This window comes from Balaenoptera musculus, chromosome 4, assembly GCF_009873245.2.
Source record: "Balaenoptera musculus isolate JJ_BM4_2016_0621 chromosome 4, mBalMus1.pri.v3, whole genome shotgun sequence".
NCBI classification, from domain to species: Eukaryota; Metazoa; Chordata; class Mammalia; order Artiodactyla; family Balaenopteridae; genus Balaenoptera; species Balaenoptera musculus.
The window spans coordinates 48,460,510-48,748,867 of NC_045788.1; the positions used below are offsets into that span (position 1 = coordinate 48,460,510).

The following is a 288,358-nucleotide window of genomic DNA, read 5'->3' on the forward strand; positions in this document are numbered from 1 at the left end:
AAAAAAAAAAAACAAAACCTGAAGAAAAGAATTGCTATGTGACATTATTCAGGAAGAGGAGGTGAATAGTTTTTAAAACATCTGGTTCTCATCTTATTTAAAGCATGAAAATGAGAATTGGAATCTTGTAGATCTAGTATTGATTTGGCAGCTAAGAGAAGAATGGAGCCCCAGAAGGAAGTCTAGTCAATGAGGGGAAGGAACTTTGCTCTGGCAGGGACAGTAGCATTAAACTAACATGGGGAGTAAAGTGCACAGGGAAGAGGATTGGTAGGAAAAAGATGAAAGTGCTCTGAGAAAGTTAAGGGTCATCATCATCACCATCATCATCATCATCATAATTCTGACAAGTAGAAATAAATGAAAAACTACAGAAAAAAATGAGATGGAAAAGGAAATAGTTGAGATTCTTTTGTGAAACTGAAGGAACTTGTAGCATCTGACTTGCTGCTTTAAAATATTTCACACAAGTTTTTTTGTTGTTGTGGATCAAGGAAGGGGGAGAAGAGGCACTAGAATCATCAAGCTACAACTAGTTTCTCTTGAAAAAGAACAGAAGGTAAGGGAGGGGATATATGCATATGTATGGCTGATTCATTCTGCAGTGCAGTAGAAGCTAACACAATATTGTAAAGCAACTATACTCCAATAAAAATTAAATTAAAAAAATGAATTGATTAATTTAAAATTAATTAATTTAAACTAATTTTAAAAAATTCAAACAACAACAAAAAAGAAACCAACTACTAATATGCACAACAAATGGGATGAATCTTAAGGGCATTATACTGAAAGATAAAAGCCAATTTCAAAGGTCACATATGTATAATTCCATTTATATAACCTTCTTGAAATAAGATTATAAAGATGGAAACAGTGGTTTCAAGGGTATAGGGATGGGGAGTGAGGATATGGAATGATGGGTATGACTCTAAAAGGGTAGCACAGGGGATATCTTTGTGATGATGTAATCATTCTGTATCTTGATTTTGGTGGTGGTTACACAAGTCTACACACGTGGTAAAATGCCACAGAAGTATGTACACATATTGTGCCAATGTCAGTTTCTGAATAAGTGCAGGTACGTCTAAAGAACTACCTAGACTACCTGGAATGCAACACAGAACAACAGAAAGTAGAAAATATGAAAAGAGATTACCAAACATGGAGGACAGAGTGAGGAGATTTAATATTATCTAATTAGTGTTACAGAAGGAGAAATGGGGGAGAGGCAAAACCAGAAGAGATCATATCTGGGCAGTCTCTTGGTGGTCTAGTGGTTAGGATTCGGCACTTTCATTGCCGTGGCCCGGGTTCAGTCCCTGGTCGGAGAACTGAGATCCCGCAAGCCATGCAATGTGGCCAAAATAAAATAATTTAAAAAATTTTTTTAAAAAGAGGGAAGAGTAGAAGGTATAAACGAAAACACAAGCCTGTTGGTACGCTCAATAAACATTTATTTGACTTTTCTTCCCCATACTTCATAAAAATAAAATGAATTTACATTGAATTTTGCACTTCACCCTTTTCGCTTCCATGTTCTTCATAATTAATATCAGTAGGTCATTATCAATAGATTAGTAAATGAAGACAAGAAGAAAGCATTTGCTTCAAACCATTTATCAGGTCAGAGGGCAGAGCTGGTCTTCAAATTTATAACCTCTAAATTCTTGGTTTCTATTATTACCAGACATCCATAACTACTGAAAAAGAAGTTCTAGACCACCTAGTACCAGATAGTTTGCATCTTCTGTGCTGTTTAATGGAAGATGAGACAATAGGTAGTGCCCCCTTACCCCCAATCATTTGGAATTTTAACGTGCACACAGGCACACACTCTCACTGTGGCCTTGCTCAGCACCTGCTGGCAGCCAAGATGGTAAGGTAGGAGGCCATGCAAAACCAGTTTAATAGCTATTTACTAACTGATACTTAAACTGACTTTTCAACACTGATGAAGACCATCAGTATGTGGGGATTACAATATTCATTACCTCACTGTGATTATTTTTTCTAAGGCCTGTATTCTCTGTGTCCATTCAATTCTGTTTCTCAGATAAAGAACCATTATCATTTGTTTCAGTGCTTTTTGTTTTATGTTATACAGTCAATTTTACCGATAATTTCCAAACATCCTTAAGTAGGCCTGCAAAAATGTCGGTTACTGTGTGCCTTCCCATCTGCCTCAGATCTATGTAAATGTACCCTGCTTAGTTTCACTTGAGTTCAAACCTGTACTGTTGAGGCAAGGGCAAAATGAACTTTAATCTGGTACTTTCTGGTAATTTCGTACTTTGATGAATAGTGAAAAAAAAAAATATCCTCAAAGCTTGATTGGTTCTAGTCACATTTGCCTGTCACTATTTCTCAAACCATTGTACATAAAGTCACCAGCACAAAAGATCCTTCACTAAAAAATCATATTCCAGGGGAAAGCAAATCAAAAGAACAGGGGAGAGGATAATGTGTTTGATTTCTCAAAAGTCTATTCACTGTCCAATTGATTTTGGCCCTTAGGCCTTTGGATGTGCTAGCAAGTAATTATTTTTATGGTTGATAAAATGAGTACTGAATAATTATCATTAATTGCAGTTTGAAATCACTTTTAAAAAATCTGTCATTTTGGTTTCTAAAAATTGTTTCTTCTGGCTAGACACGAACCAAGTGCAGAGAGTTGACCAGACGCCAAGGCTCAGGACTGTCCAGTCTTCCACATCAGACCTTCAGCCGGGCCTTCTGACTATTCTTGAGGTTAGAAAATCTATCCCCCAGTCTCGCAGATGCTGTTCTCCCCCAACTGGCTCTACAGAGAACATCATTATCTTTGCTGAGCTTCTGTCTCTATGGCAATAACAGATGGGAAGTGCTGCGGAATTATTCATTCTGGAAAGGAGGCAGTCAAGAAGGAGGGGAAGGTGGGGGGTGGGAGAAGGGGGCACGACCCGGGAGCACGGCGATGGTGGTGTAAAGAACGGAACTTGTGTGTGGAGGGAATGAGAGGCTCGTGAGCCTTTGGTAGGCCCGTTGGGAGGAAAAGAAGAAAAAAAATCTATGAGCACAGGGGTATTCCCAGTCGGCTGGCTCCAAATGTGGACCCCATACGAGTGACCTCGAAGCAGTAAAACCAGGAGAAATAGGACGAAAACTGACAAAAAGAAAAAAAAAAAAAAAAAAAAGGAGGGGGACAAAGCTCGAGTCTTCTGAATTCGGTGCACTGAGACCTGGGGATCAGTCTCCTGATTTTGCGGTGGGGCGGGAAAAAGGGTTTTTTCTTGATGTTTCGAAATATGACGGAGCAGCTCGGCAGAGTTCAATATGCTAACTGGCCACCGCGAAACACAGACCAAGGACAACACTGTCCGGCCCCGAGGGTCACAGCCGAAAGCTCTTCAGTCGTCGCTTTCCTTGTCTCATCTCCTGATCGCTTCCAAAACAAAACCCCAAGGCCCTCAGGAAACATTGTAGAAACATGTAATTTCTAGCTCCCTTTTGGAACCGGGAGAGCAGTCTGGTGAGGGGGTGGGAGGAGGGAGTCTGAGAAGCAGAGACAAAAATGTTTTCTCTCTGTTTTGCCGGAACTTCGGCCAGCCCTCCGGCCCGGCCCGATGGCGCAGAAGGTCAGCCCCAGCAAGGCGCCTGGGCGGAGGCCGCCCGGGCAAGGCGGGGGCCGCCGGTGAGGGGCGGAGCGCAGCGCCAGCAGCTGGCGGCGCGGCCCTCGGGCGGGGGGGCCCCGCGGGGGCGGGGGGCAGCCCCAGCGCGCAGGGCCCACACTTGGGGGGGGCGAGGCTGGGCGGCCGCCGCTCGGCTGCCTCCGGGGCGGGGCGGCCCAGCTGCGCCCCGCGGGGGGAGGGTCGCCCGTGCCTGACCTCGGGCGGCGGCGCTCGGCCGGGCGGGCCCTGCCTCCGCCCTGCCGGCTGCTGGGGTCGCGCACAGTGCACCGCGCGTCCGCCCTGCCCCCTCTTTCCGTGTCGCGCGGCGGCCGAGCGACCAGGGCGCCCCCGGGTCTGGCCCGTCTCCACCGAGCAGCGGGTGGGGCGGGGGCGGGGCGGTGGCGGCCCCAGACAGCCGGCTGGGCGACTCGAGGAAGGAAGGAGGGAGGGCGGCGGTGGGGGTGGGGCGGGGAGGGAACATCCTGTCTGCGCCGGGTGCACCGCAGACAGCGCCGCGCGCCAGCCGCCCAGACGGCGCGCGGGGCTGGGGAAGCCGGGTGCGCGCCTGGGGGGAGGGGCGCGCGCGCCAGACGACGGGCCGGGGGAGCCCTCGGGAGCCACAATAGGCCAGACGGCGCGCGCGTCCCCGAGGGGCTAGGAGCCGCGAGGCGGCGGCCGGCCCGCGGGCGCGGTGCTGCTGCTGGCCCCGTTCCCCTACCCCCCGCCCCTCCGCCCTCGCTCTGCCCCGGGCGGCCGGAGACGGCGGCGGCGTCTGCGGGAAGCCGTGTGTCTCCGCAGTGACGTGGGCGGGCCGAGGACTCGGTGACGTCAGAGGACTGTGTGTAGCGATGTGTGTGGGGTTCGGAGCAGCGCCGGCACAGCCGAGGGGAGCGGGCGAGCGGCGGCGGTGGCGGCGGCGGGCACAGGTGCGGCCTCGGCTCGCTGGGGGGACGCGGCGGGAGGCAAGGGACGCGCGGCCCCCTGGGCGCCCGACGGCAGCGCCGGGGGTAGTGGGGAGTTAACAAAGCTCGTCGGGCTTCCTGGGGCGCGGAGGCCGGAGTCGGGGGTGCGGATGCGCGGGTCACGGGTGGGGTCGGAGCCCGGGGGGGGGGCGGCGCGGGGCGGGTGTCTCACGGCGTATCCTGTCTCGCTGATGCCGGGTGGTGGGCAGGGGCAGGGCGCTGCACTTGACCGGAGCCGTCGGGACCCGGGAGACCTGGGCGCCCGTCCCCGCCCCCCCTGGACCCCCGCCCCCCCGCCGCCTGTCTGCGCTGCGCGGGGATGCCCCGGGCTCGACCCGGTTGGTCGGCGCCCAGCGGCTGGGGGATCCCGGCAGGACTCCCCAGCCGCCCCTCTCTCTTCTGGCCCCGGGCGGGCGAGGGAGGTGCAGCCTTAGGGGTGCTGAGGGTAACGCCGAGAACTTCCCGGGGAGAGGGTGCACGGGGGATTTCCAGTCTTCCCAGCGGCCCACTCAGCGGGGTGGTGTGAGGAGGGCACTGGGGGTGTTCCGAGACCGCGGGGGGGGGCTCCTTTTCCTCCACTTCCCACGACCCTCTGGCACGCCCCGAGGCGTCCTGGGTCTTCCTCCCCACCCCCCCGCCGCCTCCTCGGGTTTGAGATGGGTGGGTGGCTTAGCGTGGGCCGAGGATTTCAGGGTTTGGGGGCTTCCCCATTCTAGGTCTTGCCTCCTCTCCTCTTCCTTGGCCAGCGTTGGCTGAGGTGTTTCTGTGGTGGGCGAAATCAGTACGTTGGCTAGTGGCCTTGGTCCTTAACCCTTTAGGTCTGTTTTAAGGTAAATTGCTCGCAGTTTGGGAGGCTAAAATTTCTATTTATTGGATTCCTTTTGGAATTTCTCTCAAGAAGGAAGTGGAAGAAGAATCTTTTCTTTTTTTCCCTCTTCCTCCATTTGCATTCTTTGTGAGGTCTGTCTGCCTTGTGCTTTTTGTCCCGGATTAGTCTTGTTCAAGGATGGAGATTCCCAGGAGTGGAGTCTGTAGCTTTTGGCTTCCATTAAGCAAATTCTCTAACCCTTTAAAGGGAAAGTTAATTTTTGCCTACAGTCATTCCAGAAAAGTAGCCTACACTGACTAGATGAATTGTGCACTTAAGAGTGTAACTTACATATGGTAGGTATGTTAACTAGTATCTGATTTTTTTGGATAAAACTGGTGGGTTTTTTTTTTTAATTGAGAGATGAAGTAATAGGTGATTTTAGCTAAAATGGCATAACTGAGAAAACCTTTAGTATTGAGTTTTGGGTGAGATGATCTCTTTAAGGTTCTTCTTGTTCTAAGTAGGAGTAGCCCTCTCCGTTTTGAGGGATATTATTGCAACCTTTACCCATTCTCCCAATTGCTTTCCTATTTAAATGAAGGTACTTCTAGTTAACTGGTATTAGATTTAAAGGAATCACTCAAGTGTCACCTTTGGTAAAGTGAACTCAGTTTAAGATTAAGAAACTATTTTCAAACTGACCCTTTGGGCTCTGGAGCAAATTCAAATGTAACTCTCCCCCAACCCCCTTCTCTTCCAGATTAATTAAAAGAAGAATGAACAGTAATCCTGAAGATAACTGGGCAGTTTTTCTTTAGGTTTCATTTTTAATTGTAGAAGTTCAAGTGGAGTCAGAGGCTCTTCTTAACTGGTGTGAGGATTTATACAAGCCTTCATTTTGTCCACACAGACCAACAGATCATCATTTTTAGAGAAGATACTTTTTTCCCTCCTTTTTTGGTGTCCTTGGTGCCAAATACTAAATTTGGGTGCATAATTTTGACTCAAGTAATTGCATAAACTTTCTGCGTGTTGTGCTTAAAACCAAACCAAACTGTTGCGTTGAACTTGGACATCTTGAATTGAGAGAACTGGTAACTTTATTTTAATACGTATATTTGAAGAACTTAAGAAAACAAAGGCTTCCTCGGAGGTGTGCCTCTTAAAATTATTTTCTGTGTTATTAGACAATAAGAAATTTTATAGCACTTGCAGTGAAATTATACTTAAGAGTATAAGCAGAACCAAAACAAAGTTGCAAAATCTATTGAGTAGTTTAGGGAGATCTCTCTTTGGAAATTTAAATTTTCTGTGACAGTAAGTTACCATAAGTATTGGTATACATTGTGTTTCTCTCTTCAAATAAGCAACTAGATAACAATGCAAATCTCAGACTTACTTATTTAACACAATAGTTTTTAGCAATGGAAAACCTACAGACAAATTTTTCCTTGGTTCAGGGCTCAAATAAAAAACTGAACGGGATGGGAGATGATGGCAGCCCTCCAGTGAAAAAAATGATGACAGACATTCATGCAAATGGAAAAATGATGATAAACAAGATGCCAACAGTAAAGAAGGAACACTTGGACGACTATGAAGCGCCAATGGAAACTGATGAAGAGCACGTCAAGAGAACCTGTGCCTCTGTGCCTGAACCTTTACATTTAAATCCCAGTTTGAAACACACTTTGGCACAATTCCATTTAAGTAGCCAGAGCTCTCTGGGTGGACCAGCAGCATTTTCCGCTCGGTATTCCCAAGAAAGCATGTCACCTACTGTATTTTTGCCTCTTCCATCTCCTCAGGTTCTTCCTGGTCCACTGCTCATCCCTTCTGATAGCTCCACAGAACTCACCCAGACTGTGTTGGAAGGGGAGTCTATTTCTTGTTTTCAGGTTGGAGGAGAAAAGAGACTCTGTTTGCCCCAAGTCCTAAATTCTGTTCTCCGAGAATTTTCACTCCAACAAATAAATACAGTATGTGATGAATTGTACATCTATTGTTCAAGGTGTACATCAGACCAGCTTCATATCTTAAAGGTCCTGGGAATACTTCCATTCAATGCCCCGTCCTGTGGGCTGATCACATTAACTGATGCACAAAGACTGTGTAATGCTTTATTGCGGCCACGCACTTTTCCTCAAAATGGTAGTATACTTCCTGCTAAAAGCTCATTGGCCCAGTTGAAGGAAACTGGCAGTGCCTTTGAAGTGGAACATGAATGCTTAGGCAAATGTCAGGGTTTATTTGCACCCCAATTTTATGTTCAGCCAGATGCCCCGTGTATTCAGTGTCTGGAGTGCTGTGGAATGTTTGCGCCCCAGACATTTGTGATGCATTCTCACAGATCACCCGACAAAAGGACTTGTCACTGGGGCTTTGAATCAGCCAAATGGCATTGCTATCTTCACGTGAACCAAAAATACTTAGGGACGCCTGAAGAAAAGAAACTGAAGGTAATTTTAGAAGAAATGAAGGAGAAATTTAGCATGAGAAATGGGAAGAGGACTCAATCCAAGGCAAGTTTTTTTTTTTTTAATAGCAATTTTGAATAACGGTAATGGTTTACTTTGAAATTAAAAGTCTATTTAGAATATAACTGTTAAGAAACTATTACTGCTCATGCAACAGCAGCAAAAACTCATCTAAATAATATGTTATGTTTGTATTACACGTTTTAGGCTATAAAGTGCTTTCCTGTATGTGTTCTCATTTGATCTTCCAAACAACCTAGTGAGAGAAGTGGGATTATTCCCATTTTAGAGATAAAGAGAATGAGGCTCAGAGAGATCAAGTGGCTTTCCCAAGATTATATAGCCAGGGAGTGGAGGATTTGGGGCTTCTTTCTCAAGCCATGTCCTCGTTTTCACACATCTTGCTTTTTGATGACTAAATCAGTTGTTTTCCTAGGACTCAAGATAATTTACACTTTGGTGTTATCTCTATTTGCAAATGATACAATAGCTAGCCAAAACAACTCTGGTGGTGGGCTCCAAACAGCTTTTTTCAAAGGTATATTTAGGATTTCTGACATTGTTTCTGTAATTGAATATTCAGACTTGATCAGTACTGGAGACAAATGCAAAAGACAGATCTATCTGAAGACTTCGTGATTCTAGCCGCCAAGAATTTTTTTTAAAGAGAGGAATAATTTAAAAAAATTATGACAGAACAAAGATTATTTTATTTTTTATTGTTTAACATTTTTTAAAAATTTATTTATTTAATTTATTTATTTTTGGCTGCATTGGGTCTTCATTGCTGCACGCAGGCTTTCTCTAGTTGCAGCGAGCAGGGGCTACTCTTCCTTGCGGTGCGCGGGCTTCTCATTGCGGTGGCTTCTCTTGTTGCGGAGCACGGGCTCTAGGTGCCTGGGCTTCAGTAGTTGTGGTGCGCGGGCTTAGTAGTTGCGGTTCATGGGCTCTAGAACGCAGGCTCAGTAGTTGTGGTGCACGGGCTTAGCTGCTCCGCTGCATGTGGGATCTTCCCGGACCAGGGCTCGAATCTGTATCCCTGCATTGGCAGGCGGATTCTTAACCACTGCACCACCAGGGAAGCCCAAGATTATTTTAGATTAAATAAATATTAATATAAAAACGTCTCAGCAAAGAGATTTTAAACTTATTATTTTCCCACTGCATTATCTGGTAGGCTAAACTAGTTCATTCTAAGAGTTTGAATGGCTGGCTAATAGATAAGATTTAGGCTGTTAAATATTCAGTTTGTTGATCTGGTTTTTAAATATTTTCCTACTTGATTAAAATCAGTATAATAGCTAACACTAAGTGTTTAAAATGTGGCAAGCATTGAACAGTTTTACACGTATAATTTTATTTGATTGGTACCACAAAAGATTGGCCATGTTTCATCTTAAGAATCTAATTTTTCCACTATTAATTAGCTTTTATTCCTTGAAATATCTCTGCTCTTCCTACTTCACAGAAGTATTAAATGACTGAAGTTTATTTACAGCAAGATTAGAGCTTGGGTAAGAAACTAAGGTTTGGTGGCCTGTGCTTTAAACCTTTCAGGTTTTGGGGGAAATTTAGTTACAGTGTAGTTTTAAGACAGTGATTTGCTTCTGAAGCCCAATGAAGATAATTTCAGACTTGAATTCAGGGTAGTTTGCTACTTGCTGATTCCAAAGGGTCAGTACTTCTTGGAAATTCCTTGCCTGTGGCTACTAGATAAGTTTATATTGTTTAACTGATTTTAAAACAGAATTGACTTCAAGCCAGTTCTCACATTGTTGGACATGCTTACAGCTGGCCTGGTCCCATGCTGAAAATTGTGTTTAGAATTGTCTGTATTCTCAAAATGTGGAATGCCCCTTTTGATATTTATGATATCTTGCCCTAACCTAACTAGGACTCTTACATGTCCATAGGTGGCCACATTATTTGCCAGATATTCTTGGTCCAATCTTGATTGCTCTGACATAAGCATTTTTGGGATAAATTACTTTGCCTAATATTCCTGCTCTGTGTTTGTGAGAAAAAATATCTGAGAACCATGATAAAGGTTAAAAAAAAAAAGATGATGAATTTACTTAACTGAAACTGAATGTGCTAGGGTTTGGTTAAAATTGAAACTGTCCTTCATCAGGATGTAGTCATTTATTGTCTCAGAATTTATTAATTTGAATTCAGTTTTTATTTGGGGAAGCTGTGAGATTTTTTCCCCATCTTTTTACTATGTTATGTTTTGCAGTATTTGCTACAGTGTTTCTGGTGTATTCTGTTATTTTTTCCAATTTTACGTGAATTTTTAAGCAATTTAAGGGAATTTGAAAATTTCCAGTAATCAGACCTTTAAGAAAGAAGTTTTGGGGGAGTTCATGTGTAGTAATACATGCTGCCACTTCACATTTTGAAAATTTACTCCTCAAAACTTGGTGAAGTAATTCTCTTTTGAAGTTGAGATGAGAAACCGGTGGGTTCAGATGGGTCACATGCTTCTGGTTGTATAACTGGTAAGTGGTAGAATCAGGAGTTGAATGCAGGTCTTCTGACTTGAAGTCTGGTAATTTTCACTACTTTTCCCATAAGCAAACTCAGTAGCAGAAACTGAATTTTGAGAAACATTAACTTTTCTTATCAACTTACCTTAGTATAATGGTTCTTAAGCTCTCTATTAACTTGTATGTAGACTAAGGTATTTTACTGGGAAGGGGGCAAGGAGATAGTCCTTGGCTGGGGAACATTTTTCATTATCTTCTGTGAGTCACTGAATTGGTTGCCCAACAAACCAAACACATCCAGAGGAAGCTCATTAAAAAAAGCCAAAACAGGCTTTTTTAAAAAAAAATTAAAGCATATACTAAATATATTAACCTCTTATCTAAAGGTCCTTATGTTTAGTGTGAACACTAATGTAATTGGGTATGTTTAGTTAATGTAGTCAGAGTAGTTTTTTGGATTTTAAAAAACCCCTCAAACTCAGTAGGCAATTGTTTGAAACGTAGCAACTGTTAAATTATTTCTAAGGATGGAAATTATATTAGTGATGGTCACCAAACTATTTGCATAACTAAAAACTATTTACTTTGCATAGTTAGGAGCTATATTTAGATGGGAGAAATAAGTGGTAGAAGGTCAGTGTTCTAAGTGAAGAGCTGACTATTCTTTGCAGACACCGGAGGTATAGTATTTTGAACTCTTTCTCACTCAGGTCACCACAAGAAATAATACTTGATTTTTAGATCTGCCTAGGTTGCTTTGCAAAGTGGTGTTATCAAAACTGTCTCTTCATATCATTTGAGTTTTTTATGTTTTTATTAGAAAAATGATTGCATTTTATAGTGCACAAATATATGGAAGAATATCATATTATTGATTCTTTTCCATATCTCCAGTGGGTATTATTTATTTGATCTAATTCTGATTTTGTTGAATCTTAGTTTCTATCTGTGGAAAAAAGGTTTGCCAAGCAAACTGATCATTTGTAAGTAAAATTTGAAGGGTGATGTTTCCTTGAGATTATTTTCAAGCACATTAGAAAAACCTATTTGTAGTCAACTGATAAGATCATTATAGGTGATTCTTTGCTGTTACAGCATGTGGCTGACAGTCTCCAGTTCACTAAGTAAAGATGGTTTATGCCTTTATAATTTTTTAGGAGTTAAAATTTAGATTTCTAACGTTTAGACTTGACTACTGTTAGGTAAGTGAAATAATATAGTTTTTACTTTGCTTAGGGAAAAAACCCTATGGATTATCTGTGATGCAAGTAGATTACCTAAAGATATCAACTTAAAAGCTTTCCTCTTAAAGCCTATTAAACATTTCACTTTTTTTAGTTTTGCATTTTTCTTACAGTTCATTTCTGCGAGGTCATTGGCAATAATGATAATCCTACAAAAAATTTCTCCCCTCTTGTAAGCTATTATACTTTTGTTTAGGAAGTGTGTTTCTTAGTACAAACCTAAGTGAGGTAAAGAAATACACTAGAGAGGATGGGTAACTACAAAGAGTAGTGTTGGGACAAAATGTGTACCAGTAATAATTGTGGTAGATTTGATGGTAATTTGTTACATCAGAGGCAGAGTTTGCATTTTATGATTAGCATAAATTTTTATTAAGTGGCGATAAGGTCAGAATCAAATGAAGTATTTGTGCTCATATAAGGGACGAGTATGAATATTTTTGTCTAACTTTCTAAAATTAACAACTGTCTTAATGAGTTTTGAGGCTATCTTTTTTCCTGTTTTCCCAGAATTTAGTTTACTGCTTGGCAGGTCAAAGTTACTCAGTGAAAAAGAAAAAAAAATTTAAACTGAATAAATTTTTGGGAGACAATGCTCCATTGTATTTTAGAATATTGGGGATTTTTTTGGAAAAATTATGGTTTAACCCTTAATAAACTTATATAATTTGCAAATAAACTGTTGAATAAGACAACTGATCAAATGAGAGAATGGATGTAAAAGTATTTTGGAAGTTAAGAGTCTAGAAATATCAGATGGTACTTCAAACTATTATTGAAATATTTACTAATATGTATTTCAGGATTTTTCCTTTCCCCAAACATTTTCTTGATTTATCTGAAGATATTTCTAAGTAAGATAACTGAGTGTTGGACTCAGCTGTATCTCACTTTTAGTTGTTTGTACACAGTAATTATACTAGTTGGATATTTGTTTATTTATCAAAATGAAGTATGCAAGAAGAAGGTACAAAACAAGTTTGTTATAAAATATGTTATAAGAAGGAAATTTCAGTGAAATCTTTAGAATGGCTTTGGGAATAGTGCCCCCTTATGGTTTAGGAAATATAGAGTCTGTATTCATTTTATCATTAAAAAATGGTAGAACATTTAAAAATGTTAGTGTTTAAAAAAAGGCTTCTGATAAAAAGCTTTATCCTTTTGGTTGGAGAAATGGGAAAAGAATTAAGAAACTTCAAGGAAGAAAAGAAAAAGGATAGGCCTGAATCAGTACATAGTTAGCCAGTAGTGTTCTCAAACCTATGCATATGTTATAATTTATACCACTTGGAGAACAAGGAAGAAAGCAAGAATTGGATTAATTTCAATGCCTTTAGAATTCTGGGAGTAGAGAGTGTGGAGCCAGAACTCAATTTGTTGAAGTAAAGAGGTAGAACTAGTTTGGGAATCGTTTTGGTAATAGCTTGAACCTTTATTTTGTCCATGCATAAAATTTGGTCTGTTGAGGTTTCATATACGTTACATATACATTAAAATAATGTAAGGATTTTATTTGACTAAAAAGGCATAAAGAATATATAATTTAAGGTGTGGTTTGGTTCCATCACTAAATAAAATATTACAGCACCGTGCTAGGCAGAAAGAGAAATGAATAGGAAAGATTTAAAGTTAGTTTAAAACTCATTTTGATTCCTAGACTTAGAAATGGGTCACAGAAATATGTATGTAAAGACTAGTTGGAGGCTCCCTAGGGCAGGAATTCATCTTGTAGTTTCTAAACCTAGAATGTGATGGATGCTTAACAAAAGTTTGGATACAACTGAAATGAAGAGTCTTAGTAGCCCTAGAAAGCTACCAGTGATTTTTAAGGAGGAAAAGAGGTTAGTTTTAAAGCAAAGCAGCATTTTGTTTTTATTTGTGGTATTGAATTTATTTTGAGATTTCTAATAGCCTTAAAAGTGCATATTTTGTTTCTCTTATGGGGACAAGGAATACAAAAGTTAAACTTACTAAAGACCATTTTGGTACATAATACTACAGCTTTTATTCCATTTTGAAAAATTTTTTTGGTGTGATTATGAAAGCAATATAGGCCCATTAGAGTAAATCCTAAAAAAAGTACAAAGAAGAAAACAGAATTTCCTCATAATTTCACCATGGAGTGATAACCACCATTGGAATTTATTCCTTTACGTACATAATGCTTTGTAAATCTGTGCAAAAGCATCTGTAGAGTGCACATGTTATTAATTTAAGACCTAATTGTTGAAATAATACATTAGGACAAACTTTAGGACATGTACTTAGAGCAGTGTTTATCAAATTGCAATTTGTCACCCATGCAGCCTTTCTCATCTGGGGTTCTATGAGAGGAGAATTAAGCCATAGAAAGGATGGTATATAGTACCTTTCTAAGTCCTTCGGAGAGAAGTTAATTTAATGCATACCATTGGAAGCTTTGCAGAGTTTGGGCTTAATTTTCTTGAGAACCTCAGTTGAGAAGGGTGAGGGGGATATCAAAGAAGTCAATTTACTGGGTCACCAGCATTTTAAAAATACATGAAATAGAGTAAAATTTTTAAAAATGCAATATATTGCACATAGTAAAATTAATTTACATTTTGATATTGTCAATTTACATTACTTGAAGGCCAAAATAATCTGAGATAATTTTTAAAAAGCATCTATGCTGAAATGGGATAGAAAAGCAAAGCCTTACGTGTATATAGATTAAAGCTTTTCTTTAAAATTAATTTATTTTTGGCTGCGTTGGGTCTTTGTTGCTGGGTGCAGGCTTTCTCTAGTTGCGGTGAGCGGGGGCTACTCTTCGTTGCGGTGCGCGGGCTTCTCATTGTGGTGGCTTCTCTTGTTGTGGAGCACGGGCTCTAGGCACACAGGCTTCAGGAGTTGTGGCATGCAGGCTCAGTAGTTGTGGCACGCAGGCTCAGTAGTTGTGGCGCACGGGCTTAGTTGCTCCGCGGCACATGGGATCCTCCCGGAACAGGGCTTGAACCCGTGTGTCCTGCGTTGGCAGGCGGATTCTTAACCACTGCACCACCAGGGAAGCCCTATAAAACTTTTTATAACAGATATTTTAGTGAAAAGATGTATATGACATGGAAATTTTCAAATAATTGCAATATTAAGTGGATTGGACACCATAGAATTCCAGTGTAAAGAAATTATTTTTAAAGTCCCAGAAATTATTTTTAAAGTCCCAGAAATTAACAGGATTTTTATCAGTTTGTTCTGTTTCCTTTAAGTTTTTTTTTAAAATAAATTTATTTATTTTATTTATTTATTTTTGGCTTCATTGGGTCTTCGTTGCTGCACATGGGCTTTCTCTAGTTGCGGCAAATTCGTGGTGTGCAGGCTTCTCATTGCGGTGGCTTGTCCTTGCGGAGCATGGGCTCTAGGCATGCGGGCTTCAGTAGTTGTGGCATGCGGGCTCAGTAGTTGTGGCTCGTGGGCTCTAGAGTGCAGGCTCAGTAGTTGTGGCGCCTGGGCTTAGTTGCTCCACAGCATGTGGGATCTTCCTGGACCAGGGTTATGAACCCTTGTCCCCTGCATTGGCAGGCGGATTCTTAACCACTGCGCCACCAGGGAAGCCTTGTTTCCTTTAAGTTTAAGGGAGGAATATCGTTCTACTGACTTTTACATGGCTTTGTTTCCATGAAGGATTTAAGAAGAGAGTTGCACATTATAAGAATGTGAGCCTTTGCTTTTCCTGTGAGAGTTTTTAAGCACCTTAAACCTAAAGTTGGCTTTGTGAGGTAGATATGATTCTGCAGTGTGGAGGAGCAACAGACATTGTTGTGATTTCTGCAGATCCATCTTTGATAAGTTAGTGGAAGTGCTTAGACCATATTGTTCCGGTTTTGCATTAGGTTGATTAATTCTAATAATTACAATGAAACGAGGCACAAAACTAAGCCTTAAAATCTCATAAGTAGCTATTTGCTACCTTGTAACACTATTCCTGTTTCAGTTGCTGAAACACTCATTCACAACCTGTTGGAAGTATTGAGGAAACCTGATCCTATTCTGAGAGATTCAGTTTCTTTCAGTAGGAGTTGTTGGCAGCTGTCTGGTAGGGTGTCTTTTGTGTCCTTCTGAAATCATTTATGGACCACTTGAATGTCTTAGTATTATACACAGTAAAAGGAACCTGGCAGGTATATTGGCTTTATAGCTAAGGAGTTGTTGCTTAACTATGTGTTTGGTCATGTGTTTACTAAGGTTGCTAACGATTTATGTTTGGTTTGTACAAAGTAATGTGTATTTAATATGCATTATATTTTACTTTTTATGTAAGCACATCATTATAGGAGATAGACTATGAAATTTATCAGTCTACTAGTCCTTCATATGCTTACTGGCTTATAAATACCAAAATGTAAAAATTAATCTTTGTCTTTCTAAATTCTATTTTAAAAAATATTTTTAAAAGATTTAATTCTGATTTTTTGAGGGGAATTTTTGAAATCCCATCAATACTTTGAGATATTGTCTTGATTTCTTTAGTTCATCAATGTTTGTCATTAGTCCTTAAAGATCATAATATTAATCTGACACTGTAATTAGAAACTAAAGTGCCACCCAAAATCAAAGTTTATTATTGAAGATAAATCTGGGAATTTTAAAGCATTTTGATTTTTGTTTTTTGGGGTTTTTTTTTAGTGCAAATTGGAATGTTAGTATACAAAGGGTGCTGAGTGGGTGGAATTGCTTTTGTAACTAGAAAGTGGTGACAAATGCTTATTGGTCTTTTTGTAAATGAAATCAAGTTCTCTAAACTATTTGTCATTGTGAGGCTAATAAGCATGGTACCAAAATACAATGATTCTTTATTAGGAAACCTGATTATTAAAGGGTCATGTGTACATAACACAGTAAGTTGAAATTTAGAGAAACTTGCATAAAACATTTCCTAATTTTTACTTAAAGTTAACTTCTATACATTTTGGGCTTATTTAAATTTTGCTTTCATAGACGTTATTTGTTGTTTTACGACTTAGAGAAAGAACTTTTGGAATGAAATCATATGTCTGAAATTTTTCTTATATGTTTCAGATGAGGATGCCATCTGTTCATTTTGTGGTAGATAATTATGGGGAAGTTGGGCAATAGAAGTATTTTAAAATCTTAAGGCTCTAACTTAAGCTACTAAGTGATCTACTTCTCTTCTTTGCCAAGTAATGTAATGTATTCTATTTTAATGTTTAAGTACACGAAGGGAATTAAGTTATTCTCATATTGAAAGGTAAAAGAAAAGGCAATAGATGTGTGTATCTTGTTGTCTCATTTTTATTCCTGATCAGTAGTAGCATTATTGCTGTGCCATTTAATTATATTGTTATTTTTTTGAAGACCTAATTTGTATGTTGCCACAAATGCAGAATAGATGAGAAAATCTGGCATGCCCGTGAATGTTCTGTTGTATAATATGTGCTTTTCGTAATTGTGTTTAACATGCAGTTAGGATAATTTGTTATAAATGTGTTTATGGCTTACCACAGCATATTAGGTAAAATTAACTCCCAACATTTTATCATGGTTAGTGTTGTGCATTTCCCCATCATTTATATTATTTAATTTGTAGATCTGATCTCTAAAAATACAACCCAGAGACTGTTAGGATTGTTGGTACTTCATTGAACAGAAGGGTGTTAAATGTGAAAGAGACTATCTTGTGAGTTTCGTGGTAGCAGATTAACCTTAAAAAAGGCCACCCTGGGAATTAATGAGCTACACTGTCATTCAGAATTCATTCAACAAGTATTTATTGAGTCCCTACTACATGCCAGGCATGGTGCTAGGTACTGAAAATACAAAAGTGATTAAGACAGTACTTGACCTCAAGCTGCTGTTTAAGCAGAGGCCGAATAGCCACTCGTCAGGGATTTTGTATAGGGAGTTCAGACATTACCTAGAGGACTGCACTAAGCGATCTTTAAGGAAGGTTTTTTTTAATAACCCCTCCTCTATGACTCTCTTCATGTGTTGGTGCAAGAATAGGAAACAAAATAAAGGTCAGAAACTGGAGAGGAATGGATGTTTAAATAGAAAGAATGTGCTAGCAATTATTTAAGGTGGCATTTGAAGTTTAGAGACATCATAGAAACAAAGCTATACTGAGTTTGGATCATGAATAAAGTAAAACTTATACAAATCAAGCTGTAGAGTTTTAAAATGAACTTGATCAAAATTGAATCAGATTTGAAGTCAAGATCTCTGGCTGAAGAAGTTTAGAATTTGTTATTCTGAAGATTTGACATTCCAGTTATCTGTAATAGGGAAAACTTTAAAATATATAAATCAATTTTAGTAATTTTAATTAAAAAAATCTGGAAACAGTTGATTTCTTGGGCAGTACATCCAGAATTGTCTCAGTTATAAAACTGATTTAAAGTGGAGCTTTCCATATTTTCTAAATAGTGAGTTTAACAAATAACTTCTAAAACTGAAATTCTCATTTAATTTGAGCCAATCTTATATTTCATCGATTTGTTAGAGTGAGCTTATCCCCGCTCATTAACACCTCTTTTATCACAGTGTTGGGGTGAAAAATGTTCTGCCTAAGTGAGTTTTCTAGATGATGAAACTACTCTTCTCAGCACTGTGTCTTTTTAAAAACTTTAACCTTTTTTTAAATGAATTCTAAAATGTCTTAAATAGTTTTCAGTCTTTCTAAATGGTATGTGTATGGTATATATATATGTATATGGTATACTAATAAATATAAGTATAAATATCGACTATAACTATGTCATGTTGACTCAAGACTTCTTAAACATCAGTTACTCTGTTGTGATAAGGGTAGGGAACAATTGAGATGTATTAAATTATTTGCCCTGGCCTATGTGTGATAAAGCCCTCAGATTGTCTTGCTTTTCGAATCAGTTTTTGTGTTCGTGTCTTGTAATTCTCGTCTCTCCCTAGGCTGTCAGCTGGCACCTGGTATCTATCATTTAGTATTTCTGTTGCCAGCAGTCAGTTCCCTTTCTAATTTATGGTAGAACTAAGCTATAGGCTGAGAAACTGTGTAAACAAATGATTGATTTATTTTATAAATAAGCAGTTGATTTTGCCCCAGATTCTGAACTTTAGAATACTTGATCAGGATTGTGAGGTTTTGAAACAAATTCTACTCTTATAGAGTCTAGAGGCCCTCACTGAATACTCACCTCTTAAATCCTTTCGAAATGCTGTTCTTTTCGCTATAATCTTGTGCTCTTGTTAGTCTTTCAAATTCCTTGCCCAGTAATTCTTAACAAAACATTGATCTCCTACCAATATGTGTGTGTGTGTCGGGGGAGGGGAGACAAAATATAAAACAAACCAAATGAGGAAGTTAGTAACCACAGGTTATTTATTCTTTTCTATCTCAGTTTCTGAACCTCAGTTTTCTGAGCTGTAAAATGGAGATAATTATACCTACTTAATGAGGTATTCATTAGAACTAAGCAGGATATAAAGTTCTTATCATGAACTTTGAGGTAGCCAGTTATCTTCTTCTCTTACTTTATTTACAGGTAGAGTTCATCCTTCAGGGCTAAAAGGAGCTTTTCATATTTATGAGAAAATGTGGTTTACTGATAAGTGTTAGCAGACACAGTGGTTTTAAAGTTTGGCAAAATATTGCTGTAGAATGTTATCTAATATAATATGCTAAGAAATACTATAGGGATGGGGGGTATATTCTAGGTAATTGTAACAGCGAGAAGAATCAGAACTTACCAATGCTGCACATTTGCAGAGTACTATTATTTAAAATGGATTTTTAAAATAGATTCCATAAGTATGATATTTGATGAAATCATTCTGGTAGTCCATGTTAACATACATGCTAAAACTGTTCTTGTGATGGGACAGTTCATGTCTCTTTTGGTTTTAAGTGACTAGACATGGTACTTTAAGGAAAGACTGCCTTATTAGAAGATGATTCTTAAATAACATAATTCTTTACTAGTCAGTGTTCTCCGGAGGCAGCCTATGGCTCTGTCAAGTAGATACATAAAATTACCCATCACATCCTCCTTCAATAAACTTTTCCCCTTCCACATTTTTCTACAGATAGATACACCACCAGGAATGGAATTACAGTCATGGTATCCAGTTATAAAGCAGGAAGGTGACCATGTTTCTCAGACACATTCATTTCTACACCCCAGGTGAGTGGATATGGGCTCATTCATTCATTCATTCAACATCTATACATCAGGTACTATTCTAGGCCCTGGGAATTCATTTTATAGTTTTAGGGTTTTTTTGCTAATCAATGAAATGAATTATAAATAGTGTTGAGTATTTGAATTAACCTTTCCTGTGTGTTTCTATGTGTTTTTTTTCCCCTAGAAATAGGTCATTTCTTTTTTTCCCTAAAGTGAAAAAAATGGAAGTTTTCTTTTTATTGCCTTACTTCCCTTCAAGAAGTAAACCAACTCTTCAAGAGTGTGGTGTGCAACTTTGATATTTTAAAACGAAACTTTTTTGAAACTTAGAGGATTTCATAGTAGCCACACCCCTCAAAATCAATTTTCATATTTTCAATAAAAATGCACCTTAGATTACAGTTTTTATTTATAAAACCTAGATTTTTATCTGCTACTGTACATATTTATCTCGCCAAGCACAGTGATAAAGAATCTCAATCTTACTTACATTTATATAGTTCCTTCTATTCCTATTACATTTGAAGTAAGTTTTTGGGCAGTAATAAACCTGTCAGTTTTCTTAGCAGAATACTGAGTTTTCATTCTCAGAATTCATGTGATTGGTAAAGAGGAACTATATAGGTGTCCTGTACAAGGAAAATGTGATACGAGACAAGATTATTTAGAGTTCAGAAGATGAAGTGTTAGGTCAGTTAAATGGTTGCATCTTTTGGCTAAAGGTTAAGCAGATTATAGTTAATCATATGGCACTTAAATATCTAGCTCAAATTTTGTTCCATGAGTCTCTCAGATAATCTCCTGAACAATTTTATATGAACTTTGAGTAAAATTGGTAGTTATCCCTTTGATCTTAGTTTTGCACAATTTATTATTGCTGTTTTATCAAATAAGTAAGAAATGCTAAAGTGTTTTCAGAAGATTGCTCTGTGGGGTTTGATCCAAGGAGGACTGCCCAGTAGCTGGGCAGCGTTCAGAATGCTGGTTCTCTCCCTGAGAAGGGAGAAGGGCCCTGGGAGCTCTTTGTTGGGGCTGTGATGAGTCAGGGCATAGCCTTGCAGTGTGGGACTGAATCAGTCTCACCACAATAAAGAACAAGGATTCCTTGGTTTGGAGGGGTGGCAGACAAGGAAATAGTCCTCCAGAGTAGTGTATAGTCTGTTTTCTTTCGGCATAAACCTTAACTACTCAGGGCTGTTGAACTGCTCTGTAAAGTACTTCATGGTTTTAGTTCTCATGTGGTTTTGAGGGAAGGAGAAGAGACTGATTTTCCAGTATCTTTTTAAGTGCTTAGAAACTACTTTTTGTAAAATAACAAAAATAACCTCATAATTTTGCTCTTTCTGCCTCAACTACTTACTTTTTCAAGAATTCCTTTCTATGACCCTTATTTTCTGAGTTGTTCTGTTATCTGGTTTGATTAAAAAAAAATTGTTTAACCATAGAAATTGATGTAATATATTTTGCTTTTTACCTAAATGTAATATGTATCTTCTTTTGCCATTCTTTGTTTTCAGCTACTACTTATACATGTGTGATAAAGTGGTTGCCCCAAATGTGTCGCTTACTTCGGCTGTATCCCAGCCTAAAGAGGTCACAAAGACAGAGGCAAGTAGATCTATACCAAGACAGTCAGAGAAGCCTCACAGTAGTGGGAAACATCAAAAAATAGTGTCTTATCCAGATGTTTCACTGGAAGAACAGGAGAAAATGGATCTGAAAACAAGTAGAGAATTATATAACCGCTTAGGTAAGTATTCAGAAATTATCTTTTTAAAATCAAATATCTAATAAACATATTCAGCATTTTCAAAGAGGATTTCTATTTAAGAGAATTTTCCAGATAATGGAAGCTTTTATCTTAAAAAAAAAAATACCACCTTTCAAAACTCTTGAGTGACTACTTAGACCCTCAGTTGTTCTGCTTATCTAGAATGGTGATAGCTATAGAGGCTAATGAGCTAGAAAATAGACTACATGGCTGCATATTGCAAGTGACTTTTGTCTAATTATTTTTTCTTCTTCCTGCCTTTTCTTTACTGTCAGATTTCTTAAAAGGTCCTTATTTTTCTTTCTAATTTGCTGTGAACTGAGAAACCTTTTAACTAATAATGTGAAAAGTATATGATAATCTATAAAAATATTGAATCAACTTTGTTATACACCTGAAACTAATATAATATTGTAAATCAACTATACTTTAATTAAAAAAAAAAGTGTATGTAAGAGTAGTTAGGTATAGGACTCAGAGACACTTAGTCATGGAATAAGCAAGGTCTGAAAACTCATAGCTGTGGGAGCCAGGCAGATGGCATAAATGCAGAATGCTGGCTGGACATTAAAAAAAACTGCATAGTTACAGTGCCTTTTAAAATACCGTGGACCAGACAAGACATGTCTGCTCACATGCTGCCTGTGTTACCCTCTCCATAGATGCAGAGCTTTGCTTGCAGCTTAGGCAAGTGTGACAGTTCTTCTCAGCTTTCTCAGAGCAGTCTAAGAGTCCTCTAGTTATCTGTTTTCATAGATAATTGAGATTCTTCAGGAGTTTTTGTACTGTAATTTTGAGATTTTTAAAACTCAGTTTTCCTTGGATTTAAATATGGCAAACAATAATTAGTAATGTATTAATACCATTATACCATGTTTGCATTATATTTCCCAAATTATTTAATTCTAGAGACTTTAAAAAAATTGTTGAGATGTAATTCATGTTCCTTAAAATTTACCCTTTTAGAGTATATGATTCAGTGGCTTTTAGTAAATTCACAAAGTTGTGCAATGATTACAACTATTTAATTTCAGAACATTTCATCACCCTAAAAAGGAACCCTGTAATCCAGTAGAAGTTACTCTTCATTCTTCCCTTTCACCAGGCTCTGTCAGCCATCAATCTATTTTCTGTTTTTATGGATTTGCCTATTCTGGACATTTCATGTAAAAGGGATCCTACAACATATGGCCTTTTGTTGTCCAGCTTCTTCCACCAAGGATATTTTCTGAGTCCATATTATAGCATGTATTAGTACTTCTTCCCTTTTTATGGCTTAATAACATTCTATTATATGGACGGATAATACCCCATTTTGTTTATTCATTCATCTGTTGATGGACATTTGGATGTGTCCACTTTTTGGCTATTATGACTAATGCTGTTATGAACACTTACGCACAAGTTTTAATGTGAACGTATGTTTTCATTTCACTTGGCTATATATTTTGGAGTGGAATTGCTGGGTCAAATGGTAACTCTGTGTTTAATATCTTGAGGGACTGCCAAACTTTTCAAAGCAGCTGCACCATTTTCATTTCCAGCAGCGGCTTTTGAGGACTCCGATTTCTGCACATCTTTGCCAACACTTGTTATTGTTTGTCTTTTGATTATAGCCATCCTAGCGGTTGTGAAATGATATCTCATAGTTTTGATTTGCAATTCTCCAATGACTAATGATACTGAGTATCTTTTCATGTTTTTATTGGACATTGCAAATCTTTGGAGAAGTGCCTGTTGAGATCCTTTGCCTATTTTTAAATTGGGTTGTCTCTTTACAACTGAATTGTAAGAGTTCTTTGTACATTATGGTACTAGACCCTTATCAGATATAGGATTTGCCATTCTGTCAGTTGTCTTTTTACTTTCTTGGTAGTGTCCTTTGAAACACAAATTTTAAATTCTGATGAAGTCCAATTTATTGTTTCTTTCATTGCTTACTTTAGGTGTCATGTCTAAGAAACCATTGCCTAATCCAGTTAAGAGTTTTAGCTCTTACATTTAAGTCCATGATCCATTTTGAGTTAATTTTTATATAAGGTGTGAAGTTCAACCTCATTCTTTGTATATGGATACAGTTGTCCCAACACTGTTGAAAAGAATACTCTTTCCTGATTGAATTGTTTTGGCACCCTTGTTGAAAACCAGTTGCCCATAAAAGTATGGGTTTGTTTCTGGACTCAGTCTTTATGCCAGTACTGCACACAATTTTGATTTCTGTAGCTTTGTAATAAGCTTTGAAATTGGGGATTGTGAGTCCTCCAACTTTGTTATTCTTTTTCAAGATTGTTTTGGCTATTTTGGTTTCCTTTTATTTCCATATGAATTTTAGAATCAGCTTGTCAATTTCTGCCACAAAGCCAGTTGAAGTTTTGATAGGGGTTGCATTGAAAAAGTAGATCATTTTGGGGAGTAGTATCATTTATTGTAGTCCATTTGGGCTGCTGTAACAAAAATAACATAGACTGGGTGGCTTATACCACAAACATTTACTTTTCAACGTTCTAGAGGCTGGGAAATCCAACATCAAGGCACTAGCAGATTTGGTCTGGCAAGGGCTTGCTTCCTGGTTCATAGATGGCCATCTTCTCACTGTGTACTCCAATGGTGGGAGAGCTCTCTGGAGTCTCTTTTATAAGGGCATAAATCCCATCAATGGGGGCTCTACCCTTATGACCTAATTACCTCCTGAAAGCCCCATTTCCTAATACCATTGCATTGGGGGGCTAGGATTTCAACATATGAATTTTGGAGGTCACTGACATTCAGATCATGATATCATCTTAACAATATTAAGTCTTCCAATCCATAAACATGGGATGGCTTTCCATTTATTTAGGCCTTTTATTTCTTTCAATAATGTTTTGTAGTTTTCATTTTACAAGTTTTATACTATTTTGTGAAGTTTATCCCTAAGTATCTTATTATTTTTTATTTCATTTGTAAATTAAATTGTTTTCTTAATTTCATTTATGGATTGTTCCAGTGACTTTTTAACAGAGTGATATTCATACTTTGTTACTTCATTTTTGCCTTTCAAAGATCCATCAGTCTCGAATAATTCTGCAAGCAAAAAGAAACCTGAGCCTACCACTTGCAACTTAGCCAGAGACACAAGCAAGGCGGGAATTGACCGTGATGCTGCAGCTTCGTCTCCACTTCTCGTCAAGGATGTCATTTGTGAGGATGATAAGGGAAAAATCATGGAAGAAGTAATGAGAACTTATGTAAAACAACAGGAAAAACTGAACTCAATTTTGCAGAAGAAGCAACAACTTCAGATGGTAAAATTGTTATCTAAATGATAGTCCATTGTGAAAAGATACTTTTGCATATTCTTAAGGGAAGTCAAGATGAGATGCTGTTAAATGTATTTAAGATTATTCAGTTGTACATTTATAAGAAAGATTAATATACTTTAAAATTTTTAGAGAAGATAGTTTTCAAGATAATTACTTATGTATAGAATTGATATGACAGCTGAATTTTAGATATGTTCTGTCCTGTTTTTTCCTGAATTGAAAATTCTAATGTGATGGAAATAAAGTAAAAATTATATTGTGATTCTTTAAATTACAGGAAGTTGAAATGTTGAGTAGTTCAAAAGCTATGAAGGAACTCACTGAAGAACAGCAGAATTTACAGAAAGAGCTTGAATCTTTGCAGAATGAACATGCTCAAAGAATGGAAGAATTTTATGTTGAACAGAAAGACTTAGAGAAAAAATTAGAGCAGGTAATGAAGCAAAAATGTACCTGTGACTCAAATTTAGAAAAAGATAAAGAGGCTGAATATGCAGCACAGGTAAGAATTACACAGTTTGTATAGTGTTGCCCTTTCAGTGTGGAAATTGAAGCCGTTATTTTAATTTCATTAAAGAAATTACTTTATGTTAAGCTCGTTTCATTTAGACTAGATTTCAGAATAGACAGTTCTGTTAAACACAACTTTATATCATCCAAGATGATTTTTTGACCTTGATTGCTTTATTACTTTAAACTTATCAGGTTTCTGTAGTTTAGTTGTCCAAATTGCTAATCTCTAGCTATCTGAATATCAGAGGTTATGTTATTTTAATGTAGTATATGGGCTTTCAAATCAAGGAATTAACAAACATGAACTGTTGCCCACTATGTTCACAGCACTCGGGCAAAAATGAATAGTAGCTCACAACTTGGGGAAGATGAACAAATAACTCTTAACCTGAGCCAGCTGTGATGAGAGGTATACTGAAGTGTAGGGCATAATGAAAGTGTTCTAGGTGTTCAGTTCTCTTGACCTTTTGTTTCACCTTCATTTTAAGGTCATGTCAAAGTCTGATTAATAGTATTAGATATTCAAGAGATGCATGCATGAAATAGTTCATTTTTGTAATAAGTAATTTGAAAGGAGGTCTTTGCCATGATGTGAGGAGTAAGTGGAAAAACAAAACTGAATGAAAACTGACACAGTCTTCTAAATCACACAGCTGGCAGAACTGAGACAGAGATTGGACCATGCCGAGGCTGATAGGCAAGAACTCCAGGATGAACTCAGACAGGAACGGGAGGCAAGACAGAAGTTAGAGATGATGATAAAAGAGCTAAAGCTGCAAATTTTGAAATCATCGAAGACTGCTAAAGAATAGAAACCTTTGAAGAGATTCATCTGTGTGTTCCCAACAGGGTTTATTTTTGTTTGTTTGCTTTGGTAATTGAATTATGAACAATTTATCTGCATGAAAATAACTAGGCATTGTATCCATTTGTAGATCAGAGAAAGTGAAGAGATTATATATTAGTATATAAATTTTACATTTTCCAAATGAATGAAAATGTATGTTTCTTTGTACTTTTTTTTCAACCAGCTTAGTAACAGTACTTTACGGTTTCAACTATTAGATAATCTGCCTATATTTCTAATGCAATTTAACAGTTGCATACTTTTTAAAAGCTGCATTGTGTGATAGAAAATAGTTTTGATCAATTTTGTTATCCATATTTTAGATTCAATTTTAGATACAATGGTGGCTTCATATTTCATATATAGAGCTACTCAAGGAGTTGAATCTCCATTTTTTTTCATGAACACAATCTCCTTTCTAAGTTAATATAGTATACTCATTATTATAATCAAAATTTGCTTCTATTTTGTTCATATTGTGGAATGAATTTCCACCAGTTCTCTTCTATTTAATATCTCCTAAGAGACATTTTGTCAATAGAGGAATTTCATTGATGAGGTTATAGCACACCCCACGGGGAAGGATAACATGCTTTCTTATACACTGCTGCTAAACATAAGAAGCGGTTATAATTAGATTTTCTGTTTAAATGTGGTTATATTTAGAAAAAATTTTTATGCAGCAACTTTAGAAGAGGGAATAAAATGAAATAATTTTTGAACTTTTGTTTATGTTGTTAATAGTGTTGTGAAAATATTAACGTACTTGAGAAAAATTGATACCATTGATGTACATCAGTTTCCATACAATCCATAATCCTCCTGTACAGTTTTTATATGTAGTTGTGGGTCTTACTGAAATTTATATAATGGATTTGTTTTCCTTAATGGATTTATTTTCCTTTAAATTGTAAAATATTAAACACTTTGAAGGTTATTTTGGACTTTTGTATGTTTAAATGTTAAGTCTTACCAAAATGTGCACGAATGGACCATTTTCAGTTACTATTTAATATCAAGATCAGGAATTTGCAGTCAACTGGTAGTGTATGATAGGTTAATATAGGGAAGTTTAGTTATCTGCTACTAAAAGGTTTTTAGATGATTTTTAGAAGACAGGAATTCCGTAGTTTGGGGGAGGGGCAACTTCTTCTGCACTTTTCTTTTTTTTTTTTGCACAGAAAATCCTGTCATTCTGTAATGGCAAATTTCATATTAGTTAATTCTTGGCTTAAAAGATACTAGGTAAAATTCTTAGTATGCATTTTTTAAAGAAAGTTTCCTGAAGCTACCATTAATCAACATTATTATCCCATGAATTTTATGTTTATGTTCTCGTGTAAGGTACTGTATGAAATTAACTTGAGAGCTAAGTTTATTTTTTAAATATATCAGCTAAGGTTAAGGTTATTTACTATTCCCATCTTAGACGATAGATACTTGGTATAGAACTTCAAAAATAAGTAGGTTATCATTTAACCAGTTATTTTCATATTTTGCTTAATGGTACTTATATATCCTAAAAGAATTTTTGTACTTCCCAAAGTATAGTTTCTTTACTAGAGTATGGTCTAAATGTGTATTTTCTATTTTCCATTTAACTTTTACTATATTAAACCTGCAATTAATTTGTTGACTCTTGTTCCCCTTTAAGGAGGAATGCATGTTAAAGTGACATACAGGAACAAATATTAAAAATGACATACCCTCCTAATACCTTTTCTTTATCTGGAGAAAGAAAAATCACAAATACATTTTATGATACTGTTTCATTTTAGTTGTGTGTTAGTTGTGTCACAGCTAAGCTTTTTGGGAGGTATAATTCAGGCCCCTATAATTTCATTTATTTTTCTAATTCACTCAAAATCTACTTATGTTACTTAGTTAAATGGTAAGCTTACTTAAGTTTCAACTCAAAACTTCTAAAACAAATTGCCTAATCTTTGAAATATGTTATTTAAAAGTTCTAAGCAATGCTTAATCACCTTTAAATTATCATAAACTCTTAATTTAGAGTTGAGTAAAGAGCTATTTTTTCTAGTTCTTCACATAAGGGAAACTTGCCACATGAAATTGTATAGTTTTCATTTTCCAGAAGATACACTGATGTGCCATCAGTTTCTGTCTGACTTCTTTGAAAATGTTTATTTAGTCAATTGTAAATAGTATGCCTATTATAGTTAAAAGTAATTTCAAGTTAAACTGTACAACATAGCTTGAAAATATAGAGACTCTGTAATACTCTACAAGTGGCCTCTGCTAAAAATATCCATATAATTATTCTTCTATTTTTGCATGCTCATTTTGTGTGTTGGTTGCTAGCTTAAAGTTTGTTTCAGTGTTAGTTTTTGTGTGCCAATTCATCAGGCAAGCGGATTTTCCCGCAGATGTCATAATATTTTTCTTTTTAGGAAAAATATAAAAATATTTACTTTAAAAAGCTGCGTTAAAGGAACGGCCTATCAAAAGTGCTAGAGCATCTTTAAAAGGAAGAAAAGATAGAATGTTAGTTTACTGTGTGATGAGTAATGTTTAATTTGGGTGATGATAGTTTCTATACTCTAAACTTTATGAGAAAACGGTACCAAATCTATAGTAAATGTAAAACCTGCTGTCATTGAGGAAGCTCTAAACAACCCTGATTTCACAAATGCAACTTGTAACACTAGGAAAGGCTTTGACCAACAACGTAAGTTTGGCTTGTGCTTTAGTTTTGTAAAGCATATTCTTTTGCTTGAATTTCTGTGTCCAGGAGAGTCAGGATGTTTTATGGTTCTTGAACTAATTTTATAACATATTTAATATATTACCAGTTGAGCTATAAAATCATTTGTACATATTGAATTGAAAACCAGTTACTAAAGTAGGTATAATAGACTGAGTACAATGATACTTGCAGGTTATCCATATAGTTTAGAAGACATGACAGAACAACCATGTTATTTGCACATCTATGGCTTCTGTTTGAAGGAAAGTAAAATGATAAAGAAACTTGAGTAATATGAAACATGCTCAAGGTTATTTCCCTAAAAGTAATAGGAAAGCTGGTGCTGAAGGTTTTTTATCAGTATCTAAAATTTTCTTCCCAATGACTTATGTTTTGATTGCTTAGGGAAGAATCCTCATTTTTATTTGCTCTTACACATTTAATCTGCACGACAGGATATTAAAAATTAATAGAATGAAAAGTTGTGCTCATACTGTACGTCTGTTTCTGTGCTTGAAACTACTTGTTAGTTTTTATTGAGCTGCCAGCAATAAGGGACGCATTACTGCTGTATTATACATCGTGGGGTTGAATAACTTAAACAGCTTAAAATTTTTTTCTAGTGTAAGACACTTAAGGATTTCCATTATTGGAAGAAATTCGTATGGGTATTCTATATTGCATCTTGTTTAAAAGGACAGTCTCTTTTTTTTCTTTCGTAAAATCTTTCCATTTTAATTGGCTTCTAAACTATAATGCATAATGCAATTTGGAGCCTGTTGTTTAGTGATAGAATTAAATGTCTTATATAGTGCTACTGTGTTTGAATTAAATTGAACAAATGTAAAAACCGACATTTTAAAAATTAAGCCCAGAAAACAAAATAGTGTATTAAGTTAGTTGAATGTAAGAGAAATTCGTAAGATTTTTTTTTCTTCAATATAAATACCTCACTTGAAAATAAAGCACAGCATACTTAAAGTAGTTCTAGTAAAAAAAAAAAAAATCCTACTAAAAGAATTGCTAAATCTTGAACAACTCTTGGGGAATTATAGTTTGGGAGAAATAAAATATACTTGCTTTTAACCATTCTGTTAGAAGTATTTATTTGTCCTGATAATTTTAAGCCAACACAGTAGTCTTAAATTATTTCTGAAGTTCTAATCTGTGAAGGCAGTAAATGAAAGATCTGTTATGCAACTGTTGAAACAAATTGTTGACTACATTGACCATAATTCAATTTAAAATCTTGCCAATGATGTACAGTTTTATGGTTAAAATTGCTGTGGTTGGTTGTATTACATGACACACAAAACTGTCCTCTACCTCACGTGAAATAAATATTTTATATGGTTTTACTATAAAACAAGACTCATCTATCTGGTCACTTAGTTTACAAATTTTGAATTATATTTATTGAAACATGACATACTGTGCTCTTAGCTTATACCTCAACTGTATTTTGTGCTGTTCTCCATTTTCATGCCTTGTAAATAACTTGTATAGATTGTGGATTAAATTCCAAATAAAAACTTTTAATGCCAATGTAATTGATTCAAGCTTTCTTGGTATCCTGTGTGAGTTCAGTGTTCTTGTTTCTTAAGATTGACATTTTCTCCTTTTGTTCTTTAAAGTCTATTCATTACACAGCAAATAACTAACTTGAGAAACTTTTTAAATTGTAAAATGTGAAATTTTATGTAATATTTTATGTGATGAACATAGCATTTTGTGATTATTCTCTTTCAGGATACTTGGACTCTTGCTTTAACATCTTTTCCTCACCTCCACTTCTGGTATTAGTTATCAATTACTGCATAACAAACTATTCCGAAGTCTAGCAGCTTAAAACAACGTATCTCACACAGTATCTGAGGGTCAGAAATCCAAGAGCAGTTTAGTTGAATGTGATGGCTCAGGAGCTGTTAGAAAGGTGCTTTAATGATGTTACCTGTGGCTGAAGTCTTATGAGAGCTTGACAGCTGTTGGATCTGCTTCCCAGCTCACTCAGGGCTATTGACAGGCAGTCAGTTCCTCACTGTATGGACCTGTTCATGGAGCTCTTCACAGCATGGTGGATGGCTTCCCCCAAATGAGTGATCCAAAGGAGAGAGTGATGCCACAATTTGTTTGATGACCTGGACTCTAAGTCATATACTGTTACTTTTGCGTTGTACTATTTGTTAGAAGTCAGTCACTAAGTCCAGCCCATACTCAGTCAGAGGAGATTATACAAGGGAATGAATCCCAGGAGGCAGGGATTATCGGGGGATATCTTAGAGTCTGGTTACCGTATCCTCCAAACTTTTTGTGTGTGTGGCAAAATGTACATATAAAGTTTACCATGTTAACCATTTAAGGTGTGTGTATAATTCAGTGGCATTAAGTACATTCACAATGTTGTGTAATTATCACCACTATATCCAGAACTTTTTCACTATCCCAAACAGAAGCTCTGTGCCTATTGAACAATAACTTCCTACTCCCCCTCCCTCCCTCCAGCCTTTGGTATCCTCTATTCTACTTCCTATCTCTATGAATTTGCCTATTCTAGGTACCTCATATAAGTGGAATCAAAATATTTGTCCTTTTGTGTCTGATTTAGCATTGTGTTTCAATTAGCATAATGTTTTCAAGGTACATCCATGTTGTAGCATGTATCAATTTCATCCCTTTATATGGCTGAATAATATGCCATTGTGTATGTATACAACTGGAGAAATGTCTATCCAAGTTCTTTGCCCATTTTTAAATTGGGTTGTTTGTTTTTTGTTGTTGAGTGGTAGGACTTCTTTATATGTTCTAGATATTAATCCCTTATCAGATATATGATTTGCAGATATTTTCTCCCATTCTTTAGGTTGTCTTTTCACTCTTAATAATGTCTTTTGATACACAAAAGTTTTAAGTTTGATCAAGTCCAGCTTTTCTATTTTTTCTTTTGTTGTCTGTACTTTTAGTGTTATATCCAAGAAATCATTGCCAAATCCAATGTCATGACGCTTTCCCCCTGTATTTTCTTCTACGAGTTTTATAGTTTTAGCTCTTACTGGAATTGTTTTCTTAGTTTCCATTTCAGATTGTTCATTGCCAGTGTGTAGAAAATGCAGTTGATTTTTGGTGTTGATTTTGTATCCTGGGACTTCGCTAAATTTATTAGCTCTAACAGTTTTTGTGTGTGGAATCTTTAGGGTTTTCTGTGTATAAGATCACATCACTTGTGAATAGAGATAATTTTACTTCTTCCTTTCCAATTTGGATGCTTTTGTTTCTTTTTCTTGCCTAATTGCTCTAGCTAGAACCTCCAATGCTACGCTGAATAGAAGTGGTTAAAGCAGGCGTCCTTGTTTTGTTCTCAGAGGGAAAGCTTTCAGTCTTTTATCTTTGAGTATGATATTAGCTGTGGTTTTTTCATATATGACCTATTTATTATGTTGAAGAAGTTCCCTTTTATACCTAGTTTACTGAGTGTTTTTGTTTTTTTTATCATGAAAGGGTGTTGAATTTTGTCAAATGCCTTTTCTGTATCAGTTGAGATGATAATGTAGGTTTTTTTTCCTTCATTTTATTGCTGTGATATATTACATTGCTTGGTTTTCATAAGTTGAAATTCCTTTTGCATTCCAAGAATAAATCTCACTTGCTCATGGTGTATAATCCTTTTCATATGCTGTTATTTATTTATTTGAAATAATTTGACATATAACATTCTATAAATTTAAGGTGTACATGTTCATTTCATACATTTATATATAGTCTAATATGCTGAATTTGATTTGCTAGGGTTTTGTTGAGGATGTTTGCAGCAATATTCATCAGGGATACTGGTCTGTAGTTTTTTGTTTGTTTTGTTTTTTGTTTTTTGTTATTTTGTAGTGTCTTTGTTGTTGTTATTAGGTTAGTTCTGCTTCATAGAATGAGCTAGAAAGTGTTCTTTCTTGCTTTGATTGTTTTGGAAGAGTTTGAGAAGGATCGGTGTTAACTCTTACTTCAATATTTGGTAGAATTCACCAATGAAGCCATCTGGTCCTGGGCTTTGCTCTGTTGGGAGGTTTTTGATTGCTGATTTAATCTCCTTACTAGTTACAGGTTTACCTATTTCCTATTTCTTCATGAGTTGCTTTTCATAGATAGTGTATTTCTTGGAATTTGTCAATTTCATCTAGGTTATCTAATTTGATGGCATACAATTGTTCACAGTATTCTCAAAATCCTTTTTATTTCTGTAAAATAGGTAAAAATGTTCCTATTTTCACTTCTGATTTTAGGAATTTGAGTCTTTTTTCCCCCTTATTCAATCTAGGTAAGGGTTTGTTAATGTTGTTGATCTTTTCAAAGAACCAACTTTTGATTTTTATCAATTTTCTCCTTGTTTTTATATTCTTTATTTATTTCCACTCTAATCTATATTATTTCCTTCTACTAGTTTTGAGTTTATTTTGCTCTTCTTTTTCTAGTTCCTCAAAGTTTACAGCTTGCTTATTGATTTGAGATCTTTTTTAATGGATGCCTTTAAAGCTATAAATTTCCATCTTAGAAAATAAAAAGTAGTTACAAACCAAAACTGCAATAATTCTGGCTTTTATATTTGCCCATGTATTCACCTTTACTGGAGATCTTTATTTCTTCTTACTTCTTCAAGTTATTGTCTAGTGTCCTTTTGTTTCAATCTAAAGGATTCCTTTTAACATTTCTTGTAGGGCTGGTCTAGCGGTAGTCAGCTTTTGTTTATCTGGGAATGTCTTAATTTCTCCCTCATTTTGGAAGGACAGATTTGCCAGATATAAATTTCTTGGCTGAAAGATTTTTCTTTTGGCATTTTACATCATTCCACTGACTTCTAGTGTCCAAGGTTTCTTCTGAGTAGTCAGCTAGTAAATCTTATTGAGGATTCCTTATTTCTGATGTCACTTTTCTCTTGCTGCTTTCAAGATTCTCTCTTTGACTTTGTCTCTCAACAGTTTGATTATAATGTGTCAGTTTATCTTATGTGCAATACATTAAGCTTCTTAGATTTGTAGATTTAAGCATTTCATCATATCTGCAAGGTTTTCAGACATTATTTCTTCAAATAATCTCTTTGCCCCTTTCTTTCTTCTTCTAGGACAGCCCCATAATGCTTCAGAATGTTTGGCTTATTTTTATAATTTCTATCTCTTCATTGATATTTTGTTCATAAAATGTTTTCCTGACTTCTTTAGCTCTTTGTCCAGATTTTCCTTTAGCTTTTTGAGCATATTTAATACAGTTGTTTTGAAGTTTTTGTCTAGCAAGTCCAATGTCTGTGCTTTTTCAACGGTGGTTTCTATCAATTTGTTCTTTGGATGGATTATATTTTTCACTTTTTTTGTATGCCTTGTGATTTTTTTGTTGTTGAAAGTTGAGCATCTGACAATTATAATGCAGTAACTCTGGAAATCAGATTTTCCTTCTTCCCCAGGGTTTGCTTTTTTTTTTTTTTTTAATTATTACTGCTGTAGGCTGTGGTAGTCCACATGCTTTGAGATTTTTCCACACTATTTTGCAAAGACTATTCCTTATTGTGTGTGGTCATGGAAGTGTCTGTTCCTTTAGCTCATGTTCAGCTAATGTTTTGACAGATTTCCTTGAATGTCAGGAGTTAAAAAAGAAGACAACAACAAAAACTCACAAAAAATTTTAAAAAGAAGCAGAAAAACAAAAAATCCAACTACTTCTCACAGTCTCTGCATCTTGGCTCTATGTTAAAACACTCCTTCAAATACTCCAGTAGGCTTTCTCTGATCCTAGGAATCAGCCCAAAGTGAAAACTTAAGGCCTTTTCAGGCCTTCCTGGGTATGCAGCTTGCCTGGGCATGGGTGTAGCTTTTTAAATTCCCCCTATAGACAGCTGCTTTTGAATGTCCTAATTTCCCAAAGAATCTCATCCTAACTTATCCTCCAGTTCTTAGACAATCTATTGGTTGTTTACACCTGTAATCTTTTTTTTTTTTTCTTCTATTTTTTTGGCCATGTGGCACACGGGATCTTAGTTCCCTGACCAGGGATGAACCCACGCTCCCTGCAATGGAAGCACATTGTTTTAACCACTGGACCGCCAGGAAAGTTCCTATACCTGTAATCTTTTGTCCCAGGCATCTGTGAGTCTGTAGTCCACCTTGCATCTTTTACAAGCAGTGCCCACTGCTTTTTCCAAGTTCCAAGTTAGGCAAATTGAAGATGAGAGTCTTGTGTCGGTAGTTCAAGTATCCTCCAGAGATGTCAGAATAGATGTACATGATGCTTTTCAAATAAAGTCTGCTCTGTTCTCTTGTTCAAGGGAGGGAACTGGGAACTGGGCTGCTGCTGCTTCAAGATCAAGACTGCTGCTGCACTGGGGTGGGAAGGCGAAAGGGTGAATAAAATTGCCCCCAAACTTTTCTATCATTTTGAAGATGGCTTTTTCTTGATTGGGTATTTGTTTGGTTGCTATAAACCTTTGACTATTTTCCAGAGCACCAACAAAGTTGGTCCTGACATTTTCTCCTTCTCTCTCTCTCTTTCTGGATGTTTCTGTGGAAGAATGAGAGCTTGGAGTTTCCTAGTTCATCATTTGTCTTACCACTCTTATTTAGCCCCAGTCTTTTTATAACCTGATCTTGCAAGTGATATACCATCACTTCTGTCATGTGCTATTGTTCATTCAGACTCACCCTGGAACAGTGTGGGAGGAACTACACAAGAGTGTGAATACCAGGAGGTGGGGATCACTGGGAGTCATCTTAGAGGTTGCTTACCACAGCATAGGACGAGAACTTTCCTCTAAAGTGATGTTGGTTGAAACCACAGCGTTTATTTTATTTATTTTTTCCCTTTTTTTTGGCCATGCAGCTTGTGGGATCTTAGTTCCCCAACCAGGGATCGAACCCGGGACCCAGCAGTGAAAACTCAAGAGTCCTAACCACTGAACCGATAGGGAATTCCCTACCACAGCGTTTTAGACATTAAGCTAGAACTTTAGTTTGGAAAGCATTAAGAGAAGGTGTTTAGCTCAGATGACAATGATTACTGTTTGCCCTGGCCTGACACTGATACTCTACTAGATATTGGGCTTAGGGGAATGAGTCAGGCACAGCTTCTGCCTTTGAGGAACTCCCAGACAGCTGAACAGATAATGTGAAAGCAGCATGACTCAGTCCTATACAGAGGGATAGGGGAACATGGGGAGCAGACTTTGCTCACTCTGGAGGGTGAGGGATGTTCCTGTTCCAAATGACACCTGGATGGAACTTAGATGTGAGCTGTGGCTGTGCTGGAAGGCATTCTAGGTAGAAGGATCTGCATGAGGATAGGTTGGAGGCTAGTAATGAATGCAATAGTATTCTTGCTGAGAAAACAATCCACATGGTTAAATTAGAAACTAGACAGCATAGTATGGGTAATTTATGTTTTGATAAAAGCGTGCACAAGGTCTTATGGGACCCTTCAGAACTTCATAGGAAGAGGTAGGAAAGTCCTGTCGTAGGAGGTTCTTGGGCTAATTTTGGGTGACTGCAAAGTAGCTGGGTGGAGAGGTCACTTCTTGCAGAATGAAGGTGTAAAGCATAGGGGACCAGAAAGTGTGGTGTTCCGCTACGATGAACGTCCAAGGAGTTCATTATGATTGGTGTGGACATTGCGTGGGGTAGGGAGCTGCACAGTGGAGGGGATTTCACTTAATTGAAATGTAAGGGTTGTTGAGGGGTTTGTGTCATAAAGGGCCTGTGTGAGCCTATATCCTAAAGGGCTTGAACTACGTTCTGAAGGTAAAGAGGACTGCTGGTGAGGTAGTCACATAATCATCAGGAGGGTCACATAGTATATAGGGACTTGAGTACTCTTTGTAGACCCTTATAATAATGAATATTTAAAATTTTAAAAAATATTTTATTTTATTTATTTATTTTTTGGCTATGCTGTGTGGCTTGTGGGATCTTAGTTCCCAGACCAGGGATTGAACCCGTTCCCCACTGCAGTGGAAGCGTGGAGTCCTAATCACTGGACCACCAGGGAATTCCCCCAAAATATTTTAAATTAAAAAATTAAACATTTTTTTTCTCATCATAAAATCAACTCATGTTCATTATGGAAAATTGGAAAATGCCTAAAGAACAAAAGAGAGTAAACCCCCTCAATCTCACTACTCCAAGGAATGCTTGTTAATATTTCAGTGTATATTTTCCAAATATATTTATTTATATTTAAAAACTAGTCTCCAACTGTACAGATATTTTGAAATAAAATTTAGCAATTTCCATTTTGAAATTAATATTTTATAACATTATCATCTAGTTCTTAGTTGAACACTTAATTGAAATGTAAATTGAAAAAGTTAATTGAACACTTTCATAATAATTATTTTATTTTTTGTAGGTAACTAATACTGAATTTTATTTTATTTTTTAAAATTTTATTGAAGTATAGTTTATTTACAGTGTTGTGTTAGTTTCTGCTGTACAGCAAAGTGACTCAGTTAATACATATATATATTCTTTTTCATATTCTTTTCCATTATGGTTTATCACAGGATATTGAATATAGTTCCCTGTGCCATACAGTAGGACCTTGTTGTTAATTCATCCCATATATACTAGTTTGCATCTGCTAATCCCAAACTTCCAATCCGTTCCTCTCTTAATACCCTCCCCCTTGGCAACCACAAGTCCGTTCTCTATGTCTGAGAGTCTGTTTCTCTTTTGTAGACAGGTTCAATTGTGTTGTATTTTAGATTCCACGTATAAGTGATATCATCATCATAATTTTTTAGATAGACTTTTAGAAGCTGGATCAAAGAATATACATATTTTATTCTATTTGATATATACTGCTGAATTACTTTTGAAAAGGGGTTTATCAGTTGTTTTATTGGTATTTGGTGATGTTCATTCTTTGTGTTAGTTATTTTTATTGAATCACTTTTATATAGCATTAATGAGAGCCTGTGAGAGCCCCCCAGTGGCCAAGCTAATTTCTGCAAAAATATTATCAGTGGATTAAAAAGGAATTGTATCTAGTTGTTAAATCTTAATGGCAAAAAGAGGGGAGTGGCTAGAAATATCTTAGCTGTTTTAAAGGCCTTATCCTATAGTTAGAGAAGAGGTGCAATTTGCTTTCCTTTCAAATTCTTGTTCATCAGACTGAAATATTTTGAATTTCACTGCTGTGTAATATGAAGGTTAAGATTATGTTAATTTCAGGGCTTCCCTGGTAGTGCAGTGGTTAAGAATCCGCCTGCCAATGCAGGGGACACGGGTTTGAGCCCCGGTCTGGGAAGATCCCACATGTCGTGGAGCAACTACTTAGCGCCATGACTACTAAGCCTGTGATCTAGAGCCCGCGAGCCACAACTACTGAACCTGAGTGCCACAACTACTGAAGCCCATGCTCTTAGAGCCTGTGCTCCACAACAAGAGAAGCCACCACAATGAGAAGCCCGCGCACCTCAACGAAGAGTGGCCCCCCCTCTGCAACTAGAGAAAAGCCTGTGCGCAGCAATGAAGACCCAACGCAGTGAAAAATAAAACAAATAATAAAAAAATTAAAAAAAAAGATTATGTAATTTCAAACCGGTTTAATATCAACTGATTATTTTTTGGTGTTAAAGTTAATATTTATTGAGTACTTGCTATGTGTTAGTGCTCCAAGCATTTTACATATAGCAATGCATTTAATTCTCATGGCTATTATGAAATAATTACTATTTTAAATACCATTTTACTGGTAGGAAATAGAATATTAGTTTCTAAACAGAGTTACTTATCAAAAAGCTTAAATAACTTGCCCAAGGCCATACAGCTAGTAAGTAATGGAGCCAAGGTTCCAACCAGGGCCCTTAACCTCCCTGCTCTAATGTCTCCCTGGGACTTTGGTGGCCAAGAATGTTCCCATTCAGAATAATTTCATAAAATAGGATCTTTATTTATGTAAGAAACAAACAACAAAAACTATTAGTATGATTGAGACATAAGCTTCTCTTCTAGCCATTTTTAAAATTGGAACAGTATAGTATTGATAACATAATCTATGACTTTATATTATATATTGAATGAGTAATGACACATGATAGTTTTGATCACTTTATAGTTCTTACATTTTCAGTAAAAGACAAAGTTTGACAAATTGCTCTGTACTTTGTTGCCTTAGGTAGCTAAATGCAAACACCTGCTCTTAATTTCTAAGCAAATTTAATAGTGTGGCTTTCTAGTTAATTTTCTTATTTTCCCTTTCCATACTTCCATACTTTATTACTATTATATTTTAGTAAATGTGATCCCCAGTTAGAGCTAAAACTAAGGACTTTTACTGCTCTTCAGGAAGTATGATCTCATTGGTTGAATTAGACATGATTTCACCCAATGTATTCTGAAACTTCTGGTAGAGAAGCAGATAAATAGAATTGGCTGTTAGAAAGCAGAAGAGAGAAAACATTTTGGAAAGGACTCAAACCTTATACCCCAGGTACAAGCTTTTCATTATTTTGCTTTATCTCCAAGTGGACAAAGGGGAAATTTGGAATAAAATGGCTTCTGAAGGAACAGTATTTTAATTGCACCACGAAGGCCAAGAAATGGGACCCTGAAAAGGCAAATTTTTCCTTAGTTGAATTTGAAATTCTAGATGGAAGTAATTTGTGAAGGTGCTGCTCTTCTCTTGATGGAGAAACCTTGACTGAGGCCAGCATCTCTCAGTAATCAAGAGATTTACCTGCTTGAGACCTGAGTAGCACACACCCCCTCCTCCTACTGGAGAGAGCTCCACTTTAGGCCTTCACTCTGCCTCTTGCCCACTCCCTAGACCAGTTAGATTTCTTCTGTGCTGTCTTCAGATTCCCATCTGTCATGGACTGCATATTTGTGTCCTACCAAAATTCATATCTTGAAACCTAATCTCCAATGTGATGATGTTTGGAGTTGGGGTCTTTGGGAGGTGATTAAGTCATGAGGATGGAGCCTTCATTAATGGGATTAGTGCCCTTATAAAAAGAGACCCCAGAGAACTCCCTTGTGCCTTCCACCATGAGAGGACACAGTGAGAAGACTGCTATGGGTGAACCAGGAGGAGGACTCTTAGCAGACACGAATCTGCTAGTTGGTGCCCTGATCTTGGATTTATATAAGTTTCATGTGTATGACATCATATTTCTATTTCTGTATACCCTACAGCATGCTCCCCACCAAAAATTTAGTTTCTATCCATCACCATACAGTTGATTCCCTTTACCCATTTTGCCTTCCTTCTGCCTCTTCCCCTCTGATAATCACTACTCTATTCTCTGTATCTACATGTTTGTTTTTGTTCGGTTTGTTCATTTATTTTGTTTGTTTATTATATTCCACATATGAAGGAAATAATACAGTATTTGTCTCTCTGTCTGATGTATTTCACTTAGCATAATACCCTCAAGGTCCATTCATATTGTCACAAATGGCAAGATGTCATCTTCCTTTATGGTTGAGTAGTATTTCACTGTATATATACCACATCTTTATCCATTCACCTGCTGATGGACACTTAGGTTGTTTCCATATCTTAGATATTGTAAATGGCGTTTCATTTTTTAAAGCCTATGTCTGATACATTATTTTACACTATGAATTGGTACTACAATGTTTCTAAAAATGTGTGTGTATGTGAACTTTTTGCATTACCAAATAGCGAAATCCACCAGAGAAATTTCTCCTTTTAAAAAGGGGTCTTATTAAAAGTATTTTTAAATGAATAATCTCACTTAAGTAATTTCATATATGTCCTATGTTTTCATGTTTGGTTTCCTAAAGAGATACATTTTAATATATGAGGAAAGCTTTCACAAATAAGTGTACATTCCACTTGGATCTAATGATCACACATTTGGAATTTGCGGTTAATCATGTTTCCCTACGAGTCATAGTCTCCTTTACACAGAAAATGTTTTTACCAGCTATGCAATGATAAAAGACAACCACTAGTAGGCGCTGCGAGCCCACTCCTTTGGCCCAAGCTTTGCTTTCAATGTGGGCTTTTGATGCTTGTCAACAAATACCTTTGCCAGTACGATATGCATTTGTACTCTAACTGAATCACACTTAGTTTGATTAACTACTTTTAGGTATAAATGGTAGAAGAACAGTTAACCAGGCTGCTTCCTTTGTTCAGTACACATCTGGGGTTTAGGGCACTGACCATCTCTCTAATCCTCCCCTTTAAATATCTTCGAATAAGTTGAGGAACTTATGCTCAGACCACAGGAAAGACTCTTCTTACATTTTTCATAATGGAAAGAATATTGGACTTAGGGTCAGAAGACCTGGAATCAGATTTCACGTATACCTTACCAGTTCTGTTACATACTATAGAAATGTGAAGAGACGGCATGGCAAAATTTTCTGGGAGAAAATTAACTGGAAAAACCTCCGTCTGGGAGATCTGAGGATCCATTGTTCTCACTTATCTGGGGTGACTGGACCCTGAGAGACTGCTTCTCACAACTAAAAGGGTACCTGGGACTGTGGTAGACCTGGAATGTCAGTTTATTAAGTTATGCTACATAGGAAGTCAGATTCTAATGAAGAGGAGGGCTTGGGGAGTAGAGTCACAGCCAAAGAATGCTGATGATTTTAGGAAAAGTCCCTTGGCTAAGATAGCTTGAGGGACTTCCCCACTTAACAGAGAGCCTTGCCAAAGGGACCACATCCTCGGATTCTGTGGCCACCATACCATTTCCATCTCCTGTGGATAATAGAGGATTCTCACGGCCTCTCTCTGCCTCTTGGCTCCCAGTTCTCTATTCTTCCATGGCTGCCCAACTTTCATTTCAAGGGACACACTCTCTCTTTATTTATGGCTAATTCGTTCAAATAGGTTATATTTTGCTGGTCTCCCTTGAGTGGCCTTTTGTACATCTGTACTGTGATCATTTAAACATTCATTTTAGGATTTTTTCTCCCATTAATAGATAATGATTGCAATAACCTAATTATTTTAGTTTTAGTCTTTTTCAAAGGCAGCTCATATTTCCAATCGATCAATATTGCCTGTGAATAATACTAAAAGTAGCTAACATTTATGAGTGCCCATCAGTGCCGGGCACTGTGCTATGTACTTTGTAAAAGTTATCTCACTTAATCCTCACAATAACTGTATCGGGGCATCTGCTAGTATCACTTTATAGATGAAAAACCTGAGAGTCACATAGGATAAGGGACAGCCCAAGTAATAAAGTAGGAATATGAACTCAGGAAGTTCCATTCCAAGATCTTAACTTCACAACTCCTTCTACCAGTTAGAGCCTGAGTTCTGAAATCTGCCTTTACAGATGTTTCTGTGTGTCTGTGAGACCTGTGGGTGATCTGGGCATTGTTGAATTATGATTGGTTGAATTTTTATTGTTAGAATGTCAAATGCTCATGGAGTCGCAAGAGTGCAGATTTCATAACTTCTTTTTTAAGGAATTGATGTTGCTTGGGTTTTATGTTTTACTTCTTACAAAAGCTCTTTTTTATGTTATAAGGAAATATCTGAAAACATCCAGGTCAATAGACCCTGGTGATGAAATGCCCCAAACACAATGACTCACTCAAAAAAGGGACATATTCCTATAATATAGTATTTCCTACAAATCAAACTTGTATGATTTCAAGGAGAACACATAAGAGTGCAAAAGCAAGGGTTCTGAATTATATATAAATATATGTGTATGTATGTATATATAAAATCATATTATATATATCATATATAATAGCAGCCCAGGTTCCCTGAGGCCTTACTTTGTACCAGACATTGTTTAAAGCTCTGTATGTATATTAACTCACATAACCATTAAGAAACCTACGAGTTAGGCACATTTTAACCCTCATTTTACAAATGAGAAAACTGAGGCCCAGAGAAGTGAGGTAACTTGAATCCACAGCTAGTAAATGGTGGAGACAGGATTCGAGGCCCGGCAGCCTGCACTGTTACCCACTGTGCTCTCCTGGGTGATTATTGCAGCTTTTTACTTGACACTCTCTCATCTCTTACAGAGCCTTTTCTGTCTGTGCAGTTGATTTCTTTGGGGTCTCCTTGAGGCAAGTCTTCTCTAGAAGACATGGTGATTTGCCCAGCAGAGATATGGGAAAGCTTAGTACCTCTGACTTATGATCTATATCTTAGAGTGTTGAGTAGGAAGTTTTGTGCTTGCTGAAATCCTTCTCATCTTTAAATCTCATGATTGTTGATAGAGGGATATAATAAGCCAAATGTACCAAAGGGAGTTAAAACTGTTTAATGTAAATATAGCCCAAGGACGACTTCTCTACATGATAGAAAAGTACATATAATAGGTCTTACTTGAATGCATGGAGAGAAGGTGGCTTGATGATGGTGATGATGGTGATGGTGATGATGAGACAGCTTACACTTGCAGAGCACTCACTCTAGGCTAGGCAGTGTTCTCAGTGGAGTGCAGATACTAACTTATCTACAGTGAGCAGGAGCTGTCAGCCTAGCTTTTAATGTCAAAAATGAGACACTTGAGCCCTTTAGGAATTTTCAGAAAGTGACAATCGGGACAGGTTCCCAGGAATGGTTAGTGAGGTGCGTTGCGATGGGCTCATGCAGGCTACCCCTTCCTTGTTATGTGAACTTGGGCAACTTAACCTCTCTCATGCTGTTTCTTCATGAGTATTATGTGTAAACAATCGTTCCTACCATAAAGGGTTGCTAAGAGAATTAAATGAGATAATTTATAAAATATAAACGCATGCACATGGTACATGACAGCTGCATAAATGTGAGTTGCTATTGTTGTTGTTACCATTACTCTGGCCATGGCCACCTCTGATGATTTTTGACCACGGGCAAAGGACCATTTTCTTTCTACCAGTAACTATGGTATGCTGAATGCTTCAAGTCTGTTTCTTAGGGCAATTCTCAGCTCATCAGTTACCATCCTGGGCTGACAATGGAATATTACTCAGCCATAAAAAGAAACGAAATTGAGTTATCCGTAGTGAGGTGGATGGATCTAGAGTCTGTCATACAGAGTGAAGTAAGTCCAAAAGAGAAAAACAAATACCGTATGCTAACACATATATATGGAATCAAAAAAAAGGTACTGATGAACCTAATGGCAGGGCAGGAATAAAGACACAGACATAGAGAATGGACTTGGTGGTGGGGGAAGCTGGGGTGAAGTGAGAGTAGCATCGATATCTATATATATATCTATATATATCTATATATATAGCTAGTGGGAAGCAGCAGCATAGCACAGGGAGACCAGCTCCGTGCTTTGGGAAACCTAGAGGGGTGGGATAGGGAGGGTGGAGGGAGGCTCAAGAGGGAGGGGATATGGGGATATATGTATATGTATAGCTGATTCACTTTGTTGTACAACAGAAACTAACACAGTACTGTGAAGCAGTTATACTCCAATAATTTGTATTTAAAAACAAAAACAAACCAAAAAAACCCAATCCTGGGCCAAGGAGGAAAACTGTACTGGGCGCTCTTGGGAGTACCAGGGTCCTTGCTCTCAGCTGGGAAGGAGTAGGGAGAAGCTGAGGAGGGATGGAGCGAAGCGGAGACCCAGAGATAGGATGAGAGAGGGGCAGCAAGAAGAGAGAGAATTCGCAGCAAAATAGAACTCGCGCCTGACGCGGGCCCTCTTGTCGCTGTCCATTACTTGGAACTGGATCGAATTATTTTATTTCCAAATTGTATTATTTCCAACACTAACTGTGCGACGCTCGCCGGCGGGGCGGCGGGATCACCCCCTCCCTAACTCTGCTTCCCTCCACATCCCACTCCTGACCCCGCCCGGCGATTGGCCTGCTGGACCCGGCGCCGTCGCGGATTGGAGCTCGCCGGCCGGGACTGCGGGGTTTAAAGAGGGGGGCGGGGGCGCGCTGCCCAGCCGCGCTGCTGTCCTCGCCGCGCGCCCGTCGTGCAGCTGCGCTCGCTGCGTCTCGTGGCTTCCCGCCTCCTCCAGCATCCCGCATCTCGCCGTCGCAGGCCAGCGGCTCGCCAGCGCGGGAGAAGGAGGACCGGGGCAGGCGCCGTCCAGCCCGGGCGCGGGCACAGCTAGTGAGGGGCGAGGCGCAGGGACTCCAGGACGGCCACGATGGTGGCCACATGCCTGCAGGTAGTGGGTTTCGTCACGAGCTTCGTGGGTTGGATCGGCATCATCGTCACCACGTCCACCAATGACTGGGTGGTGACCTGCGGCTACACTATCCCCACCTGCCGCAAGCTGGACGAGCTGGGCTCCAAGGGGCTGTGGGCCGACTGCGTCCTGGCCACGGGGCTGTACCACTGCAAGCCCCTGGTGGACATCCTCATCCTGCCGGGTAAGGCCCCTGCCTTGCAAGTGGCTGTCCTAAATAAACCCTTTCCTTCCGGGCAGACGGGGGAGGGGAGCATTAGGCAGCGTTCACAGAATCATATGGGGGCTTGACGACTTTGGGGCATCTTTTGACACCTTCAGTCCTACTTTGTTGAGGAGGAATTAGGTAGCCCTGAACTTAACCTCTCTCAGCCTCAGTTTTCTTATCTGGAATTTGGGATGACAGTGACCACTGGCCGAGTCACCCTGAGAAGGTAATGAACGGAGACATAGACACATAGTTGGAACTCCGTGCATGTTAATTACCGTAGCCTCACCTGCCGCGTGCTCCCACTGTGGGTGGATCAGAAGTACTTCATCCCCCGGCCTCCTCCTGCAGGCGCCCTGCTTTCCCTGTTACAATCCACCCGCAGAGGCGAGGAAGAAAGAGAGAAACAAAAGCATTCCAGCTATCCGAACAGGCGCAGGCTGAGTTTCCCAGTCCTTGTGGGACGGCCCAGGTGTCCTGGCCAAGTTAGGGCCCTCCTACCTGCGCCCAGTCGGTTCCCACAGGCCCCGGGGCTCGTCGCATTTCCCCCACCCCTTGCCCCCGCAATGGAGGGCGTCGGTCCTCGGGCCTGCCGAGACTCCCCTCCCAGTCTCTGCACCCTGGGGTCGGAGAGGGAAGAACGGGCGCCCCTGGGAGGGCCCACTCACCTTGGGAAAAGGCGCACCTCCGCGGGTCGCCCCCTCCCCTACGGCTGTGCCTCAGAGTGGGGAGGGGAGGAAAGAGTTGCGTAGTTTCCACCTTCCCCGACGCCAGCCGGTGCCGAATCTTAACTTGCTGCCCCGTTGAAAAATTCTGGGCAAGTTTCAGTTCAAATTTAAACCTCGAGCCAGTTGGATGATTGGCAAGGTCTCCGGAGCCCCTTCAGGATTTCTGCTCGGAATCTTGGCTTATCCCGGCCCAGGCCTAAGCACGACTGTCTCGCTAGCCTTTGAGGATGGTGCGCCTTTAAAGGCCTATGCCGGTTTCCTTAACAAGTGGAGTAACTGGGCAGTCGGCCGGCTGGAGTAACTGGCCCCCCGAGGCCGCCAGTCTGGGAGACTTTGGCTTTGGCCTTCTCCTGGATGAGCCTTTCGCTCCCGCAGACTGCCCCTCTTTAAGCCTCACCTCAAGTGCTTCCTATTTCCAGGTCTTGTAGTCGGAATCTCTCCGCCCTTCCTCCTTGCTACCCTGGTATTTGACCCCTATCCCCGTCAGTGCACGTTTCGACTTTTCTGTTCATTGTTTGTGAGTCAAGTTCTCCTACCACATTTTAAATTCCTCAAAGATACAGATAGCATCCTACCCTCTTTGCATCTTCCCCTGCACCTGGCACTGCCCCTGACACACAGCAGGTACGCACAGTGCGTGCCAGTCCTGCCCTCCATTTTGGACTTGCAGAATGACAGAGGTCTGGGGAGCCCAGATGTGGACGCACCTTCAGTTAAAGCTGCCGTTGGTAGACCTGGGTCAGACTCTGGGATCCAGTGCTCACCATCCGAGTGATTTGGGACAAGTTCCTAGCCTCTATGAACCCCAGTTGTCTTCTTTTAAAAATTAAAATGAAACCAACCCCCTATCTTTCAGAGTTGTTTTGGGGATTAAATGAGATGAGAAATGTAAGCCTCCTTCGATGTAGTAGAGGCTCCATAAATGGTAGCTCTATTTTTTATTAAAAGCCGGGCGTGGTATTTTTAAGAATCTGACTTGAAGCATAAAATTACTCTCTGCTTCCTTCCTCCTGAAATTAAGTTTGCTGAGCATCCAGTGACAAGTGGTTTATTTTTAGAGAACATAGACCATCCTACAGAGGGAGTACATTTTAGGGAGGGCCTAATCCTTCCTGTGGTCCCCTCCCTCACACTGTAGGTGGGGACAGGGACAGACCTCAGTCTCCATCTTTAGATTCTCAAATGTGGCCTTGGCACCTAGCATGTTCACAGACTGTGCCATGAATTTCAGAATCCGGGTGTCTGGCTGACTGTCCTCTAGGCCAGCCCTGGTTCTCTGACCAGTCGCAGGGGCTAAGGGCTGAGGTCAGAGGTCTTGCCTCAGACCTCCTGTGGCTCCTTTCTGGGGGTCTTCAAGTCAACAGATACTTGATTGATTGATTACCCTTAATTCAGAAGAAACTGAGTTGGGCAATTGTTGGGAGCGTGCCCTTGTGGAGTCTGAATTCTGGCAAAACGCATCTTGCTAAGAGGCAATCTTGCAGTTGGGTCTTGGTGCACAGGTAGGCTGGCCGGATTTGGTGTGAGGGTCCTGGCACGTGAGGCAGAAGCTGGGGCTTGTTTTTGGGTTTGCCATTAACTCTGCTTCCCCCAGGCCACTAGCTCTACTTTCCTCTGAGTCAAGAGGGAGAGTTACAACTCCCCCACCCCCTTTTTTTTGAAGGAGGGAGAGTGTTTTAGTGAGAAACGATACATTTAAGTGTGTCATATTCTCCCAGAACCTTGTCAGATTTATTTTACGTAAATATTGCACATATTATAATCTGTTTCTTAATAAAGTAGTTACCTGGCATTTTATTTGACAGTATAAAGTTCAGGTAGCTTTGCTCCACTCTCATTATTCAACTTGTTAATTCCTTCATTCGTAATTGTATGTTTACATCATCTGTTGTGGGCACTGTGTTAACTCCATGAAGACCAAGGCAGGTGTCTGCCTTCTGGGAATCCCTGGGGCTGGAGAGATGCCTTTATGGAAAATGGACCATTGTGGAAGCATGCCCAGGGCACAGTCGGGGAGGCAGGAGATGGCACCTGACCATCTATAGGGGACAGGATTCATGAGCAAGCAGCATCTGGGGAGATATCAAGAGAGGAAGCCTGAGTCTTAGCTTAGTCTAGAGGGCCACATGCTGTTTATACACAATGTGAATTAAAAGCACATGGTTAAGGGACAAAATCACCTAGTACACCTGGAGATAAAAGTACTGCCTTGACACAGAGTAATATTAGGAATACCAGTAATAATAGCTGACCCTTTTTGGAGTACTTAGCATGTGCTAGGCACTGTTCTGAGCACTTCGTGAATTAACGAATTTAATCTCAGTTGAATTCCATTGGAGAGATGTAGGTACTATTATTATTTTTACTCTATAGGTGAGGAAAGTGTCGAGACACTTGCCCAAGGTCACACAGGTAGAGCATATCAACAGCAGGCTGGGATCAACACAGACCATCACAGGAGACTTCTTCGAAGATTTGAATTTTAATCTGAATTTTTTCACAAGGTGATGTAACAGTGTAATTGTACTCTTGGCCTCTTCATCTCAGAAGCTTGGATGAGTGGTCTAAACCAGGGATCCCCATTCAGTCTCTCCAGCCCCCAACCTTCTTTTTTTTGTCACTGAGTCACTTTAAAAGTTGAACATGCAAAGTGATCTTGGACAACATTTAACACATTATAAGTCCTGGAGTGGGACAAGAGGGAGGAAGGCAGATGGTGCTGAATTCCCATGAGACAGGATTGAGGATCCAAGGGGACCCGTGGCCTAACCCACCCTATCTGCGCTCTTGTTCCCAGGCTACGTGCAGGCCTGCCGAGCCCTGATGATCGCTGCCTCAGTCCTGGGTCTGCCGGCCATTCTCCTGCTGCTGACGGTTCTCCCCTGCATCCGAATGGGCCAAGAGCCTGGCGTGGCCAAGTACAGGCGGGCCCAGCTGGCTGGCGTCATACTCATTCTGCTGGGTAAGACAGCTTTCCGTAGAGCACCCCAACTCCCAGCGAACCTGAAGAATCTCGGGTCTTGCTGCTGTTTCATCGAGTTCAAGAGACGAGTGCAAGGAAGGCATGTGAATCCACTGGGGGAAAAGCCCCCCACAATGTGTATCCCTTTATGTTTCTTGGGCGGTTGATGCAGAGGGATAAGTAATGTCTGTGGGAGTCACTGAACATAAAAGTAAGTTAAGGGACTTCCCTGGCTGTCCAGTGGTTAGGGCTCTGTGCGTCCACCGCAGGGGGTGCAGGTTCGATCCCTGGTCCGGGAACTGAGATCCCACAGGCCATTCGGCGCCGCCAAGGAAAAAAAAAGTTAAAAAAAAACAAACAAAAAGGATTTTGAGGGTATACCTAAGAGAGAAAACAGAAAGCAGAAGAGAGTTACAGGGCAGCTCTCCACTCAGGCTTCACGATGGAATACCTTTTTGGAAACACCTGTGTCCAGGTCCCACTGCAGGTCCATTGAGTCAGAATTTCTGGGCATCAGACCAGGCAAATATATTTTTTGAAAGCTTCCCAGGTGACTCTTGAGGGCAACCAGGATTGAGAACTTCAGTTAACCTATAAAGAAAGACCAGAGAAAGAGGAGGGCAAGATAAAAGTAAGACGCTGAGGGTGGTAGATCACTAGGTGATGATTCCATCTTTTATTCAGTAAGCATCCACTGAGCACCTGCTGAGTGCCAGGCACTATGGTAGGCACTGGGGATATTGGAAAAAAGGAGGTAGTCTCTGCTTTGAGTGTACGTGGACATCTTGATATAGTGTGGTACGTGCTCACCTAAAAAAGGTACACAGGCTGTGCACACACATAGGAAGGCACCTGATCCAGACTGGAGGAGTTTTCCAGAGCAGAGGACCCTAGCGATGAATTTTGAGAGTTGGATAGAAGGTGGTCAGGTCATGGATCGGAGAGAGGGACAGCTCAGGCCAAGGACACGACATGTGCTTGTTCAGTGTTCCTGATTACACCTGCACCGGGGGGTCTTGATTTAACAATCTAGGGAGGGTCCTTCTAGCTCTACTCTCTGACATGCATTTTAGGAACAGCAGCTCTTGTTGCCAAGTGCCCTGAGACATTGTGAGGAGACGTTGGTTTGGATATGAGTTAGGTATAAATCATGTTCTCCTGGGACAGGAAATTCCCATCCCCAAACTGGTATCAGACCATGTGTTTGAGGGGGAAAGGTAAGGAGCCAAGGTTCTGTGTGGCTCAGTGCCACTTAGTGATGGTCACACACAGTGACACCGGTGAGGTGAGGAGACATGAGACATAGGGGTAAGGTTTCCCTTGATTGCAAAGGGATGGAGGTTTTTAGAGGCTTGTGAAGCCACGGAGAATTCAGAGGAGGGGCTTGCGTGTGTGTGTGTGTGTGTGTGTGTGTGTGTGTGTGTGTGTGTGTGTTAATAGGAGTGAAATTACCTCTGTAATTTCCAGAGAAGAATTACCTCTGAAATTTCTCTGTAATTTCCAGAGAAGAATTTGGGCATGGACATTTTGGTTCCAGCCACAAAGAATTTGTGTGGGAGTGCCACACGGAACACACAATCACCATCCTGCGCTTCATCCAACTCACAGGGTCCTTCCTTGTAGTGCTTTTCGGTGGTCAGATCTTTGTATCTGAACTCCCTTTCCAGTAGGTAGACAAAAGCTCTACAAGTAAACTGGTTTGCAGAATCCAGGTGAAACCCTTCTCATCCTAGATATTTGCGGTTGTTTGTAACTTTCCTCACATTCTTACAGAAGCCCCAGAAGGCTTTCTCTTTAGCTCTGAGGAGGCCAAAACCAAAGGATGGGTCCGTTGTGTTGAGTGTTCATCTTTAGAAATCCTAGCCTTCCATATGAGAGGCACAGAATATCCACAAGTAAGAGAATACATGAGAAAACCCCAAACCCAAACCCAAACCCTGTAGAAAATAAAGATATAAAAGCAAAGTCACAGAGACAAATTGGTATTTAAAACCCCCCTGAAAACAACTTAATTGTCCAGTTGAATATAATGATTATTAAAAAATAACAACCAGTTGTTTGAAACTTCCTAGACGAATTAAATACTGGTTTTTTCCATCTTTTTCAAGTGGGTTGGTGGATGCAGACAGAGTCATAGAGGGGAGAGTGAGAGGGTGGGCAGGTACGGGTGTGAGCTCCTCAGTCTTTGTTTGCTGCCCAGAGGGAGACGATGGAGGGGGCAATGAGTGGTCTGACACCCCTTCCCCCAGGGAGGCTGCCCCTTTCTGGCCACTCGCTGTAAGGATGGGATGAGGGCACTGCTCCTTGCCCTCTTGTAGCCTTGCATCTCCAGTGGTACTTGCGTCCTCTTTGATTGCTCCTGTCCGGATTTGTTTCTCAGTGGGTCTCGGCTTGCCTTTGGGTTGGATGTTGTTTAGACTGGAACAAGCTCGCTTGCTTGCTCGCTCTGGAAATGTAAAGCTCATTGTCTCAAGTGTGGCACCTGCTGGCCTCCCCTAGGGGTCTTCTCGGCAGGGAGCCCGAGTGCCTTGTGTCCCCTGCTGGGCAGTGGGTGGGAGGAACAGGAGAGAGTGAAGCCTCCCTTTGTGTGGCCCTGGATGGGCTTCTGTCCCAGGGGTCACCAAAGGTGCTCCAGTTGAGGTGTGGTCCCCGACCAATGGGGACCAGGCACACTGGGGTGTGGGAGCCTGGGAACCGGAAACAGTGTCATCAGTTCTTCCTGACTCTGAAAACCTTTGATTATTTTTCAGAAAGCTTAAAAAAAATTATGTCTGTGGTACAACAGCTTATCTTCTCAGGAGTCTGAGTTCAGTGTTGTGAGGATTTGGTTCCTGCTGTGGGGGAAGGAATGGGAGCCTGATGCTGCCGACTTCTTAAGCCAAGGGAGTAGTTCAAGCAGCAGCAGGCTGCTCAGATCCAGGATGGAGCAGAGGCAAATCTAATTCTAATCAGTGGCTTTTCAAGAGCCCCTGCTGAGGTGGGAGGTATCTATGCCCTGAGATGCTTCATCTCATCATGTGGAGTCAGACCAACTGTACTAAATCTTGGACCTACCGCTTTCTAGCTGTGTGAATGGGGCCAGTTACTTAATGTCTCTGAGGCTTTATATAAAATGGGGACAATACTGCCTACTTCTGAGGTTGGTAACAATAGTGAAATGATGTATGCAAGTTATTTAGCGTGCATGGTGTCTGGCGCCTAGTAGGTGCTCAACAACTGGTTGCTATTTTATAGCTGTTGTTGTTTAGAGGAAATAGAGAGCTAACCTAGAAGGCAACTGGGTATTCCTTCCATCACGTCTAATTTCTGCAGGGTCATCTCCACACGTGGAACTGGTAAGGAGAGATGACGAACTGTTCCTGAAAACACCAGGTCACATCCTGGTCTAATGGAAATATTTTCTTTGCTTTCTTTGTAAAAACCAGAGCGTAGGGATCAATAGTTTGAGTTTTTGACTTATTCCATTATGAAAAGTCATGATAAGCTACCCAACTGAAAATGCTCAAGCTTAGTTCTGATTCAGTCTAATTCTCATCTCACTATAAGTTACAAAGTACTTGATTTGGGTGTTTCTTGGGGAGACGGGGTAGGGAATGGAAGGAAAGGAGATGTATTTTCCTTCCTAAGTGGAATCCTTCGTCTTCTCTCCTCCTTTTAAAAAGTATGGCCTCAGGAATCCTGTTTGTATTGGAAAAAAGTTTTCAACTTGGAACTTATAGGCTAATAATGAAAGTGCCTTATAATAATAAAGGGTATATGCAAATGTGGGAAAAATTGAGCTTGTCACACACACAGAATCGGATGTCCTAGGGGGACTGGGAATCCTTGGGTGTGAAATAAGCAGTGATGCCCTTAATCCCGGAGTATTGAGATAATAGAAAAAGTCTTCTTTCAGACTCATTAACTTTACACAAAGTTCCTAATCTAAATCAAATTTCATGTGGGTAGAAGAAAGGATGTAGCATCTTAGTATGGTTGTGGCTTAAAATGACCTTATTAGTAAAATTGGAGGAATTAAGTGCTTTATGAGGTCTTTCCTGTCTCTAACTTCAGTGTTTTTTAAAAAATTAACAAATAACCACGAAGCTGGCTTTTAAAAAAAGTTGTAGGAAAAAAAGAGATAACGATATGTGGAATAGAAATAAAGGGAAAAAAAGTGCTGAAAGCAGGCCAGGAAAATAATGTACTCAAATATTCCATTGACTTGATGATTGTTGTAAATATTAGATCTTCATAAAAGTCATTGCATACAGGCCTGTGTCCTTTGGCAGCTGTTTTCTTAAGTCAAAATTTAGACAGTGACAAATGAAAAAAAGAAAGACAAAAAATTTTCTGGTTTCAAATTATAAGGAAACAACAAATACATATGACTCCAACCAACAGCTGGTTAGAAATCTGATTACTTGTTGTCTTGAGTTAACTGGCTTCTTTGTGAAAAGCTAAAGTGAATCGCTAGTTGGATTGTATGACATAATAGCATCAATTGCGGAAGATGGCGTTCGGTGCGTTGTAAAATGTTAAATGGAGGGGGATTTTAAGAAAAGGTGTTGTGGAAAATTTGAAACATACACAAAAGTAGAGGCTAGTGTAATGAACCCCTGTGAATCCAAACTCATTCCCAATAATGATCAACTCACACTCAATCTGCTTCGTCTCTATACGTCTACTTTTCTCCCAGTCCCCAGATTTTTTTGAAGCAAGTCTCAGATATCAGATCAAGGAAGATTTTTTTCCAGTATTACTAATGTAAGTCAGAATAATTTAAGTTATTTTAATGAAAATATTGCTTTGTGCTGGAAATGATGCCTTTAAAAGTTCTTTCAGTGCTTAGTGCTGAAAGTGACAAAGCCTGAAAACAGAGGTGTTCGTTGGAGGAAGGAAGAAATGTCAGGGTCTCTTCTGTCTTTCTGCTGCTCTTCTGTCTTTCTGGGCTTCTTTGTCTGTCTGTCCTTCTCTCTCTCTCTCTCTCTAAGTTGTTACCTCCAAAGCCAAACACACCTGTACCAATTTTATTTAACTTCATCACATTTATTTAACTCCGTGTATTACCCTGTGTCATCTAATCCCTAAATAGATGAAAAGCTACACTTACATTTCATTGCTCTTAAACTGCCTTCCCAAATATTTTCTATGTTTGGCTACATCAAGATCATTGCTAACTTTTAATAAGGGTATTTCCTATCAACTAAAGAACTGATTGTATTAAATTATTTGAAATTTATCAAAAAGGGCAAACAATTTTATTCTATGAAGAGCAAGGAATTCTGCTTGTGAGAGGACCAAGTCCAGATGAATCTATATCTACACAGTGAAGCTTTCTTCTCCCCTTCTCCTTCTTTTGTTTTTTCAGATGAAGATATCCCTAATTTTCACTTGCTACTCCCCCACAAGAGGCAGAATTTTTTTCCTCTTGTGCAGTTAACTATTGCATCTTCTGAAGGTAGAAGAGGAGGAACAAATTGAAAAATCTAAGTGTTAAAATTCCCCCTGTCCTATTTTTAGAGACTTAATTTAAAACTAAATTCTGATGACATAAAAAGAAATGAATATTCCCTTTATCTTCCTTCAGTGTTCTTTACCTTATGGGTAACTGTGACTTTTTAAGAAAAACATTTTCTTTATTTTCCCAAAATATGGAGAGAATCATTACAAACTCTTTGTATATGTGTGTGTTTGTGTCTGCAAATAGAAATAATTCTAGCAGGCCTCCTATGTCTTTAAGAAAGCCGAAAATTACTGCCAGTTCTATTAATGTGTCACATCTTTTAGTTGAGTATGATATGACTTGCATTTTTAACTTTACTGATTAAAACTAGTAAATCAGTAAATCCCCTTTCCCTTCAAACCATGCTGAAATTGAGTAAACTCCTTTTTTAGTTTTTAAACATTCTTCATTGTGAGTTCAGTTGAAGGTCACTGTTCCCAGTGAACCTCTCATTCCCTTTATGTTGTGTGGCAGTCTGTCATCTTCTAGTGGTTTTTGATGTGGTTCATCTTTGAGAGCCACAGGAATTCCACCCAGAGTTCAATTATCTACTAGGAAATAAAGATCCTGCTGGTGCTCATTTGCCTTGTTTTGCATGGATTGTAAAAGAAGGAAATCTTTAATGAGGCAAATCATGAGCTTGTAGCTTTGAGTGTGTTAAAGTCACATTAAAGTTTTATAATTTTGGAAGTCAGTTTTGGTGTAGATGAGGTGGAGAATAGACTGGAAATGAATCTACCTCTCATCTATCCATCTGTCTGTCCATCCACCCACCCATTCACTCACCCAGTCCTATAAGTTCATTATTTAAATGTTGGCATTTTTATGATTTTTCCTTTTTCTAGTGAACTATATAGGAATAAAATCTAACAAAATCTCTAGAACATTCAAAATCAAGACTGATAATTACTTTTGAATAGCGAGCCTGATTCTTTCCCTACGTGAAAATAACCTAGCTTTATTACTTTGCTTAGGAAAAGGGAAAGAATTCAGTGAAATTAGAGGCAACTTTTAAATCTTATTCTATAAAATCTAAACCAACCTGCAAGTTAAGTGAGGTTTAAATGAAATGTGGAGAATGCTTTTGTTTGTGTGTGTGTGTGTGTGTGTGTGTGGTATATATAAATACAAAGTAATTGAAAAACGTAAAACTTAATTTGAACCATAACCTATTTTGAATCCAGTTAATAGTTTATAGGAAAGATCAATTGGATTCAACCAAATCAACTGGGAATCAAATCTTTTTTTTTTCCCCTATGGAATTCGGCTTTTCCCTCCTCACTTTTCCCTCTAATCAAGCTTGGGTGTTTGGAAGCCCTTGCTAGGTTGCTGGTTTTGCCCATATCAGAACGAATGCCCCTTTTTGGCATCTAGGGGTGTGTAGCTGGATTGTGTCTTGATATGAAGAATCTAGAGCAATTCTTTCTGGCTCAAACACTCTAGAAAAAGCTTGTGCCCCTTTCATGATAGAGAAAAGGCGTTTCTCTGTGCCTCACTGAGAGTATAACTATGACAATAGCCAAGCAGTTCTCCAAGAGTGCCAGATTTGGAATCTGTGGCCAGAGGAAGAGAAAGAAAAAAAATGTATCTTAAGTATTCAAAGCCCTGCGTTGGAAAGGGAAGGTTCCATCAACCAGATCAACTGGTGTTCTTGAGAATACTCTATTCACAGAAGGAAAATACATCTTCTTATGGTATCTCGTATAAAAATATTACAGAAGCTGGCATGATGGTGCTTTACTCTTTAAGTGAAGCTATTAACATATGGATAGATTTTAGCTTCTTAGATAATCTATCAACATATAAACTGCTTAAATATATGAATAGTTCACAGTTAATGGAATGAATTTAGGCTGTTAGAAAGCCAGTTGGAGCAATTCAAAGCCCCCAAATTAACTTTCTTACTTCTGACTTCCACTTGGGATCTATACTTTTTTAGGACAGGAATCACATCTCTTTATATATATCTATACACACCTTGTGGGGATGGGCTTAGTGTGTTGTCAACAAAACCCTATGTTACAAGCTACACAAGTGCAATGAGATAGTCTAAAAGGTCTTTCAAAATGGGTAAGACTTAAATCTTTTCTTCAGTTTAGAACTAATGTACAGGGCTGTTAGATTTGAGTGCTATGTTAAAGAAAAATTACATTTTTTTCTCTGTGGGCATAGAAGTAAGTTAGAAAATTACTCAGTATGAGCAGAAATCAGAAAAAAGCTTGCTGAGTTGAAAGTGACAAGGGTACCCCAGGTAGCAAACAGTGCAATGCCCTGCCATGAATTTATCAGAGGCTTTATGACTAACAATTAGAAACCTTATTATTATTATTATTACTTTTTGGTCTGTCAACTTTAATGTGCCATCCCAACCTACATCTTTAACTAAAATTTCTGTCCTGCTGTAGCTGTGAGAGATCAGATGATACCAAAAGAAGAATAGAGTTACTTTGTCTAGAGTGTTGTTGTGTAGTACATTAGCCACTAGCTACATGTGTTCATTTAAATTTAAATTAATTAAAATTCAAAATTTGGTTTTCAGTCTCACTAGCCTCATAAGAAATGTTCAATAGCCCATGTAGCTTGTAGCTACCCTATTTGACAGTGCTAGTGTAGAGGTTTAAAATGTTTTTTCAAGTCTTTATAGGCTCCTGCCTGCCCTGTTTTGTTCTTTGCTTGGGAGGAGGGGAAGAACTAAATGATGTAGAGGCTATTTCTTTTTTTTTTTGAGGCTATTTCTTATGATGATGATATTTGCTGTGATGGGTCACAACCCTTGAATAGGTAACTTCTTTTACTCTGAGAACTGTTCATGTGTGTATGGAGATTTTGTGATTGTGAGCAGCATAATACAAACTCAGACTCTTAGCCGATACTCTGCTGATGTCTGGCAGTACTCACCACAGCAAGAGAACTTCCATAGCTTCTTCCGGTCTTTGTACTATGAATTGACCAAATTGAAAGAATAGAGTGGAAATTGGAGTGGGCACTGTCTTGTTTCTCATTTTTGAATAGCTCAGGTCATCCAGTCATTCAACTGGTATGCATTGAGCACATATTCTGTGCTTTGTACTGAGCTAAACTCTGACTTTACAAACATAAGACATGGGCCCTGCCTTCAAGGAACTCAGAACTTGGAATGGGAAGTAGACATGTAAAGAGATAATTATAATGCAATTAGGTAAGTGTAAGAGTAGAAGTATAACTATAGGTATATAAAGTCAAGATATATAAATAAATACAAATACATATTTTTTTGGGCTTAAATGATTTATTTCTAGGTTTTTACATCAGAGTTCTTTTGTCCCTGCCACCTGTTGAAAAAATAAGGACCTAGCAGTTTGGTACAAGCTTTTGATCAGCTTATTCCATGGAGTCAAACCTTTAGGTTCAGATTGCCCCTGCGGGAGCAGAGCTGAGTGTATTGAGGTTTCGGAGTTGGTTGGAAGCCAGAGGGGTGGGCATGTGGAGTGAAGGGCAGCCTGCCCGCTGCTGGTGTGTGATGGGGATGCCCAGTCACAGCCCTCTCCGTGTCTCCCCAGCTCTCTGTGCCATTGTCGCCACCATCTGGTTTCCTGTGTGCGCCCACCGTGAGACCACCATCGTGAGCTTTGGCTACTCCCTGTACGCGGGCTGGATCGGTGCTGTGCTGTGCCTTGTGGGTGGCTGTGTCATCATCTGCTGCGCCGGAGATGCCCAGTCGTTCGGTGAAAACCGTTTCTACTACTCTTCGGGCTCCAGTTCCCCCACTCATGCCAAGAGCGCCCATGTATAAGAGAGCCACCAGCCTGCCCATGGAGGTGCTATAGATGCTGGGCCCATGGCCCTAGGTTTGCTTGCCACAGTGAGGGGGTGGGAAGCCCACTCCTCTGCCAGGCTCCAAAGCCAAAGGTCTAGAAAAGCATCCTGTCTGGCATTTTGTAGTCTTAACACCCCCTCTCCTTTTGTTGCCTTAAAAGAAATCTTTAGCTCAGATGCCACACACTTTTTCCATGGTTTTGCCCACTATTAGCTCTTTTCTGGGGCATTCCTTTGTCATATATATATATATATATATATATATATATATATATATGAAAAAAATTTCCCTCTCTCTTTAACTTTTAAATATCTTGCAAACATTGCTGAGTTGGGTGTGGGGAGAGAAATAAAAGACACTTTCAAACTGTTACAGATGACAATGGGAGCCTCATAAAGATGCCTCTCTGTTCCCTCCCTCCTCTCTCAGCTCCAAGGTCACTTAGTTATAACCAATAGAAAAAGATAGAGTTGGGAACATGGGGTGGGGAAGGGAGGGGAATTGTGGAACTTTCCCTCCATGGGAAAGTTTCCCTTTTGTAAGTTGAGGGCAAGGGGTGGAGATATTTTTTAGTTTGTGATTTTACATTTATCTGTACATACTTTTTCAAGATTGCTCATTTTTATAACCATGGTTTTCCTGAAATTCTCAGTTCATCAGTATGAAGGAAATGAACCAAACAGACTTTAATGATACCATAAATAACAGTACAAGTGAGTATAACGCTAACTGACATTCCACAAAACGTTTTTGATTTCCAGGTTTGTATGATGTGGTTTTGAATCCTACACTTGCATGTGCTTCAATTTAACACATTTTAGAAGCTTTTCCCCATTTCTCTCTATTTTCATTCTGTTAGCTGCCTTGAAGCGATACTGTTTAACATAAATTGTACTGTTGAATTTGGCTTTATGGGTGCAAACACTGATGGTATATCAGTATCTGAGACCCCAAACTCTCCAAACATTAATGGTGCATTTTGTTCTTTAAATGAAATCTGTGCAATAAAATAACGGACTGTCTGCAAAACTGGCCTTTAATATTCTGTTGTATCCAGAGGTATCATCCATCAATTGAAAAATTTTTCATTAATCTCTACTAGTAATTTATAGGGAATCTGGTCAGGGGTTCAAGAACAAGTCATTCTGCCCTGCCATGAATAATTGAAAAGTTATATTTTATTCACTGTATCGTGGTGGTAATGTGTGGTAGTAAAAATGTAACCTAGATGCTCTCTAGGTCTCTTAAGTGAAGATGTTATGGCTTCTTTAAGTCATATATAAATAGACAGCCATCAGATATCAAGTGCCAAGTATCACACAGTCAAACTCCTTTATCTACACTGAGTGCTTAGTAAAGGAATTGACTAGGTATAAAAGGAACTATAAAACAATCCCATTTTATTGGATCTTTAGGTCAGAATATCTAAATGCATTTCGTTCAAACATATGCATGTATATGTTTGGTAATTTTGAACAAAGACAAATACATTGAATTGATTTATGTGTGTTTTCTATACCAGAAACTCTGTCAAGTTACAAGTCTGCTCTAAAAAAACAGATTATAGTCTATTTTGGCCGTATTTTTCCAAAAATACTAATTTCATGAGCTGATAGTATAATGATTGGCAAACATTTCCTCCTCGGAAATATCCACTTGGGCTAGTCATTTTTGTAGAGATCTGTGTACATCAGGAGATTATGACCTGGTGGAAACTATTTCTAAATTACTTATGGAGAAAAGATAATCTTCTTGTTGGCCAAAATATTTGCTTAATTATGATACAGTCTTGTAAGGACACAAGTGGTGTGATTATTTTGGAGGACGCTCCCTACCTCATGAAAACTTGCCAGGGAGTAATGATTGGGAACATGGATAGAGCAGGAGGCTCTCAGGGGGCGTGGACAAGGAAGGCCCTAGGTCCCCACAACCGTCCCCCTCCTCACAACCACTGGCTTGGATCAGAAGTGTCCTCTTATGGATGCATACGCCCACTCACCCACCTCCCTCCCTGAGGCTGTTGCTTGCTTTCTCTCGTGAGGGGGTATGCTTTAGGAGCCCCACTTTTCCCTACAGCAGGAGAAGAGATACCCCAGTCTCTCCAAGGTGATCGTTGCCCACCTAGTTAGGGAATCCCATATTGTAGGTCATAACTCCAGTGTTGGGTTTTATTATCAGTGTGAGGGAGGGAGGGAGGGGTAGCTGTTCCTCCAGAACAACACTGTCCAGTAGAGATGTAATATGAGCCACGTGTGTAATTTAAAATTTTCTAGGGGCCACATTAAAAAGCTAAAAGTAAACAAGCAAAATTAATTTTAATATATTCTATTTTAATTCAATGCATCAAAAATATTATCATTTCATTATGTAATCCATTATTATTATTATATTTGGGTGTGCCACATGGCTGGTGGGATCTTAGTTCCCTGACAAGGGATTGAACCCGGGCCCTTGGCAGTGTGAGAGCACGGAGTCCTAACTACTGGACCGCCAGGGAATTCCCTGTAATCAATTATTATTTATTTATTTATTTATTTTTAAAATTTATTTTATTTATTTATTTATTTTTGGCTGTGTTGGGTCTTCGTTGCTGCACGCGGGCTTTCTCTAGTTGCAGCCAGCGGGGGCTACTCTTCCTTGCGGTGTGCGGGCTTCTCACTGTGGTGGCCTCTCTTGTTGCAGAGCATGGGTTCTAGGCTCGTGGGCTTCAGTAGTTGTGGCACTCGGGCTCAGCAGTTGTGGCTCGCGGGCTCCAGAGCGCAGGCCCAGCAGTCGTGGTGCACGGGCTTAGATGCTCTGCGGCATGTGGGATCCTTCCGGACCAGGGCTCGAACCCGCGTCCCCTGCATTGAGGTGGACTCTCAACCACTGCGCCACCAGGGAAGCTCCCTGTAATCAATTATTAATGGGATATTTTATGCTCTTCTTTTTGCATTAAGTCTTTGGATTCCAGCGTGGCTTTTACACTTACAGCACCTCTCCATTTGTCCTGGCCACACGGCAGGTGCTCGGTGGCCATGGCCACATATGGCTAATGGCTGTCGGACTGGACAGTACAGCTACAGAGCAGCAGGTTCTCCCTTAGCGACCAAAGGGGATTCAGTCTTGATGATTTTAGCTGCCTTTATTAGAGCTCCGTTAGAACCTGGCACATACAGTAACTGTCACTCAGGGGAAGACAATGACCCCTGGTCACAGGTAAAATGGCAGACCCAAAGAGCTCTACCTGAATAACGGGGAAAAGGGAAGCCCTGCTCCTGAGACCTGTCTGTGCCAGGAACTTCACACGCTCAATCCTCCCTACAGTCCCTGCTGTATAGATGAGGAAAAGAACGTGTAGAGAGTTTAGGTTATTTGTCAAGGTCAGATCGCCCCTGTAGAGAACTAAAATTGGATTCAAGTCTAGCTCTAAAGCCCTTGTTCTCCAAGATAAGGATCGCTACAGGAAGTCAGGTAAATTGCAGATTCACCTTGGACACCGACTCAATAGATATGGGTTGTTTTCCAAGAAGCAGCATTTTTATCGTGCGTCCCCAGTGATTCTGAAGCGGTGGTTCCCACGCCACACTTTGATGAACAGTGAAGGGAAGGACCTCTTCCTCATGCCTTTTTGTAGTGCAGCTAATCCCTTCCTTCATCCCTCTTAGATGGTCCTCGGAGGCAAGATTACTCTAACAGTTATATGCAGCTTCCCTCCAACTCTTTGGCCTATTCTGAAGGGACCACATGCAGGGGACCTTTGGTTTGAAATGAACCAGTTCTGCTCACGCTTTCCAAGAATTTGATAGAAACCACATTAGAGAAAGAATGTTTCAAGGAAATCTCTGAATCTACAGATGCTAGTTACAGTGACAGAAAAAAAAAAAAAAAAGAGAGAGAGAGAGAAGATTGTCTACTTTAAGAATACAAGTTACATATTTGTGCTGAACTGGTGGTTAGGGATAACAATAGAACAAGGTTTGGTTGTATCTTGCCCTGTAGTTTTTTTTTTTGTTTAATTTCAAATCTGCGTTTCAGTGTTTCTCTATACAATGTACACAATGTGAACTGCAACATCTTAAATGTTTGGCAGGACATTCATGCTCATGACCTCACATGCTGGGAGGACAGGGAGGCCACTGTGGGGCTGGCTTTGGGCACAGGCAGCATCAGTGCTGCCATTGAGATGTCCCCACAAAAGAGTGTGTGACAGCCAGATGTGCAGCTTAAAGGAGACTAAACCAGAATTGTGGGGGGAACATTGGCACATGCTGCTTATGGCTTGAATAGCAGCTCTTGAGGAATCTATATTTCTTTACCTCACGCAGAATCTCAGAGCTCAGGCTTTGTGGCCCTGGGGCTGGGGGAGGGCGTGGAGATGGAGGGACTTGTCACTGCTCCATGCCGCATTGTTGAAATGAAAAACATGGAAACCGTAAGCCATTTCTAGAGGATTGTAGAAGGTAAGAATTGCTTATGCTTTATATTAAAATTACCTTCCAAATGGCAAAGAGCACCTAGTTGTCACAGTCTGGGGCTTTCTTTAATTAAAATGTTATTATGTCAAGTTACATTCAACTTTGCTTTTCAAACTGTGATGTTCATACCTATCACCTAAGGGTCTGGTTAAAATGCAGCTTCTGATTCAGCAGGTCTGGGGTGGGGCCTGGGACTCTGCATATCTAACCAGCTCTCAGGGGATGCTGATTCTGTTGGTCTAGACTCATACCTGGAGTCGTATACACTCATTAAAGAAAATTTGAACACTGTAGAAAAAGACAAGTCACAAGCTCTTAGAACTTTAGTCATCCTAAAATGGATTTTAAGAGCATCTGTTAAAAGTATTTATTTATTCATTAATTGATTGATTTGTTAATTAATTAAGCAAACATTTGATGAGCACTTGTTATGTGCCAGCCATGCATTAGCCACCAGATATGAAAAAGAATCTCAAAGTCAATCCCAGCCCTCAGTTAACTCACAGCCTAGTGGTGTAGTCAGGAACGTCATGAATCATGATGCCGTTGGCTTCTTAACATTGCCATCTTTAATCTACTTTGGAAAGTTACACCCTGACTGAGAGGAGAAAATAAAATACCAGCAGAAGCACATTAGTGCACAGATTAAAGATAAGAGTTTACAGAATATTTGATATATGAGGCATATTGACTAGATCTTCTCCCAACTTTGCACCTTTTTTATGGGTGTTGAAAGTCAGCCAATCCCCAAACTCCTTAAACTCTGTTGATTTAATTATGCACAGAAGAGTGAGGAATGGGCAGAGAAGGCCTTCTCCAGGTTTCTGCACCGTGTCCTGCTGAGACCTTCCACAGAGGAGCATGCTGTTTTTTAGGGGTGGAATTTAGTTGAAGGTGTCAATCTTTTCTTGTTTGAATGTAAAACTTGTTTGATATAAAAACTTCCTCTCCAGGTGTCAGAGCTCAGCTTTTATTACGATAGGTGCAACAAGAACAGTGAAGTCAGTTGCCACTGACTTGTCGTAGAAGGCTCGGCCAGATATGGTGAGCAAAATGGAAACTTGAAGCAGTGACCCCCCATGCTGGGGATTGTAGATGGTCCATGGGTGCTGAACTGTTCCCAAGAAAAATATGAAGAATAATATTTCTTTTCTTAGCTGACTAAAAAACAAACAATAAAAATAAAAATCTAGGCATTCACTGAGTGACTAATACAGGCACACGCTCTTACCAAGTCATTTCATGAAATCCATTCTACACATGGTAAAAGTTTAGCAATTCACAGTCTTGGCCTATTAGATGGTTCTTCTTCACAAAGCCCTCAGGGACGCTGGCTCCTTCCAACTCACCACTTCGCTAGCCCCAGGGGGTGACTCTTGAACTCATGGTGCAAGATGGCAGCATCTACATTGCAGGTGGAGAAAGGATCAAAGAAAAGGGCCAAAGGCTCATGCCCACCATCTCCTAAGATAGTTCCCTGAATCTGCTGCAGGAATCTGCTTGCAGTAAGTCACATGGCCACATGTAGCTGCAAGAGAGGCTGGGAAGTATGGTCTTTATCAAGATTGGCTACATAATCTGCAGTGCCCAGGATAAAATGAAAATATGTAGCTCCTTTTACAAAAAGCAGGGAAAAAGTGTGGTTAAAAATACTTAAAACATAAAGCTTTTTCCTTTTTTTTGTGGTCTCTCTCTTGACTTGTCATGGTGGATTTTTTTTTTTTTTTTTTTTTTTTTGCTATTTAATGTTCTAAGTAAAGAAAAATTAAAATTTTAAATTACAAGCCTGAATTTTACCATTCTTCTTTCTGTTGTGCAACGTCTGTTTTAAATGCAAATAAAAGAACAGTTCACTTTTACATGGAAACACTAAAATTCCACAATTTCTATTTGGTAGCATGTACACATATTAGTATTTCTTATTAGAACGGTGGAAACATTGCACAAAAGTAACTCATTTTTTATTTTACTTCTTGATATGCACACATTCTGCCAGCACACTCTACCTTCAGCTTACTGATGAGTAAGGAAGGATTGAAATGAATAGGACCTATAAGTTGCCCTATCTTTCCCTTTCCTTCTATGTCATCATTTTCAGTGTAAAGTGGTTGGTGAATACAGGGAATTAATACAAAGATAATGTTCCTTGGTCATTCATGTTTCTTAGAATTCCATCGTCTTCTTTCTCTATTTGAAGAAAGTTGTGGTTTGAATGGTAAGTGTGGCCTCTGGGGACTGTCCGTGTACCTGTTTACCTAGTTTTAGTCTGTTCAGGCTGCTATAACAAAATACCACAGACCGGAAGCTTATAAACAACAGAAATTTATTTCTCACAGCTCTGGAAAGTCCAAGATCAAGACACCAGCATGGTCACCTAATGAGGACCCTCTTCCTGCTTCATAGCTGGCACCCTCTCCCTGTGTCCTCACATGGTAGAAGGGGTGAGGGTGCTCTGTGGGGCCTCCTTTATAAGATCACTAATCCCATTCATGAGGGCTCCACTCTCATGACCTAAGTACCTCCCAAAGGCCCCACCTCCTAATACCATCATTTGTGGGTGTTGGGATTTCAACATATGAATTTTGAGAGGATACAAACATTCAAACCATGGCACTCAGTCATAGGCATAACAAACACACACTTACCTCTGAACTTGCTTTGAGTCCTGCTGAACTCCCATACGTCGTGGATCCATCAGAAATCTGTGCTCGTGGGAATCACGAACACAGATAAGGTGGTAAGAAGTGATGGACACATGCATTGCACATATTTTCTCAGCTCACACGCATGCTCCATGGTCCCATTAGACTTCACTTACAAAATACAAGTCCCATTAGACTTCACTTACAAAACACAAGTTCAATGATAAAATTATTAAGAATCCGAGATGCCAACAACAGAGAATTAAGCCAGGGTTTAATGGTCCTTCTGCTTGTGGGGCTTGTGAGACTATACAGGTGGCATGTCCGTGAAGCTGGACCTGGCCTTTATTCTATCTGGCTCTATGCCTGGTTAACTGTTTAAGTCTGTAAGAAGAAAAGAGTGGATTTTGAGGGAAACTTGTAGCCTATGTCATACCTTCTGACATTCTATGAAGAGGGCATCTGTTTTAGTCAGTTCTGACTGCTATAACAAAATACCGTAGATTGGGTGGCTTAAACAGTCAACATTTATTTCTCATGGTTCTGGAGGCTGGGAAGTCCAAGATCAAGGTGTCGAGAGATCTGGTGTCTGGGGAGGACTCTCTTCCTGGTTTGCAGACAGCTGCTTTCTTGTGTCCTCACTTGGTGGGGAGAGAGAGAGGGAGAGAGAGAGAGAGGGCTCTAGTCTTTCTTCTTCTTCTTACAAGGACCCAAATTCCATCACAGGGGCTCCCACCCTCATGACCTCATCTAAACTTATTACTTCCTAAAAGGCCCACCTCCAAATATCATCACATTGAGGATTAGGGCTTCAGCATATGAATTTTGGGGAGCACAGAAGCATTCAGTCCATTCAGCCATCAGTATCATCCCTTTTATCTATGTGAAGAAACTGAGGCTCAGGGAGGTGAAGTAATGAGTCTAGGCCACAAGCTAGTAAGTATCAAGGTCAAGATTTGAACCCATCTCTTCCAATGCTAAGGCCAGTTCTCATACTGCTACAGCATACTTGGAATTTATGAAATGAAACTAAATTATGTTTAACAAAATACAGTAGAATAAAAACATCAGAAGTATGCCTCTTTCTCATAGGCTATTAAAGATAAGCATAAATTTTACTTGAAATATCGATAGTAACATAGAGTGCACCATACATGTATTTGTTCATTTAATTCTTACAACAATTTCATGAGTTAATGGCTATCGTATACCCATTTTACAGATGAGAAAACAGAGGCATGGAGAGGTTAAGTAGATTGCCTAAGGTTCCACAGCCTTGCAAGCCTGACTGTAAAGCCTGAAGTATTGACCACTGCTCTAGCCTTCAAGTGGAATTTATTCCTTAAGAAAGGGGAATGGGACTTCCCTGGCAGTGCAGTGGTTAAGCATCTGCCTGCCACTGCAGGGGACACAAGTTCGAGCCCCAGTCCAAGAAGATCCCACATGCCACAGAGCAACTAAGCCATGCGGCACAACTACTGAAACCTGCGTGCCTAGAGGCCATGCTCTGCAACAAGAGAAGCCACTGCAATGAGAAGCCCATGCACCGCAATGAAGAGTAGCCCCCACTCGCCGCAGCTAGAGAAAGCCCGCGTGCAGCAACGAAAACCCAGTGCAGCCAAAAACAAATAAAAATAAGTAAATAAAAAAAAAAAAAAAAAGAAAGGGGAATGAATTACTACAGAAAGCCATTTAATGAAAGGACAGATTCAAATTAGCTTAAGATTCTTTAACATAAATATTCTCCCAATTGAAAATGTTAGTTTAGGGGTAGGTTTAAATTCTGGACCTGTTAGTCTTCAAAACAAATGTTCTTAGAAATGGATCATTTATCTGTGGTCACCTGGAAAGTGGAGGAAGCTCAAACTTCTCTATAGTATAAGGGCTAGTGAATATTTATATCTCTGAAAGAGGAAATGTAGACTCATATTCTCCGCAAACAGATTTTCAGGAAATAAGGGGAATTAGCTATTGAAGGGAGTATAGTCTCTTGTAGGCTTTGAAGTTCCAATGAATGACAGAGATTATAATCTGTATGTAAAAAGCAAAGTCACAGGGGAGCACCTTTTGCTAGGCATGGGCCACTGTGATCACTACTTGTTAGCAACTCCAGTGTTGGGGTGTGATAAACAGAGTTCAGACTGTGGGTTTTGTTTGCAAACAAATGCCAAGATGAGTCAGTACATGCTGTTTTTAGCAGAGATCATTGGGCTGGAAAACCCTAAAAATATCAATCATTCAATAAGGCCTCCTTAGGAAAACAATGCTATGATTTTTGCACAGAGCCTCTTTGAAGTTAACCAATTTTGGCTTAAAATTTGAAAATAAAATAAAAAAAGAGCACTGTTGGTCAGGAGGTCTTTCTGAGCTACTTTCAATTCCAAAAGGCCCCTTGAAGGGAAGTAGGGCCTTGATTTTGCTTAAAAAGTATATTTGGCTTCAGGATGGGAAAGAGAGAGCAAGAGTTCTGATTTCTTAGTCACGTACTTTCCTCCCCAGCCCAAGGAGGGTGGGCAGTGCCAAGACCTGGGAGGCTATCAAAGACGCCCTCTGTGTAATAGGATCTGGAATTTATTTCTGATGTCATGGTAAGAACAAAAGAACTTTGCTCTGTGTCAGGCCAGAGTAGCCGCAGTGCTTTTGATGGACAGAGGAGTGGGATTCATGTTCTCCTTGAGGTCCATCTCCAGAGCATGGTGTTTTCCCCGAACAAACTTAATTTTCATTTAACAACCCTTTAGAGAGTTATTCTCTCAGAATGCATCTGAACCCTCCTTGAACCCATTTATGCTTGAGTTAGCACTGTCACTTGGAGTTAACAAGTTCCATATGTTTACCACCCATGGTGAAAGTAGTTATTCCTTTTATTTGTCCTCAAATTGTCTCCAGTAAGCTGGTTGCTTTTGTCTCAACAAGAGTTCATTTGGTTGCCACTAAGTTTGCTCACCTCCTTTCATAGGTCAATAAGCTGATCTCAGCAACTGAGCAGCTTTTGAGATGCAACTTTGGGGAGGAAGAGTGGGTAAATATTCTGTAGCGATTGAAGATCTGGGCACAGCAATAAGTGAATTAGCTTCAAATGCAGACATCTTCTAATCTGTTAAATGGAAGCAAAACTCCACAGAGTTTAAGAAAAGAAAACAAAGCATGTTTGAATCTCATTTTCGAAGCACTATATTGCTATATAATGATAAGTGATAAAAATGCCTCTTATTTCCCTCTGGGAATTTTCTGGAAACAGACTTTCATTATATTCATGAATTCAAATTAGTGTGCTCTGAGGACAGATACTAGAATGTGTCTTTGTTTGGTCAAGTGAATTTATTTAATGATGAGATCTTGAGAGTTTGTCAGAAAATGCCACTAAACTTCAATATTTAATTCCTCTCTGATACATTTTCTTAGCTGAATATACGGTTTCACATTCTTATCTTTTACACAGTGCTGTAGTTTACATTCTAATCTTTTACTCAGTGCTATAGTTTAAATTCTAGGACACCAAAATTTTTAGAGAGGATTTCTCTCCTCTTGATTATTACAAAGTAAACAGACCATGGCCTACCTAAAAGTATTTCCCCCCCTATTTTATGTTTTTTTCACATTCTATGCACAGGCTCCATGGGCACTTTTTATGTCTCTGCTATTAAATTTTATAAGAAGATTTGCACTCTGCAAACTTTTATGAACTATCTCTTCTGTCTCTAGATATACCTATGTATGTTGATTTACTTATCTCTATAGATGAACAACTGTATTAATGTATTATGCACAGCACAAAATGTACAAAAAGTTGAAAGAATGGGAAAAATGAAACATTTTAATTTTATTTCACATTATTAATTTATTAATGATACAAACTCTTTTTCTTTTTACTAGTAATAATATTTTAATGAGAGCCATGAGTTTGAACCTACTTCATTATTTAATACTGGGATAAAAATATTCAGAAGTCTGATTCTTAGTTCAGTTAATTATACTACTTGGTTTTCATAGCTGCTTTGGCTGAAAAAAGATACTTCATATGAATACATAGAACCATATAGAAGCAGTACATCATTGACTGCCTTCCTCAATCATTATACTCTCGTGTCAACCTCCTCCACAAATTTTGCAAAGATTTGTATTAAAATTCGGCAGTTCTCCATCTTCCTTGATGCCTTTCAGTTGTTTTTTCAAACTAATCAGGTAGGTTGCATGATTTTATTTCTAAAAAATTGTTTGAAAACCCATAGAGACTCTCTGTAAAATTTCTTAATCAGATTTTAAAATTAAAAATTTTCTATATGTACAGTAGACCTGTTTTTATATTTGATACATATTATTTTCAGTAAGAAAATCACATACATGTCCAAACATCTTTTTTCAAAATGATCTCTCCATTGCACTAATTCCCTTCAAAAAACAATTGCTTTCTCATGAATTGTATAAGATCATAGATTAACAATGTTTATTTTGTTTTAAATCCTTGTCAGATAGCAAACTTTTGTACTTTTTAGCTTCACTGTTTTTGCTGCAAAGGCTGTTTTATGGTTTCTTTGCAGGAGTCTTTTTAGATGACTAGCTCTTTCTGTGAGGTTAGTTTGGTAAAAACAGATAACGCAGTCTATAAATCCACTTAAATAGGTATTTGTATTATACAAACTATCACAACTTGAATGAAATAGTGAGGGTGGTGCTGTCTACCCTCCATCATTGAAGAGGGTCCTCTGGCCTCAGGAGCTCTTGAAGACCCAGATGATCATTAGACCCTCAGAGGAATGGTCTGATGAATATGTGGCTCAATAGATCCATAATAAGCTCCATAATACAATACAATACAAATCAAATTATGCATTGTACTTAACACTGAAAATATTATTATAACAATGTTAATATATCTTAATCGACATATTATATTAATACTTTAATATATACTATAATCAATACATTATACTATATATTAATATTATATAATATTATACTGAATATAAGGCTTAATTTTGTTCTTAATTTTTAGATTAAAAATATTTTAGAAAAATAGTTCTAATATTATTTTTTTCATAGTTTTTGGAGGCTTCTGATCTATAGCAGGAAAGAGACATATAAACAAATAACTGTATTCAACATGTAAATTAAAAAATAAAAATGCTATGGGATCATGTGGTTGGGGCGGAGAGGGTAAGGCAAAGGTTAAATTCCAGAAACTCAGAGAGGAGATACATTTGAGAGGAACTTGAAGGGTGAATGGGAGATTGCTGAGTGGACAAGGGAGTAAAGGACATTCAAGAAGACACAGGAAGACAGGAGAGTGTGCCCAGGAAACCCTGAGAAGTCTTCTGTGGTCCGAATATCGGACCTTGGGGAGAGTTAGACACGCGACTGGAGAGATGGATGGGGTTCAGGCAGTGAAGGACTTCGTTCTGTGGCAAGTGGGAGCCACTGGAGATTTGAAGTAGAGGAATGACCTCAGTGAAGGATGTATTTCATTTATAAATCATGAACAGTATGCACATTTTGAAAATAATTAAACTTTTGGCAGATGTGGGTGAAATTCTGTTCAATCTAATTTAACAAATAATTATTGACCATATTCTGTGTGACAGGCAGTATCCCCAAGGCAACACAAAGGTATAATGGTGCATATTTTACTTGGTAGAAGGATTAAACTGAACATTTACAACTAAATACACACATATCTGCATTTATCCTTTAGCTTTGTGATGGCTCTTTGATACCCTTGACATTCGGAACAAATTAACACTGGTATTTAATACTTAACAATACATATGTGAGCCAAGTATCCAAGCTTATGAACTCCACTTGAGTATGGATTCCATCTGCTGAAGGAATATAAGCATCCTACATTTACATGTGCCAATGTAAAGAGAGAAATCTGTCTACGGTATGGCTTTGAGATTCTATTATTTGTGTCTTTGGTTGGGAAGACATGCCAAGGTGCCTTGTTGGTTTGCCATTTAGGATGTGGCAAATATTTGAAAAGGCCCTTATGTCATAAGGAATAAACATTAATTACATTGTATCTTTGAAAATAAAAGTAAAACGTATTTTGAAGAACATTTGCAAAAAACAGAAAATCATAAAGAAGAAAATGCAAAACCACCCCAGTCAGACTTCTCAGAGGTAACAATGGTTAATACTTTATATAATCTCCTAAATATTTTTTACATGCATATATAAAATATATACATTTTCAAAATGAAAGACATTGTATGTAATCTTTGCATCTTACTTTAAAAATTTAATGTAATTAGTGAATATTTTCATGTCATGAAACATTCTTTGAAGACATTTTTATATGACTGTGCAGTACTGAGTTCTAAAGTTACACTATAATTTATTTAAACAACTTCCAGTTTGGGACATTAGGTTGATTCCAATTTTTTGGTTTTTTTTCCCGTAATTACAGAGGTATTCTTTGGCATAGATCTTTGACCACATCTCTGATTATCTATTTTCGTAGGATCAATTTCTGAAAAGATCTGAAATCTGTCAGAGAGGTGAACTGTCGAATATTTAAACAGAGTGATTGAAATTGTTCTTTACTTTGGCAAAATCATAGGGGGGGCCTCTGGATGATGAGAGAATACTTCTATTCATCCATTCCTTCAACAAGTATTCATTGAATGCCTCCTCATCCCAGGCTCTGCACTAGGTGCCAAGGTGCAGCAGGAAGCAAGAAAGATGTGTTCACTGCACTCATGGCAGTGATCTGGAAAGTTAGAAATCATGGGTCAACTTCTTGTTTACAGATGAGGAAACAGGGGAAGCAGCTTGCCCAGTTTTACCTAGCTGGCTGTGGAGAGACAGGATTGGAATACAGGTTTCTCTCTTGCAGTTCAAGCCTCTTTGCCCCCCACCAGCCATCTCTCCCCTCAGTGTGATCTTGAGGGCATCAGATCAGGGCTGGTTTATGGTGTCTTCTGTATTTAGATCTAACTCTTGGCAAGGTTGTCAAGTGAATGGGGCCATGTGTGTCTTTGGGGCCCTGGCCTACCCCTTCTGTGCCATTTCCCCTCCTGGAGTCCCCTAATCCTTTCTCAGGCATCCAGAGACCTCATAATCTTTTCTCATGACTTGTGAAAACCTGCTTTCTGGGAAGGAACTGATATCAGTCACTCATATGTCAATGTGGATGAATTAAGACACTGTGTTTCTTCTTGCAAGGGGCGTTAACTGTGAAGGCATCTGAAGATCTCTTTCTTATTGAGGAATGCCAGACCTTGTTTCCAGGGGAGGCATTTTGGGTATCAGGGAGCACAGAGGGTCCTCTGCTGGTCCTCAGAGCTCACAGCGCACCTTCCCGCACACCATTTCCACCATAGCTGCTTAGCCCAATCTCCTCTTCCTTAAGTACAAGGTCAATGCGGCTGGGCAAGAAAGCTGAGGACATTGTATCCACATCTTGAACTTATTTCCAGCATATTAAAGGGGCTGCTTCGAACACAGAGCTTCAGAGAACAGGGAAACCCATTGCTAGGAAACTCCCTTCCCCCTCCCCACCTGCCCTGTGAGGAGTGTCTCCTCTAGGAAAGAAATTCAATTACAGTCTTCCAGTCACCAGAACTGAATTTGGATGGACTATTTCCTCTTTGGATTCTGTTCCAAATTGTATTCCTGTTGCTGGGTTTGAAGTTCATTAGTGTCACAAATCATCTGTATTTCCCTTCTCTGGAGGAAAGCCTGCCACAGGGCTTATCCTGTCCAGTTAATTGACTTCCAGAGGGCTCATCCCTTCCTGAAAGCACCCTAAATGGCTCTGATGGGTAAGCACCAGGCTTACACATATATGAAATAAAAGCTTGGAGAATTCAAACTTCTAGGTCATAGAAATGCGGGTGTGAGTTTTTTTTCTCTCTGAGCATCATAGCTTAGAGTTTTTCTTGACTTGATTGAGGCCAATATGAGAATGCAAGGAACTTATCCTCAGGTAGACGTATGTGGGCTAAGGAGAGGAAGGGAACTTGACACAGAAAATACTCTCATTGCCAGTCAGTGAACTGCTAATAGTTGGAAATAACATGTGCAAAAGCTGTCAATTTAATGTTTGTCAACTTAATGTTTGGGATATAGGGATTTCTTAAATTTCTAATGGGGTATTTAATTTTTAAAATGGTTTTGGGTTACAGACTAAGGAGAAGATGCCTCTAAAACAGCTTCAGTACTCTGAATAACCTTTTAATTTTTTTCAATTTTTAGAATTATGGTAAAATATACATAACATAAAATTTACTGTACTAGCCATTTTTAGGAGTACAGTTCAGTGGTATTAAGTACATTCATATTGTTGTGCAAATATCAACCCCATCCTCTCCCAAACTCAAACAGAAACTCTATATCCATTAAACAATAAGTTTGCACTCTCCCCTCCCCCAGCCCCTGGCAACCTCCATTCTTCTTACTGTCTCTGTAATTTTGACTACTCTAGGTACCTCATATAAGTGGAGTCATATAGTATTTGTCTCTTTGTGACTGGCTTATTTCACTTAGCATAATGTCCTCCATGTTGCAGCATGTGTCAGAATTGTATTCCTTTTTAAGGCTGAATAATATTCTACAGTATGTAGAGACCACATTTTCTTTATTCATTCATTCATTGATGGACATTTGGGTTCCCTTCATGTTTTAGCCATGGTGAGTAATGCTGCTATGAACAAATACCTTCGAGAATCTACTTTCATTATTTTTGGATATATGCCTAGAAGTGGAATTGTTGGATCATATGGTAGTTCTATCTTTAATACTTTGGGGAATTGCCAAGCTGTTTTCCACAGCAGCTGCATCATTTTACTTTCTCACTAACAGTGCACAAGTGTTCCTTTTCCCCACATAGTCGCCAGTAGTTGTTATTAAATAACATTTCAACTTTAAGACCCATGTAATGAGGTTGTATTTTGGTATATCAACTCAATTATTTTTGATCCTGATAATCCCTAGTTCCAGGTTGCCCTGTGACTCTTCTTGGATACTATTTGTAAACAGGCAAATGGGCAACCCTCCCACCAATAAGAGTAAATTACAAGGCTTATTGCCCTCAGGAAGGAGGATAATATGTAGGGGAATCCTTGTCAGATGGAAAAAAGAGTGGAAAGCCAGACCCTGATGGTCTTGCTGGATGGTGGAGAGAGGAGGAGAAATAGAGGTAAGACAGAGAGAGGGAAAAATACCTGTGCAGGCTTTCCCTGCTCTGTGTGCAGGGGTGTGATAGGAGTGAGAACACCTGAAAACATCAGAAGGGTTATGGTATACTTAGCTGGAAAGGATATAAGCCATGGTGTGCTTATAAATGTTTAACAGCTCTCTGGAAAAACAAAAACAAAAAACAAAAACCAACCATGATTTTGCAGCATGTGCCAATTTGCACAGTGTAAATACTTTCACCGTGGCTGATTTCAATTTATCAATGTGAACTCATTGAACATGGAGCTGGGAAGAAATGTGTAATAGCATATCATTATATAGTATTTCCTCCATACAGATTTAACAGTTGTAAATAACCTCAAGATCATAGATAATGGTTACATGTAATAAAATTAGTTTTGAGTATTTATCACATTTATTTTTAATATAACTAATTGTAAGTTTGTAGAAGTTAAGTGTTAATAATGGTTGTTTCAGAGAGGAAAACATAGGAAGAACACTCTTTGACATAAATCACAGCAAGATCTTTTTTGATCCACCTCCTAGAGTAATGGAAATAAAAACAAAAATAAACAAATGGGACCTAATGAAACTTAAAAGCTTTTGCACAGCAAAGGAAACTACAAACAAGATGAAAAGACAACCTGCAGAATGGGAGAAAATATTTGCAAACGAATCAACAGACAAAGGATTAATCTCCAAAATATATAAACAGCTCATGCACCTCAATATTAAAAAAGCAAACAACCCAATCCAAAAATGGGCAGAAGACCTAAACAGACATTTCTCCAATGAAGACATACAGATGGCCAAGAGGCACATGAAAAGATGCTCAACATCACTAATAATTAGAGAAATGCAAAACAAAACTACAATGAGGTATCACCTCACACCAGTTAGAATGGGCATCATCAGAAAATCTACAAACAACAAATACTGGAGAGGGTGTGGAGAAAAGGGAACCCTCTTGCACTGTTGGTGGGAATGTAAATTGATACAGCCCCTATGGAGAACAGTATGGAGGTTTCTTAAAAAACTAAAGATAGAATTACCATACGACCCAGCAATCCCACTACTGGGCATATACCCAGAGAAAACCATAATTCAAAAAGACACATGCACCCCAGTGTTCATTGCAGCACTATTTACAATAGCCAGGACATGGAAGCAACCTAAATGCCCATCAACAGGTGAATGGATAAAGAAGATGTGGTACATATATATACAATGGAATATTACTCAGCCATATAAAGGAATGAAATTGAGTCATTTGTAGAGACGTGGATGGATCTAGAGACTGTCATACAGAGTGAAGTAAGTCAGAAAGAGAAAAACAAATATCGTATATTAACACATATATGTGGAACCTAGAAAAATGGTACAGATGAACCGGTTTGCAGAGCAGAAATAGAGACACAGATGTAGAGAACAAACGTATGGACACCAAGGGGGGAAAGTGGGGGGGGGGGGAGGGGGTGGTGGTGGGATGAATTGGGAGATTGGGATTGACATATAGACACTAATATGTATAAAATGGATAACTAGTAAGAACCTGCTGTATTAAAAAATTAATAATAATAATGGTTGTTTCAGGAACTGACTCACAAAAGTCACGGAAAGTTCATCATTCTCATGTGCAGGCTGCTGCACACCACTGGCTGTAAGCCTCCGTGAACACAGCCCAGAAATGACGGTGCATCATTAGTGAAGGGAGTGGCTGCTACTTGAGCCCCAGGTGGTGCTCCTGGTTCCCCAGGCCCAAAGGGTATGTGGGGTGGGATGCAGTGGGTTCTAATGTGGAAATGCTGAGGCCTCAGTGGACCAGCAAAGGCCTGGAGTCCGTATGAAGAGGCATCAATGTGCAGGAACTTTTCTGGAGTTAAATGCGTGTGGGCTAAGGAGAAGAAAGGCCTATGGACTTTGGAAATGAATGTCATCATGAAACCCCCATGGCCAGTCGTTCTTCAGTGGTCATCTGTCCAGGGAGCCATCCCGGTAACCATTCTTCAGCAGTGTCCATTAAGGGTCCAGAACACCCTAGTTCTCATCTGCACCCCAACTCCCCCCCTCTTAGGAGATCTCATAGGCTCTGTTCCCAGATGCCATTTTGGAGAGAAGCAAGGGGGAGGAAGGGAGAGAATCCAGAAGATGGAGAATTTATCCCAAAGAGACTAGATCATCTAAAAAGAGGCCAAACTGGAAGGCAACTGTGATTCCATAAATTAATATATTTAAAGTTTGTTTTTCTCTCCCCTGCCACCCAGGGGGGTGAACCTTTGCAAGGGAGATCAAGGAGTTGTAGGATAAAGACATGGCAGGTTCTTCCTATATCACGTGGTGCGGGCAATATGTGACACTGATACGCCCCTCTACCTTTTCTCCAGGTGTCACTACCTGTGCCATCAAAAAGTAAAATTAATGAATGCTACTGTCATTAATTGGGTTTGAGACTATAGGCAGGTAATGTTCCTGCAATTTGTCCAAACAATGAAGGAGGGCAATGACTCGAATGTTCCATGGTGCTGAGGGTGGAGTGGTGTGTGGCTGTGACTGGGAGCTGGAACTGGGAATGGGGTAACTCATGAGGCACCGTAGTGAGCAGGGTCCCAGGGAGAGCCCTGTACCTTGTTGGAGGAAAATGGTGAGAGGGAGACAGAATCACGTCACGTTCTCCCAAGAGTCTGCTAAAGCGGAATTTTAGTTTCTTCATAGAAGTAAAGTGAACTTTATAAGGTAGGATGGCACTTGCTTCAAATTTAAATTTTAATAGTCGATTAGCTGTAATTTTTAAAATATTTTTATTCTGAAAATGAATTTTCCACAATAATGCAATTAGTTCCAAAAAATGAGCTCATTTATCTGGCTTTTCTACAAAGGACAATTGAAACATTTAAGGCAAGATTCACTTATTCATCTCCATTTTAGGATGGAAAGAAAGTAGCAGACTTCAGATACTGGTTAAGGTAACAAAATATGGGAAAGCTCCTTTTTCTTTTCTTTTTTCTATTGGTCACCTCCTGTGTAAGAGCTTTACATTATTATGGATATTTTATAGTAAGACACTTGTTTCTGACTTTCTTTATAAACCCATTTTTAAATTTAAAGGCACACAATAAAGCTTTATGCATTTATTAAAATATACACATTTTGGTAAATTTAGAATTTTCCCTTAGTGTCTTAATAAATCAATATATTGTCAACATCACAGTCATTTAAAAATAAAACACACTTCATAACATAGCTGCATATTATTTCTTTCTTCATGACACTACACACCCCATTGTACAGTGCACCAATGGGAATTAGGAACCACAAAACAAACTTTAACAAATACAGCAAGTTCATACCAGAAAAAAAAAAAAAAAAAAAAGCAGAGAACAACACCAGAAGTTACCATCTGCAAAAAAGCAAGTTGTAGCTCTCAAGGACCAAACAAAAATGAAACACGTTAGTAAAATTTACAAGCTGTATTTATAACTTTGGATATGAATTAAACAGTAACGTTTCTTTTCCACAGTGAGAAAAGCTAGAATGTGAGTCCTAGTTAGATGGTGTGCCTATATGGGATGAGGACTATAGCTGCTCTTTAAAAGACCTGCAGCCCCTTCTATCAGCCCAGATGGTTGAGGTATTTATGCGCCATCGTAGCATTAACTGTGTTTTCGCTTTGGAAGGTGGGTGTTTATGATTTCCAGGGTAGAGTCTAGCCTCTGGAAGCGTGAGTGAATGAGACAAAGTACCTGCAACTGCCACGACCAATTAGTAGTAGATGTACAAGGAGCGGCCTTCTCAGAATGAACATAGTCCTTCATAGTCTGCACTTCCTGGGAAATTCACATGACGCACAGTTCCCGTTAGTCAATGCCACCAATGTCAATGTCAGGAAAACGGGGAAAAAAAACCCACAGAGGGAGTCCCTAATGGAAAAATCCAGGCTGCCCCTGTTTCCTAGTTCTAATATCAAGCCATTTTCTTTCCTTATTGTATCAAAATGCACTAAACGTTCTCATAGAGTAAGAAATTACAGCTACCTGCCTTCAGAAGACTTCAAGCCCAAAGCTGTCTTTGCGAAGGCCCTATGTGAATTTTGTAACTCCATGCACGTAGCATACTGTTTAATGATTTCTAACACTATTTTAGTTGATGCTACAGAATATATGTTCACTTTTAATGGTCTTCAAAACTTCCACTAATCCCCTTTGGGCTTTAAGTCCTAAAAAACGAAAACATTTTCTTAGAGAAGTAGTGATGGCACAAGGCAAGTGCCTAAGTATTTCAGAACGACGAGTGAGTTACTCAAGCCGGGCAAGAAGAGGAAAGCCTTTAAGAAACGAAGTTGCTCCTGAGGGGGGAAAAATTACAAGAGCCTCTCCTCAAAAGTCTTAGAGACAATAAAAGTAGACACAGGACTAACAAATTTGTACACGAAAGGGGCTTTCTGCTACCCATCACCATTCCAATTGAGAAACACAAACTCCTTTGGGTAAACAGCAGCCAAGTTCCCGCTTGCGGCGGGACTTGCGGGTTGGAATGCCGTCCTGCGCTTGCGCGTTGGGATGCTGTCCTGCGCTTGCGCGTTGTTTCCTTACACATTATTGGCTCTTTCACGGCGGCGCCACCACTGGTTACCCGTTGGCGCCTCTCTTTGCCAGTAGGCAAAGGGGTCCTCAGCGTGTGGGAGGTGAATGCATATGGGAGAAACTGAGTCTCCGTGGAAATTTGAGATAGAAAAACCTTCCTGGACAAGTCTTGTTCTAAACGCCATGGAGTGCGAATGCCACGAGGCGAATTTGGAGGGCGGCGAATTTGGAGGGCGGCGAATTTGCTCCGCCCTTTCCTCCAGCATAAGAAGTTAAGCTGGTCTTCGGAGTGCGCACTAGCCCGAGGGCTTAAATCCCAGCGTGGACTGTTAATTGCCGCCAGGACTCGGTGAGTTGACCCCAGCTGTGGCTTCAGACACATTCTGACATCTCCACCCAACAAGACATTCTAATCTGAGACACAGAATTAGTAAACGTGTGGGTGACCCTCAGTGGGCTTCCACTGACATCTCGGCCCTGCTAAAATCTAGTGGGAAAGGGGACAGCAATTTCCTCTAGTCTTTTAGACAGATTCTCAAACTCCTGTAGCTTCTCTTCATAATGCGGAGAAGAGGTGGCCCCTTGTAAAGTAGATTTAAAAGTGGGATGTAAAGGAGTTCAAGCTCATCAACTCTTTTCAGAATGGGGGAAAGACATTTCTTTGAAGGAGTTTGTGGTTTGTTTCCCCAATATTACTAGGTTTATATCCTGACCAACCCACAGGTTCTAGAGAAAGATGGATTATTAAATTCAACAACCTTTCCCCCCCTGTTCATTAAAGAGGCTCATCATGACCATTATGTTGACATTTGATTAGCTATTAGTTTGTTACTAAGAAGTAGAACTGGATTCTTGACCTAATTCTATCATTCCTTTCCTTTCACAAAGTGGCTTTACACTCAAGTCGAGTAAAATCTTGAGCTGCGGTTTTACTGTTCAGGTTAGATAGATATAAAATGTTGTTAGGTTTGGTTGTTTAAATTTACTGTTGAAAATTTAAAGTGGCTGGGAATAACTTTGTGTTGTCTGTCCACATGTTAAATGACTATACTTCTCCTAAGTTGATGAAATCAGACAGGATTTCAAAGGAAGAATCATACATTGTTTTAAGTATGGATATTTTCCCCCTTTAGGTATGTTAAATCAACTTGGGAGTGTGTATGTAATTTATTAGCTCCTTGCTAGGCAGATGAAGCCACTGCCCCAGCTTCTTAAAGTCCAGCCTTCCCTGATTCATACGTTCATCATTTCCTCACCCAAGGAGAGCCAGCCAGCTCAGTTCAACATTCACGTCTATCTGTGCGTGAGCCCTGACTTGCCTTCTCAGCATAATTTCCTATAGTTCTAAATACAAATCATGTGCTCCTGTCAAACTAGCTTCTTGCTTTCCCTTGAAGGAGGCACAGTAGAAATTATTAGTCAGGAGACAGCTGTTAGCCACAGTCTACACCTTACTCACGCTGATCCTGCATCTGGCAGGCATCTCCCTCATTTCTACCTGGCAAAATTCTCCCCATCCCACAAGGCTCAACACAAGGGCTGCATTCTCTATGATCTTTCCAGTGGAGGGAGGTCTCTTCGATATTTGAACCCCTACAGCACATAATAAGCTCTCCACAAAAAATTGTTGAATAAATGATATTTCCTTTTCCTTTCATTCATCCATCCACCCATCCATCTGATCATCAGATATTTATTGAACATCCACTATATGCCAGGCACATGTAGTTGGTAAAATCTAGCTCTGAAGCTTATCTGTGGGTTTCAGTGATCTGTGGTATTGCAATTCTCTGCCCTCATGGGGAAGGATTTATTCTTATCATCCAGGAATACTTCTTGTTGTCATTACCAACAATTCCATTATTTCCTAAGTTGCCTCCTCATTGGCAGATCTAGCAATGCATGTCAAGGTTCTGCATTTGTGCACTAAATACACGTCTAGCCTTGTCTTATCCTTTCTACTTCTATTTTTATTTGCCTCAGTTCCTCACTTAATCTTTTTGTATTATATGTATTTTTATAGCCACCTGAAATCCTCTTGAAATGAAGCAGAGTGCTAATAAAGAGCATACAATTAAAAAAAATCAGGTAATTGCCTCCAAATCATAAATCCACATGATGAAATCTCACTGAAAGAGCTCTTGCTACAGAGGATTCAGTAAAATATAGGTCTTTCTTGGACTCTGTTCAAGGGGCTAAGTTTCTGAGGTAATTAGAGGGTGATCTTAACTTATAACGTGGTCCCACAAATATGGTCTTAAGAAAATTAATTAGGAAACGCTACTATAATCATTCTAGTGGCTAATGGTATTTGAAAACTGCATTGTGAAATCTAGGACTGTTGCACAGAGGCTGGGAAGCATGAGGGAAAAACATGTCTATTTATCTTGAAAAACTTTTTCTATCATATTGACTAATTTTTTTTAAAAGCCAAGGTCACTGGTGAAATGACTGATCAACTTTAGAGCAATAACGAGAGCAAAGCTTAAAAAAATATACAGATGCTACTGGTGAGAAATGACTCCTGAAATGAGAGTGATTGAGAGAAGGCCTTCCAGAAATCAGTACCAACAGGGGTTTACCAAAGCATGCCTTCTCTCTTCTCATGCTGCAGAAACTGCATACGTCTGCCACCAGACAATGGTTACGCTAATACCTACACCTTACTAGTAAAAGGAAGCTCTTTCACTCACGTTAAGATTTTGTTATTTTTGCATTCATATTTCTCTTTGAACACTTTTAAGGAATACAGCCCCATCCCATCTGTCTGGATGTGTCTCAAGTTTAACAGATCATATTTAAACTAGGCAGATTTGTTGAGTCCTAAGACCAGTTCGAAACTTTGTCTTCACAAAAATTACTGATAGCGAATTTAATCCCCAAGGGTGTATTTCACACACCAGGCACTGTATCTTTATGGTTAATCTTAGGCGAGAGAAAAATGGCATTGCCAAGCATTGCATTAAAAGGAAAAAATGACCTCAGGAAACCAGAGCTCTAAACACTTAATATAGAGGAATGAAAAAGAAGATCTGGAAACAGTAATTATTCGAATTTAAATGGCATACATTGGCTATGGGTGGGATATGCAGTTTATTTAAAAAACTAGTTTCAGTTGATCTTTTAAAAAATATTATGTTAAAGCCCAGGGCATCAACCAAGAGGACTTGTCAGGTTTGGTTGTTTTATCTACATTTATCAGGCTCTGGTGGTGCTCGTTCCCTGGGCTGTGAGCCTCCAAGGGCAGATGTTACATTTCTTTTTATTCGCATTGCTTAAGACTTGGTACATTCTTGATCAGTGTTAGTTTTGCATAAAAATGTGCTTTTGCCTCCTGTTTATAATCCTGAAACATGCCAAGGTGGCACAAACCTCAACCTTTAAGAAAGAATAGACTTAAACATTAGTTGATGTTCTGGAAAACTTTTGGCATAACTCTAGATCCAGGAGACAGAGAGAGCAAAGAATTTGCTATTGCGCCTCCCTTTCAGGAAATTCTCACAAAGATTTTAGCTTGATCCAAATTGTGCCTTCACATACATGCGTGCACATCTCAAGGCAGTGTTGGAAGCCCTGTAACCCAGGACTAGAATGCAGAGACCATGTGTTTTTTTCTTGTTGCAAATGTTCTCTTCCAGCTTCTTTCTGAAAAAATACCTTTAAGAGCCCCTCTATGGCCCAGATTTAGACCTTACCAGATTTTTCTCTGGCTTCAGTGAAACTACTTAGGGAAATAAAAGGAAAAATACGCATCTAAAAGTGAGCTACTCCAGAGGAATAAGGTTCAGAAGTGAAATGTGATCTCATGGAATGCAGTTACGAAGTAGCTGTGCTTCAGTATTTTTGTTTTCAGAGCAGCACCCACCAATCAAGTGGTTGCATATCTCAGAAAAGTACAGAATTTATAATTTTAGAAATCTGAAGTAGAGTTTGCAATGTGATCTCAGTGGCTGGGTCACTTCTCCTTGTAAAGCTTTTTTATCTGATCATAAAACAAACAGCCTACTTCTTCAAGGCATATTAGTGCCATGAAATCATGCTCCTACTTTGCCCTCTTTCATCATATCAGCAGGAGCTTAGAGTCTGGTATAAGAGAAGGCATGACAGAGAGTTAATTTTTGCCAATGCCCTTCTGGCCTTCACTGCAAGAGATGGTTATTCAGTTGTTGTTGTTTTTTTTTTCTGGCCATTTAAGTAGAGCTTTGATGGTGCTTCTCACCATATTATTGGGTCTGCATGACTGCTTTATGGTGAGTCTGAAATCTTTGGGGTCATGGTCTCAGAGTCCCTGACCTTTGCTGTGTCCTAAAGTTCTAGTTGGGAGATTGTGAGAACCTTGGCGAAGAACAAGAGGCATGCATCCCCATGAATTTGTTTTTGTGAGATTTCAGGACAAAATGTGGCTTGCTGAGGAAGTGCCACTTGCCGCCTGGCCTCAGGGAGCAGCTCTCAGCCCAGCATGCTGAGAACAGAGCTTTGCCCTTGTGGTCTCAGGTGGTTGAAATGCTGCCTTGTGCCCACCCCTGCCTGCTTTGGCACATCTCCAGGAGGAGCTGCAGCCTCAGTGTGGTCCAAGAAGTTTACTCCCTGCTTCTTGGGGCCTTAGTAAGAAGCGAAAAGATTCAACCAGCAAAGCAAAGGCCTGGGAAACGTTTGCTGCCATCAGCTCTGATGGTTGCACCTAAGATAGAACTTCTTGTAGCTTCTTGTTTAGTTTTTTTGTTTTTTGTTTTTGTTTTTTACAAGGGGACCAGCTATGGGACCTGGGTTAAGCCCTTGGACAGAACTATCCTGAAGAGCAGAACTGGCAGATGACAGGCTATGACTGGGGACTGACTTTGGGGAAGCCTGGGTTTTTGAAATGAGAGCCAAAGACGTTTCCACCTTCTAGCCCACAGGTTAAGTTACTGAAAATAAATCACCGTCATTTCTACACATTTCTTGCGTGTTTGCTCCTACTCTGGAGAGTAATCTAACTCATCATTGGCAATCAGGGCCTCTGAGTTCTGTTTGTGTTTGCTTTTGCTCTTCGCCTTGCTACTCGTCTGGGTGTTTGCCTGTGCATCTGACATCTGCTGGTAATAGAAGCCTTTGTCTTCGGCAGGCCCGCCCCAGTTCTCCTGGCTCTCGCCCTCTGTGGCATAGGAGAAACCTTCCTCCACTGAGAAGGGGTCGTCCACGTCGTAACGCTGGTACGTGCTTTGGTGCAGGGCTTCTTCTCGGGCGCTGATTTCCAGGGTGCTGTTCCAGATGCCGTACCCAAAATAAATGAGCATACCTGTAGGTGGGAGGGGGGGGAAGCACAGGTGGGATAAAAGCAGTTGCTTTGGGATCCACGGGTCAGGCAGGGAGCTCACTCTCAATCGTGAAAGCAGAGCTGGTGCTGGATGTGTTTTCTTTGGTCTACACAGTGTATTGAAAAGACTCGAATTAGATGCCATTTAAAAATTGGGAGATCTTGCATTAAGCAACCCATATTTACAGCTTCCCCTAAAAAAGTCAGAAGGACTGACAACGCTGTACCCACATTCCGATATGGAGACGTTTGGCTGGAGGTGAGAACTGACTGCGTCTTTAGTTAGGATAGGGGCTCTTGAGGTCACCTCAGTCCCCCCTCCCCTGTTGACATCTAGCTCACTGTACTCAAGTAGGTGCTAGCCAGGAATTTGCATTTTCTACTCTGGATTAAATAGTTACGGATCACCAGCAGTGTATTCCCAACCTTCTCATAGCATCTTATTATCCCATACCTGCACTTAGGGACTCCATCTTTTATTTCACCACGTAGCAACATGCATATATGATCCTACGATTTAGTTTGCCATTTTTCACTCACCAAAGTCATAATACATTACTGCCACTCAGCTGTCCACTTTCCTTTGTGGACTCTCACGGTGTCTAGTGCATGCCCCTGTTTCGGCCCTTAGAATATCTGTTGTGTGCTTATCTGCCCAGGGTGGTTCTATTTTATAGACTCTGCAGAAAACTGGCACTTAATGTTTGTTGAAGGAATGAATGAGAACTCCTGATAAGCATGCAGTGTCCAGTGCAACCTTCTCATTCCAAGCAAAGGAAAGAAACCTGCCTTCCTAGTTAACACGTAGCATTAATATGGGCTAATGTTTCATTTCTATTAGAATTTTTAAGAAAAGATATATGAAAATAGTTTGAGAGGCCCCATTTTCTACCTTGAAAAGCCCACGAAGGCTCAGGGCCTGGAACGCTGAGAACCATAACCTTGGAGGCCATGGGGCATGATGGTTAAGAGTGTGAGGTCTGGGTTCAAATCAGGCCTCTGTCACTATTAGCTGTGTAACCCTGGACCAGTTACTGAGCCTCTTTGTGCCTCAGCTTTCTCTTCTATGAAACCATGAGAGTATTGTACCTATACCTTGGGGTTGCTGTGAGTAGGAAACGAGATAAGCAGTGGTTCTCAACCCTGGCTGCACCTGGAGGGTCACCTGGGGAGTTTTTGCACGATCCTGATACCTGAGCCTCACCCTCTAGAGATTCTGATTTAATTGGTCTGCAGTGTGACCCAAGCATAGGTGTTTTTTAAGCTTCACAGGTGATTCCAGTGGTCAGCCAAGGCTGAGAACCCCTGAGATCAGGAACATTAAAGCTCCTGATGTGGGAATTCCCTGGCGGTCCAGTGGTTAGGACTCTGCACTTTCACTGTCACGGGCCCGGGTTCGATCCCTGGTCAGGGAACTAAGATCCCACAAACTGCGTGGGGCGTGGCCAGAAAAAAAAACAAACAAAAAAACAACTCCTGATGCGCATGCTTCGCTGCCAACTTTGGCCATTTTGTGGCCTGGCTGCTGGGGGCCCCTCGGTTATGCACCCTCCTTCCAGGCCCCAACGCCCTCTTCTCGGTGGCACTAGTCTCTTTGACTTTGCTAACTCTGTGGGCATCTGCTGGGCTGTTTGCTTAGAACCACAAGGTGAAGTCTGCTTTCCGCTCTGGTGCTTGAGGTATCCTGCTTCCTTTTGAATTTGCAGTGTGTCTTTTTAAGCTTGGATTTCTCTCCCCCCCATCCCCCAGTGAAATCAACTTTACAGGAGCCAAAGTAAGCAGAGATTTATAGTCCTAATTGGTAATAAATCCTGGAGTTAATCATTTGCAGACGTAGCTATACTCAAATAGCGACTTCATTTTTTCTGAGCATGGATCTTTACTCTTTCTTGTCTGGGGGTGGGTGTGGCCATGGGGGATAGTTATTATCCTTGTGTAGAACAAGGCACCAAACTGAGGCCTCTTTTAAAAGGGCCAGCATGCTGCTTCTTGGAGAATGCCTCTGTTGGAAGCGTGTTTGTTTCAGGAGACTGAGTTTATCGTCAGGCACACACCTCCGTATGCCCAATTTTTCTTTCTTGCTATCTTTTCTCTTAGACATACAGGCAGGTGCCAAAGCTGCCTTCTCCTTCAGCTTGGTATCTATTACATCAATTCTTTCCTCTTTGATCCCCTTCTCGGATCCTATTTATAAGCATGTTATTTCCCTACTAAACTTACTACCATTTTTTCTTTCCCCCTTTGCCCCTAGCTTCTCTCTTCTGTACTCTACGGGTCATCATTCGAGCACTGGTTTGACATCTATTCTGACAAACCTTCCCCTGTCCCCACCAAGTATTGGGGTGTCAGGTAGATCGGTTTATGGGAATTCTCTGGGAGCCTTGGTGTGATTACTCATAGAATCATAGATATTTAGAGCTGGAAAAGAGTCTATGTCATTTACCTATTTGAATACCTTAATTTTACAGATGAAGAAATGGAGGCTGGGAACGACTAAGTCACTTGCCTGGGTCTGTGAGGGACAGCAGCAGCATTCCATGAGGGTAGAGAGAAGGCTCTAGCTTATTCAGCCCTTCACACCCCCTCCCCTGCTGCGTTATAGACTGTGCCTAGTGCAAAAATATTCAGTACAAGGTTAGGTTCTATCTGGGGAGTGGCTGGGCCTGGAAGGAACACGAGTATAGATGTGTGTGTGTGTGTGTGTGTGTGTGTGTGTATGTGTTAGTACGCGAATGTGTCGTCTGTGATTACTTTGGGAAAGCAATCCATGGAAACCTACCACATAAATATTTATGGGCCTTCTAATGTTTGTTCTGAGCCCCCTACAGTTTCAAAGGTGTGTCACTCTGTCTTCAAAAATACATTTCAAATATGAGTGCTGTGAACCAAGAATCGACTGTGTGCATCGGCCTGACAGCATGAATAGCTGACTTGGGCAAATGCGTTCTCCTAGGGCTTGGCGTTCTGTCTGCCTTTATCCTTCTCCCTGGCCCTTGAATCAGTTCAGGAAAAGTGGTGTGAGGCAGAGAAGGACTGGAGAAAAGGAAGAATGGAGGGGGACAAAGGAACAGAGGGGAACAAATGAGCGGGGGTGGAGAGAAGAGAGAAACATGTATTACCATCTGTCACACATAAACAAGGGCTTTGTGTTGGAGGAGTAAACAGAGCTGCTAAAAGCCTCCTGTGTAGAAGCAGGGTGTTTTGTTTCTGCTCCTTTTTTCAGTTGGCTTAGAGAACGAAGCATGAGGTCGTTTCTGAAAAATCTGTGGGGAGCTTCTGGGAATCCTGAATCATCTGAACAAAACTTCACACAACCCCTCTGGGTGCTGAGGTCCTACAGTGATGCATCCTTTATGTCACACCTTTCTCCCAAGGAACGCAAACTGTTCTACAAATGCTGTCTTGTTTAGACTCCTCCTGGCCTGTTTCAGAATGGGGTGTGTGTGTGTGTGTGTGTGTGTGTGTGTGTAGGTTAAGGTTATGTGCGTTTCACAGACAGGAAACTGCGGCACAAGACGAAATACAGGACTTTCCACAGCTACACAGTCGGTGTTGAGATAGTGTTCGGACTGTGGATCCTTCCGGGTCCTCCATGTCCTAATCCAGGCTGCTTCCAATTGCTATTTCTCCCACCTACCAGGGGTGGCTGGGAGGTATAGACTGATTGGAAACAATTTTGCTGAACTTTACTTTTGAAGAATTTAAAACATAAAGAAGTGGAGAGAATAGTATAAAAAAGCCTATGTGTTCATCGCTAGCCCGCTCCCTCCCGACACCCACTCCCCTACCACTTTCTCTTTAGATTATTTTGAAACAAATCCCTTTCATCCTGTTTCATCTGTAAATGTTTCAGTATGTATCTGTAAAATAGACTCCTTCAAAAACCTTAACTTAGTATCATTATCACATCTAAAAACTGATAATAATTCCTTAATATCGAGCTTCCCTGGTGGTGCAGTGGTTGAGAATCCGCCTACCAATTCAGGGGACATGGGGCCCTTGTCCGGGAAGATCCCATATGCCGCGGAGCAACTAAGCCCGTGAACCACAACTACTGAGCCTGTGCTCTAGAGCCCGCGGGCCACAGCTACTGAAGCCCTCATGCCACAACTACTGAAGCCCGTGTGCCTAGAGCCCGTGCTCCGCAACAAGAGAAGCCACCGCAATGTGAAGCCCGCGCACCGCAGCAAAGAGTAGCCCCCGCTCGCCACGACTAAAAAGAAAGCCCGCGTGCAGCAACGAAGACCCAATGCAGCCAAAAATACATAAAGAAATAAATTTATTAAAAAAAAGAAATTTATTAAAAAAATTCCTTAATATCCTCTGATATCCAGCAGCATTAAAATTTCCCCAAATTATTATGTTTGGATAAACTCTTAACTTTTTGAAGCTATATACTTATTCCAGTGATGCTGTCATTGCTTGAAATAGTTTTTGGGTCCTGTCATTTAGGTTGTCACTGGGATTGGGTTTACTCTTTTGTAAACCCTTACAGATGGCAAAGTTTTATCTTTTGAAAGTAGATTTGCTTTTAGCATAAGCCAGAAGTCATTTGGAAGCAAGCCTCAAGAATACGATGGCTGATTGATAAATAGTATTACGTATTCTATTTGGGTACTTAGTTCTCCAGTTCCATAAAAACTTAGATCCACTGCTTTGTAGTTATACATCTGATATCTGAATGAATGAAAGGCAGGTGTGATGTTTAAAATCAGAAGGGAATCAGCTTTTGTGTTGCAGCAGGGTCTTGGAGGCCCCCCTGCTGGGCTGGAGTTATCGTTTTAGTTGCTGGATCGTGGAGGGGAGGAAGCACGCAAGGCATTGACTAGTTAGCAGCCGGCACAGACGTGTTGCAATATTTTAACAGCAGACACGGCTGTCCTGGGCACCCAGTAATGGCAGTGAGTCCCGTGAGAGGCTGTTTGCGCTGAAGGGACGTATTCAAAGGGAGGCTCTGGCTTCTTTTCCGGACAGAAGTTCCCGGGTGGGGAATATGCCTGCCGTATCGTCTTCATCTTGTCTAGCCTGAGAGGTTCGGGCTAGACAAGATGAAGAATCATGCCTTCAGCAACTGAACGGGCTTTCTTTATGTAACAGAATACCTTGTGATCAGAAGGCCCTTTATACAAACACACTTCCTCGTCCATCATCCCAGAGAAGTTAAGAAGTGTGCAATATGCAGGGATTGAAGTGGCACCACAACTCACATCTCTTGAGTCTAAATGGAGGGCTGCTCCCATCCTACCCAGGGGCCTCCAGAGAGCTTTTCGGGACGCCAAGTTGCCTTCACGAGTTCAGGGCACCTCAGTGTCAGCTGGCAAAACACCTACTTACTCCACTTGTCTCGGTCCATCCTGTGCAAATTAAGCAAATGACCTCAAACCTACAAGTGAGAGGGGTAGGGGTAGGGGGTCCTCTGAATCATATGGGAGAAATGCCGAACAAAAACTCAATGCTGAAAAGAGCCTGGGTGACCTGGCTCTAGACAGATTTCCAATCCTGCGGGAACAAGCTCAGGTTATGAAGAAGGTCCCTGACCTCTGGAGTCCCCCAGGAGCTTCCTGTCCTCTGAACATGGCTCCACGCTCAGGGCCAAAAGAGGTGGGCCACCTGACCTCAGGCTGGGTGGAGCAGCCTCTTCCTGGGGCACGATTTCCAGCAGGAAGCTCTGCCCGCTGAAGATAACGATGCGCTTTGTTATGCCCGGAGGCTTTTTTATTTTTACTGCTCTGGGATCAGCTTTCCAAAACAGACACTTGCCAATGCAGAAATGAAGATGGTAATGAGAAGGTGGCCTCCCATCCAGCACAATCCCCACCAGCTCCCACTTTGCTGGTTATTTTTTAAATACTCACAAGCCCTGTTGATTGAAATAACAGTAAGTTTTGTTTAATATGGTGTGGCCAGGAAGAGCAGGCTCAGGATGGAATGGGGACCCGGGGAGCTTCTCTTCTGGCCCTGCAGCTGATCTAACATAAAGTCGCATTCTTTATGCCTCAGTTTCCCACCTGCAAAATGGAGCTGGAGACCCTCATGTTATTTGTTGAGTATAATGGCTGTGAGACAGAATGCAATCTTGTTTAAAGACATATTAAGAAGACCAGTAATCCAAGCCTGCAGTTCCACCTCTAACTCAACAGAACCCCAAGGGAAATATGTCTGTGTGTCCACTGAAAACATGTACAAGAATGTTTGTAGCAGCTCTGCTCCTAACAGCCCTGACTGGAAACATGCTAAATATCTATGGACACCGGGATGGATAAATACATTGTGGTATATCAACACAGTGGAATGCTAGACAGCAAGGAGAATGAACTAAATGAACTAAAACTACAAGCACAGGTCGGATGAATCTCACAAATGTAATGCTGAGGGAAAGAAGCCCATCACACACTCTTTCACAGCGCTGTCTGTTAAGGGTGCACGGCACACACCCGCTCCAGAGCCTTCCACTGCCATGGTCTCCTCTCCCTTCATTCTCAGCCAGGTGTCTCCCTGTGTAGCCCAGCACCTCTGCCAGCAGGCAGCCTCAGCTGCTGAACGATTCACCTCCTCCCTCCCTCCCTCTTGGAATCACCCTGGCCCTGTGGCCATCCTCACTCTGGCCTCCATGATTTTTGTTGCTCTTCTGAGCATGATTTTGATGGTGAAGCTGCCAGTTGTTTTCTTGTTTCCTACAAGGAGAATTTCAAACTTATTTACGGGACATATCATCAGGAATTTGTTTATCTTGGTGCCCTCTCAGGTCGAATTCATGGCCCCCTTCTCTCCCTCCTCTTCCCTTCATCACAGTGGCTGCTTTGGGTCAGTTTCCAATAGGATTTTGGATGAGAGCTCAGGCAAAGACCGTAAAGTATGCCTTCTCTTTGGGATAGTGATGGTTTAGTACAGGATTTATGAGGTCCATTGCTCAAATCACAAGTCCTATCTGTTCTCTAAAGCTATAGACGGTAATTTGTTTTCCTCAGAGGGACTGAAAAAATTCCAGGTGAAAACTTGACAGACTCCAGAGTAAGGGCGCCCACAGCTGGTCTAACAGATGATTCATTTACAGTAAAGGCCCACAGGGACCAGTAGACCTGACACATGCCTGGAAAATACCATTGTATAGTGTTCTTACTGGTCCCTCCTAGTTTCATATTCCCTGAACCTCTGCCCAACCCCTGAGGTATTCCTTTACAAAACTGCATCATCGAAGAGAAAAGGTAGATGAAGGCCGCTTTGTGTTCATTTTGTTGGGGATTATTAAACATTTGCTATTTGTGTTATTTCTCTTGTCAAAAGGAAGATAAACAAGTGCTGGGTGTCTAGTTAGGACCGTGCCTCGTTTCTCGCTGTGAATTGTGCTCTTCTCAAGGTCAAAAGCTTAGCAAAACATTGTCACAAAAATGCTGTAATTAAGATTCATTTAGAGAAATTTGGATAAAAAAATGTGTTTAAGAAGATTATCAACTTATGACTCAGCCTAACCATGTAAATCTTTTTAAAAAGTAGCAGAAGTTTCTTAAGCTCCATTTAGAAATCTCTCTACTATCCTCCCCAGGAAACTTATATTATGAATAGAGAGATTAAGAAGAATAATCTGGCATTTTGGAGGCTCAGATGTTTAGAGATGGGATATTTATTCTACAAGATAGTTAAAAAATTTACAAGCCAATTTGGGGTTGTGGGATGGATATACTTTATATATCCAAAAATAGGGAGTTTTGTAATTAAATTATCTGCCCTTCTTATTCTTCTCTCTAGATCAGTGGCTCTCAAATTTGAGCATGCATCAGAATTACCTGGGGGGCTTGTTAAAATCTAAATTGCCCTCAGAGATTCTGATTCTGTCTGTAGGTCTGGGATGGGCTCTGAAATTGCATTTCTAACTAGTTTCCACATAATATTGATGCTGCTGGTCTGGGACCACACTTTGAGAACCACTGTTCTAGATCATTGTAAACCTGGCTGCACATTAAAATTACCTAAGAGAGCTTTAAAAATACCCAATATTTGGCCATACCAGACCAATTGAATCAGAACATCTCTGTGAGGGGATCCTGGTCATAGAATGTTTCAGAAGCAACTCTCACGATTCTGTTGTGTAGTCAAGGTTGAGAATCTTTGTTCTAGGTGAAACTTACTTATATTCCAGCCTTCAAAGATCATGATATCAAAGCAGTTAATAGCTAGCAGTTGGGTGCTTCTTAAACTGCAGGCTTCATTGCCCTCTGTCTGGCCAGCCCAAGCTGCAGGGTGGCATCCTCACATGCCAAGGAGTATCAGTTTCTGGAGCTAGTTTGAAGTTTGTGCTATCAGCAAGATTACAAAAGATTCTCTGGGAGTTTTCTTCTGCCTCATAACTGGGAAGGCAGCCTGAGTCAGAACAGGTTCATGTTGTACTTTGGCATGTGATAGCTAGTCTGGGAGACAATGAATCATTCTAGCTTTTTAAAAGAAAGGCAGCAAAATAATATTTCTTACTGCTTTCTCTGATATTTTATTATTTAAGCCCCAAACAGCAACTAGGTCAAGGCTAAAAGAATTATCTGCATTTTTACAGATGAGAAAACTGAGGCCCAAAGGAGTTAAGTGAACTTCCCAAGGTCACAAGGAAGTGGTAGAGCTGTGATTGAACTTGGGGCTGTCTGACTCCAAAGGCAATATATGCAAATCAATCAATGTGATACACCATATTAACAAATTGAAGAATAAAAACCATAAGATCATCTCAATAGATGCAGAACAAGCTTTCGACAAAATTCAACACCCATTTACGATAAAAACTCTCCAGAAAGTGGGCATAGAGGGAACCTACCTCAACATAATATAGGCCACGTATGACGAACCCACAGCAAACATTATTCTCAATGGTGAAAAACTGAAAGCATTTCCTCTAAAATCAGGAACAAGACTAGGCTATCCACTCTCGCCACTATTATTCAACATAGTTTTGGAAGTCCTAGCCACGGCAATCACAGAAGAAAAAGAAATAAAAGGAATCCAAACTGGCGAAGAAGAAGTAAAACTGTCACTGTTTGTAGATGACATTATACTATATATAGAAAATCCTAAAGATGTCACCAGAAAACCACTAGAGCTAATCAATGAACTTAATAAACTCACAGGACACAAAATTAATACACAGAAATCTCTTGCACTCCTATACATTGAAAATGAAAATTCAGAAAGAGAAATTAAGGAAACAATCCCATTTACCACTGCAACAAAAGAATAAAATACCTAGGAGTAAACCTACCTAAGGAGGCAAAAGACCTGTATGCAAAAAACTATGATACTGATGAAAGAAATCAAAGATGACACAAACAGATGGAAAGATATACCATGTTCTTGGATTGGAAGAATCAACATTGTGAAAATGACTATACTACCCAAAGCAATCTACAGATTCAATGCAATTGCTATCAAATTACCAACGGCATTTTTCACAGAACTAGAACAAAAAATTTTACAATTTGTATGGAAACACAAAAGACCTCGAATAGCAAAAGCAATCTTCAGAAAAAAAAAAGAAAAAAAACAGAGCTGGAGGAATCAGGCTCCCTGATTTCAGGCTCTACTACAGGGCTACAGTAATCAAGACAGTATGGTACTGGCACAAAACAGAAATATAGATCAGTGGAACAAGCTAGAAAGCCCAGAGATAAACCCACACACATATGGTTACCTTATCTTTGACAAAGGAGGCAAGAATATACAATGGAGCAAAGACAGCCTCTTCAATAAGTGGAGCTGGGAAAACTGGACAGCTACATGTAAAAGAATGAAATTGAACACTTCCTAACACCATACACAAAAATAAACTCAAAATGGATTAAAGACCTAAATGTAAGGCCAGACACTATAAAACTCTTAGAGGAAAACATAGGCAGAACACTCTTTGACATAAATCGCAGCAAGATCTTTTTTGACCCACCTCCTAGAGTAGTGGGAATAAAATCAAAAATAAACAAATGGGACCTAATGAAATTTAAAAGCTTTTGCACAGCAATGGAAACCATAAACGAGACGAAAAGACAACCCTCAGAATGGGAAAAAATATTTGCAAATGAAGCAATGGACAAAGGATTAATCTCCAAAATATACAAGCAGCTCATGAAGCTCAATATCAAAAAAATAACCCAATCCAAAAATGGGCAGAAGACCTAATAGACACTTCTCCAAAGAAGACATATAGATTGCCAACAAACACATGAAAAGATGTTCAACATCACTAATTAATAGAGAAATGCAAATCAAAACTACAATGAGATATCACCTCACACCAGTCAGAAAGGCCATCATCACACAATCTACAAACAACAAATGCTGGAGAGGGTGTGGAGAAAAGGGAACCCTCTTGCACCGCTGGTGGGAATGTAAATTGATACAGCCACTATGGAAAACAGTATGGAGGTTCCTTAAAAAACTAAAAATAGAACTACCATATGATCCAGCAATCCCACTACTGGGCATATACCCTGAGAAAACCATAATTCAAAAAGATACATGTACCACAATGTTCACTGCAGCACTATTTACAATTTCCAGGACATGGAGGCAACCTAAATGTCCATCGACAGATGAATGGATAAAGAAGATGTGGCACATATATACAATGGAATATTACTCAGCCATAAAAAGAAACGAAATGGAGGTATTTGTAGTGAGGTGGATGGAGTTAGAGTCTGTCATACAGAGTGAAGTAAGTCAGAAAGAGAAAAACAAATACAGTATGCTAACACATATATACGGAATCTAAGGAAAAAAAAAAAGGTCATGAAGAACCTAGTGCAAGACGGGAATAAAGACACAGACCTACTAGAGAATGGACTTGAGGATATGGGGAGGGGGAGGTGTAAGATGTGACAGGGTGAGAGAGTGTCATGGACATATATACACTACCACATGTAAAATAGATAGCTAGTGGGAAGCAGCCGCATAGCACAGGGAGATCAGCTCGGTGCTTTGTGACCACCTAGAGGGGTGGGATAGGGAGGGTGGGAGGGAGGGAGATGCAAGAGGGAAGAGATATGGGAACATATGTATATGTATAACTGATTCACTTTGTTATAAAGCAGAAACTAACACACCATTGTAAAGCAATTATACTCCAATAAAGATGTTAAAAAAAAAAGAGGTTGTGGCACATATATACAATGGAATATTACTCATCCATAAAAAGGAACGAAATTGGGTCATTTATAGAGATGTGGGTGGACCTAGAGACTGTCACACAGAGTGAAGTAAGAAGGAAAAACAAGTATGGTATATTAATGCATATATGTGGAATCTGAAAAAATTGGTATAGACGATCTTATTTACAAAGCAGAAATAGAGACACAGATGTAGAGAGCAAACATGGATACCAAGGGGGAAAGGGGGAGGTGGGATGAATTGGAAAATTGGTGTTGACATATATACACTATTGATACTATGTATAAAATAGATAACTAATGAACCTACTGTATAGCACAGGGAACTCTACTCAATGCTCTGTGGTGACCTAAATGGGAAGGAAATCCAAAAAAGAGGGGATATATGTATACGTATAGCTGATTCACTTTGCTGTACAGTAGAAACTAATACAACATTGTAAAGCAACTATGCTCTAATAAAAATTAAAACAACAAAAACTGTAAACCAATTACATATATGAATTTAGATATGCTAACATTAAAAAAAAATTCAAATAAAATCTAGGTTTGTATCAAAAAAACAAAAAAACAAAACCATAGGCAGTGGGTTCCTGCCACCTCATCACTTTTGCAAAATTCCTCTGGTTCTCCAGAAACATAGATATTATGCACTGACTACATAATTTGTAGGTCCCAGTGCAAAACGAAACCATGGAGCCTCTTGTTAAAAAATTGTTAAGAATTCAAGAAGACAGCAGCAGAGCGTTAAGCCAAGTGCAGAGCCCTGTGTGACTGCACAGATCATCCACCCATGGGGCCAGCCCTGATGTTATGTGTTAATCTGCACAGACTACATATCAAACATTCTGAGCAAATAAGAAGGTCTGTTCAGAGGCACCCTGGTGGGGAGGTAGGAGCCCCAGATCTGAGCATGGAGATTCTGGATTCCAGTAATAGCTCTATGAATAACCTCCTGTTATTCCTGTTGACCTTGAGCATGTTATTTAACCTCTTGGAGGTTCAGTTTACTTATCTGTAAGGTTGAGAGAGGGCGAAGTGGGGAAGTGGTGGGCCAGGTCAGTGTTTCTCAAACTTTATTTATATGTTATTTATATTCATATACTACATTTTTAGTATAGTGGTTATGATCATGGACTCTGGACCCACACACCTGAGTTCTAATTTGGCTTTGCTGTATTCTAACTGTGTGACCTCAGTCAAGTGCCCCAGTTTCCTCATCTGTGAAATGCAGGTGGTTGTGCAGATTAAATAAGTTAACATAAGTAAAGTCCTTGGAATGATGGCTAATATGCGGCAAGAGCTATATAAGTGTTAATTATTACTTTGAATCATATGGCACATGTACTAGTACTAGTTTTTTCTTCAATTTGACTCTTTAAAAAACTTTTATTGCAGTATAATTGCTTTACAAGGTTGTGTTAGTTTCTGTTGTACAACAAATGAATCAGCTATAAGTATACATACATCCCCATATCCCCTCCTTCATGAGCCCCCCTAACATCCTCCCTATCCCACCCCTCTAGATCGTCACAAAGCATCGAGTTGATCTCCCTGTGCTATGCAGCAGCTTCCTACTAGCCATCCATTTTACATTTGGTAGTGTATATATGTCACTGCTACTCTCTCACTTCGTCCCAGCTTCCCCTTCCCCGCCTGTGTCCTCAAGTCTGTTCTCTATGCCTGCGTCTTTATTCCTGCCCTGCCACTAGGTTCATCAGTACCGTTTTTTTTTTAGATTACATATATGTGCGTTAGCACACGGTACTTGTTTTTCTCTTTCTGACTTACTTCACTCTGTATGATAGACTCTAGGTCCATCCACCTCATTACAAATAACTCAATTTTGTTCTTTTTTATGGCTGAGTAATATTCCATTGTATATATGTGCCACATCTTCTTTACCATTCATCTGTCGATGGACATTTAGGTTGCTTCCATGTCCTGGAAATTGTAAATAGTGCTGCAGTGAACATTGTGGTACATGTATCTTTTTGAATTATAGTTGTCTCAGGGTATATGCCCAGTAGTGGGATTGCTGGATCATATGGTAGTTCTATTTTTAGTTTTTTAAGGAACCTCCATACTGTTTTCCATAGTGGCTGTATCAATTTACATTCCCACCAACAGTGCAAGAGGGTTCCCTTTTCTCCACACCCTCTCCAGCATTTGTTGTTTGTAGATTTTGTGATGATGGCCATTCTGACCAGTGTGAGGTGATACCTCACTGTGGTTTTGATTTGCATTTCTCTAACGATTAGTGATGTTGAGCATCCTTTCATGTGTTTGTTGGCAATCTGTGTGTCTTCCTTGGAGAAATGTCTATTTAGGTCTTCCGCCCATTTTGGGATTGGGTTGTTTGTTTTTTTGATATTGAGCTGCATGAGCTGCTTGTATATTTTGGAGATTAATCCTTTGTCCGTTGCTTCATTTGCAAATATTTTGTCCCATTCTGAGGGCTGTCTTTTCGTCTCATTTATGGTTTCCTTTGCTGTGCAAAAGCTTTTAAATTTCATTAGGTCCCATTTGTTTATTTTTGATTTTATTCCCATTACTCTAGGAGGTGGGTCAAAAAAATCTTGCTGCGATTTATGTCAAAGAGTGTTCTGCCTATGTTTTCCTCTAAGAGTTTTATAGTGTCTGGCCTTACATTTAGGTCTTTAATCCATTTTGAGTTTATTTTTGTGTATGGTGTTAGGAAGTGTTCAATTTCATTCTTTTACATGTAGCTGTCCAGTTTCCCCAGCTCCACTTATTGAAGAGGCTCTCTTTGCTCCGTTGTATATTCTTGCCTCCTTTGTCAAAGATAAGGTAACCATATGTGTGTGGGTTTATCTCTGGGCTTTCTAGCTTGTTCCACTGATCTATATTTCTGTTTTGTGCCAGTACCATACTGTCTTGATTACTGTAGCCTTGTAGTAGAGTCTGAAGTCGGAGAGCCTGCTTCCTCCAGCTCCATTTTTTCCCCCTCAAGATTGCTTTTGCTATTCGAAGTCTTTTGTGTTTCCATACAAATTGTAAAATTTTTTGTTCTAGTTCTGTGAAAAATGCCGTTGGTAATTTGATAGCAATTGCATTGAATCTGTAGATTGCTTTGGGTAGTATAGTCATTTTCACAATGTTGATTCTTCCAATCCAAGAACATGGTATATCTTTCCATCTGTTTGTATCATCTTTGATTTCTTTCGTAAGTGTCTTATAGTTTTCTGCATACAGGTCTTTTGCCTCGTTAGGTTGGTTTATTCCTAGATATTTTATGCTTTTTGTTGCAGTGGTAAATGGGAGTGTTTCCTTGATTTCTCTTTCTGAGTTTTCATTGTTAGTGTATAGGAATGCAAGAGATTTCTGTGCATTAATTTTGTATCCTGCTACTTTACCAAATTCACTGAGTAGCTCTAGTAGTTTTCTGGTGGCATCTTTAGGATTATATATATAGAGTATCATGTCATCTCCAAACAGTGACAGTTTTACTTCTTCTTTTCCAATTTGGATTCGTTTTATTTCTTTTTCTTCTCTGATTGCCATGGCTAAAACTTCCAAACTATGTTGAATAATAGTGGTGAGAGTGGGCACCTTTGTCTTGTTCCTGATCTTAGAGGAAATACTTTCAGTTTTTTACCATTGAGAATGATGTTGGCTGTGGGTTTGTCATATATGGAGTTTATTATGTTGAGGTAGGTTTCCTCTATACCCTCTTTCTGCAGAGTTTTTTTCATAAATGTGTGTTGAATTTTGTCAAAAGCTTGTTCTGCATCTATTGAGACTATCATATCGTTTTTATTCTTCAGTTTGTTAATGTGGTGTGTCACATTGATTGATTTGCATATATTGAAGAATCCTTGCATTCCTGGGATAAACCCCACTTGATCATGGTGTATGATCCTTTTAATGTGCTGTTGGATTCTGTTTGCTAGTATTTGTTGAGGATTTTTTCATCTATGTTCATCAGTGATATTGGCCTGTAATTTTCTTTTTTTTGTGACATCCTCGTCTGGTTTTGGTATCAAGGTGATGGTGGCTTCGTAGGATGAGTTTGGGAGTGTTCTTCCCTCTGCTATATTTTGCAAGAGTTTGAGAAGGATAGGTGTTAGCTCTTTTCTAAAAGTTTGATAGAAATCACCTGTGAAGACATCTGGCCCTGGACTTTTGTTTGTTGGAAGATTTTTAATCACAGTTTCAGTTTCAGTGCTTGTGATTGGTCTGTTCATGTTTTCTATTTCCTCCTGGTTCAGTCTTGGAAGGTTGTAGTTTTCTAAGAATTTGTCCATTTCTTCCAGGTTGTCCATTTTATTGGCATATAGTTGCTTGTAGTAGTCTCTCATGACCCTTTGTATTTCTATGGTGTCAGTTGTTACTTTTCCTTTTTCATTTCTATTTCTGTTGCTTTGAGTCTTCTCCCTTTTTTTCCTGATGAGTCTGGAAAAATGTTTTATCAATTTTGTTTATCTTCTCAAAGAATCAGCTTTTAGTTTTATTGATGTTTGCTATTGTTTCCTTCATTTCTTTTTCATTTATTTCTGATCTGATCTTTATGATTTCTTTCCTTCTGCTGACTTTGGGGTTTTTTGTTCTTTCTCTAATTGCTTTAGGTGTCAGGTTAGGTTGTTTATTTGAGATTTTTCTTATTTGTTGAGGTAGGGTTGTATTGCTATAAACTTCCCTCTTAGAACTGCTTTTGCTGCATCCCATAGGTTTTGGGTCGTCGTGTTTTCATTGTCATTTGTTTCTCGGTATTTTTTGATTTCCTCTGTGATCCCTTGGTTGTTTAGCAGCGTATTGTGTAGCCTCCATGTGTTTGTAGTTTTTACAGTTTTTTTTCCTGTAATTGATATGTAGTCTCATAGTGTTGTGGTTGGAAAAGATGCTTGATACAATTTCAATTTTCTTAAATTTACTGAGGCTTGATTTGTGACCCAAGGTGTGATCTATCCTGGAGAATGTTCCGTGTGCACTTGAGAAGAAAGTGTATTCTGTTGTTTTTGGATGGAATGTCCTATAAATATCAATTAAGTCCATCTGATCTAATGTGTCATTTAAAGCTTGTGTTTTCCTATTTATTTTCTGTTTGGATGATCTGTCCATTGGTGTAAGTGGAGTGTTAAAGGCACCCACTATTATTGTGTTACTGTTGATTTCCCTGTTTATGGCTGTTAGTATTTGCCTTATGTATTGAGGTGCTCCTATGTTGGGTGAATAGATATTTACAATTGTTATATCCTCTTGGATTGATCCCTTGATCATTATATAGTGTCCTTCCTTGTCTCTTGTAATAGTCTTTATTTTAAAGTGTATTTTATCTGATGAGTATTGCTACTCCATCTTTCTTTTGATTTCCATTTGCATGGAATATCTTTCTCCATCCCCTCACTTTCAGTCTGTATGTGTCCCTAGGTCTGAAGTGGGTCTCTTGTAGACAACATATATATGGGTCTTGTTTTTGTATCCATTCAGCCAGTCTGTGTCTTTTGGTTGGGGCATTTAATCCATTTACATTTGAGGAAATTATTGATATGTATGTTCCTATTACCGTTTTCTTAACTGTTTTGGATTTGTTTTTGTAAGTCTTTCCCTCCTCTTGCGTTTCCTGCCTAGAGAAGTTCCTTTAGCATTTTTTGTAAAGCTGGTTTGGTGGTGCTGAATTCTCTTAACTTTTGCTTGTCTGTAAAACTTTTGATTTCTCCATCAAATCTGAATGAGATCCTTGCTGGGTAGACTAATCTTGGTTGTAGGTTTTTCCCTTTCATCAGTTTAAATATATCTTGCCACTCCCTTCTGGCCTGTAGAGTTTCTGCTGAAAGATCAGCTGTTAACCTTATGGGGATTTCCTTGTATGTTACTTGTTGCTTTTCCCTTGCTGCTTTTAATATTTTTTCATTGTGTTTAATTTCTATTAGTTTGATTAATATGTGTCTCGGCATGTTTCTCCTTGGGTTTATCCTGTATGGGACTCTCTGCACGTCTAGGACTTGATTGACTGTTTCCTTTCCCATGTTGGGGAAGTTTTCAACTATAATCTCTTCAAATATTTTCTCAGACCCTTTCTTTTTTCTTCTTCTTCTGGTATGCCTATAATTCGTTGTTGGTATGCTTAATATTGTCCCAGAGGTCTCTGAGACTGTCCTCAATTCTTTTCATTCTTTTTTCTTTATTCTGCTCCCTGGCAGTTATTTCCACCTTTCTATCTTCCAGCTCACTTATCCACTCTTCTGCCTCAGTTATTCCGGTATTTTTTATTTAATTAAAAAAATTAAATAAAGTATTTTTAATTTCAGTTATTGTGTTGTTCATTACTGTTTGTTGGCTCTTTAGTCTTTCTAGGTCCTTGTTAAATGTTTCTTGTATTTTCTGTATTCTATTTCCAAGATTTTTGATCATCTTTACTATCATTATCTGAATTCTTTTTAGGGTAGTTTGCCTATTTCCTCTTCATTTATTTGGTCTTGTGGGTTTTTATCTTGCTCCTTGCCTATAAGATATTTCTCTGTCTTCTCACTTTGTCTAATTTACAGTATTTGAGGTCTCCTTTCCCTCGGCTGCAGGGTCGTGTTCCTCTTGCTTCTGTTCTCTGCCCCCGGTGGTGGGGTTGGTCCAGTGCCTTGTGTAGGCTTCCTGATGGGAGGGACTGGTGCCTGCTTTCTGGTGGGTGAAGCTGAGTATTTTCCCTCTGATGAGAAGGGCCATGTCATGTGGTATGTTTTGGGGTGTCTGTGAGCTTAGTATCACTTTAGGTAGTCTGTGTGCTGATGGGTGGGTTTTTGTTCTTGTCTTGTTTGTTGTTTAGTGTGAGGTGTCCAGCGTTGGGAGCTGCTGGCAGTTGGGTGGAGCTGGGTCTTGGATTCAGAAAGAGGCCTCCAAGAGAGCTCTTGGTGATTAATCTTCCCTGGGGCCAGGAATTCTCTAGTGGTCCAGCATCCCGGGCTCAGTGCTCCCACTCCAGAGCCTCAGGCTCGACTTCTGGTTGAGGGACCATGACCCCACAAGTCGCTTGTCCCGGCAATAAGGGAGATTAAGGAAAAAAAAAAAAAAACTAACAAAACCCCAGACAAATGGTAAAAAGTAAAATCATACAAACAGAAACAGAAACAAGGAAACATGCACACACAGAAAAGAAACAAAAGCAGAACAAAATAAATCAAATAGCAAGAGAACAACCAGACAAACAAAAGAACCCAAGAAGAAAATCAAACAATTAAGAAGAAAGCTGACAAAAACCCAAAACCAAAAAACAAAACCAAAGCAGAGTGCCAACTGAAGAATGAAGCAAAGAAACAAAGCAAACCAACAAAAATGATATTAAAAAAAAAAGAAAAACAGAAAGGGGAAAGAAGACAGAAGAGCAAAAAGGCAACATAGAAACAAATATTTAAAAAAATAGAAAATATATTAAAGAAAAAAAGACAAACAAAACCCCAGAGAAATGGTAAAAACAAAATCAAACATAAACAGAAACAAGGAACACCACATATAAAAGAACAAAAACAAGAGCCAAATACAACAAAAAAGCCAGAGAACAACCAGACAATAGAAGAATTCAAAAATGAAATCAAACAATTAGGATTAAAAGTAACAAAAACACTATAACCTAAAAACAAAACCAAAGCAGTGTGCCAACTGAAGAATAAAGCAAGGAAACACAACAAACCAATAAAAATGATTAAAAAGATATAATAATAAAATAAAATAAAAAGGGAAAAAACACAGGAAAACAGAAAAGCAAAGTAGAGATAGAAATATATATATAAAAGAAAAATATATTAAGAAAAAGAGGAAGAAAAAAATAGGGAAAAGAAACACAGAACAACAGAAAAGCAAGTATAAATAGAAATGTATAAAAAAAATAAAAAAAGTTATAAAACAGAGATCCCAAAAGACTAAATAAACAAAACAAAAAAACCCCCTAAAACAACAAGAAACAAACAAAAAAAGAAAGAAAAAGAAACCAAAAAAAAAAAAAAAGCTAGAACCAACAACAGAATGAATCAAAACATAATAAAGTCAATAGTAATAATTATGTTTCCGTGGGATGTCTGCTGTAAGTGTCCTTGCACACGCCGTGAGCCACAGCCCCCGCTCTGGCCTCCCGGCTGGTCTCTGGACCTGCTGTGGGGCACTGTGGGGACCACTCAGGCTTTGATCTGGCCTAGTTCCTGTGTGTGCTGCCCACAACGTCCACAGCTGCCAGAGCTAGACCGTTTTCATTTGTGGGAACACTCAGTGTCTACTCAGATATTCCATAGACGCAGGGTCTACCTAACTGATTGTGGGGATTTAATCTGCAGCTTGTACAGCTGGTGGAAAGATTTCCATCTTCTTCTTAGTCACCCCATCCCTGGGGTTCAGCTTTGGTTTTATCCCCAGCTCTGTACGTGGTCCACCTACAGGAGTCTTGTCCTGAGTCTGCCTTGGAGCTCTTGGGTCTGCCCCCGTGAGGACCGCGGCGCAGAGGTGGTATGACTGCTTGGATCATGGGAGCCCCAGGTGCACCAGATGCGCAGGGAAGGCTGGCAGCCACGGGTGCAAGAGCCCTAATGAGGGCCTTTTCTGCTGCCTGGCATAAGGCACATGAGGGCCAGCCTTGAGGGGGCTTTTTTTATTGCCCAGCAGCCAGCGCACAAGAGCCAGCCCTGAGTGGGCTTCTTTTTTTTTTTTTTAAATAAATTTCTTTATTTATTTGTTTATTTTTTGGCTGTGTTGGGTCTTCGTGCTGTGCTCAGGCTTTCTCTAGTTGTGGCGAGCAGGGGCCACTCTTCGTTGTGATGCACAGGCTTCTCATTGTGGCGGCTTCTCTTGTTGCGGAGCGTGGGCTCCAGGTGCGTGCTCTTCAGTAGTTGTGGCTGGCGGACTCTAGAGCGCAGGCTCAGTAGCTGTGGTGCACAGGTCCAGCTGGTACGTGGCACATGGGATTTTCCAGGACCAGGGCTCGAACCCGTGTCCCCCGCACCGTCAGACGGACTCCCAACACTGCGCCACCAGGGAAGCCCCCTGGGCTTCTTTTATTGTCACTGGCAGGTGCCGGTGTGTAGGTAGAGAGAGGCTACAGTAGTGGTTTCTCCCCCTGCGTGTGACTGAGCAATAGCACCCTGCTTCCATGGCAGTCTGGTCTTCCTCCCTAGGCATTCCCTGCTGCAGATTTCCTCCCTCCCGTCCCCTCAGTCCGTCTCCCCACAGCCAACAGCAGTTCTCGCTCTGAGCCTGTTCTCCAGTCCCCACGCACCAGCTCCCAGCCCCTTTGCACACCTGTGAAAACATGTCCCAGTCCCAGGCACGTATGGCCACAGTATGGACCGTCTGTGTATTTCTCACTCTGTCCTGTCTGCCACAGACTGGCCGCTTCACCCTCTTCTGACAGCCTCTAATGCTTCCCTTCTGTCCCAGTCTATTTCCCTGTCAGAGAGGGGGTTTCCCCGAATTCGGGGCTCTCTCCTCTGCTTCAGCTTCCCCTCCCTGGGGTGCAGGTCCTGTCCCGCTTCCTCTCCTCCTCTTTCTCCCTTCTTTTTTTCCATCCTACCCAGTTATGCAGGGATCTTTATAGTCCTTTCCAGTGTCCAAGGTCTTCTGCTAGTTTTCAGCTGGTGTTCTGTGAGAATTGTTGCATCTACAGATGTATTCCTGATGCATCCGTGGAGAGAGATGAACTCCACGTCCACCTACTCTCTGCCATCTTGAATCTCCTTGACTCACTTTTAAAATTTAAAAATAATCACCAGATTCATGTGAATGTATATATTTTTCTAGTATTTGTGAAAGTGAATAATAATCATATAATATTTTAAAAAGTTCATTCATATACTCTCTAAAATCAGTCCAAATATTAACAATGGAATGGTCACCACACTGTGGGTAACACTGTACTAGATGTTGGAGGCTTCTTCTAGCTTAAATAGTCCAGGAAAAGATGAATAAATTCATGTGTATTTGTGTCTGTGCCTTCATTCATTTGACAAATACACGACTGTAATATTTCTACCCACTTCATTCATTTCTGCCCATAATAACATCTTTCCATTGGTTAGCTTCTTGTTCCAGTGGAAAAATGTTTAAACAGAAAAGAGAGATTGTGAATAAATCATATAAATGCTTAGAACTTTGATGAGTCGGTGGGGTCCTCTCAAGAGATCCCTTAAAGTCTAACAAGGGATGAGGCTTAGGGTAGTGAAAAATTGGTACAAAATGCTTACAGGAAGGCATAGGATGGCCTTCAGATGTGAGGAGTCTTCTGGGGGACATATGTTCTTTCCTTTGAATACTGTGTTTTCCCCCCACTTCCCTCTGCCTAAATCCTATCTTATAGGCCCAGTTCAAATTCTACCTCCTTAAAGTCCTTTCCAGCTATTCTGACTGGAAGTTTCCTTTTTTTCATCTGAAGAGTGCTTTACAATCATAGAGAAGTATTTATTAAGCACGAACTATGTTCCGGCACAGAGGTCACCGGGTTGAACACCCATATCCCTGACCTCAAGGAGTGGATGGGCTACAACTCAATGACTCTCTATGCTGCCTTGCCCAGGCTGGTTGATTCACACATATTTGTCTTGCCTCCCTTAAGGCTGAGTTACTTATTCTCTACTTTCCTATTCCTCAAAGCACCTAAGGACTCTCCTTAGCTAAGTATTTGTTGCCAGAGATCCCAGGGTTACCAAGTTGTATAGGAAATATAAAAATAATAACTAAGGAACTTTAAAATTAGTCTTCACTTAGACATCCCTCTCAAGTTATCACAAGCACCAGTCCCCAGCAATTTCATAAACATCAGTGATGGTCATATAGGATAAACATGTAATGTGAATATAATATAAATTGATCCCAAAGGAAACCTAGAAATCTTGGGAATGATACAGGACTTCCTGAAGGCAGTGAAAGTGAGTTTAGAGAGAGCAATAGTAATTCACTCGCAGCTGTGGACGTTGATGACCCAACAGAGTCCTATCAGTTATCAATAGAAGAAGAGAAAAGCAACAAGGATGATGGTATGATGGGTACTTCCCAAGAGAATGATTGGAATATCAAAGGATGAAGAAAGATCTTGGGAAAAAATGAAAAACTTGAATATTTTGCAAAGTCAACAAAAAGTGAGGGCTGTTAAATGGTGCCGTGATACAATTTTGTCAAAAAACTGTGCCTAAAACCCCATACTTAATTCATAGTTGCTCATTTAAAAAAATATGGCATGACTGCTATTTTAATTTTGTTGAACGTAAGACAAAATTTTTCATAGTTTTTAGTTTTTAAGAATTCCAGCCAGCCTTTCCCACCCTCATTTTTATATGTTATTTTTGTCCTTTTTTAAAAAGTGGATTCATTTTAAGTGGACTTTCTATGATACTAATTATCCACAAGAAGAACATCCAGTAATAGTATTCAATGAAGTGATGGATTGATCAGTATCATTCTTCAAGACTAACAACCAAGATCATAACAGGCAGAAAGGGCACAACTGGCTGTTTTGACTCGAAAGCAGGAAGTAGGGATCCACAGAACCAGCCAGATTTCTCTCGGAATAGTGATGCCCAGTCCAGCTAGTAGGTAATTTTGAGATAAGCCTGATCAAGGCCTTAGAAGGGAACTCTCAAGGCTTCAAAGGAAGTTGCTTACCCACAAAGCACCAGACCGCAAACCGGATCCATGTGATGGTGGAGAGCTTCAACATGAGATAGATGTTCACCAGCATGGCAAAGGCAGGCACAAAGGGGAGACAGGGAGCCATATAGGGCAGCTTCTTGGGGTTCTCTGGCTGCTGCAGGATCACAAACACCAGGATGCTGATCAGGAGCACCATGAGAATGACCAGAAGGATGGCCCACCAGCTCTGCTCTGAGATGTAGTCGGAACCGAAGATGATGAAGGAGCAGAAGATGAACATGAGGACGAAGAGCAGGAGCACGCAGATGGTCGCCGTGTGCCCTGTCGCTGCTGTGGGCCGGTCCATCTTGCCTGGAAGGCCCAGCCGGATCCTCATGGTGTAGTAACGGGGCCCAATCAGCTTCTTTAACTTGATGAGATAAATGTTTTCAGTTTCATCGGCTTCTATGCCTGTGGTCACGTCCACGGTGCCGTAGTTTGGGTGGTTGACGTTGTAGGTTGACTTGTCTGATTTTCCTATGAGCATCTCATTGTCTCCCAAGGATGGTAAGTTCTTAGCCCCACATGTGTTGGTGGCTGGGCCGGAAAACTCTTCCCCTTCACTCACGGGAGAGCAAACTTCCTTCTCACACTCAGCCAGAATGCCCTCCTTCTTCTTTGTGTGCTCCTGAGACAAAAACTTGACAAACCCGTCAATGTCACTTTCTGGTTGGTATCGAAGGAGCAAGACGCAGACAGAGACCAAGGTGTAGGCGAGGAGGGTGCCGATGGACATCATCTCAATCAGATCTCTCAGGCTGACTAATAGGGAGAGGAGAGCCGCCAGGAACCCCGACACGATGCAGGCCACCACTGGGGTCTCCGTGTAGGAGCTCACGTGAGCCAGGAACCTGAAGGGAGGGGCAAGCAGAGGGTTCACGGTGAGCTACACGTGGGGATTGATTCAACATGGTTTAACACCTCCTGGTCCTGCTTCTCCAGCTTACTTCTGGATTCACTGCTTTAAATACAGCTGCTATTCCTACCCCAGGGTTTGGTTCCCGGAATATAATTTAAACAGAATTTACTTTAATTCCTTGAGTTTGAGCCAAACTTCTTTATTAAAATTCCTACTTCATTATGTGATGTGATGGGTTGATTGAATCTTGGGGGTTCTCAGAAATCTAAATTGAGCATAGGTTTTGCTATGAAGAAGGGATACTTGGCGAAGTCATACATCCGCTTGGGGGTCCTCTACACCTGTCTGACCCAACGTGTGGTCCATGGATCAACAGCATCAGCATCACCTTGGAACTTGTTAGAAATATGTATTCTCAGGCTTTACCTGAGACCTACCATGTCAGGCTCTCTGGGAGCGGGGCCCAACAAACTCTACGCTTTAGAAAACCTCCAGAGGATTCTGATTTATGCCAAAGCTTGAGAAGCGCTTGCTCTACAACAGAAGTACAGGGATTTGGTTGGCAAAATAGTACAGTCATTGAGAACATGTGCTCCTGGATGAAGGCTAAATCCGGCCACTTACTAACTGGAGAAGATAGAGAAGACCAACACGGGTGACTGAATGGCACCCTTCTTTAGCAGTTCCTGGAGGCTTAGGTAGGTTCCCGCCCTCCTCCTCTTCCATTCCTCCCTTATTTCCATGATTCAAACAAGACTATAAACTGTGCTCAGAGCCCCAGCATCTTTCCTCTTGGTTTTCTTTGATAGCTGAAAAACCTTTTGGATGTGTGAAGTTGTCACACCTCCACTATGGTCAGCCCTTTCTTTTCTTTTCTTTTCTTTTTTTAACATCTTTATTGAAGTATAATTGCTTTACAATGATGTGTTAGTTTCTGCTTTATAACAAAGTGAATCAGCTATACATATACATATATCCGCATATCCCCTCCCTCTTGCATCTCCCTCCCACCCTCCCTATCCCACCGCTCTAGGTGGTCACAAAGCACGAGCTGATCTCCCTGTGCTATGCGGCTGCGGGGAGGGGGAAGGGTAAGCTGGGACGAAGTGAGAGAGTGGCATGGACATGTATACACTACCAAATATAAAATAGATAGCTAGTCAGCCTTTTCTTGATCTTTCCAGCTCCCCCAAGGTCACAGCGCAGTGGTGGCCTCAGGGGGTATGCGGAGGAAACGGTGCAGAATGTGACAGCCTATGGCAGAGATAAAGTCCCTGAGCTGGATCCCTCTGCACTCCTGAGAGCTCCTTGGAGGTTTACTCCTTGTTTTGTGCGCTTGAAGAATGCCTTCCCTGCAAGCTCTTCACACAGTAGACACTAGGAACCAAGAGATGGGGCCACATCCCCTTGTACCATGGGCAGATAGGCTACTTCATGGCCAGCTTAGGGGGCTGGAAGTGTCAGTATATTGGTGTGGTTAAAAGTCTGGTTGTTGGGGTCAGACAGTCCTGGGTTCAAATCCTGACCCCGCCACCCAGCACCTGGGGGATTTGGGGCAAGTTTTTTTTTTTAACCTCTCTGAGTATATTCATCTAGTATACTCCTCTGTAAAATAGAGTTATTGTGCTGACTAAATGGGATACCATATACCTGGGATACACAAATGTTCAATAAATGGTAGCAATTGTTGCTACTCTTATTAGTCTCTGTTCAGATGGTCTTATCCTCTCTTTGATTGTAACTGTGAACTTTTTCAGCTTCAGAGGGGTAGTCGTCAGGCCTCAATGTGAGGGCAAGCCTCAGATGCCCCTGGGATGGCTTCTTCCTTCTGGAGGCCACCCAATGTAGCATTTTGGCACTCATCATCTTTATACAATGTCAAATAAGAGGGGAGGGGGTCATTGGGGGGACATATTAGTTTGTTGCTAGATTGAGGGACCCAGAGTCAAATGGAGGGGCTGTTTTAGGACCTAAACTAATTTCACTCAAACCCTTTGCCAAGATATATGACGAGTTCCATTGTCTATGTGACAGGTACTCACATCAAAATTACAGTCAGGCTGACAGTGGGTGGCAGTCTCCCTGGGCAGGCATGGAAGAATAGAATAAATGCCACTGAGCATACCCCTTACCTGAAAAGGAGCCCATCGCCAGCCATGGCATAAATGACCCTCGGCATTGGGAAGAGGGAGCCCAGCAAGCTGACTGTCAGTCCTGCAACTGACCCGATGGCCACTATGAATTTTGCAGCATAGAACCCACGAGCCACAAACATCTCCATGAGCGGGGATTCCGTGTCAATTGCGTAATATGGCACCATCAGAGTTAAGATCATGCTCACCTGTTAAAACAAGAGGAAACATGGCTGGAGGTGGAGGGGTCTGTCTGAAGCATGGATGGAGGTCCCATAGGAGAGGAAAGAGGCCTGGTCCTGCATGGGAGCTTGGATCTGCCACTTCTTGGCACGTGCCTTTACTTTAGACCAGTTATTTGGCCTTTGGAACGCTTGGTCTCAGTATTTTCTCCCCACATGTGAATTCAGTGGACTAGACCAAATCATTTGTAATATCTCTCTGTGACCCTTTTGTATCTGAGGGATAAGTCTGCAGGTATTTCAGCTCTATGAAAACAGAGCTACACTGATAGTTCAATGAAGGGCAGATATTATCCGATGGAAGGAGCTGCAGCCAAAGTCACTAGAGCCAGGGCCTGGCAGTGACCATGAGCACCATGTCCACATGGACAAGAGTCTCATTTCTTTTATACTTTCAGGGTCCTACAGGATCTTAACTGTACTAGATCTTACCCTAAAGACCAGAGATCAAAACTCTAAAGATAAATGCGTAGGAGATCCACAACCGATTAACTGACGGGACTCATGTTTCCATTTCCTCTCTGTAGCTCAGTCCCAGGAACCAGGCAGGCCAAGAAATAAATTATGGCATCAGGATGGAATCCAGTGCTACTGTGGGCTATAAGACCACTATGGCTTTGCTTAACCAGGACCTATTTCTCCTCACACGTCATAGATCTGCTGTAACATCCCTCCCGTCATAATTGGCCCCAGGTGATGGAGCTGCCAGTCATAAGACCAGGTGCCCCCTGGCCTGTGAAGGCCAATCCTGGCATCAGTGAGGGAGTCCAGAGCCTGAAAAGGAGAGAGTGGTTCATTTCTAGATCACCTCTTTGCCTATTTCTCAGGAGCCAAGATCCTCCAGTGAAGCCGTGCGCCACTAGGGAGGACAGCAGGATGAATGACCACAGCCCAGCAATTTGACTCTTTTCCTGGTGGTAGAAAGGCAGCCTGCTGACCAACACAAGACCAAACAACCCCTGAGGCATGGTTAGGGCCCACGCATTCTAAAAGGGAATCTTTCCCAGCAACATCGGGGTAGACCTGAGGAGAGAGGGATAGATTCTTACAGCAACTCTCGGAGCGTCTCCTGCCCACATTAGATTAGGATGGGCAAAAGTTGGTAGATGTGTATACATATTCTGTAGTCTATAAAGCACTGTTCTAAGGAAGGAGCTGTGATTATTAACTTTACTGTGTGTGCTACAATGGCTGACTCCTGGGGGAGGGGAGGTGTGAGGGAGGAGTAGGAGGGGGAATGCAGAGCAGAGTGTCTCCGCTGCTACCCCTGCCTGCTTCCCCCACCCCCAGCTGTTCCTGAACATTCTGTCTGCAGGGATCATCAGGGTTGGATAAGATGAAGCCAGTTGCATGTGTGTGCATGGGGCAGCGGCGGTGGGGGGGGTGGTGGTGATAATTGACCCATCCGTAAAGATTTGGGTGGGCAAACCACATCCAGTGCTGCTCTCATGTTTTCCTTTGGCTTCCAGGACAATCCTGTTTTGCAGCTTGCCTTAATGATCCCTTGGCCTGGTTTCTTCAGGTTGTTGCTAAAGGTGTTTTTCCCGTGTTTTTGGCCGGGGTTGTTAGGAGGTTCTTGTCGCACGCCGTGGCAGCAGGAGCGGCAGGGCTGACAGGGTGCACCCCGGCTGCTGGCTCCTTCTATGATAATTGTGGTGACTGAAGTGAGTGGGACCCCCAGGACTTGGGGCGACTTGTGTAAGCACACATCTGTCAGCTTACCAGCTGGTCCTCTCCGCTGCCAGGGGCTGAGGGGGATGTTGCATGTGGCTGAACTATTTCGGTGATAGAAATTCTGGGATGGGAGCTGAGACATGACACATCAGAAGTGTGAGGAGTGTCTGAGGGGCGTGATCCTCAGGAGACAGCCCGAAGGCTCCATTCTAAGCACTTCCCTTGGCAGGGAAACCTGAAGGGGCGAACTTGAGCCAGCGTAAACAGAGGGAGCAACAGCAGAAAGAAATTACATCTCCTCCCACTCGGCACCCCCCACCCCCGAGAGTTAAGGGAGAAGCATTTCTAGAGGACGATGAATTCTCTTTCCCCACCCTGGGAGAGTCTTGCCTCTTTGCTGCCACAAAGCTCCCGGAAGACAGAAGAGCATTGAGAAGGGCGCGCAGAGGCCCACAGTGCCTCTGCTTGCACACCCGCCCGTTACTGCCAGCCTGGGATCTGAGCTCCTTGGACGGCAGCACACTCCCTGCACACTCTCCCCTGGGCAGCAGCGGACACCAAGAGCCTGTGCGTAGGACGGAGCAGGGATGCGGGCCATGGCTGAAGTGAGGACCTGGGGCTTCTCCCGTCTCCAGTTTGGAGCCCTGATTTTCTCCTTGTCATTGGTGGGTGGGGTGAGCTTGAGCCAGTGTAAAAAGAGGGAGCAACACGAAACATATGCGTACAAACACCGAGAAGGCACAAGTAAAGGATTACTTCCTGACAGAAGGAAACCCAGTCCCAGAGCCACATTTTAAGGTCAAATATGAAAAGGCCATGAGGAGGGTCACACAAGCATTTGGTACTTACGGATACATATGCTGTCAGGCAGATGACCAGGGAGGCAGTGATAGCATAAGGGATGGATGTGTTGGGGTTCTTGGCTTCCTCTCCGGTGGTGGCGATGATGTCAAAGCCAATGAACGCATAGAAACATGTGGCTGCTCCTTGCAGCACCTATAGGGATGAAGACATTTTTCAGACTCAAAGTGTCAGGGCAGCACCAGGGCCTGACGTGGTCCCCAGAATTGCCTCGTGCCCGGCAAACAGTACTGAGTGGTAGAAGGAGTAACATGGTGGAACTTGTGCTAAACGCTTGAGTTCTGATCTCTACTTTCTAGCTGTGTGACACTGGGAAATTCCCCCATGTGTAAAATGAAGATAAGGAGAATTATATCCTAATAAAAACTAGGTCATTCAGCACATTCAAATAATTTTTGGAAGTAAGTGGGGTTATAAATAAATCAGTAAGTTGGCTACCCCTATGTCTTGGGGAACTCATTAACTTCTTTGTGCTTTGTTTTCATTCAGTGGTTCTCAGTCACAACCAGGGTCTGTATGACTGCCCTTAGGAGATGTTTGGAAATGTAGGGAGGTACTTGTGACCGACACAGAGACATAGGGTGGGCGCTTCTGGCATTTAGTGTAGGGGGCTCAGATGCTTTTGCACAAATTGTCCTGCCCAGATTACCATTAGTGACCCTGGTAGATCATTTCCAGGGCATCTTCCAGATGTGAAATGATATAAAAGATTTTCAGATCTTCAAATTGTGTAGTGTCTTTCATGGGAAGACAGGTAGAGACAACTTGATTTTAGTGTTCCTTTTGGGGGCTTGAGTGGCCTTGTTGGGCTACAAGGCAGGGAAAGGATGAGGAGTGAGGCAGTGTGAAGCTGAGGAGATGGTATCCAGTGACATCTGCTGGATGTCTGTCTGACAGGAGCCTATGTGATCCCAAGGGTGGTTGTGACTTGATGAGTCAAGCAGTGAAAATCTTCCATTGAGGAGTGTGTGACTTTCTTCCGAAGAATCTATCGAAGTTTAAATTATGTTTTCCCACCTTAGCATTCTCATTATCAGCTGAAAGTAAGAAATGTGCCTCTTTGAATGCTTGGGGGTGTCCCATTTGGGGAAGATGAAAGAGATTTTTCTGGGCTTTTGTGTATGGGGTGAGGGGATTTGGCAACCTGCAAGCTCTAGCCAGGGGTCCAGGTGTGAGGCTCATTGTGGACTGACCATTTCTTCCTTTTCTCCATATTCGGTTTATAAATGATGAAATTCTAAACACGTGCCAAGCAGACACCTGTCCCTAAATTTTCACTCTTACCTTTCCTACTGACTTCTCAATAGGTAAAAGACAAAATACTGAGAACTGGAACCTACAAGGAACATCACAAAATGGAAGATCATCTCAAACTTTCAAAAGTTTGCTCATCTGTAAAATGAGTTGGTCTCTTCTACAGTCTCTCCTGTCAGGACTTTAATGCTTCAGTTCTCTAACTGGAAGTTCTTATTCTGGGGTTCCTGCAATTCGTGGGGGAGGGTCTGAGAATTTTGCAGAGAAAAAAATACATCTTTCTTTTCACTACCCTTCAGCTGAATGTTATCATTTCTTTCAATTATGAGTGTAGGTGACTAACAGTACCTGTGACTTTGTCACCAATAGCAATCAGCTATTTTCCCATCGTATTAGTTGTTGCAGAGATCTTGAAATACCACTTGTGCTCATTGTGACTTCCAATTTATGTCAGTTATTAGACATAGATATTAATATTTAAAGCACTAATAACAAAGCACATTGTTATATCACAATTTAAAAATATTTTTATAACTATATTTCAATATACAATTGACCCTTGAACAACATGGGGGTTAGGGGTGCCAACCACAGCACAGCTGAAAATTTGAGTATAACTTATACTGGCCCTCTGTGTCTGTGGTTCCCCCATGTACTCGGTTCCTTCATATCTGTGGTTCTGTATCTGCAGATTCAACCAACCACTGACCGGTGTAGTACTGTAGTATTTACTTTTGAAAAAAAATCCACCTAAGTGGAACCGCTTGGTTCAAACTCGTGTTGTTCAGAGGTTAACTGTAATTGATTTCTTTCGAACTCCTATGTAATTAGGTTATTCATTTATAAACACAATTTATACATAGTATAAACATAATTCAGAAGGAGTCCACCGGCTTCACCAGACTGCCAAGGAGTCCACTGCACACAAAGAAATCTAAGAACTCCTGATCTATTCTAATAGAAAGAACTTCTCAAACGAGCAGTTGTAACCAGGGGGATACTTTCTGGGAGAGGAGATAACTCCCAATTTCACACCAGCAAAGTCCTCCATTTGAGGATGTGGAAAGTGTCTTTGGCATCCAGACAAGGAGGTCAAACAGATCTCACCTCATCATACGTGGAGGTTCACAGGTTTGGAAACGTGCTTGTTTTCAGTTGTCTAAAAAATGTCTCTGGTGTTCAGAGATGAATGATTGCTGGGACTGTAGACTCACTAAGCTGCTCCAATCAAGGAAAGCCTTGCTTTAAGACAGCTTCCAGAAAACAGTCCTGTCTTCTCTTCCTTTAACATCTTTTTTCCCGTACACACACACACACACACACACACACACACACACCCTCTTGTAAATCATACAGTGACCTTTTCTGACAATCAGTCTGAAGATGCATTGCTCCCGATTAGGATGTCCCAGGGCTACAGTGCCATGCCCACTTGGTGTGATCAGTGCTGGATGGAAAGGTCATAGATACTATAAGAGCTCCCTGCTGAGGGTAGGTGGGTAGGAAGGTCCTAAATAAGAACTATAGGGCCAATCTACCCTGGAAAAAGGTGAGAGGTCTGTAAACCGTACCATATGAAGATTAACTGAGGACCAGGGGATGTTTAACTGAAAAAGAAGACTCAGTGGAAGATACCTCCAGACAGAATTGGAGGGACACCTTCCAATTTTGAAGGCTCCAGAGGGAATCACAGAGCCATGCAAATGGGTGGCATAGGACTTGGTTAGGAGTGCAGATTCTGTAGACTGTCAGACCTAGGTTGGTTCTGCCATGTACTAGCTTGGTGACCTAGAACAAGTTCCTAACCCCTTGGGGTCTCATTTTCTTTATCATTTAAATGGAAATAAAAATTGTGTTTAGCTCGTTGGATTGTTCCAGGGATTAAATGAGATAATACGGTCAACCACAGTCATAGAATACAATACGTACTTAATAAATATTCCTCTTATCAGTAGTACTTTATTACTATTATAAGTTTTTCTAGAACAGATGAAACCAAGGGCACAAATTCCTCCTCCTCTTCCTCGTCCTCCTTATTTTTCTTTTAGAACTTGACACATTTTATTAACTGCTCCCATGAACCAGGAACTGTGCTTGGTGATGTGGATGCAGTTATGTGCAAAAAGTACTCTGAGTACTCTTGACTTCCTGGGGCTTGGAGTCTAGAGGACACTGCACGACCCGAAATGCTACCTTGACTGTGGTAACAAACTGAACAAGATTAATAAATATCTATATTATTTGTAAAACAAGGATGCTACTATTTCCCAGATGAATGAAAGAATGGATGGCAATTACTGATAATGATTAGATACCAGAAAATTAACTATGATCAAGTTGGGAAGAGAGAGAATAAGTTTGCAAAGAGAATGTCTGTTAGCCTGAACTTGCACGTGTAGAACTAGAAAGAAATTATGGTTGAAGAAAGACTAAACAGATCAAAGGTAGGACATCTGGAGGTTCAACTGTGATAGGCAGGACACGGAATTTAATTCAGATGGTTCAAATGAATGATTTCAATGAAGGCACTCTAGGGGTCAAGGCTGGGAAGAAGTGAGGAAGAAATACCCTGGCCTTGTTCTCTTCTCACCTTCTGATGATATAGCCTATTGGCTAAACCCAACAGGGAGCAACCAGCAGGGGGTCTTCTGGAGCACAGAACAGAGCATGAGGGGTAGAGAACGGATCTGGGGACTGTGGGCAAGTGGGGAAAAATCAGCGCACCTGCCAAGATCAAACAGACTCTGACCTAACAAGATATAAATTAAATAAACAGATTATGTAAGAAAAGATAATACAATTAGCAAATAGGGTCACCTTTGTACCTGAGTTAGTTTGAATGAGTTTTTCTTCCTTGTAAGCAAATAATCTCTGGTAAATACAAAAGAACCACGAAATGAAACTGTGTATGGATGTGTCTCTACCCAAATACCCACTAAAACTGCTTTCCACTTCACTCTACCCAGATCTCAGATCCGGCCTCTTGTATTTACGATTAGGATACACTTCCATGCATGAAAGAATGTGTGTGGTACCTAGGGGTGAGCATCTGTGAATTAAATTGATGGGTGAAGTGTGTGTGTGTGTGTGTGTGTTTCTGGGTTCATCTGTACTTTATCCTAACTTTCCTTTAATGTTTTATATAAATAAAAAAAACCAGTATTGATTTTTATTTGATGACATTAATGGAAATTGTTTTACAAAGTCCACCTGGTGTAGCTGCTCAGCCAGGCGATCCAGATGGCTCCTTCCCTCTACAGAGGTTTGTGGGGAAACAGCACGTGCCTCAGTTGCTGGCGGGCCGCTGCTTAATTAGTTGACACAAGAATGTCATTGCTGGCCTGCTACTCAGCGTCTGGGATCCCTAAAAGCTGGCCCTTGTGCCTTGCTGATATTTGAGAGGCATTAGGATGAGGCAGCTCTCTGTATTCTGCCTTGGCGTGTCTGCCACATGTGCCTAGGAGATAATTAGGCACATTTTTATAATTCACTCTCAAGGTCACAAGACAAAACTCCAACTTTAACAGCATTTCCTACCACCCTCGTGCTCCAGATCTATTAGCAGCCTGTCCACAGCGACAGTGGAATGTGCTAATAGGTTCCAACAAGTGGATTCAAATGTGGAGACATGGGAAACAGGTTTTCCTTTGTTTGGAGGCTGTCAGCATTCCCCACAAATACTTGCTCTGAACCATTTTCCTGGGAGCTATTTGTGCTGGTAGAGTGTCTTATTTGGTTCAAGAGAAACCATAAGATAGCATCGAGAACAAATAACATATAGCGAATACGCATGCAACAATGTTCGAGGGCTGAGGAATTGCAGATGGAAGCAGGGGTTCAGCTGAGGGCCAGCAGTTACTTGATATAGGGAAAAAAATGTTTGTTGTTCTTAAGCTCTTCAAGACCAAAGAAGCATTTGACCCAGAACCTGTAAGTGAGTAAACCATTCCTTATGCTATTTTCTTTGGAAGGAAGTGGTTGGAGCAGGGAAAGAGTAGGCTTCTCAGGGGTCCATGGCCGGAGGATGGATTGCTCTTTAACTCTTTCAGAGTCCTTGAAAACTGTGTTTCAAGTCATGTAGTGGTATCCTTACAAACTGCTCTGTCCACAGTGGTTTCCTCCATCCCGTCCTACCGAAAGGGATCGAAGAAGAAAGTGGACTCAAACTCTGCACTTGTCCCCTTGTCACGGGTGGGGGTCAGAGTTTCCGTAAGGAGTGAAGAAGCTCATGAAGCTGCCAAGTAGGCAACTCGAGTTTGTTGACAACTGTCAGATGACAGAGTAGGGAGTGTGTTTATTCACTTGGTGGATGACATGCCCATGAGAAGGTGTCAGATCTTAAAAAACAGCATCCATATTCAAAGTGGCCTTGCTGGACTGGAAAAGCGACCTGAAACCAAAGTTGAGAAGGAACAGGTCTAGGCAGTCGGCTGTGGAGGAAATGTACAAGGCAGAAAGCCAGGGCCAGGCGGATAGCAGGGAGGATGCGTCAGCAGCATCTTCACACTGGGCTGTCCTTTGTGCTCAGTGATGTTTTTAGGCACAGCCACTAGGACATATATTTTAATTAATTAATTAATTAATTTATGGCTGTGTTGGGTCTTCGTTTCTGTGCGAGGGCTTTCTCTAGTTGCGGCGAGCGGGGGCCACTCTTCATCACGGTGTGCGGGCCTCTCACTATCGCGGCCTCTCTTGTTGCGGAGCATGGGCTCCAGACGCGCAGGCTCAGTAGTTGTGGCTCACGGGCCCAGTTGCTCCGTGGCATGTGGGATCTTCCCAGACCAGGGCTCGAACCCGTGTCCCCTGCATTAGCAGGCAGATTCTCAACCACTGTGCCACCAGGGAAGCCCTAGGACATATATTTGAATTTCTTGCAGGGAATATGGGTTTGCAGCGAAAAATCCAAAATGCCAGCCAAGCTTTTTTGGTGACCAATGACAAGCCTACTCCAGGTAGCAGGTTTGGGTTGGAGTGAGGTCAGTGGCCAAAGGTGCCAAAAAAGACAGTTGGTTCGATGCGTGCAAACCTGGACGTAATGGAGTAAATAAGGGCTTTGGCTCATCTAGGACTGGGATTGAATTTCAACTCTATTACAGTCTAGATCTGTGATCTTAACTTTTCTAAACTTCAGTTATTTCGATATAAACGTGGAGATCATTGTCCTTACCTTGCAAGGCTGTGGTGAAGAGTAAATGAAAAGTGTATGTGAAAGAGTATGTCATAAGGAAAAAATCGTTAGGGATGGCATCCTTCCTTTCTTTTTTATGCCTGATTTCCAATTTTCTTTTCTTGCTGTAGAAGCTAGTGAGAACTGGGATTCGGTAAATGGGAAGCCCCTAAGCCTGGCTTGATTAGCTCCTTCCGTGATGAGGCAGCTCCTGACTGAGGAAGGATGTGGAGCCCCTGAGCAGGGAGAGGAGACCCCGCAAAGAGAATAAAGACCCCGGAACAAAGCACAAAAGGAAGAGCTAAAAGACTGGTTCATCTTCTTCAGCATGGGCAAAGGGTATCTACACAGAGGATATTGACTATTTCCAGTCTTCACATGGGGCCTAGACTACAGTGTGTGCCATTTAGATAAGTTATTAGGAAGATTTTGAAAATTAAACATGATCTGAGTAATTAAGAAGAGTTTTCAAATTGCTTTGATATGATGTCTTAGTAAAAATGCACATTTGGCCTGGGCTGGCTTAACTATACCCCCATCTTAATGCTCCTTCTAGCTCCAAGACCCCAAGACTTTGTGAAGGCTTAAAGGAAATGAAAATGTAACATGTCAGATTAATTACATTCTTACTTTTATTTTAAAAGAAGGCTCAGAAGGGAAGGGTCATCATACATAAGGTACTCAGTGTAGTGGAAGGGACTTTGGAGCCACACACCTGGGTGGGAATTTCAGTCCTGGCACCGACTAGCTAAGTGACTTCAGGCAAGTTACCCAGCTTCTCTGAGCCTTGAATTCTCCATTTGTAAGTTGGGGATAGCAGCACCTGCTTTAAAGTTTTGTTATAAGCGTGAGATAATATTCCTAGAGCAGAATGCTGGGCACCCAGCAGGTAGTGGGTAAATTCTAGCTGCTTCCTCCTGTCATGATCGCTGTTGCTAACCACACAGTGTGCACATAAAGACATCTAAGATTTTATACTTTTTTTGCAAACATTTGGTTGTCATTAGTTTTACCACTTGATAGGTGAGAAAACCTGAAAGCACAGAAGTTAACTGTTGGCCAAAGTCTCGTAGTAGGTCCATGACCCAGTAATTTCTTACATTGTTAAGAAAATGGTGAGAACATTTTCATGTGCTATTATGAAGATGCAGTTGAGTTCTGGGAAAACATTCTTTCTTTTTCATTATTATAATTTGTTGTTTTCTTATTTGATAGGAAGGGAACGATTTGTATCATAAGAAAATATAGACTTGGGAATCCAGAATGGGGTTAACAGTGTTTCTTTGTCTCTTCTTCTGGTTTTAACCAGTTTTAGGATTTATTCACTTCAGGGGGGAGGGATGAACTCTGCAGAATTCTTACTGATAAGCAGAAGACTAGAAATCTTGGCTTAAATTGCTTCCTTGCTTGTTTCTCTGCATTGAACAGCGTGGCATGGTTTAGAATACACAGAAGTTATTTTGAGTGTTCTCCAAGAGCTATTTCTGGTCCCTGGACCTCTTGGAGGAAAACCAGTGTAAGCAAAAACTACAAAAGCAAAACGGGTGGAATCCTGGACTTGCTTCTGTCACTGATTCTGGGTGGGTGTGCCTCTCCCAGCCTCAGTTTATTTACCTGTTAAGTGAGAGGATGGGACCAGGTGACCTCTGTGATCCCTTCTAACTCAAAATTCTCTGATTTATATTCTACTATTTGAAATAAAGAAGAATGAGCTGGTGAACTTTACCAATAAATCTGTAAAGTAAGCATTTTTAGTCGTGCTAGAGAAAGAATCCAGGTGCGACTTAGAACTGGTACTTCTCAGTATAAAGAATTTGCCACTCGGACCTTCCCATCTTTCTTTAGCATAAACCACACCGTCAGATCACAGGGATGAGATCTGAAAATGTCCTTTTGGTCCAGCACACTCTCTTGCCAACCCCCAGACCACACCAGGTGGGCTTCTCTGCTCTCAGACCGCAGCAGGGCTCTCCTCCTTGGGTCAAATGTTGGGATTAGATTTGAAAACTGTTCTTTTCTTGTTCCATTCCCAGGCAACACTCATGCTTTCCTCACCCGCCCACTCTCCCGGACTCCTTTACTGCCTTGCGTATTTACGGACTGTCTGAATAGACTGTAGAGAGATTCTGTAGGACTGAGCTGCTCATGTACAGGCTGTGGAGTCAGACAGTCCTGGCTTTGGGTCCTGACTTGGGCACTTACACTGTGTGCTTAATAGCAAGCCATTTGACCTCTCTGAGTGTGAGTTTTTTTCATCTGTAAGACCAGAATGTAAATATCCTCCTTGCAAGGTTATTAGGAAGGTTAAATGAGATATATGCAGAGCACTTAGTGTAATATTAGGTATATTGCAAGTGACCAAAACTTCAAGTCTGTTATTGTTTTCCACATAAAATAGGATTTCAAATGTTTGTGAAACAAATAAATAAAAAAGAACCACTTCTTCAGAACATTCCAATTAAATTCAGATAAAAGGTGATGAAAAGAGTGCCATGAAGGTTATGAGACAAGCAGCATCTTGTTGAAAGTGTGTCTCAGACTGTCACAGGGTGGAAGGCAGAGCGTGCAACAGGTACACTGGGATTTAGGAATGAACTCACCCCTGACCAGCCGTGGGGCAAGAACTGGCCCTCAGCCCAGTATTTCCCGTTGATGAAGAAGCAGCCTGCAATCATGATGAACACCCACACTGCCAGGTTCAGCACATTGAGTACGTTGTTGAAGCCCACGGAATTCTTCACCCCCAGTGCGACAATGATGGTGACGATGACTGCGATCACCAAAGCCAGAAGGTCCGGGTATGATTGTTTTCCTTTCCCTAGAGTGGAAAGACATGAGCTAATATTGTTCAGGGAGAAGAACTCCCAGGCCTACCCCGGTGCATCTGCACTCAGCTCAGAGAAAGGGGGTCAGTTTGTTACGGAGGGAGAAGGAACTGTGTGTGTGTGTGTGTGTGTGTGTTCGCCTCCACTGTGGTCCACAGGTGTCTATTTGCAAATGGGAAGGTTTTGGTATATAGGTGAGGTGGCCTAATATCCTGGACCAAAAATTGGGACACATGATATGACAATTACAGCAGTGCCTGTGGAACCATCGCACGGAACATCCAAAATCAGGACTGTCCCAGGACATTCAGATGTATACATGGATCTGACATGTTATTTGAACTGTTTTATCTTCATTGTTGTTTAGTTTGTAGTCCATAAATTTCTCTTTGTTAGCAAATTTAGAAATACGTGTCTTTGAAAATTATTGGAAGAAGGGTGTTCTTTCCATTTGAGTGAATGTGGTTGCGGAGAAGATGGCCGGGGAACATGCCCCGCCTTTTTGGTCTTGTCTGTTGGCCAGTGGACTCCTGCCCTCTATAGAATGGAGACGGCACTGCCTCAGCAGTCACGCTCCTGGATTTCAGCTGAACTCTTGCGTGTAACCAGCTGTGTGGCCTTGGGCAAGTGCCTCCTTTCTCCGGACCTCATCTGTAAAGTGAAAGGGCGGGCTACCTGATTTTGGAGGACACTTTCAGACCTAAAATTCTATGAAATCATTATACTGAGAAAATGTGGTCTTCATATTTGTTATCTTCTCATGGTATCTAGGTGCTCAGCATTTTGGTCAGTTCTTCTGAGATAGGGGCACCAAAGTCAAATGACTTGCACGCAGCCACTGAATTAGTCCCTGGAAGTTCTGGGGCAAGACCCCAAAGCTTCCTGAACTACTGTTTAGCTTCCCTTGAATGTAAAGGGATAGTCAGACATCAGGATGGAAAGTGGATGGTAAGTGAGGCTCAGAGCCTGAAGTCTCAAGGTATTTGTTACATGAGCTTCTGACTGTTTAGTATTCACTCATTTCGGTTACTCATCCATTCTGTTTCTTTTAGAAATATATTTTCTTATTTAAAAATTAATGCATGCTTATTTATGAAAAATTTAAAAAATGTTCTAAGGAAACCACTGGAGAAGTTCCTTATAGTTCTTTTTCCTGTATTAGTTTTATTTTTATATAGTTACTAACATGATGCACGTCCAATTTGTATCCTTTGTCATACAACATCGCATCAAAAACATATTCCATGCTATTAACAGCGGTCTTCCTGGTCTTCCTTTTAATTGCTAGCAATATAATATGCTGCCCTAGTTTATGTAATCACTGTAGAATATTTAAGCTGTTTCTAATTTTTTGTTATTATAAATAAGGCTGTGATGAACATCTTTTCATATAAAGCTTTTATGGAAACTAGAATAATTTCCTTAGGATAGATTCAGAGGGGAATTACTTGGCAAAAGAAGATGTATTAAGACCCTGGATACATTTTGCCAAATTGCATCCTGAAAGAGGAACCCATTTATTTGGCTCAGCAAGTTTGCATGTTGGGGTTAGAGTCTGTGGCAGTCTCACCCAGGCCGTTGAGGGTCCCCACGCTGTCCGCCATCCGACGGCTGACCGTGTGGTTGGCCAGTGAGTCAAACATGCTGCTCAGAGCGCTGGCGCCGGCCGCGGTGCCAATCAGGTACTCCAGGATAAGGTTCCAGCCGATGAAAAACGCCACAAACTCCCCGACGGTGACATAGCTGTAGGTGTAGGCCGACCCCGTGGTCTTGGGGACGCGGACTCCAAACTCTGCATAGCAGACACCTGCATGGGACACACACATGGATGATGGATTTCAGGAGATGAGCTAAACTTCTGGTGGTTAACCATCTTGGGTAGAAAATACTGGAAATCTCTGGGATCTTAGAACAAATAGGCAAAGTTTTATATAAATGAATCAATTCGAAGTTCTAATGTGTTCCAGCTTCACTTCTGGAAAACTTTTTAACCTGAATGAATGCCAGAACTAATTCTAAGGAACTATTAGAAGCTGAACTTCTTCATTAGGAAAACTCCCGGTTATGGTATGTGTCTCTGTCATTGTTCCTTAGGTGTCAGATATCCTGAGTGAGCATGGATCTAACTCATTATGACCCCACAATTGATGGCACCAGGGTTAGATTATGCTAGCATTCTTCTCTTTCATTTTTACCTGTTACAAAAGGTGTTCCTCATTTGAGAGTGATACCTCAAGCAACCCTCGAAAATCCTGTACTATACTGGCGTGTGGGTGGGTAATAACAATGCAAATATAAATAAATGACTAGTTATTAACTAGGAAATTTAGCACATACAAAAGATAATTTAATGAACACTTTTAGAGTGCCTACTGTGTGCTTGGGAGGGTGCTAAGTGCTGGGACTAAAAAAAGACAAGTGAGGCAGGGCCCTGCCTTCAAGGGGAGCTATACCAGGAAATCAGCTCGCATCGTAGGCTGTATAAGCTCAATAATGCAGAGACGTACAGGAACAAGGAGGGCAGAGATACGACATGTGCCTCAGCTGGTTTTGAGGTATACGGAGGAATTAATTGCACTCAGAAGGTGGAACATGAGGCAAAGACATGGTGGGGAGAGAGAGTATGAAGCTTCGGGTGGAGTGGGTTGTGCCTGGGGGGGCTGGGAGGATCCGAGGCTGGAGAGGTAAGCAGAAGCCATGTGTTTTCCAAAGTGGGTCAGGGCCCCCTTCCACCAGAGTCATCTGTTGAATTGTAGTTTCAGGAGATGGAGACCAGGAATCTGCATTTTAACAAGCTCCCCACTTATATTTGAGAAACACTGGTATATTGCCTCATTTTTTTGTTTTATAGAATTAGAGATCAAATTAGAGACAGGGAATACACCAAACTTCTGGAAGTTGGGAGAATATTCTACATTGTACTAGGAACTCTGGATTTGGGGCCAGTGGGTGGGGTACCAAGTGGAAGGACAGACATAAGACAGCTTGGAGGAAACACACCAGGAGTGGGATATAGGAGGAGGTAGAAGGGAACTCAAAGTAAGCTTTACTTTCAGTCCCAGTTTTGTTAAGAGCCAACCTTGAGGTTCTCTCATCACAAATCACGGAAAAATTGTTCACTCTTTTGTGACTAAAGAGAACAAGTTTCTTCTCCTTTTGAAGGGAGTAAAATCAATGCAAGGAAGCAAAAACAGAGATGTCAAAAGCGTGGACACAATGAATGATTAAATGTGATGCACTGTCTCTTTTCCTTCCACTCAGTGGCGTCAGTGTCAGGGCGTCCGTGTGGAAGGAGCACTGGACCAGCTGGGCTGCCCTCTTGTCTCAACTCTACCTTGAACCTGTGTACCCCTGTACGTTGTTTCCTTCCTTGTGAAGTAAAGGAATTAGTCTGGAATGCTCTCATTAAGTGTCTTTCTACTCTGACAATCTAGGATTCTATTGTTATATGGAATTTTGCTACAAAATATATTGAACATAATTTTCTTTTACATTAGTTACTGTATTGTCCTATATTATGGAGATGCTCTCAAGGCTAGCAAAGCTGTTTGTCCCTACCTTGAATGGCCTAGGCTGCTATTTATTTTGAGTTCCTATGTCATCCCCCTTCCCTCCACTTTGTAAAATAGTTTTCATCCACTTCCTGGAGGTCAGCCTCTCAGTTGTTTCTTCTTGTTGCTGTCGCAAGGCTTACATGGAGCAGTCGGACCTCCTCCTATTCTAAATTGCTGCTTCCAACACCTGATGTTTAAATTGTTAGGGTGAGTCTAAAATTAAGAGGAAGTGGTGTCAGAAGGAAGGCCCGAGGAACTCTATAAGGAAAGTATAGAGTGTGTAAGTGCTGAGTGTGAGACCTGGTGATATTTTCTTGGATGCTTGGCGGACTTGTGTAACTTATGTGTTCTTTTCTCCTGAAGGGAGTTGAGTTTGCACATAGAGTAGGTTTCTTTTTAAGTGCAGTATAAGGAAGGGCTTAGGAGGTAACTAACTTATTCTCTTTAGTGCAGGATCCACATCTTTACCCAATAATTTTTTTTATGTTTATTTATTTATTTTTTTCTTATTAGTCATCCATTTTATACACATCAGTGTGTACATGTCAATCCCAATCTCCCAATTCATCACACCCCCACCCCCACCCCCTGCCACTTTCCCCCCTTGGTGTCCATATGTTTGTTCTCTACATCTGTGTCTCAACTTCTGCTCTGCAAACCGGTTCATCTGTACCATTTTCTAGCTTCCACATATATGCGTTAATATACGATATTTGTTTTTCTCTTTCTGACTTACTTCACTCTGTATGACAGTCTCTAGTCTCCATCCACGTCTCTAAAAATGACCCAATTTTGTTCCTTTTTATGGCTGAGTAATATTTCATTGTGTATATGTACCACATCTTCTTTATCCATTCATCTGTCGATGGGCATTTAGGTTGCTTCCATGACCTGGCTATTGTAAATAGTGCTGCAGTGAACATTGGGGTGCATGTGTCTTTTTGAATTATGGTTTTCTCTGGGTATATGCCCAGTAGTGGGATTGCTGGGTCATATGGTAATTCTATTTTTAGTTCTTTAAGGAACCTCCATACTGTTCTCCATAGGGGCTGTATCAATTTACATTCCCACCAACAGTGCAAGAGGGTTCCCTTTTCTCCACACCCTCTCCAGCATTTGTTGTTTGTAGATTTTCTGATGATGCCCATTCTAACTGGTGTGAGGTGATACCTCATTGTAGTTTTGATTTGCATTTCTCTAATAATTAGTGATGGTGAGCAGCTTTTCATGTGCTTCTTGGCCATCTGTATGTCTTCTTTGGAGAAATGTCTATTTAGGTCTTCTGCCCGTTTTTGGACTGGGTTGTTTGCTTTTTTAATATTGAGCTGCATGAGCTGTTTATATATTTTGGAGATTAATCCTTTGTCCGTTGATTCGTTTGCAAATATTTTCTCCCATTCTCAGGGTTGCCTTTTCGTCTTGTTTGTAGTTTCCTTTGCTGTGCAAAAGCTTTTAAGTTTCATTAGGTCCCATTTGTTTATTTTTGTTTTTATTTCCGTTACTCTAGGAGGTGAATCAAAAAAGATCTTGCTGTGATTTATGTCAAAGAGTGTTCTGCCTATGTTTTCCTCTAAGAGTTTTATAGTGCCCTGTCTTACATTTAGGTCTCTAATCCATTTTGAGTTTATTTTTATTCACACACACACACACTGTATTTTATTTTTACAAGACATAAATAGACTGACACCAAGCATTGTACATGGATGACCACAACAAAAGCAACAATGATTGCAATTACCAAACATGAAACACACTCATACTATGTCATAATATTGACATTCAGTCCAGTAATCCTCCACTGTAACAGCTCCTTTACTTTGCAGTGAAAATTGATTTGTATATTCTTTGCCTCTGAGTCCTTGTGGGATTTTTTTTTTTTTAAATTCAGACAGAAAGTCACAAAAATTATACTCATCCTCATCAGTTCACTCAGTCCCATGTAATTAATTTTTTTTTCATCTTGATCTTTTGTTAGCACTTTTATGAGTTCATCAGTTTTTCATTAGAGTTCTGAAAATGCTTATTCATTCAGTTCAGCAGTACAGTCAGTTACCAGAAACCTGTACTTGTCAGAGTCTTTTCCATGAATTTCTTGAAGATGAAACCCTTTTATAGGAACATATTTGCAAAATCATCAGAGTACACCCAGAACTGTCTGTAAATGACAAAAGACTTAAAAATGACCACGGTTAAAGATTTGATGAAAGTTCATAATAATGCAGTTGACAAGAAAATTAGTTATTTCTGAGATATACATTTTAAAGTAATAACTAGGATTATTACTTATAACATTATACCAGAACATATAAGATTTTTAGAAATTTCATGTAATGTCTGAAACATTTATATTAACATATTTCCATACATATTTCCATACAAATACAAATATAAGATTTTTAGAAATTTCATGTAATGTCTGAAACATTTATATTAACATATTTCCATACATATTTCCATACAAATACAAATATAAGATTTTTAGAAATTTCATGTAATGTCTGAAACATTTATATTAACATATTTCCATACAAATAACCCAATGAAAGTTTAGTATTAGTTGTTTTGTTTGTTTTTTTATACTGCAGGTTCTTATTAGGCATCAGTTTCATACACATCAGTGTATACATGTCAATCCCAATTGCCCAATCCAGCACACCACCATCCCCACCTCACCGCAGTTTTCCCCCCTTGGTGTCCATATGACCATTCTCTACATTTGTGTCTCAACTTCTGCCCTGCAAACTGGCTCATCTGTACCATTTTTCTAGGTTCCGCATACATGCATTAATATACGATATTTGTTTTTCTCTTTCTGACTTACTTCACTCTGTATGACAGTCTCTAGATCCATCCATGTCTCAACAAATGACTCAATTTCGTTCCTTTTTATGGCTGAGTAATATTCCATTGTATATATGTACCACAACTTCTTTATCCATTCGTCTGTTGATGGGCATTTAGGTTGCTTCCATGACCTGGCTATTGTAAATAGTGCTGCAATGAACATTCGGGTGCATGTGTCTTTTTGAATTACGGTTTTCTCTGGGTATATGCCCAGTAGTGGGATTGCTGGGTCATATGGTAATTCTATTTTTAGTTTTTTAAGGAACCTCCATACTGTTCTCCATAGTGGCTGTATCAATTTACATTCCCACCAACAGTGCAAGAGGGTTCCCTTTTCTCCACACCCTCTCCAGCATTTGTTGTTTGTAGATTTTCTGATGATGCCCATTCTAACAGGAGTGAGGTGATACCTCATTGTAGTTTTGATTTGCATTTCTCTAATAATTAGTGATGTTGAGCATCTTTTCATGTGCTTCGTGGCCATCTGTATGTCTTCTTTGGAGAAATGTCTATTTAGGTCTTCTGCCCATTTTTGGATTGGGGTGTTTGTTTCTTTGATATTGAGCTGAATGAGCTGTTTATATATTTTGGAGATTAATCCTTTGTCCGTTGATTCATTTGCAAATATTTTCTCCCATTCTGAGGGTTGTCTTTTCGTCTTGTTTATGGTTTCCTTTGCTGTGCAAAAGCTTTGAAGTTTCATTAGGTCCCATTTGTTTATTTTTGTTTTTATTTCCGTTACTCTAGGAGGTGAATCAAAAAAGATCTTGCTGTGATTTATGTCAAAGAGTGTTCTGCCTATGTTTTCCTCTAAGAGTTTTATAGTGCCCTGTCTTACATTTAGGTCTCTAATCCATTTTGAGTTTATTTTTGTGTATGGTCCTAGGGAGTGTTCTAATTTCATTCTTTTTTTTTTTTTTTTTTAAAGAATGAATTCTTTTTTTTTTTTTTTTTTTTAATTTTTATTTATTCATTTATTTATTTATGGCTGTGTTGGGTCTTCTTTTCTGTGTGTGGGCTTTCTCTAGTTGTGGCAAGTGGGGGCCACTCTTCATCGCGGTGCGCGGGCCTCTCACTATCGCGGTCTCTCTTGTTGCGGAGCACAGGCTCCAGACGCGCAGGCTCAGTAATTGTGGCTCACGGGCCTAGTTGCTCCGCGGCATGTGGGATCTTCCCAGACCAGGGTTCGAACCCGTGTCCCCTGCATTGGCAGGCAGGCTCTCAACCACTGCGCCACCAGGGAAGCCCTAATTTCATTCTTTTACATGTAGCCCTCCAGTTTTCCCAGCACCACTTATTGAAGAGACTGTCTTTTCTCCATCGTATATCCTTGCCTCCTTTGTCATAGATTAGTTGACCATAGGTGCTTGGGTTTATCTCTGGGCTTTCTATCCTGTTCCACTGATCTATATTTCTGTTTTTGTGCCAGTACCATATTGTCTTGATTACTGTAGCTTTGTAGTATAGTCTGTATTCAGGGAGTCTGATTCCTCCCACTCCATTTTTTTCCCTCAAGACTGCTTTGGCTATTCGGGGTCTTTTGTGTCTCCATACAAATTTTAAGATTTTTTGTTCTAGTTCCGTAAAAAATGCCATTGGTAATTTGATAGGGATTGCATTGAATCTGTCGATTGCTTTGGGTAGTATAGTCATTTTCATAATATTGATTCTTCCAATCCAAGAACATGGTATATCTCTCCATCTGTTGGTATCATCTTTAATTTCTTTCATCAGTGTCTTATAGTTTTCTGCATACAGGTCTTTTGTCTCCCTAGGTAGGTTTATTCCTAGGTATTTTATTCTTTTTGTTGCAGTGGTAAATGGGAGTGTTTCCTTGATTTCTCTTTCTGAGTTTTCATTGTTAGTGTATAGGAATGCAAGTGATTTCTGTGCATTAATTTTGTATCCTGCAACTTTACCAAATTCACTCATTAGCTCTAGTAGTTTTCTGGTGGCATCTTTAGGATTATCTATGTATAGTATCATGTCTTCTGCAAACAGTGACAGTTTTACTTCTTCTTTTCCAATTTGTATTCCTTTTATTTCTTTTTCTTCTCTGATTGCCATGGCTAGGACTTCTAAAACTATGTTGAATAATATTGGTGAGAGTGGACAACCTTGTCTTATTCCTGATCTTAGAGGAAATGCTTTCAGTTTTTCACCATTGAGAATGATGTTTGCTGTGGGTTTGTCATATATGGAGTTTATTATGTTGAGGTAGGTTCCCTCTACTCCCACTTTCTGGAGAGTTTTTATCATAAATAGGTGTTGAATTTTGTCAAAAGCTTTTTCTGCATCTATTGAGATGATCATATGGTTTTTCTTCTTCAGTTTGTTACTATGGTGTATCACATTGGTTGATTTGCGTATATTGAAGAATCCTTGCATCCCTGAGATAAATCCCACTTTTGTAGTGTGTGATTCTTTTAATGTGTTGTTGGATTCTGTTTGCTAGTATTTTGTTGAGGATTTTTGCATCTATATTCATCAGTGATATTGGTCTGTAATTTTCTTTTTTTGTAGTATCTTTGTCTGGTTTTGGTATCAGGGTGATGGTGGCCTCATAGAATGAGTTTGGAAGTGTTCCTTCCTCTGCAATTTTTTGGAAGAGTTTGAGAAGGATGGGTGTTAGCTCTTCTCTAAATGTTTGATAGAATTCACCTGTGAAGCCATCTGGTCCTGGACTTTTGTTTGCTGGAAGATTTTTAATCACAGTTTCAATTTCATTACTTGTGATTGGTCTGTTCATATTTTCTATTTCTTCCTGGTTCAGTCTTGGAAGGTTATACCTTTCTAAGAATTTGTCCATTTCTTCCAGGTTGTCCATTTTATTGGCATACAGTTGCTTGTAGTAGTCTCTTAGGATGCTTTGTATTTCTGCGGTGTCTGTTGTAACTTCTCCTTTTTCATCTGTAATTTTTAAGGAGCCTCCATACTGTTTTTTAAGGAGCCTCCATACTGTTCTCCATAGTGGCTATATCAATTTACATTCCCACCAACAGTGCAAGAGTGTTGCCTTTTCTCCACACCCTCTCCAGCATTTGTTGTTTGTAGATTTTCTGATGATGCCCATTCTAACTGGTGTGAGGTGATACCTCATTGTAGTTTTGATTTGCATTTCTCTAATAATTAGTGATGTTGAGCATCACTAATTTGAGTCCTCTCCCTCTTTTTCTTGATGAGTCTGGCTAATGGCTTATCAATTTTGTTTATCTTCTCAAAGAACCAGCTTTTAGTTTTATTGATCTTTGCTATTGTTTTCTTTATTTCTATTTCATTTATTTCTGCTCTGATCTTTATGATTTCTTTCCTTCTGCTAACTTTGTGTTTTGTTTGTTCTTCTTTCTCTAGTTCCTTTAGATGTAAGGTTAGATTGTTTATTTGAGATTTTTCTTGTTTCTTGAGGTAGGCTTGTATAGCTATAAACTTCCCTCTTAGAACTGGTTTTGCTGCATCTCATAGGTTTTGGATCGTCGTGTTTTCATTGTCATTTGTCTCTAGATATTTTTTGATTTCTTCTTTGATTTCTTCAGTGATCTCTTGGTTATTTAGTAACGTTTTGTTTAGCCTCCATGTGTTTGTGTTTTTTACGTTTTTTCCCTGTAATTGATTTCTAATTTCATAGCATTGTGGTCAGAAAAGATGCTTGATATGATTTCAATTTTCTTAAATTTACTGAGGCTTTATTTGTGACCCAAGATGTGATCTATCCTGGAGAATGTTCCGTGTGCACTTGAGAAGAAAGTGTAATCTGCTGGTTTTGGATGGAATGTCCTATAAATATCAATTAAATCTATCTGGTCTATTGTGTCATTTAAAGCTTGTGTTTCCTTATTAATTTTCTCTCTGGATGATCTCCATTGGTGTAAGTGAGGTGTTAAAGTCCCCCACTATTACTGTGTTACTGTCGATTTCCTCTTTTATAGCTGTTAGCAGTTGCCTTATGTATTGAGGTGCTCCTATGTTGGGTGCATATATATTTATAATTGTTATATCTTCTTCTTGGATTGATCCCTTGATCATTACGTAGTGTCCTTCCTTGTCTCTTGTAGTATTCTTTATTTTAAAGTCTATTTTATCTGATATGAGTATTGCTACTCCAGCTTTCTTTTGAGTTCCGTTTGCATGGAATATCTTTTTCCATCCCTTCACTTTCAGTCTGTATGTGTCCCTAGGTCTGAAGTGGGTCTCTTGTAGACAGCATATATATGGGTCTTGTTTTTGTATGCATTCAGCAAGCCTGTATCTTTTGGTTGGATCATTTAATACATTCACGTTTAAGGTAATTATCGATATGTATGTTCCTATGACCATTTTCTTAATTTTTGGGTGTTTGTTTTTGTAGGTCTTTTTCTTTTCTTGTGTTTCCCACTTAGAGACGTTCCTTTAGCATTTGTTGTAGAGCTGGTTTGGTGGTGCTGAATTCTCTTAGCTTTTGCTTGTCTGTAAAGCTTTTGATTTCTCCATCGAATCTGAAAGAGATCCATACTGGATAGAGTAATCTTGGTTGTAGGTTCTTCCCTTTCATCACTTTAAGCATGTCATGCCACTCCCTTCTGGCTTGTAGAGTTTCTGGTGAGAAATCAGCTGTTAACCTTATGGAAGTTCCCTTGTATGTTATTTTTCGTTTTTCCCTTGCTGCTTTCAATAATTTGTCTTTGTCTTTAAGTTTTGCCAGTTTGATTACTATGTGTCTCAGTGTGTTTCTCCTTGGGTTTATCCTGTATGGGACTCTCTGCGCTTCCTGGACTTGGGTGGCTATTTCCTTTCCCATATTAGGGAAGTTTTTGACTATAATGTTTTCAAATATTTTCTCGGGTCCTTTCTCTCTCTCTTCTCCTTCTGGGACCTCTATAATGGGAATGTTGTTGCGTTTAATGTTGTCCCAGAGGTCTCTTAGGCTGTCTTCATTTCTTTTCATTCTTTTTTCTTTATTCTGTTCCGCAGCAGTGAATTCCACCATTCTGTCTTCCAGGTCACTTATCCGTTCTTCTGCCTGAGTTATTCTGCTATTGATTCCTTCTAGTGTATTTTTCATTTCAGTTATTGTATTGTTCATCTCTGTTTGTTTGTTCTTTAATTCTTCTAGATCTTTGTAAAAGATTTCTTGCATCTTCTCAATCTTTGCCTCCATTCTTTTTCTAAGGTCCTGGATCATCTTCACTATCATTATTCTGAATTCTTTTTCTGGAAGATGGCCTATCTCCATTTCATTTAGTTCTTTTTCTGGGGTTTTATCTTGTCCCTTCATCTGGTACATAGCCCTCTGCCTTTTCATCTTGTCTGTCTTTCTGTGAATGTGGTTTTTGTTCCACAGGCTGCAGGATTGTAGTTCTTCTTGCTTCTGCTGTCTGCCCTCTGGTGGATGAGGCTATCTAAGAGGCTTGTGCAAGTTTCCTGATGGGAGGGACTTGTGGTGGGTAGAGCTGGCTGTTGCTCTGGTGGGCAGAGCTCAGTAAAACTTTAATCCACTTGTCTGCTGATCGGTGGGGCTGGGTTCCCTCCCTGTTGGTTGTTTGGCCTGAGGCAACCCAACACTGGAGCCTACCCGGGCTCTTTGGTGGGGCTAATGGCAGACTCTGGGAGGGCTCACGCCAAGGAGTACTTCCTGGAACTTCTGCTGCCAGTGTCCTTGTCCCTTGGTGAGCCACAGGTGCCCCCGCCTCTGCAGGAGACCCTCCAACACTAGCAGGTAGGTCTGGTTCAGTCTCCAATGGGGTCACTGCTCCTTCCCCTGGGTCCCGATATGCACACTACTTTGTGTATGCCCTCCAGGAGTGGAGTCTTTGTTTTCCCCCTTCCTGCCGAAGTCCCTCAGTCAAATCCCGCTAGCCTTCAAAGTCTGATTCTCTAGGAATTCCTCCTCCCGTTGCCAGGCCCCCAGGTTGGGAAGCTTGACGTGTGGCTTAGAACCTTCACTCCAGTGGGTGGACTTCTGTGGTATAAGTGTTCTCCAGTTTGTGAGTCACCCACCTGGCGGTTATGGGATTTGATTTTATTGTGATAGCGCCCCTCCTACTGTCTCATTGTGGCTTCTCCTTTGTCTTTGCATGTGGAGTATCTTTTCTGGTGAGTTCCAGTGTCTTCCTGTCGATGATTGTTCAGCAGTTAGTTGTGATTCCAGTGTTCTCGAAAGAGGGAGTGAGAGCATGGTCTTCTACTCCGCCATCTTGAACCAATCTCTATATACCCAATAATTCTTATATTCTGTGAGCTTCTTCTCTCCATCCTTCTTTACCACCTGATAATGTACAAGGCTTATAAGTAGAATTTGTCCAAGGAATGCTTTTGAAATGGGCATCAGTTGGATTGCAAATTTAATTTGGAGAGCCAGTATTGTGAAGTTTGGGTAGTCAAATGTTCTCTCCTTAATATGTGATCTGACAAATTAAATTTAAAAACACCCAATTCACCATCAGAACCCACTGACCAAGGGTAATTAGCAAAGAGCCAAGTCTTCTTTAGGTCTTGTGAAGGGACCTGCCCCTTGATCTCCTGCATCGGAGGAAGAGACCCTATGCTGTGCACGGTGCAGGAACATATAGAATCTTAGTCACTCATTTCCCCAAACCTGCTTGGATCCTGATGACCAGAGTTTGGGGAGAACAGTGGGACAGTCAATTAGCCACTAACCATGTAAGACAATTTCTGCTACCATAAATCATTCTTTGGGACACATTCTCATTTTGAACACATTGTGAGGGATTTTATTTTTGAAGCCTTCTGATTTATTTGTATGCAGGAATCCAAGCTTTTAGTGGACACTAGAAAGTTTCCAGCTTGGCACTGAAGCTAAGTGGTCAGGAGTGAGTGATTTCAACCCCAAGTATCCTGGAAAAAACCTGGAAAATGTAATCAGTCATTCATTGTTTGTTTCAACTATCTCATGTGTAAGAGAGACACATTCAAGGGTATCTTTCTAATTTCAATGAGAAATAAAAACCATGGAAAGGGAAGCCTTGTTTTTCATCCTAGATTATGTGGTAACCGAGTGTCCAAAGGCAAGTTACTTACCTCACATGGGTAAAGCGAGGGGGCCAACTAGATGAGCTTCAGGCTACCTTCTCATGCTATTGTTCTTTGATTTTACAGCTAGAAGCAACTCTTAATCATTTGGGTCAATGGGGGAAACCCTGTAGGAAATACTGCAAGCCAGTAGTCTCGGGAAAGGTAGTACTGCCTCCTAGGGGAAATTTTGGAAATCTGTGACGGTGTCTGTGGTTCACATGATTATTGTGGGCACTCATGGCATTAAATGGGTGGGAGCCTGGGCTGTTAGACATTCTGCAGTGTGTGGGACTGTCCCACCGAATGAGGCATTGTCCTGTGTCTTACATGATTCCGAAGGTCCCAGTGGACATTCATGTAAGAGAAAACCTGTTTATGATTTCTGAGCTTGAATCTATCTTCATTTTACATATTAACACAAAGCGTTTTTTTGGTATGGTTTTATATACGTTGAATTTTCCTGGGATGTAACAACTGGGTAGATTGAGGGACAGTTGTAATTTGTTTTGTCTCAAAATTTACCAGGAGTTGCTCATCATTTGGGAAAACCACATCAGCAGCAGCTCAAGACTTATGGTCTTTGAGCAGCAAACAGCACACCTATGTGAAGGTACATTTGTAGCAATTGCATTCATAGTGGTTCTACAAATGACGGCAGGCAACCGACGACTCTGTTATGTCCCCTAATGTACTTATGCCCCAGCATTAACATGCTGATATATTATCTTTATCAGAAATTACTTTTCTTTCATTTATCTTCTATACAGAGGGCATGGTGATTTTTTTTTAAAAAGTTAGTGTTTAGGAAGGTAACATTATCTCTAGTTTGCTTTGCAGAATAGTAGAAAAAGAATTGCAGTGTATTTATTATCTAAAGTTGATTTGGTATACTAGGATGGAGAATCACTATTCTAAATGTGAGAGAAGTTTGTAAACAATCTCTACTCAATTTAGTAAGGCATTTCAAAAATTTCTTGCCCCAGAGTTACCTTCCCAATCATATTTGCCTTATGCTATTATCAAAGTGACTTTGCATTCCTTGGCTATTCATCAAGTGGTTGGAGAGGGAGAGGCATATTGATTCCAAAAGTATAACCGTGTAGCTGGAGAAAATCAATAGTACAATGTCAGGGTGCAGATGGCCATCAACGAGCGACAGCATGCTGCAGGGAACATGACGGGAGTTTTCCCATTAGAGTTGTTCAGAGATGGCAATTCCTCGAGCAGTATGGAGGATTCATTTCTGCAGGACTAGAGAGAATAGGAATGGTTCCTCATAGCCTGCAACTCTGATATCCTTTTCGGTTATCTACCTTTTAAGTATATTGTAAACATACCCCCGTTCTCATTTTGTAATATCCCTAGTGTTCGGTTTTATTTCCATACCTAGAACTATTTTTGGTTAAATTGAGTAATTCCCAGCCTGAAGAGCAGTCAGACTTAGGATTTACACATTGAAAAGTGGGTTGGGACAAGATACCAGAAGATTCCATATTTGAAACATTCTCTATCAATCCCTTTGTGAGTACCCCAAATGTCGTGTGATTTGAGGTTCAGAAGAGTTTGGTTCCTTTCAGTGTGAATTTCTTTTTAACTCCGAGAGTCTATGGTCCTATCATATATAGGTATAATAGGCCAGGCTTCGGTTAGATACTCCCAGGGAGCCTACGAACAATATTGAACTTTCTAAACTTGTACCTAAGACAGCGCTGCCCAAGAGTTAAGATAATCACTACAAGTTCCTCCCCGTCTAATGTCATCCTGTCATTCACAGCCTGCCCACCCTGATTCTCTAGTACCCTCTCAGGACCAGGAAGCAAAGATTCTCCACCCTAAGAGGGTGTAAAGGAGAGAGATCCTGCTGGCGGTAGGTGAAAGGTAGAGAAGGGTTTCTCCACTCGAGAAATACGTTTCCCTCTTCCTTCCACCAAAGAAAGCCATCAGACAAATAAGTACTTTTTAAAAGTGTACTTGTGGAAGCAACCTAAGTGTCCATCTACAGATGAATGGATAAAGAAGATGTGGCACATATATACAATGGAATATTACTCAGCCATAAAAAGAAACGAAATTGAGTTATTTGTAGTGAGGTGGATGGACCTAGAGTCTGTCATACAGAGTGAAGTAAGTCAGAAAGAGAAAAACAAATACCATATGCTAACCCATATACATGGAATCTAAAAAAAAAAAAAAAAAAAGGTCATGAAGAACCTAGGGGCAAGACGGGAATAAAGACGCAGACCTACTAGAGAATGGACTTGAGCATACGGGGAGGGGGAAGGGTAGGCTGGGACAAAGTGAGAGAATGGCATGGACATATATACACTACCGAATGTAAAACCGATAGCTAGTGGGAAGCAGCCCCATAGCACAGGGAGATCAGCTCGGTGCTTTGTGACCACCTAGAGGGGTGGGATAGGGAGGGTGGGAGGCAGACGCAAGAGGGAGGAGATATGGGAACATATGTATATGTATAACTGATTCACTTTGTTATAAAGCAGAAACTAACCAAAAAAAAAAAGTGTACTTGGGCCTGGGAAGATTAAATCTAGTGGTTATTTACACCTGAACACCAATTACTCTACTCAGATAAAGAGAGGTTTTCCCATTACCATGTAGTTTAACATATTGACTAATTCCCTAACCTACTTATCAGCGAATTTGCTAATTTCCTGAATAACTTCGGACTTCCTAACTTCCTTCCTTTAGTGCCTACTAAATCAGGCACTGTGGTGAGTATCAGAGACTTAAACGGAAAGTAAGGCAGGTCTCCTGACGTTGAAGCGTCTATATTCTAATCGGGAAAGAGCTTAATAACCGGAAGATTCCACGCGGCTGGTATGTAACGCTGTAGGGTATTTATGAGGTGCTCTGGGAGCCCCGTGGGGTGAGTATGGCTCTGAGGGAGCATGGTTCTCTGGTTGCCGGGGAGGTGGGGAAACGAAGCGGGGAGGCTTTTGAGTTGCATCTTGAAGGGTGAGCTGGGCTTTCCCAGGCAGAACAAAATGGGAAAGGGGGGGTCTCAGGCAGATGAAAGGGCACGGCTGGAATGACGTATAGGCTGCTTTGGGGATTGAAGATGATGAGTCTGCAGAGGTGGACCAGGGTTGAGTGTTGAGGGAGCAGGACCTGGTTAATAGGTTGGGGGAATCTAGCAGAAAAGGACCGGATGGTTCATCTACTATAGTCGTACAGCTTTCTCTTGGTTGTCAAACCCACTCTGCCCACAAAGTCTTATTTGAGACCTTAATACATAAATAAGTGAAAGCAGTGTGCTCTGTCTGAGGAGAGAGTAGGGGACCTGAGGCTGGTCTGCCCGGGATCTCCCGCATCCCACACCTCCCCAGAGCTTTTGACTATCCTCTGAGGACCCACAGGCTGTACTGAGCGCGGGGTGGGGAAGGGTATCAGCTGCTCATCTGGGTGGTTTTCTTACTTGATAGAGGATGCAACCGAGCCCCAGACCTGAAGCTGCATATTCAGGTAATGACAGAGCAGGGACTAGAATGGAAGTCTCCTGATACCCAGTTCTAGGAGCTTTCCAATTCATTCATTCATTTATCTGAAACATTTATAAGGTGCCATCTTGATGCATCTATGTTAGATTTTAGGGACTGAAAGGTGAATAGGAAGAATACAGTTCCTTTTCTGTGGGTCTTATAGTCTAGTGGCGAGGACAGACCAGAAAAGCAACAATTATAAGAAAACAAGAAAGGAGATATTAGTTGCAGGGAGTGGGGGAAAGTGCATGGGCTGCTTTAAAGAACTGCAACCCTGAGTTCTGACGTGAGGTGTTCAGCCAGCCAGAAGGACTGTCCATAGAGAAAAGGGCATCAGGAGGTATGAGACGGAGTGGAGAGGAGCGTCCAGGAAAACAATTAGCCAGCTCTGCAGTTTCATTCAGGCCTCTGGAATCAGTCCCAGCCTGTGTGTTGCTCAGAGGAGGCTGCCTGGGGTGACCGGCCACAGGTCACAGATAACAGGCCCGATTGGTTGTTTTGAACATGTTGTATCTGTCAGCGATGCCTTGTCCATGAAGTCAGTTCCTCCTGAGTGCCAATTATCCTCTGTCTCCTAGACTCAGGAAGGAATCAGCCGTTGGATGACACCAGTGCAACTCACCACTTAGACCCAAACATGTCTTTAAGGAAGTCCTCACCAAAGACAGCATTTTGCTGAGATCGTTGTTACCCATTTCCTACTCATTTTCGTAGTCTTCTTAAAATATCTCTGTTCCATTAATAAATTCACAGCAGGGCTATACATGTTGTGTATACTGATATGGTTGCTAGTACTGCTAGTAGGTTGGGAGTGGGGTATAAGGAGAAATCACAGGACCCTAGAGAGAAGGAGAGTGTGAATTCTCTTGGAAACATTTGTGTTCTCTGCAGCACTGAATTCCAGATGCTGGTAATGAAGTATCCCCATCATCACTGTCCCCCTTGAGAAGCACGTTGCTGGATTCTGAGAAACATCTATTCAGCCCCCTGTGATCCTGCACCAATGTCCTTTTCCCAATGCTCTTGATCAGCCAAGAAAATTGTGGGTTTCTTTTTCAGGTAGTAATCCATCCATCAGGCTCTCTCTCCCTCCCACTTCGACTGTCTCTTCTACCTGAGTAACCTTGGTCACTCCATCACCTGTCAGTGAAGCCCAGGCAATTTTTACAAATGCATCTGGAAGAAAAGCAGTTTGTCTGGGAACGCCATAATTTTTCTGCCAAAGCAGGTCCCAGGTGGACAGTAAGAGCCTGTGTTTAGGGAATGGGTGGCATCTTCAATCAGGGGGTGTGTGACACTATTACTTACTGAACCTCACAGGCCTCCAGTTAAAGTTGGGTAGGAAGCAGAGAACTGGAAAGTTCCCCAACCTGCTGCACCAATATATCAACATATAAACAGGAAGGAAAAGCTGTCCTCATAGTCAGAGAAGTGACCCCCAAAATAAGTCAAGGAAGTTTATTAATTTACTTATGAAATAAGACCAGACCATCTGTTTACTCTCTTGTCTAGATCTCCCCTTTGAAAATATTTTAGAGGTTATTGGAAGGTACAGTTTTCATAACATGATGAATTCCAGTATTATATTGTCTGGTCATGCTATTGTTAATATCATCATTAGTGTACATTCATTTTATTGCTTTATCAATGATAATGAAGATGGTAATAATAATAATAAAGATCATATGGTTGCTTTCAACTGAAGAATTCACAGGGTTAGCTGTTCCTGAGTCCATCTTCTGGCCCAGATTGGTCCCTCTTCATTGCTGAGGTGGCAGGTGGGCTAGAACTGCCCTTTTTTCTGCTCATAACATTTTTATGTAGGTGACCTTGGGTTAACGTCAAAGAGAGCCTTGCAGGGGAAAAGATGTTAAAAAAGGGAAAGACACATGTGTTGGGGCATCTACCTATGGTAGGCCCGTTGTACATGGCTCCTCATCTGATGCTCAGGTAAGCTGCGAGGGAATGTTGGGGCCTCCATCAGCAGCCCCTCTTTGCTTTAGGAGAAGCCGTGAGGTGTCATAGAAGACACACAGCCTCTGGAGAGAGACCCAGAGAGTGCTTATAACAATTAAATGCGATAATGCACACAGATCACTTTGCCCAGTGCATCGCACACAGTAAGTGCTTGATAAATGGCAACTAGAATTATTACTAACTGTGGCTTTGAGCAAGTCACCCAATTCACTGACCCTTAGCTTCTCCATCTGGAAACTGGCGATGGCGATGCCTACTGTGCAGGTTGTCATGGGCCGGCACTCCTCCAGCGGGAGCTGTGGCTGTTATTACAGTTGAGGAAAAGGATATCAGAGAGCTTTACTTAGCAGTAGCTTCTGGAGTGTCTGTGCAGGAGCCTTTGCCTCGTAGATGGGATAAAAGAGATTAGAAACAAGTATTGTTGGCTGAAGGTTTTAGAGACTCAGCATTGGCAGAGAAGTCATCTAGAATCTAGACCAAGCCCTATGTGTGCTTGATTCACTTCTAAATCAAAACCTGGAAAAATTTCTGTCTAGGTTCTTAATCTTTAATCTAGAAACATCTGTTCTTTTCCACAAATCCTGTTAGAAATTGTGAGGGTGAAGAGAAAGTTCCCATTTTCTTGTTGAACCTTTCTTTATGAGACCTACTGCCCCTCGTCCAGGTGACTCTGATGACTGAGCCAAAAAAGGCTTTGTGCAGAAAGGCAAGGAGGGCAGGCACTGAAGTGACAGCCAGTCAAAGATTTTCCAGCTCATCTCTCCAGGAGTAGGCAGCGCCCCCATTTCTGAAGCAGAGGAAAGTCGCGCTGACAGAGATGACAGTCCTAAGAAGCTTCTGTGAGGGGACCAGGCCATCACTCCCTTGCCCTGAGGATTTAGTGGGCAGGACTAAAAGAGAGTGCTAAGAGAACACACTTGAGCCCTTGTGTGGCCTCCTCAGCCCATTTGACAATCACGTGGGACCAGGTTCCACTGGGACAGGCTGCGTTCTTGGCAGATGCCCAGGAGGGTGAGACCCAGAGAATCTCTCGTGGGCCTGGATCTGCTCTCACTGGAGGACCTTCCCAGAGACATGAGAAACCCCTCCTAAAAGGGGTGCCATCTTGACTTTTTTCCAAAATGGGCCAACATGCAGAGAGGGAGGACCAGAGACTCAGGATTCAGGAAGTTGTTAGAATCTTCTGGGTGTGGGGATTTGGTTACAGCTCCTAATTCTTTCTATTATAGTTCTCCTCCCTCCTGGGATACAAACACATACCACTTTCACCTCCCTCCCTCTCCTTCGCCCTTTCTACTCTCCAGCCCACAAACTCTAGAAGAGTTTGGCCTTCTGTAGAGCATAAGTATGAAGTTCGTATTCTAAGGAGTGAGTGTTGCTGCCTCCTGGTCCATGAGGATGGAAGGATGGTGTGCATGGTAAATAGTACTGGGGCACAGCTGACCAGGATGTGGGGTAACTGTTCTTCCTAGATTCTCACCTAGATGGTCCTAATGGATTGCTTCCAACTGGACAGCCCCTACCAATGCAATAGCAGTGGTGGGATTTTAGCTGACTTTTCTACAAGACAACTCCAGTGAATGGAACAGTGAATCCCTTGGATATGTTGGTGGCTTCTGGACAGAGGCATGCCCTCCAGGGAAAACACTGAGTGCTCTTGACCTGATTTATTGTGTCGAGTGCTCTCATAATTAAAACATGCTTAGAAGTGTTTGCAAAGGAGCAGGCATTTGTATCTATGTTTTATGCATAAGAGAAATTCATTGCATTGTTTATTTTCTTTACAAAGCCTCAGAGATTATAAACTGGGGTACTTGTAAATAAAGTCTCAAGATAAATAACCAAGGACTATTATTGAATTTATTACAGAATAGGAAATTCCTGAAGAGTTGATAGGATATAAAGATATATTTATGTGTGTATGTGTATACATACATATTTATGTAAATGTATACATATATTTATATGTTTTCAACTACTTTGCAAGGGACTTTGAGGGCCAGGTCTATGTAAATGGCCAGTGGTGAAGTAAAGTATGAAATGTTTGTGATGCATGCTAGCAAATCATTGCTTTTCACACACATACAGCTACCCATGGACACTCAATAAAGCACAGGCACAGACTGTGTCTAGGATGAATGCATTTCTTGGGTTGTTAAATCAAAGTTTCACTTTACTGCTTGCTGTTCTGTCTTCTCCATGCCAGCTCTACCCTTTGTATTATGGTGTTTGTCTATGCTGTACCCCAGAAATTGGTAGCTCCAATCCACAGGCTGTCAACTGGAAAGGCCGTTTATCAGCGTCCCTGCAGCTTGGGATGCCAATGCTTACACCTTCTTCAGTTCCATGTGTAAGAATAGGTTCTTCCTTCAGTTTCACTCCTCCTCCTCTGCCTACATTTTTCTTTCTCCATTATTGCTTTTGAGTTCTCCATCTCCATCTGATTGTAGCCATTTAACAAAGTTCTGCCCTTTGTTCTTTTCTCTTCATACCCCCTTTGCTTTGGTGATCTCACCCCCTTGCCAGGGCTGGTGGAATTTTCCGGGGTAGGGGCAGTGGCCTCCCTGATTCACTCGGCTGGCCATGGGCCCTTAGCACCAGCCTCTGTGACCTGGCAGTATGAGGAGGGGCACCGAGTGGGGCAGGGTGTTCAGAGCTGCTGGCTGGCACGTGCAGAGCTCCTGAGCTGCTGTGGCCAGCCAGTTAGACTCTGCACATAGTCTGCCTTTCCCCAGAGCCCCGAGGGCAGGAGCTGGTGCGAGGCATAACTCCTCTATGAGTTTCCATGAGCACTCCTGTCTCAGGCGGTTATCCTTGCTTGTTGTGCCTGACTCACCTCTAGCCCCTGTTTTAGTGCACAGAATGGAGGCTGCTTAAATATCACTTGTTCAGAGAGAGAGAGTACTTTGCACTGGTACCCTGTTTAATTTCCATGGAGCACTTACCACAATTTGTAATTCTCTTATGTACTTATTTACTTGTTTTTTGAGGGACAGCTTTTCTGTATGTTTTGCAGCACAGCTTGTTTGAAGGGGACTGTCCCTCTAGAGACGAGAGTTCCTCTTGGGCAAATGCCTTCAGAAACAAAAGTATGCTTTTTGTCCAAGGTTTATCTGGAGAAAGAGTGAGTAGGAGGTGGGTCTGAGTCTTTTACTAGGTGAGCACTGAGGGGCTTCAGAATCTGAACCAAGGCCTGCTCATTTGCACTGAGAACGAACCTAGCCTTGTTAGGTTCGAGATCTGGCCAGCAGTAGTTGCAGTAGTGATAAAAATAAGAGCAAACATTACTAAACATTTACTGTGTGCCCAGCTCTACTGAGCACTTTACATACTCGATCTTAATCTCACAAGATAGTAATGATGCTGAGGCCATCATTATTCCATTTACAGAGAATGAGTCCAGGATCTAGACAGGTTCTCAGGACTTCCCGATATTTTCCACTTGACAGAATATTTTCCATTTACAGAGAATGAGTCCAGGATCTAGACAGGTTCTCAGGACTTCCCGATATTTTCCACTTGACAGAATATTTTCCATTTACAGAGAATGAGTCCAGGATCTAGACAGGTTCTCAGGACCTCCCGATATTTTCCACTTGACAGAATACACCTAGATAATGACGTTTGTACGGATGTGGGAAGGAGGTCACGTGTAAAGGGAAGAGGCTGTTCCCAGGTAGCGGTGAGTAGCCTCGGGCCTCTGCCACCTCCTGCTGCCCTGAGGGCTGAGGGAGCAGTACCTTGGCACACCTATAATTTTTGGCAACCTGCTTGGGAAGCTCTAGGTTAAGTACATTTTTCAAGTTGCACAAGTAGTAAATGGCCGAGCAGGGCTTGAAGTGAGGTAGGTCAGCTCTGGGACTAATTGCTCTGATACTACCTGGTGCTCCTCTGCTACGTGGTGTTGGGATGTGTGTGTGGGGAGTTGAGGCATTGGACCTTTCTTTACAAATCTTTCCGCTCCCTGAGTTCTCTTTTTCACCCTAACTCATACAGGCAATCTAATCTGAACTCTTCATTGTGCATAGGAGGAAATTGAGGTCGAGAGACGTGAATGACTTGCTCCAGGGTCCTGAGCTGCTGAGGGACAGAGCTGGAACTAGATCCCAGGTGTCCTGACTTCTGACCCAGGCCCTTTGTCTCTTGCAGCTCTCATGACTATTTCACGTGTGCCTGTCTTGTTTCTTTGCATCGATCGATGCCAAGCCCTTTGTCTCGGAGTTCTTTCCTGTCTTCTGCGGCACCCTGCCATGCTGAGCCCAGGGCCGGCGGCCAGTCCCTCTCACAGCCATGCTGGGGGCTCTCGATATGCACTGTCCACCCCAGCAAGTGCTGGAGATGTGAAAGAAGCCCAGTTTCTCCTGGGTTTGCTGGAGGAAACTCATTTTCACAATCAGCAATTTGAGAAACTTGCGTATTTCTATTAAACTGCGCTCACCTTTTCTGAACTGGTAACTGACATCCTTCCTACAGGGCTGTCAATCCAGCCCCACATAGAAGAGCTACATGCACTTCACAACACCCTTCTCACTGCTGACAGGTGACAGAAAGCCGCTGAGCTTAGAAGTCAGTTTCATGACCTGGGTTACAGAAGTTTTGAGCTAGAAAAGTGCTCTCCTAATCAATGGAATAGAATGAGCTACAGGCTCTTTTGAAACCCTAACAAGAATGAGGGTTTCCTTGATTCATTCGATTCTCTCTGGCGAGTTTTTAAATTTTTTGAGGGGGTGTGTCTGCATGGAGCAACATGGTGGTAGCAGTCTCTGGAGCAGGCAGAATCGAATTTAGACTTGCCTTTTGCCGCTGACTGCTTCGTTGCCCCGGACAAGTCCCCCATCCCCCACAAGCCTCAGTTTTGTCATCTGCAAAATGAATCTGACAATGGTACTTATTTTGTAGGATTTGTTGAGAGGACTGTGCAGCTGGTGTTCAGCTAGTGCCAGGCATGTTATCAGTGCTCAGTGGCCTAGCTATTATGATTGGGCATACTACAGGAAAGCTACTATCACCTACCAGGGAGGCTGAGGGGATTAAATGAGGTAGTATATGCATGGTGCCCAGGGCACAGAATTTGCCTAATGATAATAAAAACAATAGTAATAATAATAGTAATGACTAACATTTATTGAGTGTTTACTAACTTATGTCTTGGAGACTTTACAAACATCAGGGGCAGCTGCCATCATTATTAAGATTTCAACCTACAGCTGTGTATTTGGACAATATTTTGGAGAGCTAGTCTTCAAGAAGCTTGAAGACTGCCCTGAATTTGTTCATCTTTGCATTTCCTCTCTACCCTCTCACCCACTTTGCATTTCTGCCTCTCCTGCCCCCCAGTGTGGTTAAGAGCAGTTCTCAGATATGTTTGGGGGAACAAATAAATGCAAGTTTGTAGAATGAATGAGTGATCTTAGGTCATTGAAAATAGGTTGCAGAAGGGCCAGCCCTTCTGGTGGTCACCTCTCAGGTCTGGCTTCAATTTGGGGAGGGGAAAATGGTCTGTTCTGAAAAACAAAACAAAGAAACTCACCAGACTATCTAAATAGATCCTAAATCTTTAGCGATCTTCCTCAGCATGAAAATCCAACCTGCGATGAACACTGGAATGAGGAGACTCTGCTTAAACTTTGCGAAGGTCTGCAGAACAAGCCCAGGGAGGCGGTCGGGAGCCTCGTCTGTGGGAAAGAGCTCTGTACCCCTTACCACCCCTCCAGGGATTCAGTTACCAGGGCTGACCTAATGATGGTTGAGAAGATGCTAAAGAGCAAGTGAGGATGGCAGGAAATACAAATGATCAACCCTAGTGCTGAACCATAAACTTAGAGTGCCAAGAAACATACTACTCGGTGTGAGGGTCCTTTATTGCCTTTTAGACCGTTTCATCCATTGCAATTTATTAATCCCCATCGAATGAGAAAGAGTGTTTTGCTTTAAAGATCTCAGAGGCAGCTTGCTGAAATGGAGGACCGTGCGTTTTGGAGTCCTGCAATCTTAGATTTGAGTTCTGGCTCTGCCAGTAAATATCTGCCTGCTTCTCAGGAAGTTACTTTAACCTGTGACCCCCTGGCTTCTCATCTGAGGGCAGAACTAAAATCACCCCTCCCTCCCCTGGCTTGGTGGGGATGGAGAGGAGGCGCTACACGAGAGCATTGTATGCAGTGTTCTGAACAGAAAGATTAGTTTACTGTACCTCGTGGTGGTCTGTGGTGGGGCTCTTTACTAGAGTTTTCTGTTTCTGCCTTCACTTTCTTTCACCAGGATGGTATTGTAAATCCATTATTCAAATGACATTATCTCAAAAACATTCTCATTTATTATGTGCCTTTTTTCAGCTAGAAAGAGCATCTATCCTTCTCCCTCACCCTCCCTCATCCAGCCATGCCCAGATCCTCTTCTCCGGCCCAGGCTTCCTGTCTGCCTCCACTTCAGGGCCTAGAGCCTCGTAGTCTCTTGCCTGTTCTGTACAATATGCACATAGCCAGATTCCCCACCTCTGTTCTCTCCCCACTGTGTTACTAAAATACAGATCTGGTCACGCCACTGAACTTCTCAATGACTACAGAATGATCCCTAACCTTCCTGCCCTGGCCCCCAAATCCCTCCTTCTAGAACTCACTTTGTTTAAATGAATGATCCTGGTGGACCATTTTGGTTAGGGGATGATAGTCTTTGGAGAATGGCCAGGATGAACTTGGAGGGCGATAGAAAGATATGTAGACTGCTCTGGATAAGATACGAACAAGAGTTTTAGGGCTTGACGGTGAGCAGGTGAGGGAGTAGAAGGTCAGTTTAAAGGAGGAAGGCTGCCCATCAATGGGGCTGGAGGCTGAAGTCAAGAAGAACAGAGGGTTTGTGGACATTTTCTAAAGTCAGGGAGAATTGGAGTAGCCAATTGGAGATATTCCATCGTAAGCTTGCTGTCTGCTGGGATGGACTGCATTATATCGCCTATCTCTGGCCCAGACTTTCCATAAAGTTCACTGCACATACAGCTTTACCTTGCTGTTACTTGGAGGACGGGAGGGGCTGGGTATCATCTAGTTGGATGATGAAGTGAAGAAAAGGGCAGAAGCCGATGAAACATGGAGTGGAGACAGAGACTCTACGGAAGCAGAGATTCAGAGCTGGAGGAACTAGGAGGAAGTAAGCTTCACAAGTCTCTAGGTTTATTGAGGGAAACTCTAGATTTTCTGATTGTACATTACTGGGAATCAGAACAAATTTTTCTTAAATGTTTCAGAACCACTTGACCTCAGCAAACTGGAGGGCTTAGGGGCTATGCATTGATTATAGATGTGGCAGTGACAGCTAGTTTTCCTTTTCTTTCCCACCAGTAGAACCCCTATAATACTTGGGTTGGCAATGTACCCGGTCAGAAGACTACGTTTCTCAATCTCACTTGCTGTATCTTAAGTGTTCAGGTTTTAAGCAATATAAATGGAAGTTATAGGAAAGGATTTATGAGAAAGCTTCTTTAAAAAGGGGCAGAAAGGTGGGAAATGACCTGCCTCAACTTCCTGTTTCTTTCCTGCCTTCCAAAACTCAGACAAGTTGACTGGAGCTTCAGCAGCCATCGTGGATCTTGCAGTCACCTTGAGGATGGAAGCCAGGTATCCAGAGGGTGGAGCAGAAAGGTCAAGGGGCCCGATTACCTATGACTGCAGAGCTACAGTAGCAGCCTCCCTCCAGACTTGTTTTATACAAGAGAGAAGTGAAATTATCTTTCCTTTTTAGTTTTCTGCTGTATCAATTGAACCTAATCCTAGTCTGCTAATACAGTAGCAGAATAGCAGAGTGATTCATGAGAGGGCTCTGGAGTCAGACTGCTTTCACTCTATTCCTTGCTCTGTCACCTCTTAAACAAGAGCCTTAAACCAATTACCAAAGGTTTCAGAAGCCTCCTTTTTCTCATCTGTAATATGAGGAAAATAACACCACTTACACATGGGGTTGTTGTGAAGATTGAGTAAAATAATGTGTAAAGCAATTAGAACTCTTTAAGTACACAGTAAGTGCTCAATAAATGGTAGCTGCTGCTATCATTATTATCATTACTATTATTGCCATAATTACTTATCAGGTTTAGCATTCATCTCCATTAATGGAGATGATGGGTCCTTTAGGGTAGAGACAATTTCTTATTTATTTTTGGTATTGCTCCAGGACTGGCATATGGTACGTACCCAATACAGCTTTCCCAAACCATATCTTATTAGATTGTTGCTACTATTTCTCATGAGCAGATGATAAAAATTATTGGTATTGTGTACCGGGCAGGGGACTGATACTATGCATGCTTACTGTCATTTAATCCTTACCAAAACCACCTGAGAAATGGGCTGAAAGGGTAGTTGTAGACAGTGCAAGAGCTTAGGAGTCATTCAGACCTACACTCTGTTTGAGGTTCAATTTTATTCATATTAAAAGAACTGGAAATAAACAAGTTTTATTTCTCAACTCACGTTCCGTTCATAGGAGCCTCTTGGGGCAGATTACTTTTAATAGCCAGGTGTCGCTGACACGGAGGCTTTGCTTTGTGTTTCATCCCCAGCCAGTGAACTAGAGAACCTCTATAAACTACCCTCCTTCCATCCCTCATCTTGCAACAAAGCTGTCAGTGGGAACCAGGAAGAAAAACTATTTCCCCTATCTGGTTTATACAGTCTGGTACGTACAGAAGGGTTTTAAGGTTTGGCATGGGCACGGGGTCTGGCTGTGGACTGCTGAGCTATTCCAGAGTAGATAAGACCTTTTGGACAAGGGTAAAGGTTACAGCACAGGCTGCTTCCTCTGATAAATTTCCCTCCACCTGTGATAGGGCTGTGGCAGTTGTGGTGTTGGGGCAGGAACGGTAGGAGGAGCCTGGGAAGTTTTCTTTTTTTTTTTAAATTTTATTTATTTTTGACTGCGTTGGGTCTTTGTTGCTGCACACAGGCTTTTCTCTATTTGTGGCGAGCGGGGGCTACTCTTAGTTGCGGTACGAGGGCTCCTCATTGCGGTGGCTTCTCTCGTTGCGGTGCACGGGCTCAAGGTGCGTGGGCTTCAGTAGTTGTGGCTCACGGGCTCTAGAGCACAGAGCCCAGTTTTTGTGGTGCATGGGGCTTAGTTGCTTCGCAGAATGTGGGATCTTCCCAGACCAGGGATTGAACCCGTGTTCCTTGCATTGGTAGGCGGATTCTTAACCATTGTGCCACCAGGGAAGTCCCTGGGAAGTTTTTGTAACTTTGGGTCTTGTCAAATTATAGAGAAAGTGGCTCTCTCTCTTAGATTTGTTTCATGTTATAAGCTGGTTTGCATCTCTTGGGAGATGATGCCACAAGGGCAAAAGTCTCTGAAGGATCTGCTGGCCAAATAGTTCCTGTTTCCTCTTCTTGTAGGTCATGGCTATTCCAGAAGTAGGTCCTGGTTCCTATAGTGGAGTAGTTTTTAACCCTGGCTGCATATTAGAATTCCCCGGGGAATTTTTAAAAAATGCCAGTTCCTGGGCTGTACCCCAGTCCAGCTGAATTAGAATCTCTAGGGCGTAGAGCCTGAACATCGGTATTTTAAAAAAGAAATAAACAGAAATTATAAGAAAATTTTAAAATGAGTCACAAACTGAGAGAAAATATTTGCAAAACCATATATCTAATAAAGAACTTGTATCCAAAATATATAAAGAAGTCTTAAAAGTTAATAAGAAAATGAAGACTCCAATTAAATAATGAGAAAAATATTTGAACACTTTACCAAAGAATATATTTGCATAGCAAATAAATACGTAAAAAGATGCTCAAAATATTCATAATTAGGGAAATGCAAATTGCAACCGTACTGAAATATCACTATACACCTTCTAAAATGGCAAACAAACAAAACAACCACAAAAAAACACACCTGACAATTCTTCGTGCTGGCAAGGAACAGAGCAACTGGAACTCTCATGTATAGCTGGTGAGAATCAAAAATAATATAGCCACTTCGGGAAAAGCTCTGGCAGTTTATTATAAAGTTAAACATATACTTGCCACAAAACCCAGCAAGTCCACTCCTAGGTATTTACTCAAGAGAAATGACAACTTGTGTTCACACAAAAACCTGTACACATATTTATAATGGCTTAATTCATAATGGTCCCAGACTGGATCAACCCAGTTGTCCTTCAACTAGTAAATGAATAAACTGTGGGGGGCTTCCCTGGTGGTGCAGTGGTTAATAATCTACCTGCCAACGCAGGGGACACAGGTTTGATCCCTGGTCTGGGAAGATCCCACATGCCGCGGAGCAACTAAGCCTGTGCGCCACAACTACTGAGCCCGCGTGCCACAACTACTGAAGCCGGCATGCCTAGAGCCCCTGCTCTGCAACAAGAGAAGCGACCGCAATGAGAAGCCCACGCACTGCAACAAAGAGTAGCCGCTGCTCACCGCAACTAGAAAAAGCCTGTGCGCAGCAACGAAGACCCAACAGAACCAAAAAATAAAAATAAAAAATAAAACAAATTAAAAAGAAAAAAAACAAACTGTGGAATATCCATACAGTGGGATACTACTTAGAAATAAAGTGTAACGTCTCACTGATAACATGTAACACGAATGAATCTTAGATGCATCATACTAAGTGAAAGAAACTAAACTCAAAAGGTTACATACTGAATGAGTCCATTTATATAACATTCTGGAAAAGGCAAAAGTATAGAGACAGAAGACGTCTCTGGTTGCCAGGGATTGGGGGTGGCAGGAGGGGAAAATCACAAAGAGGTAACATGAAGGAATTATTTGGGGGGTGATGGAACTCTTCTGTATCTTGATTGTACTAGAGGTTACACAATTGTATGTATTGGTCAAAACTCATAGAATTGTATATTTAAAAGGGTCAGTTTTGCTGTATGTACTTATAACTCACTAAAGCTGAGCCTCCCTCCCCCAATCCATTATTCAGAAGCAAATTCCCCAAGTAATTTAAATTCATAGTCAGGGTTGAGAGATATTGCTGGCGTAATAAATTCAAATCTAGCTTCTGTTATTTAAACTTCAGTTTCCTCATATGTAAAACTGGAGATAATAAAACCTACTTTGAAGAGATATTATGAGTTTTAAATGGGATGACGTATGGCAAGCTCCTAATATAGAGTTTCGCACAAAATAATAATAACCACTTAATAGGTGCTACGTGCCAGGTGTTGTATGGGCATTTTACAGATACCTCATTTAGTCTTTACAACAGCTCTGTGAAGTAGGTATTATTGTCACCACTTTCAGGGTGGAGAAACTGAGGCTCAGAGAAGTTATGGAACTTGCTCAGGGTCTCACAGCTGGTCAGTGGCTGAGCCAGGTTCCAAGTCTAAACTTATCGTTACTGATTACTTTACAACTCTGAAATCTTAATTTCAAGCATCCTACTCTTCAACTTCACTTCTATCTTCTAGTTCACTTTATCAGTGTTTTTACTTCAGTGATTTCCTGACCTCATTGAGAACACCAGTCTTCATCGATCCTACCACTTCTCATAAATCACCACTACCTTCATGTTCTCACTTCCCTTCTCATCCAACCTAAGTTGTGTGGTCCAGCAGTATTTCCTCTTCCTTTTCTAGTATTCCTAGCCCCATTGCTTCTTTCCCCCTCTCTCTCTGCCTGGGAAAAGCTAAATCTAGTCAATCCCAACTTTTTCTTTATTCTACTCTTGCAACCAAGCAGCAGTTATTGCTGGAGATAGGTGCAGACATGGAGAAGCAGTGGGAAGTTGGGTCCAGAGAGAAGCTATACGGAGATGATGGTGTGGGAGTGGAAAGAAGAGGGTGGAGGGGGACTTTCCTTGGTTTAATGACAAAGGGTCATAGAGTGAGAGGCCTGGTTGAAGAAACCTGATATAAAAATGCTAACTTTGGCACAGTTATTTTGGTCCTGTCCCTGGCTGGGGGCTCTAGGAGGATTCTGGCTGGCCTCAGCTGGGAGATGTCAGTTACAAAGTGTAGAGAAGTGTTATGGGTGAGCCCATGTGCAGAGAGGGGCACCCCTACTGGGACAGAAGCAGGGCTTTCTTTTGGTGCCTGGTGCCGTGGTGAAGGCACCAAGTACTGGCCAGTACCAGGGCCTTTGGTGGAGCTGGTTCAGTGATGTGCTGGTAAATGTTTAACAACTCACTCTCTGAAAACAAACAACAAACAAACAAACGAACTCTGATTTGTAGCATTTGCAAACTTCTGTGGTGTAAATACTCCCTCCACAGCCCCAGTCTAGGTTACACAGCGCCCATGAGCACGATGTCAGGGGGACAGGCTCCCAGAATGTGACTGGGCCTTGTTCTAATTTCTAAATGTAATGAAGCACCTTGAAGGACAAGATGTGGGTGATTCATTTGTGGGAATTGACATGGTTTGGGGGACTGGGCCTTAATAGGATGGGATCTAGAGGGGATTGTGCAGTCTGCATTGACCAGGCAGGACTCTGAACCGTCTGCCCTACGCCCTCTGTAGGACTCCCTGGTTACATGCCTGCCTTTTGTCTTACCACTGCTCTTCTGTTCTATGTGCTAACATTTTTAGATTTATAAATTTATGGTGAGTAAGAATCTGGCACCTTCCCCCAAATACTTTCCTTGCCAAACAAGTTTGAAAATGATTGCAATCAGGTTAATATTAATAGAATTTCAAGCATCCACAGAATTTATTCATGTGAATGATTTATTTTCATCTATAAGGAAAAAATCCTCTATTCTGCAGGAATCTCAATTATTAGGATATTCATGCATATTAGAGAATGACTTCAGGAAAAGATAGTGGTAAGACCAACAAGGATATAAGCCATGACAGGAGATAAATAAAATCGGTTCTGGAAGTATTTTCCTCATCACATTAAAACGATGTCAGATATAAACGAGTGCACTTTCTGGTTACGTTTCCCTAGTCTGTGCATCCCACATGGATGAAGACTGTTTAGTCTGGATGTACGATACTAATGCAGAACTCTTCTTGTGATGGTGTGCATTAGTACACAGGACTCCCAATGTAAGTTGGCATCTTTACTTCTCCAGAAACATTTGAAGAGGCCACAACATTCACTGCCAAGACATGAGTTGACCCACGTGATCTGCCAATCCCAAACCCAGCAAAGCCTCATGCTTTTGCAGTATAACCATCAAGAAGCAGGAAGTTTTCCTTTTCTTTCTTTTTCAAGGTGTCCATTGACCCATCCCCAGCATCTGGGAAGATACTGTGGATTCCAACTCAAGAGAAGAGGAGGAAAGAGGAAAAGGAAATAGAGCTATTTCACAAACTATCATCACCATGTAAGTCCTGGTACTTCATTAAAAAAAACAAACAAACGAGTTTTATGATTCTTTCTCAAGGAGAGAGAAGGGGCTAGCTGAGCTACTTCTGCAGAATATCAGTCTGTTGAAGTGCTGTGGCAGACGGTGCTTTGTGATTCTCACAATGGCTTTATTTCCTAACTTGGTTTCCTCCTGCTTGGAGATCACAATGCCAGTTTGAGGCTCATCAAATCCTAATCATATCAGATTTACTGACTTGTCATTTTGCTACTCTGCCTATCCAGTATTTATTATTTATATCCTGGCTATATCCACCCCCCACAAAAGGACTGACCTATCTTCTCATGAAAGGGAGACAGAATAAAAATAGAGCCATTAGGACATGACAGGGAATGAGAAGTTGGGCAATGGCTAGGCACCAGAATATTTATTTGGATTGAAAAACCAAAGAAAAAGGAAGCCACTACAATGAGCCAAAACCTAGTGCTGAACTCCCTGGTAGTCAAGGCAAAAAGGGAGCATGATGACCACTTGTCTCATCTCACCACTAAATACTCTAGGAGGGTGGGACGAACAGTAACAGGCCTGCAGGCACGCTCTCCACAGGCCTGCGTCTGCACGGGACGCTTACCTGACAATATGGATGCAACGGCTGCGATGATGAAGGACACAATGACGCCGGGTCCTGCCATCTCCTTGGCCACCAGGCCAGACACCACGTACATCCCAGTGCCCACGCAGCTGCCGACTCCGAGCGAGATGAGGTCCACGGTGGTGAGCACCTGGGCTAGCTTGGTGCCATGTGCTGTGGTGGCCCCAGTTCCCTCCAGCATGGACTCCACCGGTTTGGTGCGCAGGATCCTGGAGTGCATGGCGTACCAGGCAGCCCCCCACTGCACTCGCCGGGGGTCCAGGGAGGCGAGGAAGCCACTCATCCTGAGCGAGACGGGTTGTGGTGAAGGTCAACTGATGGCAGAGGACTGCAGAAGCCTTAGTGGATGCTTCTGGAACTCATCTAGTGACCAGGGATCTCCCTTTTAGGAAAGGTCGAGAGGGACCCAGGGCAGCCTTCTCCTGGGAATGAATGTCTGCAGGAAAAACACAAGAAAAAGGAAGATGAGACCAAGTGGGAAACAAACCATGGCTTGAAGGCATGGATGGAGGTCAGTGTACTGAACTGGTAGAACTGACCTAAACTGTGTATTTATAATGCAGGAGGGTTGGATTTCCCCCTTTGTCTTGCCTCCAGTCCTAAATGACAGTCTGTAGTTTGCACCGTGTGGCATAGTCGTTATGAAGAGGGTGGTCTGAGTCAGGGCTCTGCTACTTACGGTTCTGGGACCTTAGGAACGTTACTTCATGTCTCTGTGCTTCAGTTTCTACTGCATAGTGGGGATAATCAAGCCTCCTGCCTTATGTTGATGTGAGAATTAAATTAGTGTTTGTCTAAAAAGAGCTTAAGACAATGCCTGGCCTGTCGAAAATGCTCTTCTGTCAAACTCTAACTGCTTCTTACCTGGCTCTGCCGAGACTTGGTCTGTGATTCTTGGGCATAATCTCTGGGGACACAAATCCTCATTTGTGAGGATTTGTGAGATCTATGACTCTCAAGAGGGGCAGTGCCACCCCAAGGGATTGTCTTGGAACTTTGTTCTCAAATGAAATGAAGATGTTTTGAGAATTTTTTTGCTCTCAGAGGTTGGGTAGGGGGAGTGTTCATGGCGTTTGGTTGGTGGGCCCCAGAGATGTTAAACGTGTGGGATGGTGTCGTACCATTTTCAGATATTGGACATTCTTTTTTTTTTTTTAATTTATTTATTTTATTTTTGTCTGCGTTGGGTCTTCGTTGCTGCGCGCAGGCTTTTCTCCGGCTGTGGTGAGCGGGGGCTACTCTTCATTGTGGTGCATGGGCTTCTCATTGCAGTGGTTTCTCTTGTTGCAGAGCACGGGCTCTAGGCACGCAGGCTTCAGTAGTTGTGGCCACGGGCTTAGTTGTTCTGCGGCATGTGGGATCTTCCCGGACCAGGGATCGAACCCGTGTCCCCTGCATTGGCAGGCAGATTCTTAACCACTGTGCCACCAGGGAAGCCCTGGACATTCTTGTAGGTGAAAATTCTGCTTATGATGATCTGAACCTAAAACCTAACTCTGTTTTACATATAAGCACATGAGATTATTTTGGATGGTTTTAATAGACAAGTACCTTGACTTTTCCAGGAAGACAATTATAGAATAAATTGAAGGAAGATTGTAAATTCTTTAGTTTTGAACTTAAGTGGAGTTCATCACTGTTTTAGAAAACCAAGACACCCTTTCAGTGCTACCCATGGTGCTGCGTCACCCATTCAGCACACCTGTAACAGCCTGCCATTTGAAACTGGCACGTTTACAGTACTTTTTCATATAGTGCAAGCATCTCATGATGACAGCTGTACTTGCCTGAGTGTTTAAATACTGAAATATGTTATATACAGGCAGGTTACCCATGAATTTTGCTTTAGGATATTAAAGAGGGGTGTATCAAAACGTGTATTACAAAAAAGAGGTGCTGGGTCTGATAGATGAGAATTATTGTACTAGATGATTTCTAAAATGTTGTCAAGTTTGAAAATGCCAAGATTATATGAAGTTACTCTCTTTGGAAGCCAGAAGCTTCACAAAATTCTATAAAGAATTTTTGAAGTACATCTGGAACATTGATTCCAAGTACTGTGCTGATAAGCCTAGGACATTTACATTTACAGCAAGTTCCAGCCCATGTAATCTACCCATATTATTAATTAATACTACTTAGCACTTAATGTAACACTTGTCCACTTCTGAAAGCTTTGTAGATACAACCTAATTAGAAGAATCAGGTGAAATGTAGCAGTTTGGTTCACAGGGGTTGGGTGATGGACTTACTGGTTTAATTTCCTCCTAAATTTGACAGTGTTGCTTCATGCTGTGTGTTAATTCTTGACATCTTAGATATCAGTACATTTAGATAGTGCCGCTGTATATACCAGAGTCATTCAAAAGCCTAGAGTGCCAGCATTTTTTTTTTAAGATTTCCAGATGTGTAAGAAAATGTATACCAGGAAGGCTGCAAGAACAACTGCTCAACTTGCGCTCTTGAGCTCTTGTGGGGAAATCAATGTACATATCTATTTAATTTCAACCCAGCTAGCATGTACTGAACATCCGTTATGTGCCAGGCATGATGTTAGGCTCAGGGATGCAAAGACACGGTCCCTGCTCTCGTGGAGTTTCCAGTGGAGAACTGGAGATGATGGTCACCGAAATCACAGTGCAAGGGAGAAGGTTTTTTTTTTTTTTTTCTGAAAACCTTGTCTTTTCTTATTTTTCATATTACAAATGTATGTAGCATGGCCATTGCAGAAAAATCAGGCAGTATCAACAATAACATTCAGTGAAGATAGATAAGACAATTCAACACACAGATAGAAAAATAAAACCAGATCATTCTAGAGAGGGATAAGGGGTATGTTGTAGTGTCCCCCCAAAATTTATATGTTGAAGCTCTAATCCTCAGTACCTCAGAACATGACCTTATTTGGAAATAGAGTCGTTGCAGATGTACTGAATAATTAATTAAGATGAAGTCACATTGCAGTAGGATGGGGCCCTAACCCAATACAACTGGTGTCCTTATAAAAAGAGGAAATTTGGACACAGAGCCACACACACAGGGAGAACGAGCTGTGAAGATGAGGGCAGAGATCAGGGTGATGCATCTACAAGCTAGGGAACACCAAGAATTGCCAGCAAACCACCAGAAGCTAGGAAAGAGCCCTGGAACAGATCCTTCCTCACAGCCCTCAGAAGGAACCAACCCTGCTGACACCTTGATCGCAGACTTCCAGCCTCCAGAACTCCAGACAATAAATTTCTGTTATTTAAGCCTTGCAGTTTGTGATACTTTGTTATAGCAGCCCTAGCAAATGAATACAGGCTATAAAGGAAGTCAAACAGGGTGATGAAAGGGCGAGAGGGTCTCTGTGGTCACAGCATTGGCTCCTGAGTGACGGGAAGCAGCCAGTCATGCCAGGTGGCAGGGGAGAGTGTCTTGCAGAGCTGGGCCAGAGGGGAGACGGGGTGGCCTGCTCTGGGAACTGAGTGACACTGGGACAGTGTGACGAGGAGGATTCAGGTACCACGTGAGAGCTCTACATGAGTCAGCTAGTTAAATCTGCATTTACGGATGAGGCAGAGAAGACCGGGGAGGTCCACTAACTTCTCCAAAGTCATGGAGCCCATAAGGGCAGAGCTGGGCCTTGGCTCCACTTGCCAAGCTGTTATTCCTGGCTTTCCTGCCTGAGGGGCACAGGGTCAGACTGCTGAGGGTCTCTTCAACCAAAACAAGGGGTTCGTGTTTACTCTAAGAGCCATGAGAAGCCATGGGAGGGTTTTATTCAGGTGGGCAACATGATACGATTTACATTTTTAAAAGCTCATTGTAGCTGCTGCGCAGTTAACTGAAGACTCACGCCCAATGATGCGTCAGTGCCAGGACAGATGTATCAGTACAGAGGGGAGTGAGGTGTGGACCTGCTGCTGAGGGCAGCCATGGTTCTCCAACCTGGCTGCACAGGGGAATTACCTGGGGGTCTTTCAGGAACAATGGTGCCTGGCCTCAGCCCCAGAAATCCCAATTTAATTGGTCTGAGGTGTGGCATAGATGTAGGGATTCCTTAGATCCTTAGAGCTCCCCAGGTGATTCTAGCACAGCAGGGTTAGTTAGGGTCCACTGCCCTGTGAGTAGTGACTAAAGTGCTGGTGTAGAAAACCAGATACTGCCTGTGATGGTTAATTTTACTTGTCAGCCTGACCGGGCTAAGTGATGCCAAGTAGCTGGTAAAACATTATTTCTGGGTGTGTCTTCGAGAGAGTCTCTGGAAGAGATTAGCATCTGAATCGGTGGACTGAGTAGAGAAGATCCCCTCATCCGCATGGGTGGGCTTCATCTGATCCGCTGGGGGCCTGAATAGAACAAAAAGGCAGAGGAAGAGCGAATTCACTGATTCTGCTTGAGCTGAGATACCCATCTTCTCCTCTCCTCGGACACTGGTGCTCCTGGTTCTTGAGCTTTCAGACTCAGACCGGGACTCACACCACCTGCCCCTCCCGATTTTCAGGCCTTCCGACTCAGACTGAATGACACCGCCAGCTTTCCTGGCTCTCCAGGTTGCAGACAGCTGGTCATGGGACTTCTTCGCCTCCGTAACATGTGAGCCGATTCCTCATGTAAGAAATCCCCTCATATGTATCTGTATAAATCCTATTGGTTCTCTTTCTCTGGAGAACCCTGACTGACCCATGGCCGTTTTCCACGTGGGGTCCCAAGGCCGACAGGCACTTCCTGTTTCTCTTCCTGGGCAGGAAACTGGGCCCTTCAGCAGCAGTCTTCTGCAGGAGGGGACTGTGGATCTGGAGATACCCTTTGGGATATTTGTCCTGATCAGCCCTTCCTCAGAAACTGTCACAGAGACACTGAGAAAAGAACCAGGCTGGTTAGGGACGTGACAGTTTCAATTTGGTAGATAATTAGAAATCATGGTGAAAACATAGAGAATCAACTAGAATAAAGGTTGGAGGTGGTAGAATTCCTTCCTGGCCCCATTCCCTCCACGTAATTCCTCTGAGTGCTTGCTTTATTGGTGCAAACAGGGGCTTGGGGCATTTCCTTTCTTGGCTGGAAATTTACTGGAGAGAACAAAATGTACAAAAGAAAACATGCTTCTAAGTGACTATTGACAATATCCATATTCATTACCCCCAGATTATGTTAATCAAAGAGAGTTTTGGAAGCTTATTGCTGTTGTCTTTCCAAGATGAGCAATAAATGTGTGTTGTGCTTTCTCTAGCACTTTAATTTAAGTTTCTCAAAATACTTCACAGCTATCGCTAAGGAAGGCTTGCAGGGCCCCTGGGAGAAGGGAGTCATCATTGTGGTGTCTGGCGGCATGCTTGAGGGTTCAGTGGGCTCCAAGTATAATGACAGTAAGAGCAGGTTTGTGTGAGGATGAAAATAATTATGGCTTGGAAGTTCACCGACTAGGTAGGATTGTTGAATTAGGTTGGAGCCTGCGTTTGGAGGTGAAGAGAGGAAGGAAACGAAGGCTAATGAAACAGCCTCAAATCATTCCTGCCTGATTTTGCAAATACACTAAGGGATTACAAAAATCCCTTCCTGACACTTCCCACGAGCTGGTGTCCAGCCTTTGCTGGAACATCTGGAGCAGCAGGAACGTTGGCTGGTGGGAGCTGCCCCTTCACGTGGTTGAACAGTTAGGATTGCAACAAAATTCTTCTCATCGATGTCCCCAGGCAAAAGGAGGTTGCAGTTGAAAGTGCCAGGTTTGATGAGCCCCTCCAGGTGACTGCAGGATCTGAAGGAGCCTTCTGAGGCCCCGCCCCCAACTCCTGTACCCTGGGTCGTGTGCTAGCCCTCCTCCTCCCCAGCCCCGCTGCTTCTCCTCTGGGCTGAGCTCCTGGCTCCTGGTTAAGAACCTAATTCAGGAGCCAGGTCCCCTGGGTTCAAAGTCTGGCCCTGCACTTACTCGCTAAGAGCCTCTCCATGCTTCAGTTTTGCCATCTATAAAATGGGATAATAAGGGCACTAAGTAGCTCGCAGGGCTGGTTAGGAGCGAAGGAGTTAATGTGTGTGGAGCTTTCAGCACAGTGTCTGGCATACATGACCTCCAGGAAGCGGCAGCCTGCCGGCCTCACCCTCCTCTGGCCGATGACCAGGTCTTTTTGTCCCTGACTGCCGACACCCCCTCCCACCTCCCTAGGCAGCTCTCAGAGGGTCCTTGGCCTACTGCCCAGCCCTTACCCAGGGCTCTTCTCTGCTGAAGCTCCCCAGGATTCTATGGCTGCAGACTGTACACCCTGGTATTTCACCCCTAGGTGTTCATGCTTGCCTTGTTCATGCTTTTAGGGAAGGGCTTTCTCCTCTCCCGTGTTTTGTTATCTAAAGGGGTGTCCTCAGCCGATTTGCTTGGACCTTTGGATGTTACATCTGCTCTCATTCCTTTACACCCTTGACTTTTCTGCCCAAAATGCACACACACAAAGGTGGCTAGGGCATGGTGGATTCACCTACAGTCACCACCCTATCCCTGAAAGCACGACCTCCTTCTGACTTTCTTGCCTGTGGCTCACTCAGCCAGAGTCTTTGATGGCACATTCTCTGCTGAGGTCCTGGCTTCTGTCGCTCTTCTGTTTCTTCCAAACTTGCCAGTTATGGCTCTAAGTTCGTATCCCAACTGCAGAGTCACTTGCCTGTCGGTCACTATGATTTCACACGGGGTGGCCAGATACAGGTCAGATATATGTGAATCCCAGGGTCTGTGGCGTCCGAACAGAACACCCTAGTAAATTGAATCGAGATCTGTGTCCCGGTAAATTTCTCCTGTTGTCCCCAGTTTTGTTCTCTGTATCTGTACTGATTAAGGTTAATCTGTTTATAGGAAAGTCTTCAAGTTTTTGAAGGCAACTAACTTATCTCTTGGAGCCTTGTCTTCCCCAGACTAAACGTCTTCAATTTCTTCAGTGATCAGCAGTGTCTCACATGGTATGGCTTCTAGATCAATCACATTCTGATTTGTACTTCTTGGGCAGGCTGCAGTTTATCATGGTGACATTTTTGGACCATAACAGAGTGGTAAGGGAGATGTTTTTGATCAGTCTGGCCCTGTGTGTGTGTGTGTGTGTGCGTGCACGCATGAACCTCCTAAATCATACAATGCTGGTGCCTGACAAATTCACTCAGATGTACAACTGGCTTTAAAACCAGGGTTCCTGATTTTCAGATTGCCAATCTTCCCAGTTATGTCTTTGCTAAGTGTTTGATTGATCAAGTCCACTTGAGGTATCTCTTGATCACCTACCACGTTACTTATCAGTGTGCTAGCCCATTTACATTGTATGTGAGATCTCAGACACAGCTGGCTTTGTTTTGCTTGGAATGTTTTTTAAAGGAGAGTTTGAATCTACGACAACTGAATAGCTATGCAAAAGAGGTGGTATCATTTCGGCTTCCTTTACAAAGCTTGCTATTTCTTTTCCTGTTTCTAAAAAGTTATTGACTGCATTAATCAGCTTTTGCTGCAGTAACAAGCAATCCTAAATTTCAATATGTTAAAACAATGACATCTATCTTTTTTCTGATATATATTTTAAAATATATATTTATTTTTTAAATTGATTTACAACGTTGTATTCGTTTCAGGTGTACAGCAAAGTGATTCAGTTTTATATATATGTCACTTTCTCCTCCAACACCCAGGCAGGGAGGATATCCCCACCTGACATCATCTTCCCCTCCTTCCTCCCCCTGACCTCACGCCAGTGCTCTTCCTACTGCTTCATATTTAAGAAGGTGGACAGAGCTGCCTACATTTTCTTTGTATGATATCACAGTTATGCCAGGCTTGGGATGATCCCCGAAGGATAACAAGGCATTCACCTAGTTGTCTATGTGGTAATGTTCCTTTAAAGGAGCTGAGGGTGTTTAATGTTCCTCAAAACTTTTCCTGTCGACTTGGCTTCAGTGGGAATTTCTTCATCCTAATTTGGAGAAGCAAGAGTCTTGCAGGAGTCTAATAAACACTTTTCATTGTTAACCAGCTGGCTTCCTCAGCGTCGCTCAGCAAAATCCTTAAGTAGATAACATCCCTGCAGCTTCTCTCCCTGGATATGCTAAATAGAGTTGCCCGTATGAGAAGCTCCCTCACAAATCCATAACTGCAATTTGGATAGCTTTGTGCCTTTGGGTTTGGAGCCCATATTTGAAACTCCTTTTGTGTTCCCTATTCACTGTGTCTTAACCCATACCCAGGCCTCTTTGTACTTTGATTCAGTTATTCTGGAGATTCTTGTCTCTGAGATTCATTCCAGTGCCCCCAAAGGAAATTTCTACTATTCTAAAGAGTCTGCATTTTAAGTCAGATAATTTCAAGCAGATCCTTCAAATTTTGATAACGGCCGTTTGTATGTGATACAACAATAAACAGACAAGTGGACAGAATCTTAATTTTATCGATGTAGGTTATTATACACGCCTCATGAACTTTCGGTTCTCAGCAAAGCCTGACGCCACATACCCAACCCCTCTCTGCTCTGGGTTTGTACTGTTTTCAATACACATCATCTCCTTTAATGGGTTCAGAGCACCTACTAAATGTCTGGCATCGTGTGTGCAAGATGCAGAGACAGAAAGAGGAAGAAGATGCCCCCCTTGTTCTCGGTGCTCCCAGGCTGGCCAGGAAGACAGGCATGATGATGAAGTAAACACTGACTACCAAGATTTTACTTCTTAGCCTTTGCTTCTTTCCCTCCCCAAAGCTATCCATATTTTCATGTTCTTTTGGCACTCAGCTCATATCCCATCTGTCATTAAATGTATGTTAACCACTTGGGGCTCCTCTTCTCTGATTTCCCCCAACTCAGCATATGTTAAGTTGTGTCTTGCCACAGATTGTTATACACCTGAAGGCTTGGATCTCTTTAAAGCCCCCCAGATGGTTTTGTCTTGGAAATAAAATAAAATCCAAGTTCCTTACAATGGCCTACAGGGCCGTAAGTGACTTGGTGTCTACTTCCTCTCAGAGTTCATTGCCTGCCACCCTCCCTTTTGGTCCACTGACCTCCTCTCCGTTCTTGAAACACACTAAATTCTCTGTTGCTTCAGGGCCTTTGCACTTATTTCCCCTACCTGGAATCTCCTATCTTAGGTCTTCGCACGGCTTTCTTTTTCTCCTGATTCCGGTCTTAGCTGAAATGTCACCTCTGCAGAGAGAAGCCCTCCAGGATCATCTGGGCTAAAAGTAGCCCTGGTCTTTCAGACTCTTTCTCTTAAGTTCTGTCGTCTATCTATCTATCTATCTGTCATCTACTTATGTATTTATCCATCCATTTATTTTTGAGTAATTTATCCCTACTTGACATTTATTTAGTTATGTTTTCATTGTCTGTATCCTTTCTCTAGACTGTAAACTCCTTGAAGGTATGGATTTGTCTGTCTCGTTCTTTCTTGAATCCCCAGGGACCATAGCAGGGACTGGCAAACAGTAGGTAATCAACAATTGTTTGTAGAATGAAGATTTTTCCACAGCTAAAAAGAATATTTGGCATAAAATATTTCTTTATAAAAGATATAATTTACAATAGGAGTTGTAATAATCCGTGTTCTCTTGAGACATTTATTACAGTGTAAGATGACTTCCTTTGTTGAGTACCCTTTGTGCATAACATCAAAGAACACAAAACCTCAGAAATCATTTAATTCAAGTCTCAGATTTTACAAATGATTAAACTCATTGACTGCCTTCACAAATCCCTTTGGAAAACCAAATTATCTATATTACCTAGTTATAAATAAGTAACATTTCTGTGTTTTTGATCCTTTAATATTAATTAAGTCAAGGGAAGACTGAATTAAAAATCCACAATATTATAATATTAAAATATTTAACATTAAAACATTTACGTCTAGTTAAGGTTAGAGTTGTACATTTTGATATAGATGGTTCATGTACAATAGCTCCTTGGAGACTTCAAACAGTCTTTTACCCAATCAGAGCAGTAAATATCTCATACATTATAGAGTATGCACCATAGAAGAGAAGGTATAATTTTTAGTTTGCTTCATTGCTTTTTTTTTTTTCCTTCATCTGGGAGGAAAATAGTTGAGAACTTTGACAGCCTGGAATTTAATATGTTTTTGAAAAATGGAGATCACTTTGCCCTGTGGGTATACTGTTCATTTCTAGCTTCTGAGTCTACTTGGAAGATAGCACCCACTCAGGGTTCGTGGATCTGCAGGCCCTTGGGGTATACTCTGGATCCACAGCCCAGAGAACTCCTCTCTTTCTTTCCTGACTATCAGCATGTCTGTTCATTAGGAAATCTGAAAACTGGGAGAGCACATTTCAATGCCAACAGCACTTAACTCACAGAGGAATGCCAGATTCCATTTGGGGACTTGTAAATGAATTTCCAACCTACAAGCTATTTGACTTAAAAGTGCTTGCTTCCAAGCTGTTGAGTTAAAATTTTTGTAAACTGCAAGTTTTTGAATTCAAATGTATTCCTCATAGAGCACATTAAATAGCAACTGTTAATGCAAATACAAATATTCAGTAATATGGATCAAAGAAATGGGTCAAAGAAATGATACTTCAGTACACTGATGGTGGGAGTGTGAGCTGACATAAATGTTTTTGGAAAATAAATCTATCATGTGAAAATAATCAGGTGCAAAAGAAGTTCTGTTTTTTTTTTTCTCAAGGGCCACTGCAATATCATTTATAGTGGTAAAAATTGGAAACAATCTAAATGCCAAAAATAGGGACAGAGTTAAATGGATTATGAGGTATTCAAAGAATAAAATTTTAAGCATCCAATAAAATATTGTTCTAAAATAATATTTAATGACATAACAAATTACTCAGAATATATTAATTTAAAACAACTATAACAATAATAAAGGATAGAAACTGTACAGTGTATGATTTAATTTCATTCTCTTTTGAAGGCAGAGTGCTAAAATGTTAAAAGGAGGAATCAGTAGGTGGTAGAATTAGGAATGATTTCTATTTTCATCTTTTCTGTGGTCAGCATGTATCTTTTTTTTAATCAGGGAAAAATGTTTAATTGAAAATCAGAACAGCCTGCTCCTGTTCCTGGCAATGAAGATATATCCTCGGTTTTTGTAGTTATGTCTCCATGCATCTCCATTATGGGGAACTGTTTTAGCATCTGTTTCCCTCATGGAATTAGATTAGCCAATATTATCATTATCACTCTTCACTTTGGAGATAGAATTTTCAGAGAATTTCCAAGGAGAGCTCTGACTTGGTTACAGAATCAGCCTTACACAGCAGATTGGAATCACCAGGAGCCTGGAGTCAGGATTCTCCCAGTTGCTACACAAAGCTCAGGCCAATACAGGAAGATAGAATCTGCCCCCGAAGCAAATACCTCAGCCCTATGACCCTGGCTTCTCTTAGATTGGTTTTCTTTCTTTCCGGGTTGACTACCCCCATCCCCCAAAGGCAGCTAATTCTGATAATTTCTTGGACTGTTCTAAGAATTCGAATTATTCTCGATAGTTTCATCTTACAAAACAAACACAGGGAGATCAGCTCTGTGCTTTGTGACCACCTAGAGGGGTGGGATAGGGAGGGTGGGAGGGAGGGAGATGCAAGAGGGAAGAGATATGGGAACATATGTATATGTATAACTGATTCACTTTGTTATGAAGCAGAAACTAACACACCATTGTAAAGCAATTATACTCCAATAAAGATGTTAAAAAAACAAACAAACAAAAACCCAAAAAACAAACAAACAAGTAAAAACACCCCTCCTCCCCCAAACTGCCGTGCCCTCTTTAGGTATTGCCACACTTTAGCTATCGTCCTGCAGGCTGTCTCCACTTCTTCATATCTTGTCAGTCGTTGGCCTTCTCTGTTCTGCCTTCTGTATCTTCCCTGCCACCAAAACTGCATTGCTGAAGTCATCAGTGGCTTCCGTGTTGCTAAATCCAATGGACATATTCTAGCCCTCATCTCCCTCCCTTGGCCTGTCAGAGGCATTCAACACTGTTGTTCACATCCTCCTTCTCAAACACTCTTATTTCATCTTATAGCAGTGAGAGCCATGGGTTGAGTGTAGTGTAGTGTGCAAGCTTGATGATGACCTCCTATTAGGAATAAGCTATTGTGATTTTCTTCTTCTTCTTTAGTGTAATGGGATTTTAAAAGGAAGAATGCATCCTCTAGAAGATCCTCACTGCTGGTACATTTTTAGTCCTTAATATGGGGTCTACTATTAAATGGAATCATAGAATGATATTTGCAAGTAACCATGTATTGGTCAGTGTGAGTCAACATCAAGAAACCATTATGCCATGATGCTGGAATGTCTTGGCTGAAAGAGTGATTTAGAAGGGGAAAAGACACCCTTTCATTCAACATGAAAAAGAAATGGGAGAATCTACTTAACAAATATAAACAAGAATAAAAATATTCCTTGAGGTAGAGGATTAGATGGTTTACAAACTTTCAGGTCCATCTGGACTATTGGTCATCCGTGCACCTTGACCTGTACTTGGAACTGATGTGTCTGAGACTGTTGCCCTCTCTGAGATCTGAAGCTTGGTAGAAGGTGTAAAGTCCCTTTTCCAAGCTAGGCTGGTGGACTTGCTGCCCTGGAGCCTTTGACCTCCTCCCTTTCCCCGGAAGACGCCAGCCCAGATGTGACCTACTCTTCTCTGTCTACTCCAGAAGAGAAGGCCATGGTGTCTGGTGTTCAGAACCAGCCCCAGAAGACCCATTTCGGTATATTCTGCATCAATGAGATACATAAAGAAGTACAGTCTCTCTAGCACCAAGCGGGGTAGGGTGGGTCAAACTCTGTGTCATATTTTGACAACTGATGAGTATCCCAACAAATGAGCCTCTCTGTTCAGAGCCCAGTATTGAGAACACTTAATTGGTCTCACCTGTCATAGGCAAGGGCTGAGAGTGTAATTTCTTCCTGTCTGTGGTTTGGGTCTGACTAGGACCCCATTCTATTTAGTTAGTGAAAATCTCCAAGTAAAAAGGGATGAACTCCCTTTGGGACACATAAAAAGATTAAAACAGCCCCCTTGTTATTTTGAACTCTGGATTTCATTCTGTTGCAAATGGATATAGGGTAAAATAGACAAAAAAGAGAGTCGTTTATTGTGAGGCTAAAAACGGGGAGGTTACATGGTTATATGTCTAAAATGCAAGTCATAGTGCTTAAAAAAGAGGGTCTTCCCTCTCTGCCTTTTCTGTTCATCGCACGTCAGGTAGAAATATTTGCCCATCTCCTTCTATGTGCCAGATGCTGCCCATATCCTATCTTGGGTAACAATTCACTTATAGAATAGCACCACTTATATGACGCTTACTATGTACCAGGCACAATTGTAACTGATTTATATATATATTATTCTTACAACAGCCCTGTGAGGGAGATTTATTTTTAACCATCTCTAAATGAAAGATGAGGAAACTGAGGTACAGAACAGTTAAGGCATTTATTCAAAGTGACACAGCTACCAAGTGGCAGATATGGGATTTGAACCCAGGATTTGTATCTCCAGAGCAGTGGCCCATCTAGAGCAGCAATGTCCAGCAGAGTCCTGTGGTGATGAAGTGTTCTTTGTGATGTCCGGTATGGTAGTTATAACCTCACGTAGCTATTGGGCGCTTGAAATGTGGCTAGTGCAGCTGAAGAACTGAATTTAAAATTTTATTTAATTTTAATGATTTAAATTTAGATAGCCACATGTGGTTAGTGGCTATTATACTGGAAAACATAGGTGTAGAGTCTGTGTTTAATAACTTCCAAAAAACATCAGAAAGGTGGTGGTATCCTTTCCAGAAGAGGACAGTGAGTGTCAGTAAAGCTGAGGATTTATCCAAGGTTCTGAAGCTGGAACGTGGAAGAGCCAGGCTGCCAGCCTCTAAAACCACGTGCTGTGGTCACCAGAGATACACCCCCGCCTCTGACCCCCATCCACTCTCCTGGCTCTTCATCTCTTTCCAAACCGGATCAGAAAGCCTATCTTTCTTCCTTCACCCTTATCAAAGAGTCTCTTTTTCCCTTCCTTTATTATTAATGCCGTAACAGTAGAACAGCACTTTGAGACAGAACATCATGCTACATGTTTGGGGGATGTGGCATGGCCCTGTAGAGTTTCATTGACTAAACTGGAACAGCTTGGTAATAAGTAGTGTACTCATTCTTAACATTCTTAAGGGCTTACCTCAAACTATTATTTTGTTGTCTCTTTCTTCTTGGTTATTCCTCCTTTCAACCCACCCTAATTCTTTTACCATTGGTAACAAAATATATGCCCCCAAATCAAAACAGCCTTTGGTTAAAAGTACTAAAGTTATATCTACCTCCACCTTTGCTCTTTAATTTGAACTCCTCACCCACCAAGAAAAACACCCCAAAACAAAACAGAACAAAAACTTCTTTCGGGCTTCCCTGGTGGCGCAGTGGTTGAGAATCTGCCTGCTAATGCAGGGGACACGGGTTCGAGCCCTGGTCTGGGAAGATCCCACATGCGGCGGAGCAACTAGGCCCGTGAGCCACAACTACTGAGCCTGCACGTCTGGAGACTGTGCTCCGCAACAAGAGAGGCCGCGATAGTGAGAGGCCCACGCACCACGATGAAGAGTGGCCCACACTTGCCGCAACTAGAGAAAGCCCTCGCACAGAAACGAAGACCCAACACAGCCATAAATAAATAAATAAATAAAATTTAAAAAAAAAAAAAAGAAGCTTCTTTCGATTAGGTTCCCATTGCTAACAGTATTATTAAAGAAAAGATAGACAATCATGTATGGTTTGGGAGACTGTCATGTGTCTAAAGCATAGTTTTGAATAAACCAACTTTATGTTAACCCATGGTGAGCCAAGCACCGTGTCTTGTACCCAGTAACCTCTCAATAACTATTAACATTTCATTGATTTGCCTTCCTCTATGTTACTTTAGTGACTTAGAACTTATGCGAATAGGAAACCCCACTTTAACTATTGGGCATGAACAGACAAAACAGAACTCTATTCAACAAAGAAAGCCCAAATTCAAATACTAGTGTACCCAGGCTTCAAGCACCCAGGCAATCCTTTCTGGCACCAGAAGAGAAGAAACGCTGTGACTTCATCAGATAACAGTCTGCCCATCTGATCACAAAATGCTATCACTGTCTTATCTGGAGACAAGACTCATCCAACTCCCAGACAGGAGGCAGAATCTAATGTTTCCTGGTGGGGAGGAGCAAGCCAGTATTTCCAATGACCTGGAAAGTAGGAGTTCGTTGGAAAGCAGCTTGAGAAGAGACTGAGGAGGACTCTTTTAGGACATTGAAGAACGGGGAGGAAGGGCATCTGTGTTTGAGTCTCCTTGATGCTTCCTGTTCCCCAGTGACATACCCTGGACTCGGTGGATCTCAAATGATGACTGAGTTATGCAACTACAGCCAACCTGATGGTACTTAAAAATTCAGAGCAATGACGTCAATTAGTGTTCTCATTTCCACTGACTTCTTTAGAGGGAACAAATTCACGTGGTAGTACAAATAGAGAAGGAGAAAGGGATAAGGCATTTTATAACTTCTCAAGATATGAAATCTAGCATTGTACTTTTAAACAGAAGCTTTTTCTATTCCCAGTCAGACCTCCAAGCCACCTCCTGGAGCAATTCCACTGTCAAACCATGCTGTTTCCTGGTGTGTCCACCAATAAAGCAATCAGAGGGGGGCCCCTCACACTGATACTCAGCTGGCTCTAGAAGGTGATTTGGTTCAGCCTTTTACTTGTCAAATCATTTTTTTCTGCCTAAAGGCTGGACTTGGACTAGTATTGTTGGTGAGAGCTGTAGCACCATGAATAATACCACATGCAGGTGGATGGTACACAGATCTCCTTGGTCTTTCATGTTAGACCCCCAGACATTCTCAGCCTTAGAATCTTTTAGAACAATTTGAGGCACCTGGAGAGCTTCAAAAACTAACAATAGGGGCTTCCCTGGTGGCGCAGTGGTTGAGAATCTGCCTGCCAATGCAGGGGACACGGGTTCGAGCCCTGGTCTGGGAAGATCCCACATGCCGTGGAGCAACTAGGCCCGTGAGCCACAACTACTGAGCCTGCGCGTCTGGAGCCTGTGCTCCGCAACAAGAGAGGCTGCGACGGTGAGAGGCCCGCGCACCGCGATGAAGAGTGGCCCCCGCTCGCTGCAACTAGAGAAATCCCTCGCACAGAAACGAAGACCCAACACAGCCAAAAATAAAAATAATAAATAAAATAATAAATAAATTTAAAAAAAAAACTAACAATAACCAGTTCCACTCCCAAGAGATTTATATTTAATTGGTCTGAGTTGGGAACCTGCCATCAGTGATATGGGGGGATCCCTGGTGATTCCAATGCACTAAGACCCTGGATGGAGCAAGCAGCAACCTCAGGACATCAGAACCCTGTCCTGTTCCTCCTTCTCCTCCTCACTATCTCCTGCGGTGACTCAACAAGCCAGAGAGAGTCATTTCCACTTTCTGAATTGGAGGGTTTTGTTTTCTTTTATGAATGTGATAATATTTTCCATCTCCTGTAAACAAAACAATATATACCTATTATAAATAATTTCAATTTAGAGAGGTCTAAAAAAGTTAAAACTACTACTATTTCTTTTTAACCACACACACATGCATGCACACATATGTATATATTTTTACAAAATTGAGACACTGTTTTATGATCTTCTTTCACTTAGTGTATCAGAGATATCGAGATGGTTAATGTAGATGTACATCATTTTAAAGAGCTGCAAAGATTTGCTCATTTTATGTATACAGACATTCCCCAACCTACGATGGTTTGACTTATGATGGTGTGAAAGCGATACACATTCAGTAGAAATCATACTTCAACTTTTGAATTTTGATCTTTTCCTGGGTTAGCGGTATGTGGTACAATACTGTCTCTTGATGCTGGGCAGTGGCAGTCAGCCGCTGTGTAAACAACTGATACATTTACAACCATTCTGAACCCACACAACCATTCTATTTTTCACTTTTAGTACAGTACTCAATAAATTACATGAGATATTCAACACTTTATTACAAAATAGGCTTTGTGTTAGATTATTTTGCCCAACTGTAGGCTAATATAAGGGTTCTGAGCACATTTTTTTTTTTTTTGGCTGCGTTGGGTCTTCGTTGCTGCACGCGGGCTTTCCCTAGTTGTGGTGAGTGGGGGCTACTCTTCGTTGAGGTGCGCGGGCTTCTCACTTCAGTGACTCCTCTTGTTGCAGAGCATGGGCTCTAGGCACGCGGGCTTCAGTAGTTGTGGCATGTGGGCTCAGTAGTTGTGGCTCACGGGATCTAGAGCACAGGTTCAGTAGTTGTGGCGCACAGGCTTAGTTGCTCTGCGGCGTGTGGGATCTTCCCGGAGCAGGGCACGAACCCGTGTTCCCTGCACCGGCAGGCGGATTCTTAACCACTGTGCCACCAGGGAAGTCCGGTGTTCTGAGCACATTTAAGCTACACCAGGCTAAGCTGTGATTTTTGGTAGGTTAGGTGTATTAAATGCATTTTCGACTTATGATGGGTTTCTTGGGATGTAATTCCATCATAGAGGAACATCTATATTCAACAATTAGTGTAATCTTCTTTTAATAGAAATTGAAGCTCTTCTCATTATTTTCCTCTCACAAGCAATGCCACAGTGGACGTATATTTTGCAGACATTTCCGTGTAATCCTTTGCCCTAAGTTCCTAGAAGTGGAGTTGCCAAGTTAATTAGGTATGCATCTTTTACATTCTGGTGCCTTTGCCAGATTGTCCTTTCAAAAGATTGTGGCACTTTACACACTCCTCAGTGTCATATGCCTGTACCCACTTCCTGCCAGTATTAACAGCTTCTGAAATTGGCAGTTCCCATAAAATAAAAATTTGCATCAGTAAAACTTGATTCAGGCTGCATTTACAGAGTGTCTAATGTGTCCTGGGTGCTAACAATACCAAGATATATAAGCCAGAGTTCTTGCCTTCTCCTACCCAGTGCTCCTGGGTACATACATGTATGTAAATATCACCTGGGCAGCTTGTTAAAATGCAGTTTCTGCCTCGGTAAGTCTGAGATGGTGCCCGAGATTCTGCATTTCTAAGAAGCTTCCAGAAAATGCCTCTGCCTGTGCAGTTGGTCTGCGTCTAGCAGCAAGACTCAATCCCACCTCTGGGCCTTTGCAGTAGCTATTCTGTTTAGCTGCTTTGATCCTCCCCACTCTTTGCTGAGGTCAGTTTTTCCCACATCTGGCTGCACATGAGAAATCACCCAGGAAACTCAAAAAACCAAAAGCACAAACAGAGCTCCTCAGGCTTTTCCACATCTCTGGGAGTGGGGTCTAAGAATCTGTATTTTAAACAAAATCACAGACCAGACTCTTGAAACTTCTGGTTAAGTTGCTCCTACTGACCCCCAGGCCTCACCTGAGCATCATTTCTGATCTATGAATGAGTTTGGTCCTATCCCCACCCCCCATAAGCTGTTATAGCACGCCACACTTCTCCTTTTGAACACTCCACGGAATAAATGAATTAATTGTGTCATTATTCATTAGAGTTTGTCCCTTTTAGTCTCTGAGTTCCATGAAGGCAGAGCTGTGTCTGTCTTGGGCACTGTAGTGTCCCCAGCACCAAGCCAGGACTTCTGGCAACACAGGAATGGATACATGAGTTGACATTCCTTGCAAAACACTTTGTAAATATTTTCACATTCAATTGTCGTAAGTCTGTAAGGCAGGAAGTAAGGCATTAATATCCCTAAACTAAAAATGAAAAAAAGAGGTTTAGAGACATAAAGTGACTTGTGAATGATGACACAGCTTAGGTCCAGATTTGGAAATTGGCTTTCTGTCCCTTCTCTGCCTCTCCAGGCTGTTCCTCTACAGGTTTTATACTCAGCCAGAGCTGAGGAAATTGGTTTAAATGTCCCCAATGTGACACTTATTTAGGATCTCAGAAATTAAGAATACTAACAGTTATCCCCACCTGACATCCTACAGAGAGGCACTTGGCTTGAACAGTGACATGAAGATTGCATCCTTTGAGAATAAACAATGGTGCCTGTGGTCACTTCCACACTATACTTTAAAACATGAGCAGGGGAGAAAGCATATGTAGATCAATCAGGAAAAATCACCTTACCCCAAACCCACGGAGGCATGGGGAGTCTGAATGAGAGCAAAGATAGAAAAGCAATTTAAGCTTTTTACAGGAAATCTTCTAATTGCAGGGGCAGAGGCCTAATGGGTGAAGGCTTCAATGAAGAAAAGAGGAAGATCTTGGGCTATAATTAAATGATGGTTGTGACTGGGTATGTGTGTAATGAGGGGTTGATTTGAAAATATGTCAAGGTCCTCAATTCTATTAGCCTCAGTGCCAGCTTCTTTATAGCACACATTACATTATTAATGTGATGGGGAGTCACACCCACTCCTATACTGACATGAAATTCATAGGTAATATAATTAACCCACAGACATTATTTAAGAAAAATCAATATAATGCCCTCGTAGTATGAAGAACTAGAAGGCAATTAATTTATAATAAAAATGCTCTTCAAACTGTAAATGCTCAAGCACAACATAATGAAGTACTCAAACTTGCATCTATGCCCAGGGTGATCTCAACAGCCACAAGTAACAAAGTTGCGGGCTATTGGTGATCCAAATACTACCGATGAGGGTTTGTGAGTGAAGTGATTTTCTGAAAACTTCCAAATTAAACCTAATACCACTTGCCCTTGATTTGTATGTTAGTTGCCTTTCTGAAAAATTCAGCACATATAAATTTTTAAAATTGAGGTATAACTCACCTGTCATAAAATTCATTTTTAAAATGTATGATTCAGTGGTTTTTAGTTGCATACCCATCACAGTTGTCTAATTTCAGAACATTTTATCACCCCCAAAAGAAACCCATACCCATGAGCAGTAACTCCTCATTGCCTCTTCCCCCAACTCCTGGAAACCACGAATCTACCTTCTGTCTCTATGGATTTGCCTTTTTCAAGTTTTTCATATAAATGCAATAATATATGTGGACTTTTGTGTCATAAATTTCACTTATAATGTTTTCAGAGTTCATCCATGTTGTATCATGTATCAGAACTTCATTTATTTTTGTGGTTGAATAATAGTCCATGGTATGGATATACCACATTTTGTTTATCCACTCATTGGTTGATGCCATTTTGGTTGTTTACACTTTTTGGCTATTAGGAATAATGTTGCTGTGAACATTTGTGCACAAATTTTTGTCTGGACATATGCTTTCAAGTCTGTTGGGTATATACTAGGAGTGGAATTGCTGGGTCATATGGCAACTCTATGTTTAACATTTTAAGGAACCGCCAGACTGTGTTCCAAGGCAGCAGCAGCATTCTACTTTCCCACCAGCACATAGGAAGTTTCCAGTTTCTCCACATCTTCATCAGTACTTGTTATCGTCCATCTTTTTTACTACCACCATCCTAGAGAGTATAAATTGATATTTCATAGTGGTTTTGATTTGCATTTCCTTAATAACTAATGAACATCTTTTCATGTGCTTATTATCTGTTTGCATATCTCCTTTAGAGAAATGTCTACTCAAATCCTTTGTCCATTTTAAAATTGAATATTTGTCTTTTTATTATTGAGACCTAAGAGTTCTTTATATATTCTGAATACTAGATCTTTATCAGATATATAATTTGCAAATATTTCCTCCTGTCCTGTGGACTTTTTACTTTCTTGATGGTATCATTTACAATGCAAAAGTTTTTGGGTTTGATGTAGTCTAATTTATCTATTTTTTTCTTTTATTGCTTATGCTTTTGGTGTCATGTCTAAGAAACTATTGCCTAATCCAAGGTCATGAACATTTATGCTTATGTTTTTGTCTAAGATTTTTATAGTTTCAACTCTTGCATTTAGGTCTTTGATCCATTCTGAGTTAATTTTTGTGTATGGTTTGAGATAAGATTCTTTTGTATACGGATATCCAGCTGCCCCGGCACCATTTGTTGAAGAGACTATACTTTCCTCGTTGAGTTGTCTTGATACCCTTGTCAAAATCATTTGCCCATAAATGTAAGGGTTTAATTCTGGGCTCTCAATGCTGTTCCATTGATCTGTATGCCTGTCTTTATGGCATATATAAAATTTATGCATAGTATTTGCATGTAAAATGGTATTATGTTCTGGGCTCAGACAATTGTCAACAGGTTTTTCACCTGTATGTTTGTCCAGTGGGGCATTTGAAAGTCACATGAGAGGCAGGGCAGTTCTTCCTTCTGTGAGACTATGCTGCCCATTGCAGTACATCTAGCATTATTAGCCCCTGCCAACTGCATGCCAGTGTGCCCTGCAATCATTTTGACAGTTAAAATGTCTCATAAATTTCTAGAGTACCCCTCAGGAAGCAATATTCCCACTGAGAACCACTCCTCTAAAGGCACCTTCTGTACCTTCAGCCTTTTTCCTTCTCTGCCTCTCCAGCCCATCTCCCACGTGGCTAAAATATGAGTCTTTCCAGGTTATTCCTTGCTCAAAAGCCTTTAATAGCTCCTTATGCTCTGTGAAATGAAGTTCAAGCCTTCCAGCATTGCTCATCAGCTCGATTACCCTCCAGATCCCTGTCCTGCACGCCACCTGGCCTACGGAACTGGCCCTGCCACTACCCGCTGCCCCTCCGTTGCGCACACTGACAGCTCTTAGGAAATCACATTCATTTTCCAGAACCAGCTCCATCAGCTCCTCTGGAAGTCTTGTGGGTGCCCTCTCCAGCTGGCGGTGCCCTTCCTTGAGTTCCCAAGGAACATGCTTGGACTTTGGGCTTTGTTCATCTTGGCATCTCTGCTTCCACTTCAGTCCGAAGCACACTGCCTGGTACACTGTTGGGATCAGTGAATTTTGTTGCAAGAGTGAATCCTCAGTACTCCCCTAAGTTCTTTTTTTTTTTTTTTTAACGTCTTTATTGGAGTATAATTGCTTTACAATGGTGTGTTAGTTTCTGCTTTATAACAACATGAATTAGTTATACATATACATATGTCCCCATATCTCCTCCCTCTTGCGTCTCCCTCCCACCATCCCTATCCCACCCCTTTAGGTGGTCACAAAGCACCGAACTGATCTCCCTGTGCTATGCGGCTGCTTCCCACTAGCTATCTATTTTACGTTTGGTAGTGTATATATGTCCATGCCACTCTCTCACTTTGTCCCAGCTTACCCTTCCCCCTCCCTGTATCCTCAAGTCCATTCTTTAGTAGGTCTGTGTCTTTATTCCCATCTTGCCCCTAGGTTCTTCATGACCTTTTTTTTTTTTTTTTGGCTTACTTCACTCTGTATGACAGACTCTAGGTCCATCCACCTCACTACAAATAACTCAATTTCGTTTCTTTTTATGGCTGAGTGATATTCCATTATATATATGTGCCACATCTTCTTTATCCATTCATCTGTTGATGGACGCTTAGGTTGTTTCCATGTCCTGGCTATTGTAAATAGAGCTGCAATGAAAATTTTGGTACATGACTCTTTTTGAATTATGGTTTTCTCAGGGTACTCCCCTAAGTTCTTATTCCTCAGGAAACTAACTGCTCTGTTTCTCTTGAGGCATTGATTAGCTTTGCAGCTCATAAAGATTTATTATCACTTATTTATATAACACATATACCTTTATTTGAGAAGATAGACAGGGGTCTATGTGTGTAATTCAAGAGAGTAAGGAAAGGAAGCTTCCAGGTAAAAATATCAACTTCATCATCATCATCATCATCATCATCATCATCAACAACAACAATAGAAAGTCTTCCAAATGCTAGAAATTCTATGATGGGGCAAAGCCTTTTTGTTCCATTAGGAAAGAGGCAGTTTAATACCCAAATGCCCCATGTGAGATATTCCAGGAAAGTGGAAATGTCTGATGGAAAATAATTAGAGGCTATGGAGAGATGAGGAAGCTCTGGGGACCTAAAAGCAGCCAGAGTTCAGGGAACAGTTGGAAGAATAAGTTTGTCTGAAGTGGCAGCTGCTGTGTTTAAATTAATTATTTGCAAACATTGGCACTAGAGTCAACCCTGGACACCAATTCTCCTGCTACTGCTCTGATGCCCAAGCCACTGATAAAAGTTTTTTTTTTTTTTGCATGATTTGACATTTTTAAATGATTTTTTTCATTCCAAAATTAATACATACTAGTTGGAAAAATCTTAAGAAATATGGCTAAGTAAAAAGAAACAACATCCATCACCATGAATTCCACTGCCTACAGATGGCACTGTGAATATTCTGGTGCACATGCTTCCAGTAACTTTCCCTCCGGTGTTTTTAACCCCTCCGTGGTGTGACTTTGATAGCCAGTCATTGGGGAAAACTGCAGATTTCAGAGCTAAAAAAGAAAAAAAAAAAGAGGACAAGAGCAAGAAGAGGGTAAACAAGACATGGTGAGGAGTTTGCCAACTCTTCTCCTCTGTCCAAGGACTGTGCTTGGCATGGCTAGGAGTAATTAGAGTGTTGATTGTATTACATGTTGCACTGCACAGCTGTGACGTCAATAACACAATTCAGAATGACCAGAACGAAATTAACCATGAGTCAGATGGCAGCTCCTGGCTTCTTAAGCTAAGGAGAAATGATTTTTGTCAGGGTTTATTGATTCGATATTTTCTCTTCTATGCCTATGTTTCATTTATTTAGTACGAAGTCCAAAGGGCCATGTTGAAACCGCATTTTAACTGACGTTCAGCATTTTCCTCTCCACAAACGGGCAGCACTAATCCTGTGCAATGTCTCTGGCACAGCTCCCCTCCTTCCCACAGTCCTCATGCACTTCAGCCTTCATGAGCTACGGCTGCCCTAACCACTTCTGACAGCCGACTGGCTTCTGCTTTCAATTCCTTCCTCTCTATCCTCTGCCCCACGGCAGACGCTGCTCCTAAAGCCCAGCCCTAGTTATTGCCTTTTTGCTCAGAAACCTTTAACAGGGTCCTGATGCAAAAGGAATGAAGTTCATGCCCTTAGCAGGTTATTTGCCCAAGTCTGCCTTTCCAGCCTACTCTTGTGTTACTCTCAGATGGCTCCAGTGGAAAGTAATCTTGGAAGAGGTTGCCAAGCACTTTGAAAAAATATTGCTTGTTTAGCTGATTATGAAAGTAATACCTGCTCATTGTAGACAATTTTGAAAATGTAAGGAATAAAGAGGAAAATAATAATTGCCCATATCCCACTGCCTAGAATTAGCCACTGTTAACATTTTGGTGCAAAATGTTCCTAATTATGCTCAAACTGTACATACAATATAGGATTCTGCTGTTTTCACCTCTTATTATGTTATGGACATTTGCTCAGATCATTAAATAGTCTTATAAAATATGATTTGAATGGTTATTCAGTGTTTCATGATATAGTTGTGCCATAATTAACGTAATCATTCATCTATTGTTGGTACTGTTAGGCATTTAGGTTTCTATCAAGTTTTTACTATTATAAATAATACAAAGTGAACTTGCTTGCATATACATTTTTGACCACATTTTTTATATTTGCTTAGAAGAGATTCCTAGAGGATGGCTACTTATAACCCTTCTGCCTATTATTTTAATAATTGGCATATTTTTTTATCTCCTTTACTAACATGTGTCTACCCTGTGCGAGCTGGCACAAAGTTCTGCCCGAAGTGGGTGTACTGTAACTGTTGGTTGAATTAAAAGACAGTTCACCTCCCTGGATCTCAGTTTCTTCATCTGTAAAATGGAAGCATTGAATTATATTACTTTTTTTAAAAAAAATTTTATGTGTGTATTTATTTATTTATTTATTTATTTATGGCTGCGTTGGGTCTTCGTTTCTGTGCGAGGGCTTTCTCTAATTGCGGCGAGCGGGGGCCACTCTTCATCGCGGTGCGCGGGCCTCTCACTATCGCGGCCTCTCTTGTTGCGGAGCACACGCTCCAGACGCGCAGGCTCAGTAATTGTGGCTCACGGGCCTAGTTGCTCCGCGGCATGTGGGATCTTCCCAGACCAGGGCTCGAACCCGTGTCCCCTGCATTGGCAGGCAGACTCCCAACCACTGCGCCACCAGGGAAGCCCCTATATTACCTTTTAAGGCATGCCATTCGAAAGTTTTTGTATCTTTCAACAACTAACTTTAGCTAACAACATATATTTAAGATATGATATTCATAAATAGTTGGGATCACAGCCCATTTCTCACATAGATAACTAATGTCCCATGGGGCTCAGAACGGCCTGCAGCCTGTATAAGGACTGGGGTTAGATGCCGGGAGGCAGTATGCCAAGTTGGGAAGTCCGCAGAATTGCATTCCCTTAGTTCTGGCTACCATTGCTCCTCTGTGTGACCTCGGGCAAAGTACCTTTGCCTCTCTGGATTTCAGATCTTCTTTTGTAAACACTATTAATCATGCCTACTTGGATGTGAGGACTAAAAGGGATAATATATGTAGGGCTCCTTGTAGTGGTGGGTTTTAATTGTCATGCTATTTTTGTAACGCACATTTCAGTGAATCACTTAGTGCCCTGGATGATGCCACACAAGTTTGATATAACAGGGTTGCTCTTCAAGGAAGGTATTAATCCTCTTTTTCAACATCAGCACAGTAAATGGTGAGTCACCACATGGGAAAAAATAGTCAAAATGGCTGGATTAACACATATTTTATATTTATAGTAGAAAAGTGCACACTTTGGAATGAAACATTCCTGTGTTAAAAGTCTGTCTCTACCCCATACTAGTGCATGGTCTTGGGCAAGTTACTCCAGCCCCGCAGGCTGTGCAAACTGGGGATAATCACAGCACCTACGTTACAGGGTTGTTGTGAGCAATTCTATAAAATGATGTACGTGAAGTGCTTAGTACAGTCCAGGCACATTGGAAGTACTAAAGAAACAAACCCAAACAAACCCACAAACCAAACCTTTTATGATTTATCATATCATGGCTTCAGGCCAGGAAGTTTTCAATCAGCCTTAATTTGTCACTGTTCCTGAGTTATGTAATTCCATATTGATTTTAAGAACAGTGCCTCTGGAGTTGCCTAATTTTGTTACCTAGAGAAGTTCAATCCTATTTATCAAACTCTAACCAAGCGCCGATTCTGTGTCAGACTCCGTGCTGGGTGCTGAGGCCGGAAATGAAGCGGTAGGACCCCTTTGAGCCTGCGTAGTGGAAGTGGCATTGGGTTGGGAGACCTAGATGGGAAGGAAATAGTAAGACCTAGAAGATAAGAGTGGAGATCTGGCATCTGACTACCTCCATTCCAATCCCAGCTCTGTCACTGATCAGCTGTGTGACCTTGTAACTTGAGCTCTCCACATCTCGGTTTGAGTTTTTCCTTTTGTAAGATGGGGGTAATAATAGCATCTTCCCTAAAAGTGCTATTGTAGGGATTAGATGAGATGCTCCATGGAACTTGCTTAGAAAATGCAGGACTTACAGTAAGCATCAGTAAATGCTGTTTAATTACTATCTGTTGAGAGACAAGAGTGAATTCTGAATTCTAGTTCTCTCTTTCCCACTGAATAGTTTTGTAATCTTGGGTAATATTCATGTCTTTGAATCAAAAGGGAAGGAAGGGGGTTACTGTGTTGGCTGGGCTGATTGGTCCTGACAGCCAAGGGGAAATTGGGTTGTACTACACAATGGGGGCAAGAAGGATAAGTCTGGAAAACAGGGAGGAGCTCCCCTAGGGCATCTCATACTACCTTGTCCTGTGTTCAAGTCACTGGGAAACTGCACCAACCCAATTCAGGCAGAACTGCTGGGAACCTTGGTATTCTCAATTTAGAAAATAAGAAAGCAGGGTGGGAGGGATTAACTACTTACATTCCCTTTCAGATTTACAATTCTCAAGTTCTAAATCCCCATTCTACTTCTAACTTGCTGTGTTTTGTACACTGAGGTATCTGGGCAAATAGCCAGTTTTATTTTCAGATCACCATGGTAGATATGAGTAGGTCAGTAATAAGACTGTGTGGCTGAAACTCAAATAGGGAACACACCCACTTGGAATGAAAAATGTCAAATGACAGAGTTAAACATGATGTTTTTCCTATAATGTCATTCTCAATGGAGAATTACAAAGTTGGATTTCAATGACTGGGCTTTTTCACTGGCTGTAAATATAAGGTTATAGTATAAGAATGGCTTGTTTAAGCTTCTCCTTACACCTAAGCAGAAGGGGTGGCAATTCCTTCCTTTTATAATAGTGCTTAGTCCTGATATAAATAGTTCTCCCTGTGTGTGGCCCTGTTCAGCTAAAGGATGTGAGCTGTTGATTTTCTTTCTTTCTTTTTTTTTTTTTTTATTGGGGTATAGTTGTTCTACAATGCTGTTAGTTTCTACTGTACAGCGAAGTGAACTAGAGTTCCCTGTGCTATACAGCATGTTCTCATTAGGTATCTGTTTTATACATATTAGTATATATATGTCAATCCCAATCTCCCAATTCATCCCACTCCCCCTTTCCCCCCTTGGTGTCCATATGTTTGTTCTCTACGTCTGTGTCTCTATTTCTGCCCTGCAAACAGGTTCATCTGTACCATTTTTCTAGATTCCACATATATGCATTAATATGTGATATTTGTTTTTCTCTTTCTGACTTACTTCATTCCGTATGACAGTCTCTAGGTCCATCCACATCTCTACAAATGACCCAATTTTATTCCTTTTTATGGCTGAGTAATATTCCATTGTATATATGTACCACATCTTCTTTATCCATTCATCTGTCAATGAGCATTTGGGTTGCTTCCATGACCTGGCTATTGTAAATAGTGCTGCAGTGAACATTGGGGTGCGTGTGTTTTTTTGAATTACAGTTTTCTCTGGGGAACTGTTGATTTTCATGCTAGTAACTGCCTGGCTAAATGACGGTCCTAGGAGGTTTATATAGGAGTCTAATTGCATGAAAGTCTGTTTTGTAAAAACCACAAGTGACATACAGTGCTTTCTAAACTTGTACCTCACAAAATTACTAATTAATGTGTTCCTACCAATGCTAGTATTAATGCTGATAAAGGGCCTGTTTAAACAGAACATTTGATTTCAAAGGGTTGTTTCAATTTTTAAATTTGTTCAGGGGGAGAAGATAGAATGTAATTCTTTTCTCTTTTAGAAAGGTGGAATGTCATTAATTCAAATTGATTTCTTAAGTGATTGTAAGATTCTCTTCTGGGTACCAGAAAACATCTATTTCTCTCAATCAGTAGAAATACAGTAGAACTGTATTTCTGATTTCAGAAATACAATGTTACTCTTTTTTTCTTAAAACTTTGTTACTATAAAATTGATAACTATCATTGTAAAAAATTTAGAAAGTAGGAAGATTATAGTCTACCACCTTAACATGCCTACCATTATACCAGTTTAAAAATTGTTTTCATGTAAGGGACATAGCATTCACAGAGTAATTTTTTGTTCCTTCCTTTTCTCTAGCAAAAAATTTTTCACCCCTGAACACTCATTAGGTTGCTTGATTCAAGAATGGGATATTGATTAATCCCTGTTCTAGCTGAATGCCACAGATTTTTTAAAAAAATTACTAATTCTAATACCTGGGTTATAAAACAAGCAAATAGATTCAACTGACACATGTGGAGTTTCTCCCCCCGCTCCCCCTCCCCTCTTGAATTTGGGAGGCCAGACTATGGTTGGCTTCATTAGGTGAGATTCCAGTCTCGCACAGTGTGTAATTAACAACCAAATCGAACTGAACCCTTTCAGTCCACTGGCATTTCAGAGGTGAGAAGGACCAGCTCAGTCTCTGCCAACTTTCTGGCCAGGCTGAGTCATCCACTGGGACCAGGAACTTCCTTCCATGACAGAGCACCTGTGGCTGTAGCTGCTGGGATCTCCAGTCTCTGAAGAAACAAACACGGATCGGACTGGGCTGGTCAAGGTGTGCGAGAGCCCTGCCTGGGGTACCTGATGGTCTCATCCCTCATCTCTCTCTGTAGGACTGTGACCTCCAAAATTCCACTCTCTCTTTTTTAAAAAATTATTTTCTCTTGGGACTTGAGAATTCTTTTCTATGACAATTTTTTTTTTTTTTGGCCGCGCTGCAGGGCATGCAGGATCTTATTTCTCTGACCAGGGATCGAACCTGTACCCCCTGCACTGGAAGTGCAGAGTCCTAACCACTGGACCGCCAGGGAATTCCCCCTCCACTCTCTTTCATGAATTGTTAGGAAGACTTTTCTCGAATCCCCCAACTTCAGTGAGGCCATCTTGCTGCTCTGATATGGGACTAGGCACAGTGCCTCAAATTTTAAAACAAAACATAAAAAAATTTAAATTATGAAATATTTCAGACATATGTAAAAGTATAGAAAGCAATATGATAGCCACTCCTATTTAACAGATTTTACCAATTTTGCTATAGATCTCTCTTTCTGAAAATAAATAAAAGGTACCAGTTAATAGCTAAGACTCTCCTATTTCATCTCTTCCCTCTTTCTACCATAGAGGTAACTACTATCCTGGAGATAGTACACATCATTCCCATGGATGTTTTAAACATTTTTTTTAACAACGTAAGTTGTATTCTTATAGATTATTGTGTTGTCTATGTTCGAAATGTTTAAAAATCGTATCAACTGGCTTTTTCACTTAAATTTTTAATTTTGAGTTTGATCTGTCTCTAGGTCTAGGTAATCTATTTTCACTCAGGTGTAATATCTTACTGTACAAATCTACTAATTTATTTACTCATTCTCCTAATGCTGGCAGTTTGGTTGCTTCTCTTTTTTCACGAATGCGAAACATGCTGCAGGGAACATCCTTTCAGTGTGTGTCTCCTTCCATGTGTGTGGTTGGGTTGCTGGGTATAAAGTGGGAGGACCTTTTACTTTACTAGATACTAGCGAGCCGCCAAATTGCTCTCTGAAATGGTTGCAGAAGTTGGTACTTCCATCAGAAACGTGCAAGACTTCTTGTTTCTGCACATCCTCACCAACACCTAGTGTTATCAGGCTTTAAAATTGTTGCTTATATGATAGGTTTGAAAAGCCTTCAGTGGGTTTAATGTGTTCAGCATTTCTCTGATTATTCAATTTGTTAAGTAGGTCTTTTCATGGTTTTTGTTTGTTTGTTTGTTTTACCGCATGGGTTTCCTTTTCTGTGAATTGCTTGTTCCTGATCATTGCCCATTTTCTACTGTGCTGTTGTTTCTTTTCTTATACATCTGTAGGAATTTTAAAATACATGTAATTTATACTAATTCTTTGATAGTTAAATGCATTGACTGTATCTTCTGTAGGTCTGTGGCCTTCCTTTCTTTTCTTTTTGGTTAAATGTTCATTTTATCATGGTGTCAAGGAGACTTACAGCTCTTGCACTTCTTTTGCTGACAGAATCCTCAATTAAACAGAGAATGTTCTTTCCAATGAAGTATGGTTTTCAGAATCTAAAATGAAGGTGCTAAAATATCATGGCAAATGTAGACCTCCTGTGATGTTTCTCTCCACCTCTGATAGCTAACGTAAAATTTGCTTCAAAAGAGAATTTAGTTGGAATAATGCTTTCAGTCTCCCAATTCTTGTGAAAATACTGAGGAGAGAAATTTTACCCCAAAAAAAGGAGCTATGGGGATTGGGTTTTCTTTATCCAGTACTGCTGTGCTCCTCAAAAATTTTTTGGTTAAAACAACTTCTATGTTAAAAAACCAAAAGAAGTCAACTAACTGGGAGATGAGCCTCTTCCCTGAGAAACAAAACAAGCATTGCCTCTCCACAGAGCCCCTCATAATCTACACATGATGGACCAAAGTTTTGGTTTATGGAAAACAATACCAAGAGCAGGGAGTGGCCTAGCATTTGCAGCTCTTCTCCATAACAGAAGGAAATCCTGAGCATAGCTGTATGGTGTTTTTAATTTCCAGTGAAATATTATATTCAGTTAATCTGTTTGACTTATTTTATTTCGCCTACACATTGATATTGCCTGAGTCACATATATAACCACTTTCACCATGTGTCTAGAACAGTACATAACAGAAAAGACACACACACATACACGTACACATTTAACTGTGTAGTGTTGACCTGTAAAAAACAGTACCGGCCAGTTCCCTAAACTTTTTTTTTTTTTAATTCTTACACATATAAGAAAGAAATGAGCTATGAGAGCTAGTGTTCTTTTCTATCTTAACATTCACTCTACATTCTATATGTCATATGTAGCTCATAATGCTATAATGACTCTGTGACTTGTCTTTTTTTAAATAGTGTCTTCTGTACAGAAGTCTTTAATGTTAATGTAGTCAGTTTATCAGTATTTTCCCTTATGATCTGCTTTGTGTGTGTGTGTGTGTGTGTGTGTGTGTGTGTGTGTGTGTGTGATTTATGTAAGAAATCTTTCCTTACTCTGACACAATAAAGATTTTATTTTATGTGTTTATCTAAACATTATTTTTCAAAACAAATAATTTTTTATGGAAGTATTGTTGATTTACTATGTTACATCTAAAATTTTTTAATAGCTTTTCACATTTGGGAATTTTATGCATTTGACAACTTTTGCTTTATATATTTTGAAGTTATATTGTTAGGGGTATACAGGTTCAGAATTATTATATATTCCTGATAAGTTTTTCCTTTTATGATTATGTTACTATCATTTTTGTTTATATTTTATACTAAAATTATTTTGTATGATACTAACAGAGCTATAACATCCTCTTTTGGTTAGTATTTGAAAAATATTGATTATATTTTTCTATCCCTTAATGTTAGACCTTTTTATGTCTTTAGTTTTTCAAGTATATCCCTTAAATAAAATATTAAAAATCCACCCTAGAACCTTAAAGTTACTCATTTAATATGTTGATATTTTTGGATTACTGGAATATTTAGATTTATTTCTCCTATATTATTTTGTCTTATGTATTTACCATGTCTTTTTTTTTTTTTGCTCTCCACTTTACCCCTTTTTTAATCAAATGAATAAAAAATACATTTTCCTTTTTATTCATTTGGTTATATACCATCTATTATTTTTGTTAGTTACCCTTAATTTATTGACCTAAAATATGAAGCTAGTCAATATCTTTCCCTACTTTCTGCATGGAACAAGTGCCTTTAACTCCTTTTGCTCATATTAATTTCCTTCACTCTTCAGTGTTATTGTTGGCTACTATTATATTCCTACCCTGTTTCTAAGTCTGCACTGCCTTGGCCATTATCCTTTATTTTTGTTTATTTATTTATTTTTGACAGGGAGGTGTTTCTTTAGGTTTACCCACAAGTTTCCAATTTCTTTCTTTGCTCATTATTCCTCTGGTCTCAATATTCTTCCTCTAGAAGAATATTCCTTTTTAAAATAATTAATTAATTAATTTTATTTTTGGCTGCGTTGGGTCTTCGTTGCTGCACGCAGGCTTTCTCTAGTTGCGGTGAGCGGGGGATACTCTTGGTTGTGGTGCGCAGGTTTCTCATTGCGGTGGCTTCTCTTGTTGCAGAGCATGGGCTCTAGGCACACGAGCTTCAGTAGTTGTGGCTCATGGGCTCTAGAGCACAGGCTCAGTAGCTGTGGCACATGGGCTTAGTCGCTCCATGGCATGTGGGGTCTTCCCAGACCAGGGCTCGAACCCGTGTCCCCTGCATTGGCAGGCAGATTCTTAACCACTGCACCACCAGGGAAGCCATAGAAGAATATTCTTTAGTTGTTCTTTTATTGAAGGTCTCTGAGTGATTAAGTATCCTAGTATTTGTTGGAAAATGTCTTTATTTCAGCCTTACTCTAAAAGTGTATAGAATACTAATTGACAGTTATTTTCCCTCAGCATTTTGAACATATTATTCTGCTGTCTTCTGGTCTCTATTGTCGCTATTGAAAAGTATGCTTAGATTCCACTGTTGTTCTTTTCTAGGTAATCTTTTTATGCTTGCTGTGTACATTTAGGATTTTTTTGCCTTGTCTTTGGCATTCTGAAATTTATTATATGTATCTAGGTATGAGGTTATTTTTATTTGCCCTGCTCAGAACTGGTGGCTATCCTTATACCTGAGAATTCATATCTTTATGAAATTCTGGAAAATTCCGAGGCATTACATTTTCAAACATTGTTGCCTACACATTTTTTTTTTTTTCTGATTTCTCTTTCTGAAATGCCTACTTGATAAATGCTTGGCCTTCTCATTTCATTTTTCTCATCTCTAATGGTGTTTTCATATATCCAGCTCTTTTATCTTTCTCTACTGCATCCTGTGCAGTTGCCTAAAATCTTTCAATTCACCGATTCTCTCTCTAGCTATGTGTTATCTCTTCCTTAAGCTTTACATTTCAGTGACCATATTTTCACTTCTAAAAATTCAATTGGTTCTTTTTCAAATTCATTTATTTTTTTTCTCATGACATCTTGTTCTTTCTTTGTGGTCCCCTCCCCACTTTCTTTTGGTTTTTAAATTATTTTAAACACATTTATTTCAGTCTCCTTCAGATTTTCTATTATCTTAGGTTCTTGGGATAACCTCCAATTATTTGTGTTTCCTCATTCTAACTCATGGGGGAGTATTTCTTTATCTGTTTTTAGATTTTTGATTGTGAGCAAACTTCAGTGGAGCTTGTTTTATCTAGGATATCCTGTCTGGCCTGGGTTGTGGGAGTATCCTTCCAGAGTTGTTTTGCATTTTTCTTCTGCCAGGTGCCTCATGGGTATTTGTGGCCCAATTTTTATGTTAAATTCCCAGCCTTGGGATTCTCATACTGAGTGAGCAGTGTGAACCTGGACTCCATCCTTGTGTGGAAAGGCTGAGGTTTTGATTTCTCAGGCAAGACTTTTTTTGTTCTCTATTCAGAACTCTGGGCAGAGACAAGCTCCCTTGATGATCATTGATGCAGTGGGTAGGATTTTTCTTGTCTCTCCTTTTACGGAGAATGAGGTACTTTGAAGGTCCTAGATCTGTGTAGGGGGCCTCAGTTTCAAGTCCCCTCTTCCAGAGGGCCTAAATCTACAGTCCTTCCTGCATGTGCCTTCAAAGCCAAGTCGTTAAGCGTTAGTGCCCTGTCCTGGGTCTTATAACCCTTCTTCCCCTCACTCTCCCATTTTTTTCTTCTGACTCACCTCTTCATTCTCTGAGCCTTAATTGATGCTAATATTACTTCTGGTAATACATCTTGTGGCCTCAAGTCCCTTCACAGTCCAGGCCCCACAGCTGTCAGCTCCCTGAGGACATGACTTATGTTTTAGTCTTTTTCAGGGTTAATATACAACCTAGCAAACTTCTTGCCACAAATATTTGTTCACTGATTCACAAACTTCCCAGTGTGAGAAGTTGCTATGTCTGCACCTTCACACAAAATATATAAGCTGTTTTCCACTTAAACTGATATAGTTGGGGGTGCCCCAAGCCTCAGATCTTATTGGGGTATTGTGGACAGAGCCCTGGACTGCGTCAGAAGTCTAGGGTATTAGACTAATCTGTTGTAGAAAACGTGTGTGTCTTTAGACAAGTCATTCTACCTTTCTGAACCTCAGTTTCTTTGTCTACAAAATGAAGATAGTATATTCGCTCTGTGTACCCTGCAGGGTTGTGAAGAGGATTAAATAAGAAATGCCACGTGGAAAAGTGACATAAACTTTAAAAGGCTATCCACAGTGTGTTGTTGATAATATATTGTTGTTTGTGGGTCAGGACATGGTAAACCACAGAGGCAGTAATAAGATTTCCTGATTCCTCCTGGGAAATATTGTTTATGCTGGCATTGTTTATGCTGGCTGTCTGGTTGCCGGCCTTGCTACAAGAAATATTGTTTTTGCTTGTCAAACTCTCTTTAATTGTTAACATGTTGACCAAAGGAGCCCTACTAATATTCTAGATGGCTTAGATGAAGCTTCATTTTTGGTTGTTTAACTCAAAGAATTGCACCATATATCATCCTCTCTTCTAGCAACATCCTTCCAGTTTTTTTAAAAGTCAGTGCAATATTTACTGCCATGATGCCTTTCTAAGCAGAAAAATGGGGCTCCGTCACATCTTACCTCCACTTTCCATTCTCCTTCCCTCACCCCGCTGCATAGATTCATACCTGTGGGGCTCCTGCCATACAAAATGTACTCTCACATCAGTTCAGCAAATACTGGTTCCTAATGGTTGTGTGTAAAGCAAAGTTTTGCAAACAGGATATCTTATTTTCACATTAAATAACACATGTTCCCACTTTGGTTTTGATCTGCATTCAGTCAGCATTGGATTTAGTATCTATCACTCCATCAAGTTCAGTCTCTGACAGACTGTAAATATACACTATTTAGGAATCCTGGTGATTCCTTTTATTAAATGAAGACTCCTTGCTGGTAAATAACCCCAGCCCTACCTACCATTAACATGTTCTTGTAATGGGTTTTCACATAAGAGGTACGTGTGGGTTGTAATATGGATCTTTTACCCTGTTTCATTTTTGAGTCACTATCCCTTTTAACACATGGGTGACGAAAAACGGAGCACAGATCCTCTCTCCGATGACATCAGAATGCCGTGGAGTGGAATGCTGGTGGAATAAACAGCGCTGAATGTTACCTAGGCTGGCCCTGACCAGTGGGTAATCACAGTCATATAAATTATAGGTTCTCTTTGGAGAACGGAATGATTTTCTGAGTCATTTCCAGAGCCTCTGAAGTGGCACTTGCTGTTGTTAGAGATCTATTGTGCTGAGATAAGATTTTAGCTGCTGGCTCCTGTGAAAGAGACATGCAGGGACTAGAAAGCACACTCCCAGGTGCTGGAGCTGGAAGAAATAATTGGATCCGAAACTCAGTTCATAGACAAGGCAAGTGTAACCTAAAAGATGTGCCCAGGGTCACACTGCTGGTTACAGGCAGTAGTCCCAGGACCCAGGAGGTCTGTCTCCAGTTCACTGACTTTGGTTTTATTTCATCAAGTTTAAGTTTTAGCAGTTTATCCTTTTGCAGAAGTAATGGACTATAGTCTTTGAAGTCAGACAGATTTGTGTTAGAGTCTCTGCCTCACCTGTTAAAGTTTATAGTCTTTCTGAGCCTTGGTTTCTTTTTCTTTTCTTTTCTTTCTTTTTTTTTTTGCCGCACTGTTCGGCATGCGGGATCTTAGTTCCCCGACTAGGGACCGGACCCGTGCCCCCTGCATTGGGAGTGCAGAGTCTTAACCACTGGACCGCCAGGGAAGTCCCTGAGCCTTGATTTCTTTATCTAAAAAATGCACATAGAAATGCCTACCTTATAGGATTATTGTGCTAATTCATGTTAATGTATTCAATATATGAAGTGCCTGGTATGTACTAGATTAAAATACAGATATTATTGTTATTACTCTAGGAGACAGGGCTGGACCAACTGCCTCCTCTAATTCTAATAGTAACTTATATTTCCCATAGAACTTTTTTGGCAACTAAATCTTTCCTTATCTCTCCAGCTTTGGGCCCTATGTAGATCCACATAGGCCTTTCTTGGGTATCAAGTTTTTATTTTTAAAATGTTTCTAGCCACCCAATAATCTGGTTCTCATTGCAGAATCCTGGGTTGTTAGGAGGAACTCTCTAGTCTCCTTAGCCTATGAGGAGCAGGAGAAATAGACTCTCACTTCCTATACCATCCTGGTTCTCTTTCTTTTGAGATAACAAAGTTGCCCTTGGAATATTAACCAGACTGGTATAGGAAGTGAGACACCGAAGTAGTGGGTTGGAAGCCCTGGGCTGGGGGTGGGAGTGGGGTAGAGGAGCAAAATAGGGGAGACCCTAGCTGAGCTCAGCTTCAGCTGAGATGAGCAAGACAAGGAGCTGATGCCTCTCAAATGCAATAAAAGCTCAAGAGACTAAAAGACAAGTGACTAATTCAGTGTCCAGTCCTTTCCTTGGAAGTGAGGCCTCCATGGCCCTGCTGACTGGCTGGATTTGAGGAAGCCAAGCTTAAACAGAGGCAGTTGCAGATAGGAGGCTGGACTGTGTGTGTACATGTGCATGTTCATATTAATTATTGTCAACCTAAACTACAGCAAGACTTGTAAAAAACTCCTCTCTATTACTTTTCCTAGGGTAAAGGGGGTGACAACCATCACCTTGCTTGGCTTGCAGGCAGTGAGGGAGAGAGTCGCCTAGAACATCTGGAAGCCTGCAGCTTGGCAGAGAAAGCAGGGATAAAAAAAAAAATAAGTCAGAAGGGAGGGTGAGTTCAACTTCCTCTTCTTGCTGGTGCTGGGCTGAGGGTCACCAGCAAAATGATGTGGAAAAGAGCTGGCTGGTTAGGCCCTGGCTTCTCCTTGTCTTGTCAATAAACAGATGATCTTAGTTTCTTGTCTTATTGAAACAGCCCCTTCCCTGCTGCCACCAGAAAATGAAGAAACAAATGGAACAGGGGAAAAATACTCTATCAGAAAAATAATGGAAAAATACAAGAAACGGAGGGAGAAAAAATAAACAGAGGAAATTAAGCCCTTTGGAGCTTTGGCATTTTGTACAGTGGTCCACGCTGGAATTGAATTGAATTGAATATGGTCTGTGAAATGCATCTTTAATAACACGCTGCTGGTGTTATAAATTTTCAAGCTGGAAAGAACCATGATAATCATCCATGGTAGCCTTTCTGTCTTACAGATGAGGCATCTCAGGCCCAGAAAAGCAAAGAGACCTGTGCGAGGTGAGGCACATACAGCTGGAGAGAGGCAGACTTGAAACCACCGCCCCTGCTTCACTTCCTCATGGTGCCTCCTCGGCACCATTTTGGTTCCAGGCAGGCAAAGCTTATCTGGTGTTCCCCCTCTTTGTACTTCTGCCTGTCCCCACCAACCCTTTCACCACAAGTGTAGAGGGGCTCCTGTCAGCTGAGAGAAAGGGGGGCCACAAGTCAGGTGTGATGCCTGGGAGAGAGGGCGCTCTCTCCCCCCAGTCCTGTGGGAGCTGTGCTCATCTCAGGATCCAGGCGACATGGTTCCACACCAGCCAAGAAATAGCAACAACGACCCCTGATTCTACAGCTATGAAATGCTCTTTTTCTTGTACGTTTTTCCCAGTTTAATCTCCTGACTTGACTTTTCTATTTCCACCCTCTCTCTGTCTCACTCATCTATCCCACTCACTGTTGCCAGAACCTTCTGTCACTCTTCTGGTCACAACTTCACTGTACGAAAACCTTGGGGGACTCCCACTGTGTGTGACTTAAAGCCTAATCTTAGCTCAGCATTCAAGGTCCGGGACAGATGGGTTTTACTAATCTTATAGCCATCGAGCTTGTAATGAAACACTTCTCCAAAAAACTCCAAGCAGCTGAGCAACAAACAAATTCTGGTGAGGACCACCTTATAGTTCACTAAAAAAAAAAACAACAAAAAGCTAACCCTGAAGCCTTTGCTTTAACATTTAAAGCAAAGTTAAAATGGATCACCCTTAGTGATGTGATGCAGTCAAGCCATAAGTTACCTTTTAACATTCCACTCACAAACTGGTATTACCCTACTTTTTGACTAGAAACTGGCCCTGCAGACACACTAAGCTGTGAGATTAGGCTGGCAAATTTACTTCATTTTCTTTTTTTTTCTTACATTAATTAATTAATTAATATTTATTTTTTGGCTGCATTGGGTCTTCGTTGCTGCGTGCGGGCTTTCTCTAGTTGCAGAGGGGGGGCTACTCTTCGTTGCAGTGCATGGGCTTCTCATTGTGGTGGTTTCTCTTGTTGCGAAGCACGGGCTCTAGGCGTGTGGGCTTCAGTAGTTGTGGCATGCGGGCTCAGTAGTTGTGGCGCACAGGCTTAGTTGCTCCGCGGCATGTGGGATCATCCCAGACCAGGGCTTGAACCCGTGTCCCCCTGCATTGTCACATGGATTCTTAACCACTGCGCCACCAGGGAAGTCCAAATTTACTTCATTTTCTAATGACTGTGATTCCCCCTTGATTTTTGAGTTTGTGTTTGTTTTGTTTTGGTCATGTGCTGGGAAAGGCTTGATGTCCCTTGTCTTAAGAGGAGAAAATTACCTTAAAAGTCCAAATAGTTTCCTGTATATAAATTAGGCTTCTAGGCTTAGTGAATTGGGGATCATTAGTTAATGGCTTCATGACGATGCCTTTTGCAAGTGAAAACTGGGGGCAAATTGAGTGATTCAGAACTGAGAAAGAGCCATCTGCTTATTTGTGTGAGATATACCTCTTACTCTCAAGCTTGGGACACTGTTAAAGACTTTGACTGGGGGAAGGGAAATGCATCTCACTTCTCACTGCCCAGCAAATGCCCCCGTGCCTCCGACCCCAACTTTTCCTTTGAAGGGAAAGTACTTTAGGAAGAATGCGATTTCCTTCCCCTCCATTTTCTTGGTTGACTTAAGTTTCTTTTTTACTCTCTCATTCAACATTTTCTTAATATCCTCTAGTCCATCAGCAAGATTAACCTTTAGAATTTTCTTAAACTGAACAACAAAATGGCCTTTCAAATTACTTCCCTTTCTTTCAAATCCCCCATCCTGTTTTGCTTAATAAATATCCCTTTTGCCATCAGTTCTCCCATTACAGCTTATTAGTCTTCCTGTACTATGTTCTTGTTTTGGGGTAATCACATAATCTCAGCCTTCACTGAAAGAAATGAGTTCCTGTAGGCAAATGAAAATGCACTTCGAAGTTCTACAGTATTAATTTCTTTTACGTCTAGAGATGTATTGTGCATCGCTGACTGTTTAGGACAAATTTGTCTTCAGAAACCATTCACAGGAACCTTGAGGATCTAGGCCATTGTTTTTGTAAGTAGTAACTTGCATTACATTGGTCAGTTGGGCCTGTAGTTTTGTTTAGTTGACAGTTACATGAGAAGAATTCAAATCACTTTGCTGATTAAGAAACGAACCCAAAACAATCAATCCTGAATGCAATCCTCCACATACCCTAGGCACTTGGGACTCAGTATTGTTTTAATTTTAGCAACAGTAGTCTGAACAGGGGTTCCTATTTTTATTAACAGCTCCTAGTCTGTGTTTTTCTCCTTTGTAGCTTCAGTTTTTAGTATATTTTGTTGGATGAGTGAATAACTAAATGAATAAAGAGCCACTGTTTTTCTCTTTCTTAGATGGAGTGACTGAGGCCTAGAAAAGGTATGACTTGCCCAAGGTTCCACACGAAGTCTTTGGACCTCTGGGTCTAATCCTCTCATAAGGCCATGAAGCTACAGCTGCAAAGTCAGTCTTATCATCCATGCACTCATGTAAGATATATTAGGATTAGTCTCTTTCAGAGAGAATTTTAAAATTGTGGATGAATAATACGAATGGGGAAGATTTTGGTGTCAGAGGGCACAGTGTTTGAATCTGGCTATGAGACCTTGGGCAAGTCATTTAAATTCAATAATTCTCATATGTAGAATTGGGATAATAATACCTATATCATAGGATTAAATGAGTAAATGTGAGCTGTTATTACTATTATCAGAAGTATTATGATGTAGCCATGTAATTATCCTTGACTTTAAGAAGAACGCTCAGTAACTTGCCATATTGGAATCACATGTATAAAGAGAGAACCTCACAAAGCTCAACTGACAGGTTCTCCCCAGATTCCTAATGTACTGTGTTGGCACCATAGTATTTATTTACAACTGTAGTTTGGAATAGTCTTGGGGGCAGAAAAGAAGAACACAGGCTAGTCATGAAGACAGTATTGAGATAGAGAAGTCGTGTTTCTATTTTGACATTAAGTTCTATGGTGGCATGTTTTAGTCGTCTATATTAGGAATTTATTTCTGGCACGACAGTCTATACTCATTCAGATATTGTCTTCCTCTGTGTTCTGATGCTGGAATAGAAAGTGTGTCAAGGGGCTTCCCTGGTGGTGCAGTGGTTAAGAATCTGCCTGCCAATGCAGGGGACAGGGGTTCGAGCCCTGGTCTGGGAAGATCCCACATGCCGCGGAGCAACTAAGCCCGTGAGCCACAACTACTGAGCCTGCGCATCTGGAGCCTCTGCTCCGCAACGGGAGAGGCCGCGGCAGTGAGAGGCCCGCGCACCGCGATGAAGAGTGGCCCCCACTCGCCGCAACTGGAGAAAGCCCTCGCACAGAAACGAAGACCCAACACAACCAAAAATAAAAAAATAAATAAAAAATTAAAAAAAAAAAAAAAAGAAAGTGTGTCAAAAGTCTGTGTGACTAGGAAAGAACTTAAGACGAATCCCTTAAGATGATGAATAGTTTGTGCCTGCTTGGAACTAGGATAACTAGTCTGCTCAAGGGGAGAATAAGAATAGTTAAAATGGTTTGTTTGACCTCTGTCAGAGGTAACAATGGTGTCTGATTTTTAAAAAAACATTTTGAAAGTTGATTCCTTTGGCATTTTGTGGATGAGTCATAGTCACCCCATGAATGTTTCCTGTGTTGAGAGTGACTAATGAATACAGTTTCAAATGTCAGGGTCCACACATGAAGATTACTGACAAGGATAAACCAGATCTGGTGCTCTCAGAGCAAGGTCAGATCATGGCACCCTCTGGAGAGGAATAAACAGAATCAGCACAAAGTACAAGAGTTTTGCCCCTTACAGAAATAACCCAACCACTAGTATGGCTTATTCATGACTGGTTGTTAAACTGGGGCACCTACCAGAACTCCCTAAAGAAGACTAGCCTGTAACAAATATAAGATAGACTATGAGTTAGGAAGTTATAACGTGTATCAAATAATATCCTAACAGAAGATGGGGGATGCATGGCAACTAGATAAAGTCTCTACCTTCCGCTGAAATAATTTCCCAAAGTTTCTCTAACACTAGGGAAAGGGGAAACAAGACCCTTTATTTGAAGGGCCCAACATTCCAGTAACCTGAAAGGTGTTCTTGAGTGGAATTTGGAAGAATTCTCTAGTCCTTGTTGCAGCCTGGATGGCAAGTTTCATGAGACTGCCTGTCCAACTCCATAGATCCTGATGTGCTCGCAAGTCATCTCATTCGGTTTTTTTGCTATCCTAATACCAGGATGGGAATGACCTGGGTAACACTCACAAGCATCTTGCATTGCAAGTGACTATATTGGCATCTAGTTAACACATCAGCCTCTTGGGATTTGGGAATTATGGCTTGATTCTTCAGAGCTAGAAGACTTTTGATAGAACTGATAAAATCAAGTTTCTATACGTAATAAGACTGGTCAGACTGTGAGACAGTCATGACCCTATGAAACCCTACATGAGAAGCCAGTTCTTAGATTTCTTCCCTCATTCTCTTTTCAACACAATTTTTACTGAAACACCACCTGTTTTTGTCTTTAAATGATTTCTCAGAATGAATTTATATAGAAAATATGAGTTTCATTGATTTTCTAAAAAAGAGAAACCCTATCATTGTAAGCCTTGTGTACATTAAATTAAATGTACCGTGCTGATCAATTCGGGCAAAACACCTTGCCCCTGAAGCAGAAATGGTTTGGGAGTTCTCTTTTTTTACTTTCTTACTCTTTTTTAACCAATCTTGCTTAAATCTATCCATTTACCCAATTATCTGGTCTCTGGGATTATGAATCTAATAACCTGCCATTTACAATGAATTTGGGATGAACTTTGCTCCATTATCAAATGATGGGAGCCATGGACCCTGCCCTCTTTTTTCTTGGGCACACTGTTTTCTGTGGTGATCTCTACCTTAATGGCATTAATCATTTATAGCCTCTAGACTAGAAAGTGTCCTCCCTCCATAACCAGCTTCTTAATATGATAGATGGATCAATACAATGTGGGCGATAATAAGTTGTGGGTATTCTAAACAAGGTCCTGGAATGAGCATCTGAGCACAGTGCAGTCAGTCATTTCCATCCATCCTTATGGGGGTGGTCAGCGAATGGGGGGTGTGGAGAGTGGGAAGATGCTCTGTTACCTACTGTTGGAAAGCAGTGGCTTGGTGTGGAGGGAAAAGCCTGGGACTGGGAGCCAGAGAATCTAGTCTGTTCACAGTGCTGCTTTTAGCTGTGCAACCTTGAGCAAGTGGCTTCACCTCTCTGGCTCTCAGAGAGAGAGTTTCATCTCTTGTAAATTGAGTGGATTGGTTTAGATGATCTCTATTGGATGTATATGGGATGACAGGTGGCCAGAGAAAGGCAAGTGGGAAATAAGCAATCTCAGAACCTAAATACGCACAGACTAACTTGACTATGAGGTGAAATTTAAGACCATAAGCCTGGATAAATTATTAGGAGTGTGCAGATGGGTGAAAAATTTAACCCTGCTACAAAGAGGGATGGTGCTCTGGAGCCTGAAATCCTACCTCTGACATGCTCTGTGTGCAGGCAACTTCATCTTTCTGAAGGCTCCCTCATCTAGAAAATAGAGAGGCTGTGATCATTTATATGCAAGCATGAACAGCATATTATTTACAGAATCACCAGAGATTAAGATGCCTTCTGTTCAGGCTGTGCCTCTATAATCTCTGGCAGTTTGAAACGAAGAGGCGGGGAGGGTGTGTGAGGCGGGGGAAGAATGCCATGCCCATGTGTTGGGCATGCTGCTTGTCTGCGTTTCTGAAGAGAATATTCTCATGTAGAAGCAGCCCAGGATCTGATCTCTCACTTGGCTGTTATGAAGGAACCGTATCTTAATAGTGAGCTATGGAAAACTTGGAGCTTCATAAATACTTAATAATCACATTGTGTGTTACATTGGATTATGCTCCAATGATGAATAAAATTCCTGAAGGCAGTACAGAGCAGGGCAAAATGTTATGAACTAAGAGGATAGACTAGGCTCTAGTCTTTATCCTGTCTCCTGTCACTAATTTGCTGGCTGACCTTGAGCAAGTCACTTAATGTCTCTGGATTTTAATTACTTCAACTGTAAAACATGGGGAAAGGAGAAGCCTGGCTGGGATGATTTCTGAGGTTCCTTCCAGCTGTGAGATTAGACTTCGTGATTCTGATATCTGCCATGAACCAGCCCTGAATTCAATGATATTCCCAAAATATTCATAAAAACCCTGTTCAAAGGATAAACTCCAGGCTGAATAAATAAATCCACTCAGCTGTATTAAAGTTTCTTCAGAGTCTTTCCAGTATGACCTTTCACCATTCTTAGCCAGGTCTCTACTTAACCACATCAGTCTGCACATATATCATTTTCATTCATACTTCTAGAATTTGCTTACGCCATTCCCATTTCTACAATAGCCTTTCCTCTCATTTATCCACATGAGAAAATATTATATATCATTCAAAGTATGGTTCAATTGTAATTTCTCTGTGGAAGTGAATCGTTCCCTTGTCTCTTTTTGGAGGCTCCTTCATAACATGTTATAGCATATGTCACATTGCATAGATAATTAGTGGAGTTTACATGTCTGACTGCTGGAGTGTTGGTGACTTGAGGGCAGGGATTGTGCCAGTGCTTAGCTAGATCCATGCTTCTCATAAAGTAAGAGCATAACCCAGTGTTTCTCCAGTGAACTGCAAAGGTGGTGTTTTTCAGAATTGTATTCACTAATTTTGGGTCCTCAAATGCCAAACTTTAGTCTGGGCCTTGCAATATGGGCATATTACCCTACTGGGACATCTTGCACCTGCAGAAGTTGGAAGGGGCTTCTTATATAAACTTCTGAGGGCCAGTTTGAAAACCACTGATCTCTAACCTTATATTTTACTTCTCGATAAAATTACTGGAATCCCAGTAATGCTTCTGAGCTGTTGTAGACTTCACATGAGTATGGCTGAATTTCACCTGGGGAAGGATACCAAAAGTAAATTCTCTCTGTATCAATTGGGGAACTAGGAAGCATGAACAGCATCTCACCTTGAGCACTATTTCTCAGTGGAAGAGGAGTGCGATGGGCATTTCAGGTAGGATTCTTTTTTATTGTGCGGGGTTGTCCTGTCTAGTGCAGGATATTCAGCATTCCTGATCCCAGCGCACCAAAGCCAGTAGTAACACCCACCCCCAGTGTATGTAACAATAAAAATAATACCCTTGGGCTTCCCTGGTGGCGCAGTGGTTGAGAGTCTGCCTGCCAATGCAGGGGACACGGGTTCGAGCCCTGGTCTGGGAAGATCCCACATGCCGCGGAGCAACTGGGCCCGTGAGCCACAACTACTGAGCCTGCGCGTCTGGAGCCTGTGCTCCGCAACAAGAGAGGCCACAATAGTGAGAGGCCCACGCACCGTGATGAAGAGTGGCCCTCACTTGCCGCAACTAGAGAAAGCCCTAGCACAGAAAGGAAGACCCAACATAGCAATCAATCAATCAGTCAATCAATCTTTAAAACAAACAAACAAACAAAAATACCCTTTAGTGGGATAGCACCTGAGTTTGAGAACCATTGATTTTAGAAGAAACCAGGAGGCCTCCCATATTGTAAATGCCATTTTCTAGACATGCAAGCTTAGATCTGTGATCTTCTTAACCCTAGAGACTTTGATTTAGCCGTCAACTCTAGTTCAGGACTGGATATCAGCAACTTGAGAGTTATTTTTGACTGAGAAGAACTGAAAGGATGAAAAATCTGTTCCTTTCTTTCGTAAAGACTTTATGGTTTATAAGGAGTTTTAAAAAGTGCTATCTCATTGGCCCTTCTTGTAATATGAGGAGCAGATTTAGTGCACGTTAAAATCCACAGTGAGATAGATAGATACTGTGATATATTCTGTTTGACTAATTTGGTAAGGTAGGGTTAATGAGAAGAAAATGAATTTCACACATGATTTTGAAAATTTTAGTCTTACTTTTGACCGAAGCCCACCACCAGGAAATGGCACTCTGGAAACTCTCCATCTCTGCCTTAAAAGCTGTCTAGATTGTCACTCTGAGTAAAAAACCTGGAGGCAAATCCAGAAAACTCTAGTGAACAGTGAAGATGTGGTAGGCTGACATTTGTAGCCATAGAAGGTGCTGAATCCTACACCAACATTCATTCATTTCTGGCAACGCAGGCAATTCATACATTCTGGGAAAAGCAGCATCGTGCAAAGCCCAACATTCAGTACTGAACCACTGAAACAACTGATTAACTTGAAAAAGGACAAGAGCCATCTTGCAGAAAGACAATGCAGATCCCTATATGGTTTAATCAGAACCAGAGACCTGAAGTTCTATTTACCCTCTTGATTGCTCTTCTAGCCAGAAAATGTAGGTAAAGTAAAAATTCCCCAGAGAAGGGGCTTGTGTGTTAAGTGGCCTAAAAATGATGCACATCAGTTATCTGAGAGACCGATTATTTGGTTTTCAAAGACGCAGTGTCGCATGGTGCTTAAAAGCACAAACTTGTTAGCTGGATGAATTTGGGCAGGTTATTTAACTACTTGGGGATCCAGTTTTCTCATCTGTAAAAAGGGGATAATGACATTACCAACATTTAGGGTCAGCGTAAGTGCAAATAAGTATTAGCTATCATGATCATCATCATTGTTATTATTGTCGTTACTTTGTGAAGTACCAGCATGAGATGTCAGAGCTTCCAATAAATAATGATGTAAAGATAAGAATCTTCATTTATTTTTGATTATTTGGGCTGAATGAGGTAGTATATTCAAGTCTTTGGCCTCATTTCATAGAACCATAGAATGTTATAGCTTGAAGGACCTGAAACACTATTTAATTCAAATTTCTTGGTTTAGAGATGAAGATGATGAAGGTAAGAGGAGTTAAATCCTTGCTCAAATTCTTGCAACAAAGATTCTGAAGTTTTGAATGCTTTTCTTCTGGTTCATAGTTCTACCCATGAAATTTCTACCTGTTGATTTTCCTTGACTAGTAGTTCACCTGGGGGTGCAAGGAAAATAATCTGAAATGCAAATACCTTCACTTTCCTACTCTTAGCAGCTCTGGTAAAAGTTTGGTGGCTAAGCTCATTGATAAAAAAAAAATTTTTCATGACTAATGAAAAGATGCATGATGTTAAAAGATGCAAAGAGCAGTGGATTGAGAGAGAAGGCTCAAGTCTTGATTCTGCCTCTGCTATTAACTTGGGTGACCATTCTCAGCCTCGATTTCTCTGTTTGCAAAATAAGACAGTTGGGCTGTGGGATTGTTACAAAATATTGGCACAATAATATATTGTATAAATATTTTCTCTAATGAACAATCAAGTCTTTACAATTATGAGAAACATTTTGTCATCAGAATGTTCAAACACCTGGATGCAATTGTTTTTTAATTTGCTAATTATTTGAAAAACAAACAAAGGGAAAAAAACAATTTAAAAAATAAACAGGCCATGGAAACCAGCTTGCTCATTTGTAGGACAGTTTATTGGGTTGGAATATTTTGCCTTTGGCAAATGAGAATCAGTTAATTCCAGGTATTTGCTTATTGACTTGCTAGAATAGAATGATCTATTTTTCTTTCACTTTTGTCAGTAATCACCAGTTAAAACTTTTAAAGGGAGGCCCAATTATTCCTGGAAAAGGATAATATTCTATGACCTGCCAGACTGTGATGTCATCAGCTCTCCTCTGATCAATATATGTGTTTTCATTTTAAGCTAAGCTCCCTCTGAATTTAGTAATAAGAGTAATTGCCTGCAACAATCTTGAAGGCCAATCAAATACTTTCTCAAGGAAATAAATATCTCTTTAAGGTAAAAGTGAAAAATAGCATGCAATTCCATTTAAGCATTAAGTTTCTGAAATTGCCTCATCATAGTGAAATGCAAGGCCTTTGGGCTGATGTGTCCCTTGTTCCCTGGAAGAGGACAGCAAGGCACAGTTTTCAGTAGCAGTCTGTCTTGGCCATCACTACCTGTGCCCCTAGAGGGGCTAGGAGGGTGGTTGTCAGGGTAAGATTTGATGTTCTGTGTTTGTCTCCTGTTTTATTTGCTGAAGGAAAATGCCGCAGGGAATACTCATTTCTTGGCTAGATGAGGGTATGGCATGAACAGACCTGGAACAATGGTCTGAATTCAACAAATATTTACTGAGCACCCATGTGCCAGGCTACAGGAGTTGCAACACCTGTGACCACAGCATTTCTGTGCTAATATAGGACACTCCTCAATTACTTTATTGATTAAGTGAATGATTGTATACTACCAGCATGAGTTTCAAAGCTACATTGTCAGTTCTATTTACTTCTTGGGATGTAAAATCAGTTAAATCCCTCAAGCTAAAAACAGTGAAAATTAAACTCTTTTCAGCTCCGAGGTAAAATATTTTCTCCCTTGCAAAATCCAAGCCCTTTCAAGAGATACACAGTTCCCATGAAATGAATAAGCCATGGTTCCTCCCAAAATGATATTTATAATTAAAGCCAGCATGATCTGCTAGAGACCAGAGTTGACAATCTCCCTAAGTTCCCCTTTAGTGATAAAATTACATATGCAACAACTGGCTGAGAGTGGCATGCTTGACCAGCATCAGGCTAAGAGTATATCTCAGCTATTTCTCTGGCAGAGTATCTTACAAGTTACCATTCCTTTGTTAAGACTTTGTTAAGACCTATTTATCTATCTATCTTAAGACAAATATATACATATATCATATATAAGATATATATATATATCAAGTTTATATAAACTTGAATTTTGAATAAGAACCGCTAGGTTATTTCTAAGTTGGAATTCAGGAAACCAGTAAGACAGTAAAATGGAACGTTTTACTTTACTTTATGGTAAAATGGAATCTATGTGAAGCAAACTCCAGAGGTCACCAGCTCCTTCCGTGAGACGTGTCCTCCTTGCTAGCCTTATTGTCTTGAGCATCTTTGGGCTTTGGGGGATGTCCTAGGCACAAGTAGCTTTTTCTCCTCTCATGGCAAATGTTTCAAAACAGAGTCCCAAATCTTTATTCCCAGTTTGACGTTCTCAGTTGCTGTGAGGATGATTTTAGCACTTTCCAAAGCTACATTGTCCAATAGAACTCTCTGCAGTTTTCTGTATCTGCGCTGTCCAATAAGGCCGTCATTAGCCACATACGGTTTTACTGAGCACTTGAAATATGGCTATTGTAATTAAGGAACTGAATTTTTAATGTGTAAATTTTAACTAACTAAAATGTAAACAACTTCATGTGGCTAACGACTACCATATTGGATAGAGTGGTTCTAGACAGTGTAAGATTATGGTTCATGGGGCCGAGCAACCCAGCAACAGCACCCTTGCAGGATCGCCCAGTGAGGGTATAATAGAAGTTATGCATTTAATTATGAGTTATGCCTTAATTGCTTCTATAGGGGGTTTGAAGCAGAATGTCAGTAATAGCACTAGGAAGACATAAAGGGATCTCTAAGTAAAGGATAACAAATGGGAGGAATATGTTGTGATAAATATTAAGAGATAAAAGAGCAGAACAGTGTCATTTGAATTGAATTTGAATTTGAATTTCTAAATTCTACATATTGGAGCAGGCTAGAACTATCCAGTTCAATATAAAAATTACATTTTGCCAGTGTGATTACTAGGGCTATAAAAATCCAATTAATGAAGGTGAGATTTTACTGTGGGCTGAAAGAGAAGCAAGCAAAAATGAATAGAGTATCAGGTCCAGTGTATGTTAGAGTAGACTAGAACTCTAGGACCATCTCTAATGAAATTATCTACTTGACTGAATTGTGAAAATTCAATGAAATGATTTATGAAAGGACTTAGCATAGTGGCTAGCATTTGACAGATATCAGCACTTATGATGATCAGTTATTTTCGCCTAGATCTTTTTGAGGCTTCTTCCAAGTACCTTTGAGAACATAGGAAGATGCTAAGGGTAACTGATTTAGGCAAAATTATTTGTTGAGAGTAGATCATAGAAGAGGAAATATAGACAACATAAAGGCAAGCAAAGAAATGCCACACCATCTTCCCCATTTGCAATTTGTTGCTATAGGGAGAACAGTTACTGAGGAAGGTGGGTCAGGTATCTCAGTTATGTTGGGTCAGACAACACTGGAATAGTGAGACCAAAGGGGAAAGAATAGGAAGAAAAAGTAGGAATGAGGACTGCTTGTATTTTAAGTGTTTATAATTACTGAGTATAGTTCACTCATGCTGATGTTCTTGTCAAAGATAAAGAAGGCATGGAAGAATATTTGAGGCACCATGGGGGTAGTGGAAAGGGCACTGGCCTTGGAGTCAGGTCAACTGGATTCCAATCCTAACCTTTCAGTTTTCTGACTTAGACTAATAACCATCTTGTGGTTCCCAAATTCTCCTTTTTGTAAAACAATGATGCTTAATGATTTTGAAGATTATTCCAGCCCTCTAACTCAAGGGTGTAATTCTAAATATGAAAGCACAAGTGGGCTCTAATCCTCCAGATTCCCCGAAGCCCTGCTGTTCTTTCAGGAAAACCTGCTGTTTTAGTCCTCTCATGTGTTTCTGTTATCCTGAAGCTCAAGTTGTGTGAACAGTGGTGTCTCAAGCAGCATGCACAAAAGCAGTTGGTATGGTGGGAGTGAGTGACAGTGGGTGGGTGAACAGATTAAAGAGGAAAGGGTTGGAAGAGAGAGTAGTGTGTGTGAAAAAAAAAAAAAGCAGGCCCTCTACTTTTGACAGACTCTTGCTATATTCTCCAGTAACAGCTATCCAAAGCCAAATGCCAAAATGAAGGCATGAAAATAGCTTGCACTTCAGAGTTAAGCAGACTTGAATTTGAATCCAAGCTCTGGATTTGAGATACGTAACTTCAGTTTTCTTAACTTTGTGAAACTTATGGTTAGCAGCTATTGTAAAGCTTAAATGAGATAATATGATTCAGCAGATAGTAGGTTTTTAGTAAATATTCTCTTATCGTGGCCTCCCTAAATTGGCTTAGTTCCTTCCTCATCTAGCCCAGAATGTAAAAGACTCATCAGAGAAACACACCGGGCTGCTTAGAGACCTATATCTAGAGGATGTAAATAACGTGCGGTGGGGAGAGAAGGGTGCTGAAGAGAGAAAAAACTTTGGCCAGGAATAGAAAGCCCGGTCTCTCCATTGATGAAGCCTCTTCCTTCGTGCTACCTCACAGTTCTCTGGTTCTTGAAAGCCACAGAAGTGTTTACCAGAACAGCAACCCTAACTGTGTTTCCAACGCTTTACCAACAGGAAGATTCACAGCGCAGGCAGAGAAAACAGAACGAGGCGCCACATTCTTTCCCATTCGAAGACCGCAAAGCTGGATCCTGGAGTGACACCCGCTCCTTGCTCCTCTACCCAGGAGTGGGGAAAATCTCCTTCCAAGCGGGGTCCGGGGGAAGGCAGAGAACCAGGGAATGCATAGCACCTTTACCCATCTCTCTAGGTCGCTTGCTCCACCTGACCCCCTTTACGTGGTTCTAACGCAGTTTCTGCTTTGGAGAAATGTTGGCAAGCGGTGAGCCTCCAGTCCCCTGGCACGATTATCTCCCTGCCTCGGAGAACTTTCAGCACCGCGGACAGCGCCCCTCCCCGCCATCCTCTCTGTGGTCCAGGCTCCTGACTGGTGCTATCCTGCCGCTTGGCGTTCTCCCGGACCCCTTCCTGGAGGGGACTCTGGTCGGGGTGGGTGGGCCGGGGGAGAGGAGGTGGGTTATCATTCTGTGTTTCTTGGTCAACTCTGGCCAGTGACCGGCCCCGCCACTTCGGTGAGAATCCCTCCCAAGAGCCGGTTCCTTTGCGCCTCTCAGTTCAAGACCTCAGTGAACCGAGTCTGGCACAGGTGGTGGGGTGGGGAGCGCCAGGAGCCGGCGAGAGCTCTACTGTTCCAGCATTCCCGCATCTTTCCTCCGCCTTCACTTCGCTTCTAGTCATTTGACGACTTCTATCTTACTGTTCAATCACAAAGCAAAATACCTGTGTGTGGGGGGTTGGGCGGGGGAGGGAGGGGGTGACTCAAGAGCGAGAAGGAGGTTGGGGGCTGCGTCCCGCAAGGCCACACTGCCCTACTCTGGCCCTCTGGATTCCTAGGACACTGATGTGCTTTGGCATGGGGGAAGAGAGGAGTCTTAGGTGCAGGTGAGAATCCTCTCTGGCCAGGGAGCTTTCCTGGACACTTCACCCATCACGTCCTCCTCGTCGCCCCTGGCGTGTCACTGCTCTCTGGGGACAGATGCTCCTGAGAGCGCACTGGCCTGGTCAGGTCACCGGGCTCAGCTAGAGTCCCTTTGAAGAGTTTGCTCTCTGGTAAAAGGGCAGACGTTGTCTGTCCCTGCTCTCCCCTCGGGCTTCGGCCGGAAAAGCGTCTCTTCCTCTCCGTGGGCTCTTTCCGAGGCCGAGAACCGAGCTGTGCGAGCCCGGTGTGTGCAAGGCATGGGGGGACAGGACGAGCCCGGCGTCGGTGGAGACCCGGGGGGGCCCGGACGCAGCTCGCGACTCCCTCCTAAGCCTCTGTCTCCCGCCGTGCCGGAGCTGCATTCGCCCCAGCCCCGCCTGGTAGCCCTGCGAGTTGGAGCCCGGCGTCCCCCTACCCCGGATGCTGTCCAGGCCACATTCTGGGCCAGAGCCGGAGAGACCCCGACTCGCCTCCTTCCTTCTTACAGCAGACCCCTTCCCCGAGGGCGCGCCTCAGCCTCCGCGCCATGTTCCTGCTTCCCCCCTCCCGGCGGCTCCGGCTCCCTGGCTCATTCAACCGGAGGCAATCATTCCCATGCGCGGGGGTCCAGCTGGGATGCAGAGGGCACGGAGGCGGACAGACCGCGGCGAAGGGGGACGTTCACTCACCGGAGGGCTGGAGGCGATGACCTGGCTGCCGGGGCTGATGGCTGGCGGTCCGCACTTACAGCGCCCGGCCCTGCCTCCTGCGATGCTGGGTGGTGGCGCCAAAGGAAGGCAGCAGGCGGCCGCTGCTGCGGAACAGCTCCCCAGTTATACAGACTGCCCCGTCTACCCCGCACCCTCCCCGCGGCCTGTCAGTCCTCCCTCCAGCTAGCCGGTCTCCGCCCTCCTGGAGTCACGTGGGCTGCCCAACCCCTTACGTTATTGAGCCGAAGCCTCTCACCAGGCGCCCCCCACCCCCACCCCAAACACGCACACGCACACGCACACGCGCGCTTTCTCTCTGTCAACTCCTGCCTGGCCTACTGAGCCTCCAGGTGCCGCTTCCAGTATCTCGGGCTATATGAGGCCGAGGGGCAAGAGATGCAAGCAGCTCTCTGTCCGGGGAAAGGGCCAGGCAGGACTCTGCAGTATCGGTGTGTTGCGAATGCACAGACTCTGCCAGAAGCTCCACCTCTGCTGGACTTGGCATTGGACAAAGCTGGCTACCCAGACCCGCTTCCTGCCCTCTGAAAGCTTCCCCGCTTCTTCACGGAGCCCTTGCTGCTCTTAAACTTCTTCCACCTCCCTTAGCATTACTGAAAAGAAAGGATGGGAGAGATTGATTTCCCCTCCCCCCCCTCCTAAAAAAGACAAGACCTTCCTCCTTGTCCAAAGCTCAAGTAGGCCAAGTTTATCTTTGGATTCTCAACATCTTATGAGTAGAAAGATCGAGGATTTGAGATTTGAAGACTGACCAGGAATTTCGGTCTATGTGACCTTGGGGGTATCTAACTTCTACTAACCTTTCTTCTCTCATCTGTGAAATGACCTCCTCACAGAACTATTATGAGAATTTAAAAATGATAATATTCTTAAAATTGCCTATCTCAGGGCTAGACACATATTTAGAACTCAATAAATGAGAGTCCTTCCCCTGTCTCTGTTAAAAGATAAATTTCGGAAAACAAGGAGATTGTGATTTGTGCCAGTAGAAAGGAAGTATCTTTTGTAAACTTAGAAGGGAGTATCTGTGCATTCAGGCTAGACAGATAACGTCTGAGTGGGGACAAGATATACACGGGGCTTGTATTTTTTCATTGGCTCTGTTAGGATGAGAACTATGTTATGTCTCAAAAGGATGAGGACTAGATGGTACAAACCCAGGCATGTTTGGCCTCATCAGAGAATGAATTATTTAACATGCATTGGATAGACTGATTTAGATGGAAAGTACCTACATGAATTCTTGCATCTTTGGTCCAAGCCCTCAAAATACATGGGATCTAATGAGATGTAACTCTCCATCCTTGGAAACAAATTCACTGGGCTTCTGTTTGAGAAGAATACTGGCTGTCTGACACTTCCCTCCTAGGATGGAGCAGTTCAAGTGTACCTTTAGGTTGTGGGTTCTAGCTCAGAGGACCTGGGTTCTCCCCAGAAAAATGACTAATCAGTGCCAGGACAGTCTGGGAAAGTCCACCTAGCTTAAGCTGATTATTGCCTTGGACCAGCATTCAGGTCTGAAGTCTTGAGACATTCCCATAATTGGAGCTTATGAGAGTTCTGCAGGGTATATCAGATCTCCTGGGATACCCAAGAAGCTGTGAAACATTTCAGGACAGGCATAGAGTTAAAGAATCAGAAGTTTGGAGCCTTAATGCAGTCTCTGCCAGTTGCTTACTGTATGATCTTTGGCAAGTCACTCAAGCTCTGAGAGTCTCAGCTTTACAATGGGAATAGAACGTCTGTCTGCCTTCTCCATGAGCTTGTTGTAATGTTCAAGTGGGATCAAGTATGAGAAGCCATACCGTCAAAGGTAAAGAGCGAATAAATGCAAGCTATTAACATTATAGACCGAAGAAAACCCTGAATTTATTCTAGTCCAGATGCATTACGGTCATGAAGAGATAGGAAGTTGGGATTTGTCATGGCATGGGCAGTTACTAAAGTGTCAGTGTTTTTCTGTAAGTCTGTGTGTGTGCATGTAATTCAAGGGGTGTGGTGTTTCAAGCACTGTATTTTCGTTTTCGCTGTCTTCTTTGATGGATTTCTGGATTAAATCTCATTTTTTCCCTGGCTTTTCATTATTAGAACAACACCAGCCACAATCACAGTGGTTATGAGTATTTAATATCTGAGATAAGTTTGTGCCTGTATTTCAGGACAGAGGGTTTACACTTTTCTGACTTTCACAGGTAAAACTGATTTGGGTTAGAAATTCAAAATGGGTTTGATTTCAAAGAAAAAAATATTCAGCATCCAGGAGCAATTTCTGGTTAATCACCAGCACCTTGAATGGTGATAAGAGTCTCCAGTCCACTGCCAATAAACCCAGTGAAATCTTCACACAAACCAGGAACTCCTGAGGAGCTCTCCCACCTGTAAGCAGATTCTAGCCCACTTTCCTGGTTTACTTCCTTTTAATATTCTTCAGAAAGTGTCAGTTTGGACCTCTTTATATTTAGGGACACCAAAAGACCAGAAGGTGCCAACTCATGCTCCTATACATATCATTAAAAAAAAAATTGTCCAGGGTTGGTAAAATGCTACCTCTGACTCCTACCTACCTCTGTGTTGTCATGAGGAAACATGAGAAATGGAAGAATAAGCATGAAATAATTTAATTTTGCCTCAAAAATTGTACCTTTATGAGCGGTTACTTGAATGAGCGTAAATTTCAGAAAAATTTGGACAGTTTCACCAGAAGTTGCTCTGGGACTCTGAATAATTTTTTCAAACCAGTTTTCAATGTCCAAGTCACTTTTCCCAGCACAGGGCAGAAAAAGGAGCTTAGGGGACAGATCTTGCATAGATTGCAATAGAAAGTTACACCTTAACAACGATTTCTTGATAAGGTTTCCCTTGGGTCCTACTCCTTTACTTTCAAGCGTTTATCTTTTGCCTGTTGACTGCTGCCTTTATGAGACACTGCAGACACTTTCCAGCTGTAGACAGAGCATTACTGAACCAATGAATAGAAATGCAGTAGATAAAAATGTAGTGGAGCATTTAGAGCCACACACAGCAGGAACAATTAATGCGTATCTCAGTTCCAGGGTTGAGCAATGATACTGCAGAGTGACTGCTAATTAGGTCTTGAAAGTACACATCCTACTTTTCTTTTTCCAACAATTGGAATGTGGCACTTTTGATTCATTTATTCAGTGTATTCTAGACACATGAGATATGGCCATGAACAACACAGAAATGGTTCCTGCTCTCCTTGAGCTTACAGTCTAGTGGAGAGAGACCCTAATGGATCAGACCTAGTGGATCAGACCCTAATCAAGTAAACAGAAAAGTGGAGATAAGTACCATGATGAAAACAAAATAGAGCGATATAACAAGGAGCAAAGGGCGCCACTTTAGTTGAGTGGTAGAGAACTGACAAAAGCAAATGCAGGGGCCTAGACACACAAGTTATTACTTTCCAAGGAAGGGGCAGTGCCCTCTTACCCAAGGCTTTTTGCCAAAAGTCTACATTATTAGCAGGGTAATCATAAAATCCTTCATGATTGACCCACATGGATGGATTATGGTTAGGCCACCAGGAGATTGGCCAGACGCCTTAACGACCATTACCTGTTTTTGTCTCATGATTCATGATGACGAATACCTGATGCTTTCTTCTAGAAGGATCCCAAGCTCATCAATGCCGCTGACTTTTGCCTCTAAGCAGATTCAGAAGCTGAGAAACCAAAAACACCACTGTGACAGCCTGGCCAGAGGCTGGTCAAGAGCCCTCTAAATGGAGAGGTTGCTTCTGGGCAGCAAAAGGAGAAGAAAAGACAGAACCAGAACCCAGTATATCACAGGCACACAATAAAGATATAGTAAATAAATAACCTGCTGCTAGAATTCTAACAATTGGACTGGGAATTTATAGGCAAATTATCTATGAGTAATTATCCTCTGGGTATTTAAATTCCAAGAGGAAGAAGGGGGATGCTGACCTGAGCATGTTCTTTTCCTTCCTCCCAAATTTACAGAGAGATATAGCAACTCTCCTCATCCCGACACCCTGCGGCATGAGTAAAGTTCCTTAATGATGAAGCTGTGGAAAGAAGTCAGGAGTGTCAAACCAATGGAGTTCCCTGACATGAAAGGAAACACTAAAGCAAACAGTTCTTCCCAATTATTATACATTTTCTTTAAATACACTCACTTTTCCACTTAATTTATTTTAAAGATGTTGCTATCACTACTTTAAATAGAAAACTGGCATCAGTTGCCATATAGACAAGATAATCATTTAAATAAGAACAGTGAAAATAAAACACTGCTCCTATGGTCAAGCTAAATACTATTGCCTGCCCAGGAACCTGAGGCTTGCTTTCTCTTTATGAGAAGAAGAAAATTAGGGGACTTCCCTGGTGGCTCAGTGGATAAGACTCCGCACTCCCAGTGCAGGGTCCCGGGTTCGATCCCTGGTCAGGGAGCTATAACCCACATGCATGCCGCAACGAAGGAGCCCACATGCTGCAATTAAGACCCGGTGTAACCAAATAAATAAATAAATGAATATTTAAAAAAAAAGAAGAAAAAATTAACAACTGTTAAAGAGGTGTTAAAGATATATTCATATCAAACTGAGACTTTCTCCATGAAGGAATCAGAAACGTTGAAAGCCAAGTGGAAAAGGATAACTTTTTCACTGTGTGATTATAGGTCATTTAGTGCTGAATCCTAGTACTATTTAAATCAGTATTTCTCCCAGTTTTAACGTGCATAGGAATCATATGGGGATCTTGTTAAATATGCAGAATTGGATTCAGTAGGTCTGGGGTGGGACCCAGGGAGTTGCATTTCTAACACAATCTCAGTGATGCTGGTGCTGCCGGTTCTTGGATCACCTGTTGAGTAGCAAGGCTCCAAAGTACCAGTGATGGTATGTGTCCCACACTTTGAGATAGGCCAACTCTTATTTTATAGATGAGAAAAGTGAGGACTTGGGGGTTGTAAATAACGTAAAGTTATTTAGGTTCTCTTCCAAAAGATCTGTGTGGTCACTGACTTGCTGCTAGGGCCCTCAAAAACCATTTTTCAAGGGGCTATGACATGAAAGTCAAGGTTCGGACTGCTGTGTTCTACAGGTTATTCTGTGGTAACAGACACACCCAAACTCTCAGTAGCTTAAAATAACAATACTTATTGTTCACATTATGTCTCCACTGTGGATGACTGTGGGTTCTGCTCCGTGTAAATCACTTTATACCATGTTATGATGCCCCATCTCAACATGATACTTCAGAGTTGACCTTGGCAGGCAGGACCAAAGCTGGAGGACCTTGTACCATCAACTAAATGCTCTGGCTTGGAAGTAATGCATGTCACTATTGCCCACAACCCATTGGCCAGAACATGGCACCACTCAACGGTAGTTACAAGCAGGGAGTGGAGAAGAAGAATACTTCCATCTTCCTGGAATAAGAGTAGAATCAGTTACAGTGAACACTAAAAATCTCTACCAAATAAATAGTTTTTCTGTCACTAACAATCCTTGATTCTGTTATCTCAGTCTTTTCTCTCTTCTCAGGATCTCCCATATCCACTGTTCCCAGGCCATGGGGCCACTGTTAGCCCACCTCCTCCCCGCCCCCTAGTCCTTCTGTATCATACAGAAGGAAAAGGCAGTATAATGGCAGAGGGAATGCAGGATGCCAGGAAACTTTGGTGATAGCAGGGGCATCAAAAGAGATAGGCCAAGTCAGGGAAAGTGGCCATGGTGACTGGGAGAGAGAGAGGAGTAGAGAAAAAGAGGAGCAAGGGAAAGGAGATGAAACAACCATTTCTTTAGGGCCTAGTAAATGTTAGGCCCTGTATTAGGATATTTACATGATTTTGTCCTCATAACATTCAGGTTGTTATTGGCCTATTTTACACTCAAGGAAACAGAGGCTCAGAGGGCTTATATAACTTGTCAAGATCAACACAGAGGGTAAACTAGGATTGATGCCAGACTGTATGCCTAGAATCTCCCAGGAAGTCTAAGAAAGTCACTCTCACAAAGCAAGGCAGGACTGGTCCTGAAGAATGGACTACCTGTTCACACTGACATTGGAATTCCTTGGTTGTAGTAGGCACGTGCACACAAACAGCTGAGACATCCTGATTCCATAGTGGCTACTACGTGGGGTTATACAGTACGCCTGGGAGACCAAGCTTCTGAAGCCCTTGAGGGGAGGATGTAATAGTTAAGGTCAGTATGGGTGTTGGGAAGTCTTGCTCTGGAGCCTGAGAAGGATGGGGGCTACAATTGTCCCATGTACCCTTCAGATCAAGGTAGGAAGGATCAGGGACTCTGGAGTCAGACAGACCTAGGTTTGTATCCAAACTCAACCACTTATTAGTGATGTGGTATTTGGCAAATCATTCAAGTTCTCTGAGACTTGGTATTCCAACCTGTAAAAGGGGGTAATAATGCCTAACTGCAGAGTTGTGGTGAAGACTGGAAATAACATACATAAAGTGCCCACCACATGTAGTTGCTCAATGTCAATGTCTAGTCTTAGTGTTATTAGCGATAAGAAGATCCCTCTACCTACCTGAGTGAGTTCAGCCATGGTAGGTTCCTGTTCTGAGCCTCCATTTGTTCTTCAGAAACATGAGGGAATGGGAACAGATTTCCTCTAAGAGCTCTTCCAGAGACTCAAGTCAATGCACCAGGAGTCATGGGGTTCTCCTGGGGACAGCTGGGGAACGGGCCCGCTGAGCAGCCGTACCCAATGCAGCACTGAGAAGGGGAACAGCTTATGCTGAATGAAGAGTCCCTGGGTCCACCGGCAGGGTTCCCAAGCCCCAGACGGTAGCAGACTTCATTTTGTTGCCATTGCCACCAACCAATGACCCACTACAACAATAGGTAATGTAGGGATGACTGTGGGTCCAGGGGTGGTCTTTTTAGCCACCCTTGCGCATAGGAAAGGCCACGTTGCTAACAGAAGCAGTGCCTGCCAAGGCAGCAGCTATAGCAGCAGCTTTGAATACAAAACAAAAATGTCAATAAGCACCAGAGAGAATTGGAGGGAGAGGAATGGCGCTCACACTAATGGGATTGTTAGCTCACTCCAGTCTCAACCGCTCATGCTATTGCCACCAAGTGGAGAATGGATTATACTGGTAGTGTATAATCAATTATGTCCACAGCAGATTCCCTTCATGAGATGGGCAGGCAAATCACTACCCTCTGAGTAAGCATCCGTCATGTAAAACAGTGATTATTTTATTGTCAGTCTTTTAAAGATATGTATTCACCTGCTGTGTATAAGCTTTCTCCTGTTTAATTCAATGACTTTTAGAAAATGAGAATATTTCATTCCATTTACTTATTTCTTAAAGCTCTTAAGAAGACCAAAGACTCTATAAAGCATTCCAATACATTAGATGAAGGTGATAAGACAATTTAGAAACAGGAATGAAGCTCCAGTTTCTGTCTCTTCCCAGTCCCAGCTGGGGAAGGCTTAAGCCCTCAACCACAGATGTCTGTTTTCAGAATCCCAGGGAGGGAGAGTTCACTGGCTCCCGCCTCCCCCTCCTTCCACAAAATGTTGTTGTGTTTAATTATCCTTGCAATAAGGTTTTTGTCTCATTGTCCATGTCAGGTACCAGGAGGGCCTTTAAGATGATTCAAGGCAAGAATCAGTATATGTCCTGCTTGGAGGATTCGGTCATCCCAGTTCCTGCAGCCCTCTGTCTTGAGATTGGCCACTCACTCTGGCCCTGGCTGTTGGGTCTGTGTGCAGCTTGGTCTGGGACACCTTCTCCATGTGGTTTAGAGCAACTACCAGTGAACTTCCAGATCTTGAAACATGGCTCGGCCTCTTGGATCTAGTCCTGAACCAGACACCAGCTCACTGCTTTCTAGGTTCTGACCCTACAGGCCCCACTTTTAATTATCTAGGCAAGCCCTGTGTTATTGCAGAGGATATACACTGAATTGTTTTCTTAATTTGATCTCTGTTTATATATCCGCGTTCAGTAGAGGCTTGGGCATCTGTTAAAATGGTGACCAAACAGGAGGCACTGATGTAATGTCTAAAAACACTGTTGTGAGAAATAAGGATGGCTCCCTTTATTCTTACCCTGTCCTGATGAGTAACTGCATAGGTTTGCTTCATTCATGAGGTCTGTTTCCAGTCTTGAGCTTTTCTTTCTGTTCTCTGGGCTCTCCATCTTCTGATGTGGAGCTATGGTGATGCGGATGATGACGGCTGTGCAGTAACAGCGCTGATACCTTCCCACCTGCTCCTCAAGCCCCCTACCCTGGCTGAATCAGCTGCTGCTCTTCTCACTACGGTTAGTCTAGGAGACATTCGTACCAATTAACATATCATCAGAAGAACTACTTTAAGCTATAATGGGAAGTGAGGCAAACTTAATCCCATCTCACAATAGCTTGAAGACTTTAATTGTTTTGTCCAGAATAGATGCTGACAATGGCTGGTTTAAAAAGCAAGTGCCCATCTCCTTTGAATTCTCTAAGTGGCTTTAACATCCCTGGTTCTTTACTAAATGAACTCTGCATAAAACTTGTGCCATCTCACACATGCCAATGCTTTTGGCTGGTTAGGAATCGTCATAAAACAAGAGAAAAAGTGTCAGTGTGAAGGAGAGCAACAAGAGAATGTTTGCCCTATTCAGGAAGGTGATGTGACCTCTGGCTTTGAGAAAGGTCTGTGTCTAGCCAAGGGAATAGCATGAAATCTTTCAAGAATTAGGCTTTCTTCCATGTCAGGTAAGTGAATTACAAGATAAAGAAATCTCCAGTTGTACCTATTGTGTTTATGTGGCGGGGGGCATAAAATAACAGTGATGTGAGATGTGGGAATGATTGCTATGCCCTGACGCCTCCCGTGATGAGACTTAGGTGGGTTTAGGAGAGATGTTGGAGGAACTGTTTATTTGAACTAAATGGGGAAGGTGCAAGTAAAAAAGCATCTTTTTTTTGTGGGGGCGGGGGGGTGTGGAGCGGTGATTTCAGCCTGATCAAGAAGGCCAGATGTTTAAAAATTAAAATTATAATGGCTAACATTTATTGAGTGCTGACTAGATAGGGTTCAAGGAGGTCATAGATATCAGTCATTTGTTGACTAAGTCAAATAAACTCCGAATAACCAAATTAGTGGTAGAATCTGATGTGTGAGTTTTCAAGGAGAACTTCAGAATAGCTGCCCTGAGGAGGATTTATTAAACGAACATCAAATAAATATTTCCCAAGAGCTGACTATGTGCATGGTGACCAAGCTGGGCCTTTGTGATAAAGGAAAAGAGGAAAAACAGAACTGCCTAAAACTGAGTTGCTGAGTAGAACTGAGAGATTTTTTTTGGATGTAGACCCTGCTTTAAAACTGAGTTGCTGAGTAGAACTGTAGAGATTTTTTTTGGATGATGTATGTGTATGAATACTAGGTAGAGGTGAGGGGAAGTTGGCGTCCAGCAGTTTGGCTAGCTTGCCGTGATCTGACATTGAGTGGGCAATAAGGAGAATGTGGCTGTGACGTGGCCTTTTCAGTCTTCCCTGTGAATGACTTTCTAAATGAAAAGGTAGGGACTTCAGGCACAGCTGGGTCCAGGTGCTGAGAGAACATCACGAGGTGTCTGTCATCATCTGTCAGTTCTGTTTGTATCTGAGCTAGCTTCATCCTCAGCCAAACTCTCTCCCCAAGGGTGGCAAATGGCCACCAGTGGCCCCAGACTCACTTTTTTTTTTAAAGTCTTTACTCAATGTGTTACAATATTGCTTCTGTTTTATGTTTTGGTTTTTTGGCCGCAAGGCATGTGGGATCTTAGCTCCCCAACAAGGGATCGAATCCACACCCCCTGCATTGGAAGCGCGGAGCCTTAACCACTGGACTGCCAGGGAAGTCCCCCCAGACTCACTTTTTTACCAGGTTAACAACCCCAGTAGAAGGAGAGTATCTCTTTTCTAATAGTTCCCGCACAAGTCCCAGGGCTGACTCTCACTGGACTGACTGAGGTCATTTACTCATTTATTAATTAATTACGAAGTTCAGGGAAATGGAAGGTGATAATTGACTGATCTATGCCCTGTGGTCACCATAGTTCTGGGAGGCGAGGTTAGTACCACATAAGCCACATGGACTGGGAGTGGGGATAAGACACTGTTATTAGGAGAAAAATAGATTCTAGGCAGGTAAAAACAGTGGAGCATTTCCCAAAATTTATTGCTCAAAGAATCCTTTTTTCTTGAAGTTACTATTCAGTAGAACATACTTGGGGAAATGCAGTCTTCAGTGATCAGATCCCTAAATATGTCTCATAATATTCATGGTCTTGTGCCTAGAAATTTTTATCTGACCCCATTAATGTTGTTTTTAAATAAAGATGAAAAATGCATTGCCTGATTTTTTTATACCCTTAAGAACTGCCATATTGACAATGATAATAGTGATTATATTTGTTCTTAAAAGTACCTCTTTGCATTTGTTCAGTGCTGTACACCTTATCAAGTTTTTCCCCCAACATACTATCTCATTAGCTCTGAGATGCTATCAACAGTAGTTAATTACTCAATGACCTCAGCTACCAGACATCAGTCTTCTTGTCATTAATTGTCAAAATATCATACCTGATTCCCAGCTCCCTTTAGCTCCACCTGTCACCTTGCTGGACTCAAAAACTCTTAATGAAGATGTTAAATGTGCTAATTAACTTTGCCGTGGTGAAAATATCTTTTATTTTAGTGCCATAAGAAACTAGCAGAGGAAAGGGCTGCTTGAAGGAAGAAGACTGGCAAATTGCTTCCAGCTGTCAATCTGAAAAGTGATAAAAGACAATGGTCCAGGCTCCAAGTTATTTATGTTCAAAAGCATTGGAGTTGGGATGGCTTAGTTGGAGCTACCACTGAGCACTGGGTACTTCATTTTTACCCAAGAATGTATAAATGTATGCATGTATGTATCAGTGAGGATGCATTTGGTTGCAAGTAAAGGAAAGCCCAACTCAAACTGACTTGAAAATAAAGGAAATTTATGGCTCTTATAACTCTATGTCTGCCTTAGATCCTTTTTAGGACAAGGATGGATAGATAGATAGCTCGATTGATCTATCATATTATATGTATGGTTCAAGAGTTCAAGATTTGTTTGATTCAGTGGCTTAACACAGTCATCAGAAAGGGCTTCTTTTCATGGTGTCAAAATGGCTGCAATGGCTCCAGGCTCCACCTCTGCATCATATGCTGTCCAGAAGGAGAGCAAGCCTTTCTTTCCTATGAGCCCTTTCATATGACCCCTTCTGATCAAAAGCTTTAACCAGATGTTTGGATTATGCCAATTAATATTCTACCCCTGAAGCCAGACTTGAAATTATTTTCCCCTCAGTTATATGGGGGAATTGGGTGGTTACCAAGGAAGGGGAGCTGGATATGGGGGAGGCAACTTCAACAAAGCCCATTAGAGTAGGAATATATTATTGTATTCCCTATCACTCCCTCTCTACCTCTCTCTCCTTTGAAATATTATCTATTTATCCTCATTCTACAAAGGATTTCAGTCAGATGTGGATCATCTATAGGAGGAGTTTGGGGATAACAGAGCACTGGATTTGGAATTCAGTAATGCCATACACTTATCTCTATGACCTTGGGCAAGTCCCTATATCTCATATCTAAAACTCAACCTCTCTCATTGGATAAATGAGAATAATGTTTACCCTATTCACCTCACAAGGTTGTTGTGATCAAAGAAAAGATCCTGAATTTAGTAGCATTTTCTAATTTACAATTCAAATGTAAATTATTACTATTTTTCTCATGGGTGGCATCATATAATGAGGAATAGAGATTTCAGAGCAATCACTCAGAGAAGCAGATTTGCTTCGGAAAATGTTCTGTCCCAAACCTCCGGTTGCAGAAAAAAGCAGCAGCAGTGGCTTTTAGATATATGGTGCTGAGCACAGAAAACAATGACTTTGGAATAGCTGGAGAAAGACCAGATGGATGCCTCTATGATCAAAGGAGTTATTTTTAGAAACATGTTCAGTTTCCTAGGACAGTGTCATGGGGGGAGAAATTATGCTCTGCAGTATAAAGTACTGTACTACTATTCCCCTTGGAATATCCAGAGGTAAAAAACACGGGTTTTGGAACAGACAGACACCAAATTATCATGTAACCTTGAGCCAATCATTAACCTTTTTGATCTTCAGCTTTCTCATATGACAAAGGAGATAATAACACTGACCTTATAGTATCTGGGGAATGGTTATACAAGTTGGTGACATACAGTGCCAAATAGTGCCTGGCACATAGTAGCTGCTTACTAAATAATAACAACTCAGGCTGCCTGCAGTAATCAGTAAATTTATAAGTGGATAATAACAGGAGGACCTTATCTCTGAAGCTTTCTTCCTAAGCCTCAGAAGTCCATACGCATTTTGAATAGAATTCTTTATATTCTTATTCCTAGGAAAAATGACTTAGAGCCGATGTTAAAATATTTAAAGCCAGACAGTGATTTGTGAACTGCTTAAAGTGTCTTAGCATGGTTGGCTCTGTGTTTCCAGGTCAGTTTCTATTACCAGAGTGATTTGGATATAAAATACAAACAGGTAGCCATCCATTTAGTTATCAATATGTCAATTTATAGACTTAATTGTCACCTTTTGAAAAGTTTATAGGGTTTCTTTTTTTTAATTTTAATTTTAATTAATTTATTTATTTAACATCTTTATTGGAGTATAATTGCTTTACAATGGTGTGTTAGTTTCTGCTTTATAACAAAGTGAATCTGTTATACATATACTTATGTCCCCATATCTCCTCCCTCTTGCATCTCCCTCCCATCCTCCCTATCCCACTCCTGTAGGTGGTCACAAAGCACCAAGCTGATCTCCCTGTGCTATGAGGCTGCTTCCCACTAGCTATCTATTTTACATTTGGTAGTGTATATATGTCCATGACACTCTCTCACTTCGTCCCAGCTTCCCCTTCACCCTCCCTGTGTCCTCAAGTCCATTCTCTCTACATATGTGTCTTTATTCCTGTCCTGCACCTAGGTTCCTCTGAACCATGTTTTTTTTTTTTTTTTTTTTAGATTCCACATATATGTGTTAGCATATGGTATTTGTTTGTCTCTTTCTGACTTACTGCACTTTGTATAACAGTCTCTAGGTCCATCCACCTCTCTACAAATAGTTCAACTTCATTTCTTTTTATGGCTGAGTAATATTCCATTGTATATATGTACCACATCTTCTTTATCCATTCATCTGTCGATGGACACTTAGGTTGCTTCCATGTCCTGGCTATTGTAAATAGAGCTGCAAAGAACATTGTGGTACATGTATCTTTTTGAATTATGGTTTTCTCAGGGTATATGCCCAGTAGTGGGATTGCTGGGTCATATGGTAGTTCTATTTTTAGTTTTTTAAGGAACCTCCATACTATTCTCCATAGTGGCTGTATCAATTTACATTCCCACCAACAGTGCAAGAGGGTTCCCTTTTCTCCACACCCTCTCCAGCATTTATTGTTAGTAGATTTTTTGATGATGGCCATTCTGAATGGTGTGAGGTGATACCTCCTTGTAGTTTTGATGTGCATTTCTCTAATGATTAGTGATGTTGAGCATCCTTTCATGTGTTTGTTGCCAATCTGTATATCTTCTTTGGAGAAATGTCTATTTAGGTCTTCTGCCCATTTTTCGATTAGGTTATTTGTTTTTTTGATACTGAGCTGCATGAGTTGCTTGTAAATTTTGGAGATTAATCCTTTGTCTGTTGCTTCATCTGCAAATATTTTCTCCCATTCTGAGGGTTGTCTTTTCTCTCGTTTATGGTTTCCTTTGCTGTGCAAAAGCTTTTAAATTTCATTAGGTCCCATTTGTTTATTTTTTATTTTATTTCCATTACTCTAGGTGGTGGGTCAAAAAAGATCTTGCTGTGATTTATGTCAAAGAATGTTCTGTCTATGTTTTCCTCTAAGAGTTTTATAGTGTCTGGCCTTACATTTAGGTCTTTAATCCATTTTGAGTTTATTTTTGTGTATGGTGTTAGGGAGTGTTCTAATTTCCTTCTTTTACATGTAGCTGTCCAGTTTTCCCATCACCACTTATTTAAGAGGCTGTCTTTTCTACACTGTATATTCTTGCCTCCTTTATCAAAGAAAAGGTGACCATATGTGTGTGGGTTTATCTCTGGGCTTTCTATCCTGTTCCATTGATCTATATTTCTGTTTTTGTGCCAGTACCATACTATCTTGATTATTGTAGATTTGTAGTATAGCCTGAAGTCTGGGAGCCTGATTCCTCCAGCTCCGTTTTTCTTTCTCAAGATTGCTTTGGCTATTCGGGGTCTTTTGTGTTTCCATACAAATTGTGAAATTTTTTGTTCTAGTTCTGTGAAAAATGCCATTGGTAGTTTGATAGGGATTGCATTGAATCTGTAGATTACTTTGGGTAGTATAGTCATTTTCACAATGTTGATTCTTCCAATCCAAGAACATGCTATATCTCTCCATCTGTTTGTATCATCTTTAATTTCTTTCATCAGTGTCTTATAGTTTTCTGCATAGACGTCTTTTGTCTCCTTAGGTAGGTTTATTCCTAGGTATTTTATTCTTTTTGTTGCAATGGTAAATGGGAGTGTTTCCTTAATTTCTCTTTCAGATTTTTCATCATTAGTATATAGGAATGCAAGAGATTTCTGTGCATTAATTTTGTATCCTGCTACTTTACCAAATTCATTGATTAGCTCTAGTAGTTTTTTGGTAGCCTCTTTGGGATTTCCTATGTATAGTATCATGTCATCTGCAAACAGTGACAGTTTTACTTCTTCTTTTCCAATTTGGATTCCTTTTATTTCTTTTTCTTCTTTGATTGCTGTGGCTAAAACTTCCAAAACTATATTGATTAATAGTGGTGAGAGTGAGCAACCTTGTCTTATTCCAGATCTTAGAGGAAATGCTTTCAGTTTTTCACCATTGAGAATGATGTTGGCTGTGGGTTTGTCATATATGACCTTTATTATGTTGAGGTAGTTTCCCTATATGCCTACTTTCTGGAGAGTTTTTATCATAAGTCGGTGTTGAATTTTGTCAAAAGGTTTTTCTGCATCTATTGAGATGATCATATGGCTTTTATCCTTCAATTTGTTAATATGGTGTATCACATTGATTGATTTCCGTATATTGAAGAATCCTTGCATTCCTGGGATAAACCCCACTTGATCATGGTGTATGATCCTTTTAATGTGCTGTTGGATTCTGTTTGCTAGTATTTTGTTGAGGATTTTTGCATCTATGTTCATTAGTGGTATTGGCTTGTAGTTTTCTTCTTTTGTGACATCTTTGTCTGGTTTTGGTATCAGGGAGATGGTGGCCTCGTAGAATGAGTTTGAGAGTGTTCCTCCCTGTGCTATATTTTGGAAAGTTTGAAAAGGATAGGTGTTAGCTCTTCTCTAAATGTTTGGTAGAATTTGCCTGTGAAGCCATCTGGTCCTGGGCTTTTGTTTGTTGGAAGATTTTTAATCACAGTTTCAATTTCAGTGCTTGTGATTGTTCTGTTTGTATTTTCTATTTCTTCCTGGTTCAGGCTTGGAAGGTTGTGCTTTTCTAAGAATTTGTCCATTTCTTCCAGGTTGTCCATTTTTTTGGCATATAGTTGCTTGTAGTAATCTGTCATGATCCTTTGTATTTCTGCAGTGTCAGTCGTTACTTCTCCTTTTTCATTTCTAATTCTGTTGATTAGAGTCTTCTCCCTTTCTTTCTTGGTGTGTCTGGCTAATGGTATATCAATTTTGTTTACCTTCTCAAAGAACGAGCTTTTAGTTTTATTGATCTTTGGTATTGTTTTCTTCATTTCTTTTTCATTTATTTCTGATCTGATCTTTATGATTTCTTTCCTTCTGCTAACTTTGGGGTTTTTTTGTTCTTCTTTCTCTATTTGCTTTAGGTGTAAGGTTAGGTTGTTTATTTGAGATTTTTCTTGTTTCTTGAGATAGGATTGTATTGCTATAAACTTCCCTGTTAGAACTGCTTTTGCTGCATCCCATAGATTTTGGGTCATCGTGTTTTCATTGTCATTTGTTTTTAGGTATTTTTTGATTTCTTCAGTGATTTCTTGGTTACTTAATAGTGTATTGTTTAGCATCCATGTTTTTGTATTTTTTACAGTCTTTTTCCTGTAAATGATATCTAGTCTCATAGTATTGTGATCGGAAAAGATACTTGATACAATTTCAATTTTCTTAAATTTATCAAGGCTTGATTTGTGGCCCAAGATATGTTTTATCCTGGAGAATGTTCCATGAGCAATTGAGAAGAAAGTGTACTCTGTTGTTTTTGGATGGAATGTCCTATAAATATCAGTTAAGTCCATCCTGTTTAATGTGCCCTTTAACGCTTGTGTTTCCTTATTTATTTTCATTTTGGATGATCTGTCCATTGGTGGAAGTGGGGTGTTAAAGTCTCCTAATATGATTGTGTTACTGTCGATTTCCCCTTTTATGGCTGTTAGCATTTGCCTTATGTATTGAGGTGCTCCTATGTTGGGTGCATATATATTTACTATTGCTATATCTTCTTTTTGGATTGATCCCTTGACCATTATGTAGTGTCCTTCTTTGTCTCTTGTAATAGTCTTTATTTTAAAGTCTATTTTGTCTTATATGAGAATTGCTTCTCCTGCTTTCTTTTGATTTCCATTTGCATGGAATATCTTTTTCCATCCCCTCACTTTCAGTCTGTATGTGTTCCTAGGTCTGAAGTGGGTCTCTTGTAGACAGCATATATACGGGTCCTGTTTTTGTATCCATTCAGCCAGTCTATGTCTTTTGGTTGGAGCATTTAATCCATTTACATTTAAGGTAATTATCGATATGTATGTTCCTATTACAATTTTCTTAATAGTTTTGGGTTTGTTTTTGTAGGTCTTTTCTTTGTGTTTCCTACCTAGAGAAGTTCCTTTAGCCTTTGTTGTAAAGCTGGTTTGGTGGTGCTGAATTCTCTTAACTTTTGCTTGTCTGTAAAGGTTTTAATCTCTCTGTCGAATCTGAATGAGATCCTTGCTGGGTCGAGTAATCTTGGTTGTAGGTTTTTCCCTTTCATCACTTTAAATATGTCCTGCCACTCCCTTCTGGCTGTCAGAGTTTCTGCTGAAAGATCAGCTGTTAACATTATGGGGATTCCCTTGTATGTTATTTGTTGTTTTCACCTTGCTGCTTTTAATATTTTTTCTTTGTATTTAATTTTTTTTTAAACTCGTTGATGGATGTTATTTTGTTTTCGATTTTTAATTTTATTTATTTATTTATTTATTTATTTATGGCTGAGTTGGGTCTTCGTTTCTGTGCGAGGGCTTTCTCTAGTTGTGGCAAGTGGGGGCCACTCTTCATCGCGGTGCGCGGGCCTCTCACTATCGTGGCCTCTCTTGTTGCGGAGCACAGGCTCCAGACGCGCAGGCACAGTAATGTGGCTCACAGGCCTAGTTGCTCTGCGGCATGTGGGATCTTCCCAGACCAGGGCTCGAACCCGTGTCCCCTGCCTTGGCAGGCAGATTCTCAACCACTGCACCACCAGGGAAGCCCCTCATTTTAGTTTTAATTTGTATTTTCCTCATGATTAATGAGATTGAGCTCCTTTTCATTTCATTGACAATTCGGATAACTTCTTAAATTGTTTCTTCAACTCTCTTGCCCACTTTTCTACTGAGTTGTTTATCTTTTTTTTTTATTGATTTATGGAAATTCTTTATAAATTTTCATTGCATGAATTACAAATATCTTTTTCTGCTCTGTGGCTTGCTTTTTTCATTCTCTTAATGGCATCTTTTGATGAATAGAATTTCTTGACTTTAATCCAATTTTTCAATCATTTCCTTTGTTATTAGTGCTTTTTTTGTGTCTGTCTATCTTTCTCTATGCCTAATATGAAAATATTAGTCTATATTATCTTCATTAAATTTTAATGTTTTACCTTCTTCAGATAGATCCTCAATCAATTTGGCATTGATTTCTGTGTAAGGTGAAGTAGAGGTCATTTCATTTTTTAAAACATTCACGTAAATAATTGACTCAACATTGAAAAGATTGTCCTTTCTCACTACTCTGCATTGCCACCTGTGTTATACTTCAAGCGTCTATGTGTGTAGGTCTGTTTCTGGACTGTTATATTTCACTGATCTATTTATCCCCACATCAATACTACACTCTATTAAAAACCATATCTTCATATGTCTTGAATTTATTTAAGTACTTCCTTTTTTAATTATTTAATATTTTTGCCCATTCTTGACCCTTTGCACTTTTTAATTAATTTTGGAATCAACTTGCTTAAATATCTCTTAAATATTGAGATCAATATTGAGATCAATTGATCTGTTAAATATTGAGATCAGTTTTGGGGAGGATCAATTGATTTACAACATGGAGTATTCTAATCCACAACACGCTAGAGCCTTCCATTTATTTAGATATTCTTTTATTTATCTCGGTAATTTTTTAGAGTTTTTGGTAGAGGTCTTGTGTATCTTTTATTAAATTTATTCCTAAGCAATTGAGATATTTTCTACTTTTTTTGCTTATATATAGAAATGCTACTGTTTTTTTTTTTTAATATTGACTTGGTATCCAGTAACTTTGCTAAATTAAATTATTAATTCTAAAAGTTTATCTTTGGTGCCTGTGGATTGTCTACACTACCGTGTCATTTACAAATAATGATAATTTCATTTTATTTATTTGTTTGTTTATTTATTCATTCATTCATTCATTTATGTATTGCACTGGCTATGACTTCCAGTACAATGTTTAATAGGAGGGATGGTAGCAAACCTTCTTGTTCTATTTCTAACCTCAGAATTTGAAATCTCTGCCTACTTTTTTATATTTACCTTTATATTCAGATATTCAATCCACACGAAGCATTTTTTAAAATATAGTTAAGAGGTAGGAATTCCACTCAGTTTGTTCTACATATTGATATTTTTTTCCAATACCGTATTATAAATAATACATTCATTTGTTGTTGATTTGGCTTGTCACTTTGATTATATACCAGATAAGTAATGATGGTCACTTATATCAGTATGGGAGTGATAGATTTGGTGAGACATGGCCAGAATCTGGGTATTTTTTGAAAGACCTTTTTTCTAATTTAAATGTTAATACAGCCCATGAATACAGAAAAGAGTGCACATACTCTGGATGTGTTATGAGAGTGATGAAGGTTTCTGATTGTTTGTTTAGCTTAAGAGTATATAATTCTTGCCATAGATAGTCTTTATAAGGAAGGGCAGCAGTTTGCTATAAATCTGCTTGACACCAAGGGTCAAGGCAATAATGAATAACCTCTTGACACTATCATATGAAGTTGTTTATGTGGCATCTGGCCTGTTGGCAAAGAAAGGCAGAGGAAATGTATATCTATGCATGCAGGTAGCTCCAAAAGGAAGTTAAATAAGTTCTTTTCCTAAAAGCTTTTTTTAAAAACTCATAAATAGGTGTTGGACTTCAGTGAATGCCTTTTATGCACCTACTGAGATATTTGTGTGGGTTTTCACTTGTAGTGCTATAATGTGGTATAAATCGTTATATTTAATATGCTATTCAATTCAGTTAGCTAAGGTAGTAGATGCCGTGTGTGCCCTGGTCATATCCACTTGGGATAAACCATTTCTGTGCATGCTGAGCCCACTACCAGTATCTGTGATTCTTGGCCTGAGAGTTTTCTCTAGTCACTGGAACCTCTTCTGTCTGTGTGCAGGTCAGGCTGCAAGTACCAGAGAATGAACACTTCTTCCATCCCAGGGGCAGCCCTCAGCCAATAACTGATGAAATTGAGAGGATAAAGGACCTAGTTTCCGTGCCCCTTGGGAAGGATAAAGCTGAGACGTGTGTTCTACATTGGCTCCCAGTCTAACCTAATGGATTAAACACAAGTTGCTCATAATGATAACTTAATTGAAAATGCACTTGTTTCCTTCTTTCATTCTCTTACTTCACTCACTTACTGGTGTTTCCTAGAGTCACCTTCCAAATAAATCATTGCCCATCAATCTTAGGGTCTGTTTCTGGGGTATCCCAAAATAAGATAGCTAACATTTTTTTTTTTTTTGCATTTTGTATCTATGTTCAAAAGTAAAATCAGTCTGAAATTTTTTAATCTTATGTTTCCCTTTTCCAATTTTATTATGAAGATTACACAATCCTAATAACATTAGTTTGATAGCTTTACTTTTTTTTCTTCTTAAACAATTTATATTAGAGAGTGATTATTCTACAAAGTTCGATAAAACTCACACAAAACCATATGGGTGTGATGCTTCTTGGGGAGGAAAGATGTAGCTTTGATTGCAATTATAATGTCTTTAATAGCAATTGGTTTATACAAATTTTCTATTTCTTTTTGTGTAAATTTTGCCATATTTCATACATTGCAAGAAAGTTATTCATTTTAACTAGGATTTCAAATATATTGGTTTATAGTTATTCATCACAGTCATGTAAGTTGTATGGTGGAGCTGGCTCGTACTAGTTCATGAGAGTTGATGATTGTTAAATTTTCAGTAACTTTATGAGCGGTTAATGTCACATTGGTAACTGGTCACAATTGGAAATTGGCCATGGTGGGAGTATTTACACCATGGAAATTGGCAAACACTACATATAAGGAATTTTTTTTCTTGGTGAACTGGTTGTTATACTTACCAGCACACCACTGGTTACTCTCATACTTCACTGGTCCCTCCTCCTCCATCTCCTTTATTGATTTCTCCTCTTTTCCTTGACTCTTAACATTTCAATGTCCCATTAGACAATCCTTGGTCCCATTTTCAGCTCTGTCTTCACTCACTGCTCCTGGTGATCTCATCTAGTCTCAGGGTTTTAAAACCCACCCATATTCCCATGAGTCCCAGATTTCTACCTCCAGCTTGGACCTTTCTCCTAAATGCCAGACTCACATGGCCAGTTGTCAACTCAGCATCTCTTCCTTGATGTCCAAGAGACATCTTAGATTTAACATGATCAAAACTGACTTCCTGATGTACTCCCTCAAGCCTGCTCCCCTGGCAATCTTCCCCACCTCAGTTGTTGGCAACTCCATATTCCGGTTACTCAGGCAGAAAGTCTTATAGTCATTCACGATTTCTGTCTTTCTCTCATACCCTACATACACTCTATTAGAAAATCATATTAGCTGTACATTAAAATATAAACAAATCTGGCAATTTCTCACTCTTCTACCCTAAGTTCCCACTATCTCTTAACTGAATTATTGCCATAGCCTCCTAATGGGTTTCCTCCTCACACCCACCCTTGCCCTCCCTAGAATCAGTCATCAAATCCTTCAAGTAGCCAGAATGATCCTTTTTTTTTTTGGCCACAATGCACAGCTTGTGGGATCTTAGTTCCCTTGCCAGGGATTGAACCCTGGCCCCTGCCGTGGAAGTGCAGAGTCCTGACCATTGGACCGCCAGGGAATTCCCCAGAATGATCTTTTTTTAAGCATCAGATCATGTTACTCCTCTGCTCAAAACTTTCTGATGACTCCCAGTTTCACACAGAATACAAGCCAGAGTCCATCTGATGGGCCTCACCTTTACTTCTCTGACCACATCTCCTACTAGATTTCCCTCCCCTCAAAGTCTACTCCAGTCACATTGATCTTTTCACTGATCTTCAAAAAAACAAACAAAAAGACCCCCCAAAACCTCAAAACCAAAAGAACAACACAGGCAAACTCCTGCCTCAGAGCCTCTGTCTGGTAGGTTCTTCCCCCAGATAACTGCACAGCCTACTTCCTCATTTGATTCAAAAACCATATATTATATGATCGCTGTTTATTATGTCTCTCTGAGCCCTACAAGGGTAAGAAGTTTTCTATTCGTTAACTGATATATCCCCACAGTGAGGCAGAAGATTGCCTGACACACTGTGATGCTCAGTACATATCTGCTGAATGAATGTTATCAGCTCAGTCACAGAAGATGTGGCCTTGCTCTTCTTGTTAAGTAAGATTCAGGGCTCTGCCTCGTCTCCCCAGGATAGTCTCAGGTAATGGGACACACCAGTTTGTGCTTTCATATCACACCTTCTGAGAGCAGCTCCCATGCTGCCCTTTGAGTGGAGGAAGCACACCTAGTTTTCTCAGGAAATTACAGTGGGAACCACTCCACCCCTTCTTTACCATATCTGTAAGTGTGAAATCCTGCTTGGAATGAGAAGAAACTTTACCCTTCTCTGGCTGAGAGCCCCACTCTCTTTTGTGATCCCCCAAATTGGGATTGAGATTGGAAGGCAGATTTAAAGTTTGGTTAGGTTTTACCTCTGCTTACCAGCGTATGTTCCCTGAATTAATGCCCTTTCTTTAAAGGGCATTAACTCCACCCCTGAAATTAGACAGTTAGTCGTTAATCAGTTAAAGGCAAACAGTTAATGACTCAGAAATGGGTTTAGCAATTTATTGAGGAGATTCAACTCAGTGGAGTACAACAGTTTTCTTTTTTCCAATTACCTCTTTAAACTATGCTCTGATAAGTCCTCCCTTTCCTGTCTTTTAGCAGTATCTTCAGCTGATCCCATAACTTTCTTGTCACTCTTGCTAATTAAAAGTCCAGTTCAGTTTCAAAGTCTGTTAAAGCTCATCCTCTCCCCTCCCTGCAGCATAGGTCTGAGCAATGACCTCTGGATTTTGGAAGCAGAAAAGTGGAGATGAACACATCCTGCCTTCTCTTCCTCTAGGTCTCCATCCTCTTGGGCAGTAGGGGGCTGGAAGGAGAGATGGTGCAGTCAGCGGTCATCGTACAAAACTGGCCACATGTGTGTGGCAGGGAAATATCCCTGGACAAGCCCTGTTTTGATATGGTTTTGTTTGATGCTAGAGGCCTCTGCTGATGGAGTGGTTTTGCACAGATACCATTCAAGGTTTTTTTGAGGGTGGCATCAAATTTTGTCTGATTCCCTCCCCTCTCCACCCTTGGTACTAAGAATCCCTCAGTGAAAGACAATTGGGTCTCTTTTTGGTCTGGCAAGTGGTCCAGGTCTCCACCCTCCTCTCCTGATGGGGTATCACCTCACCTGGCCTGGTGGCTGCCTTGACAACCCTATAACTCATCCCTCCTGCTATAGCATCTATGCTCTCTGCATGATGTCATCAAAACCACTGAGGTATGTTCCACACCCTCTGAGAGTTCTGGGGGCTTGGACTGAGGCTGTCTCAACTATCATTTCCTTACATGGCATAATACATTATAGTTCCTTCTCATTCTGACGACCCTTCTTTAGAAATAGGCAGACAAGAAGGAAGCACCAGTCTCTAGATTCAGGAGCATTTCCTCTCCCCATCAGTGACTGCATGTCAGGATATCCTAAGAATTCTGTCATCACACTCTGACCCTCCCTGGAAGGCAATGTCAGAGCAGGATTTAGATGCCATTGCTCAGCAAGCATCCATCCAGGGATGAGGTGATAGGCACCGCTTCTTGTGAGCACCTCTAATCTCTACAAAATGTTCCCTTGGAGCCTTCTCTACATCATGTGGCACTAGGTGATGTGTGGTTGTGGGTAGGTGTCCGCTCCAATTTGCGTTCCCCTTCCACAGTAGAGAGAAGTCTCTGGGAAAGAGCTGCCCAACCAGGAACTATAATTCTCAGCCCCCTTTGTGTCTAGTTCTGCCCATGTGACTTGCTATCACCAACGGAATGTGAGCAGAAGTGATAGGACACTGCCGGGCTGAAGCATTTAAGAAGTAGACATGCCCCCTCCAGGCACTCTTTCCACCTCCAGTGGTTGGTTGCAGATGATGAGGGCTCAGGAAATGATGGCGAAGCCACAAGATGGGGGAAGCCAGAATCCCTGAATCACTTATAGATGAAAGCTCTCTGCTGAACAAGAACATCTGCTTTGAACTGTTATGTGAGAAATAAACTATTGTGTTTGAGCTACTATGTAGAGTTTGGGCTCATTGGTTATGGCAGCTAATGTTACACTAACTATTACATATGAGAAGGAAGCTCCTGTCCTCTCCCCTGGTCAAGGGAGAAAGAAGCCTTTCACAATGAACACTGAACTCCCTACATGAGACACATCACACTGTCTTTCCCAACTTCCAATCTTCTTATTATAAACTGGAGGCTGGAGTGAAGCTGGGGAGTAAGGGGGGATGTTTTGTTGGCTCTTATTTTGCTATGGACGCAATGTGTGGTCCAACTATGGCTGTATTAGAAAGTAAAGCTATCTGGTTACCAATTCTAGGGCAATAGAAAATGTTCCATTCAGCATGTTGTGACAAGAATCTTTGAAAATATGAAAATGTGTTCATGGACCCTTCATTATCATCATCACACAGCCTTGAAAGAGCCAGAAGCCCCAGACTGGTAACAGACGTGGACCCCCTGCTTTTGTTTATTGTTGCCTCTGTTCCCTGTCACTGGCCTGCTAATGCTGAGACTTCACGGAGGTGCAGCTGTGGTGACCCCAATGGCTGAAGAAAATGTCTTATGGTTTGATGCCTGGAGGAACTATTTATGGGATATTAGTCAGGCCTGGCTTTGGTGACGGTGGCTACATGACTCCACAAAATGCCTCCTCTACTGCCTGCTCCTGAGCTGCAGTGTGGTTGGTCCTGGGACCATCAGAATGTGGTTACTTGGTGCCAAGATATCAGTGGGGTTACAGGAGGTACAGTCAGCTGGCAAGAGGTAGCAATACAGACAGGCGGATGGTGAGTATCAGAAAGGCCCTGGGGAAGGCAAAAATGAATGCCTGGCACGTGGGAGAACTGTGGCATTGTTTAATTTGTATAAGAAGACGGGACCATAAGAAATCCCAGGCTGGAGGTGGGAAGGAGGACTCTGGTTTCCAGAAGGTGGGGACCAGTGTGCTAGCAAGGCAGGCTTTAGGAGAAACTGGTGCAGCGTAGGGAATCAAGATGGGGCCTCAGGCACTGGAACCTATAGGAAACACAGGAAAAGTGTGCATGGAACTCTTCCTAAGATTGCCTTGGTACCGAGTCACCGAGTATCTATTATAGGGTTATGTAATCTTTTCTGGTGAAAGAGATGAATTGTCCCAGAGCCTGGCCAAAGGTTGAATCTATAGCTAAAGATTAAGTGGTCCAATCAGATGATATCACTCATATGTGGAATCTAATTTTAAGAAAATGATACAAATAAACTTATTTACAAAACAGAAACAGAGGGCTTCCCTGGTGGCGCAGTGGTTGAGAATCTGCCTGCTAATGCAGGGGACACGGGTTCGAGCCCTGGTCTGGGAAGATCCCACATGCCACGGAGCAGCTGGGCCCGTGAGCCACAACTACTGAGCCTGCGCGTCTGGAGCCTGTGCCCCGCAACGGGAGGGGCCGCGATAGTGAAAGGCCCGCGCACCGCGATGAAGAGCGGTCCCCGCACCGTGATGAAGAGTGGCCCCCGCTTGCCGCAACTAGAGAAAGCCCTCGCACCAACCGAAGACCCAACACAGCCAAAAATAAATAATAAATAAATAAATAAAGTAGCTATAAAATTAAAAAAAAAAAAAAAAAGAACTATAAAAAAAAAAAAAAAACAGAAACAGACTTACAGATATAGAAAACAAACTTATGGTTACCAAAAATGAAACGTGGGTGGGGAAGGATAAATCAGGAGCTTGGGGTGAACATACATGCACGGACCTACTGTCTAGCACAGGGAACTCTACTAAATATTCCGTGATTACCTATGTGAGAAAAGAATCTTAAAAAGAATGAATATATGTATATGTATAACTGAATCACTTTGCTGTACACCTGAAACTAACACAATGTTGTAAATCAACTATACTCCAATAAAATTAAAAAAAAAAAAAACATTAAGTGGTCCAAGAGGACCATAGGTGCAGGGACATAAGTGTTCAGGCAGATCAACACCTTCTGGTGTCTAAAATTTCCACCATTAGAGTTAAGACTTTAGGTTAAAATAGAATTTAAGGCCATTATTAAAATGCAGTTATTTCCCAAGAGAAGTAATTAACATTGGCACATCTGCATATTAGAGTATCACCTCACAGTAATTTGCCAAAGGACACACAATTCATAAGTAGCCGTGGTAAGTTGTATTATTGTTGAAGATATTTGCTGTCCCTCCTTGGGGATGGGTTAAACCTCCCTCCTCTGTTGGTGTTGGACTTGGCCATATGACTAGTTTGTTCAGTAAAGTATGAATGGAAGTGTTGAGAGCAGAAACTCTAAAAGCCAGCATAGGATTTCACGGTATCTTCTCTTTCTTCCATGAGATCAGTTTCCCAGATAGAGGCTGCTCCTTTAACCTGGGTCTTGAGATGAAGAAAACAGGAAACAGAGCTGCAGCTGACCCATAATTGATATGTAGACTGAGTGAGAAATAAACCTTTGCTGTTGCAGCCACCAAGATTCTGGATTTGTTTGTTACTACAGCATAATTGAGCCTAAGCTGATTAATACAGTGACTGAAACAGGATTCGAACCCAGGCCTGTCTGACTCCGAGGCCCATGCCCTTCCCTTCATAGCATGCTACCCCTCGTGCCCGCCCCCCACCAGCAGAAAGGACACAGAGGCTTAACCACCTGTCTGTGCGGCTGGCAGCCTCTCCTCCTCCTCCCCCCTCCCACCTCCTTCCACAAATGCCTAGTGGAAGCTTGAGAAAGTTTCAGGAGAGCACAGCCACCCCCAGAGGAGCCCCGCCTAGATGGGAATATAGTGCTACCACAGAGCAGATCAGATTCCCCAGTTTCCTGTCAGCCTCCTCCTTCTTGGAAACACTAAAGCAGGGAATGGAAGAACAGCGATGACGGCGAGGAGTTCTGTGCTGCCCAAGCACGTTCCAGATGCTTCCTCTAGCTTGGAGTTGGTGCGATCTGGTAGATGGGCACTGGCTGGAGTGATGGGCCAGCATTCCATTCCCAGCTTCCTCCCGCCTCTGGAGTAACTGGGAAATCCGTCATCCCAGATTGGATGTGGGCACTTCCCTGTCGGGAGGGGAATGGACCGAGTGCCTTTCATTCAAAACAGATAGGTGTTCTAATGAAAATAAACAAATGGGACCTAATGAAACTTAAAAGCTTTTGCACAGCAAAGGAAACCATAAACAAGACCAAAAGACAACCATCAGAATGGGAGAAAATATTTGCAAATGAAGCAACTGACAAAGGATTAATCTCCAAGATTTACAAGCAGCTCATGCAGCTCAATAACAAAAAAACGAACAACCCAATCCAAAAATGGGCAGAAGACCTAAATAGACATTTCTCCAAAGAAGATATACAGATGGCCTACAGACACATGAAAGAATGCTCAACATCATTAATCATTAGAGAAATGCAAATCAAAACTACAATGAGATATCATCTCACACCGGTCAGAATGGCTATCATCAAAAAATCTAGAAACAATAAATGCTGGAGAGGGTGTGGAGGAAAGGGAACAGTCTTGCAGTGTTGGTGGGAATGTAAATTGATACAGCCACTATGGAGAACAGTATGGAGGTTCCTTAAAAAACTACAAATAGAACTACCATACGACCCAGCAATCCCAATACTGGGCATATACCCTGAGAAAACCATAGGTCAAAAAGAGTCATGTACCAAAATGTTCATTGCAGCTCTATTTACAATAGCCAGGACATGGAAGCAACCTAAATGTCCATCGACAGATGAATGGATAAAGAAGATGTGGCACATATATACAATGGAATATTACTCAGCCATAAAAAGAAATGAAATGGAGGTATTTGTAATGAGGTGGATGGAGTTAGAGCCTGTCATACAGAGTGAAGTAAGTCAGAAAGAGAAAAACAAATACAGTATGCTAACACATATATACGGAATCTAAGGAAAAAAAAAAAAAAAGGCCATGAAGAACCTAGTGGCAAGACGGGAATAAAGACACAGACCTACTAGAGAATGGACTTGAGGATATGGGGAGGGGGTGGGGTGAGATGTGACAGGGTAAGAGAGTGTCATGGACATATATACACTACCAAATGTAAAATAGATAACTATTGGGAAGCAGCCGCATAGCACAGGGAGATCAGCTCGTGCTTTGTGACCACCTAGAGGGGTGGGATGGGGAGGGTGGGAGGGAGGGAGATGCAAGAGGGAAGAGAAATGGGAACATATTGTATATGTATAACTGATTCACTTTGTTATAAAGCAGAAGCTAACACACCATAGTAAGGCAATTATACTTCAATAAAGATGTTTAAAAAAAAAAAAAAAAAGAAAATCAGGCTGAGCCTTCAGGCAGAATGGAATTTTGCTGCTTAGACTGACAGATTAAGTCAGGTCAGCAGGGAGAAATAAACAGACAGACAAACTAATCTACGCGAAGAGCTCAGCTAATCCAAAAAGGGGTCTGACGTTGCTGCTTTTTATTTTTCAAACACCTGTGACATTTTTCCTTCAGAGATTTAAACTAAGAAAATGGAGTTGGCAACCCCTCTCTTTGTTTGAATTTTCCCCTAGGATTCTGTGTTGCAGGGGAAAACCAGCCTGGGTCCATGGCCTGGAGAACTGTCCTGAAGAGTCACCTGCCCTGGCATCTGTCACAGGGACCAGGAGTCAAGGAGCAGCTGAGGCTGCCTGGGCAGAGAGTAGTGCAGACCGAGTCTGCCGTTAGCCTGTGACCACGGAAAGGAGGTCTGTGTAGTCAACCCACAGGTCACCAGCCATCATTTGTTTTGCTTTTAAACTGTGTTTGAGCCACTGTGTAATCTGCCCCAGGTGATGGATCATTTTGAGGAACTGATTGGCACTTGTGTTTCTTGGGTCTCTTTTTGTGTTCCTGGAATTCAGAGCAGCAAAAATATCATTTTGCTTTGTTTCACGATGTATCCTTTTTTTTTTAAAATAAATTTATTTATTTATTTATTTTTGGCTGCGTGGGGTCTTCATTGCTGCGCGCGGGCTTTCTCTAGTTGCGGCGAGCGGGGGCTACTCTTTGTTGCGTTGCGTGGGCTTCTCATTGTGGTGGCTTCTCTTGTTGCGGAGCACGGGCTCTAAGCACGCAGGCTTCAGTAGTTGTGGCGCACAGGCTTAGTTGCTCCGTGGTGTGTGGGATCTTCCCAGACCAGAGCTCGAACTCGTGACCCCTGCATTGGCAGGCGGATTCTTAACCACTGTACCACCAGGGAAGTCCATGATATATCCTTTTGATATGCCTACAAAAGAGGCATTTTGTAGAAAACCTAAGGGTCAACACTGATATATAACTGATTTACAAAAAGCAAGAAGATACCAAAACTCCCATTGTTCCACAATATGTATATTTGCTCCTGCTGTATTTACCAGTGAGGCTTTCCCTCATTATAAGTCACCATTTGAGGGAAGAAAAGCATCTTCTTGGTTCTAGTGTTCTCAAGATATGTGATGGCTATAGTGGACTGGCCAGTTGACCAGCTCCAATGAACCTGGCTTTTGATTCAGTTCTCCATTTTGTTTAGTTCTGCACTGTAGTTAATAGCCAGCATTTGAAGAGGGCTTCACTGCTCCTACAATGCTTTTACATGCATTGCCTAATCAAACCCTCACAATATCTGCAGGGTAAGTTGAGCAGGATATCATTAGAAGCCCCTGTATATAGTGGGTCATATAATGGTTTCACCATTAAATAGTGTGGATCTAGAAAGTTAGGGACCAAGTTGCCTTGGTATGGTTCTGGATCATGTGCTCTTTTACCTCTAAAGAAGGTGCACAAAATGAGACAAAAATGAGGAAAGAAAGAAGAGGAGGAGAAATTGGCTAAGAGGAAGCAAGGAAAGAAGATGCGTCAGAGTGCTAAAATAACAGTTGAGCATTTAACCAACTGGAAGCCCCCGTTGGCTGGATTGAGCACTCCATCACCAGGCAGACTTGGTGGTTCCCTTCTCTGATCTATCACAAGCCCTGAACTGGCACCTTGTGGGGGCACTTCCTGCAGTATTTACCGCCTGAATTGATTAACAGGGATGATTTATAACGCTATGGAGGAATTCTTGTATTTTTATGTATATGAGACCCACTCGCCTGTTCTTGTCATAAAATAACTGGTAACAAGTAAAGCGTTCCAACAATCTAATTTTCTCTTGCTTGGATAATTTCAAATAGCATGAGGGTAGTATCTTTCCACTAAATTGATTGAGTTAACGAGTTGCTCCGGTAATGTGCCTGCCATACAATAATTTAGTGAACTAATTGTTTCCCCAAACTCAGTGTGGGCAGACCCTTGCCCTGCGCACAGAGCCTGTGGCAAAGGCTGGCTGTTGCCCTCCTCCTCGTGTGCCCTGATTTTCATTCTCTTAGATAAGAGATTGTGTCTGGGAATCTCTCGAAAATTGCACTAACTCTTAGCTTCTATAGTGTCATTCACTTTGATATTTAATTGTTTTCTGCCTTTAACATTGTTTCAAGCATATAGGGCTTAGCTCACGGACTCAGTTGAAAACTCCTCGAGGACAGTGCTGTGGACTGAATTATGTCCCCCCCAAACCCTTGTGCTGAAGCCTTGAAAATGTCACTGTATTTGGAAAGAGGGCCTTTAAAAGAAGTAATAAAATGAAAATGAGGCTGTTAGGGTGCCCTAACCCAAGCTGTGTCCTTATAAAAAGAGGAGATTAGCTCACATGAGGACACACAGGGATGAACACACACAGAGAAAAAGACCCTGTGAGGACATGACAAGAAGGCAGCCATTTGCAAGCCAAAGAGAGAGGCCTGAGGAGGAACCAAACCTGCTGGCACCTCGGTCTTCCAGACTCCAGAACTGTGAGAGAAACCTGTTGGTTAAGCCACCCAGCTGGTGGTATTTTGTTACGGCAGCCCGAGCAGACTAATACGGACAGTGACATCTTGTATTTCTCTGATGCACCTCTGCCCCATTGTGCCTCACAAAATGCTCAGCACACGATTTAGATGGCACTTAATAATACCACTTGCATTTATTTTAATTTTAGTTTTTTATGTATTTAAGGAAATCTATTCATGAAATATTTAACATAGTTTATTTCATATGCAGTTCTTTGGGTTTGTTGGTCATCAGCTCTCTATCTTCATTAACGAAGACTAAGTCATCTGTTTGAATAGATAGTAATGTGTCCGTGGTAAATATTTTAAACAGTGTGAAAGACTATATAGTGAAAGGTAAACCTCACTCACACCTCAGTCCCTCATTCTCTTTCCTGGAGGCAGCCATCATTACCAGTGTGGGATCGGTCTATCTTTCCAGATACCTTTGCTTAAAAACATCTGTGTGTGTGAGACACACATATTTATATTATAGATATATAACATATATATTTATGCAAATATGTGCTTTATGAAACTGTCTTTCTATAGATGTAAATATATGTCCTCCTCTCCGATTTTCTTTTCCGTTTTATTTTGTTTTTAACAAATGATAGCATAATGTACATGTTTCTACTTTTTAAAGAGAATAAATTTAACAGTGTGTCTTGGGAGTGGTTCCACATAGGACATACAAATCCATCTCATTCTTTGTAGCTTATTTCGTTGCAGTTATTTTAAATGCATCGTCCTCTCTGCTTCCTCCTTAATTAACCCACATACTTTCACACAGATAGCCACATGGAGCACATAGGAAATATAACTTTTAAAGAGGCTTATTCTTGCTGCTGTTTCCTGATAGGAATACTTGAATGAAGGATTTAATCAGGCACTAAAGCCGTAGGCATTAAATAGGGCACAATTTTTAGGCAGTCCAAGTAAGTAGGAATAGTCACAGCGAGACTTTCTCAGACAAACCTCATGTGTTTCTAGTCAGTACAGTAACTGCAGGTACACACCAGCAATCATATTTATAGCCCATGTTCCCTCTGAGTTTATTATGCAATTAATATTGCACCAAGAAATAATAATAATTTTTAAAAGAATCATACATAAATTCACTATGCTGGAAAACCAAGGTGTTTTTCCCTGTTCCCTACTAGTACCTGTTCATTTGTATACATAGTTTGATAGTTTTAATTACAAATCAGAGCAATTATGCATTCTGCTTTGTCTCTTAAAGTGAGTCATAAACAGTGCCATTTGTTACTCTAGTGCTATTTGTTTACATAATAATGATTTTACATGGTTGCAGTTGATGTATTGTGTCCTCTAATTAAAAAACGGACAACTGTGTTATCTGAGCTATAATTAAATAAACCTTACAAGAAAATCAATCTGACACATATTAATGATATACATAAATGTTATGAGCCACAATGTAATTGACTCTAAAATGGAGAGCAGCGCACATAAATTATAATAATTATTTTCTATACCCTTTGAAATCAGAACTTTTTAGGGGAGAAGCTATAGAAAAGGAAACTGTTCAGATGCCCTACTGAAAAAGGAACAGACCTTTCTATTCCTTTAAGAGTTGGTTTCAGGAAATGAGGCTGCATTTTTTGTCCCTTTCCTGCAGCTGGACCTCTACTTGCACAGAGGTGGAGGGAGCAAATTTGCGTGTCTCCAATCAGATTAGGTTAATTAGATTGATTTCCTAACAACTAGCTATCAAGTATGAATAACTAATGGTCTTCTTTAATTCATTAACTTAATTCACAAATATTTATTGAGCACCTAACTTATGCTGGACGTGAAATACATAGGAAAGAAGATAACCTCTGCTCCCTTAGCGTTTACAATCCAGGCAAGGTGTAGAACCATAATCAAATAAATAATAAAGTAACTACAAGTTTTAATAAATGCTAAGAAAGAAAGAAAGAGGACACAATCACAGGCAGAAATGAAAGTGGGGCATCCTATAGATAGGTGATCAGAGAAGGCCTCTCTGAGTAAGTCATATCGATGCTGAAACTTGGAGAAGAAAGCGTCAGCCACACACAGAGTAGGGGAAAGAGGGAACAGTGGGGCAAAGGCTCTAAGGCGTGATCAAAGCTGGCAGGCTCACTACTGCCAGTGAGAGTGCAGCGTGCTGAGCAAAAGGAAGTAGGGCCCTGGGTGAGGTGGAGAGGAGGGCAGGGGCCCCATGGTGCATGGCCAGGACACCATGGTAAGAACCTAGGTATCATTATAAATACAATGGGAAGCCAGATGAAAGTTTTAAGCAGGTGTATAGAATAATACAAACCATGTTTTAAGAAGAACGTTTGGCTCCTGTGTGGAAAATAGATTGGAGGGGGCGGGGAAGAGTGGCAGTCGAGTGAGTAATTAGGAGGTGGTTGGTATCGCCCCCATGAGAGATGACAGTGGCTGGAACCTCAGTGCTGGCAGTGGCAATGGAGACTGATGGACGGGTGGATCTCCATCAGAGAGAGAGCTGACAGCTGAAATGGCTATGAAGGATGAGGGAAAGGGAAGATGTCAATAATGACTCTGGGGAAAGCCCCAAATTTAGAAGTGGAAGGCAGGAAATCAAGAGTTCTCTTTGGATCTTCAACTTGGAGATGCCTTATGAAGCATCCAGGTGGAGTTGTCAGCTAGGTGGTTAGATACATGAGTCTAAGATCAATTCGGGAGTCGTCAGCAGCCTGATGATATTTGAAGCCTGAAGCCTGGATGAGGCTCTGAAGGAAAGTGTGTAGTTGGGGAAGAGAAGGGGGCCCAGGACTGAACCTGTAACCTTCCCAAAGATGCCCAGTCATGACCAGAAGTAAATCCCCACGTGGTGGGACCTCAAGCTCTCTGGGGATTCATTAGGTAGTCGTTATTAACTGCCCCCTCCGTGTCTGGGAAATTGTCCAGGGACATTTTTTCCTTTCAGATCTCTTAGTTTCTTTCCTGCCTATCTCTCTTAACTCTGGTGTCTTCTGAACCCTGGGAACCCTCCTATGAGAAAAAGAGAAGGCGAGTGCTGGTGAGGTTTCTCATGCTCAGTGACCATGTGGGCTGTCACCTTAAGCACTTGGACCCTGGAAGCTCTGCACAGCTGCCAGAGTATTTTGCCATTTGTCTCTCTGTTTTCATGGGTGTAAGCAACTGTTGTGGCTCTTCCCTGAGAGCCAGAACCCCACAGGCTATTACCTCTGCAGCTACCAGTAGCTTGTGGGTCAGCACTTCACAGCTTAGATGCCCCATAGTGAGACCGTTAAGTAAAGAGCCAGAGGGACCTTTGAAAACATAAAGCCCAAGCCTCCTATTTTACAAATGAGGGAACTGATTCACCCACTGCCCCCCATGAAATGAAAGATATTTCAGGTTTCATTTCACCAACAACTAATAACTTCTCTGATCAAGTGAACCCATCAGCCTTCATTCAATCCAAGAGATGACTTCACTGTGGCTCCTAAGAAAAGACCAATCCAATGTTTAAAACCTCTCTCATTGGAAAAAGAAGTTGAGAGTATTTCCAGGCCTGAAACATGGATATGCTAAGAAATACCCGACTCGTGCTGCGCTTTACCCCAGCCTGAAGAAATGAGGTAGATTCTGTTATCCAGGATCATCTTCAGTTTGAGACACTGCGTCTGCAGAGGCTCAGAGTATAGTGTACTATAAGTGACCATAAAAAAAAGGCAAGAGGTTCTATAAATTATAAAGATGGGTTTTGCGTTGGCCTAAGGAAACCCAAAGCCTACATAAAAGGCATTGTCTCCACAAGCAAGGTGAATAACAATAGGCTGACATGTATTAAATAATTGATAAAACTTCCCTCTTCCATAAAGACTTCTGTAAAAACAACAACCAGAGGATGTAATGAATTCAGTGGGAAAAGACACTGTTTAATCTTTTCTGAGAAGTGTCTGTTGAGAAAAACACGCATTATTTTCTGATTCTGTCTCTTCCCCACCTGATGTTTTACACCTGATTTATGTGAAGAAGTGTCTCAATGCCTGTTCGTGATTTCAGTGAGTTGAGGCACATACTTCTCCTTCTAGGATGTCAAGATTCATAGATTTTGGGGGACAGCAAGAGCTTTAGAAATAATTCAGTGCATCTCTCTTACTTTCCAAAGACAAAACGGGAGAGGTAAGAGGCTTGGTCAAAATGACACAGTGATTAGAGAGCTAGGCCTACCATCTAGAACTCATGGTGGACAGCCCTGCTTTTCCCATTGTTTGAATTCAAACTAGTAGAGAACTGCTTGACACGAGTAAGGTTTTATTTTCTTTGTTAACTATTCATTTTATACGAGTTTGACTTTTCATTCTATTAAAAAATAGGGGGGACATAGGAAAAAGAAAAACTACTATGCATGTAATCACTGTTAGCATTTTAATGTATCGCTTCCCAATGCATTTTTTCCCTTCTGTATATTTAAAAATAACTGTTATTTAGTGTGTACACAATTTTCAATTTTTCAGTTAATATATTGGAAAAATTTCTAATGAATGCAGAATATTCAGGCAAATGGATATACCGTAATTCACTGAATGTTTCTGTGGTTGTTGGGCATTTAGGATGATGTCAGTTTTTTGCTACTGCATATAACAATATTTTTATATGATATATAAAATTCTTATGGCATATAACTTTCTTGATAGATTATACCCTTAATGTGGAACTCCAGAAATAGAATTAAAGAGCCATGGTTAAAGTCATCCTGATTCACTCTTGCTTTACAACATTAAGTATCATCATAAAAAATATTTGCTAATTTTCTTATTGAAAATGGCACTTGTTTGGGCTCTCACTTCTTTTACGGCTGCTGAGTCCTCCTCTGGACTTCTTTACCCATCCTACCTTAAGCATTTTAGCTTCTTAACTGCTTATGTTTCCCTGAGCAAAACAGCCTGCTCCATAGATTTCGTTTTCAGGTCTCTCTCGACAAAATAGGAATCCCTTGAGGATAAGGTCTGTGTTTTATTTACCTATAGGTTCCCGGGATTTTGTGTAGTGCGTGGCACACAGTGGGTGCTCAATAAATATTTATTTAACAAATGGATGAATGAATGAATCAGTAAATGAGGCTGAACATTGCCCCCCCCCCCGCCATGTTTGTTCAGTAGCTGTGATTTCTGAATGCATTGTTTGGTTGTGTCCTTTGTCCATTTACTTATAAGTGTCAGATTTTTATTGATTTTTACTAGTGTTTGAATATGAGAACTCTTTGCCTGTCACACTTGGGCTAATATTTTTTTCCAGCAAATATGGTTTGCTTCATATTTTCAAGCAGAGAGTAGAAGTCGGGCTAATAAATGTGTCATCTCCTGCTGCATTTTGCCCACTTAAAAGGAGTTCAGAAGGGAGGGGGATGAAGAGAGAGAGAGGGGGAGGAAGAGAGAGAGAGGGGAAAAAGTGAGAGAGAGGGAGGGGGGAGAGAAAAGAGAAGAGAGGAGAATTCTAAGGCAATGAGTTCTGAATTCTGAGAAAAGTCAGACAATTTGGTAGTCTATTTAGGCAGATTTCATGGGTTGTTGATGTGAAAAGAGTGACTGTGTCGACCACATTTCAGGCCCTCTGAAGCTGAAAAGGTCAACCAGCCCCTGCCTGCAGTGAAAAACAAATTCTGCTTGTCCATGCAGAGAGGTAGGTTTCAATTAAAAGGCACAGAGATATTCCATTTGTAAATGAGAAGTGAAAACACTCATTACTAATCCTTAAATCGTTGGTGAATCAGCACTTTCCATAGAAAACAAACCCGTACTACCCTGTTTACATTGAAAGGAGAAAAAAGACTCCACTTGCTTTTTTTTCCCCTTTGTCGTTAGTTATGCTTCTCGTGGATTTTTTTTTTTTTTTAAGCATAGTGAAAATTGTATCATCACATTGTCCCTCTGGGTCTGTTGCTGGATTTGCAAACTTTAATATTTTTCTGGTTAATATTTTATAAAGCAGACAAACTCACAAAATGCAAGCTGTCAAGGGCCTTCAGGATAACATCAGTCCCCTCTAATCAAAGTGAAAGTTTAAGCCACATGGATGGAAATAAAGAGAAACAAATTCCAATTTCCCAAGATTGTTGGATCTGTTCTTTGGAAGAGGAGATTTCTGATTCACAGGCAAGAGAAACAAACAAAACCCAAAAACAAGTAGCAACAATAAAAACTCATCTCCCGTACTAGAAAAAAGCTTCTTGAGGTTAGGGATCCATTATAGACATGTCAGTGTGTCCTCAGAACCTGGTGCGACGCCTAGGAGATGGCTCTGAACACTTGTTTGAAAGATGAATAAATGATTGGGGTGGCCCTGCCTTGGATGGTGGATCCCTCCTGTGTGCAACCCCAGACCCACTCTCCATCCTCTACCTCCTTCTCCGCCTGGGAGGCTGCCCCACACAGCCCGCATCAATGGACTCCCTTCGCCTGTGGCTTTCCAGGTGAGTTCAGCCAATGTGGAGTCCCAGAAGGAGTTTGGAGGGCTGGAGCAGAGTGAGGTTGGGGTATTTATTTCCTGGGCATCCTCCATGCGAGATTGTCTTTGACCAGCTGCTCTCCAGAGGTCACAGCACCTGTCAGGTGACCCTCTCGCCTGATCCAGGTTCCAGTGGCCCCCTGACCCTCATCCTTTCAGCCTAGGAGTTCTGTGCTGTCCCTTGTGGTTCCTTCCCTACACTCTGCCCATACCTTAGTGGATGCCCCTTTACTAAACTCTCTTTGAAGTATCCTAATTTGAATGTGCCAACTATTTCCTGCTGGAACATGACTGATACGGAAGGTTATGGGGTGTGTGCATGTTGGTTTAGTGGCTGTACCCTAAAATTCAGCCTGCCATCTGCTCACCCAGCTATGTGCCCTGGAGAAAGAGGTGCCTTTTCCTAATGCTCATACTGGAGAGTGTGGGCTAGTGCCACCTTGGGCTGAGTGTATGTATATGAGCCTCAGCTTATTAGAGAAGAAAATCTGCTGATAGATCTGTTTTCTCTGTCGTCTCTCCCTCCCACCCCCCTTATCCTGTGAGTTGCAGCTTTGTCTGCAGCCTGAGTGAGTCATCTCTCTCTACAGCTGCAGCCACAAAAGCAGTAACATGGTTGGGGGCAGGGGAGGTCCCATTGCTCTCCAAGTGTTGACTGCTTTGGCTGTTTCTGCAGAAGCAGAAAGGCCACACAAACCAATAACACCTCTGGTTGTTTAGTGTTTTGTGGGCAAAACAGCCTCGGGTGGCTGTTTTCCCCTGTTCCTGCAGTTGTATTTTCCTGCAGACTTACCCTCTCTCAACTCCTCCTCCCCCTTGCATCATGCAAGGCCGGCAGAACCTGTTCTTATCATTCCCATCTTAGCAGATGTAAAGGACAAAGGATACCTCAGTGCCTTGAAATGATCTGCCCTCTCCTCACACCCCCTCCCTTGTGGGACGTGAGGCCCATTCCCATGGGGGTGACGGGGGTACTTAGACTTCCAGCCCCTTTATTGTTCAAGTTTCCTTGCCAGTCATCGCTGATGATTTTAACTACTTCACAACTTCTGCCTCAGAGCCTGAATGCTCCCAAGTGAGGGTACTGTGAACTGCATGTTAGAAATGGGATGTGTCACTCCATTCAATTTGTCTGTCTCCAGTGACCGAGGGTGTGCTGGCTGAGGGGAGTGAAGGAGGCATTCATTTCTCCTCATCCACACAAAGGAAGTGACGGTTACCTGGGTTACTAGACTGGGCTAAGGCCCCTAAATCCGACTCGACTGTTCGTTTCAGATATTGCTTTCTATTTTTCTCTTCCCTGTGCATTTTGAAGCTCATCTGACCCTCTGACTATTCAGCTCCTTGTACAGCACCGCCTTCTCCCTATAATGCTAGTGTCGAGCTGATTTTAGATCAGAATCCAACAGATCCTTTCAGCAGCACTCAAAGAGATGAAATCTCTAGCTGCAGATTGTTCTTGCTGCTGAAAGAGACTGGCAAGATTTCACCAGCAATAATTAATTTCAAAGAAATTTTCCATCTCCAGACCTTTGCATCTCACTAATTATTTTCAAGGTAAATTGGATTTGCTTTGCAGTATCTTCCCACCCCACCTTGCAATAAGCAATTTAACGTGAAATTGCTGACCTGTACTTGCTCAGTCCAGCCATGGATTCCTAATCCTTTTACAATTTAGAGTTATATCGTCTTAGAGCTGCAACTGAGTTTTCCGCCAGCATGATGATCACTTTCTTTATTTTTACCTGTAACAAGCAGCAGTATTACTGAAGCTCACAGGAAAGCTTCAGTTAGTCACTGAAAATTACAGAATATCAATCGTCAACATCTATGCTGTCGGCGGGTGGCAGCGTATTAGAAAAATGAAGTAGGTCATTTGGGGGAAATATTTCAGTGAAATCTATCAACCTGGGTGATGTGCTGAATCTTAAACCAGAAGGAAAGAAAGCCAAACCAAACAAAAAATGGTTGTTTTTCCCTTTGAAGGAACAGATAGCAACAACTTTAAATGCTAAATTACGTCATCCCAAGCCCTGGTGGGTGCCCCTCAGAGACTGTTGTCTGAACTGCCAGTCAGATCACTTGGTTTTCTGCCCTCTGTGCTTCCTTCCTTTCCCAGCTTTCATTCAAATGTTCTGCAGTGATTAATAGAGAGTAGTCAGCCTTTTATTTCCCAAGACTTCCCTGTAATATTAGAACTGTTTTAGAGTTATTGACAAGTCATTCTGCATAATGGCTTAATATTGTCACACCTATATGGCAGCCCGTGATAGGCAGAATCTCTAGACTTTTGACTTATTCCTGTTTGGCCTCAAATCAGGTCATTTCTCCTTCAAAGTTTGCCAGGTGCTTTAGAAACCAGTTCCCCTGGAGGACCCTTGACCTTGTGTGTGAAGAAACAGGCACCATCTAAGGAAAGAGTGTGCACAGGGAGTCGGGAGGACGGTGGATGAAGAGCCCACGGCTCAGCAGGAAAGGAGCTGTGCACGTCCAGGAGCACCCCGACCCCGAGGTGGAGCCCAGACCTCTGAGAAGGGTTCACCAGGGTGGGGCCTACGCTGCCGGGAAGGAGGAGTAGACCCCCCAGTGGTTCCCAACCAGGGCAGCTTTGTCCCCCTGGGGACATTTGCCAATGTCTGGAGACGTTTTGATTGGCACAACTGAGGGGCAGGTGTTTTGCTCTAAGTGTGAGAGGGAAACCTTTGGGAAGTTTCGAGTAAAACACGTGGGTTAGAGGAGCGCCGTCTGTGGCTGAGATTCTGCTGGCCGAGAAACGGTTGACGTCAGTCATTCTGAGCCCTGGCTGCACATCGGGGTCACCTGGACCCCTCCACGCACAGGTTCCCCCCGAGACCAACAAAAATCAGGGTCTTTGGGGGGTGAAGTCATCAATATTTTATAAAAGCTCACCAGGTGATGCTAATGTATTGCCAGAGTTGAGGGCCTCTGGATTAGGTGAACTCAGTGGCAAAAATGAATAATCTTTGTAGAAACAGGGTTAGAAGGAATGCAGCCGTTTCTTCGTGGGGTGAGAAGGTTGTTGCTTTTGAGCTATTAGTTGAGGAGGACTTGGACATAGAGAATTGGGCGCAGTGGAGGGAGGCATGTTCCCGCTGATGAGGCAGCAGGCTGAGCCCTGAGGCCTGGCGTGGGCCCCCCGCACAGCAATGCTGCAGAGCCCGGGCTGGGGCAGGGCTCCCCCTGGGAAGCCGGGCTTCTGTCTGGGCTTTCCTCAGTGTCAAAGTTCCCTCTGTCTGCTGTTGTTGCCTTGATTGTTCCGCTTGCACCTACCTCCTGCTTTGTCCCTGGTTTGCTCCCTGACTTCAGCCTCCTGATAGGGGGCTGGCTTTGATTCTCTGCTCCCTCTTGACCTCCTCCTTTAAACCTCCCAGCCTACAGCACCCTCCCAGTAAGCATTCCCAGCCTGTACCGAGATCTCCTGGTTCCAGCTTCTAGGTCGGCGTCCTCAGGCCCTGTTTACAATTAGGAGGCAACTAATACCTTCTTTGGGGTCCACTGGTTAGTAGACTTTTAGTGATGTACAGTTTGTGATTATATGCCTGTACATATTCACACACACACACACACACACACACACACACACACACACACACACACACACCTGTTTTTCCTGGCTTTATAACCATGAATGACAATTACTAGGACCAGGTGCCATCAATCAGTTCTCTTTCTCATACCCATGCCAGATCACATTTCCATGACTGATGATTATGACTGTCCTAGTAGCCAGTAGTAATTGCCAGGCAAGATGAAACCCTGGCTTAAAGGCGCCATGTCTTGCTTCAGACAGCAGCCTGTTGTGGATACGTGCTGGAAGAGTGGTCTACCAGGAATGGAGAAACCTCCTAGCCACAGTCTGAGGGGCAGATGTCAACTTTACAACCATAAGAAAATGGGAAATTTCCCTTGCCACATAGAGTTTCAAGTAAGTTCATCACTAAGGAGTTTAGACATCATTCTGTAATTCACATAGGAAACCATCACAGGTTTTTGGCAGGTAAGTGACGAGACTACAGCTGTTCTTTAGGGAGACTGATCTTGCAACTACATGTAGGGTGAATGGGGTTGGGTGGGGAGATCACACATCAGATAAGGTAGGAGGTGCACAGACTTGAAGGGGCTTGAGGCTATATGGTCCCAGATAACTTCTCTGTTCTTGGGCAAGGCAAGTTGTGGGACTGAGAAAAGGAGTTGGCATCCCCAAAGGCTCTGAACCCTGCCTTCTTCACACAGGTCCAACACCCACAAACATTGGGAGAAGATTCCCTGGAGACCAGACAGGTCACCACATAACATATGCAGTTAGAGCAGCAGTTTACATGGAAAAGGAATTCATTACCATCTAATTTGCCTGGCCCACTGTTTGTGCACATGGCCAAGAGTCCAGGGCAAAGCTCCTTAGCTGATAGCTGGCGATGCTTTCCCACTTGCTCTGGGAGAACATGAGTCCAAGATCAGGGTTGCTTTACTAAACCATAACCACTCAAGCCAATGGCAACAAGGGAAGAGGCCAGGGCATTTCTCACCCTCTATCCTCCAGCCCCAGGCTCCCACTCTGTGAAGATGTCCAGACTTGGCCAGACATCTGTGTGCAAATTATATTTATTTATGAGGCTGAATATATATTTCAACTAAAGTTGAAATATATATTAAGTATCAAGTATCTTGGTATGGAAAGGAAATATTTTTACTGCAGATATATAAAGATTCTGAAATCCAATAACAATCCATGGAATGTACTCATTATAATCAAAGCCATTCGTAATGAAGGGAAACAAAATAAATAAACACAAGTCTGTCCAATGTTCAGCCTCAGGAGTAACTTCATTGCTTTTACTGACGGACACCATTGTCATGTTGCAGCCAAAAGTAGCAGATGTCTGTAGAGAGAAATAAGGGACTTGGAGATGCAGCGTTGACAAGTTGGCATCTCATCTCCCTGCTCAATTAGATCTGGGCCTTCTCTTCCTAAAGAGCTTAGGTCTTGGCTTGGCTTCAGAAAAGACAACTATCAACAAGCTGGCCGCTGGTAGATAGTGGGGGCCAGCTATCACCTGACCTTAGTGTAGTGAATCTAGTTTCTTCATGTCTTCAGAAGAAAGTCTTTAGTTTTATTGAGTGAAATGTGGAAATGTTTGGCTATCAGCTGGATGCCAAAACCTACGGAAAACAAACATCGCTTGGAGGAACATGGTGGCCCAAGCCAGATCGACTGTGGGCCACATCCAAGCAGTGGGTCTGAACCAGAGAGAATTTTGAAGATTTCCTGGGGGAAGTGGCTGAGCCTAGATCACATGGGTGGTCTATGGAGTCAGAGAGGCTCAGCCTTACAGAGTCTTCCTAGAAATAGTCTGGTCTCTAGGGTTGCACCACGGCACAAGGAGCCTAACAATGCCAGTCCACTCTCCCAGGACCGGTATTGGACCAAGTACTGACAATTTACGGCTCAAATGAAGCTCGAAAAATCATGGGGTAAGAATGGGCTTTGTTGTAGGAGGGGGTAAAACCTAGAATGTGGGGATGTTATTGGGGTGATGGAGTTAGTTTCACGGTTAAGACCACCCTGTGTCATGCTTGAAAGTTGCTAGGTGTCATTCTCTCCACTTATTTCACAATCACTCTGCATCATATTACCAGCAAGTGCTTCCTGCTCCTTTCCACATTTATTCATGTATGAAATTTTTCCAATGACCCTTTTTATTAGAAAAAAAATATTATAATCAAAAGAAGGTATAATAGCCACAGAGATGACACCTGGATCTGCTTTCCCTGCCCATGGCCCTGTGATGGAGTGCCCTTCTCTCCTTCCCGCCCTGCTGTGACAGAGGAAATGCACCTTCCCGAGACCTATGAGACAGCGTTGGGGGGGGCTGTGTGAGCTTCCCCTCTCAGGCTCCCTGGTCCACCTTCTAGAGGCCCACACCTGTGCTGAGAGCCCACCCCAGCCTGCTCTCAGCAGCTGCAGCACTAACCCGGAGTGGAAGGGTCTGGGAGACCACAACTCCCTCTGTGCCCAGCTGGCTCGGCCCAGGCGCTTTGCCCCCGAGGACTCGTCCACTGAAGGATCACTGTGTCACGTCTGCACTTGTTATCGGTTGTTAGTCTGATGGGATTTCCTGCATCAGACTCACAACTTCTTTGCTGCCTCTTCCCCGCTTTCTGATGCTACACTGACCAAGGCAGGCCATTTGGAACTCTGGTGTTGTTTCCCCTCCGCAGTGAGGGATTTTGTTGCCACCAGTAAGGCCAGCGCCTCAGGTCCTGCGGCTCCGTGCTGGCTGGTGGGAGCCAGGCTGCAGTGGGACTTCAGGGCAGCCGCACAGCGCCTCCAGGGCTACCCTGGGACCCCTCGGCCTCAGCACTCAGACGCGGCTTTGAGTGCAAAGCAGGGACTGGGCCGTGGGAGGGCAGAGGTCTCTCCGAAGTTCTCACCGTGTTTGTGTTAGCTTGCCTAAACAGAAGCAGAAAGTTGCTTCTGTACTTTACCAATGAGACAAAGAAGACCAAACAAAACAGCAAGGATCTCAAAGGGCGAGTGGAGGGCAGGCATTGGGACCCGTGCTTTGGCTTTTCGGGAACTGTAGCTTCACTGCCCATCACGAGAGAGGGTCTGTCTCGCCCACGCCTTTTCCCTTCTGCCCCGAGGAGGTCAGAGCTGAGGAGGGAGACTACTTAAATGGTGCTCTGACAGAGCAGCTCTCTTCCTGTAGGGCAGGTTGAGAAGACGGAAGAGTGAATGGCTGACTCGGCGGGAGCCCCTGCCCAGGGCGAGGCCGGCCCCGGTCACTGCCTTCAGAAGATTCTGCCAGAACTCTGGTGCAGAAACAAGGGCCTTCAGGAGGCTGGAGAGATTGAGGCACAGCCCCTTGGAGAGGCCGTGGAGCTGCTGGGACCCGCACAGCCCGGGGGAGGCTGCCGTCGCGCTGACAGCGTCTGTGCTGTGGGATTAGAGTTGAGGCAGGTTGATCCCAGGGAACGTGGGTGGAGCGGTGTCTTGGGCTGGACACGGTCTGGAGTGTTTGGTGACTCTTTCTCACATGCTCGTTGTTGCCACTTAGCAGACGAGCCCTGGCAACAGCGACTGCTGAACTCCAGCCACGTCCAGGCGGTGAGGGGCACCGGCTCAAGTCCTCCATCAGCTCTCGCAGGGCTTCTGCTCACCCCGTCCTCCACCTCCCACTCTCCTCCCTGCCTCCCTTTCCCTCTCCCCCTTGTCTTCTCCCTCCCCCTAATTCCATTCGGTTCCCCCGCAACTCCCCCGCCCCGACCCCGTCTTCAAATTCTTTTCCTCCTGTTCTAAATTGACCACTTTTCTCTTTCTAGACTTCAAGTTTTGGAAAACTTTTATTTATGTGTAGGTCAAGAGTAAGGAGGCCTGGGCTTCCCTGGTGGCGCAGTGGTTGGGAATCCACCTGCCAATGCAGGGGATGCGGGTTTGAGCCCTGGTCTGGGAGGATCCCACATGCCGCGGAGCAGCTAGGCCCGTGCACCACAACTACTGAAGCTCGCGTGCCTAGAGCCCACGAGCCACAACTGCTGAGCCCGCGTGTCACAACTACTGAAGCCCACATGCCTAGAGCCCATGCTCCGCAACAAGAGAAGCCACCGCAATGAGAAGCCTGCGCACCGCAATGGAGAGTAGCCCCCGCTCGCTGCAACTACAGAAAACCCGTGCAGCAACAAGGACACAATGCAGCCAAAAATAAATAAATAAAATAAATAAATTAAAAAAAAATTTTTTTTTTAAACATCTTTATTGAAGTATAATTGCCTTACAATGGTGTGTTAGCTTCTTCTTTATAACAAAGTTAATCAGTTATACATATACAATATGTTCCCATATCTCTTCCCTCTTGCATCTCCCTCCCTCCCACCCTCCCCATCCCACCCCTCTAGGTGGTCACAAAGCACCGAGCTGATCTCCCTGTGCTATGCGGCTGCTTCCCACTAGCTATCTATTTTACATTTGGTAGTGTATATATGTCCATGACACTCTCTCACCCTGTCACATCTCACCCCACCCCCTCCCCATATCCTCAAGTCCATTCTCTAGTAGGTCTGTGTCTTTATTCCCGTCTTGCCACTAGGTTCTTCATGGCTTTTTTTTTCCCTTAGATTCCGTATATATGTGTTAGCATACTGTATTTGTTTTTCTCTTTCTGACTTACTTCACTCTGTATGACAGACTCTAACTCCATCCACCTCATTACAAATACCTCCATTTCATTTCTTTTTATGGCTGAGTAATATTCCATTGTATATATGTGCCACATCTTCTTTATCCATTCATCTGTCAATGGACACTTAGGTTGCTTTAAATAGTAAAAAAATAAGAAGGAGACCTGAAGACATACAGATGGCCAATAGACATGTGAAAAGATGCTCAGCACGACTAACCATCAGGGAAATGCAAATCAAAACCACAATGAGATACCACCTCACACCTGTCAGAATGACTATTCTCAAAAAGACCACAAATAGCAAGTGTTGGCTAGGCTATGGAGAAAAAGGAACCCTCGTGTGCTTTTGGTAAGATTGTAAATTGGTGCAGCCACTATGGAAAACAGTGTAGAGGTTCCTCAAAAAATTAAAAATGGAATGACATCCAACAATACGATCCAGCAATTTCACTTCTGAGTATTTACCTGAAGAAAACAAAAACACTAATTCAAAAAGATATATGCACCCCTATGTTCATTGCAGCATTATTTACAGTAGCCATGATATGGAAGCAACTTAAGTGCCCATCAATAGACAAATGGATAAAGAAGATGTGAGATATATAGAAAAAATGAAATATTAGCCATAAAAAATGAAATCTCGCCATCTGTGACAACATGGATGGACCTAGAGGGCATTATGCTAAGTGAAATAAGTCAGACAAAGACAAAAACTGTATGCTTTCACTATATGTGGAATCTAAAAAAATAAAACAGACCAAACAAAATGAAAACAGACTCATAGATACAGAGAACAAACTGGTGGTTACCAGATTGGGCGGGGTGGGGTGGGGCGCGGATGAGGAAGGTAGGTGAAATAGGTGAAGGGGATTAATAGGTACAAACCTCCAGTTACATAATAAATAAGCGATGGGGATGTAATATACAACATAAGAAATATGGTCAGTAATAACTTTATTGTAATAACTTTATATGAGGACAGATGGTTATGAGACCTATCATTTCATAATGTATGCAAATATCAAATCATTATGTAGTATACCTGAAACCAACATAATATTGGAAGTCGACTATATTTCAGACAAACAAAAAAAGAAACACTTGGGAAAGACACAGGAACTATATTACAGAGATCCCTAGCTACACCTTACCAATTTTTCAAAAGCTTATATATTGAAAAATTTCCGATATATACGAAAGTAGACAGAATAGTATAATGCACCCCCATGTACCCATCACTCAGCTTCAACAGCTGTCAACTCATGGTCAATGTTGCTCATATCCACCCCTGCCCCCTCCCGGAGCTTTGATTGAAACAAATCTCACACATCACATTATTTCACAGCTTTCAGAGTTGACTTTTCTTGATGACTAAAAATTATCTTTCACTTTTCAGAGGTCAGGGAATACAAATGAAGAAAACAAAATGAAAACTTTAGGTAAAATTATTACTGTTATTAAGATAAATTATATAAACTTGTTATAACCCACCCCCAAGTCTCCCACACCCCAAAGAAAAGAATAAGGGGGCCTTGGTCCTAGGAGCAGCTCTGCCATTTAGCCAGCTGTATCACCTTGGATAAGCTACTGGCCTCCAGTCTGCCACGTGGCCTGAATATTTATTTAAGTTTTAAAATATGTAATAATGTGGTTCAGAAACTTTTAAACTTTACAGCAAAAATCCTGCCTCTCATCTTTTCTGTGAGGCGTGCTGCAATGAATAACCTTGCTTGTACATCCTTGTGCCTGTGTGTGAGCAGATCTGTGATAATAAAGTCCGTGAAGTGGAATTTCTGGGTCAGGCAGAAAGAGAGCAGACAAACACATCGTAATTAGACCTGTGACCTCGGAGAAGGCACTTGATATTTCTGAGCCTGTTTTTTTTTTTTAATTTGTAAAATAGGAGGGTTAGCATATGTGGCTTGCAGGTCCTTTCCACCTTTGGAGTTCCTGGCATTCAGAACCTCCCACCTGGGAGGAGTTTGACAAGGAAGACTGTGGTGGCCCTTGTAATCTGCCCACAGACACAGTGTCCCTGGGTCTAGGCCACCACAGCCAGCTGGGAGCCAAAATTCATTCTGTGCACAGCCAGCAGAACAGAACTTGAAGAGACAAATCCAAGGGTCAGGCCTGACCTCATTTGTCCCCAAGTGGCATATCTCTTCTGTTTTGACGTCTTTAAAGGTAGCTGCTTTGGTAGGCTTTCTGGAAATCAGACGGGGCATGGAGTTATTTTGCCTCAGTTAACAGAATTGAGGGAAATGAAAGGGATAAATATACTTCAGATGAACAGAGTGAAGTATTAGCCAGAATACTGGGGGATAGGAGGACATTAATGAGATATTTAGCAGAATATTATTCAACAAGGCAATCAAGCAACCAATGCATATTTTGTTGGCACACTGACTGCAGACAAGCCTGTCTGATGCTTTGCCCTCACTGAATACTGAAATTGTGTGCTTGCTAGGCTAAGCCTTAGGACAGCCACAGCCAAGGTACGGGCCTTCTGCATGTGCCCTGATGCTCACTGTTATCACCAATCAGATTTGAGAATCAGACAGTGTTTGACCTGCCAGATGTCCTAGGGTCACACAAGCAAGCCTCTTGCTTCTGCACACGGAGATGAGGAGATGGAAAGCAGAAATGGGGAAGTGCACGAGGGCTGTGGTAACTGAAAGGGAAAGGGCCCTGGAAGCAGACCCAGGCATTCGATGGTGTGGTGAGTGGGTCGGGCAGTGGAACGTCCGTTACGGCAGGTAGAGCAAGGCATACAGAAGGCACTGCAACAGATGGTCATTCCCCAATAGCACAGCCAGTATGCTCGAGGCACCTAGGGGTGCATAGAAAGTGGAGTGGTGGAGCTCCACCTGGGGTGCAGGTGGAGCTTGGAGATTCAGGCAAAAGACTTTAGGAACCTCTGATAAAGGGAGGAGGATTAACGGGGGCTCCAACCTTAGAAGGCTTGTGTGTCCCTGGGCAGGCTGTTGAGATGCAGACTTAGGCTCAAGGGCAGGAACAAGGCAAGACCCCAGATTCCAAGACTAAGGCAGGCCATGGGGACAGGGCAGAAGCGCAGGTGTCAGAATTGGGACCCTAGCAAGAGTGATTTGATTTGAGCAGTAGCTCCTTGCATCACTCTGTCTGGGCCCATGATTAGCTCTGGAGACTTGTAGAAGTAAACTTGCAGATGGGAACACTCCAGTCCAGAGTGGGGAGCAGGGAACCAGGAACCAGGTGGTTCTGATGACTTCTTAAACGAATTCCCCTCAAATCCTTCTCTCCTCCCTCTGCAGACTCACCACTGCCCTTGTTCAGACTCTCATGTCCCTCTTAGGACTAATGCAATAACTGGTGACACCTTCCCCATCATTTCATCCCTCAATCTGTTCTCTACTTGGCATCCAGGTCTGACCATGTCCCTCCTCTGCCTAAAACACTCAATGGCTCCTCATGCCCACCTCCAAGTGGCATATGAGGACTTAGTGATGGTCTCTCCCTCTTTTGCAGCCTCACTTCGAGCACTTTTGTGCTCCAGGAATACTAAACACGCCATTTCTAGCCTCTGAACTTGTGTTCACATCATTGCCTTTGCTTGGAACTCCCCCTTACGTCTTATTTACCTGGATGACTATTTTCAAAACTCCATTTGGCTTTACCTCCTTCAAAAGGTTCCCTCTTTCCCAGGAGTGGTCTTGTCCCATAATCCCTCCATCTCAAGGGTTCTCAACTTTGGCGGTGTGTCCAAATGGAGATTTTTTTGGAAACTACTGATAGCCCCATTCCAGACCTATTAAATTAGTAGGTCCGTTCAATGCATGCTGATCCTTTTAACTAAGGTCGTAATGTCTGCATCTTATTTCCCAGTGGTTCAGAAAAAAGTATGTATGTGTGTGTATATCTATCTATCTATCTATCTATCTATCTATCTATCTATCTACTATATATTTATCTATCTTTTATCTATCATAATTAAATACCTATCTAAATATTGATACTTATATAAATGTTTATTGTGCAGTTATTCTACCTTCTTGGTGTTTGAAATTTTTCAAAATAAAAACTTGAGGAAAAATTATTGTTCCATCCAGATTGGCTGGACCTTCTGTCTTTTCACAAGTTCCTGAGTGGTGCAGCTGCCCAGAGCTGGTGAGGACCACGGCATTCATCACTTACCACATTATTTGACAGTCTCTTTGTTGTGACTCTGACTCCCCTTGAAGACAACCAGATCTTTCAGATTCTGCCTTTCAGAACTTTGCATCCCCCTGTCCTCCAGCCTTAGCAAGTGCCTGGTATGTAGTGGGTATTTAATATGTGTTAGTTGAGTGTAACCGAAAAGAAGTTATATCCAAGGCAGATAGGTGATTATAATATTTATTATTCATTCATTCAATGGTTCTTTCATCATTTATTGGGTACTTACTATTTCATGCATGTCTGAACCACAATGGGTCATATAATGATCTCAACACCATTGATATTTTGAGCAGATAATACTTTGTTGTGGCGGGCTGTTCTGTGCATTGTAGGATGTTTAGCAGCAACCTTGACCTTTACCCACTGGGTGCCAGTAGCACCCTTCCCCCCACCCCCGCCAAGTTATGACAATCAAAAATGCCTCTAGTCATTTCCAAATGTCCTCTGGGGGGCCAAAATCACCTCCTGTTGAGAAGCACTAATCTTCAAGACAACTTGCCTTTAAGAAACTTGAAGTGTAATGAAGGAAGGGACATATGCATGCAATGAAAGACAAGGTGTGTGAGGGACTGTGGTGTATCACAGGGTGCCATGGAGCACAGGAAGAGGAAAAAATTCCATTTGGGGAAACACTGTATGAAAGAACTGGGTCTGAATTTTAATGGTCTTACAGACGGGAAGCTCCTTCTGTGTAATTTCCTTTCTTAAGCTTCTGCCACCTTACACGTCTACCGTCTACGGTCACCCATGTCATCTTCTGGCCCTCGTTACAATCCTGTAAGGTAGGCAGAGTAGCTATTAACTCTATTTTATAGGTAAAGAAACTGAATTTAAGCTAGTTTGGATAACTTGAGAGGCAATAACATGGTCCACAGCACAGACCCTGGAACCTGCCTGCCTGGGTTTGAACTGTAGTTCCACCACTTCCCAACCACGAGCTCTGGGCTTGTTTCTTAACCTCTTCACGCCTCAGCATCTTCATGTGGAAAATGGAACTCATAATAGCTCCCATCTCACAAGACTGTTGCGAGACACTGACAAGTGTCAAATGCTTAGAGTGGTGCCTGAACTATTAAATATATTATAGAAGTGTTTGCTACTATTTATTGTCATCAAGGCCATGCAGCAACTTGATGACCAGTGTGAAATAATAATCTGGATCTGCGATCTCTTGGTCCCGTGTTCTCTCCATCTCAAAGTCTTCTTGCTATTTGAGGAAGAAGAATCATTTATGGCTCAACCAGCACTGCTGGGAAAAACAGACCCCCTGACAACCATTCTGTATTTAAACTTCACTGTCCAATAGAAATACCATCCCAACCACATATGTAATGGTAGATTTTCTAGTAGCCACATTAAAAAAAGTAAAAAGAAACAGGTGGAATTAATTTTGATAATATATTTTATTTAGCTCAATATATCCAAAGTATTAGCATTTCAATATGTAATTAATACAAAATTATTAAAGAGATATTTACACTATTTTTTCATACTAAGTCTTGGAAGTCCAGGGGGTACTCATACAGCACATCTAACTTGGACTAGCCACATTTCAAGTGCTCCATAGCCGCATATGGCTTGTGGCTACCATACTGGACAGTACAGGTATTCTAAACACAGCAAAAGGCATGGTTTTTGGTGGCTGGACACTCATATTATTTCAGACTATGTCCTGGAGATGGTAAATCAGAGCAAATAGTGAGAGTCTTCCTGAGTTTTATTTGCAGGACACTGAATCCTCTCCTTGCTTGTTCCTATCCCAACTTCATCGAAATAAGCCAATTATATATTTTTAAAACTATGTACTCAGTAATTAACCTTTTCACTTTTGATTTAACTTGAGTACAGCTTTCAATAAATCATGCCAAGACAATGCCAGACTCTACCCTTCAAGCAACTCCAAAGTGCGTACAACCTTAGAAGCCCCAAGCTCCCAACCAGATGAAACCCCTCTGTGACCAGGCCGCCTCGCCTTTTCTTCCCATGGCAAACCCAGGACCACTTGCCCTGACTCTGGTGAAGGTGGCCTCATATCGCCTCCCAGTACCTCTTGAGCAAAATGCCATTACCCCTCCTCTGCCATCCCCAGATATGGGAATGGAATGGAGGCTGAGAACAATTAGTGACCTGACCTGTCTGAGGCCAGGCAGCAATTTGTTACCAGCAATGGAACACAAGCTCTCAGACCCCTGGGTGGCCTCTTTAAAATGCTCTGCAGTGCAAGCATTGCATGATCCCAGCATTTTTATAAGAGCAGTGTTCAGGATGATAATAAATACATTCTCACCATGCTTAGTGCTTTACTCAATTGATTTGATCTTCACAGCAGCCCTCTGAGGCTGTTGCTCTTATTAGCCCCACTTTACAGATGAGGAGACTGAGGCACGGAGAGTTATATGGCTTTCCTAAGGTCAGAGAGGTAAGAGGCAGAGTCAAATCCAGACAGAACCCAAGCTTCCCACCACACCATGGTGCCCCTTTTGACTGAGGTTGGCCTCCTAGCATCTTCTTCTCAGTAGGGAATGTAGGCTCTTGCTCTGTCCTCAGTACCTACAAGGCAGCATGACACTGACCAGGTGCTCAGTAAATATCCATTGACTGACTGTCACCTGTTTGCTGCTGGTGATGTCCAACCTTAGCTTGAGACCACATGGAAGCAGATGGTTGCTCCACTTGATGCCTTTTGTCCTGTACTTGAACTGACTTTGACTTCATGCCTTGTCTCCTGGATTGCACTTGACTTTTGTCTGTGGCCTCTCCGTAACTCAGGCTTAAGACAGGCCTAATCTTGGCACAAGCACCACTGAGTCCCATTTTCCCACCTGCTGAATGAGGACTCTGGGCCAGCTGATCTTGAAGGAGTACCAGGCTTCCCACCCCTTCACTCCTGGCAGGTTGGGATTGGCAGGTGGAGGAGTTGGGAGGTGGGGATAGGGTAGAGGCTGATGTGCCAGGATTTCTGAGAGCAAGAGAACATGCCCTGAGCCAGCCTTCATGGTTGGTTGCAGGGAGGAGAGCCTGGCACCAGCTACCCATCCACAGACCTTCAAAACCCAGCCTGGGTGTAGCAGGTTCTCATTTTCCTTCTTCTTCCTACCCCAGGCCCTAACTCAGGTCTGCCTGACTCCAGGGTGCATTTTATTTCCACACTGGCTGATGGCTGCAGGCCTGTCCTGAAAGAAACCGTCCTGTGCTCTCTTTCCACTCACCCACAAACACTTCTGAATGACTGCATCTGAATCACTCCTGATTTTTCTGCATCTGAATCCCAGGCATAAAGACCACTAAGGGCTTCCTTGAATGGGAGAGTGTCAGAGGTGCAGCCTCAGGAGGGCCCTGGGGAGTGCAGGAGGTCCCTTGTTGTCTGGGAACCTGCAGCCTGGTGGCTTCACCTCTTCCCCTGTGCAGGCTCAGGCCCCCGTCCCAGGAGGTATGCAAGCCCTTATGGACCAGGTCTGGGACCTTCACGCTCATGTATCCTGCTCCTGGTGGAGGGGTTCCTGGGAGAGGACACCTTGAACTTTGTGGGGAGAAGCTGGAGAGCTGGGCCATGAGTAGGGGTGGGATACAGGGCCAGCTAAACTAGGACTCAGGTTTTCCCCTTGAGTTTGATATCCTTTGATTCTCAAATGGGGACGTTTCCATGATACCACAAGGCAATGTTTGACCAATTTTCTCTCTCTCTCTCTCTGTCTCACACCCACCCACCCCACACCAGGCTTCAGATCTGAGGTCCTCAGGAATATTATTCAGCCATAAAAAAGAAGGGGTGACAACATAGGTGGACCCTGAGGGCACTATGCTAAATGAGTTAAGTCAGACAGAGAAGGACAAATCCTGCATGGTATCACTTATACGTAAGCTCTAAGAAAAATAATGAAGAAAGAAAATGAAGTCAAACTCATAGAAACAGAGAGTAGAAAAGTGGTTGCCAGGGGCTGGAGGAATTAGGCAGAGGTTGGTAAAAGGGTACAAACTTTCAACTAGAAGTGAAACCAAACAGGACCCTCCCAGGTACAGAAGCCCCTCTGTATCCCCTGTTTCTTGTTTGTAGGAAAAAAAGGCTTTAGTCTCCGTGGCCTTCCCTGAGTTCCAAAGAGCAGGCTCAAGCAGTTAATAGGACAAGAGAGTCACAGGACTGCTAGTGCCTCCTGAAGGGGGATAGATAACAATCTCATGCATGTCCTTGAGCTGTTCTGTAGAAACTAAGACCCCCACCAGGTGGAAGATGGTGACTACATGCTGGCCACAAGCATACAGACCCCAGACTGGTTGGTATCAGAAGGTTGAGATTCCAGAAACATCACCCTTATTTCCTCACCACAAACCAATCGGAAGAAAGTCACGGACCCTGCAGCCCTCACCCCAAATTTTGCCTATAAAACTCTTCCCCGAATACCCCTGTCAAGTTCAGGTCTTTTGAGCACGAGCCACCCATTCTCCTTGCCTGACCCTTGCAATAAAGCTTTCTGTGCTCCAAATTCTGTTGGTTTGCTTGTTTGGCCTCACTGTGCATCAGAAACATGAACTTGGCTTCAACAACATAAGATGAATGAGATCTGAGGATCTAAAGTAAAACATGATGATAGTTGATTACACTGTGTTGTATAATCAAAATTTGTTAAGAGAGTAGAACTTAAATGTTCTTACCAAAAAAATAAATATGTGATGAATGGTGATGAATGTGTTACTTAACTGGATGGTGGGAATCGTTTCACAATGTATATGTACATTAAATCACCACAATGTACACTTTAGATACCTTACAATTTTATTTGTCAGTTATACCTCAATAAGCTGGAAGAAAAAGGGCAGGAGGGCAAACCTCTCAGAGGATTTGATGTCACACTTCCAAACTTGATTAAACAAAGCCATCTGGAAACTCTCTTTCTCCCAGAGGCTGTTATTCTTTAACTCCCTCAAAAGCAGGGGTTAGTGGTGCTAAATGCAGAATGACATTTAGCCAACTGAGTAATAACAGCCCTGAGGGTCAAAGGCTTTGATGGAAAAGCTAACTTTTATCCCAAGCATTAGCAGACTGGATGTGGTTTGTGAAACCTTTGGAGCTTTAAATTGTCCGGTGCTCTCCATCCCTTCCAGGGGCAGCCTGGTCAGTCAGGACACAGATCTCAGACAGGTCTCCAACCTCACCACCACCTGACAGCTCAATCTTCCAAAGGGCCTCAGTGCTTTCATTCTCTGCCCACAGAGACAACTAAAATCAGGAGACTCCTGGATGAAGGAGATGTAGCACAAGTCACTCTAACAGGTTGTGAAAGTGGTGAGCTGGAGATGGAGCCTGGGTGAGGACCATCCACCACCGATGGGGAGGCATGGGCTGGGCTCCTGGAGAAAGTAACGCGGAGCCGAGTCTGGAAGGGCGAGTAGGAGTCAGCTGGGGCATCCCTAGCATAGCAGACAGCCAAGCGTGCAGATGTGGTCCGCGTTAACTGGAGGGTCAGGCAGGACACACTTGCGGCCCCAGGAAGAAGCCATTCATGGAAAGCCTTGTGTGCTGTGATAGGGAGCTTGAACTTCATCCTGCAGGTAGTGAAGCACCAGCAGAGCTTTAACTAAGGCAGTAATGTGGACAAGTAATAGTAATAGCTGTACTTATTGAATGAATACTTTTTATATGTCAGGCATTGTCCTAAGTACTTTGCATGTGATTAAGTCACTAAATCCTTAAAACCTACAGGGCACATATTAATATTATTCCCATTTCACAGCTGAGGACACTGAGGCATAAGGTGCCCCCACAGTCACAAACCTCCTAAGTTATACAGCTGGGATTTGAACCTAGGAAGTTTGGTTCCTGGGCCCACTCTCTTAGCCACTCTGCTATTACTTACAATTTTATAGTCATTTCTCTTCAAAAGGTATTTTAGGTGATTTATAATAAAACTACATATAGACAGAGTAAGCAAATTAAAAATAAAATTCAAAATGAAAGAGAGAAGAGAAACATGACAAAGCAAGGAGAAGTTGATAGCAAGAATCCAGGATGGATAATCACAGAACTTGAGCCCTAGCCTCCACCTGAGCTTTCTGACAAGAAAAGTGCAAAATGTGTCAGGAATCAACAACCCTCTTACTTTTTGCCGGGTAAGGGGGAACATACACATTTATCTGGAGAGACTCGGCTTCCTTGTACGGAATTCTGGAAGGAAATTTGTTGTCTAATCCCTGATATTAAGTTCGATATAAGATACCAAGTGTATTAGTTTCTAGGACTGCTGTAACAAATTCCTGCAAATTTGTGGCTTAAAACAACAGAAACTAATTTTCTTACAGTTCAGGAGGCTAGAGGTCCAAAATCAAGGTGGAAGCAGGATTGGTTCCTCCTGGAGGGTTTGAGGGAGACTCCGTGCCTCTCTCCTGATGTCTGCTGGCTACAGGCAAGCCTTGGAGTTCCTTGACTTGTAGATGCATCACTCAAATCTCTGCTTCTGTCTTCACGTGGCACCCTCCCTGTGTGTCTCTGATCCCTGTGACTTTGCATGGTCTTCCCCTCTGTGTCTTGAAACTACCTCTCCATTCTCTCATAAGTACATCAGTCATTGGATTAACGGCCCACCCTAAATCCAGGATGATCTTGTCTCGATATCTTAATTACATCTGCCAAGACAGTATTTCCAAGTAAGGTCACATTCACAGGTATCAGGGTTTGGATTCAGACATAGCATTTGGGGGAGCCACTATTCAATTCACTACACAAAGCATTCAACAGCAATTCTGCAAAATAATTTAGAAGTCTTTTTTTAATGCCTGTCTCTCACAGTGGTAAAAAGGCAAGGATAGTGTTTTGATTGCAATTCAGCCCACTTGAGATAGGTAGCTTCATTTAATTGGGCCACCAAGGGGCTTATGTGTCCTCCTGAAAGTGTTTCTGAATAGAATGTCTCGTGAGCTACGTGTCTCTGGTGGAGAGAACTTCACCGTAGGTGAACTCAGTTCATAAAACAGGTCTCTCAGTAGGAAGGAGAGTTTTTGGCCAGGGCCTGTTTGTGGGAGGCTGCTCGATCAGTAAAGAAGTTCCTAAGTAGGGGCACATGTGAGAATCACCAGGGAGATTTTGCAAAATGCACATGCCCCAGTTGCACCCAAAGCAAATGAAGCAGAACCTCTGACGTCTATTGTCCTTTCTCTTGTATGGGCTTTTTAATGGGAATTACCATCTGGGATGGAGTGGTTGGGACAGACTATTCTAGGCTCCCGCTTGTTTCCTTCCAGTCTAATGACATGGGGAGGGGGAGAGGGGGCACATGTGCTAGGTGCTTTACATACTTTATTTGTTGTTCTGTTAAAACATGCATAACATAAAATTCACCATTTTCAGTGTACAGTTCAGTAGCATTTAAAACATTCACCGTCTTGTCCAACCATCACCACTATCTAGTTCCAGAATGTTTCCATCATCCCAAAAGGAAGCCCAGTTCTCATTTAGGAGCCACTGCCCATCCCTCCCTACTCCCAGGCCTTGGCAACCACTGACCTGCTTTCCATCTCTGGATTTACCTATCCTGGTCACTTTATATAAATGGAATCACTCAATATGTAGCCTTTTGTGCTGACTTCTTCATTTCATGTGTTTTCATCCATGTTGTAGCATGTATCAGTGCTTCCGTCCTTTTTATGGCTGACTAATATTCCATTGTAATGGATATACTACATTGTGTTTATCCATTTATCACTTGATGGACGTTTGGATTCTTTGCACCTATTGGCAACTGTAAATAATGTTGTTATGAAGATTTGTTCACAGGTTTTTGTTTGAACACTTTCTTTTCAATTCATTTTAGATACTTTTAAAAGTAGATTTATTAATATCTTATTTTACAGATGAAGAAATTAGGTGATGGAAATCATATTTGTTGAAGTCATCTAGCTAGTAAGTCACAGAGCTGGAATACAATTGCTGGTTTCTGTCTCCAGATTCTGGGATCTTTTCACTGTACGGTGAGCTATTTCTGAGAAGTCAGACCTGACTTGTCCCCTGTGGTAACCTTAGAGTTACACTTTCTTACTTTCTGTTCTCAACTTTGGATACTCTTTTTCAGGCATCCAAGACATGTTATGTCTGACATGAGCTTGTTCTTTCTTTGACGTCCCAGAAGAGCAGCCAGGATTTGAGTTTATGAAAGGAGGAGATTTGTGTGAAAAGCTACTTGAACACTTTATTATAAAGGATTACCCAAAGTATAGTGATTCTTTTAAAATGTGTAAATATACACCCTGAACTGATGGCATGATAAATAGTTCCTCTGTCATCATGATAAATGTACCTTATCCTCCTAGAATCAACTCTTTATTATGCTTATCGGTATGGATGTAGGATTTATAGGTGTTCACTTTCATAATCAGTCAAACATTAATGACAAAAGAAGACAGTGGAGTTACTGTCATCTTGAGACTTGAGGAAAATGATGGTGAATGATGAAAAAAGGAAGAAAATGTGAAGCCTCTCAAGACAGAGCCAGTGAGATAGGATTTTTGAGATGCCTAGCAGTTACTGGAAGCAAAGGGAGAAAGCAGGGTCCCTGCTGAAGAGTGATGAGGGTCAGCAATTTTGGGGGCCAAGGCTAGAGTAATCCATGATGCTTTGGGCTTGAACTGTGGGAGCTGGAGCTTGTGTTTTGGTGTCCTGCCAGGAGGAAAATTCCCAGGTGGACTGGGGGAAGTTGTGTTTGGATTCCTGCCAGAAAAGCGCCATCATTCTCAAGGGCCAGATAGCCACTTGGGGCTTAAGAGAGGTGGGTCTGAATAAGCCAGACTTGGTTGTTATGCTTTGCCAAGCACTTTTTCCAGTTTATATACTGCTGCAGAAAAAAATCATCCTAAAACCATGCTTTAAAACAAAAATATGTATTATTTCTCATAGTTTCTGTGGGTCAGGAACTGGGGGACAACCCAGCTGGGTGCTTCCGGCTCAGGGTCTCTTATGCAGTTATGGTGAGTCACTTCTAGCTGGAGCTGGAATCAGGAGCAGGTGAGGGCTGGCCAGCACCTCTTTCTCTTCAGGTCATCTCAGGGCTTTTCTGCAGGGTCTCTCCACATGGACTAGCTTGGACTTCCCCACAGCATGGAAGCTTTGGGCTTCTGACATGGCTGCTCAGTGTCCCAAGTTGAGTATTTCAAGAGAGAGAGACCTGGTGGAGGCTGTACTACTTTCTATGACCTAGCCTCGGAAGGTCACAAAGCATCAGATTCACCACATTCTATTAGTCGAGGCAGTCAAAAGTCTTGCTTCTGTTCAAGCAGAGGGCACCTAGACTCCATCTCTTGGTGGGCAAGTGGCAAGGTTCTAGAAGAGCATGTGGGACTGAAAAGATTATTGCAGCCATTTTTGGAAAATGCAATCTGTAACTAAGCACCGTTTTTTCTGGTAATTTATGCAGTTTGTTACTCTCTCTTACTTCTTCTAGATTCTCTACGTGATAAGAGTGATGATAGGAGGGTCTTCTCGTGCCCTCTCCTCTCATTGTGAGGAGAAGGCAGGAGAAGGCCCAAGTGTAAACCCTGGTCATGAGGCTGTAGAGTCAGAATGTTTATTCACACATTTATTCTTTTTTTTTTTTTAATAGGCTATATTTTTTAGAGCAGTTTTAGATTCACAATAAGATTGGGCAGAAAATACAGAGAGTTCTCATATACCCCCTTGCCCACTCACATGTATAACATCCCCCATCAACATCCCCCACCAGAGTGGTACATCTTTTACAATCAATGAATCTACATTAACACATCATTATCACCCAAAGTCCATAGTTTACATTAGGGTTCACTCTTGATGTTGTACCTTCTATGGCTTTGAATAAATGTATAATGACATATATCCACCATTATAGTATCACAGAAATAGTTTCACTGCCCTAAAAATCCTCTGTGTTCTACCTGTTCATCCCACACTTCTCCTCAACCCCTGGCAACCACTGATCCTTTTTACTCTCTAAATAGTTTTGTCTTTTCCAGAATGTCCTGTAGTATGTCATACAGTATGTAGCCTTTTTCAGATTTGCTCCTTTCACTTAATAATACGCATTTAAGGTTACCCCATGTCTTTTCATGGCTTGATAGTTTATTTCTTTCTAGTGCTGAATAATATTCTATTATCTGGATGTACCACAGCCTATTCATCCATTCTCCCACTGAAGGACATCTTGGTTATTTCCAAGTTTTGATGATTATGAATAAAACTGCTATAAATACCCACATGCAGGTTTTTGTGTGGACCTAAAATTTCCACTACTTCCAGTAAATAAATACATAAATTGATGAAGCATATGGTAAGAGTATTTTTAGTTTTGTAAAAAACTGCCAAACTGTCTTCCAAAGTGGCTGTACAATTTTGCATTTCCACCAGCAATGAATGAGAGTTCCTGTTGCTCTACATCCTCACCAACATTTGGTGCTGTCAGTGTTCTAGATTTCAGCCATTCTAATAGGTGTGTAGTGGGTTCATTCATTCTTTCAAAAGATATTTACTCAGTGTCTACTATGTGCCAGATAATATCATTAGCACTTAGACCACATCAGTGATCAAAATACAGACATAGATCTCCATTCTCAAGTGGCTTCCATTCTAGTAGAACACGTATCATGCGTACTCTATGTGCCAGTTTCTCTTGTAAGCACACTGCATATGTGATCTCATTTAATCCTCACAGCAACTCTGTGAAGTAGGTACCATTTTTATACCATTTTACTCTGGCACAGAAAGGATGAGTAATGTGCCCAAGGTCACACAACCAGCAGGAGGTAGAGTCACAATGTATATCCAGGTGTCCAGCTCCGGAGTCTCTATGCTGTGCTGCCTCTAGATCTGGAAGGGATCTTGGAATTCAGTTAGTTCATCCTTATTCCACAAATGTGGACTCACAGGTACCAGATAGTCAGGTGACTTGTCCAAGATCAAAGAGCTGGTTAATATCAAAACTGGGACTGAAATCTTATCTTCTAGAACATGACTCTTTTCACTGTACCCTTAGATTATTTGGGCAAAGAATTCTGTGAAGGATGAGGACTTAGCTATACCCTCCTTCCACCCCTCCCCCCCCCCCCCCCCCCCCGCTTGAATGGTATTTCTTTCAATACTCATTACTATTTTTTCTATATTGTCTACTCGTCTGTAGTCCTTGTTCTGTCCTCCACGAGTGGGTAGAAGATGCCCTGCTCAAGTTCCCAAATGGTGTTTTTCAGCCTAGAATAGCTCCTCCTCATCTGAAGGCGCATTTTTCTTCCTCCTGATCATCCATGGGATAAATGCTGTATGTGGGTCTCTGGGACCATCATCACCCTTGCCAGTTTTGGCCTCTCCTTCCCTCAGCCATCCGTGAGCCCACTATTCCCCATGGCAGTGCCACCACGGTGTGCCTACCCAGCGTTGGTAAAGAGAAAGAACACAGGGATTAGTTGTTCCTTCTCAAGCAGCCATCTCTGTTCATGAGAGGCCATGGAGGGAGGCACGACAAGGACGGTGCTCTGTGCATCTCTCGTTTTCCGTCAGAGCCGTCTTAGTCACCAGTGGCCTCTCAACCGCAAGGAACCTGCTGGGCCTAGGGAGCAGAGTGGAGCACGAATGTCCCATCATGGGGGACCAGACAGCAGAGCTGTAGAATTCCAGCTGGAAGTTAGAGTTTGGCAGCCATCCTTCTCAGATTTTCCAGAACAGTTCCAATTTCATGCAACATAATTATTTTTAATAAAGATGGCTCCTTACATAAATAACTAAATGTAATTTAATTTCTGTGCCTTTTAGAGGAGCTTTCATTTAAATAAATCCTCTAATCAGAAAAACAAAAGCCTTTCTCAGTGCCAAGGTACGTATTCAGACTTTGGAAATATAGTCCCCTTATTTGTGGATCATCTTGACTAGAAAGGTGTCAAAGAGGAAGTTGGCTGGGCTCAGATCAGAGAGTGAGGGAGTTGGAATCACATGCCTCCCCTGACTAAAGGAGGGCCATCATGTATGAGTGTACAGGTTGTGCATTGTACAAGGCTGCCACATATAAGGATTCTCTACTCACATTGTAGACGTCATTGATGTGTGTGTTTATTACAACAATTTCATGACCGGTGGGCAGATTTTATTCTAGTATAATCAGTATACAATATTAAGACAATTTCAAACAGAATGAAGCAACATGTTTTAAGGGAGGGGTACCTGTTCTAATTTGCACAGTGATGTCCTATAGACCACAGGTGATCTAGACTAAATGTCCAGTCCCACACAAGTCACGGCCCTGGGATAGAGAAGCCAGGATTCAGAGCAATAAAAAGAAGGTGGAACAGCTGACTGTGGGACCTAACACATCATTCACACATCATTTCAGTGCTTCTCAAACTTGGCTGAACATTAGAATTTCTTGGGGAGACTTAGAAAATATTGGTGTCAGGGTTCTACCCCTAGAGATTCTGATCTAGTTGGTCTGGAATGCAGTCTGGGCTTTGGGATAATTGCAGGTTCTTCATGTAAGTCTAATGATCTGCCACGGTTGAAAGCATTGCATTATTTTTCAGATGGGTGACAGATAAATAAATAAATGGATGGATTAGCGGATGACTGCATGGATGAGGTGCATAGATGGATGAATAAATGAATGAACCAGGAATTGGTCATAGAGTTCATGGCTCAATATGGTTGTCATGACGTGGCATCTGCTTAGGTCTCCAGACACATTCTCTTTGATCATGCCCCAACTACTGCCACCCATGCTCCAGCCATACTGAATTTCAATCAGTTCTAATGTGGCGACTCTTTTGCAGCTCTGGGCCCTTATCTTCCCTGTTCTCCTTAATTAGAATGCATTTCCTGTTTCTGTTTGCCTACTAGCTCCTACTCACATTTCAGGCCTCTATTTAAAGATAATTTTATCCTAGACTCCTCTTAACCCTGGGTCAGATGCCTGCCCTCTGTGTTCCCACGACCTTTTGTCCTTCTGCATCAGAGAATCTATCACCTGGAATTGCCAGCTGGGCTCAGAGGGGGAGAAATGGGAAAAGCCAACGGTTCATTTCTCCTGGCCCCATGCTGTGTGGCCTCAGCCTGATTCAAGCATCTGAAGACAAGTTCTTTGACAAAATCTGCGCATCATCCTCTGAGGGCTTAATAAAGAATGTGATGCCTTTGGATGACGCCTCCTCCTCTCCCCCTGCCCTGCAGTTGTCATTTAGATCTGCCATGTGTCAATCTATAGAGTGAGAGTGGCTTTCTCTATGTCCATACAATACTAATCAGGATGAGAGAATCTTGACAGTAAGAGCCAGAAGGGACCTTAGTAATACTTGCATCAGATTCTGCATTGTAAAGATGAGCAAGTGGCTATTTCACAGGCAATGACTTGCCCAAGGTCACACGGTGAACTAGTGATAGAACTAGGACTTAAACTCAATTTCCTGGCTCCAGGACCGGCTGCCCCCACATTCAAGTAATCTTTGGAAATTTTCCCAAAACTCTAGAGTTTGGCCTCTTCTCCCGTATCCTTCCAGCGCTGAGGCAATCGTACGTGAGAGGAGCCCTGCATTAAAGTCAATACGAGGATGTGGTGGGAGCAGTTGGCAGGTACTGTCTTTATGGGCATAGTTACTCTTTGGGCAGCTCTTAAAGATAAGACATGCCTATGAGGGTGTGGTCAATATTTTATAATTACTTTAAATGGAGTATAATCTATAAAAATATTGAATCACTACGTTGTCCACCTGAAACTAACATAATAGTGTAAATCCACTATACCTCAAAGAAAAAAAGTTGAGTTTTGCATAAAATAGGAAGATTTGGCGACACTGGCCCTCATTCTTTTGAAGCATCCATAGCAGGGGGGAGAGCAGTGGCTGCCCTTCGAGACAGGGCCCCAGCTCCCCTACGCCCGCTTGATGTGGTCCCACTTGGTTGATTTTTGATTTTGTTGCTTGTGCTTTAGGTGGGATATCCAAAAACTCATTACCAAAACCTTTGTCCAGGAGCTTTATTTCCCTGTTTTCTTCTAGGAGTTTCATGGTTTCAGGTATAGACCCCCTTTAAATCATTAGAAAGTAATACATGCACATGGTACAAAATTCAAAAGGTCAGAGTAAAAGTAAATCTTTCCGATGCATCGCTGAAGCCTCTTAGCTTCCCTTACTGCCTCTGTTACCAGTTTCTTGTGTATCCTTCCAGAGATATCTTATAAATATATAAAATATATGCATATAAATAAATATATGAATACTTCTTATACAACATTCACACTGTTCTGTAGCTTCTTTTTTCACTTAATATACCTTGGAGATTTTCTGCATCAGAAAGAGTGGCCTCTCTTTTAATGGTTGCACAATATTCTATAGGAGGATGTGCCATAAATTGACTTAACCGGTCTACTATCAATGAACATTGAGTTTGCTTCCATGCTCTTGCTATTTTTAACACTACTGAGATGAATACAATGTACATGCACATTTTGCAGGCATGCATGTATCTGTAGGATAAATCCCAGGACATGGGATTGTCGTGTCATGGGATATGTACAGTTACATTTTGATAGACATTGCCAAACCACCCTCCAAAGAAATATAATTCAAACTAAAACAGACTTATTAAAGCTCTCTTGCAAACCTAACCCATCTATTTTCCTATGACAGAGATGTACTAAGTGCTCAGGGTCCTTTTTTTTTCTCTGCTCTTATTCATTCATGCCTGCTATACCAATCTTGAAATGGAAATAGTTACAACTTCCAGAGTTGTTTTGAGGGTTTCTTTAGAGAGCTTGGCACTGCTTCATCCTTTTTCCCCTTCAGAAGGTTTCCGAGGGAATCTTCTTTGGTCATCCATAACAGGCAAACGCCTGGCCCTGACTGCAGCAGCAAGGTGCCCGCGCCACAGAACGACTCCCGTGGTAAGTCAACATGTTCTTGAGCATATATCGCTCTAACCTAAAGGTTCTCCTAACACCTTTGCTTGAATGTTTTAGATTGTTAAACACTAATCAATGAAGAATTTCATTTAGGTCAAAGAAAAAGACGAAAGCCGTCATTCTTTGGAGTAAAAATATTGACTTATCACCAATGAAGTGGAAAATGACTTGTTTCTTAGCCTCAAGTTAATCAAAGAGCAAATGCCATCGTAAATTGAAAAACAGCTCTTTGGATGGTCTTATATTATGATTGCAATGACTCCTGATCTCTTCCTTGTCACCTACCGTGGCACCCCGTTTTTTTATCCTTCAGATTAACTTTCTTTGTTCCCCACGTAGAGGCAGAGACTATTACCAATGGCATTCCAATCGACTTTCTTTTGCAAATTCTCCTCTGGGTTACTTCTCAATGTCTCCCACAAATAGAAGAAGTACGGTCAGGCAAGGGCAGGGGACACGGGCTCAGCAGCCATTCTGAGGCGCTAGCTGTCAGTATCTGGACTGAAGTTCTGTGAGAGGTTTGAGAGCTCCCCTTGGGACTTCGCCTCCTCTGGCTTGAGGGTAGGTGATCAACGGAGAGGATTCCAGAGAGCTCAGTCCACACTGGGGGTGGAGGGGAGCTGAATACCTTCAGATTCATATGCAAAAGACCTCTCTGCAAAGGAAAAGACTAGTAATTGGGATGAATAAGTATTATAATTTTACAGTTTAAAAGTTTTCTTAAGTATTTTTTAGTCTTGATACAAATTACTGCCTGGGATTGTGTTTTTTAAACAGTGGAATAGTTTAGGTATTTAAGTTCCAGCCCTCACAGTAAGCTATTTTTATATTGATTTTTATCTTTGCCAAAGTGGTGTTAATAGCAAGCAAAGGAAGAGAGAGTGTATTGTGGACCCACCGACACTGCATTAAGTGCAGTTCACCCTTATTGTGTCTACAGTTGCAGCACAGATTTGCCCAAAGCTGCTGAAAAAATGCCCAGGGATGTCTTCCCCCTGAATGATGTCTCAATGGCAGGACAGTTTGGGAAAAGTTGGCCTACAACTAAAAACCTCTTCCTAGGCGTGGGTGGGAGGAGGCAGTTGCTGTCAGAGCAGCGATTCTTGACCTTGGCTTCACCCTGGAATCATGTGGGACCTTTCAAACTCCTGATGCCTAGACTGCACCCCAGCCTAGACCAAGGGAGTCCGGATCCCCAGTGGAGACGGTTCTGGTGGGAGAAGGGGGGCAGACCTGGGTGAGAACTTCTGCGTTAGGGAGTAAAGACGCCATTTTGGAATGTCTCCATTTCCCCCTTGCTCTGAGCTTAGTGGGCAGGAGGAGAATGGGAGAAGTGAACAAGAGGATGGACTGGGGCCTTTAAACCACCTTGGAGAATAAACACCCCACCCCTGGAAGCACGGGCGCTCCACTCCCCCTAGTGGCAGTTGAGAGAGGGAGCTGGAAGCTGGACATGGGGGTTCCTGTCCCAGTTGGGTGCATCCAAGTAGGCTGAGAGTCTTCTCCCGGCTTCCTTTGTATAAAATATATATAAATGGATGAGGATATGCTTATATATTTGTATACTTATTTAAATAGGATTTACTTGTTTTTTTATTATTTATAATAATGCTATAAATAATGTAAATATATACACAGGTGTCAGCCACGAAGAGCTCTAGCATATTCTGGGTTTAGAACAGGCAGGGGACGGTAAGGCCAAGCAGTGACCCCAGATGCTTTTCCCTGGGTCTCAGAGCGGATCCCAAATGGAATGGTAGGGCCTGATGCCTTATTCTGAACATGTGGGCTGGATGGATTGGTGGGCACACCTGTTTCCCCAGCCCTTCAACATAAGCACACACACACTCCTCCAGTTGCAGCAGACCAAAGATATGCCTGTTCCTTCCTAAAATTTCAGCATTGGACTGGGTCATTTTCCCCATACAGCCCCCAACACTGACCCTTTTGCATCTTTCTCCTCACATTTAAAGCCAACCACATACATTCTGACATATGTACAGAAGCCACGATATTCTTTATCCCCACTTAGATAACATTTCCTGCCCCAGGACAGGGTGTGGGAGTACAGGGATAATGATTTTTATCCTGAGACTGCTGTGCTCAGCCCACCTTCTGCTTATTAAATTGGGCTTCTGTCCCCTTTACATACTGCAGAGCAGAGGTGAGGGGGCAATAAGCCATGAGCACCATGTCTAGGGACCTCAGGGAGAGCGTCACAGAGACTGGCCCTTGTGCTTTCCCACTCAGGTGCACACAGGGCCCAGGGCAAGATACCAGTGGACACCCAACGCCATATGTCTAAATACTTAAAAGTTTTATGTCAAGATAAGAGACTGATAAATGAATATATTCCATCCTCCTACTCTCACAAATATATCTTTAGAAAGACCTGGGAGGCCAAGCTCAACTGTAGAATTCTTGTATTCCTCAGAGCTCCTCCCCAGAACATGATGACGTGAAACAGGCAGTCCCAGGCTCCCAATACCTGATGACAGCCTATCCACCTGCCTTTCCATCCCCTGGCTCCATCCTATCCCACAGGAACCCCCTGCATGTAGGCACACTGCCTTCCCTGCCCAAGGTCTGTCCACACTACCTTGCCAACAGCCAGAGCCTAAATGGTAACACAGCCCACCCTTTAGAAAATGGAGCCACGGGAGACAAGACTGAGGCCGGTCTTTCTGGGCAATAAAAGCTTTTGCTGATGTTAGCCACTTTTGACCTTAATGCAGCTCCTCGACAAGGATTTCCTTGCAAGATCTAAAGGAGGAGAGCCTTCACTTGGAAGCCAAGAGCTCTGGATCCCGAAGTTTACTCACTGGTCAGAGCCAGTTCAGCTGACCTCACCTTATCAGGCATGCAGTTACAGAGAGGACTGCATGACTCATCTCTTGGTCTTCTTGAAATGGTTTATTGCCAAGATTGTTTACACATGCCTTGTATCAATCAGCATAGGCTAAGTTGTGCTGCAGTAAAAAACAACCCCCAAGCCTCAGTGACTTAACACAAGTTTAGATCTTACTAGGATGACCATACATTTTGAATTGTGCCTGTTGACCCTTTCACTCTCAAAATTATTCAGTTTGGAATCCTAGTCCTCAATCACACTACATGTCTAAAGCAAGTCAGAAGAAGGTTTAGCCCACTGTAAATGCTCAGAGACTCAAGCTGGAAGAGGCATCATCCTGACACATCCTTTCATCATCATTTCAGCAATGGGAAGGGACCGAGGCAAACTGCACATTGACTTGTAAAGCCACCACTCACAAATCATTGGCTGAAGATGATCACGTGACCACATCAAATCTCAAAGGGGAGGTGAAATGCAATACCTGAATTTGTGAATAGCACTAATGACTACACTGATTAAGATCAAAGGTTTTATTCAGCATTCAGAAACCATCAATAAAGGTGAAGTTTATAAATGCTTCATCTGATTTTGTTGTAAATGTTTAATTAAATAGATCTTGTCTAGCCTAATCTAATAAACCATGCTTCCTACTCCTCAAACAATCACAAGACATTGAGAAAAGAAGCTGCTCTGGGATACTCCATCTATTTGTGGCCTTAAGTTTGGTTCTACTCTTCTCTGCCATATCTTACTCCTGATCCCACCTTGTATTCAAACCCCTCCCACTATAGTTCTACTATGTTATAGTAGTATAGTTCTACTACTCCTTAAACCCATTTTTGCCTTCCCCTAATCCTTAAGAGTAGCAAGCTGTCTCATCTGTGACCTCTCTCTCTGGCCATGACTCTGCAGGCAGAAACATTTCTTCAAATTTATCTCAGCCCCTGACACCCCTGTCCTTCAACTTTCAGATTTTTCTCAATGCAGTATGATGATTTATATAAACCATTCTATAAAATGTGTTTTAATAAACAAAAAGTAGGTCACTAATAAAGCAACTGCTATCAAAGTTTATGCAGAAAAGGAATGCAGTATTCAGATGCCACAAAGTATAAGTCCTGTTGCTGCGCTCTGCTTAAATGTATTGATAGTTGGACCCCACATTTAAAAGGGGCCCTGGAGACAATCAGGAGGGGAATGTCTAAGATAAGAAAAGTATAGGAAGTGTGGAATGTGACTATGAAGGAGACTGGTAAGGTACGTGAAGATTACGGTGCAGACCCCATAGGAGTTACCATGACCCCCGTCACTAAATATCTGAAATGCCCAACTGAGTGTGGCACTGGTATCAGCACCCTGAGTATGATACTGGTATTGATACTCTGAGTATGATATTGGTATTGATACTCTGAGTGTGGTACTGATATTGATGGTATCCAGGGTGGTGCCACCACTACTATGATTACTACTTCTACTTATTACGATTGTTGTTCTTTCTTTGGAAGGATTCTTCTGATTTCATTCAGTTGGCTCATTGTCCAAAGCATAAAAATAAATGAATCTTTAAAGGACACTGGAAATTTTCCTTTATTGCTAATTTCGGAAGCTGATGATGAATGGCTTTTGCAGAAAATTAGTATGAGCTGTTCATTAAAAACACATCATGAGACATGCACCTTGCCTGGCAAAGAACCATAATCTGACCCACAGAATTCGATTTCCAAAACCTTATGGAAGATTGTACAGCATTAGAGAGAAACTCCTTATCTAAATCATTTATGACCTCCAACAACTATGTTATTTATGGTTACATCCTTTCACAGTTGCTAGCATGACCGTCTTAGACATACACTCAGAAGCTTGGAAATCAGCCAAAACAGTTAGGCAGTGGATGCTGTTATGAACACAGACATACATTTTCTTAGTAGAGTTGTCATTTCCTACTATGGTTTAAATGCCAAATGTGTAAATAAAAGGACAACAGGGTGACAGAAAAAGGGATATCCTATAGTGAAGACCTTTCTAGAGAATAATAAGCAATCGTACATTCCTTGTCTCCTAAACTTGGAAGTCTGTCACTTTGTTGCTTAGAATTCTAGCGACTATGGATTTATGTAAAATTTAAATGTTTTATTGGGGGATGAACAAAAATCCATAAATAAGAAAATAAAATCTCTACTTTGCACCTTAGTCATCCCCCTACCCAGTCAGTCCTTTTTATCAAGCCTAGTACTTGGAAGCAAAATGAGATTGCTCCATCTGCTTTCTCAGTCCCCCGAAGGTAATGTTATCAATAAGTGAATAGAGAACCAGAAAATAGAAAATAGGGAGAAATCATGGACCTGAAAAGTCCCTACCATTGGATAGTTAAAAGATTTGCCTATAGCGTAACACAGCTGATCGTCTAAGTCAATCAAATACCCATTCTCTTTATCTTCTGTCTTTCTCTTGAAACTTATTATCTTTCAAATCACTTATCATTTTGAAGAATCCGGGTAGAGAGGGGAATCTGGATACAAGACTCTATGAGAAAAACAGAAAAGCCAGATAACCAAGAGAAAGGCTTTAAAGTGACGTATAGGAGGCCAAAGCATTTACCACGGTGAAATAGGGTGGCTGTGAGGTTTACTCTGGAGCTTCTCTGCTCTACATGGATCTGATTCCTCATCTGATGGTTTGATCAGAGGGGGGGGGGGAACATGAATCAAGAAGGATCAGTGAGACTCCCCAGCTCTTTCAGACTTGGAATCAAGAAAGAACACAAATAGGGACTTCCCTGGTGGCGCAGTGGTTAAGAATCTGCCTGCCAATGCAGGGGACACGGGTACGATCCCTGGTCCAGGAAGATCCCATATGTCATGGAGCAACCAAGCCCGTGCGCCACAACTACCAAGCCCACGTGCCACAACTACTGAAGTCCGTGCACCTAGAGCCCATGCTCCGCAGCAAGAGAAGCCACCACAATGAGAAGCCCATGCACCGCAATGAAAAGTAGCCCCTCCTCTCACCGCAACTAGAGAAAGCCCGCACACAGCAATGAAGACCCAACACAGCCAAAAATAAATAAATAATAAATAAATAAATAAATTTATAAAAAAAGAGAAAGGAAGAACACAAATAGTCTCTCTCTAATAGCTGAATTCTATTGAATACTCTGCTAGAGAAGCAAGGATGGTAGACAGAGAAAGAGGAGAAGAAAGATGCAGTTGCTTGAGATGGAGAAAGAGTTCCTGGCAGCATTCAAGTCCCTGGTTCCAGTTGACTTGGAGACTCCATTGCCCTTTTCAATACTTGGATTTTCCATAATATAGCACCAATAAAATCCATTCTCACTTCAAGGCTAGTTCAAGTGCATCCTTGTAACCAAGAGTATTAATGAAGACAGTCACCAAATCCTGTTGAAACTCTGCAATACTGGGTCACATGTTCCTGCTTTTCCATTTCATCTACAGGATGATGTGTCCCTGGGTGCAGAATGGCACTTTGCTTATCTTTATTCCCCTTCCAACCTAGCACAATGCTTGGTACAAAGGAAGCACCAGGAAAGCTTGCATTGAGATGATTTCCTGCAGCACACCCCAGTGGCCCATCTGTGTTTCTTCAGCACTCTGATTCAGAGATTACCTATGTGTGTCCTATACCAGTGATATGTAGCAGAGGCTTGATTAGGATATAGAAGCAAGTGTGTGGCCTAAGAGGCTGGGCTTGATTTTGGCTCTACCATCAAACAGCTTTCCATCATCACATTTGATCCACATTTCTTACCACTCCTTGTCCATGTTAAAAGGATGAGGCTATTTCTTCTCAATCTGCTCTGTGCCTCTCTCCAACGGATTGTTTTCTTTTTTTGAATTTTATTTTATTTTATTTTTTTATACAGCAGGTTCTTATTAGTTATCTATTTTATACAGATTAGTGCATATATGTCAATCCCAGTCTCCCAATTCATCCTACCACCACAACTGCCCTCTCCCACCCGCAGCTTTCCCCCCTTGGTGTCCATACGAGCAACAGATTGTTTTCTTAGACGAAACAGTGAAAATAATTTTCAACACGGAACAACAGCCTAACATGTCCTCTCAGCATGCACCTTGTGAAGAAGACAGAAAATGTGGGGAAAACAGGAAGAGCAGAATGACACAGGAAGGGTGGGCTCTTGGAAAAACTGTCAGAAAGACATACATCTTATACCAAGGTCTTCTGTCAGCCCCCTGCCTTCTGTTGACCAGAGTTCGGCCTTTTCGCTTCTCTGCCACTCCCTCCTCTTCTGTTTCATTCCAGGGCATTCAAGCCCAGTGATTTGTTTTGGAAATGCTATCATTTCTTAGCTTAGCTTTTATCTCAGTTGGGTGCCTTTCCTGTCTCACTGCTTTCCTTTCAAGGAGGCAGAACCAACATTTGACTCTGGGAGTTTTATTCAACACACCCCTGTGGTTAGATGAAGCTAAAGAAACTTTGATTAACAAGCCTACCCAGGTTCTGGGATGGCCTCGGGTGTGTTTCTGCCACCCTCTGAAGCCGGAAAGAGAGATGAAGTGAATGGAGCTTCTGTTTGGAATACTGGCCTTGTAAATAAACCCCGGCAGGGTGGAGCCCGAGGATGATCTGCTCGTGTCTGTGTGGAGAAACCTCCACCATCATCAAAATTGTTACAGATGGTGACACTGGAGTCGTGACTAGAGTTCCAAGATTTCCGTGCTGCCCAGGCCAGTTTCTGCTGATGCAAAGTTGGCCTTCCCAGGCAATGCAGAATTCCTCACTGGGATTCTGGGGACTTCACAGATGAGGAGGGACCAAAAGGGAAGTCAGGCATACAGAGATGATCCCACCTCTAGATGGAAAGAAGTTCCTACAAATGACTGGCAAAGAGCTGTGGGAAATATTGATAATCATCTTTGTCATCCCCCTAAAATTTTATATTTGAGTAGTGTTTTCAAAATAGTTTTTAGATAGTATGAAGAGGTAAGTTTTAAAAATATATATATTTTTTAAAATTTATTTTTACAGATTACTTTCATAATTATTAATCCACTTGTTCTTCCAAAACCTTGAGGGCTAGAACTATTCAGAGAGGGGGAGACCATGATATAGTGGCATTGCTAATCTATAAGTGCCTTAGAAGCCTGAGGTCATCAGCCCAGGCTCACTGCCGATGGAAAGGGGAGAATCTAAGAGCTAAAACGTATAAACTAAAGCATCATAAGAATTGGAAGAAAATACGAGAAACTAATTTCAGCATCTTGGTGGGAAAGACGGACAAATTTTGCTTATCAAGTCACAAAATCCCAGAAGCCCTGTGGAGAAGATTAACAGACTGGGCTATATGAAGAGTTAAAAAAAAAAAAAAGTTGGTTTATTCTCTTATCTTTCATTATGAGGGTTTCATCAGGTGTCTGGGGATCCTTGCCCATCTGCTTATGATCGTGGATAGAGGGAAGAGCTGATTGGAAACTGAGTGTGTGCCTAGGGCTTCTTGACACTGAACTTCCCTGTTGAGTGAACTGAGTGGGCCGTTTACTGAGGCATTCCTCAAGTCCATATATTAATTTCCTTTTTCTGCTGTAAATTAGCACACATTTAGTGGCTTCAAACACCACAAATTTATTATCTTACAGTTCTGGATGCCAGATTCCTAAATAAGTCTCACTGGGCTAAAATGAAGATGTCAGGATGTCAGGATGTCAGATGTTGTGTTCCTTTCTGAAGACACTAGGGGAGAATTTGTTTTCTTATCATTTCCAGCTTCTAGAGGCTGTCTGCATTCCCGGCTCCTGACCTCCTTCTGTTTTCAAAGCCAGCAATGACCTGTTGTGCCTTTCTCATATTTCATTACTCGGATCCCTTCTGCCTCCCTCTTCCACATTTAAAGACCCTTGTGATTACACTGGCTCCACCCAGATAATCTAGAATAATCTCTCTTTTAAAGTCAGCTGAGGAGCAACCTTAATTTCCCTTTGCTACATAACACAGCCACAGATTCCAGAGATTAGACTGTAAACGTCTTTGGGAAGGCCTTTATTCTGCCTATTACAAGTGTCTGTACACTCATATGCATGTACATGCACAGTAAAAGGCTGGAAGGGCATATACCTAACTATACAGCAAATTAAAATACAGTGGTTGCTTCTGAAGAGGGAATGGGAGTTGGGTGAGAAATAAGGGAGAACTGTCATGCTTTGCCTCATGATTCTCACATTTATTTTGGAGTAACAAACCTGAACTTAAAGATTTATAAGCATAATCATAAAATATTATTGAATTTTAATTTATTTATATTTTTCATTTGAACATAATGTATATAATATTATGGTAGAGTAAGAAATATATATTTTGGTGTTCATCCTGGACTCCTGGCCAGAGTTTCTAAAATCCTTATAATTTCCTAAGGGGTAAGAGTAATAGGAGGGGCTTCCCCGGTGGCTCAGTGGTTAAGAATCCGCCTGCCAATGCAGGGGACACGGGTTCGATTCCTGGTCCGGGAAGATCCCACATGCCGCGGAGCAACTAAGCCCGTGTGCCACAACTACTGAGCCTGCGTGCCGCAACTAATGAAGCCCGCACGCCTAGAGCCCGTGCACCACAAGAAAGAGTAGCCCTCGTTTGCCGCAGCTAGAGAAAGCCTGCGCCCAGCAATGAAGACCCAACACACCCAAAAATAATAAATAAATAAATTAATTAATAAAATAAAATAAAATTAAAAACAAACACAGACTCTATAAAAAAAAAAAAGGAGTAATAGGAGCATCTTTTGTTAAAATATTTGGTTTTTGTTCCCAGTTCTGAAATAGCTCCAGGTCAATAAAAGTGAAAGGAACGTCTTTTGTTATTCACGATAAGACCCCTTCAACCACACCTGAATTAATGTTAATGAGGTGGTTGTTGGAAAACCCCCCCCACCCCCCCCACCCGCCCCCGGGAATACCAACAGTGTGATTAGAGGGTTGGAACTTTCTGCCCCACTCCGTAACCTCTGGAGCAGGGAAAGGCTGCAGGCTGAGTTGATCACTAATGGCCAATGATTTAATCAAGCATGCCTACTTAATAAAGCCTGCATAAACACCCTAACAACGAAGTTTGCAGAGCTTCTGGGTTGGTGAACAAGAACAAGTCCACGTACTGGGTGGATGATGTGTCTCGCACTCCACGGGGACAGAAGGTCCAATGCTCGGGACTCTTCCAGACCTTGCCCTGTGTATCTCTTCATCTGGCTGTTTGTTTTCATCCTTTAATAAATCGGTAATAGTAGGTAAATTTCCCCTGCATTCTGTGAGCTGTTCTAGCCAATTACTGAACCTGAGAGGCGGGGGTCATGGGAATTCCCAATTTATAGCTGGTCGGTCAGAAGTACAGATGACAACCCAGGACTTGCAATGGCATCTGAAGTGGAGAAGCACTCCTGTGGGATTGAGCCCTTACCTTGTAGGGTCTGGGCTAACTTCAGGTAGTTAGTGTCAGAAGTGAGTTAAATGCAGGACTCTGACTTTGCTGAGAATTGGGGAGTTGCAGAAAAGCCCACACAGTGAATGTTAGAAGTGTCGTGAGGGTAGACGAGGCAATTTTATTCTAATGTACAGTCTCAGTTTTAATATAAAATCTCAGTCTGTAGTAAGCAATACTATACTTAATGGGTTCAGTGGTAGAATTATTGAGAGGTCAGTGTAAAACTGGATAAAAACAGAGGTATAAGCATTCTGTTAACAAAATCTGCCCATTTGTTTTGTTAATAGTCACTATAGAAGTATATAAAGAACTGTCTTATCTGCCTCTGGGAAGTACACTTGTGTCAGATGGAATGAAAGGTGTGTGTGGTATGAGATCAATGTTGAAGTTTACAGAAAGCTGACACATTTCCTGTCACATTCTTGTACCTTGATTATAGGTTGTTAGCTATCTCAACAGGTGCTTCTATGTCACTAGTCTTCGGGAATTTCACTCTTTTTCATTTCTGACACACCTCCTTCTTCTGTCTTCTTTGTCTTCATGGTCTTTCCTTTTTTCAACTATTCTTATACTCCTTGAATCATTTAGACTTTTGATTAAATAAATACTCTAAAATACATGAACGTATTTGCATAAATATACCCTCACAGAAGCATATAATTATCAGAAATGCTTTTATGCCTTACTTTTTTTTTTTTTTTTATAATTTATTTATTTATTTTTGGCTGTGTTGGGTCTTCGTTTCTGTGCAAGGGCTTTCTCCAGTTGCGGCAAGCGGGGGCCACTCTTCATCGCGGTGCGCGGGCCTCTCACTGTCGCGGCCTCTCCCGTTATGGAGCACAGGCTCCAGACGCGCCAGTTCAGTAGTTGTGGCTCACGGGCCTAGCCGCTCCGCGGCATGTGGGATCTTCCCGGACCGGGGCACGAACCCGTGTCCCCTGCATTGGCAGGCGGATTCCTAACCACTGCGCCACCAGGGAAGCCCTATGCCTTACTTTTAAAATAAATGACACCAGCTTAAAGTTACACTTAAAGAAATTCTAAGCTTACTTTAAAAAATTACCTGCTTGAACACATACAATTCTTCTAAGGACAACCCACCTCACATATATCAAGGTAAACACTTGTAAATTAACAGCAACGGTTTTTTGAGAATCACAGGATGCTTGAACATTCATTGGTTAGACTGAGTATGTGAAAAATCACACCAGGCTCTGCATAACTCTTTTAAAGCAAGAATATATACGAGGTTTTTTTTGTTTTTTTTTTTAATGAGAGAGAGAGACTGAGATTCTCACGTAGAGAAGAACTGGTGTTTGGAATGGATCGGTGGGTGGTAGAAGCATAGCAGAGTGGCTGCCTGCCACCTAGCAGATCAAAAAGAGGGGAGTGAAGGTGCTGGCTAACTCAGTTTGTGGAGGATGGTTTCTCCGTGTGGCCCTTTGCAGCCATCCGGAGGGGACACTGAGGTAGACCTGCAGCAGGAATAGAAAGGGTGTTACTCAGGGCTGAGAAGTCAGAGAAAAATGTCCTGCAGGGAGTTTTCATTTCTGCTGAAGTAGAGAGAGAGAGGAGAGAGATTCTCCCATTTCCAGAAGAGTCCAACAGCAGAAGCAGTAGCCTCCAAGGCCCGGTCTGCAGGGGCAGGGAGGGGCATGTTGGCAACCCTAATAAGTGGTAACAGTTATGACCACAGCAAAATCCTCAAACTCTCTTGCCTTCATGGCCCAAACTGCCCACTGGTGTACCCAACCTTTGGCCCATTCATTCTGTAAATATCTCATCCAATCTGCTTATTTACAAGAATGGCGTATGGCATACTCTTTGACAGTCTTTGTGTTTTCACTCTATTGTTTTCTATTTTTAGGTTGTCTTCTCCTTCAGGGATGAACCTGTGTTTTTATAACTTCTTATGAACATGCAACACAGACCAAGCACAAAAGCTCTTTAATGGTGAGGATTAGAACTAGAGAAAGGGGGAGACTTCACATTCACACTCATTTGGATAAATCTCAGAGAACTGAAATATTTGGAACAAGATAGTGGGTGGAAAGGTTTTTGTTGTTCTTGTTGTCTTGCCATTTTCCAATAAAGCGCAAGTCTTTTTTGTATCCAGTATCCTTCAGTAATTTATTTTAATTAAATAAATAAAAGGAGATAAGTCAATATATCTGGAAAAGATATTAAAAAATCTAGTAAAATTCCAATTAGAGATACTAAATTGAACCTATGTATTTAATTCCATTTTTTTCCAAAATTCCCACTGAAACATCAGTAAGATGATTTTTTTTAAAGCATAAACTCTCAAGGAAAAGAAGACTATAGCAACCAAATTTTGGAAGCTGAGAAATTAAAGGAATGAGTGACAGAGTGACAGTTGACCTTAGCAGACCAGAGAAAGTGGAATCCTGAGCTTGGCAGAAGGAAAAGGGGAAGGAAAAAAAAAAACCTAGCAGACCCCTCAAAGGGCTCGGGATTTGATGGCACCAAGACCTCTAGAAGTGGGGTATGTGTGTGATCAAAGACAACAAGATTGACGAAAAGTGCATGAAAGAAGAAGTTGGATCCTGAGTTCCTTTCCTGAAATCCAAATGACTGGTATGTACCTCTCCTTTATCTTGGATGAAGACTGGAGATTTAGTCTCTGGATATTGTAACTGAGGGTCTCTGGCCTGTAGGACTTGATACTGACTATTGTAGTTATTACTGCTGTATAATTACTCCCACCTCCCACTCCCTCCCCCCCCCAAAAAAACCTTAGTAGGATAGAACAACTATTTTATCATGCTCATAGATTCTGTGAGTGTCAGTTAATTCAGACAACGCACGACAGGGACAACTGGTTTCTGCCCCACATGTCTTGGATGGTTAGGTGCTGGGATCATCAGCTGAAGTGTCTCCACTCAACATGTCTGGCAGTTGATGCTGTGGGCCTCAGCTGGGCTCAGCTGGCCAGGGTCAACTGAGCTCCCAGTGTGGTCTCTGTGCCTGGGCTTGTTTGGGCTCCCTCACAGCATGGCGGCTGGATTCTTAAAGCAAGTATCCATGAGAGAAGAGAGGCGTATATGGCTTTCTTGTCATCTAATCCCTTCAAGATATGGTATTCCAAAAGATGAATCCAATTTATGATTTTGACGATCTGCTCATATCTCAGAACCACCAAAAAAAACCACAGCTCATCCTCAGTGTTGGGGGATTATATTTTCATCAGAGGCTACGTTGGCTCTGATTCTAACTCTGACAATAAAACCCACAGAAACCCCCACTTGACTTCCAAAATCATTTTTGCAGAGACCTTTGTTCATGTCAACTGCCTTCAATGGGAGTGGTTTTCCTTCAGCGCTTTAAGTTCAATCTTTAAAGACGTTTTGGTCACTATGAGTTTGACGTATTATTATTCAGATAAGCATTTATTGAATACTTTTTGTCATTTTGTATTTAGGTTGCCAATTCATCACTTGAGAGTCTGCTAATCCCAACTCACTTACAAGTGTTCCTGAAATTTGGATATCCTGATTTAAGGACACTTGAGGTATCTTAGTTTTAGTCAGAAGTCTACATAGCAGGCAAGTGAACTGAGAAAGAGACCCCGCTTTTTCTATCCAGCCATAATCTTATAAAATATAATATTATTAAAAATATATATAAGTACATTAAAGAACAGTATATTTAAACATGCTATTCTTACAGAGCAAGATTTTAAAAAATAAACACCTATGTATATTTGTAGCACCTTATTAGTAAGCCTCTTTGATTATGGTTGCTAAAATTTCCTATATCTTTCTGTAGACAAAACCCTGGCATTTTTCTATCCCCTATTTGATTTGCCATTGAAGTTTCTTAGCTTATTTGAAGCCTAGCTCTGCAATGGAATAACATGATTGTTCTTAGAGCAATCCATATTTGCTGTCTGTCCAGGTCGTGTTGCCATTCATTAAACTGACAAAGAACTGTGAGTAGAATGCGAAAAACACGGCATCACTCTTCTTCTCCTTGGAGGGGTGCCTCTCTTTTCCTTCCACAGAGCAAAACCAGAAAAAGTAACACTGTGGTCACACTATAGTCACACAGCCGTGTAAAAACATTTTTCAATCAGAAAAAAAAAAAACTGTTTTCTGAGAAAATCTCCCTCCTCCCCTAAATTCATAAACAACTCCGCCTTAGAGCCTGAGGTGATGCTTCCAGCAGCTCCCATGATTTGTAAATCAGTTTCCCTCCTTACCAAAAAAATTATAAACAGCTGTCAGTTTCAAAGCATGAAATATTTTAAGCTTGATTTCTACTTATTTTTAAATTTTAAGAACTTTATGAGTTTTTTTTTTTTTTTTAAAGCACTTTAAATCTCACCATCCTCTGTAGTTCCTCTGAGTGCTGAGTTCTGCCTGGTTGATGAGACTTCCTTCTGGCTTCTACCTCTGCCCCACCGGGCCTGATCTCAGCTGCTGGTCCCTCTCTCCTCTCACATTCCCATTCTGCCACAGGTTGCAGGACGCCTTCTGGATCTTTTCTCCCAAGCCTATTTCTGTCTCCAGCACCACAGGAGTTGGCGTCCTCCTTTGGACAGGGCAATGGTGGAACCCAAAAGAGCGACCATGCCACATCTCTTAGTTCTCTGAGTTGGAATCAGCTGAGAGCATCTCCTCAGGCCCTCAGCTCATCATCCCATTATGAGAATAAACGGACTCAGTGGATACACCTCTGAAAGGGAGAATTAGAGGAAACGAAGACTTTCTACTTGATCGAATCCAGCTTGGGGGTGGTGACAGGCAAGGAGGTAGCGATGAGCACCAACGGTTAGGAGGATACCCACGGGTCAAGTCTGGAAACCCAAGGGGATGAGCTTCCATTTAATGTGGACAAACAGTTTCAAACCCAGACTGCGCTGGGGGGAGATTTGACGATGCCATTGGCAGTCCTGCTGCTGCCACTTCCTGAGATATCCTCAGGGACACAGAATACAGGGTCCAGGAGACTCCCAGATTGAAATCAGTATCTCAGCCAGGTTTTACAGCTTTAGCAGGAAGAATGCAAATATTAAGACACACCACTTGCACCTCACTCAGGAGCCAAACTAGAATTAGGAAAAGTAACTTCTTATTCTCTGTGCCAGGATCACTGCTCGTACAGTAATGGAGATTAATTGGCCAGGGGCAGACTGTGAGCGAGCAAATTTTTCCAAACTGATTGAGGTGCTTCTCCTCTGAATTCTAGAACTTCCCTGTGCCTGACTCTGCCATAGCCCTCACCGCTCTCCCCTCTACTTGTCTGTTGCTTGCCTTTCTTCCCCACTTGGCCATGACCTCTGAGAGGGCAGGTACCATATTAAGCTCATCTTAACCCAGTGCCTATACAGTGCCTGGTCCAAGACAGGCACTCTGTACATGTTTGTTAAATGAAAGCTTCGATGGGTGAAAATGAAAGAGAGTGAGGAAAATAATGTTTTAATCTAAATTTTGATTAGGCAGGTATCTTTGCTACGTATGGAGTCATTGCTTTCTTTTTCTTTTTTCTTTTTCTTTTTTTTTTTCCAATTTAGAGTCACTGCTTTTAAAAAATATCTCCCTGTTCAAATCAAGGGAAGATTCTCCTTCATCCAGAAAGCCTGTTCCAGGAATCTAGTAAGCCTAACCATGGAGCTATTTGTCTTCTGCAGGACATGTGTAAGACAGGCCTCATTTATAAGGGCTGACCCCATTCATGGAATCAGGTGGCCTGAGGAAGAAGAAAGCGTATCGGGAGCCAGCCAGGTGAGAAGATCATTGTATAATGTATCCGAATACTGTGGCATTAAATCTAGACAGGTGAGTGTCAGACTGACAGTCTGTCCAAGGTTTGTGTGCTTTTCGCCCTCTCTAGACTGTCAGCTTCATGGGGCAGGGATCGAGTCTTCTCTGCATTCCCAGCACCTGGGACAGTGTAAGCAGAAACTTACAACAGTAATAACTGCAATAGTCAGTATCAAATATCTGAAGATATTTCATGTTTTGGAGGCAGACTAGGAATGGAAATGGGAAGGCTTATATACAAGAAGAGTAAGGAGGTAGGGTTCTTTCCCAGACGACCCGAGAGGGAGGAAAATGACTTTTGTTGAGAACTAACTGTATGCCAGACATTGCAGAAGGTGATTGCTTCCAAAATTTCTGAGACTTGATTTGTCCCAGATTAACAATGTTTCTGGTGTTTGAGTATTTTA

At 41.5% G+C, this 288,358-nt stretch overlaps 3 protein-coding genes across 8 annotated transcripts; 2 read left to right on the top strand and 1 right to left on the bottom strand.

Moving 5' to 3' along the window:
* The first annotated feature begins 4,209 nt into the window (after positions 1–4,209).
* On the top strand, positions 4,210–30,459 carry SKIL (SKI like proto-oncogene). Of its 6 annotated transcripts, XM_036850411.1 has the most exons (8): positions 4,212–4,576; positions 6,184–6,576; positions 6,884–7,945; positions 19,668–19,765; positions 21,283–21,515; positions 24,579–24,820; positions 25,116–25,340; positions 26,005–30,459. In XM_036850411.1, exons 3-8 carry the CDS (start codon positions 6,908–6,910, stop codon positions 26,161–26,163), a joined length of 1,995 nt encoding a protein of 664 aa, XP_036706306.1. In that variant the 5' UTR covers positions 4,212–4,576; positions 6,184–6,576; positions 6,884–6,907; the 3' UTR covers positions 26,164–30,459. The 6 variants fall into 6 exon arrangements, with proteins under 6 accessions (XP_036706304.1, XP_036706306.1, XP_036706305.1 ...); XM_036850409.1 differs by lacking the exon at positions 6,184–6,576 and having other exon boundaries at positions 4,210–4,576; positions 25,116–25,271; XM_036850410.1 differs by having other exon boundaries at positions 6,184–7,945.
* A 14,319-nt stretch (positions 30,460–44,778) lies between these two features.
* CLDN11 (claudin 11) lies at positions 44,779–59,233 on the top strand. Its single transcript, XM_036850632.1, has 3 exons — positions 44,779–45,209; positions 48,759–48,923; positions 57,948–59,233. Exons 1-3 carry the CDS (start codon positions 44,984–44,986, stop codon positions 58,178–58,180), a joined length of 624 nt encoding a protein of 207 aa, XP_036706527.1. The 5' UTR covers positions 44,779–44,983; the 3' UTR covers positions 58,181–59,233.
* Positions 59,234–83,203: 23,970 nt separating this feature from the next.
* On the bottom strand, positions 83,204–207,558 carry SLC7A14 (solute carrier family 7 member 14). Its single transcript, XM_036851374.1, has 8 exons — positions 207,349–207,558; positions 154,854–155,310; positions 123,659–123,895; positions 121,864–122,081; positions 112,831–112,977; positions 110,066–110,274; positions 107,048–107,925; positions 83,204–84,299 (listed from the first exon to the last, which is right to left on the bottom strand). Exons 2-8 carry the CDS (start codon positions 155,155–155,157, stop codon positions 83,977–83,979), a joined length of 2,316 nt encoding a protein of 771 aa, XP_036707269.1. The 5' UTR covers positions 155,158–155,310; positions 207,349–207,558; the 3' UTR covers positions 83,204–83,976.
* Between the last annotated feature and the right edge of the window lie 80,800 nt (positions 207,559–288,358).

Excerpts from the sequence above, each read along its gene's own strand:
- SLC7A14 (XM_036851374.1), bottom strand. The coding sequence starts at position 155,157 with ATGAGTGGCTTCCTCGCCTCCCTGGACCCCCGGCGAGTGCAGTGGGGG. Across the intron at positions 110,275-112,830 it reads GCCTGACAGCATATGTATCC|GTGAGCATGATCTTAACTCT; the intron begins GTAAGTACCAAA and ends TTGTTTTAACAG. Across the intron at positions 107,926-110,065 it reads GGCGATGGGCTCCTTTTCAG|GTTCCTGGCTCACGTGAGCT; the intron begins GTAAGGGGTATG and ends CCCTCCCTTCAG.
- CLDN11 (XM_036850632.1), top strand. The coding sequence starts at position 44,984 with ATGGTGGCCACATGCCTGCAGGTAGTGGGTTTCGTCACGAGCTTCGTG. Across the intron at positions 45,210-48,758 it reads GGACATCCTCATCCTGCCGG|GCTACGTGCAGGCCTGCCGA; the intron begins GTAAGGCCCCTG and ends TCTTGTTCCCAG. Across the intron at positions 48,924-57,947 it reads CGTCATACTCATTCTGCTGG|CTCTCTGTGCCATTGTCGCC; the intron begins GTAAGACAGCTT and ends GTGTCTCCCCAG.
- SKIL (XM_036850405.1), top strand. The coding sequence starts at position 4,499 with ATGTGTGTGGGGTTCGGAGCAGCGCCGGCACAGCCGAGGGGAGCGGGC. Across the intron at positions 19,766-21,282 it reads CATTCATTTCTACACCCCAG|CTACTACTTATACATGTGTG; the intron begins GTGAGTGGATAT and ends CTTTGTTTTCAG. Across the intron at positions 24,821-25,115 it reads AGAAGCAACAACTTCAGATG|GAAGTTGAAATGTTGAGTAG; the intron begins GTAAAATTGTTA and ends TTTAAATTACAG.